The sequence below is a fragment of the Mytilus edulis genome, chromosome 2, assembly GCF_963676685.1.
Source record: "Mytilus edulis chromosome 2, xbMytEdul2.2, whole genome shotgun sequence".
Taxonomy (NCBI): Eukaryota; Metazoa; Mollusca; class Bivalvia; order Mytilida; family Mytilidae; genus Mytilus; species Mytilus edulis.
This window is the reverse complement of record NC_092345.1, coordinates 93,730,292-94,018,649: the sequence shown is the minus strand read 5'-3', so window position 1 is coordinate 94,018,649 and position 288,358 is coordinate 93,730,292. Positions and strand designations below refer to the sequence as shown.

General features: G+C 32.4%; 13 protein-coding genes and 2 long non-coding RNA genes across 25 annotated transcripts; 7 read left to right on the top strand and 8 right to left on the bottom strand.

Annotated features, from left to right (window-relative positions):
• Nucleotides 1-18,981: 18,981 nt before the first annotated feature.
• LOC139513505 (tRNA endonuclease ANKZF1-like) lies at nt 18,982-35,883 on the bottom strand. 3 transcript variants are annotated; one of them, XM_071302092.1, is made up of 16 exons: nt 35,787-35,883; nt 34,007-34,236; nt 33,104-33,189; nt 30,288-30,384; nt 29,599-29,849; nt 29,104-29,219; nt 28,290-28,437; nt 27,643-27,865; nt 26,876-27,088; nt 25,746-25,949; nt 23,196-23,994; nt 22,368-22,479; nt 21,732-21,830; nt 20,756-20,836; nt 20,248-20,315; nt 18,982-19,250 (listed from the first exon to the last, which is right to left on the bottom strand). In XM_071302092.1, exons 2-16 carry the CDS (start codon nt 34,191-34,193, stop codon nt 19,133-19,135), a joined length of 2,802 nt encoding a protein of 933 aa, XP_071158193.1. In that variant the 5' UTR covers nt 34,194-34,236; nt 35,787-35,883; the 3' UTR covers nt 18,982-19,132. The 3 variants fall into 3 exon arrangements, with proteins under 3 accessions (XP_071158193.1, XP_071158194.1, XP_071158192.1); XM_071302093.1 differs by having other exon boundaries at nt 34,007-35,313; nt 35,787-35,860; XM_071302091.1 differs by lacking the exon at nt 35,787-35,883 and adding an exon at nt 35,499-35,685.
• Nucleotides 35,884-36,030: 147 nt separating this feature from the next.
• Nucleotides 36,031-41,042, top strand: LOC139513507 (isopentenyl-diphosphate Delta-isomerase 1-like). 3 transcript variants are annotated; one of them, XM_071302097.1, is made up of 6 exons: nt 36,031-36,142; nt 37,850-38,025; nt 38,842-38,934; nt 39,265-39,395; nt 40,138-40,330; nt 40,776-41,042. In XM_071302097.1, the coding sequence occupies exons 1-6, from the start codon at nt 36,078-36,080 to the stop codon at nt 40,910-40,912; spliced, it is 795 nt and encodes a 264-aa protein (XP_071158198.1). In that variant the 5' UTR covers nt 36,031-36,077; the 3' UTR covers nt 40,913-41,042. The 3 variants fall into 3 exon arrangements, with proteins under 3 accessions (XP_071158198.1, XP_071158196.1, XP_071158197.1); XM_071302095.1 differs by having other exon boundaries at nt 36,032-36,142; nt 38,797-38,934; XM_071302096.1 differs by lacking the exon at nt 36,031-36,142 and adding an exon at nt 36,145-36,226 and having other exon boundaries at nt 38,797-38,934.
• A 6,298-nt stretch (nt 41,043-47,340) lies between these two features.
• Nucleotides 47,341-60,662, top strand: LOC139513487 (uncharacterized). Its single transcript, XM_071302042.1, has 10 exons — nt 47,341-47,502; nt 49,391-49,497; nt 50,988-51,133; nt 52,056-52,217; nt 56,601-56,731; nt 58,130-58,232; nt 58,849-58,980; nt 59,466-59,548; nt 59,792-59,878; nt 60,495-60,662. The coding sequence occupies exons 1-10, from the start codon at nt 47,489-47,491 to the stop codon at nt 60,583-60,585; spliced, it is 1,056 nt and encodes a 351-aa protein (XP_071158143.1). The 5' UTR covers nt 47,341-47,488; the 3' UTR covers nt 60,586-60,662.
• Nucleotides 60,663-64,663: 4,001 nt separating this feature from the next.
• Nucleotides 64,664-71,448, bottom strand: LOC139513486 (putative uncharacterized protein C7orf78). The gene is made up of 5 exons (XM_071302041.1): nt 71,227-71,448; nt 68,631-69,129; nt 67,735-67,831; nt 67,122-67,264; nt 64,664-65,526 (listed from the first exon to the last, which is right to left on the bottom strand). Exons 2-5 carry the CDS (start codon nt 69,108-69,110, stop codon nt 65,407-65,409), a joined length of 840 nt encoding a protein of 279 aa, XP_071158142.1. The 5' UTR covers nt 69,111-69,129; nt 71,227-71,448; the 3' UTR covers nt 64,664-65,406.
• A 1,951-nt stretch (nt 71,449-73,399) lies between these two features.
• Nucleotides 73,400-82,228, top strand: LOC139513484 (uncharacterized). Of its 3 annotated transcripts, none has more exons than XM_071302040.1 (3): nt 73,400-73,576; nt 79,290-79,520; nt 80,248-82,223. In XM_071302040.1, exons 2-3 carry the CDS (start codon nt 79,294-79,296, stop codon nt 80,342-80,344), a joined length of 324 nt encoding a protein of 107 aa, XP_071158141.1. In that variant the 5' UTR covers nt 73,400-73,576; nt 79,290-79,293; the 3' UTR covers nt 80,345-82,223. The 3 variants fall into 3 exon arrangements, with proteins under 3 accessions (XP_071158141.1, XP_071158139.1, XP_071158140.1); XM_071302038.1 differs by lacking the exon at nt 73,400-73,576 and adding an exon at nt 74,280-74,347 and having other exon boundaries at nt 80,248-82,228; XM_071302039.1 differs by lacking the exon at nt 73,400-73,576 and adding an exon at nt 78,199-78,220 and having other exon boundaries at nt 80,248-82,227.
• Nucleotides 82,229-82,835: 607 nt separating this feature from the next.
• On the bottom strand, nt 82,836-88,499 carry LOC139513485 (uncharacterized). Its single transcript, XR_011662451.1, has 3 exons — nt 88,376-88,499; nt 84,601-84,756; nt 82,836-84,168 (listed from the first exon to the last, which is right to left on the bottom strand). It is a non-coding gene; the product is annotated as an uncharacterized lncRNA (long non-coding RNA).
• Nucleotides 88,201-92,927, top strand: LOC139513483 (uncharacterized). Its single transcript, XM_071302036.1, has 3 exons — nt 88,201-89,532; nt 89,952-91,103; nt 92,769-92,927. Exons 2-3 carry the CDS (start codon nt 90,622-90,624, stop codon nt 92,905-92,907), a joined length of 621 nt encoding a protein of 206 aa, XP_071158137.1. The 5' UTR covers nt 88,201-89,532; nt 89,952-90,621; the 3' UTR covers nt 92,908-92,927.
• A 6,573-nt stretch (nt 92,928-99,500) lies between these two features.
• Nucleotides 99,501-126,908, bottom strand: LOC139513504 (RNA-binding protein 45-like). Of its 4 annotated transcripts, XR_011662453.1 has the most exons (15): nt 126,674-126,908; nt 120,094-120,191; nt 118,874-118,999; nt 118,411-118,537; nt 117,381-117,608; nt 116,637-116,717; nt 115,717-115,869; nt 115,358-115,526; nt 114,108-114,159; nt 111,457-111,706; nt 110,550-110,715; nt 106,497-106,586; nt 102,861-102,947; nt 102,121-102,206; nt 101,055-101,131 (listed from the first exon to the last, which is right to left on the bottom strand). XR_011662453.1 is itself a non-coding variant. In XM_071302089.1 (12 exons), exons 1-11 carry the CDS (start codon nt 126,861-126,863, stop codon nt 110,552-110,554), a joined length of 1,638 nt encoding a protein of 545 aa, XP_071158190.1. In that variant the 5' UTR covers nt 126,864-126,907; the 3' UTR covers nt 107,914-109,227; nt 110,550-110,551. The 4 variants fall into 4 exon arrangements, 1 of the variants encoding a protein (XP_071158190.1); XR_011662454.1 differs by lacking the exons at nt 101,055-101,131; nt 106,497-106,586 and adding an exon at nt 99,501-99,637; XR_011662452.1 differs by lacking the exon at nt 106,497-106,586.
• Nucleotides 126,909-130,057: 3,149 nt separating this feature from the next.
• Nucleotides 130,058-135,211, top strand: LOC139513503 (translation initiation factor eIF2 assembly protein-like). The gene is made up of 4 exons (XM_071302088.1): nt 130,058-130,414; nt 131,327-131,588; nt 132,781-133,430; nt 134,583-135,211. Exons 2-4 carry the CDS (start codon nt 131,341-131,343, stop codon nt 134,786-134,788), a joined length of 1,104 nt encoding a protein of 367 aa, XP_071158189.1. The 5' UTR covers nt 130,058-130,414; nt 131,327-131,340; the 3' UTR covers nt 134,789-135,211.
• Nucleotides 135,212-135,343: 132 nt separating this feature from the next.
• LOC139513501 (secernin-3-like) lies at nt 135,344-160,036 on the top strand. 2 transcript variants are annotated; one of them, XM_071302087.1, is made up of 6 exons: nt 135,344-136,025; nt 147,508-147,649; nt 148,499-148,686; nt 156,453-156,658; nt 157,029-157,262; nt 159,327-160,036. In XM_071302087.1, exons 2-6 carry the CDS (start codon nt 147,509-147,511, stop codon nt 159,815-159,817), a joined length of 1,260 nt encoding a protein of 419 aa, XP_071158188.1. In that variant the 5' UTR covers nt 135,344-136,025; nt 147,508; the 3' UTR covers nt 159,818-160,036. The 2 variants fall into 2 exon arrangements, with proteins under 2 accessions (XP_071158188.1, XP_071158187.1); XM_071302086.1 differs by lacking the exons at nt 147,508-147,649; nt 148,499-148,686; nt 156,453-156,658; nt 157,029-157,262; nt 159,327-160,036 and adding exons at nt 137,781-137,922; nt 138,740-138,927; nt 140,045-140,250; nt 140,620-140,853; nt 141,271-142,151.
• Nucleotides 160,037-171,409: 11,373 nt separating this feature from the next.
• Nucleotides 171,410-214,732, bottom strand: LOC139513482 (disintegrin and metalloproteinase domain-containing protein 11-like). The gene is made up of 29 exons (XM_071302035.1): nt 214,545-214,732; nt 212,313-212,464; nt 211,055-211,137; nt 210,571-210,637; nt 207,003-207,085; nt 198,060-198,123; nt 195,935-195,989; nt 195,438-195,526; nt 194,852-194,920; nt 190,321-190,392; nt 189,539-189,705; nt 188,804-188,885; nt 187,997-188,084; nt 187,299-187,325; nt 185,031-185,082; nt 184,148-184,259; nt 183,833-183,856; nt 183,264-183,335; nt 182,907-183,002; nt 182,480-182,560; nt 181,501-181,615; nt 181,164-181,275; nt 180,672-180,788; nt 179,914-180,085; nt 177,939-178,149; nt 177,513-177,612; nt 176,891-176,968; nt 174,733-176,325; nt 171,410-174,196 (listed from the first exon to the last, which is right to left on the bottom strand). Exons 1-28 carry the CDS (start codon nt 214,609-214,611, stop codon nt 174,837-174,839), a joined length of 3,996 nt encoding a protein of 1,331 aa, XP_071158136.1. The 5' UTR covers nt 214,612-214,732; the 3' UTR covers nt 171,410-174,196; nt 174,733-174,836.
• A 7,335-nt stretch (nt 214,733-222,067) lies between these two features.
• On the bottom strand, nt 222,068-224,048 carry LOC139513478 (uncharacterized). Its single transcript, XM_071302032.1, has one exon. The coding sequence runs from the start codon at nt 224,016-224,018 to the stop codon at nt 222,171-222,173; it is 1,848 nt and encodes a 615-aa protein (XP_071158133.1). The 5' UTR covers nt 224,019-224,048; the 3' UTR covers nt 222,068-222,170.
• An 8,348-nt stretch (nt 224,049-232,396) lies between these two features.
• LOC139513481 (uncharacterized) lies at nt 232,397-236,748 on the top strand. The gene is made up of 5 exons (XM_071302034.1): nt 232,397-232,537; nt 233,220-233,350; nt 233,806-233,869; nt 235,638-235,871; nt 236,302-236,748. Exons 1-5 carry the CDS (start codon nt 232,420-232,422, stop codon nt 236,520-236,522), a joined length of 768 nt encoding a protein of 255 aa, XP_071158135.1. The 5' UTR covers nt 232,397-232,419; the 3' UTR covers nt 236,523-236,748.
• Nucleotides 236,749-237,505: 757 nt separating this feature from the next.
• Nucleotides 237,506-246,400, bottom strand: LOC139513479 (asparagine synthetase [glutamine-hydrolyzing]-like). The gene is made up of 10 exons (XM_071302033.1): nt 246,276-246,400; nt 245,889-246,148; nt 245,116-245,353; nt 243,573-243,743; nt 242,886-242,981; nt 242,402-242,529; nt 241,315-241,441; nt 238,905-239,112; nt 238,148-238,385; nt 237,506-237,775 (listed from the first exon to the last, which is right to left on the bottom strand). Exons 1-10 carry the CDS (start codon nt 246,391-246,393, stop codon nt 237,578-237,580), a joined length of 1,782 nt encoding a protein of 593 aa, XP_071158134.1. The 5' UTR covers nt 246,394-246,400; the 3' UTR covers nt 237,506-237,577.
• A 7,300-nt stretch (nt 246,401-253,700) lies between these two features.
• LOC139513477 (uncharacterized) lies at nt 253,701-277,304 on the bottom strand. Its single transcript, XR_011662450.1, has 2 exons — nt 277,196-277,304; nt 253,701-254,550 (listed from the first exon to the last, which is right to left on the bottom strand). It is a non-coding gene; the product is annotated as an uncharacterized lncRNA (long non-coding RNA).
• Between the last annotated feature and the right edge of the window lie 11,054 nt (nt 277,305-288,358).

Here is a 288,358-nt window from a genome sequence, read left to right as displayed (position 1 = left end):
GGCACACACTGAGGAAGCCAAAGAACAACATTACAAGACAAGCCTTACAATGGAACCCGCAAGGAAAACGTAGTAGGGGTAGACCAAGATACACACGGAGAAGGAACGTTTCAGCAGAGATGGAGAAAGAAGGGTAAAAGTGGCATGATCTGGAGAGGCTAGAAAAAAAACCAGAACAAGGTGTAGAAATATCGTTAGTGGCCTGTGCTCCACCAAAGGGCAACATGATTAAGCAAGTAAGCAATCCTCCGTTGTATTTAGTGTAAAGACGTCATACACAGTCTGGGAAAAGTATCGCTTTTTGTTCCATATAAAATAAAATAAAATTTAATGCGAGTACCAATAAAGACAATATTCAAAGATCTTACTACATTGTTTAATTGATAAGCTTTCAGATAAGGGTCTGCTTACCCTTCCGGAGCACCTGAGATCACCCCCAGTTTTTGATGGGGTTTGTGTTGCTCAGTCTTTAGTTTTCTATGTTGGGTTTTGTATACTATTATTTGTCTGTTTGTCATTTTCTTTTTTTAGCCATGGCGTTATCAGTTTGTTTTCGATCTATGAGTTTGACTGTCCCTCTGGTATCTTTCGCCCCTCTTTCACAATTGACTCAGATTTTGCAATTAAGGATGTATTCTTCTGATGTTTCAGTCTCGTTGAAATCTCGTTCGGGAGTTATTTCCAAAATGTGTGATACAAGTGGAAAAAAGTAATGAATTTAATAAATATAATAATCGACCTAAACTCTGTGAAAAAAATGGGTATTTAAAGTTTTTGAGAAATTCTGTTATCAATCAAGGCAGTCTCTTCAGCCAAAATTTAAAAAAACAGTTGAGGGTACAAAAAATGATGTTACCAGACACATCATCACATATACATCCCATATCACTTTTGTCTTTTCAAATTACTTAGGTATGTATTTTTTCAATCATTTATAACAAAAAACTTGAGATCATAAGTACTTTGTTCTTAAAATAGAGAAAAATCACAAATTTACAAAATTGACAGGATGGTAAATTTGCCACGAAAAAGCATCAAAATATAAAACACAATATACCGCTGTCGTCTTGTGTGTGAAGTTTTATGCAATAATCATAGTTTCTGAGATTAGGCGCGACATGTGACCCCCCCCCCCCCCCCCCCACTTTAAAAAAAAACTTGAACTCAATAACTCTAAAAATAAAATTTTGAATCAAAACCAAAAGTATACAGATCTTAAAGCCTCGGTCACACCTTACTGGATAAACATGAACGGACGCCTAACGGATGAAAATAAAAGTCGTCCGTTGACCATATTTACGTCCCGTCAAAATTTTGAAAGGTGTTTAAAAAAATTATCTCTGTACATTTTACTTCAGAAGATCCTAGTGAAACTGAAATATCGAAATCCAGAAAAGATCAATTATTGTTGTACATTTTAGATCTTTATTTTTCTAACAGAGGGTTACTCCTGAAACACGTGTACGTGGAAATTATTTTTTATTTTACCAATATCAGCAGTGACACGTCACAGTTTCTCCTTTTTCTTGATCTAAATTTGTTCTCTTCTACGTTACAAATGAAAAATAAATAATGACAACGAGATATCTTTTTATTGTCAGTTTTCCTCATTTGTTCACTTTGCCTGTGATGCATCGACCTTGGGAAGTTAATATCTTAACCTGTGTATTATATCACAACTGGGACATTATTACACAAACGTCGCTATACATCATTTTAAAACATTTACTAAATTCTTTCACAGTTTGAAAGAGTTGACAATTTTGCTGCACAAGAAAAATCTTGGCTGTATTTTGTTTTTTCTTCTTCAGGGAAGTTATGAGATTGAATAGGGTTTTATAGGAATTAAATTATCATTTTTATGTATTTGCCCACACTTATTATGAATGTTAATGTGAAGTCACCGAATCTTACAATAGTCTATTTAATGTGAAACAGTTTTTTTTTGCGGATAAAGTTGTTTTAAAAAATGCAACTTGACATACTAGTATCTCAAAGCTGTTTTCGTCATTGGTCTTTATTTTTCCGTTGTACCATCATATATTAATATTTCACAAAACCGTGTCTTAAGTTGAATTCTATTGTTGTTTTTCAAAAAACACGCATTTGGAAGGTGGTTTAATGATATCATAGGAGGGAATTTTTATTATTATCAATAAGCATTACGCAAATACGAGTATTGAGTTGGTATACGTACTCTCTCTTTAACCAAGGCTGTTTCAAGGACAGTTGACAATTGCAGTATATATGGTTTTTTTCTGTGTAAATGTCTTATATGATAGAACGGTCACCGTGATTTTTCATCGTTGAAGCGGACATAGTCATACACATATACTTTATCTTACACTTATATATACTTAGAGTTTTGTATTAAAACAATCATAATACCTTGACATTCCTTATCGTCTCCCATTTACTAATTAAGTTGGTTTATTATTTCTACAGTGATAAGTAGCTTTAACATGATTAAGAAACCTGGATACAAAAATAAAATCTGTTCCAGAAAATTTTAAAGCAGTTGTGTATTTGAATATCATCATCCCATTAAAAATAACACGTAAAATACTTACATATCTTGTCAAGCTGATAGGTGGCGTAGTTGAATCAGCTAATTTCCTTAAGTTTCCATATCATATTAAGCCAACATGGAGCCCAGTGAAGATTTCAACTACTGAATAACGCGAGCCGAACGAACAAAACAATAGCATTTAAGCCCTGTTACGAATGGCTCGTGTAATCCAGATAGTCTTCCTTTTGATAATAATCACGTGAATCTACCTTTTCAGAAAAAAAATAACTTACTTTGGAAAAAGAACAATTAAACTGTGGGCTAATGAAACTCCATGAAACCAAGTCAAAAAGAATGTGCATGACACATAAACTATACACTGCATTATTTCTTAAAGAAAAATACAAGCCATATTCAAACAACTTTGTGCAAATTAAATGGTTGGTATTATCTGTATTAGTAACGCGAGCCAAACGAACAAAACATTATTATAAGCATTGTTGCGAGAGGCTCGTGTCAGCTTACAGTCGATCTTTCCTTCACTCCGTCATACAAGTTGAATATTACATATAAGAAAATCCAAACAACTGATCGAAACCACCGAAAAGATAAGACACCAAGGACAAAAAATGCAACAATGATATATTATGGACAGCACAATAAAGAGAAAGCTGAATTAGCGAGTATACATATACTGTGATAATACCATATATAAAGGTGTTGCAGAGGCGGATCCAGCCATATCTCAAAGAGTGTTCAATCCGGACTTCCCCTCCACTCTGGATCATGTTAACTATACCAGGCAAGCGGGGATTAGGGCTGACTTTTTATTTTATGGTCATGGATTATCGTCCCTTGGTGCATGTTGCTTACACGTTTGGAGTACATGAGATCATCACACCCAGATTGGCGGGATTCGTGTTACTCAGCCAGTCTACTTTTCTATGTTTTGGTAAAAAAAAACTTATTAAAATACGAAGTCTCACTTTCAAAGGTTTTGTTTGTATTTAATCACTGTCGTTCTCTGTTTTAAATGTGCAATCTGAAATAATTATGATTCTGGATCCAGAGTGACGAATGATATGTAAAAAAAGGCAAAAGTAAAATAAACATTCATAGAAATAATGAGTGATCTCGCATTACTTATTTCAATTTTGTTAATTTAATCATTGCATGTTCGTGTGAATGCATCCTATCAGCCGACATTGACAGATGAAAAAGACTTGCACCGACTATGAATGAAATTAAAATCAGGAGGCTGTTTTAAAGTGTGGACAGCTCATGTATAGTGAATCTGTAAGGAAAATAAAAAAATAATTTAACATAGCCTTTCTAATTTCAGGAATCTGCCTTTAAAAAGGTTTCCCAAACTGTTCAATTCGATTGTTTTATCTGAACAAGCATGTTCATGACAATTATATTTAAGTATTGCCGATTGTACTTTTCACATTTGTACAACATGCATAAAAACTGAGAACACTGGTAATTGTCGTTAATAAAACTGACATAAACAGTTTGAATCGATTTGTTATATTACATCAATTCTATCATAAAATGATAATTTATCAAAAGAAGTTTTTATAAAAACCTGTACTACATAAAGTGTCAAAAAATGTATACTAGATAAAGGGAAAATGAAAAGTAAGGTTAAACGATGAGACCTTTGACACAATTGAATGTTTGAAATTCTTTAAAGTACATTTTCTGTAAGGTAACCTTCCAATTTATTTCCACCTTTCACGTCCGTTTACTGACAATTTTTGTCCGTTTTACTGATTTCCCCGGTGTATTTATTTTCCATATATGTGTTAGGTTTAAAGAAATCTTTTAAGTTGTAAGCATATACTTAAGATAAACATTTAGCACAAAATACCAAAATGAAGTAAAATATGGAACATTACATTTATTTTATAATGTTCTATCTTTAAACAATATTTCGGTCATCGATACTCACTCACTAATAGACTATTTATCCCCTTTTTTCATTATACCCAATACTAGCTGTACATGTCCCTTTATATTATTACAAATGCTTACCTGATATTGTCTGTATTATTTATATCCAAAGATATGAATTCACTAGTACAATTATCTTTTATGACAAGCATTGGAAAGACGTCCTATATATATCTTCGATGGAAAGATGGGAAAACTTACACCTGTTCTCGGCAACTTAATGTTATCAAAAAGGATTAAATCCCGTTTTCATTTTGGGATTTGTCTTAAAATTTGTCAGCCTGCATATTCACATACACCAAACTTAATTCAAATTGACCAAAACAGATGCATCGATAATTTATCTTCTGTATTCTTGTCACCTGCTTGTTCAAATTATAATCTATAGTCTTGCATAAGTGATTAACCTTCAGTTTACATACTTAAATAGTACATAACCTGTACATCAACTTTTGGCTTCACATTTTCGATAGATGTAGTTCGGAAAAGGCCAGCTTGCACATTTCCGAATTAGCCTTATTTGTCATGATATTTATTTTCGTCATTTACATTAAGATACAAACATTTCATACCTTCTCTCGCTTATCCTTGGAATTGAAATTTAAAAGATTTTTTTTTTTATTTGGCCTAGCTAATTGAGTAGTCTCGTTTTCTTGTCAACAATTACTCTAGGCGGAACCAGGCCACGGTTTTCGAAAGGGGGGGCGAAGTTGCAAAAAAAAGGTAATACAGGTAGAAATGCTTGCATGGCGGAGCGAGACGAATCAATTTTTAATTTGAGAGCGCTTTTATGCTATAAGCATATACAAAAAAAAAAAAAAAAAGAAAAACGCCCTAGCTTGTGATCGGTTTTACAAAATTATTGTGTTAAGTTAATCGTAAGTATACTGGGTGTCCAAATATCCTGCCGATCTTTGTAAAAACGACAAGGTGCACTTGATGTATAGCCAAACTAATAACCAACGAACTTTAAAAAAAAAATTATATTATATATTTTCAGCATGTACTACATGTATTTAGCTCTGCTGGCCCTTTCCTGTTATTTTCTGTATTTTTATAATTTCAAAAGTGGCGACGAATATAATATCTAAATTCACTAAACAGTTGGCATTTTCAATCACAATCAGATCATAATAACTTATGTCTAACAATCGAATTTGTAGAATTTTTGTTTATGTTTATGCAATACAGTTTAGAGATTTTGTGTATTATAAAAAGCAATGCGAAGGGCTAAAAAAAATTGATTGTAAGGATACTGCTGAACTGTTTCGTCCTTGCAAAGTTTTGAGTTACTAATAAAAGTACCAATGTATTGTATTGTTTTTTTTTGTACGGACATAAAAAAATATTTTCATTTTCAGCATGGTTTAAAATTACGTCTAAGATATATACAAATAACATATAGATATACATCTATATACAAACAAAAACAAATATTAAGTCTTGCTTCTTCGTTACAGGACAATAAGAAATACATAAGGAAATGGTCAAACATCATAGAACTTGTCACGATGACCAGATTTACGAGTGGCTTTATCTTACTCAGTTTTATCAAAAATATCGCCTGAGATAAATCATTTTTTAAGTGTTTAAGCGCGTGTTAAAGTTATTTTTATCAGAAAAGTCACTAAAATATGTTAAATACATTTTGTAATTTTATCAGTTGACAAAAGATGGGTACTAAGAGGACCGCGGGAGATTAACACATGCTTGTAAGCACGCGTGAGAAATGTCACCCGGGTTGATATAGTACGACAAGCCGAAATGTCTTATACGTGGTTAAGATAAAACAAGCTAATCTGATTTTGACCTATTACTTTCGTATACACAAGTATATAGACATAAATCTATGTACAGGACCAGACATATGCGAGGTGAATTATCATATTGCATGCGGACAAATAAAAATAGAACTGTGAATGTATATAGCAAATTAAACCTATGTAGTATATCATTGAATTCTGTATCAAATTTATTTTTATTTGTTGAATATAGAGTGAAGTACGAAGTTCCCCATTATGGGAGAACATGACTTCATTTTTCAAAATTGGTACCCTTTGTTAATTTTGCCGTTTTGTACGAATAAAACTTGAAGAACTAAGTTCCAAAGAAAAATCCGACATTGTTCTTCAAACAATAATACATAGAGAGTCATATAAAAGTTCACTATTAACAAGAATACAGAGAGTCATACAAAAGTTCACTATTAACAAGAATACATAGAGAGTCATATAAAAGTTCACTATTAACAAGAATACAGAGAGTCATATAAAAGTTCACTACAGTAGACTCCGGCCAATCGGATACCCAAAATGTCAGCTAAAAATATCCGATTGTCCGATATATTCAATAAGCCGATGAACGTATATTCCTCCAAGTTTTTTTTCAAAATTGACAGACACGACCCTAAGATACCAATAGCTATTATAGCTGCTTTATTAATGGAAATTTGTAAATAATCTCAATGTTTTTTCAGGTACAAGTTCGGATAATTCGGTTGATTGAGTAATAGATTGATCAGTTGATTATAATGTATTTTGTTTATCTGTCAGTCTATTGATTTTTTAAGTATATGTTGATTATCTGAATAAAATATGTACCTCTTAAATAATGAGACTTGTTGTTTTTGCGTGATTTGTTTAATTTGTGTGTTAAAACAGGTAAAAGTTAAAAATAACTATGAATTCTCGGAAGTAGGCCACAGGTAAATCTATTAATAGCTACTCTAAACTATAATCGAACTCGGATCTAATTTTCTACAGTTTTTTATTTATGAAACACATTTCCAATTTCAAGTAATACAACTATTTTTATGATTATAAAATTGGACATCAAGATGAGTAAAATTAATTTGATTTTCTATCATATCTGTCGTGGTTCAAAATAAAAGGCTGAATATTATGTAAATTAGGAAAATGGCGTACGTGTGTACAAGTTACATAATTCAATTTCACCTGGGATATGCTATTGACACACGATTCCTTATTTTTACACGGGACTTCTATATATATTTTAATAAATTGTTGAGAAAGAGGTACATTTCATTCATATTTAATATACATTGATGAACATCACGCACAGTTGTAATCTCTGTCCTGCCTTTTTATTTTTCACTCTATTCGGTCCTGCCTTTTTTTTTATAAGTTTATCCTGACTTTTTTTACCTAAATTGTCATCCTGCCTTTTTTTTTTGCAAAGTGTCTCATCCTGCCTTTTTTTTTACTCAAAACTCCTGTCCTGCCTATTTTTTTCAAATTTCATCCTAGCCCCCCCATAAAAATCAAATGGTAGCTCCCTAAATGATAACGATCACATTTGGATAAACACATAACAAACACATCTTAGGCAAAATATAATATCAGATTCATAAAATAAACAAGACAACAAGAAAAAATGTGTTTTATTTATCTATAAAAGATCGTTTTTATTAATAAAATGAAACATTTCTGTACTGAAGTTTTCTTAAACTTCGTAATGGCGCAACTTCCGGCTTCATTTCCTGTCAAGAAAAATATGAAATTATTTCAAAATATTCGATTGTACATGGTTTTCACACATTTTTCATGAATATTCCTATCCAATTAGCCGATATATTCTAATAACCGATATTCGATTATCCGATGTATTTTGACTGAAATGTATAGGGAATGGTTCGGTGTTTTGAAATAATATTACAATAGCCGATATATTCGTTTAACCGATATCCGATTAGGTGGAGTCTACTGTATTAACAAGAATACATATATAGAGAGTCATATAAAAGTTCAGTATTTGCAATAATTCTCCGATACAATGTGCTACACAACCTCAATATTTCTGTTACAATTCTGTCAATTTTCAAGGATTGGGTAGGGAAAAAAATATTAAGTTCAACACGAAAATACCAATTTACGTTATTCATATAGACGTGTAGGACTGGCATGAGAGTGGGAAAGCAAAGTAGTATGCATATAAGTGTAAACACATCAGAACTGTGAAATATTCATCTTAGGCACGTTAGCTGAGTTTCTACGACATCTTCATGGAACAATTTGTTGGTAAAGAAGGGATATTACTCATACACCTTACTAGAATTTCTTTAGAAAATAGCAACATTTTATCGCATATGCAAGTTGAGTCATCACGGTTTTTCTTGGTTCCCAAGGGAGCTCATTGGCGGTATTAAAATGCCTATAGAAAACAAGAGCTACCTTTAAAACTTCTTTTTACCATCACTAGTACCGGTAACACCACAAGGACATTATTTTATTTACGGTCTCATTTTCAGGATTGATTGTTTGATTGTTGGTTGATTAATGTTCAGTGACAAATATTCCATGTATATTAGGGATGATATAATTATACGGCACTTAATATAGCCCAAGCAGGAATGCTGCATATATGAGCTGGAAACCTCTTTGTTTTATTATGATTTCTGCAAAAAAAAAAGAAATAGAAAAAGCTTTGCTGAGTGCAGCCTGATGCAACTGCAGAGGTTGAAACCCTGAACAGTTGGGTCAAGTTTGGACCCCCACAAATTAAACACTTTAAATTTAATCCATTGAAGTTAGTTGAAAAAATTGTATTTATATTCTATTGAAGAATTTTTTCTATTGCCCAAGATAAATATAGCTAATTACGATGCAGTTGATCTATACTGTGCTATTGCACAATACTGTACTGTTGTACAATACTAAGTTAATCTGTTTTGTGTATAATTTACACACCCTGTTTGGTGTGTATCACTTACCATATTAGTTTTTGTTGCTTTTATATATAAATCAGGAATAATTGATGTAAATAAAAATTTTAAAAATCCCCCTGGCCCCCCCTAAAAAAACATTTGTCTCATCCAAATTTTGTTGTTGTTGAAAAATCACGTTTTTGGCCCATAATTGCAAAACATTTGGCGGAACTACCCCCAAACTCAATACCAGCCTACCCTTTATGATATGGAAACTTACAATTTCAGTGAGATACAGTTAAACACAAGTTATTGTCAGGAAACTAGAAAAAAATACTTGTTTTTGATCCTTTCCCCCTTATTCCAGAACATTTGGGGCAAATACCCCCCTTAACTCAATCCCAGCCTTCCCTTAGTGATATGGAACCTTGTAGTACAATTTCAGAGAGATCCATACACTTACACACAAAATATTGTTCAGAAACTACCAAAATGCTTTTTTTGGTCCCCAGTTTCTAAACTGTTGGTACTATAACCCCCAAAATCGATCCAAATCCTCTTCCTTTTGTGGTAACAAACCTTCTAGTGCAATTTCATAGAGATCCATTCATTTAAACTACAGTTGTTTTTTAGAAAGCAAATGTGTATTCAGACACAGACGAGGATGTGATAGCCTTATACTAAGGCATATTTTTTGCAAAATGGATAGAAACAAGCTTTCTGGGGTAAGAAATCTGTCATTTTTTTTAGTGAACATCTTTATAGATCTTCTTTTGCTGAACTTGCTTACACTAATAATGGTCTTGAGCCACATGTTTAAATAAACAAATATTATTCCTGACTATGCGATATTTGATCCAAAATCTTCCAATTCTTGAACTATTGACATCAAACAGCAATCACCTTTCCATTGTTGTGCCAGATATTTTCTCTTATGACATCAAAATTACGGTAACGTCTGTGGAGACCAGTAATAGCCAACTAATAGAAAGTACACCACTAGTTCATGGCTCCATTGCTTTCTATGTTACATTCCTCAATTTAAAACAGGCACAGCTCTTTTGTTTCAAGTTCAAATAAAGTGAAAATCATTGCATGTCAAAGCAACACTTTATGATGTCTCGTATTGAAATAAATGGGGAATGTGTCCATTGGACACAGGTGATTTCCCTCATAACGGTAAAAGTGATACAACCCAAATGTGTACTTGTTTTCCATTGTGTGAGCTTTTCTCATCACTTGGCGTCCGTCGTCGTTAACTTTTACAAAAATCTTCTTCTCTGAAACTACTGAGACAAATTTAACCAAACTTGGCCATAATCATCATTAGGATATCTAGTTTAAACCAGTTGCTCTGCAGGGCGCAGCTTTATACGACCACAGAGGTTGAACCCTGACAGTTGGGGCAAGTATGGACGCAACATTCAAGCTTGATACAGCTCTGAATTTGGATTGTGATTAAATAGTTGACACAGCAAAGGTTTCTGACACAGAATGAATGTGGTCTAACTTAAAATATTGTTTTTGCTTTTGAGCAATACACTATGCTGTTGAATATAAATCTCCTCAAAAAAAAAATATTTGAAGAAAAATTCTTTTTAATTTCTGAAATCTGAAATGAGAAAAATTTTACCCCCCACCCTCCCCATTTTTTTTCACCTCTACAATCCCTTATTCCAAAAATAATCTCAATTCAAATTTCTCATTAAGTTGGCAACAATACATCATAAAGTATTAAAATATAAAATAACTTACAGTCTTTAAATTTAATTGGAATTGGATTACCTCCCTTACACTGCTTTTAAATTGTCCTTTAACCAGAAAAACCCTTGTTTCCCCACTTTTTCGCCCCTAATTGCTTAATGATTTGATCCATTACCCCCATCCTTTGTAGTATGGAAACTTGTGGTATAATTTCAGAGAGATTTATACACTTAAACACAAGTTTTTGACTGAAAACTACATAAAATACTTTTTTTTTTGGCCCTTCACTTATTGAAACCCCCCTTGGAGCAAGAACCCCAATACTCAATTCCAACCTTTCCTTTGAAGTAAGAAACCTTGTAGTATAATTTCAGAGAGATCCATAAACTAGAAAAATGCTTCTTCTTGGCCCTTTTTTGGCCCCTTATTCCTAAATGTTCAGGGATATAAACCCCAAACTTACACCAAACCTTCCCTTCATTATATGGAACCTTGTGGTACAAAAGAGATCCATGCAGTAAAACATAACTTATTGTCCCTTTTTGGCCATTAATTCCTAAACTGTTTGCCCCATAACCCTTAAAATAAATCCCAACCTTCTACTTAATGATATGAACATTGTGGTACAATTTCAGAGTAATTGAAATAACAAGAGTGCACACGCTGAAATGTCTCGCCTTCTATACTAATCATTGATATTATGTTGATAGTCCTAGGTATAAAGCTAAGCTTTATTACAACTGTCACATAAACTTAACATTAACCAAGATAACTAAACAAAGACCAATGAACCTTGAAAATGAGGTCAAGGTCAGATGAAACATGCCAGGCAGACATGTACAGCTAACAGCTAACAATGCTTCTATACAACATATATAGTTGACCCATTACTTATAGTTTAAGAATAATAGACCAAAACACAAAAACTTAACACTGTGCAATGAACCGTGAAAATGAGGTCAGGGTCAAATAAAACCTGTGTGACTGACATACAGATCATAATATATTTCCATACACCAAATATAGTTGACCTATGGCATATAGTATTAGATAAAAAGCCCAAAACTCAACCAGATGCTCCGCAGGGCGTAGCTTTATACGACCGCAGAGGTTGAACCCTGAACGGTTGGGGCAAGTATGGACACAACATTCAACCTGGATTCAGCTCTAAATTTGGATTGTGATTAAATAGTTGACACAGCATAGGTTTCTGACACAGAATGAATGTGTTCTAATGAACTTAAAATTTTTGTTTTCTCTTAGAGCAATTCACTATGCTGTTGAATATTAATCCTCTCAAAAAAATGTTTGAAGAAATTTTCTTTTTTATTTATGAAATTTCAAATGAGAAAAATTGAACCCAATTTTTTTAATCACATCCCCCTTTCCCTTATTCCAAAACTAATCTCAATTAAAATTTCTAATGGAGTTTGCAACAATAACTACTCATTTAAATACATCATAAAATATTAAGATGTAAAAAAACTGCTTGTTATCACTGAATGAGTCCTGAATGGTAAAGATTATTTTAATTTATCAGTTGGTAGTAAAACAAGAGGCTCTCAAGAGCCTGAATCGCTCACCTGAATTTTTTGGTTTAATCTCTCATCAATGATTATTTTGGCTTTTCAATTTATTTAAATGTTCTTTGAATCATCCTATTTTCTTCAAAAGCAAAAAAAATAATTTTCTCCTATGTTCTATTTTAGCCATAGGAGCTATGTTTCTTGACATACAAGGAAATGAAATATAAAATTTATACTAGATACTCTGAAACTCTGAAACTCATTTAGCCTAAGTTTGGCTGAAATTGATACAGCAGTTTCAAAAGAGAAGATTTTTTAAAGTAAGTCAACATGATGAACAAATTGTGAAAAAAGTCTTTAAAGGGCAATAACTCCTAAAGAGGTCAATTGACAATTTTGGTCAAATTGACTTATTTGTAGATCTTACTTTGCTGATCATTTTTGCTGTTTACAGTTTATCTTTATCTATAATAATATTCAAGATAATGACCAAAAACTGCAAAATTTCCTAAAAAATTACCAATTAAGTGGCAGCAACCCAACAATTGGATGTTTGATTCATCTGAAAATTTCAGGGCTGATAGATATTGACCTAATGAACATTTTTACTCCTGTCAGATTTGCTCTTAATGCTTTCGTTTTTGAGATATAAGCCAAAAACTGCATTTGACCCCTATGTTCTATTTTAAGTAACGGCGGCCATGTTTTTTGACGGATCAAAAATCGAAGCGCACATTTTGTGCAGGATATACTAAGGAACAATCATGTTAAGTTTCATTCAAATCCATTCAGTAGTTTCAGAGGAGAAGATGTTTGAAAAATTGTTAACGACGACAGACGACGACGACGACGACGACGACGACGACGACGACGACGGACGCCAAGTGATGAGAAAAGCTCACATGGCCTTTTAGGCCAGGTGAGCTAAAAAGAATATACATTGTATATTGTATATAACAAAGATGTTGATTCTGGACAAAGAAAGATAACTCCAATTACAAAAAAAATCTTGCTATTGCACAATATTTTGCAATTAGATATTTCTCGCTTACTATTCTGGACAAAGAAAGATAACTCTAATTAAAAAAAAATTTGCTATTTCACAATATTGTGCAATTAGATATTTCTTGCCATTGCGCAATACTGTGCAATTGAAAAGACTTGCTATTGCACAATACTTAATATAATAATTTTAGATCCTGATTTGGACCAACTTGAAAACTGGGCCCATAATAAACCAGATGCTCCGCAGGGCGCAGCTTTATACGACCGCAGAGGTTGAACCCTGAACGGTTGGGGCAAGTATGGACACAACATTCAAGCTGGATTCAGCTCTAAATTTGGATTGTGATTAAATAGTTGACACAGCATAGCTTTCTGACACAGAATGAATGTGGTCTAATGAACTTAAAAAATTTTTTTTGCCTTTGAGCAATTCACTATGCTGTTGAATATTAATCCTCTCAAAAAAATGTTTGAAGAAATTTTCTTTTTATTTATGAAATCTGAAATGAAAAAAATTGACCCCCCAATTTTTTTTTCACATCCCCCTTTCCCTTATTTCAAAACTGATCTCAATTCAAATTTCTAATGAAGTTTGCAACAATAACTACTCATTTAAATACATCATAAAATATTAAAATGTAAAAAAAGTGCTTGTTATCACTGAATGGTAAAGATTGTTTTAATCTATCAGTTGGTAGTAAAAGTGAATATACATTGTATATTGTATAAAACAATGATTTAAGTTGATTCAACTACTATTCTGGACAAAGAAAGATAACTCCAATTGAAATCCAATTGGAATTTCTTGCTATTGCACAATATTGTGCAATTAGATATTTCTTGCTATTGTGCAATACTGTGCAATTGAAAATATTTGCTATTGCACAATACTGTGCAATTGAAGATTTCTTGCTATTGCACAATACTGTGCAATTGAAGATTTCTTGCTATTGCTGAATACTGTGCAATTGAAAATTTCTTGCTATTGCACAATACTTAATATAATAATTTTGGATCCTGATTTGGACCAACTTGAAAACTGGGCCCATAATCAAAAATCTAAGTACATGTTTAGATTCAGCATATCAAAGAGGCCCAAGAATTCAATTTTTGTTAAAATCAAACTTAGTTTAATTTTGGACCCTTTGGACTTTAATGTAGACCAATTTTAAAACGGGACCAAAAATTAAGAATCTATACATACACAGTTAGATATGGCATATCAAAGAACCTCAATTATTCAATTTTTGAAGAAATCAAACAAAGTTTAATTTTGGACCCCGATTTGGACCAACTTGAAAACTGGGCCAATAATATAAAATCTAAGTACATTTTTAGATTCAGCATATCAAAGAACCCCAAGGATTCAATTTTTGTTAAAATCAAACTAAGTTTAATTTTGGACCCTTTGGACCTTAATGTAGACCAATTTGAAAACGGGACCAAAAATTAAGAATCTACATACACAGTTAGATTCGGCATATCAAAGAACCCAAATTATTCAATTTTTGATGAAATCAAACAAAGTTTAATTTTGGACCCTTTGGGCTCTTTGTTCCTAAACTGTTGGGACCAAAACTCCCAAAATATATACCAACCTTCCTTTTATGGTCATAAACCTTGTGTTTAAATTTCATAGATTTCTATTTACTTATACTAAAGTTATGGTGCGAAAACCAAGAAAAATGCTTATTTGGGTCCCTTTTTGGCCCCTAATTCCTAAACTGTTGGGACCTAAACTCCCAAAATCAATACCAACCTTCCTTTTGTGGTCATAAACATTGTGTTTAAATTTCATTGATTTCTACTTACCTAAACTAAAGTTATTGTGCGAAAACCAAGAATAATGCTTATTTGGGCCCTTTTTGGCCCCTAATTCCTAAAATGTTGGGACCAAAACTCCCAAAATCAATCCCAACCTTCCTTTTGTGGTCATAAACCTTGTGTTAAAATTTCATAGATTTCTATTCACTTTTACTAAAGTTAGAGTGCGAAAACTAAAAGTATTCGGACGACGACGACGACAACGCCGACGTGATAGCAATATACGACGAAAATTTTTTCAAATTTTGCAGTCGTATAAAAATCTAAGTACTTTTTTGGATTCAGCATATCAAAGAACCCCAAGATTTCAATTTTTGTTAAAATCAGACTAAGTTTAATTTTGGACCCTTTGGACTTTAGTGTAGACCAATTTGAAAACAGGACCAAAAATGAAGAATCTACATACACAGTTAGATTTGGTATATCAAAGAACCCCATTTATTCAATTTTTGATGAAATCAAACAAAGTTTAATTTTGGACCCCGATTTGGACCAACTTGAAAACTGGGCCAATAATCAAGAATCTAAGTACATTTTTAGATTCAGCATATCAAAGAACCTAACTGATTCATTTTTTGTCAAAATCAAACTAAGTTTAATTTTGGACCCTTTGGACCTTAATGTAGACCAATTTGAAAACGAGACCAAAAGTTAAGAATCTACATACACAGTCATGACAGTTAGATTCGGCATATCAAAGAACCCCAATTATTCAATTTTGATGAAATCAAACAAAGTTTAATTTTGGACCCTTTGGGCCCCTTATTCTGTTGGGACCAAAACTCCCAAAATCAATATCAACCTTCCTTTTATGGTCATAAACCTTGTGTTTAAATTTCATAGATTTCTATTTACTTATACTAACGTTATGGTGCGAAAACCAAGAAAAATGCTTATTTGGGTCCCTATTTGGCCCCTAATTCCTAAACTGTTGGGACCTAAACTCCCAAAATCAATACCAACCTTCCTTTTGTAGTCATTAACATTGTGTTTAAATTTCATTGATTTCTATTTACTTAAACTAAAGTTATTGTGCGAAAACCAAGAATAATGCTTATTTGGGCCCTTTTTTTGCCCCTAATTCCTAAACTGTTGAAACCAAAACTCCCAAAATCAATCCCAACCGTTCTTTTGTGGTCATAAACCTTGTGTCAAAATTTCATAGATTTCTATTAACTTAAACTAAAGTTATAGTGCGAAAACCAAGAAAATGCTTATTTGGGCCCTTTTTGGCCCCTAATTCCTAAAATGTTGGGACCAAAACTCCCAAAATCAAAACCAACCTTCCTTTTATGGTCATAAACCTTGTGTTTAAATTTCATAGATTTCTATTTACTTATACTAACGTTATGGTGCGAAAACCAAGAAAAATGCTTATTTGGGTCCCTATTTGGCCCCTAATTCCTAAACTGTTGGGACCTAAACTCCCAAAATCAATACCAACCTTCCTTTTGTAGTCATTAACATTGTGTTTAAATTTCATTGATTTCTATTTACTTAAACTAAAGTTATTGTGCGAAAACCAAGAATAATGCTTATTTGGGCCCTTTTTTTGCCCCTAATTCCTAAACTGTTGAAACCAAAACTCCCAAAATCAATCCCAACCGTTCTTTTGTGGTCATAAACCTTGTGTCAAAATTTCATAGATTTCTATTAACTTAAACTAAAGTTATAGTGCGAAAACCAAGAAAATGCTTATTTGGGCCCTTTTTGGCCCCTAATTCCTAAAATGTTGGGACCAAAACTCCCAAAATCAATACCAACCTTCCTTTTATGGTCATAAACCTTGTGTTTAAATTTCATAGATTTCTATTTACTTATACTAACGTTATGGTGCGAAAACCAAGAAAAATGCTTATTTGGGTCCCTATTTGGCCCCTAATTCCTAAACTGTTGGGACCTAAACTCCCAAAATCAATACCAACCTTCCTTTTGTAGTCATTAACATTGTGTTTAAATTTCATTGATTTCTATTTACTTAAACTAAAGTTATTGTGCGAAAACCAAGAATAATGCTTATTTGGGCCCTTTTTTTGCCCCTAATTCCTAAATTGTTGAAACCAAAACTCCCAAAATCAATCCCAACCGTTCTTTTGTGGTCATAAACCTTGTGTCAAAATTTCATAGATTTCTATTAACTTAAACTAAAGTTATAGTGCGAAAACCAAGAAAATGCTTATTTGGGCCCTTTTTGGCCCCTAATTCCTAAAATGTTGGGACCAAAACTCCCAAAATCAATACCAACCTTCCTTTTGTGGTCATAAACCTTGTGTTAAAATTTCATAGATTTCCATTCACTTTTACTAAAGTTAGAGTGCGAAAACTAAAAGTATTCGGACGACGACGAACACGACAACGCAGACGACGACGCCAACGTGATAGCAATATACGACGAAAATTTTTTCAAATTTTGCGGTCGTATAAAAACTTAACTTTGACCACTGAACCATGAAAATGAGGTCAGGGTCACATGACATCTGCCAGCTAGATATGTACACCTTACAATCATTCCATACAACAAATATAGTAGACCTATTGCATATAGTATGAGAAAAACAGACCAAAACACAAAAAATTAACTATAACCACTGAACCATGAAAATGAGGTCAAGGTCAGATGACACCTGCCAGTTGGACATGTACACCTTACAGTCCTTCCATACACCGAATATACTAGCCCTATTGCTTATAGTATCTGAGATATGGACTTGACCACCAAAACTTAACCTTGTTCACTGATCCATGAAATGAGGTCGAGGTCAAGTGAAAACTGTCTGACAGACACGAGGACCTTGCAAGGTACGCACATATCAAATATAGTTATCCTATTACTTATAATAAGAGAGAATTTAACATTACAAAAAATTTGAACTTTTTTTTCAAGTGGTCACTGAACCATGAAAATGAGGTCAAGGACATTGGACATGTGACTGACGGAAACTTCGTAACATGAAGCATCTATATACAAAGTATGAAGTATCCAGGTCTTCTACCTTCTAAAATATAAAGCTTTTAAGAAGTGAGCTAACGCCGCCGCCGTAACCGCCGTAGCCGCCGCCGCCGGATCGCTATCCCTATGTCGAGCTTTCTGCAACAAAAGTTGCAGGCTCGACAATAAATGAATGTTTTTGGGCCCCTTTGGGCCCCTTATTCCTAAAATGATGGAAACAAAACCCCCAAAATCAATCCCAACTTTTCTTTTGTGGTTATAAACATGGTGTTAAAATTTTATTGATTTCTATTTACTTATACTTTAGTTATTATCCGGAAACCATTTGTTTTCCAACGACGCTGACGACAAAGACGACGTGATACCGATATATGACCGCCCAAATTTTTGCAGTCGTATAAAAATGTGTCCAGTGACCCTGCCAACCAACCAAGATGGCCGCCATGGCTAAAAATAGAACATAGGGTGAAAATGCAGTTTTTGGTTTAAATAAAAAAAACTCAAGCATTTAAAGCAAATCTGACGGGTGGCAAAAATGTTCCTCAGATTTATTTTTATCTGCCCTGAAATTTTCAGAAGAATTGGACAACCTGTTGTTGCCCCTGAGTTATTTATTTTTACAGAAATTTGGCAGTTTTTTGTTATTATCTTAGATATCATTATAGTATCTAATTATATCTTATATCTAATACTATTAATTATGTTTTAACCATAATTTACATGATTTCCAAAGCATCAGTAAATACAGGTGAGCGACACAGGCTCTTGAGAGCCTCTAGTTTACAACTACCATGTTATGTTCATATTTGAGAGATGATACACTTGTGTAAAACAACATGTGGTATATAAGGAGGCACTTTTAATTTAATAAAATAACTTATACCACAAAGGTTTGTATACATGGTACCTGATAATTACAAATCTAATTTTTATAACAGAGAACAATGCAGTTAAGACAAAAATTTAAAAATAAAAGTTCTACAAAATATCTTCTATCAGCTCTTTCCAGTTTTCTGTCTGTGTTCTCTCAGGCATTTTGGAGAACAAAATTTAAATTCAAAATATTCAAATGGAACTTTTCCTGTCATGTCCTTTGCACACTGGTAACAGCGACTGAAAAAGAAAAATAGAATGCTGTGAAATAAAATTATTTTTGAATTTTATATCATTAACAGTTATTTATGCATATGATACATATGGTACAACTTTTAGTATACTATGTACAATTGGTGGTAAGAGCCTCTAAAAACACATTTCTTACAGTAAATGAGCTAAGATAGCAGTATAATTATATCATCAAAATATTACCTCAAGTTCAGACATTCAATATCTCAAATATATGGTGTAAGTATGTTATTTCTTAAATCAGTATGAATAAATGGGGAATATGTCCATGGGAAAAAGATGATGACCCCGTTTGAATATAAGATTATCAAGAGACATGACTCAAAATGATAAAAAGTAACACTTCCCAATTTTGTATTTTATCTGTGTTTTTTGGTAATAAGTATTGCATATACGTTTCATAACATTTGTTTGATGCAAACATAAGTTAGAGAATGGAAGCAAAAAATATCAGCAACTTTTCCATTGGTAAAGGGGCATAACTCTAGAATGGTAAAAGTGAGGCTACCCAAATTCATACTTGATCTATGTGTTTTTTTTATAATAAGCATTGTATCAAAGTTTCATAACATTTGGTTGATGCAAACTTAAGTAAGAGAATAGAAACAAAAAATTCAGCATTTTTTTCATTTGTAAAGGGGCATAACTCTAGAATGGTAAAAATGAGGCTGCCCAAATTAGAACTTCATTTGTGTTTTGTAGTAGCAAGCACTGTTTATAAGCCTGAAAACATTTGGTTGAGGCAAACTTAAGTTTGAAAATGGAAACCAATATTGGAACATATGGACAAACAGACGTACAGACCGACAACGGTCAAATTTAATGCCCCCTCTGCTACGGCAGGGGCATAATAAGAAATGTAGGGTACATGTCAATCAGACAATAACAACCAAAAGATATCTAGAGGGCAACATGCAGTCTTAAACCAAAAAATATCTAATTTAATGATATACTGTTATTAAAATTGTCATGTTTCAGTACCAACCTTAATACAACCTGGATTCCTTCAGACATTTTCTGTTGTTGGATTCTTTTTTCAGCTGCCAAGGCTCTCTGGAATTACATCAGTATATACTTAAAAAATATTTATGTAACTTGTACATGTAATCATTAATGCTGTTATCACTTTCAATTAAATTATTTAACATAAAACTTTATATATTTATAAGGATCAAGAAAATGCTAATATAGAAACTGATCTTTACAGCAGAAAACATTAAAATCATCATATCCACAAAAAAAATCATAGGAATCTTTCCTCAATATAAAGTAACCCTCTTTAACCAATTTGCTTACAAAGGGGAAATATTGTTTTTTTTCTGTTAAAAACATTATGACCAATCTCTAACTGTAACACACACTACTAATTCTAAATGACGTCGTTCATTCTAATTGAGGTGTGACTATGTCAAAACATTATCTCAATATCTTGGTTTATATTTATCATTTAATTGTATCTTTATTACTATGTTATCTTTTGTTAAATGCCTGACCTTATCCCTATCTGGCATTGACAGAAATCTTTTCTTTGCTTCTTCTTCAACTCTTTGTATTGCTTCTTCTGCTTTCTTTTCCTAAAAAAAATATTCATTTCATTTAAATCAAAATGCCAGTCTCAATTAAAATCATACCTTTATTATTTTTTGCATTTGAAAGGAAAATTATTTAAGTAGAGTTTCAAAATTATTAAATGTATTATTGATTTTCAAAAAATGAGTATGTATGCATTTTTGAAATCATTAAACTGAATCTGAATATAATTATAAAATACACAGGTAGCATTTTAAATTTTAGAGATGTAACCATTACAAAAATTATGAAATAGATCTACATGCTATATATAAAAATTTTCATAAAAATCTTTAATACTTTAATGTAAACTTTGCTTTAACTAAAAATTTTCCTGTCTGATATCCTTAGCAGTTAATCTATACACAAAAATGTCCGTAAATTAAATAAAAATAATTATTCTTTATGAGAATGTGTGCATAGGACACAGATGATGCCTCAGCTTGCATTAAACAATATTAAGGGACATAACAAGAAAACTGTAAAAATTCCACCACCCATATACAACCTTGATTTGTGTTTTTTGGTAATAAGCATTTTGTATAAGTTTCATGTCATAATGACAATTGATTGACGCAAACTAAAGTTATAGAAAGGAAACTAAAAATCAGCATCTTTTTATGTTTATGAATGGACATAACTCAGGAACGGTAAAAGTGACGCCACCTAAATTCGAACTGGATCTGTTTTGTTGTATGAAGATTATTTTTGAATAAGTTTCAAAACATTTGGTTAACAGAAACTAATGTGAGAGAAAGGAAACCAATTTCGGGACGTAAACGTACGGATGGTCAGACGTACAGACAAGGTTTAAAATTTAATGCCCCCTCCACTTCGTCAGGGGCACAAAAAATTCAATAAAGCGGCAAACAGATTAACATATTCCACTACAAAATGTACCTTGTCTCTTTCCTGTTTTGCTTTCTTCTGTACCCTTTTTCTTTCAGCTTCTCTTTTCCTTCTTTCTGCCTCCATTTCTTCAGTAAGTGGCCCAGGAACCTGGTTAAAAAAAGATATACATGTTTATTCCAGCATTACACATATATATTTATAATATATTGTGTATATATTCAAATCATTGAACACAAGTTACAGAAGTAATCACATAGTGTAAATATGTGTGTATATAAATCTAAATCCTGCTTTTTAGGGAAATTGTATAATTAAGATTCATTTCAATTTTGACAAAAATACATATGAATTCCAAAAGTCATGTTTCTTAGCAGCATTCTCATTTGAGGGTACCCACTTTTTTACCCAGATTTATTATTTTTATTGTAATGCACATTGCATATAGATTGAATGCATGAACTTCCATTTATCTGTACATTTGGATTTTTTTCTTCAAATTAATCTGGATCAAAGTTTACTACCTCTTAAATATAAGAAATAAGCTGTATAGTGGTAAAACACACAAACCGTACACTGCACAGGCCTTGGGTCTTAAAATCTGAGATCCATGGTACCATGATCAAAGTTTTACAATGACACATTCTGTAATTATTTTTATGACACTTGTGGAATAATGGATCTTACCTTTCCACTATCGTAATCATATCTTTCAGGAAACTTAGCCATAAATCTTCTGAATTCGTTCCTGGTCTCTTTGTCTGATGTTAACTGGTACGCAGTCTGACCATATTTATCTCTGAAGAAGAATTGCATCATTTATCATTGTCTAACTCACAACATAACAGTGATAAAACTATTTGGTAGAGCCAATAAACTTGACCAAGGTCAAGTATGATAAATAATCAGATATAGTAAGATCATGATTGAGTAATTCTTTTCATAATGAAATTATGTTCTATGAATTACATGTGCAATCTAAAATGTGTCTGTTACTTTCTAATCACATATAACAAACCCTAACATAATTTCAAACTTTTACTCTAATCTATCAAACCCTGGGGGGGGGGGGAGGGTGTCTATTACCCCACCTTTTTCATATAATTTAGATTTCAAAAATGTATACCTTTTCACATATTGCCTAGGTAAAAATGTTACCTTTTCAAGCTTGAAAAGGTGACCTATTCCAGTGGCACATCCTATCACCTTGTATATAGGAAGTGGACCCCCCCCCCCCCCCCCCCCCCCCCCGAGATCAAACCAAACTTCAGTTATCATATGCTGTAAAAATGTACAACATCTTGGCTGAACCCAGCATACAGTTGTTTAAATGTGGTAAATTCATATTGCAAATTGTTCTGTTTGGGAAGTGAGATCTTATTTCCCCTAAGAACATACATTTGAAATGTTCTTTGAATCCAACAGCACAAGATTGAGCAAGTAAATTAGATTGTTGACTTGTCACATAATAAAATAAGTAATAATTCATGGCAATAATAATAAATAAAGAATTACTTGATAGCTGGATTTGATCCTGCTTTCATCAACATTTGAATAAGTTTCCTGTGACCTTCTTTAGATGCTATCATCAGTAGAGTTGTCTCACTGTCTCCTATTGGTTCATTGAGTAACTCAGATGTTACAATTATAGGAGATAACACATCAGTGGCGGAGAAGTGACGAGATCGACTCCCTTCTCTACTTGTTGGTCGACTGTTATCTTTAACGTTCAGTGTCATGTTTGACTTTTCATTCACTGAATCAACAAACACATTTTCAACATCATCCAATTGTTTACAATTTTCAGAAGTCAATTCAGATTTTTTCATAGGAAGATCTGCACTCAAGTTATCAATATTCTGTTCTTTGCTTTTAGTTTCCACATTTCCAGTAATTTCTGTCCTAGTGTTTTTAAAGTCACGGTTATCACTAGTCAACTGAGGGTCTACTTTAACTTGAGAATTATCCACTTTTTTTTCATTATAAATAACATTTTCAGGTTCCAAGGTCAAATTATTAGTATCTTGATCCTTCACGTCATCTATATCAATATCAAATTGTATTTCACTTCCACTTGTTTTCAAGTTATGGTCTGGCTTTTCAATACCTTCCATAGTTTCCTGTATTACATTTTCTCCATCTACGACACTTACAACAATTTCTTTATCACCTATGACTTTTGAATCACCTTGACCTCCTTCATCATCAGGCTTGTCTGACACATTAAAAACAGCAAGAAGATTAAGTAGAGAGTCTGCATCACCTACTTTACAAGCAGTATATAAACTGTTTTTTAAGTGGTATTTCTCTTCATCTGAAATAATGTAAATACACTGTTCATATCTTATGATAATTTATCAATAACTACATAAACTGTATAGGTTTTTATGGCCTTCAAATCAACTACTTGAAGGGTAAAACAAAAGACATGGAAAATATTAAATTTAAAGCTACACATTACTCATGCAATTTACTAATAATATCATGAAGCTACAAAAATAATTTGAACAGATCATGCCCTCACATACAAATCTTGATATCTATATCACTAATGGAAAGCTGAATACTAAAATTTATGATAAAAGGGATGATTTTTCATTTCCTATCGTTAATTATCCGTTTTTAGATGGTGACGTTCCCTTGTCACCATCTTACGGTGTTTATATATCTCAACTTGTACGATTCGCTCGTGTATGTAACAATGTTTTAGATTTTAACGAGAGAAATTTATGTATTACTGAAAAATTATTACACCAGGGTTTTCGATATCACAAACTAGTCAAAACATTTACTAAATTTTATCATCGGTATAAAGACATCATTCGTAAATATAGCTCAACATGCAGACTTCTAATACGTTCAGGTATTTCACATCCAATTTTTTATGGAAATATTCTTTATAAAGCACAAAGGTGTCAGTATTCACCTCAGAAACTTACAAAACCTTTGAATAGACTTATTAAGAAGGGATATAATTACGATACTGTTGTCAAGTCATTAAAGATCGATATTTTGGAGTTAATATTGAGTCACTGATAAGGTCTTTGCATCGGAACACATTTATTCTAAAAACAGTTGTTGGCATGACACGGGTTATGTTCTTCTCATATATGTTATGATGGTATGATACTAAACCCCTAACGGGAAGGATTGTGTCTGATGTTCATATGATGAAATCATAATCTTTCAGTCAGTTTAATTGAAGTCTGGAGCTGGCATGTCAGTTAACTGCTAGTAGTCTGTTGTTATTTATGTATTATTGTCATTTCGTTTATTTTCTTTGGTTACATCTTCTGATATCAGACTCCGACTTCTCTTGAACTGAATTTTAATGTGCGTATTGTTATGCGTTTACTTTTCTACATTGGTTAGAGGTATAGGGGGAGGGTTGAGATCTCACAAACATGTTTAACCCCGCCGCATTTTTGCGCCTGTCCCAAGTCAGGAGCCTCTGGCCTTTGTTATAGTTTCTTGTGTACAATTTGGAAACTAGTATGGCGTTCATTATCACTGGACTAGTATATATTTGTTTAAGGGCCAGCTGAAGGACGCCTCCGGGTGCGGGAATTTCTCGCTACATTGAAGACCTGTTGGTGACCCTCTGCTGTTGTTTTTTATTTGGTCTGGTTGCTGTCTCTTTGACACATTCCCCATTTCCATTTTCAATTTTATACATACTTCAAAATTTAAATCATGTTTTTGTGTAACAAAGTCTTTGCTGTTCCCAAGCAATGATTTATCAGATGCAAAAGTTAGTCATTGAAACAATATAGTCAATGGATATTAAAAAAATAATGGATTCGTAATCTGACTTATCACTTCCCAGAAAGGCTGATGGTCAAGGGACTATAACATGTCTGTTGTAATTTGAAACACCAATAAGCAGAAATTTGCTAATCATTTAGAACTGAGAAGAGAAAAGTCCTGTAAGTTCTATAATAGTATTTGAATTTCTACAAGCATATTAAAATTCATTTGCCTTTTTGAGATAAAAATGATCAACACTTGTGCCTCAAAGTTATTAAAATGTGTTAAAAAATATATTTATATCTTCATATATTTTACCCAAAGGGTTGGTTCCAGGCTCAACTTGATGTTTTAAGGAAAGTCTTCGTTTTCTGGTATTTTTCTTCCTTTTTGGTTTTTTGGACATGTCAAATTCTTTGAGATGGTCTGTTTTAAGTGTCTGCATAACTGCTACTAATTCTGAGTCACTTGCTGTAGAATTTCCAGAAGAAGTGGGAAAACTTTCACTTTTTAATAAATAGTCTAAAAATACAATATTTATATAATAACTATTAATTCATATATATATAATGATAAGCAAATTCATTTTAAGAGTAAGATAGCCCTAAGAACCATGGCAATAGAGGTCTTTAATCATGAAAATCCAGTATACCTCCATGATCTAATTCATATTAAAAAAACAAAATATTCTTTCAGATACCAATATCTAGCTGAAATACCTGACGTAAGAACAACAAGGTATGGCTTGAAATCTTTCAGATATTCTGCTTCCAAACTATGGAATGAGTTGCCAAACCATTTTAGAACCGAAACATCTTTAACCCAATTCAAGAGTCTAATAAACTCATGGAATGGCAACTCATGGCATTGCAATGCATGTGTTTAGTTTTATCTTTTTTATGTTACAGCTTGAAACATAATAGTGCTGCTTTTTTGTGAATGTTTGCTTAGCTTTTTTATAATTTGTGATTGCTGTGCTTTAGTTTTTGTGTTGCTTTTTAGCTTAGTGCTTATGCATGTGTATAATATATAGTATTTAAATTAGTGTAGCCTAAATGTGCATGAAATGTATGTTCTTTGTCTTTTATGTTTTAATATTTGTATTGTGTATGATTATTATGTAAATATATGTATTTGTTAGTTATAAAAGCTCAGAGAGCTTATGATTATTTGTTATGTAACATGCCGACTATAAATAAAGTTTTGAATTGAATTGAATTTTCAGCAAAAAGACAAAATAAAATAAAAGCATTCCATCAGTATACCCTCCCTCGTTTTGAAACCTGAATATAAAAATAAACCCAGCACATCTAGAAATCACAAATGTTTTACACTATTTTGAACTCGGAGCTTTAAGTGCATGATTGAATTGTAATTGAAAGAGATTTTTTTTATATGCACATAAATTATTTTATCATTATTGTAATAAAATGAAAAGAATAGCTTACCAAGTCCCATTTTTGTTTGTCCCTTTTCCCGAGGTATTTCTTCCTCTTCTTCATATGGTTTAGTCAGTGGAGAAGTACCTAGTCTGTCCTTACTTTTTCTATGTCTAGGAGAGGCTGATATATCTTCTGGAACAATAACTAACTTTCCAACATCTGCACTAAATGTCAGCTGTGGAGAAAGAGGAATGAAGTCCTGTATCCCTGCTTCTTCACCTAAAAGTAATTATTCATGTTTAATAACTAGAGTTGTCAGGATAGCTGGGCAAATAGCCCATACATGTGTTTCAATTTCTGCTGTGAAATTCACTATTTAGACAATGACATTTTGAGATTTTTGGCTTTCATTACTTCATTATATATCATCATTGCCTGTGTTAGATTGACATATAGATACTGATAGATCAATCTGACAGAAGTATGCCGACTCAGGAACAAATCTGAGGTTTATAAACTGTCAAATCAAAATTTTAAAGTCAAAGTCATTATGAATTTTCTGCATTGTCAATCTAGGTACTACATTACAAAAGTTATGCAACAAACACAAACTGTGCAGGTCAATTCTTTATCAATGGTGTCATAGAAATTTTGCTCCCAAAAATGGAACAAGGTACAACAACAATTGATTTCAGTGTTATAAAACTATTAAAAGTTAATACTCAAGATGCTAGAGAGATAAAAATGTTATGTAAGAAAATATCAAACTCTTCATAAAACTATACAAAGAACATTTGATACATCTACTTAATTTTAGCTTAGATTTAACTTACCATATGATTCTATTGAAGCCAGCATCTGATGAACTCTTTGAACCTCATTATGAGTTGGTCGTTTGGTCTGAAATGGTATCATTCTAATTCGCTTGTCTTTTTTATCTAATGGGGGTGTTTTGCCGGAGAAAAATATCTTTTTATTAAAACTAGGAGCTCTAAGGAAAATGAGGTCACAAGATTTAATATGTTCATCCCATGATGTAAGTAGTGCTCTGACATCCTGAAATATGGAAGAAAATTTAAGTTATATAAAATGTCCATATACCTATGAGAAAAAATTTGATAGAAAAAAAAGGATATGGGGGTATCAATCCATGACATAAAGTATGTTTAAATAAAAAAAAGCAAAGGAACAGCATTTTTTGCTGTTCTTCATTAAAATCATATATTAACATGAATTAATTGTTTTTAAAAAGGAAGATTTAAAAAAAAAAAGAATTGTATTAAATAATATCTGACTCTTTTTACAGAGACAGGGTTAAAGCTTTAGCAATCAAAATTATTTTCATCAAAATTTAATAAGTGCAAAGGACGAGTTTTCCAAATTAAAAATACAAAAGGTACAAAAATTGTAATTTAAAATGATGATGTACAGACTTTTTCCAATTAACTAACAATAGATTGACAGGTATTTTATGTCATACCTCTTGTAAAGCAGACTCATTATATCTTCGTAGAGCAGCACCAGCAGATTTAGGAGCATTACCCTGACTATCTCTACTACTCTGTGCTGTACCACGCTTAGCTCTCACAACGTAGCGGTGAAATGTTTTATGGGCAATAACGTTATCCCTATAATAAACAACATAAGTATGACAATTTCTTTAGAATTTTACATTACAATGAAAATGTAAGGGCAATGTTTGATAGAAAAGTGGTTGAGTATCTAGAAATAACTTGCAATCTTATTTATATATACTAAATCATGGGTGCTTTTTTTTCACAGATTCATTAGCCTAGGTAAAATTTAAAAGTCTCTTTGATGAGTTTGTTTTAAAGATAGTCTATGCTGACGAGTGTATTACATAAAGGTTATAACATACAAACATTTTCATCATTAAGTTGTATTGGGTCCAAATTGGCTCTGATATTGCACAAAACCAATAGAAATATCTTGTCCTTCTATCTTAATTTTTGTTGTTAATCAGTTTTAACATGGGGTGACATTAAGTTGTATAAGCAGAAACAGGTTTGCTGGGAAATGTATGTGAAAAAGACCTCCAGATTATTTTTCAGTAATTGTTAATACCATGCCAATTCCATGTACACATGCCTGTTGGTTTTTGTCTACTCCTAATTCACAATCTTCATCAAAGTGAATGATATTTTTATCATACAGGTACAAGTATTTCAATTTTTTACTATACATGTATTTTGTTTCTTTTGAAGTAATATAATAATCATTCAAATGGTCTCACTCTTTATATTGTATACTAAGTCCAAATGTTTGTTTCATACCTATCAAATATTGCTCCAGCAAAATGACCTCCACTTGACATCAAGACTGCCCACTTCATATGCAATGGAATGTCTGTTACCATGGACATTAAATCTGAATGGCTAGATGGAATAACCTAAAAAAGAATTGTTTTTAAATTTAACTCTTTACTTTGCATTCTGTCAGATGTGAATATATAGATATAAAAAGATGTGTTATGAGTGCCAATGAGACAACTTTATCATCTAAGTCACAATTTGTAAAAGTAAACCATTATAGCCCAATGTACGGTTTCAACTCGGAGCCTTGGCTCACATCGAACAGCAAGCTAAAAAGGGCCCAAAAATGACGTGTGTAAAACCATTCAAATGGAAAATGCTTTTTGTGAGTTTTTTTTTATGTGCATGAATTGACTTTGTGTCATGAATGGATACCCCATCCATATCTTTTTACAAATCTGATCAAAAATTGGATCAGGTGTATCTCTTTGCTTATTATAAGGTATGCTACCTTACCTTTTTGTGATACACAACACATCTATATAGTGATATCAGGTCACCCAGAGAATTTTTGAGGAATATCTTTGGGTATTTGCGAGCTCTGTCATCCATTATACTGTCCTCGGTATCACTGTCTGTACTACTTCCTGTCCCTATGACCTCTAATTTCCTCTGGAATCTGGCAGCCATTCCAATAGGTTTACTTGTAGCATGGTTGTCATCTTCACCACTGTCAGACTCAGAGCCTGATATACTCGATATATTTCCTGGAAACATTCATATTAAATTATTGCATTTAATATGAACTCTACTTATTATATATATCTTGTGAACATAGAAAGCCTATCTTCACAGCCCTGATTTAAGACCATGCTTTATTGCCTCCACTGATTCATATTTTCCATTAAATAAAACACATTTTTATTGAGCATTATCCATAAATTTCAAGGAACCAGTAATGCTCGCTTATGTGTTTTTTCATGAACGACTAGGTGAGTCTGTATTTTTTCATGAATGACTAGGTGAGTCTTATTATTTTTTTTTATTTTTCTTAATGAAGAACTAGATGAGTCATGCTTTTTCATGAACGACTAGGTGGGGGTTAGTGTGTTTTTTCAATAATGACTGGGTGGGTCTTAGCTTGATTTGTATATATAAATCATATTGTTCTCTGAGGTGATGTATAATTTATGTAAAGTCATTACCTGAAAGCTCTTCAAACTTGTCCTCATTTACATAGCTGACTCCCTTTAATCTTTGTCTCAGATTGTATCTGTGCCAGTCTGATTTGTAATGTCTTTTCTGAAAATAAAGTGTGGTTAATTATTTATTTGCATAAAAACATAAAAAATAAAAAATATATAGTAAAAATAGTATTAAATAAAAGAGGAATGAGTCTGAGAACACATTTGCCCCTGCTAGAGCTTTGCAAATTCAAAATAAAAAGAAGCAAGTGAGGAAACAAAAATGGGATAGAAGGAAAGACAGAGGAATTGAAATATGGACAGAAGAACAGAAAGAGGGATAAACAGGTCAACAAAAAGCATAACAAAAGAATCTTCATACATGACATACCTTTAAGAGTACTTTTAAGCAAATGAAAAAAAAACTGTTATAACCAGATGCTCCGCAGGGCGCAGCTTTATACGACCGCAGAGGTTGAACCCTGAACGGTTGGGGCAAGTATGGACACAACATTCAAGCTGGATTCAGCTCTAAATTTGGATTGTGATTAAATAGTTGACACAGCATAGGTTTCTGACACAGAATGAATGTGTTCTAATGAACTTAAAATTTTTGTTTTCTCTTAGAGCAATTCACTATGCTGTTGAATATTAATCCTCTCAAAAAAATGTTTGAAGAAATTTTCTTTTTTATTTATGAAATTTCAAATGAGAAAAATTGAACCCAATTTTTTTAATCACATCCCCCTTTCCCTTATTCCAAAACTAATCTCAATTAAAATTTCTAATGGAGTTTGCAACAATAACTACTCATTTAAATACATCATAAAATATTAAGATGTAAAAAAACTGCTTGTTATCACTGAATGGTAAAGATTATTTTAATTTATCAGTTGGTAGTAAAAAGTGAATATACATTGTATATTGTATATAACAAAGATTTAAGTTGATTCTGGACAAAGAAAGATAACTCCAATTAAAAAAAAATCTTGCTATTGCACAATATTTTGCAATTAGATATTTCTTGCTTACTATTCTGGACAAAGAAAGATAACTCTAATTAAAAAAAAATTTGCTATTTCACAATATTGTGCAATTAGATATTTCTTGCCATTGAGCAATACTGTGCAATTGAAAAGACTTGCTATTGCACAATACTTAATATAATAATTTTAGATCCTGATTTGGACCAACTTGAAAACTGGGCCCATAATAAAAAATCTAAGTACATTTTTGGATTCACCATATCAAAGAACCCCAAGATTTCAATTTTTGTTAAAATCAGACTAAGTTTAATTTTGGACCCTTTGGACTTTAGTGTAGACCAATTTGAAAACAGGACCAAAAATGAAGAATCTACATACACAGTTAGATTTGGTATATCAAAGAACCCCATTTATTCAATTTTTGATAAAATCAAACAAAGTTTAATTTTGGACCCCGATTTGGACCAACTTGAAAACTGGGCCAATAATCAAGAATCTAAGTACATTTTTAGATTCAGCATATCAAAGAACCTAACTGATTCATTTTTTGTCAAAATTAAACTAAGTTTAATTTTGGACCCTTTGGACCTTAATGTAGACCAATTTGAAAACAGGACCAAAAGTTAAGAATCTACATACACAGTCATGACAGTTAGATTCGGCATATCAAAGAACCCCAATTATTCAATTTTGATGAAATCAAACAAAGTTTAATTTTGGACCCTTTGGGCCCCTTATTCTGTTGGGACCAAAACTCCCAAAATCAATACCAACCTTCCTTTTATGGTCATAAACCTTGTGTTTAAATTTCATAGATTTCTATTTACTTATACTAACGTTATGGTGCGAAAACCAAGAAAAATGCTTATTTGGGTCCCTTTTTGGCCCCTAATTCCTAAACTGTTGGGACCTAAACTCCCAAAATCATTACCAACCTTCCTTTTGTAGTCATTAACATTGTGTTTAAATTTCATTGATTTCTATTTACTTAAACTAAAGTTATTGTGGCGAAAACCAAGAATAATGCTTATTTGGGCCCTTTTTCGGCCCCTAATTCCTAAACTGTTGAAACCAAAACTCCCAAAATCAATCCCAACCGTTCTTTTGTGGTCATAAACCTTGTGTCAAAATTTCATAGATTTCTATTAACTTAAACTAAAGTTATAGTGCGAAAACCAAGAAAATGCTTATTTGGGCCCTTTTTGGCCCCTAATTCCTAAAATGTTGGGACCAAAACTCCCAAAATCAATACCAACCTTCCTTTTGTGGTCATAATCCTTGTGTTAAAATTTCATAGATTTCCATTCACTTTTACTAAAGTTAGAGTGCGAAAACTAAAAGTATTCGGACGACGACGACGACGCCAACGTGATAGCAATATACGACGAAAATTTTTTCAAATTTTGCGGTCGTATAAAAAGTTAACAATATATATCTATATTATTTTTGTCCTTTTTTTCGTTTTTAAATTTTGTATTTTATTTTTTGTGTTTTTGTTTTCTAAACACTCATTTATTTATTTTTACTTTTTTCTGTATTTTTTTTAATTTTTTCTTGAATTTTCCATCTTTTGACATATATCCATATTATATATACAATTTATATACCGGTATATTAAATAGATATACCATTCTACACATGCATGGTCATACATATATTTTTGTATTATATTGCTATAAATGTTAAATGGAGAAGACTTCATAAGTCTGTTTGACTTGTGTCTTATCCAATTTGTACTTAAACAAATAAAACATGTTTAAACTAATCTATATTAACATCTTTTAATTAAGCACACAGCATTAATCTAGAAAACTTTCAATAAATTACTGTTGGTAAAATAAATGTAGTTACCTGTTCTTCCCTTGATTCAAAGTCAGCTTCACAGTAATTACAGGACATTTTTTCTGAGACGGTAGTAAAATCTGGTCTTTGTTGTACTGAAAAACAGAAATAAATTAAATTTTCTTATTATCTCTTTTGCAATTTCATGGATTAACAGTACAAGAAAACAATGAATCAGACAATCGTTATTACTATACTATATATAAAAATATTAATTTTCGTGAACCATTTAGGTCACGGAAATTCCAAAATATGGCATCAGTAAGGAGAGTTGTACAAACAATGTAAATACACAGAACCCCATCTAAACTTGCTTCAACTAATAGTATTCATCTTTTTCTATTTTATATGTACTAACAACATTCCATTTTTCTATAATTTCGTTCACTCAATAATATATTTTTTGCTTCTTCATCTTTTTTATTAAATGTTTATCACTATTTATTTCAGGGAGATCATTCTCAGAGCAACAATATAACTGTGTTAATAAGGTACCAATATCTTGGATTTGTTACTTGATTTATACAAGGTATTATGTGTCTTTTTTGCAAACAAAGCAAACAAACTAGTTTTTTTTTTTTTTTTTTTTTTTAAAGTTGTAAGCCTTAAAATCTATTGCATATTCTTCAAGATTTATATATATTGAAGAGAAACACTACAAATAGTCTACAATGTCTCAGTAATCATTGATTTAAAGTGATATAATCTAATTTTGCCATATATTAACATTTGAAAAATTTGCTCAAATCAGGGGACATAACTGTACTGGATAATATTATAAATGCATTTTTTTACTCTCTTTGTATTATTAGCACTTTCAGAGTAGCGTTCCAAGGTTAAAAATTTAACTTTTACAAACTTGTAACATAGAATACTCATTTACAATAGAATCATTCTTTTTTACCTATTTACCTGTTGCCTCCTTTGTTTCTTCAGTTGATGTTGTTGCTTTGCCTTTTTCTGTAGAAGGATTACATGTAGCAACAGTCAGTCCTGTTAACTTGGACATAGCTTCTCCAGTGTTGTATAGAAAACACATAGAGTATTGCTGAGTCCTTTTCTTCTGCAGTTTCTTTGGAGATGTTGTTGTTGAATCCATCTTCTTTGTTGTGTTTAACTCAGACAACTGATCAAAACTGAATCTGAAAATGTAAAAGACAGAACCTCGAACATTGATAGTAAAAACAAATGTTTGATAAAAAAACGTTTTAATGTAAATGATACGTGTATGAATCTTCACAGTCTTATATTATAGGACTAGTCCAAAAAATGTAAGATCAAATGTATGATCGGTGCAATTTAAACTATTTTAAAATGAATTAGTCATACAATGTATATACCATTATTGGCACTATACAGATTATAAACATGAATTTACTTATTTAGCTCTTGCTTTACTATCAAAGGCAAAGAGGAGGTAACCTGTCTAACAATAATAATTCTGGAGTCAAAAGTCCATTATATATTAGTGTGAGTTCGTGGTCTAGTGGTCAGTCAGGAGTACTACTTGTACATGTAATTTTTATTTACTTGAAGAAGTAAAAAAAAAAAAATTTGTAGGATACTTATAAAAGTGAATTTCATGGACAATGAAAATCCCAGTTGTCTGTTATCTTTAGAACACTGGTCATTTACAAGCCCCAAAGGAGCAATTTTTGAAGGCTTTGTGCAAATACTTAAGATCTTTGCCCAATCAGTTTCTTTGTTTAATTTATGAGATGAAACATTGAACTATAATAAAAAATTATGAGCTAACCTGGGAAAAATCATTAAAGGCATGATTTTACATCGCAAAACTTGAGAATTTTGATGATCGTAATTTTTTTTTACTTGTTTAAGTAAGTTTTGAAAAATTACTTGTACAAGTAGCACCCCTGACTGGTGATTAAGACCGACGGCTACAATGCTGAAGGTCCTGAGTTTGATTCTCACTCGGGGTGCTAAAAATATTAGGACATCAGAAGGGTAATTTTCACCCTCTCACACACATCTCTGGTACCCAGACCAGAGTTTCAAAAAGAATGGGTACTTTGGGGGCCTCGGTTGGTCAAAGTTGTCACCTGCTTTGACCTGGAGATCAATCTTCTGATATTTCTCTGGTTTGTCTGTTTCCGCTAAGTGGTCAGTGGTTCTCTCCAAGTACTTCAGCTTCCTCCACCATAATTACAGACTTCATGGTGTCGTAGCACTCCCTTTGTGTTGGGTGGGGATTGATTGTCCTTTTAAAAATAATTGTCGTATTAATATACACGTCACCATTAATCCATATAGGGAGTGTACATGGATGCGACTGTACCCTCAAAGCTTTCAAAGGGTTCTTGGTATATCGGAGGCATTTGCCAGTAACACACATACATACTATCGGCAGTTAATTGTTTTTTTTTCAATCTTTAAATACGGTTACCTTGATATTGTCTTCATTCTTCCTTTTTTGATATGGTTTATTGAAAGTCCTTTGGTCTGTTAAAAACCTAACACTATTTTTTATACAGTTTGGTGTATTGCATCATCATAAACAGACCATAACATTAACTGTCAGGAATGATTTTCAGGTGATTGTGCAATGCCACTGTGTATAGAAGCTAATTTCTACTCAGCGTAACTAAGTCCGATAATACAATAAAACAATAAAACTAACTATGTTCTTATTCATATTCAATTATCTGCAACTTCTTATATTAGAAATATCTACCTTATTCACGTTGATAACTCTAAATTTACATAAAATATGTTTTGTTATTTTTTTGTATGGGCGCTGACATATTTGTCGTAAATGAATTTTATATAGCAAAATCATGAATTATTCCCATTAGTTGTTTTACTACAATCGTAGGAAAGAATTATTATACATTTTTTATTATGTTCACATTTGAATCATACGATTTTGGTCAAATATGTTTTTTTCGGTTTTTACGACTTCGGCACTTCTGGCAACTAAAGTGAAAGTAGGACGTAAACAGAAAGTAAACAGAAAGTAGGACGAATGAGAGTTAATTTCCTAAACCGTTTTGTCTTGTTTAAAACAAGTATACAGCAAGCTATAAGGAGGTATGCAATTTTGTAAACATAGAATAGAGAGTGTGTCATCCTAGAAAAAATGGATAGTACATTTCCGATTATCTTTGACATGCCGTTATTTTTTATTTTTTTAACAGTTTAAGGTTCATCATAACATTAGTCCTATAATATATGCCTTCGCATTATATATTCACTATTTAACGTTTTCATGCTGATATTTTCATTTTTTATTTTTTGTCTAATGCGGGTGGCACATTGATAGTAAAAAGAAAATATCAGAACAGCAAATGTAAATAGTGAATAAAGCCTCCGAGGTCATATGTTATAGGACTAATCATAACATGAGACTACTTTGTGTTAAAGTACTGTATTCATAGTAGTTTTTGATGTGAAAATACTTAAATGTTTGTCCATTTGTTATGATGAACCTTAACCCAATAGTCTTTGACATAATATATATATATATAATGTTAATTTATTCGAAATACAGTTTTTTGTCTCGCCTGCCATTATTTGCATAAAAGTTGCAGTATGCAAAACATAGATTTTACTACACAGCATCAGTCGCTGCATAAACTCTTTTATATTATACTTAAAAACTCAAAGCAAATATTTGTGGCTGTTGTACTGTCAATTTCTTCCCTTATCTCTGAAAACAACAAGGAAGAAGCAAATATAAAAGGCAGTGTCTGCGCGTACCCACATGTGGGTACGAATAGCAAAATTGCCGTTCGTAGGCAACGCATACCCACATCCGGTTTTATAATAAATTGCCATCGGATCGGGAATTTATACAGAAATTATCGCAATTAGTGAATAAAATTGATCAACTACTTAGAAGTTTTGTAAACATTTATATATATGTAAGTGAACAGTTTTTCTCGGTTATTAAATATTCTTAAAATGGGAAAAGAGTGATATATATGTGGGGCAGACATTTCAAAGTTATCATGAATTAGAACAATTTGTTCAAAAGTATCAGTTGATTAATTTTATAGAATTGTATATAAAAACAAACTCGGAGTCAATTGCAGCTGCAGAGAAAAGAAGAACTGGAAACACAAAAAATAAAGAGGAAATCAAGTTTTACAGAATAATATTTTCCTGTATTCACACAGGCAAACAATTCTAAACAAGTTCGACAGGAAAAATTAAGGCCTAATACATTATTTCTGAAAAACAAAGGCCGATGCCAAAAATCTTCTATGAAAGTTTCGTTAATAAATAACAAAATGTTTGACGAAAATGTAAACCTTCAGCGCATCAAAAAATATTTTGCCTCTGAGGCGTGGAAGCAACTTAAAATTCGGATATTATATATTATAGGACTATAGTTTACAGGGACTGTATATTTCATTTTCAATCAGTGTGCATTTAATTTGCAAGGTTTATTATATATTATTAACTTATAAATACAATTCGAAAATATTATTTGTCATACCTTTCACTCGTTCTACTCGAAATCCCCATATTATCGATAATTTCTGTATATATTTCACGTACATAATTCCCGATTTGATTGCATTTTATTATAAAACCGGATGTGGGTACGCGTAGCCTACGAATGTCTATTTGACTATTTGTACCCACATGCGGGTACGTGCAGACACTGCCAATATAAAAACAAAGTTAATTAATTTCAAGTTTCATTCTTTTGTACCACACAGTTTTCTTTTAAAAAATGTAATGACAACTAGCCAGATAATAGATATTTAACCAACACTGTTTTCATTTAAGAAATGTAATGACCACTAGCCAGATACCACTTGGTGTATCAGATAGGATCCTAGATAACTGTGATGTAACACAAGTCCAGTTAATGAAAGAAGAATGCATCCTGATAGATGAAAATGACAAACAGATAGGTTCTGCATCAAAGAAACATTGTCATCTCCTTAAAAATATCAATGAAGGTATGATGAAATACAGAGAAGTTAACAACAAAATTTAAAATAGAAACGAGGAATGTGTCATAGAGACAAAAACCTGACCATAGAGTAGAAAACAGCCGAACCCCACCTATGGGTCTTAAACCAGAGATGTGCTTCAACTGGCCCCTAAATACAAATGTGTACTAGTTCAGTGATAATGGATGTCATACTAAACTCTGAAATATATAAATGAACATAAATCAAAAATCATACAAGACTAAAATAGATGTTCATTTTAAATGCTATAAAGATACAAAATTATTTATCTGTATGTGTTTACCTTTTGAAAATTTGTAACCTTTTTTGAATGATCTTTAGTTCATCTTTTTATCACTCATGTTACTAGTAGTTAAATAAAATGAATGCTAAAAACATGTAAAATATTCCTAATATAACAACACTGAACAGGACTTCATGTCATTCATTACAACATTATACCAATTGCACATAATACATTTATGTAACCACTTGACTATAGACATGATAGAATAGTCACCAAATTAAAAAAAAAATTAGAAAGTACAAATTTTCTGCTGCCACATATGCAGACTTTTATAACAAAACCATAAATTAAACATCCATGAAAACACATTTTATTTTCAATCCATGAAAATGAAAGAAACATAAGAAGAAGAGATGAGGCATGTATCCTGTTATTCTGACATATTTGAATTTGCTTTAATAATTATACAGGTATTAATGCATTGACTTTTTTTTAATAATAGTAAAAATGTTTCAGTTTTACATTTCCAGGTTTGCTCCACAGAGCCTTCAGTGTGTTTTTGTTTAATCTTCCAGGTTTGCTCCACAGAGCCTTCAGTGTGTTTTTGTTTAATCAAGAGGGACAACTTCTGTTACAACAAAGATCTGATGCCAAAATTACATTTCCTGGTGAATAATGTTTTAATCTTATATACTATTATTACATTGTGTATTTGAACTTTTGAGCAAGCATTATTAAAATTAAAAGATCTAGATAAATGGATGGTTGGTTAAATACATTTGTAGTCGTTTCATAATAATATGTTGTATGCTACTTATTGTTGCAAATTGAATTATGATCAGAATTAACTATACTCCACACATACTTACATTGTACAAGAACATGATTGATTTGTTTACATGTTTATCTGAACTTAATTTTATAACCTGTATGAAGCTTGTCATCATCATATCATACCTGACAATCTACATTCCATCCTAATTGAATTTTAATTGTAGATAATTTTACCAACACTTGCTGCAGCCATCCACTGAATACAGACCCAGAACTAGAGGAAGGAAATGCTATAGGTGTGAGGAGAGCAGCTCAGAGGAAATTAAAGCATGAATTAGGAATATCGCCAGAACAGGTACCCTTTTACTGAGACTACTATAACTCACTACTATAACACAGGAATATCACCAGAACAGGTATCCTTTTTAGGATTGTTCTTCCTATGTAGAATCCTAAAATAATTGTAGAAATACGTAAATACATTCTTTAATTTCTTGTAATTTGTAATTTTCAAACACCTGAAACCTCTAAAAAACGATATTTTGAAGTTTGTGTCTAAGCTGAGTTTAGATTTTGAAATTGGTCAAACATATTTTGTTAACATCATTCATTTAGAATTTATATACAACAAGATTATGACCTTGTTAGAAGCTGGGAATAGTTAACTTGACTATTTATATCAATATAAATGTATATACCAGTAAGAAGTTATACAACACATTTGTGATGAACGAGAGTGCTTATATATAGGGTTGGCATCAAAATTCCAGATGAAAAACCTTGTTAGCCAAAATATAAATAATCAGCAGAATCCAACTATTTTTATACTGATGATTTCCATGGAGAAAGATACCTTCATTTTATAAATGCCAGATGTAATATTAACCAGAGTTATCAGGAAATGATCTGACTTTAATTTGTCTCCTTGTTACTTAAAAGTTTATAACAAGACTTCACTGAGACAAATTTGCAATTATATACAACTGAGACTACTATAACACAGAGATTTGTCACTTCACATACTAACCAGTCAAATAGTAGTGTTATAGTAGTCTCAGAATACAAGTATTCCATTAAACAACTAATTCTGTTTCCAGGTTTCTGTAGATGACTTTAAATATTTGACTAGGATACAGTACAAGGCTGGTAACCAACCAGAAGATGGAATCTGGGGAGAAAGTGAAATAGACTATATATTATTCATCCAAAAGGATGTAGATCTTAATATAAATACAAATGAAGTAAAAAGTTACAGATATCTAAGTCAGGATCAACTAAGAGATTTTTTAGGTAATTTATGATTTTTTTTTAGTCTAGATCAGCTAAGGCATTGTATAAATGATATAGCTGATATTTTCTTAGAATGAAAACATCCAATTAAAATCCCTTGTCTAAGGTTTGCTTAGAAATATCTGGCGTCACTTTGTTTTACTTTCTTTTCTGGTAATGAAGTATGGAATTTAACCTAAAATTTTTGAACTTGTGTATTAATCTGACAAAACCAGAGGATTATGAAAAGTCTTTAAGGTTCATCAATACACTTTGACAAAAATGGCTGTGTTTACACCATAATAGTTTCTATGTGTACAGACAAAACTACAATTTGGAAAGTTTTAAAGCCTAGTAACACCTAGCTAAATAAATGTAACATCCTTTTCATGTCTATCTAACCAGTTTCTTCCTGCAATGTTTTTATATGTCAAGTTATTAATGATAAGTTTATTTGTTATTTTAGCGACATCAGACAGTGAAGGACGTTTGATAACTCCCTGGTTCAGACTTATCACAGATAGATTCCTATATAAATGGTGGAGTAAACTTGGAGATTTAGAAACAGAGATGGACCATAAAACTATTTATAAATTGTCGTAGATTGTGCAGTTATATCAAAAGAAAATCAATTTTAATTTATCAAATAATAATGCTCTAAGATATTTTATAAACTTGTTACTTATTTTTGTTAGAGGTAAATAACTTTGACATAAATGCCGATTGACCCATTGCTTTGCATTGATTTAAGTTATGAAGTGTTGAATAGATATAAGAAGGTGTGGCATGAGTGCCAATGAGACAACTCTCTATCCAAGTCACAATTTGTAAATTGTAAACCATTAAAGGTCTAAGTACAGTCTTCAACACAGAGCCTTGACTCATACCTAACAGAAAGCTAATGTTTAATGATTATTTTTTTAGTAATCCAGTTGGCATTTTGCAAACATAAAGTATATTGATTTTGACATATCTATTTCATTTTCATTTTAAAGATGTGAGACCTTAGTGTTCCTCCAAGAACCGCAGGCGGTTCCTTAACAGTTGTTTGAAAAGTTCTAGGCCTCACAATTTTAATCATATTGGTTTTTATTTATTTTTGAATCCTTATAGTTGAACAGTGCAGTGTCAAATTTAATTATGTTAGTCATATATTAATCTTGTACAGAAAGTGTGTTTTATTATAGAAATATATACTGTTTGTTAAAAAAAGGGTATGTATGTCTTTAAAGTGTTTTTACTGTTAGAAAAACTTCGGGAATTTCTCGCTACATTGAAGACCTGTTGGTGACCCTCTGCTGTTGTTTTTTATTTGGTCGGGTTGTTGTCTCTTTGACACATTCCCCATTTCCATTCTCAATTTTATTGTAGCCATTATTGCAGAAGTTTAAGTTTTTCATGGTTAAAACTCTATGGGTATTAGATTTTATTTTATTTTCAAAAATAGATAGGTGTAATGAAATCAAACTATGCAGAAATGTAATAAAGATATAACCGAAAATTCAATTAAAAGACCATATTGGCTTCAAATGAAGCTATTCATTTTATGGAATAGAATCCCTTGATGCAGATGCATCATGTCATTGGAATCACTTATTTTAAAGAGTAAAACAATAACTGTATTTGGTATATGAGAAACCGTGCAAGGTCTACATATAAATAAGTAGATGTGGTATGGGTGCCAATTAGACAACTTTCCATCCAAGTCACTAGGTCAAAGTATTGCTTTCAACATGGAGCCTTAACAAACACTGAACAGCAAACTGTACTGTCCCCAAACAGTGTTAATGGAGCTTAACCTCTATAGATGGATCAAATATATTTGGTGTATGGAATAAGGGGTCATGTTTCATCTGACCTCTGCCTCATTTTAAAGTTACATTGGTAAAAAATTGAAAACAACACTTTTAATAATTTCTTGCGTCCAAAGGCAAAGTGCTTTTCTGGATTTACCTTCATCATGAAATGTTTATTTGATGAATCCCTCTATCTTGTGGGCTGATGTTGTGTTAGACAGAAGTAGATTCCAATCCCTGATATATGTTCATATATGTCATTTTTTTTAATCTTTCTTCTTAAAAGCGCCATACCTCTGGTCTGGCTGTCGTTGGGGATTATATATTGTTGTCTGTCTATATCTATTTATATAGCCTATGCTAGATCTTATGTTGCATTTATAGTTTGTTGATATGCATTCGTCCTCTCAAGCTTTCCAACTGTATTGTTTAACCATGTGTGTTGCACAACCAAGTGTTCGGTCTGTGTAGTTGTGATTGACAAATCTTGCTGCTTTTGCTCAACTTGTTATAATGGTTTGATATTTTTTGTGGCTTGATGGATCCTAAACTGTGCAGGCATATTCCACTGGTTTACCATTGCTTTATAAGCTGCGTCTTTCACTGATTTGTGCAGTCTTTCAGATTTCTTCGGATAAACCCCAATGTTTTGTTTCCTTTGCCTAAAATGTTGCCAATGTGTCTAACCCAGGATAGGTTGTTATTTATGGTTACGCCTAAGTATATGCTGGTATCAACATTGTCTTGAGTATGTCCGTTAAGTTTGTATGAAGTATCTATTACTTCTTTGTTCTTCTGTGTTGTTCTGATTATTATGCATTTATTTGAATTGAAACTCGTTTGTCATTTGTTTTTCCAAGTCTTCTAATGATGTTAGGTCTTTAAGCAAAAGGTCTACCTGGTTTTTTATTTTTCTAAAAAGAAAGCGCTCATCTGCAAATAGTTCAGATGATGTTGATATTCTGGCATGTCATTTATGTAGGTCAGAAGCAAAAGAGGTCCAAGAACTGTGCCTTGATGAACGCCAGATAGCTCCGGAACTTGAGAGGAGACGGTTCCATCTAATATTACGCTCTGCATCACGAATCCCTTTGTAGCTTTTACGGTTAACTCCTTATTATAGTTTGAGTTAAAAGCGATGATGTGGTACGTTGTCGATTTTCTTTGCAATGTCAAGAAGGATGATGTCGACTTGTGATTGCGTGTAAGATCGTCTGACATGCTTTCTATAAAACATTGTAATGGAAATTGTTTGTACGAGTATTGTGAAAATAATTGTATAAAATTCGAGAATGCATACTAGTAACGTAAGCGCGTCACTGTTTTTAATATCATGTGGTGTCTGTCGTTGATGGAATATTTTTAACACTGTCATAAAGCGGAAGGTTTATCTAGTCATTAAACCAGATTCCACCCACCATTTTTTCTTAAAATTTCATATACCAATTGAGGAATATATGGCATTTGTTTTCAAATAATTCCTTTTTATGTATTTTAGTGTTTCTTTTTGTTGCACTTCAGTGTTCCTGTTGTTCCTTTATTTTCCTCTTATATTTGATGTGTTTCCCTCAGTTTTTGTTTGTAACCCGGATTTGTTTTCTCTCAATCGATTGATGACGCTTGAACAACGATATACTATTGTCGCATTTATCTATGCCTCACTTAATAACACAAAAGCGCGGAATGATTGCTAATAGGACAACTATCCACCAAAGTTCAAATAATGTGGATGTAAGCAATCAAAGATAACCATACAGCCTTCAACAACGAGGAAAAACAATGAAAAATATATTAAACCATTCAATTGAGAAAAAAAAACTATGGCCTAATCTAAAACAAAACGATTTACAAAAAATAAATATTACACACGAAATAACGACAACCACTGAACTACTGGATCATGACAATTAAGGGACAGACACAAATATTAATGAAAAATTATGGCGGAGTTATGCATGTCTATGAGCGTTTGCCCTTCCCGCATCAGACGATCAGATCGATCGATCATCAAACAAAAACAGAGGGAAGACGTCGCAGGTTAAATATATCAATCCCTTATCCATACTACTAAAAGACACTATGCATATATCTGAGAGTAATCATTGTTACTAACAGATAGTTAAAAACCTGAAGTTTAATTAGCATAGTCGAGTTTTAAATTAATTTAGGTATTCAGATGGTCAAACTATAAGTAATGGGTCAACTATGTTTTGCTTTTATAATCTTTATAAGGTGTAAATAGTGATTAAAGGTACCAGACTTATAATTTAATACGCCAGACGCGCAATGTTGATCGGATAGGATTTGTCTAATCTGAAACTCATTTTCATGTTCTATTATCATTGTCAATAATGACATTATCTTATTTGAAAATAATAGATCAACCAAGTAAAGTCCATTGATTTAACTCATACAGCCATCACACAAAATATGGCTACAGTATAACCCATAAAATCAACACATATTTTGGGCATTAGTACATTACACAATCATTTAGATATTAAGTCTTACAATAGTCATATTTAAGAATGTAGAACATTAATCAGCATCATTTTTCTAACAATCAGTACACATTGAAGCATACATATCCATATCGTAGGTCAGTGGTTTTCTTCAGGTACTCAAGCTTTCTCCACCACTAAAGACTGGCCGCCACGAAATAGCCCAAAAGTGGCGCTTGAAAGTGGCGTTAAAACACCAACAATTCTATTGAAGCATACATCATTATCTTTTAATGCCATCAGTATAACACACAATCATTGTATTTTGAGGTTAAGCATGGTAAGTACTAGGTTGGTCCCTCCGTAATATATCCAGTATGACTTCGGAATATACAAATATTATTGTAGGTATTGTCAAGAATTCCAATAACGGTCGGGAAACAGACTAGGTAAGTACAATCATTGTACATTAATTGAACGCAAACATTATTTATAAATCCCATTATGAAGACCAATATAATCGTTATTAATTGAAATCTTCAGTTTATTTCATTCAAACAAAACATTAAACACATATAGAGTTAATCTGGATGATGTTTTCAAAATATAAATACAGTTCAAAAAATTATTCAATTATACCTTCAATACAGACATGGTTCAACACTATATATTGGGTCTCATTTTCATTTTATCGTGAATGTTTATAATTCATGAATTGTTGTGTCCTTCGTGTTGTCAGAGACATATAATACATATATGTCTCTGGTGTTGTTAAAGAAAACCTAAAATATTTAACACACTGGACAGATTTTGGTAAGAAATCTAGTTTTCCTACTTGTAGCTTTAAGATCATCCCCTGTTTAAGTATGCAATTGTGCCTGATATTCATATGATGAAGACATAATCTTTCAATCAGTTTTATTGAGGTCTGGTGCTGGCATGTCAGTTAACTACTAGTAGTCTGTTGTTATTTATGTATTATTGTCATTTTATTTATTTTCTTTTGTTACATCTTCTGACTTCGGACTCGGACTTCTCTTGAACTGAATTTTAATGTGCGTATTGTTATGCGTTTACTTTTCTACATTGGCTAGAGGTATAGGGGGAGGGTTGAGATCTCATAAACATGTCTTAACCCGCCGCAATGTTGCGTCTGTTTCAAGTCAGGAGCCTCTGGCCTTTGTTAGTCTTGTCTAATTTTTTAATTTTAGTTTCTTGTGTATAATTCGGAGTTTAGTATGACGTCCATTATCACTGTACTAGTATAGAATTTTTTCAACAACAACCCGACCATAGAAAAAAACAACAGCAGAAGTTCACCAACAGGTCTTCAACGTAGCGAGAAATTCCCGCACCCGGAGGCGTCCTTCAGCTGGCCCCTAAACAAATATATACTAGTTATTACTACATGGACAATGAATCGGAGGTATTAACAAAGGAGATGCATTCCTCAAGTTTTGTCATTACAAATTTCATACAATATCTATAGTTTTCCAAAACCGATGTACTGATCTAGTGCTGTGCAGAAACCCAATGCAACATAGTTCAATGATGCCCCCTTTGACAAATTATTAGAACATAGACCCAAACAAAGAAACCGAAAACATAGAAAACAGGGAAATAAAAAAAAATATGCTAAGGAAAGGGCATTTTCATATATCTGAAAGATAAATTAAAGGATTTTTGTAGATATATTTGCCTCTTGTCCTTGTCTTGAATTAGATTCTAAATAACAGAAAAGGTCGACTGAATCGTAACTGTTGGACTTATATCTTTTAAAAATGCTCAACAATTAAAGTGCTATGATAAAAGCAAGCAGTTTTTTACATTTTGGTATGCTTTAATCACAGAAAAATTACAACTCCTGTTAGCGCTGGACACATGACGCGAACAGACACCTTCTATTTGAGTGTCTTCTGCTTGGTTTCTTCTCTTCGTGTTCTCCATCCAATGACTGTTCTTTCTATGCCTATCATTCGTATCCTAAGTTTCCTTTGGACAATCTACATTTCTCTTTCCTGATGGTGTCCACGTTTAGGTGATTCAACAATCGTGCCATATGTCCCACTTCAAAATTTTACATAACCCACTCCATCTCCTGCTTTAAATGGTGTTTGTGAGCCTGTACATGTAGTCTCTCGTAGCAGTTCTAAGTTGGAAATCGTATCTGGTCACAATATCATAAAAGTTCTATACGCTAGTTTTTAGTGTTAAAGGTGTATAGTTTGCCGCCATATCTCTTCTAGTCTTCCCACATTCAGCCACACATAACAACAATAACATTACATTGTTTATATAAATTTTCATTTTAGTATTCTTACTGTATTATTTTGATGCCCGTATTTTTTTCTTGTTTTGTAAAATGTTGCTCTACCTTTTTTTATTATATTTTTTATGTCATTTGTTTTTCGCTGGTATCTATAACAACTCACAGGTATGTGAAACTATCCACTAACTTTTTTCTTTGTTGTCTTATGTTATACTTAAAGGCTGGATGTTGTTTACCTTTTCATCAAGCCGAATCAGACTGATCATCAGAGTATAAGACTATACTATAAGATACAATAAATTTGGATGCATAGGTCATGCAAACAGAAAAGATTTAGATAACTGGATAATGTCAGATCAATTTCAATATTTTAAATTTACAAATCAAAATAAAATTTAAGTTGGAAAAACACATTGGAGCAAATAAGATTGGCTTTATATAAAATGTTAAATATTATTTTTTCCAACTTAAATTTTATTTTGATTTAAAATAATGATTGAAACCAGATGTACACTAGTTTTTGTCACATTAAAGAATTTATTTTAAAGTACACTTCATTCGGCGAACAACTGTAAATATGAAATTGTTATCAGACAGATAAATGTACCGGATGTCTAAAATGATTATCAAATTGTCAACACGATAAAGTCTCTATAAACATACATGTTCAAAAATGACGACGAAACGGTAAGCAAAATAACTTGTGTTTTGGTTTCATATTCTACTGTCTAGAACATACTACAGCACTATTGATTACGTGTCATTTTTCATGAAAATGTTTGAAACATGAGTGTTTGTCAGAAAACAGATTTCTGTTAACGAAAACACTGCACGTAGCAGCAGGTTTGTCAGAATTGAAGAAAAACAACACTGATATACAAAACAAAAACAAAAAGTACTATACCAGACAACGTGCATGTGGAGGCTAACAGTAAAACAAAAGAATCCTGATATATAAATAGACAAAAACAATTTGTCCGAACAATTTACGGGGGTTGTTCATTTAATGTTGCAGTGATTACAAAACACTATTAAATTTGAAAAAAGCCCAATTTATAAAGCTGTTTGTAACTGAGTTTTGTTTTGTATTTGTATTCGCCAAATTCAGCTTTTACAGCATTTTGAGAGTCATATAAGCCGTTTAGTCGAGAAGATTTGAGGAAGTACATGTTTGTCACCTGTTGATATATAACATTGTCGAAGGTTTATTCTGGAAATAAACACTACAAATCAATATCCTAAAACATAGTAAGACTCAAAATAAGGAACGTAATTTAGCACATCAAGAATAAATACAGAAAATCAATATATATATATATATATACTGATGAAAATCAGCGGTACATCTGCTTCATATAACACATGTATAAATCTGACATACACGGATATCATTATTTACAATAGTATTAGAATATATATATAACATACATGTGAGTGTTTCCTTTACTTTGCATTGTTAATCAAGTATTTTTACACCATTATTATTAACTAAAGCAAATTAGAATCATTTCATAATATTTAATTTCCTATAGTTGATGTTTTTTTTCTTCATTTTTATGTCCTATATATATGTATTTCTTATTCATTTTTATACGTATGTTAATTACAACTTAATTTACATTTCAACTATTATGGATATATGAATAGCAATATAAGTGTAATGAAATAAAAGTCTTTAGGAACATGACAGTTGTTTCTATTCGTTTTGATGTGTTTGAGCTTTTGGTTGCTTTTTGATATAGAACTTTCCGTTTCGAAATTACCTTGAAGTTCTTTTTGTTTGCTATTAAACTTTTTTTTTATATTCATCTTTCAAAAAATAATCTGTTTACATCACCGTATAACGACCTATAAGTACAGTATGTATACAGATGTAAATATTGACCAAATCCTGATCATGTAACGGTTCAGTTTTATTCGATTCATAACACTTGACGTATACAGACAATTAATCAAGTAGCTGTTTAATAGAAGATAAATTGTTCCTTAAATGAAGCTATTTTCTAATATTGAAATGTTATCTCATATAATAAAGGATTCGAAAAGCAGTTAAAAAGAGCCATTGCATACGTTACTAGTATCTTATTAGAACTGATAAAAAGGGAGACTCCCAATCTTATACAGTATCTTGAGATTGTTTAATTCTAGAACTTCAAATAATTTACTGCCTGTCAATCCAAACCATTTTCTTTCATAAAATCAATCGAAAGACCTTTGTTTATGTAGAGAATATCTTTGATCGTATTTACTGTCAAGCTAACTGTAAATTAAGGGACATCCAGTCATTCTGTGGATATAAATCTATTTATGCGAGATTCGAAAATGATTGATCGTTGTTACAAATTGATAGCTAATACCTCTAACAGTAAAAAGTTCATCTCATGTCTCTTCAGTATTGACCCCAACCGAAATTGTAATACTAGCCATTGATGGTGCACATTGATGGACATTCAGCTATAAAGCATTCGTTTTAAAACGTTTCTCGGTTTGTACATTCTTCAATTAGAAACTTCTATTGAATAATGAAGCAGTTTTAGGAAATAGAGATTCTAAATAAATAAATTGAACATTTCAGGTTTCCAGAAACTTTTGTCGAGGAATTCCATGATGGGGATTCAGTATCAAAGATGAGGTATAACGACTTGGGCAACACTGGCATGAAAGTATCAGTTCTCAGTTACGGTATGTATTGTCATGACACCTAACTATACTTACTTTCAAGATGAAGTAAGTCTGTATCATACCTCAAATATCGATATATCATTTAAACAGGTGATTATTCGTTTTGTGAGGAAAAACACGTGTTTGTAGAAGTGGTTTGCTAGAAGTGCTAAACCTATGTTTGCTTAAGAGATTTTATTGTCCTCGAATTTGGTCCGGTTCCTTATCTGGAAAAAATGCAAAGGAAATCACATCACAATTGAAAAAGTCTAAAATCAAAAGCATAAACTATTTAAAAGAGGGACGAAAAATACCAAAGGGACAGCCAAACTTATAAATCTAAAACAAACTGATAACGCCATGGCTAAAAATGAAAAAGACAAACAAACAACAGCACACATGACACAACATAGGAAACTAAAGAATAAACATCACGAACCTCACCAAAAAAACTAGGGGTATTCTCAGGTGCTCCGGAAGGGTAAGCAGATCTGCTCCCCAACCTATTTGTGTTAGAGTATATCGTAATTTATTAGCAACTCTCCAACATTATAGCAGTTCACTAACGCTTCAAATGATTAAAAGCAACACATAGGCTACGGACCTTTTAAATTGTAAAGCTAAATGCGCTCTTGGTATTATTCATTATCTTGTAACTTAAAAAGTTATCCTGGTTATGGCGTAGAATCCATGTCTTATAATTGTGAGTTGTACACGCGCGTCCGACGTACACAATTGCAAGCATGGCATCTATAATGAGTTGGGTTACAACCGCTTCGTCCATGACAAGCTAGACAAGAATTGACATTGATATGGTCATAATTATTAATAAAATGTTTACAAAACTTTATAAAATACTATATATGCTCCACCCATGAACAAATTAGCTAAGCTGATTTGGCAAAAGCGTTCGTCCTCGATGCTCTTCAACTTCATACTTTCTTTGACCTTTTTATATTTTTGGGTTTCAGCGTCACCAATGATTTTTTGTAGATGAAACACGTGTCTTTCATACCAAATTTTCAGCCTGGTATTTATGATGAGTTCATTCATTTCCAAATTTGGCAAAAACTTTCGTCCTCGATACTTTTCAACTTCATACTTTATTTGACCTTTTTTTATTTTTTGGATTTGAGCGACACTGATGAGTCTTGTGTAGACGAAACGCGCGTCTGACGAATCAAAATATAAGCCTGGTACCTTTGATAACTATTTCTAGTCAGTGACAGTGCAAATTTGCCAAACTTCATTCTGCTCGACCTACCTTGCACGTACCTATTATATTGATAGTGATTTATTTTTGTAGACGAAACGCACATCTGAAATATGTAATATTTCAGCCTTTTATTTATGATGAGCTCATTCATATCCATGTTTGATATCGCATATTCAGTGGTAGATTTATCATATATTTTTTTTATCTAACTCATCATGCATACCACAATACGTTTCCGGTTGGATTACTCATATTTGGTAAATACTAATCAAATAATTTCTGTAATTCAAAACAGGCGCTTCTTCACTAGGCAGCGTTTTTCATGAAACTAATGATGCAGAGTCACAGAAAGTTGTTGAGTTCGTCCTTAAAAGTGGAATCAACTATATAGACACCGCTCCTTGGTATGGTCATGGTAAATCAGAAACAGTTCTAGGCAAGGTATGCAAATCTTTTACAAGGAAGAGTATATTTATAGAATTTTTAGCAGCTATGTAACTACAACTGGGTAAACGTTTATAATAATAAAAAAAAAACTCGAAATAGATATACATATGGAATTATTTTTTAAAAATTGTAGATAGTAGACAAAGACACTAACAATACATTGCGTGTATGATATCTTTTCCAAATTATTATTAAGAAGGAGCTTTTCCATTATTTGAACTCTTGTTTTAAACTGCATCCATTCATACATATTATTTGAATTGTTGTTCCTTAAATGGAATATGAAACCATATAATAAGAACAAATCAAAGGATATGATACAGGAGCAGGCATTTGTGTTCCAAATGTTATCAACGTTTTTTTTACATTCAACAACTAATGCTATACAGTATGGACAAAGGACAAAGGATTGATTTTAAACCAAAACAAATTGACAAAATAGTTGTCAAAGGTACCAGGATTATAATATACTACGCCAGACGCGCGTTTCGTCTACATAAGACTCATCAGTGACGCTCAAATCAAAATAGTTATAAAGCAAAAACAAGTACAAAGCTGCAAAGCAGTAAGGATCCAAAATTCCAAAAAGTTGTTCCAAATACGGCTATGATAATCTATGCTTGGGATAAGAAAATCCTTATTTTTTCGAAAAATTCAAAGTTTCGTAAACAGGAAATTTATAAAAATGATCAAATAATTGATATTCATGTCAACGCCGAAGTGCTGACTACTGGGCTGGTGATACCCTCGGGGACGATAAACGTCCATCAGCAGTGACGCGCGTTTTGCCTACATAAGACTACAAAAAAGTGACAAAGTTTTAGGCATAATATGGCGATGAGACAGCAACCTTCGGCACAAAACCAAAGAATCCACACCCAGTGTAAAAAACATTTAAAAACATGTATCATTTTAGGCATTGCCATCAGTTCAAAGACAATCTTATTATTTGGCAACAAAAGTTGGACGTTATCAGCCAGAGGTAGAGAACATGTTTGATTTCAGAGCAGAAAGGGTAATACAGAGTGTAGACGAGAGTTTACAGAGGCTTGGGTTGGAATACATTGATATCATACAGGTAAGATAAAGGGTAATACAGAGTGTAGTCGAGAGTTTACAGAGGCTTGGGTTGGAATACATTGATATCATACAGGTAAGATAAAGGGTTAAACAGAGTGTAGACGAGAGTTTACAGAGGCGTGGGTTGGAATACATTGATATCATACAGGTAAGATAAAGGGTTATACAGAGTGTAGACGAGAGTTTACAGAGGCGTGGGTTGGAATACATTGATATCATACAGGTAAGATAAAGGGTAATACAGAGTGTAGACGAGAGTTTACAGAGGCGTGGGTTGGAATACATTGATATCATACAGGTAAGATAAAGGGTAATACAGAGTGTAGACGAGAGTTTACAGAGGCTTGGGTTGGAATACATTGATATCATACAGGTAAGATAAAGGGTAATACAGAGTGTAGACGAGAGTTTACAGAGGCGTGGGTTGGAATACATTGATATCATACAGGTAAGATAAAGGGTAATACAGAGTGTAGACGAGAGTTTACAGAGGCTTGGGTTGGAATACATTGATATCATACAGGTAAGATAAAGGGTAATACAGATTATAATGCAATTTTTATGTAACACTCTTTTTCATTGGCTAGAAGTTACCGTCAAATCCACAGTTGACCAGGCGTGACTTAAGAGGGACCCGCCGTTTTGAATTGAATGGATCAACAAATGTTTGATTACTATAATAGTATTGAAAATAAAACAACACTTAACTCTAATTCGCCGTTTTAATGTGATTTTATCCGAATTTGAATCGTAGAGGTAACCTAATAACCTCCAGTTAGTAAGATTTCATTTGTATGACGTCACGTTCAGTCATGACGCCTTAACGCCAAAATTGTTCATTAAGTTTCGTGGATTTTTTCTGTTTGTCAAATTTATACATTTTTTCAAGCTCTAACGTATTGTTTCTTTTTTGTAATGCATTATAACCGGAATAACAGTACTGTAGTTAAAATGTTGACACCGTCAATTTTTATTTGACCGTCGCATATTTCCGTTTTACTGTCTCCGCTACGACTATAGTACTGTTATTCTTAAGCGTAGACGAGAGTTTACAGATCGTGGGTTGGAATACATTGATATCATACAGGTAAGATAAAGGGTAATACAGAGTGTAGACGAGAGTTTACAGAGGCTTGGGTTGGAATACATTGATATCGTACAGGTAAGATAAAGGGTAATACAGAGTGTAGACGAGAGTTTATAGAGGCTTGGGTTGGAATACATTGATATCATACAGGTAAGATAAAGGGTAATACAGATTGTAGACGAGAGTTTACAGAGCATGGGTTGGAATACATTGATATCATACAGGTAAGATAAAGGTACAAATAAAGGCAACAGTAGCATATCGCTGATCAAAAGTCATAAATCGATTGAGAGAAAAAAAAATCCTGGTTACAAACTACAACCCCGATGGAAACTCGTCAACTGTAAGAGAAAAACAACGAAATAACAGAACACAGAAGTGCAACAAAGAACAAACATCAATGCAACGTCCATCGAAACGAACGATGGAACTCATAATGTATAGAATTAATATTACATTTTTCGTAACCCTGTTGAATCCGTCTTCTGCAAGGCAAATTCGTAAAAGAAAATCCATAAAAACGGACAAAATCAAAAATTATCAAACATAACAACAAAACGAGTGAAAAACAACTGTCTTATAAAATGTTTTACGATATATAGTAGTGAAAAGGTTACTTCAATATTAACAAAACTATACAAAGCAAAAAAAAACCAGTTTAATTTTAAGACCAAATTTATTTTATTCTATTCTTGAAATGACCTTTTGTCTTTTAAATTCACTCATTTGTACCTCAGGAATAGATTACCTTAGCTGTATTTGGCAAAACTTTTAGGAATTTTTTGTCCTCAATGCTCTTCAACTTTGTACTCTATTTGGCCTTTTTTATATTTTTTTGATTCGAGCGTCACTAATGAGTCTTTTTAAGACGAAACGCGCGTCTGACGTAAATATAATATTTTGATCCTGGTATTTATGATGAGTTTATTTGCAACCACTGGGTCGATGACGCTGCTGGTGGAGATTGATTTTCCGAGGATATCACCAGCCCAGTTGTCAGCACTTCTGTGTTGACTTGCGTTATCATTGATATAATATGTTCATAATTATAAATTAACTGTTAACAAAACTTCGAATTTTTGAAATACTGAGGCTTTTCTATCTGAGGAATAGATTACCTTAGCTGTATTTGGCAAAACTTTTAGGAATTTTTGGTCCTCAATGCTCTTCAACTTTGTACTCTATTTGTCCTTTCAAACATTTTTTGATTCGAGCGTCACTAATGAGTCTTTTTAAGACGAAACGCGCGTTTGGCGTAAATATAAAATTTTGATCCTGGTATTAATGATGTGTTTATTTGTTTTATTCTAAAAAGATCGTCGGTTTATATAGGAAAGAATCTATTCTGTGTCATGTTAACCAGTTTTTAGATTATAAAGCTTCTAGAGAATATAAGTTGTGGACCATCTTTTTGTTTCAATTTGTATTGTCAAACATTTTGTAAATGTTATAAAACTTCATTAAAGTTATCAGGCATATAAATGTGTTTGCTAAATATGTTTTTTTCCCTTCCTAATCCTGGTCCGTGACGCTCTTATCAATACAGTTGAAAGGCCTTATTAAAGTGTGAACTGAGACGCATTAAAACCAAAAATTATCAAAAAGTTGTGCCAAATAAAAATTTGGTAATCTATACTAGTGGTAGAAAAACACTAGTGTTTCGAATGATTCAATATTATAAAAACAGAAAATTTAAACAGATTAGGAAATATTTTTATGATATATATTTTGGACCAGAATGAATAAAAATAAATGAAAACTTTGAACTCATATACTATAAGCCAAAATAACAGGCTCAAGCAACCTGCAAGTAGAATCATCCCGCCGACATTGAGATTAATAGGAAATTCAATAGCATTCTCACATCCACAAAAAATAATACTCAGTAAAACAGGGTCCCGTTGAATGCAAGACATCAGCTGAGATCGCTTCCTAAACCAAATTGTCATGAACCAAAAGGAAGTAAAGAAAGCGGCAAGAAAACACAGGATTTGTTTCTTATTAGCAACAGTTCATTAGGAAACAAAATAAAAGTTATATAGTGGACGATGAATCGGGGTGAATTGACAATTGGAAAGCTAAAACTATTACGTTTGTCTTAGATTCTAGATCTGTGACAATATCGAAGACGAGATCAAGATATGAATTATATCTTCTACTTGCGGTAGTATCCTTTATATCAAGTTCACTGGGATATATTATATGCAAGCACTCACTGAAATGTGAATATTTACAAGCATCTGGCAGACTAAAAAACTTGTAAAGAGAGAGCAAAAGAATGGTTGATTGATGAACGCATGATCCACACAGTAAATCAATCTATTTAAATTTTGAACTCTGACTTCGTCATACTCCATTTAGTGAAGTATAAAAAAAATCACAGTTCTATATCTAAATTAGATTGATAATGAAGAGAAATATTTCCTACGTAAAACAAAATCTCTGAAAAAAAAACCAGCGCTGGGATAACCCCTATCAAAAGACCAAAAAGATTATTCAACACTGCCATAGACAAAGCTTTCATTTGGAACCAACAATATCAATCGGTCTTCACAAAAGAAGTAAGCATGAAAGTCAAATACCAAAAAATTAACAATGTGTATAGTGTGTACAAATTGTAATGTTGTACAAATTATAATGTGCATAGATTTTGTCTACAGTGTTTATGATCTGATTCACACAATAGAATAGTATTTTTGTTTTGCATAATTCTGTCATATATATGACTTCATAATACAGTCTAATACTGAGCATTGAAATACAAATCTTCATTAGAACACAAAAAACTGTTTTTGTTTGAACACCGGTATACTACTGTTGACTTTATTTATGGATATGATTTTGGTAAAAGGAGAAAAGCAAAAATAGAATTTAAACTATTCAGGTGTCCTTATTTCGAGTTTTAGCAAAACTTTTTGGATTTTGGGTCCTCAATGCTCTTGAATTTTATACCACAACAGTGACAACCAGGAACTATTCGAGTTACAGTATTTCAAAATGATTCCGAGATACCCGCAATACATGTTCTATACTAGTAATGATACTCTACGGTCAGTGTACGTTTTTAACACATGTAAATACTTAACAGATAGACCTTATGCAATCACTAAATGATATTTATACTTATTGATAAGGATGAATCTTCAAATGCCTATTTGCACCTTCACACTTTTAATTTATTTCCTTTTTTCATCATGTTTCTTTGATGAGTTTTTACTATGTGCAAATAGAACTTATATTTTGGTATTAAATTCTAGGGGTATGGTCTTGAAAAGTTATGTACATGTATTCTAGGTGCACGACATGGAATTTGCGCCTAATTTAGACATAATTATCAATGAAACACTACCAGCTCTCCAGAAAATCAAAGACAGTGGAAAGGCAAAGTTTATTGGCATAACAGGTTATCCTTTAGAAAATTTTAGGTGAGTTTTTTTATATTTGTTTTTAAATGTATCCGTGCGTATTTCATAACAAAGGCGTTAGTCAATATCGTTACCATATGAAATTGTGTACTGATAATCTGAAGATATTTTATTCTAGCTTATCTTTTTCTTTCTTTCAGGCGTATGTTAATTTAACATTTATTTACCCGAGATATCCCGTCATTTAAACTACATGTTCTAAAATAATGCTTTCAGTCAAGAATTTTAAATCAGATATAAAAACAATTGTAAATAGAAAGAGAACTTTGAAAAGCAACACTACATATAATGGGATGTTCGTATGGAACAAACGTATAAATGCACTGACAATTAAAAAAAACCCTCAAAGATATCAGGCTTTTAGTTTGTACTTGAGACGCACGGACATTAAAATCATTGATCGAGGGTCGAAATTCTGAAAGGTTAGGCCAAATACAGCTTAAGTAATCTATTCCTGGGGTAGCAAATCATAAGATTTAAAACAACTCCAAAAACAAAATGTTAGACATTATTATAAATTAAGGAATGTATCTCCCTCATGCAAAGCTGTGATTCCTTTCACAGATTTGGCTATACTTTTTGGACCTTTTGGATTATAGCTCTTCATCTTTTATATAAGCTTTGGATTTCAATTATTTTGGCCACGAGCATCACTGAAGAGACATGTATTGTCGAAATGCGCATCTGGTGCAGGAAAATTGGTACCGTTAATATTACACAATATATTTATAAATATCCCAATATCAATGATAATTCATGTCATCACCGAAGTGTTGACTGCTGGGCTGTTGATACTCTATTAGAGGAAACCACTAACAGCAGTTGTATCGACACAGTCCGATTGTTGTCTTTTATCACTGTTTCTGCTGAGCAGTCAATTAAGAAAACCACTACTTTAGCACGACCATTATTTGATGATAGGTGATGTGAAGTTAACTGAAAATACAGAATTCAGCACAATATACCAAGCGAACCCTTACGTATATGAAAGTAACAACAAATTGCCAAAACCAAGTCGTCTACAGCAGCGAACCTGACATTTCATTCATCTCAGTATTGTCACATTTAGACTGAGTGTAATTCTAATTACCTCAAACAAAGCGCATGACTCAATCCTAAAATAGAAGCTACTGTATGTGTTCACTTCTAGTGTTGCTGTGCTCTGTTGTATCAAATACACAAAAGGGAAAGAAACACAATAGAAATAACTAAAACCTATCAGCCTTTATGATACTTAAAACCTCTGTTATGGAAGAGAATGGTAGAGTTTGAAATGTATCATTCATTTGTAATGCAAACTTCTTTTTTTTATTAACACCATTTTGCAATATTAATTGTGAACTTTGAAAATTTGTTTGGAATGTTAAATGGTCTCATTATCATTTTTTCGCTTTTCAGAACAGTGATAGATAAAAGTACTATCAAGATTGATACCGTATTAACATACTGTAGAGCATGTATGCACGATAACTCACTGGTGGATTATATTCCATATTTTCAGGTATTAAAACTCTTTTTACTCATCAAAGATATGGGTCAACAATTCCACCAAGCATCTTAATTAAACTGCAAAGGCGTTTCTTTTCACATTCACTAGTAATAAACACAAACTTGAGTCTGATTGGGGTTTTTGTTTTGTTTTGTAAAGGAGTTTCTATTATTATATGTTATCTTTGTTAAAGAGTAGATTATCTTTCTTTAAACTTATTTATAACTTTATGTTATTGAACAACATTTATATTATGTTTTATCTGGAAAATATTGTATAAGGCAATTTTAAATTATTTGTTATAGACTGAAAACAGTAAACAAAAATAAAAAAATACCGAATTCCGAGGAAAATTCAAAACAAAAAGTCCGTATTCAAATGGTAAAATCAAAAGCTAAAACACATCAAACGAGTGTATATCAACTGTCGTATGAAAATATGGATATATGCACACAAAAAAAGTATTAAAAAAACTCAGAAAGTCTCAATATCAATATTTACTATGCTACATATAAGTAAATACCAACATTAACAAAGAGGTAGTTTGGATGCATTGTACTAAATATTTCAAAGTATTAATTCGTATCATACAAGAACCATCAATATTATTGGCATTGTATTTTAATAGGAAAATGGTATTGGTATTGTCAATGCTTCGCCTATTGGTATGGGGCTACTTTCTAATAGAGGACCTCCAGAATGGCATCCTGCATTACCTGAAATCAAAGATGCTTGCAAGAAATGTGCAGAGTACTGTAAGGTAAATATATTGTGAATTTACATAATATCGAAAACAACTAGTTGCTGAGAACTTTTACAGGACGCATATTATTCCTTAAGTTGCAATATGATTTACAGATATATTCTTTCCGTTTTAAATATTGCACTGTTTTAAAATCAATGTTTTGTTATGGTATAACCTAATTATACCAGTACTCTCAGACCTGTACTTGTGTCTGTTTCATTTTATATCTGTGTTTCGTCAAATAGTCAATTTCCAATTGATTTCCTTTATTTTGTTCTTTAAATGTGTTGTGATATAACGATACGGTATGCCTGGGGTTTTCTCGCTTTTAAAGGTCACACGGTGAACAACAATTGATTGTATCCGCGTCATTTTGGTTTCTGGTTGATATTTGTTCATTAAAAAACCATGACACGCCTCCTTATTCTTATTGCGGCGTAAAGCAACCAACAATCAATCAATCTTATTCTTATTATGTATAACTGATTTGTACTTTGAAGGCACAAAATGTAGATATTTCCCGAATAGCAACAGCTTTTACTTTACAACAAGAAGTAGCTACAACATTGGTCAGTTCTGCAAGGTAAGAAAGTTGGATTTAAAAGATTTGATGCTTTACAGAATCATTGTCATTTGACAAAAATTAACTAAATATAGAAAAATTATTATTTATCGAACTCATTGATGCTACTATCTTTTCTGGAGTTCAAGAGTCTATATATTTCTACAATTCATAGATGTAGTTGAAGAATATTCAAATATTTATTTTGTATCTATTGTTCAATATCAAATTTTCCTTACAATATGTCCATTACTTTTCATTTAGTTTAGAGAATATGAAAAAGAACCTTGACTCAGTATACAATCCACTAACGGAAAAGGAGAAACAGGTGTCAAGTTATGTAATCAAAACGTAAGTTAAGCAAAAAAATAAGAAAGAAACAATAAAACAAAGTAATTTTACATTATACAAAACTGTGCAAGATAACAGTTTAAGATCAAGATACGTTATCAATACATACGAAAAGTAAAAATGACTTCCATGAACATTTTTTGCAAAATAACACTGTGTCAGCAAGTCAAAAAATACAAAATACATTTATATGTATAAATACATATATGTATATATATACAACTCGTCTAAACATCAACCAAACAATGTTAGATCTGCTATATATATATATAGCTGTGGGGTCAATGTAGTTTTGCTGATTATTTCTCAGCATGTGAATGTAGGACTGTATGATGTTAACATGTTAAATAGTTTTACTTTTAACTAGTTGTCATTAAATGCTTTTGTTCTTTGATATGAAAAATTGAAATGTTTAAAATGGTTTTACGTGTTTCAATGGTATTATAGAGTAAAGAACTTTTTTGTATTCACTGTTTCTATTGTTTGTTTGTTAATTTAAGAAAGCAATGTGTATTTTCTAATTTCACGTCCCGAGGCTTTAAAGTACTTAAGAATATGAAAATGCATGTCTTCTCATGAAAATTGTCATTTTTTACATTTATTAAATATGTTTCAGATATTTAGATCCACTGTCAGTTAAACACTGGGAAGGTGCAGAAGTAGCACAGTACCGGGATTCCACAGCAAAACTTAACAAAAGCAATTAATTTACAAGTAATTACATTCACAACTTGATTTTGAAATACAAAAATAAGTAAGCAATAAACGTGGTTGTTAAATCTGATTTATGCTTTTGTATGGTTCTTTGTTAAATATTTTTTTGTTTTTTTGGTTCTTATTGAGATTGTGACATGGTGATGACTGCTGTACCCCTATTTTGACAATTTCTTCACGCATCGTTGTAAATATAATGGAATTTGATGCGACTGTCATACAAGTGAGAGGTTAAGCGCGGTAAAACCAGGTTCAATCCACCATTTTCTACATTTGAAAATACCTGTACCAAGTCAGGAATATGACAGTTGTCCATTCGTTTGATGTTTTTTATCATTTGATTTTGATATTTGATTAGGGACTTTCCGTTTTAAAGGAGTAGGTCCGGTAAGGGCCGATTCTGGCGTTAAAGGAGTAGGTCCGGTAAGGGACAACCTTTATACACGTTTTGTATCATGATCAAATACAACTTACATTTCAATATTATGAATGAACACGAATGCGGCCACTTTCATTTTAGACGGAAACCACAATTTTGTAAAACTGCTATATTTTGGGGCCAAAAAGGGGTCTTACTGAACTTACTCCTTTCAGGTTTATCTAACGAAAATTTTTGGACACTTTTTAAACACTTAAGGTAGATTCATGGTATACCGCCATCTTGGATTGAACAATCACAGTAAAAAGTCGGTCTAGTTATTTGTCTAAATCTGCAAATTTGGAGACAGATTTGCAATTTGATGGTTAGACAGTTTAATAATATAAAGAAAACTTGGCAATTTATTGTATAATTCAAAATAATTAAACAAATATCATTTTATTTTGCTTTTTAAATCATTTTTTTCAAATGAGCTATTTAAGGGAAGATAACTCTTTTAGTAAAAAATTTATACTGGACAGATAGGGAATTTTTTTCTTTTTACTTGTAGCAAGAAAACAAGTTCGGTGACACCATTTTTTCTTCTTATTTTCTTAAAACATATTACAACACCTGTCTTTTTCACAATTTATTTCAAAATTCTATCTCATAGATTATTTTTTATGCACACAATTGTGTTTTTCCATTAACAATCTAACCAAATTTAGGCAATTTTCAACGACTCATAGCTTGAAAAATAGCACGGTGACCCCTACTTTTTATTATATTTTTGAAAAGAGCATATTAAAATCTTCATTCTGGCTAAGTATAAGAAAATTCTGTCTCAAAAAAGATTTACTTATGATCTACCTTAAGTGTCTATTTTAATTAATTCAATTAGTTTATCTGAAAGATTTTAGCTGATTATGACATTAAAAACCCTCCGATTCAAGCTAAAATGTGAAAAATTTATCAAATATGCAAACAATCGTCACTTTTCAGATGGTTTTTGTCAAAAATGAAAGTGGTCGCATCCATGTTCATCCTCAGCCTTTATATATGTTATGTATAATCATCAAATGCAACTTACAATTTAATATTAAGAATGAACACGAATGCGGCCACTTTCATTAAAGGCGGAAACCGTCTAAAATTTAACCAAAATGCTAAATTTGTGAAGATTTCAGTAATTTAGCATGACTTAATGATGTTAGTACCCGATATATGTGCATTGTATTGTCAAGAACAGACCATTTTTGTGTACCAGAAGCATTCTACTTTCCAATATATAGCGAAAAGATTACATTTTCACAATTTTGCAACACTGCTATATTTTGGGGCCAAATTGGGGTCCTACTGAACCTACTCCTTTCCCTCGAAGTTCAGTATTTTTGTGGTTTTTCCTTTTCACAAAATTTTATTACATTGTAAAATTGTCAGAAAACTTATATTTAACTGTCACGCTTGTTACAAAGTGTTACAAACTAAATTAACTTAAATTTACAAAAAAATGTAAGAACACTGTTATCACAAAGGGATTATTTTTTTTATTTTTCTTAGTTTTCATGATAGTAAAATTGCACAAATGTTAAGAATGATGAGGTATTTGGATCGTACACATTTGACTGATCCGATGTGGATTTTGATGCTTCTTTCGTACAAGTGAGAGGTTTAGCTAGCTATAAAACCAGGTCTTATCCCCCATTTTCTACATAAGAAAATGCCTGTACTATGTCAGGATTATGACAGTTGTTATCCATTCGTTTAATGTGTTTGAGCTTTGGATTTTGTCATTTGATTAGGGACTTTCTGTTTTGAATTTTCCTCGGAGTTCAGTATTTTTTGTGATTTTGCTTTTTATAAGAACTTGCCATTATGTATATTAGGGTCCATAACAATGGTAAAGTTAGACAGGGTCAGACTATAATGTTACAGTCCTGACAAATACTGTTCAATTGAACACCAAAAACAGTATACGATATACAATGAAAACCATGCATTTTGTCAAGTACAGAACGTGATCTGAATATGAAGTTTGCATTGCCGAGTGTGAATGCGCATAGCTATTAGATGTGTCTAGGAATTTATACATCCAACGTTCGTGTATTTAGTTATGATGTTTCATTCGTAAATTGTGTTGGATATTGTGATATATCTTATCGTTTGTGGTTTTAATTCTATTTTTATTTTCTACATTTATGTAAAAGTAAAGATAACTAGTCAGCTAATTCATTTATAAGATTTTTAGTTTGTAGCATCTATATGCACAGGACTTATTTATTTTAACACAGTTTGATTTAGACGAAAAATTGATATGGTTAGAAATACAAATAATTACACCATTAATAGCACATTTCTATATAAAGTATGGTTAGAAAATAATCAAATAACACCATAACAAACGTAATCCCAATTTTATACTACTATTCCTTTTTAGAAAATTTACTTGTGACGTCACTTTTTGTGGCGTTGATACATTTGTGTTTCTCAAGTTTATAATTATATTGTGTCTTACTTGTGTACTGTCGTAAATTAATTTTAGGTGTTCATTTGTTATTCTGTGGTTTACATGTTGAAATGTACTATTATGTTGTGTATTAGTATATTTCTCTATCCTGAGTGTTCTTGCATTTATGTGTTCTGTATTCCTGTCACGTAATGTTGCCATTTTAGCGGTATTTTTAACATTGCCATATAAGAAGGAGGATGGATAGCCATAACACCATGTTTAAATTACTATTTGTTCTTGAAATAGTCTGTACCAAGTCAGGAATATGGCAGTTGTAATCAAATAATTCGTTTCTATCTATGTTGGTGTTTGTTTTTGTAGCAGTTCAGTGTTTCTGTTGTTCCGTTGTTTTCCTCTTATAGTTGATGTGTTTCCCTCGGTTTTTTTACCCTTATTTGTATCAAGTAAGTCGATCTATGACTATTTAACAGCGGTATACTACTATTGCCTTTTTCGGGCAAGATGAAAATACAAAAGGTCGACATACGCTATGGTCCTGGCCTATATTATATATAGGGACATTGGAACATAAACATCAAATGATGTACAATTCTATTTGTGTCCTTTGATCAATATTGCTTTCGCTGCTAGATTGGTCTTTTTATTTCTTGACTAAATATTTTAAATGTGATGTTTAAAACGAGATATGAACCAGGAACAAATAAATATTATAAATCTATAATTGTAAAAACTCTTCAAAGATCTAAGGCTTATAGAAACGCGTTTCGTCTACCAATAAGTGTCGCTAGTTGGAATACGAAGTTGAAGCATATTAAAAATCGAAAATCGAAAAATTTCAATATTGTGACAGAAACTCATCAATATCACATATTCAATAAATTTTATGCTGTATCCGACTCAAGGTTAGACGTATTAAGAGGGGAAAAAACAAGTCAAATTTAAATTTTAAAACGCCATCCCTCTGTTCGTTGTTTGTTACATATCATCCATTGCACATTAGATGTGAGTTGTGTAAATACAATCTGCTGGACATTGTTTTTGTTCAGTATAATTCAAGTATGAATAGACATTAAAGAGATATTTTTTACTGTTGATCTGGTGTTATTATGGACATTTGGTCTCAATACAAGGTATTTTTTGACACTTTTTAACCCTTTGAACTAACTAGAATGTAAGAGTTCGCATTCTTTTTCTAAATTTCTTCTGCTAGAGAAAGAGTCTAAACATATACCAAACATACATGTAAAAACATAAACAGAGATTTTAATATTGAAATAAACAGATTTAACATATACAAACAATCAATAAATATACAAAACAAACAAGAAAAATATCATACAGATGATATAGAATGTTTACCCTAAAGACAACCACATCACAACGTTACTGAAATACAAATATTGGCACTGAGTATATTCATTATATTTATGAGCAAGCGTTTCATTTGATACTATAATACTAAAAAATAAACGTCGAAATATAACAAAACAAAGTGCTGATTATAAAAGAACTTTCATAAAAAGTAATGTTACTTGACTTTACTCGTTATTTAACCATTCACAAAAATTATGTATTTAACATTTTGAATCTGTGTATTAAAAAAAAAAGGTATGAATAATAGAAGTAGTAGATGTACGGAGATAAACTACGTACAAATGTAACTTTACATCTTAAAGTTGCAAAAAGAAAAAAAGCAAGTGCACAGTAACTAAATAAAAGGACACAATGATAGTCTCATTCCAATTATCGATATTTCAAAAATCACATACCATGTCGTGCGTTTGCAAAAAGCTGATTATAGAAAACTGCTTTGAGTTATGGGAACAAAGCCGAGTGAGATTCATAAATAAAAAAACCTAACCCCGAAATTGATCGAAATATTTCGTGTCTGCGTTTGTTTGCAGGGTACACTATATGGGAGAAATGTCTTTCGATGTATCATGATTCCCAACCATACAAATCAATGGCCACTAGGAATATCCTTTATCAGCTTGATACAGTAGCCAGAGTTTCTTCCATTTTCTCTTTAGCCCATCTAGATTCCAGTGTGTTAGATACTCTTTCCATGAAAGCACTTTTGGCGGGTCTATGACGTAATCGAAAACGCTGGAAAATTGTAATAGAAATTTATTAAAAAGATTTAAAATAAACATTTGGATGTTAATTAAATGGGCTGTTGGTATCATGATAACGAAACTGTTATTGTCGAACAGAGTATTCTATTAATCATCAAACACCATGGCAAGTTAACGGTGTTGTTGATCACAGTACGGTTTCGTATCTAGAAGAAAGTTGTTAACAGATTGCAAATTAAGGATTGTAAGACAGACCAAGACATTATGCCATGTAACATGCACACGAAATATGTTATATGGGTCCTTTAATTTATAGCTGACTATGCGGCATGGTTTTGCTCATTTATGAAGGCCGTACCATAAATATATAGTTGTTAACTTCTATGTGTTTCGGTCACTGGCGGAAAGTTGTCTCATTGGCGATTTTCTTTGAAATAACATTGACAAAGATACTGACTTTCTTTCATATACTTATAACTAACCGAATCACATGTAGAAATAAAAATAAAAATAAACCAATACCAACTAAGCAAAGCTTTTGTTATTCAGAATATATAATATTAACGATTATATTTCATTAACGTACCTTTTATCCAAGTATTATATAAAAAGTTATAGATTGTATGATACCCATTGAATGTATATAAATATGTTAATCAAAGTTAACTACCATCAATCTTTATACTTTTACCCGTTGACCACTAGAACTTGAAAAAATAAAGTTGAATAGCCATATTTACAACATTAGTTAATGCTATTGTCGGGAGTTTTTTTAAGTTTTAAAAGACAGTAGGTATTTTGAAAACTAATAGTCAGAAAGAAGCATTGGCGCACTGTGTTGTGGTGCAGAAGGATTTCATCCATTTATTAAACTGGTGTCCAAAGTATTATAAGTTCAAGCAGTAAACTTATCTTATTGTTTTATTGTCCACACATTAACATTTATACATCATTTCTCAGTTGAATTCATCGCAGGAATTAATGAATATGAAAAAAATATATATTTCAAATTTGATATTAAACCAGGACGGGATCTATGCGGACATAATGGTCAATAAGGACAAATTATGTAGAACTATGTTGAAATTGATGAATATCATAAAATTATTTAACAAAATGAATAAAAACAATAAGCCAACTATACACCATATCAAATTAACAATTTAACTCACCTCAAAACACATACTAAAAACTTTTCAGAGCTGTATTGCTATAAACAAGTTCGTGGTATTTCAGTTTTTATTCCATACAATTTGAAATGTGTGATATGAGTCGTTGTCGTTTTAAAATTACCTCAGTAAATTTACAGCAAATATATAAGCAGTATAACGTACGAACAGTGTCCGAAGGTCCCGTTTGACATTAAACTATTCTTGATTTCTATTACTTAAGTATATCAACTTGTTTAATGTTTTACTTAAAATGTAAAATGTACTTTTCTTTTAAATCACGGTATTTCAGTGTTTTCATGTTATATTTGATTTAGGCGGTTCATATATAACCAATGACGTGACAGATACTATCTTTGGTATATAAACGTGAAAAAAGTGAAACACTTTCTTGTTCCACTATTTTTCGACGCGTACGCAAATACATATAAATACAACACATTTTGCAAATACTTACTGTAAATTCACCAGGTTTCATTGGCCATTTTTCTCTATCCAGGATAAGTTGAGAATCAAATGGAGGCTGTGGTGTTTTAGGCGGAGCCATCTGTTGACCTTTGATATTTCTGTCCGTTGCTTTGTCAAAGCGTGCCCCGTGAACTGTAAAATGCAAAATAAAGTCATCTCAGTAAAGTACAAAACGGAAAAATGGAAAAATCGCATTGAGACTACGAGAATTATCTTTTTTAATCATTTGAAATAAATTTTCATAAAATATGTACATTGTATTACATACTTGTATTAAGATAACAATATTAGATACGATATATAAAAAGGGGGGTACAATGAAATTTACTTAGCAATCATATTCACAACTCAGACGGAGTAAAAAGCATGTTTTTTTTTATCAACTTTAACTTGCTCTTTGAATCATATTTTTTTATAAATTTAAATATGATATTTGAAATCTATATATAAGAGACAAGAAAATGCTTCAAAATAAAAGTAGTCTAAACTAAGTCAAAATTGTCATGTTTCAGATTTATATGTTCGTTTGTGTATTTAGACAGAAACAGTTATAGTAAACTGCGTTTGATCGGTACATTACATAGAGAAACTCGAGTGCTTACTTATATCCAGTCTTTCTGAATGGAATTTCAAGTTGTATGGATCTCTGTCATATTTCGATAAAAATTCTGACAGGCCAAGTTTCTTCGGAGGTGGATACTGCAAAAAATTAAATAATACATAAATTATTAATGAAGTAAAAAAAAATAAGAAATGTTATATCGTTAAAATTTAGGAAATAAAACATGATGCTGAAATTAGAAATGTATCGAACCAACATTGTTTTGTTATAATACTACTATATATAGCATTCTTAGTACTTGTATGTTAATGTTTCTGTCATTAGTGGATGTGAAAGTGAAAGCAGAGTTACTTTTACAGATTATGAATGTCTTTGGTTGGTTTAGTTTGTGTCGTTTTGTTTTCGTCTCATTGGTAACAAAATTTGGGAATGACAATGGGGAATATGTCAAAGAGACAACAACCTGACCAAAGAGCAGAATATAGCCGAAAGTCTTCAACGTAGCGAGAAATTCCGCACCCAGAGGTGGACCACAACTGGCCCCTAAATAAACATGTGTACTAGTTCAGTGAAAATACTTACACCTCCGCAAAAGCAAGGATACAACCTTCAATTATAAGATTGTGAGGAAAAAAAGAAAACTGTTCCACTAAGACTAATATAAATACGATTATAGATGTAGCAATTCACACAAAAACAAGTCAAAATATAAAACCAAAGTCTAAACAAACTTTGCAAAATAGTTTAAATGGTTAAGATAAAGCTGCCAACATATGCTCCCGTCAGGTGTTAAATCAAATATTGCTACAAATGGTTTTCCAGACCCCTAAGAAACAAAAAATCCCTATTCTAGGCATATACATTAACACATTGAGCAAGTTTGTGAGAAAATGGCAAAATATATTGCCAAAAAATACTGAATTTGATAAAACCTACCCCTCTAAAGTCGTGTTCTGTTATATCTGCAAACGGTCCCGGGTTGTACATTCCCTCTGTCACAAACTTTTTCTTTGCTGTAAATGGTCTCATTATCCTCCCCGTTGTCACAAATCGTGTTATGTCATCCTTTATTGGAAGTAGAATGTGGGGGATTACTTTTTGTCGTTCACGTTTTATAATCTCTCTTTGTCCTGGTATTGTTCCATAGTTCCAAGGTTGCATAGATTCACGAGAATTACGTTTTGGAGGTTTAGGGGCAAATATTTGGGGTCTAAAATCCGGAGGTGGCCGTTTCCATATATTATTGTCTTTAATAGGTTCTTTTGGTTCATAGTTTTCACTTCGTATTTGAATTAGTGTTTCGTTTGCGTCATATTGCGTTTTAGAATGGAATCCAAATGGAACAATTCCAAGCGAACTCGCTGCACTTCCGAGTCTCTCTGGACTAGTTCTAGACTGGCAATCTGACTGACTCATAGTGAACCCTTATAATATTCTGAAAATGAAAACACATAATTCAATAATTTATAATATGATTTAAGCTCAAAAGCAGGTATGATCTTGTGTGCATGACCAAATACTAAAATTATTAACACTGCACTGAAAGAGAAGTACTAGTGTAACAGTTTATTCTAAACGTAGTCTGGATGGACCATATTCAAGATAGGGCATAGTCGACAAGAAATTATTACATAACAACGACTGTTTTCCTATCTTAAGCCACCCTTGTGCGTAAAATAAACTGCAACCCATTGTTAATTATTGGATTGTTTGGTATTTTCATATACATTTGGTTGGTAATTAAAACTATTGATGATTAATCATTTCAACCTTTAAGTAATAGTGATATTTATGTAGGGTTTTTAAATTCAATTAATTATCACGAAGCTTTTCATTTCTTTAGAATGGTTGGTTTAAATTGATAAATGATAAATGTATTTTCGATTTTTAGGTATAAAAAAGCTTAATGAAACTTGGCGACAAATTTATGTTTTAAAATGGTTTTAGCTTTTAAAGCCTCCCTTAGACAAAAATCAATGTGTTATTGATATAAGATCGGTCACGTTCATAGCGTACTAAGTAACCATATACAGTAATTGGTATCAAGATAGAGGTTTATATACCTAAGTTTTTGTTTGATTTTAAATACCTTGACTTTTATGGTATTCTTAAGTATTTACCTAATGCATAAATGTTTTAATAAGATTTAGCTGTTAAATTTTAGTAGATAATGTCATTTCTCAATACAACCGTACCTCCCGACTTTTTAATGCAAATGACGTATACATATATATGGCATTTCTTTCATACAAATATTGCATAAAAGTGATTATGTTTAACGACATATAAAAATGTTTCTGAAAAAGACATAGTGAAAGGGTAGACAAAAATGGACCGGCTTTTATTCATCTACCTTTTTTTATTTACCTGTTTCTAATATTTTTGTGTGCAATATTTTTAAAGAATAAAAATAAAAACGAAGATTAGGAAATTTCTTCCGAATATAGGGATACAAAAATTCGGTCTAAGGTGTTTACAAACTGATGTACCAAATATAGGTAGTAGTTTATATCGGGGTTTCAAGTAAAGTATCTTTAATAGGGCCTTTTGGAGCTCAAACAATGTGGTTACTGCGTTTTCGTAATCACCAAACATCGTCTCCAACCTGCCGAAAATAGAAATATCTCTATTTGTTAAGGCTTATAAATATCTCACGTGAATATCCAATTGATATGTGGAACGGAGAAAATCGAATGCTAGAGCATAAAATGTCAATCTGAACCAAATTAACACTGCAGAGTAATATCTTGTTGCTATCATTTACACCCTATAAAAATCATATTAATTTTGTCTATATGCGGGGCTGTATCGTCAGTGTCTTGCTACTGATGAAATATATTTCCATTGGTTAAATTCATTACAATGTTTGAATGTCAGAGAAGGAGTTATGAAGAATTGTATTTTTGTAAATTTCTTACTGGACTTTTGTGAAAAAGTTTTTCAATTTTTAAATTCTGACTTTATATATAAGTTTGATATTACACGCGTAAATCACACTGTAAATAACTGTTCGCATTGAGGAGGAGGTGTTAAACAGATTGTATCAGAGAGATATTTATATTTCTAATTTCCAAAGAAGGTATTTAAACGACAAGTGTCAATTAAAATGTATATAAAACGTGTATTGTAAATATTTTGTTTACATTAAATTACTAGTACTTGTATGTTAACTTGCCAGAAGAATTAAAACTAGTAACATATAAAAATAATACAGGAGATACCAAAACAGTAACAGTAGAAGACAACAAATACCATCGAAACCCGCCCCCCCCCCCCCCCCCCCCCCCAAATAGTTTTTCACATCGATATAGAATTATAAAAAAAAGTCTATATTTTAACGCTTGACAAGTTTATTAATACACTCAGGCATACATTGTGTGCAACAAGAGCAACAGAATAACTTATTCTGAAACATATTGAAGAAAAAAAACATATAGTATTAAACATCTTTTATAAAGAGACTGCAAGTCAGATGTTAAAGAGAGATCACCGTTCCTCAAAGTGGAAAGCATATAGTAAACAAATGACTTACCGGTTAATTAAATCACTATTACTATATCCTTTGTATATTAAGTAAATTTGTAAACATTATATGTTTATACGGCTAATTTTACATTTTCACATTTCAAAGAACTACCGGAAATCGGACATGTTGCTAAGGAAAGGACGCCTTTAATGTAACCAAAAACCATGCGCAGTCCATAGAGTTAATCCTCCGTAACGTTTTTCAGTTTAAATTATTTCAATTGAAACTGTACAAATGAATTGTATGAACGATTTAAATTTATCCAACAATTATCGGCTTTTAAATAACACATAAACATGTTCCCTTTAAACCCAGATATAATTATTGATTAGGTATATTCATATCATTCCTTTTTATTAGGTTATGTCATTCTATTTACTTTTTAATTTAAGCAATTAAGCAATTAAGCAATTCATTAATTATCTATTGATCTTATTAGTATGCTATGAATATATGCAGGTAGAATACTTCCAGCAATACCTCTTTGTAATGAAGTCTTTAGGGTTGCTACGTATCATTACTGATTTAGAGTTACTTTTTCGTTTGGATAGGTATTTTGGAAGATCATTATGATGTATCAAAGTACAGCGTTCATTCTGTCATACGTTTTTAAAATAAGTGCAGACGATTTTGGACAACAAATGCCATGGAAGTTTTTAACGACCTTGATTGGTTATACAGCTCTTGCACGGTCAGCAGCGATTTTGGACTGCATCGATACATTATTTTCATACTCTTACTAAAAACCCGACGATGAATAAATAATTCCTTCAATTGAGTAGTTAGAATGGAGTTTGACTGTGTCAGTTTTACCGAGTACGACCAGGCTGAGACCTCTGGCTAGTGCAGTTCTTATTTTCGAAAAAAAAGCATGCTTTGATACTGTTTCATTTCAAACAGATAGATGTTAATAAAAATGACCAGAAATGCCTCTAAACACAGCGTAATACAAACACTAATGAAATTGTTATTGAAAATTTCGTCTAAAAGCTAAATCAATATCTATGAATGTGCATTGTAAAATATAATGACCATCCAATCCGTGCATGTTTATTTTCACAATCCTGCAGCTCTGCTGAGGAAATGAAAGCCATAGTTGCTAAACGACTAGTGAGTACTCCTATTTATAATTTAGTGTTCTATAAAAAGTTTACTGAGATAGGTGTGGTGTACGATTGTCTAAAACTTTGAAGGATAAGGATTTATTATATATCTAAAACACTATTCCAGTTAATTGTTGTTTGTATTTTCGTCAGTTGTCCTTTCCGTGTCCATTATTTCAACGATTTCCTTCTCAACTTATGGTTTGAATTGTGCTTGTATTTATTCCTCCAGTTTTTTAATATAATTTTTTATATAAAAATAATTCATTGTTTTGTCTCTGTATGTCCTTCAATACAAAATTTTACATAAAGCTTAAAATTTGCAATGTATTATTTAAGTTTCCGTCAATTGAATAGCAATATCTGTTGCCAGGTAATACTTGTTTTTAAGCACTGATAAATTCAACACTCAATTCCACAATAGGTTTTTATCAACTTTCTAAAATGACTCTGCTAGTTGAATAAGCCGTACATCTTGAACAGAATCTGTGAATGTTCAACTGATAAACTCTACAGAATGACTCAGAATGTACAGCCTTTGCATTGAGAATTAAATATAACTTGTTTTGTAACATTTCCAAATAAAAATGATACAAGGAGGAAGGGGAAATATCGGTTGCATTTAAGCTACACAAATAAATGAAAACGTTTACTTTAGATATTTTTATTTCTCAGCAAACCATATTACATTGGAATATAGATATTTAGAACATATAATATTCAGAGACATACAAAAGTAGAACAGAGACAAATATATATTGGATAAAACTGAAAAGATTAAGTGTGTGGCTTAATCTTTATCACACGTTGTTCTGATCAAATTCTTTGCTGTTCATCAGTGTTTGTCGGACTGAACAAATCTATTAACTGTTTCTTCACACACCATATTAGGATTACAGAGAATAAAGTTTACTAACCTATATGAGCAAAAGAATCGAGTGATAATAGATTACATAAGAGTCAACGAAAAACACAGGCCAACTTTTAATCCGTCCAATTCAAAAGAAACCGCCAAATAAAGTTGTTGATATGGTTGTTAAAGCCGAAACAGGAACTAAATGCATGACCCCATGTTTATGACACATAAGATTTAATACACGTATGTATTATGAAATATAGAACGTAAATACACAAATAAGACAGTGGTCATTCTTTATCTCTGGTAACAAGAAAAGCGGAATTGATACAGATTTCCACACTTACGTTTATATAACCAAGGATTTATCAACATTTTGTTATTTAACTTGAACTTGGTAAGTACAACATACATGTATATAAGTATGAATATATATATATGTATATTCAAACACACGTAGAAAATATACGCATTAGATTAAAGCGAAAGTGAACAAGGAAATGCAATTTCGAATGTTATGATTCCCCATCTTTATGAGTTCTAGAAATATAAATGTGTATATAAAAAAGGTTTTCATTAAATTCTTGAAAAATTGAGTACCTTATTTTTGTAGAATCTGTTTTTCATACGCCGGCCTTGATGGAAGTATTTTAAGACTTGAGGTCTTCTTTTCTTATGTTATTGGGGAGTATATAAAAGCATTGACTGAAGCAAATTTGAATTGAAGAAACATATAGAATTATAAAAACATGCATTCGATTCTGATAAGTTCATTTTTATGCTACTATTAATTTACTATTAATTTACGATTGACATCGATGTTTGTGTTTGTTTTCCTATAAATGCATTCCTTGTGACGTAAGCACGAACAATTATGAAAGTTTTATTTTATGGGGAAAATGAAATATAAATTTGGAATGTAATAGACTCCTAATGAAACATACATGTAATGTAAAAAACCTTTCTGATCTTAACAATGTGTTTAAATTTATAAGTCTAATCAATGTGCATGTAGGGTCTCCTGCGTGATTGAAAAGATGAATCCACCAGCCACATGTTTATATATCTACTCTTTTTTTTTTAGATTTGGTGCGATTTCGAACTTGCCATATTATATGGAAAATTTGAATAAATATGATGATCTCCAGATTCTTATGATCCATTTATGGTGCGTTGCTGTTAATGACGCATAGCGACATCTCTTTTTTATAAGTTTAAAAAAAACCGTTCAAGTATCCATATATTTGATTGAAATTTGACACCCGATTGATATAATTAAATGAGAAGGCATATTTGTAAGATTTTTAAAAAGACAGTGGCTATTTGTGACCCATCAAGTAATGTCTCTCGTGTCGCAGTGAAAAAATAGACACAATTTATTTTTGAGACTTCTAGGATATTTTCATTAATAATTTTGTGTAAAATCTTTACATTTCTTTTTGTATTTGGATTGTTTCACTTAAAGATTTGGTTATATTTTTATTGTTTTTATTGTTAAAGGTTTAAGGCAAGACAAGTCTTGACTTGTTTCTAACTAATAAGATACACACTTCAGTCTGTTCTATTGTTAATTGTATTTGTCACTCATTTAGAGAAATGTATGTCAAGTATAGAGCAGTTTGGATTTAGTATTACAAAGGACAGTACCAACTATCTAAATTGTATTATATGGAACGCCACGACTGCCTTATGTTAATAATCAGCATTATACGCAGTGTTCACAGCATTATATGAAGTGATCACAGCATTATATGTAGTGCTCACAACATTATATGAAGTGATCACAGCATTATATGCAGTGCTCACAGCATTATATGCAGTGTTCACAACATTATATGAAGTGCTCACAACATTATATGAAGTGCTCACAACATTATATTAAGTGCTCACAACATTATATTAAGTGCTCACAACATTATATTAAGTGTTCACAACATTATACGTTTTTTGTTGTATGATGAGATTGATGTATGATGAGATTTATGAATGATGAGATCATTCGGTAAACTTCGTTTTTTAGCGGAAATTACCGAAGCCATAATTGGTAAATTACGGTAATGCCCAGCAAACAAATTTAAAAAGTTATTAAAATCATGTTATCATAAGGTAGCATACAATATTTAAAACTGATTGAAATAAGTAAGGAAAAGATGAAACTGAGAGGTGAATGATTGAAGTAGTTCTGTTCGTCGTAAGAAATACGAATGGCAAAATGTAAGTTAAATAATAAAAAGTTTATTTAATGAAATATCGTAGGAAAATTTGTTTGATATATTCTCGAGTTCATTTCCTACTGAAGAAATTTAGCAAGGTGCCACTTTATAGTCCGTACTCAGTTTTAAAAAGCTTAATTACCTTTTAAATAAAACAGTCAGCTTTCTATAACACATAGGTGCCATATTACGCTAGCTTATATATGTCATGATAGAGTCATTTTTGGCATCGATTTTCAGAATTTGGCATTTTTACATGAATAAGTATCTAACAGATATGGAAAATGCAGTTTAAAGCATTTCACTGTAGGTGTTAAACATAACTTTACATCAATTATTCCATTTTTTTACAAGCTTTTTAGCACGGCAAGTACTAAGATTGTCTTCTAAATATGATCAGCAGTCTTATATAGAAATTTACACTTTCATAGAAATTTACACTTTCATAGAAAGATTTACCCTTTCAAGACCCTGTTTAACATTTTCATTTAAAGTTATCATCTCTTATGAAAATTGAGTTTGTGGGGATGAATAAAACATTTACTACGTTTGTTCGTCAGTTTGCACGGTACATACATGTATATATATAAAAGTGGTATGCTTGCCAATGAAACAACTTTCCACAAGAGACAAAATGACATCACAGAAATTTTAAACAGCTAAACGGCCACAGTACGACCTTCAACAATGAGGAAAGCCCATACCGGATAGTCAGCTATAGAAAGGCCCGAAATGATAAACGAAAAATATTCCTAATTTATATACAAACAAACGATCGAAAAACTAACATGTATATAACACATTAATTAACAAACGACAACCACTGAAATAAAGGCTCCTCCTGACTTGGGACGGCCACATATATGCAAAATGTGGCGGGTTTTAACATGTTAGCGGGATGTTGGTATCCTCCCTCTAACCTGGGACAGTGGCGTAACAGAACAGCATAAGAACGAACTATGAAAATCAGTTGTAAAAGGCTTGTTAGTTTTCTCGTTTGAATTGTTTTACATGGTCGTATCGGGGCCTTTTATAGCTGACTATGCGGTATGGGCTTTGCTCATTGTTGAAGGCCGTACAGTGACCTATAGTTGTTAATGTTTGTGTCATTTTGGTATTTTGTGGATAGTTGTCTCATTGGCAATCATACCACATCTTCTTTTTTATATTAACTCATTAGATGGGTACAAATATAAATACATATGATCTAACAAGAAAATAGAGTGAACGTGCATGTGGGCGGGTACTTGTATATCCCAACAATAAAAAGACACTATAAGTACTGATCTGAGAGTATATATAACTAATATAGTACCATGCTGTTGATTAAAAATAACATCACTCCAGACCCTTTTGTTTTCCACATAATTAATATTGCCAATAATTAAGAAGTTCCGGGTCGAATCGATACCAATAATATATTCACCTGTTAACTATTACATTATCTGTACGTTCCGCATCTGACAGGAGTACCACGAAACGCTGTATTTAAGATTTTGCTATATACACGAGTCGTAATCACAGGGTTGAAACTACTTAATTCAATCATTGTCACATTGTTCCCGATTGTAGTACTTTAATCAGTATGACTTTCTAAGATGACAATACGAATAATAAAAATCTGGACTTAAAATAAGGCGTATAGGTACAGCATGTACAGTTTTCAATTTGTTAGACGTAAAACAGCGAATCAAAGATTCAATTTTATTCATAACTCATAAAGGACAAAACTGTTGATTAAAAAATACTCCTTTCCAGAGACTTTTGTTTTCCAAAAAAAATCAATAATACCAATATTAAATTGACAAGTTCCAGGTCGACGGGTTCAAACAGAAAGATGTTAAAAGCAGAGAAAACTTCATCTTATAATCGGCATGACTTTATCAGATGACAATACCAATACTAAAATAAGGCTTACGCATATTCTTTAATTCAGTCACAGACCCGCGATATCACGGATGTGTTCTAGTAAATATATATACATATTAAGTTGTGAATATGGTGAAACTAATCCTCAAAATAAGTTTAAAATGCCCTGGTGTGGAATAAACTTGGGTTAAATTGATCATACTTCTTAATTTACTTATTTCAATCCGTTTTAAATATTGTATACTGCCTTAATGATCACATATATAATAATAACTGTTTAAATTTGATTGCTGGGCATTAATTTACCGTAATTTACCAATTATGGATTCGGTAATTTCCGCTAAAAAACGAAGTTTACCGAATGATCCCATCATTCATAAATCTCATCATACATCAATCTCATCATACAACAAAAAACGTATAATGTTGTGAACACTTAATATAATGTTGTGAGCACTTAATATAATGTTGTGAGCACTTAATATAATGTTGTGAGCACTTCATATAATGTTGTGAGCACTTCATATAATGTTGTGAGCACTTCGTATAATGTTGTGAACACTGCATATAATGCTGTGAGCACTGCATATAATGCTGTGATCACTTCATATAATGTTGTGAGCACTACATATAATGCTGTGATCACTTCATATAATGCTGTGAACACTGCGTATAATGCTGATTATTAACATAAGGCAGTCGTGGCGTTCCATAGTATTACATGCTGAAATTATTGAATTATATACCGAAAAAACCAGAGTTGTCATTTGTTGTAATAGTTGGTGTAAGACTCTAATTATTATTTTAAAACTATTCTTTGGTTGCAGGTCAACACACAAACCAATAACCAGAAATTTATTTTTAGCAGTGACATTCATATGGTTTCATGTTTAATTTATGTATTCGTTATAAAAAGGATAATTCAAAAGTATCTTCTTTTCTTTTTTTAAACAAATGAGGTAAGAGTAGACAATTTCCTAAAAAAAATATAACTTAGTAATAGATATGAAAATAAGATAACTATATATGCTTTGCTAAATCCAACTTTTTTTTTTAAATGACCTTGTGGAGCCCTTGCCGTATTGTTTTGGGATATTTTGAGTTTAGTGTACTAGGCCTTAATGTCATTAGTAGACAGACATTGTTCTTTCATATAACCAAAAACTGTCGAAAAAGCACAAAGAATGAGTATTACAAATTCGACCATTTTTAAGCATGAATTGACGGTGAAAATGAAAATAAACAAAATTTTAGACAACCTGAAATTGCCACATCGAACTCGTTCGTCTTGTTAGATTTTACAGTTTGGTCGTACTCTGAACGTTTGTTTTAAGGTATACACTGTTTCGAAGTGATGTACATTGAAGTTTCATGCTTGTATCAGAGAATGGTGAATATGATATAAAAATAGCTATAAATGTATATCTCTTTAATAAATGTACGCTACATATAAGCAACATTTTCAGCATTTATAGTTCTTAATATATTTTGTGTTTACTTTGAACGTGCTATTAACAAGAAAGTCAATAGAGTACGTATGAGTATTTTATATAAGAAATTGTATATTATATATATATATATATAGATAGATCTAAAAGGGCTAAAACTATCATGTCTGTGCCCTTTTTCAGCGAAAAGAAGAAATCATAGCACTCTCTCAAAGTATACGTATAAAGTAATGTCTTTATTTGCTGATAAATGTAGTAACGTACTCATCTCATTGGTTCAACAATTACATTATGTAGGTTCAATAGAAAGTCTAAAGACTGGCCATTGGGTATAAGTTATTTCTCCGCTACGTACTCAACATTTTAACAATAAGAGCAAGGACTGCATGGTTGGCTTCTTAATGCTTACATATCTTATATTTAACTTGTCTGTAGAGAAAGGACTGCATGGTTGGCTCCTTAATGCTTACATATCTTATATTTAACTTGTCTGTAGGGTAAACTAATCATCGGAGTTTTTATCAAACAAGACTAAATGTCAATTAACATATATATTATCATTTTTATTTTTATTTTACAGTAATATGTCTTACCCATCAGCACCACCGCCTCCTTATTCCCCAACAACACAACAACCTGGATATCCACAGTATCCACCAAACCAACAAGCTTATCCACAGCAACATCCACAACAGTATCCACAACAGCATCATCAACAACAACCACAACAGTTTCCATATGGACAGGGAGGAGGATATCCTCAACAATATGGACAACAACAAAATGCAACCGTTGTATATAACCAACAACCGTAAGTATATTAAATACTTCGAACCAAACAGTGTTATAAGAGGGGCGAAAGATACAAGAGGGGTATCCAAAATGATAGATAAAAAACAAACTGACAACGCTATATGACTAGAAAAGAAACACAAACAGACAATTGCACACGAGACACAACATAGAAAACTAAGCAACACAAAACCCATCAAAAACTGCAAGTATTCACTAAGTTTATTTAAAGGTCAAGTTAGATGGGCTATTTCACAGATTTTGCTAAAATTTTGCATACAACTTTAACTCGTTGATATAACTGAAAATCGAAAAATAATGCTTGATTAGTTTTATTATTCTACATATTACTTCACAATAGGTGAACATATGCAGAGAGAGCACCAAAAAATTGACGAAAAACATCACTGTCTTTATATAAAATGGCTATTTTTCATTTAAAAACAGTTATATATCCGGTCTCGCTTCTTTCGGAGTTAGAGCGTCGGTACACTACTGTGGTTACTTAAAATTACACAACCCATTCGTGAAATTATATTAAGCAATCAGTTCACTGTTTCAACTTTTTAGTAAAAGTTGTAACAAGTTTACATACAATGAAATAAACTTATAAGCCAGTAAATTTTTGAATGAATTTTTAAATGGTTTAATCTACAATATGAATTGTGATAACAAATGTTTTATAAATTAATCAAGCTTCATTCCTACTTCTGCTTGACATGTTTTCTGTTTTGACATTGTTGTAGGGTTGTGGTCCATGAAAGACGAGACAAGAGTGACGATACATGTCTATATGTGTTACTAGCTGCGTTGTGTTGTTGCTGTCTGTGTTCGGATTTCTGAGAAGATTTCACTAACTTCGTCCACCAATCATCTCATATTGTTATAATTATAAATGGCAACAAGATCTGTTTGTGTTTATAAAATGAAAAGTGGTATTATATCGAACGATCTGACGAAAGTTTCTTATATAGTCTTTGCTCAAGCTCGTACAATTTTTCTGTTGTTGTTATAATGAAAATGAGAGACTCACACAGATACAATATGTATATATGTATTTTAATTTATTTGTCATACAATAGAGCTCACAAGGTTGAAGTGTAATTTGATTTGGACAGAAAATTCAAAACTGTATGTTTTTAATGTGTTAGATTTAAAATTATATGTATATTTCGAAATACATACAAAAAGATACTTTTATTGAATATACATGACTATTATTCAATGCGTAATTCCTACCAAATAGTTTTGAATAGTTTTGACTTTTAATGACAAACTAATACCAGCGTAGTAAAAAAATATATATACACGATTCTATATCTATACGAAATCCATTATGATGTGTTGCATTTCATTAAAGCATGCTTGTTTTTACTTTAAAGTTCTTAGATTTTAGAACCATTTTCTTTTTAGGGAATTATTTTTTTTATACAAGACGTAGATGTGATAACTCAAAACTTATGTAAACGTGTACAAATTACAAATAATGTATATATATGTCGTGTACAAGTTGCGATTTTGTACAGGTTATAACATGTACAAAAATATTGTACATGTTATAACTTGTATAATGCAAAAATACAAGTTATAACATGTACAAAAGTACCTCATACATGTTATAACCTGTACAAAATATTGCTTAAAAATGGTTTTAACTTGTACAAAATTTAAGATAAATCTTAATGAAGTAAAATATACATTTAAATTCACCAATGCATAACATGCATAAAGAACAACAATAAATAGGCCAGAACATGTCTTTTTCTTTAGAGGACAATGATCAAAAAGTTTCAGAAATATATGTTTCATGACTTATGTTGGCAAAATATATTTTCGTGTAATTGTATGTTTTATACCCATTATGGCTTAAATAAGTGTGAAACTATTTACTAAAAGCTTGCATTCCTCAATGACAATTACATTAGATACTAGTAATTAATTCTTCCAAAAAAGTTTAAGAACGATTCCTAATAATTTTGGGAAACACTCCTCCCTCTCAATTTTATAGCATGCAAAGACTAAAACAATGTCTTACATGCTTACCATGTAAAAGCAAGAGAGAGAGGAAATAGTTTTCATAGGACCACGCTTCATTATCAATATCTTTGGATCTACTCTTCAACATTTTTGGCCTTCAGCATGACTTATGTAAATTTATAACTCAATTTTTGTTTATAAACTATAAGATCATGGCATGAGGCAAATGTCATTTTGATGTTTTAAATATATATCCTCTACTTTGAAAGCATTTATTTGTGGCCTTTGGATGTTGTCTGCTCCATGGGCGGGTTGTTGTCTTTTAGACACATACCCCGTTTCAATTCCCAATTTTATTTGTAGACACATCTATTCTGGCTATCCTCTTATGTCTTTTAGTGTCAACTAGAATGAAAGTATTTTACTATTGCCTTCAAAGTGGACACTCACAATTATAATTCATCAAATAAAGATATGTCCATAAATAGTCATAAGAGAATCATAAGACATGTCCTAAGATATATCTTATGACAGGTCTTAGGAATGCTTTGTAATACCGACCCCTGGACATTAACTGTCTCAAAAAAGGAAAAAAACACACTAACATGAAGGAATAATAAATAAGTTATGAAAATGTTGTTGAGGTCAATATCATCTGTTGCGATAATAGAAAAATATCCTTATTTTTCGATTTTGTACAAGTTAAAACCATTTTTAAGCAATATTTTGTACAGGTTGTAACATGTATGAGGTACTTTTGTACATGTTATAACTTGTAGTTTTGCATTATACAAGTTATAACATGTACAATATTTTTGTACATGTTATAACCTGTACAAAATTGCAACTTGTACACGACATATATATGCGGACAAATTAAACCGAAATATCCTTTATTTTATTTTGCTATAGATGATGTATATATTCCTTGATTTAATGGTTTATTTTTGGTGTTATTCGAATCAAATGTGTAAAAAGATTACAGGAAAACTAGATCTAATTTAGCTTTTTTACAACCATTTCACGAAAAGCTCGATATTTTTCATAGGTGATTTTTCATTCTATTCTATAATTTAAGTTATGTAATATTTTATCTAAATAACTGTTGTCACTGTGAAAACGTTATGAAAGGATTTCCTTTTAACTAAAACAATACGATTTTGACAATATAATGATAAAAAAACTGATAAACAGACAAACAATGAAGCTATTGTTTTCCCCCTATATATTATATAAAAGATTTTTTTTTAAATAAGTATTTCCAAATACATATCTTGATAATTTCATGGATGAATGTAGAAATTAAACCTTTTAATAAATACTATGACAAGATCTCAAAATGAGGCATTTTTTGCCAGGGCCTTTTTATCAACAGTAAGAAAGATATTTTCGATAGATTTATAATGATTTACGTTTTATATTTCAAGGAATAAAAAGGTGTCTTCTTGAAATCTTTTTTATTCCAATTCAAAATTATAGCAGATCAAAATAAAGTAACATTTCCCAATTTATCATTTATTTTTAGTCATTGTTTTATGTTTAAGATTTGTTGATATTTTTTTAAGTTTTACATTTTGTTTATTTTAATTGATTAATTCATTTTGTTAGAGATCGTGAAATAAAATTCCATCTTATTTTTATAATTCTGTTTGCCTTTGTGTATGTCTATGCTTATTTGCCAGCAGAAGGGTGTTCGAAAAGGAAGTCAGGCTTTCGTGAATACAAATGTCGAACAAAGTGCGTGGAAGTGAATATCTTTATGTCATCAGGTCACCCTGAGCTTTAGTAAATGAACAAATGTAATTGCAAGTATACCAAGTAGTAAATCAAATGCGAACGAGTATGTCAGCATGCACTAGATGTGCATTAGTCGAGACTTGATTTGACCACTGTGGAAAAATAAACATTTAGATAAAGATGGGAAGTATGATTTAAAAGTTTTTATAAAGCAAAGTTTCTTGTTGATGTTAATCTTGACCTTTTGACCAAACAACCTTGAAGGTTCTTTTACTGCACACAGAACTTCATCTTATTCTTGACAATTTAAAATTTGGAAGGCAATTCAAAATAGCATGTTCTAGGTAAGAATCAGAAGAATTGTTTGATAATTATTTTGATTATCATGGTCAATTTTATATGACAGCTGAAAACAAGAGAGTCGAAACGGTTACCAAACAATATCCGGTTATTTTCTTTGATGCTTGTTGAAAGAGGACGGTTTTGTGGCAACATTCAAGTGGAGAACAAAGCCATACAATACAATACAGTTTTATTCATAATGAAACAAATATCCATCATACCAAAATAACAGTAAGCAGACATAGTGTTGTCATTTATCGGCTCTGTGTGGTACACGAAGAAAGCCTCTATTTAAGGTAGTCTTAGTCCGAATTTAAATTAAATTCATATCAATATAACTACTGATATAATAAACGTATTTTAAACTTCTTGCTTGTAATCATATTTTCAAGAAAGACTCATCCACAGCGAAATACTCTGAATAAAAAAGTTCAAGTATTATCCGTGTAAAATTATAACAATATTCTTAAATAACTTAAAGTATCTGATTACAAATGATTTTACATCAGTCTAACATATCACAGACACAACAACAGCAAAGAACGGCCAGTAAAGCATACAGACATGATTGACAGCCATCTTTCTTCTTATCCCTGTCATGGACCACTACTCTGTAAAATAAGCAAGTTAACATAACTAAAAGCATGTCCAGTATGTCTCATATAAACGATATGCAGAGATTGTCATTTACCAACTGAAATTTATAGACAAATACTTTGCTCTCTCTTTTTTCTTTTTTTCTTTTTTATAAAAAAAAATTTCCCTGTATAGAGAGACCGGCATGGATGATGATATGTAATAGCGGGGTACATACAGAATGTTTCTGCTGCCCGAACACTGTTGGGATATTGGCTACGTGAGATGTGTTTCTTTATTGTTTCAGGGACATATGATACAGTAATGAGTATGGTCAACCAAAATGTAATCTGTATGTAAAAATCATGTTGGTACTTTGAATAATCTTCTTTGCCTAGGTTAGGTAGAATTCCAAAACAAATGCTTTTGCATATGATTAATATGTGCTAATTCATATCGTAACTTACGTTTGTGGTTGTTGTGCATAACATGGTTGAGGATACGGTTGCTGTGGGTATCCGCCGCCGTGTCCGCCTTGTCCATACGGATAGGATGGCTGTGGAGGACCATATCCGGGACAGCCGTAGTTTGGATTGTAAGGAGGTGGACCATATGACATTGTTCTATAAGTATATATTCAATTCAAAATCTGTTATAGAGTTTTTACTAGTATGTTAGGAGACCTAATTTCTTAAAACATTTCTGTCGTATGAGTATTTCCATGGATATAAGGAACGAAAAATATACTTATTTAATTCGGATGTAAGCTACCTGCTGTATTCATGTTGATATAAATGCCCAAAACCAGACTATTTTAAAATCATTAATCTATAGCTTTCTCCCCGTTTGGCTAGTTCTGCACATCGCAAGTGCAATTCGATCATGCAACCGCTTCGTCTTTTCTGTCGAACTTATGTGATTGTCCCAAGTCAGTAGTTTGTAATTCATTGGTTGTCGTTTGTTGGTGTTTATCATATTTTGCTAACGTTTATTGTTTTGTTTTTAAGTTTATAAATCAGACCGTTAGTTTTCTAGTTTGAAAAGTTCTGCATTTATCGTTTTGAGGATTTTTACGATGACTTATAGTTGTTAACTTCGACTGTGTCTTTTGGTCTCCGGTGGAGAGTTGTATCATTGACACTCATACCACATTTTATTATTTTTATATTTATGAAGAGGTACATGAAAGAATTTTCATTGGGAATGTTAAGCTAAAGTATAGATTTGAATAGTTCTAAATGGACCTTACCAATGTTTTCACTTGAGATTAATACACTTTCTGCTTCAGATATTTAAATTAGGGAAATGTGGTATGACTGCCAACGAGAAAAAAATCTTCCACAAGAGACTAAACGACGTGGATGTAAAAAACCACAGATCGCCATAAGACCTTCAACAATAGCTAACACATATGAATTGTGGTATGCTATTAAAGGTACAAAAAAGTGAAACAATGAAAGAGAAGAGGACCAACGGCCTGACTTATAAAAAAAACTTTATTTATTGTTTTGAACAGGCATAAAAAGAATTTGGCTGTGTTTGTGAACGCCGAATAATCCGTTAACTTGACAAAGTTGGGTTATAGCACATCATAAGACGCAATTGTAGCTCGAATGATTCAGTGTATCGGTCAGTGTCCCCTCTTAATGTAGCGATCGATAATGAGTCGGAATATAACGACTGGATTATTTGGGTTATAATTAGTGTAAAGATCAGCTGGCTTTAATATTTCATATTATCGGTACTGAGCACAAATACAAAAGGACACGATATATACACTTTAATTTTAGGGTACTGTAGTTACTAAAAGTTATTTCAAAGCAAAAAGATATCAACCCCATGGTATATGATTACGTGTACTATTAATTCGTTTTGATTCAAAAACGAGAAAACAGAGGTACATGCAGATAAAGGGCATAAGCTGTCAAATTAGTGTTCACTGATATACCTCAAATGCTGATATTTTATATTTACATACTAAAACGTATATTTAAATTATAAAAAGTCGAAAATAAACAATTAACAATGCATGGGCTCGATAATATAAATCATCGTTTCGTGTGTATTTTAGTCTGACGCCATCTTATAAACAATCGAGGTGACCTCCAAAGACTGCCATATAACCCGACATACACATTACTAAAGATATAAAGAGATCGCGTACTCATGCAGTTTGATTACATATTATAGGTAATCGTCGGTTTTAACTGTATAAGAATGAGTTTTTTTGTGGATCGAATCAGTTAATCAATTGGTATACCCTTGTTTCACTTTCATTCTTTTCCTTTTAATAAATGAACACGCTTATTTATGCGTAATATCTCTAGATAAGGGGTTAAATTGAAGGTCACAACATGAATACCTCATATCTCGTAGCTAATGCTTCTACAAAACAAAGAGTGAGAAACTTCCTGTTGAAAAAAATACAAAACACTTGTTCGAATTAAGCGCCTTTTGTTCGTTGTTCATTTCAAAACTAAAAGTTACTGAAAACAATGTGAAACACTTGATAAAAATGTTTACTAGTACAAGCACAACACAGGAAGCTGCCTCTATTCTAACCTTTTTTTTAAATTTTTTTCCAATTTCCCTGTTGTCAGAATTTTAAAGACTTATATATACATGATTTGTTCTTTTTGATACCGAAAATATAAATTTAAATCTGATACTTATTGCATGAGTCCGAGTTCTTTGTATTATAGACAATAGAGAAAACCAGTTTCTGTGAAGCATTTATAAATTTTGCTTTATACTAGTATATGATTAGCTACGATTACTCATACCTTGGTTATAATTTAACTGTTTTCAGAAAAATATAAAAGGCATTCGATTAGTAATAACTGCACCCTATTGAATATGAATGCATGTTTCTTTTCTTCAAGTTAGAAAACAAATATTTGATGCTGGCATCTTTCAAAATGTTTGAACTTTTATCTTTTACCTATGACCCTGGTTTGATGGATATTTAACAATACAAGAGAGAGACGGAATTATATGAGTACATTTTCCCGAAGGATCTGTGTATTGCTATTGTATAATAATTGTTGGATAGAATTTTGTTTAAAAAAAAACACGATATAAAAACTGAACAAAATAGAACGTACAATTGTATTATTGATTGGTATGTATTCACATGCTCTTGTCTCACACCCCCCCCCCCCCCTTTTTATACCTTAATATAACACGTGTTATAATATATCATGGAATATAGGAACAAAAATGTCTGAGACAAGTGCCTGTGCGCGCGTTGGGTGATAATACAACCAATGACACTCCACACCTCTATCAATGGATCGCCAGCTTCATATACCTGTACCGATTATTGTTGTACAGTAGTTTATATAAGTGGGCGTTTATTTTGTGACAGATATTAATGTTCATGCCATAAGTTATTTATCATCAATAAATATTGTCCCCTAAAGAAAAGTTCACTGGTTTCTTTAAGGTTTAAAAATGTATCATAATGTACCTATCATCATCCGTATACAAATAATCTAGTCATAATTCTGTAATACTGTTACGTACCGAATTATAACATTTTTTTCTATGATCAATCAACAATCAATCTATATGAACAGATGCCTACATGTCATCAATCCCTTAGACAATTTTGGCGAAAAACTTGAATTTTTAGACACATTTTAACAAATCAGAGTTAATTCATTTTTAAAGAAAATACTTAAGTCGATAGCATACCCATCGATAGCATACCCAATGCTCTACAAATGAAGTAGTCATAATATTTTCTTTTATTTCGATATTATACAACAATAAAAACTAAGAACGTAGTTCTCCTTTTCTGTATTTACCACAGAATAAATTAATATAAATACTTTAGCCAGCTTTACTGTGCATATATCTGCAAGAATTTGCCGACATTGTTTTTGTCTTCATTTTTTTGTGCCCATGATTCTAGATGTCAGCATCAGAATTCATTTAGAATGTGAAGACTTTACACTCCTTATTACCGGCTTTTGGTTAGGCAGTGTGGCACTGTTAAAGTCCACAATTCCACAAGGCAGATTAAAATGAATATGCGTTCTCGAAATGCTATTATTAAACATAACAGGCGTAACGAAAGTAAGTAATAGGGTGTGGATTGGTACTTTACCGCACATAATTTGGTTAATATTAAACTGAGAACAAAAATTAAATACTGTACACAGAAATAATGAAAGCGTTGATTAAAAGTCAATTAAAAACAGAAAATATATATAATAGCGAATTATTTCAATGTCTTACCTGTTTATTTATCTACGTATATAAGAAATGATTCAGCTATTAATGATGTTGTCAGTAAACATCGTGTGCAACATTAAACGTATATAAGTAATTGCTGCAAGGCCAAGGATGGCGAAGGGCACTTATTGTTAACTTAAGACTTGTCGATAGAAAATAATATGTTTGACATTTCCTTATCTTGTATACGAACTATCTGTGTATGTTGTATACAAAGCGATGAGGTGTATCAGTTAGATACATACAGTGTTGACCACTGTCCAGTGACTTATTTCGATGCTTACACCTTTCAATGGATTTCAGATCAAATTAATCGTTAATTGTCCTCGCGCTGAGACGAACATAGAAATACAGAACGTCCGTCCGTCCGTCTAATTGATCTTGTGCGGTCTCATGTGTACAATTCTTGCCCGATTTGTATGAAATTTACATCTTAGTTATATCAACACCTCGGACAATTTCGAAAACCAGTGCCAAACAAATATTATCTGTGCATGCTGACCAGACACGTTTAATGACCTCAGGTCACAATAACATAGTCTATAATATTGTTTACTACATTGTTTTATCTGATTTTAATCATGTGAATTACATAAACTTATTAATTACAAGTAATCGATTACTTTTATGTCATCCTATGCAATACAAATATTTATGTGATTGATTCATAAACACAATAACTCGACTGGTCTGTTTATTATTTTAATTATATTTTTTTGTCCAGCCTAGAAGACAGTGGTAAGACTTTTTAAATTACACTCGGAATAATTCAGTCAGAGGTCAAAAGCATTTCACCACTCTGCAATTCCCTCGTATATTCATAAAACACATTCCCAAGACTTAATTTAGGTCTGATTTTGTTGATCTTTTTTTTTTACTTATAAACTCATTATTGTTTACTGTATCTTACGATTAATATGAATTATTATATGGCAAGTCGTCACAGAGAAATCATTTTTAGATTGATATTGGATACAAAAAAAAAAAAAAAAATTATGTGTCTGTCAGAATTCATGTTTGTCTTTAAAAATAACCTAATTTCCTTTAACGTATAAATCGTAAATATTTATTCTTTTTAAGTATTTTAAGATACTACAGATATTTTAGAATCATTAAAACATTTATGCAGTCAATTCGGACATAAAATAACTCACGACGGAGTGATATTGTTTGCCTTAAATTAGCGGAGAATAAAGGCTGTTTCCCCTGGAGAAGAATCCCAATTTAAAAAAAAAATGGCTTAAAATTATTCCCAAAAAGACAACTTTTTTCCCAAACAGTGCAGTCTCAGTAGTAATTGTGCATGACTACAAACTGAAAAACACCCAGTTAAACATTTTTCTTGCCTAAAATGACTATATGTGCACATTTTAGGGTCTATTTATGTATCATCGCTAACATAATGGGGTCTTATTTTAAAGCAGGGTTTGACTCTTGAAAATTGGTCTGTAAATTAAAGTTTCAGTCAAATTTATGGTTTATTTTAAATTTCCCAATTTGATGAAAGTGACGCATATTTTCCCAATAAAAAAGGGTAGAGGTAGTTTTGAAAAAAAGCCAACAACATCACTGCGACGAGTTTTTACTTATATGTGTGTTTTAATATGAAATGCAATGCATATAGGGAAATTTTCAAATGGAGAAATCTGAATGAATTCTGCGTGTTGAATCCTACAGATTTTAAATGCAAAAAAATTGTTAGACTACGATATTGAAAACTAAAGCTATAAATGCGTTTTTTTCATTGTTTTATGTTGTTGTAATACACGGGTGGTTACAAATAAATTCAATATTATCCTTTTGCTGTAAATACTATTATTACATTTAATTTGTGGATAGTCTAACGTTTTAATATCCTTTTTTTCTGTTTAATATTTTTATGTCCAAAGTAACATTTTTACAGCAAAATCAGAGAAAACAATTTGTGAAACAGAGATAGTTTTTTTTACAGTGAAAACGGTTGCCTATGCTAATCGCTCATTTGTTCGTTTAATATGAAGACTTCAAATAAAATCACAACTTAGTTGTAAGAGTAAAGTAATATCAACTGGCAGTTTTAAAATCCAACTTAGCATGGCGGTCTTTAGTAAAAAAAATCAGTGTTCATATTAATTTCAGATTAACATGTGCATCAAATGCATGTTATATTCATCCCTCCACGTATAACAACAATCCATCACCGTCATCATCTACAATTTAGATAATTGATATACTAGTACTAGTTTATCTGTTAGAATAATTTTTTTCAGATGCGGGCGAGTTTAATCGAAAAAGGTATAGCTCAACCAGTGCTACCAGTTGCTCACTTTGACCAATCGGATAGGACGATTCCTCCGCCTCCACCTCTTCCAATCCCATTACCGCCACCTCTACCTCCACCAAGAAAGAGTGCAGTTAGTGAAAATGTGTATCATAACGAAATTACAGATTGTCCACAGATACGAGACGTCGATTGTCAAACTACACAGAGTCTCCAAAGACCAGCTAAACAACAATCACAGCTTGTGGGACACGAAATAAGACAACAATCACAGCTTGTGGGACACGAAATAAGACAACAATCACAGCTTGTTGAACACGAAATAAGACAACAAGAAATAACTGTTTATTACGACCATGCACCATTTTTCGAACGTTTTTGTATGTACCGAGGATATAATCCAAAAGATGTAAAACCATGTCCAGTAACATTTGAGCCCTCAGTAATGTGCATACATGACAACGATTCTAAGTGAGTATAAATGACAGTATATTTTACATAATAAAAATGTTTTCCCTTTTGTGTACCATTTCTAGTTTTAAAACTAGCACACCTAACCTTATCATAATGTACTGAGGATGACGGTATTGACATTATAACTAATAATGTAAAAAGTAAATTAACAAAAATAATAAAAAAAAAAAGACTCCATGAAATTGCTTGAATTTCAAGTTTAATATACTATAATACTAATCTCCTATATGAAAAATAGACCCGATAGAGGTTGTGCTGTTAAATTGTTTGTGCTCTCTGTGAGTATTATATCACAGGCGGATTTAGAGCCCCCCCCCCCCCTTTCTGGGAAAAATTTGGTTGATTATATAGGGAATCACTAAAGCATGACCGGAGCGGGCCCTCTCTTAGGCAGTCAGTGGGCCCCCGCTTATGAAAATTTCTAGATCCGCCACTGTATATTTTTAGCCTTCTAAAATTTTAGTATGGAACACTTTGAAATTGATGAAGCATATTCCAGAAACAAAAGATTTATCTAGTATTGCTATCTCAAACAAAGAGGTTATAATATATATACGAACACCATAAAAATTATCCCAGCCTGAAACAAATAAACTGTACTATTATGCATATTTTAGGGGCCAGCTGAAGGACACCTACGGGTGCGGGAATTCTCACTACATTGAAGACCCATTGGTTGCCTTCGGCTGTTGTTTGCTCTATGGTCGGGTGGTTGTCGCTTTGACATATTCACCATTTCCTTTCTCAATTTTAAACGTTGTATACAACAAGTTGTCAGACCAGAAATACATTTGAAAAATACTCTTCTTACGGAAAAAGCACAATTAAAATTATATAGCCAAAATATTTAGTGTTTTCCCAAAGTAACAAGATTAACCGAGTAACCATATCTATACAATTGACAGATTTGCAAATGAGTGTTTTGCAACTTAAAAGTGTCTTGTGTTCATATTTCATAGCAAAAGCCTTATAATGTATATTTAGAAACTTTCAATTTACAGAAAATAACCGCATTTGTGGGTTTTACTGTCGAAACAGGAGCGACTGTTACGTTTTTTTGGGCTGGTGATACCATATTACTGGAGAAAACGTAAAAGAACATTGACCGAGTGGTTATAAAAAAAATCATTAGATATCAGAAAAATGAACTAGAGGCTCTAAAGTTAGAGCCTGTGTCATTCACCATGGTCTATGTGCATATCAAACAAAGCACACTTTCTATTAACATTGTAGACGAGAATGGACTTCATGACAAAAATCTCTTTTTTATTGACCTTATATATATTGCTGATCTTTTAGTCTGTTTAGTTTCTCTTCTTTAGTTTTTGCTCAACTTGAAACACAGAAGAGGGTAAACCATTCTTCGTTTAAGGGCAATCACTGCTAGGAAGAGTGTCAGTCTACTCTCCAATAAAAGACATTTTAACCATTTTATAAGTCGAGAAAAGAATCGTTTTCCTATTTTTTGTCATGACATAATTCTTTGAATAAGTTTATACAAGAACAATTATCTCTAAAACAGTTCACTAACTAAATTTGAACACGATTTAATTAGTCATAAAGATATGTACATCTTGAGGGAAAACTTTGACATACTGCATAAACGCCTGATAATTATGATTTTAGCTACTGATAATTGATCATAACTACTCTTATTTGTAGAACATACGAATCAATCCAACCTATTAACGATTCCTCCTCCAGCACAGAAGAGTTGATGTCAATGGATGATGTGACGTGTGATGAAATTAAGAAATATTGCTGTTATTATATATTCTGTTGTGGTATCTGTTGTGATTAAAGAGTGATATAAACCTAAAATATTGCCTTTTAACATCAACTGATAGAGTTCATTTTAAACAAGATGTCATCCAACTAAATAGATACAAAAATAAGATGTGGAATGATTGCCATTAAGACAACTTTGTACCAGAGACCAAATGACTTTGAAGTAAATAACTGAAGGCCAATTTACTATCGCTGGCCTTTTAATGCCCCTACTGTTAGCTGCGATGGATGAGGAATTTTAAGTGCTAAACTTGTCCATTAGCCATAAACTTGGTTTCCTTTCTCCAACTCTTAAAGATCCCGCGTTCAAAGATTTTTTTTACGCACATCAAATGAGAAAATAAGCATTTGACTTATTTGTAGATCTTACTTAGCTGAACAATTTTGTCATTTACACTTTCTCTCTATAAAAATATTAAAGATAATACAAAACCCAAAACTCTAATATTTCCTTAAAATTTTACTTTTTTCTGGACAGTAACCCAACAATAAGTTGTCCTTTTGTTCTGAAGATTACTTAGCAGGTAGATCTAAACATGTTTAACACTTTCACTCATGCAAGTTTGGCTCTTACTGCTTTACTTTTTGTGATGCAAGTCTTTCTGTATGTACAAACTTCATTTGCCCCCTTTTGTTCTATTTTTAGAAACTGCAGCCATGTTTTTCAGTGGCGGATCCAGAAATTTTCACAAGTGGGGGCCCACTGACTGACCTAAGAGGGGTCCCGCTCCTGTCACGCTTCAGTGATTCCCTATATAAGCAACCAAATTTTTTCCCAAAAAGGGGACCCCCCATAAATCCGCCTCTGTTTTTGAATTGATCAAATCCCCAAATACATTCTATGAACAAAATATCCTAAGGAATATTCAATTACAGTTTTTATGTATTTGATCAAGTAGTTTAAATAAAGAAGATTTTTGAAACAAGAGGCTCTCAAGAGCCTGAATCGCTCACCTTAATTTTTTTGGTTGAATCTCTCATCAATGATTATTTTGGCTTTTCAATTTATTTAAATGTTCTTTGAATCGTCCTACTTTCTTCAAAAGCAAAAAAAAAACAATATTTTCTCCTATGTTCTATTTTAGCCATAGGAGCTATGTTTCTGACATACAAGGAAATGAAATATAAAATTTATACTAGATACTCTGAAACTCATTTAGCCTAAGTTTGGCTGAAATTGATACAGCAGTTTCAAAGGAGAAGATTTTTTAAAGTAAGTCAACATGATGAACAAATTGTGAAAAAAGTCTTCAAAGGGCAATAACTCCTTAAGGGGTCAATTGACAATTTTGGTCAAATTGACTTATTTGTAGATCTTACTTTGCTTAACATTTTTGCTATTAACAGTTTATCTGTATCTATAATAATATTCAAGATAATAACCCAAAACTGCAAAATTTCATTAAAATCATCAATTCAAGGGCATTATACCTGAAAAACCAGTTACCCAATTCGGCTGAAAATTTCAGGACAGGTAGACCTTGACCTAATAAATACTTTAACTTCTTGTCTTATTTGCTCTAAATGCTGGAGTTTTTGAGATATAAGCCAAAAACTGCATTTTACCCTGTGTTCTATTTTTAGCCATTACCGCCATGTTTTTTGACGAAATAAAAAATAAAGCACAAACTTTATTTTATACACCCTACTGATCATTCATTTGAAGTTTGGTTGAATTTGGTTGAGTAGTTTTAGAGGAGAAGATTTTTTAAAGTTAGCAAATATGATGAACAAATTGTGAAAAATTGCCATTAAAGGACAATAACCCCTTAAGGGGTCAATTGACAATTTTGGTCATTCTAACTTATTTGTAGATCTTACTTTGCTGATCATTTTTGCTGTTTACAGTTTATCTTTATCTATAATAATATTCAAGATAATGACCAAAAACTGCAAAATTTCCTTAAAATTACCAATTAAGTGGCAGCAACCCAACAATGGTTTGTTTGATTCATCTGAAAATTTCAGGGCTGATAGATATTGACCTAATGAACATTTTTACCCCATCTCAGATTTGCTCTAAATGCTTTCGTTTTTGAGATATAAGCCAAAAACTGCATTTGACCCCTATGTTCTATTTTAAGTAACGGCGGCCATGTTTTTTGACGGATCAAAAATCGAAGCACACACTGTGTGCAGGATAATCTAAGGAACAATCATGCTAAGTTTCATCTAAATCCATTCAGTAGTTTTAGAGGAGAAGATTTTTTAAAGTTAGCAAATATGATGAACAAATTGTGAAAAATTGTCATTAATGGACAATAAGCCCTTAAGGGGTCAATTTACAATTTTGGTCATATTTACTTATTTGTAGATCTTACTTTGCTGATCATTTTTGCTGTTTACAGTTTATCTTTATCTATAATAATATTCAAGATAATGACCAAAAACTGCAAAATTTCCTTAAAATTACCAATTAAGTGGCAGCAACCCAACAATGGTTTGTTTGATTCATCTGAAAATTTCAGGGCTGATAGATCTTGACCTAATGAACATTTTTACCCCATGTCAGATTTGCTCTAAATGCTTTCGTTTTTGAGATATAAGCCAAAAACTGCATTTGACCCCTATGTTCTATTTTAAGTAACGGCGGCCATGTTTTTTGACGGATCAAAAATCGAAGCACACACTTTGTGCAGGATAATCTAGGGAACAATCATGCTAAGTTTCATTCAAATCCATTCAGTAGTTTCAGAGGAGAAGATGTTTAAAAAATTGTTAACGACGACAGACGACGACGACGACGGACGCCAAGTGATGAGAAAAGCTCACATGGCCTTTTAGGCCAGGTGAGCTAAAAAAGTAATTAGACTTTCACAAAAAGTGTTAAAAAAAAACGTTTTCAGGGCAATAACTCCTTTGAAGGTCAATTGACTATTTTGATCAAGTTGACCTTACTATTAAGCTGAATATTTGTTGCCATTTATTCTTTTTCTCATTCTATTATAATGAAGATAATTACCAATTAAAAACCAATTGTTCAGAGAACGATTGATGGTCTTTCCACCAGTTAAGACCCTTTTTTATATGAAAATATTAAAATTTGGTTTTAAATGTCAATTTTAGCGCCAAATGACAGCTTTTTGAAAGCTTATTAAAAAAATATATGGTTTCTATAAAAAATATATATTAAAGGGAGATAATCTTTTACTTCCGGTTTAAAAAGTTTACTTCCGGTATTGTTTGATACATTACTTGACACTGATTCTAGAAATATATGGTTCTATATACTTTTACATTGATTTAGTACAAAAAATAGCTACTTCCGGTTTACAAAAGGTCACTTCCGGTTGTGTTTTTAAGGTCACATTGCTTACAACTTAATGCAAAAAGTCCCATGGCTTTATCATGTGTACATATGAGGTAAAAGCAAAGGTCAAAATCTAGAACGTTTAATTAACATATGACCTTGAGCTCAATTTCAAGGTCATAAACCAAGGACCTCAAATCAAAAGACTCTAGTCCTCTACTTTATATTGTTAATGAGTTATATTACCATACGTATGATATTAGATATAAAAAGGGGGAAAACTCACGTCAAATGTCTACGTACCCTTTCGACTAATATTTATGTGTTACGACATGTCGTAACTAACAATTGTGTGAAAATATTTTGTTGATATCTTGTATGATTTCTGAAAATAAGAGATAACAAGCCAAAATCAAAAATTTGAACATGACCTTGACCTTTGACCTTGACCTCATTTTCATACTTTTTGAGCAAGGGCCTCAAATCAAAAGACCCTAGGCCTCTATCACTTATGGTTTTCCAGTTACAAATTTATTTCACTTATTTCAATACAAAAGGGGAAATTACTCTCATATGGGGTCTTCGTAAAGCTTCGGTCAAAATAAAACGTAACATCCTGAGGATATAACGAGCAATTTGGAAAAATAAATTTGTCGCTTTCTTTTACGGTTGCGGAGGAGATCTGATAACAAGAAAAACAGTGTTTGGGGAGATAACTCTTATAAAGAAAAGTGTTCGGTTAAACAGGGTGAGTTTCAAAAGCGTATAGACTGTATGATCTCATATACAAAAAAACTAAGCGACATCTTTTGAAACATTTTTACACCGCAAGAAAAAAATTAGGCGGAAGAAAAAAAAAATAATCAGAACAAAATCAATAGGTCTTTCCACACGAAAGGTGGAAAGACCTAATAACAGTAAAATTGATTAAAAATGAACTATTTCCAACAGTAAACCAACAATGAGTTGTATACAGATAGACCATGACCCATTTATTACTTTAAAATTCCCTTTCACTTTTGCTCTAACTACCAAAGTTTTAAAGAATTATTTCTTGTCAAATGTTCAATGGCTTAGGCCTTGAAAAAAGGCACAATGACCCTCAACTTTTTTCTGTTTTTTGGTACATTTCTTTTATATACATGTTCTATCAATGTATCGCAGTCTTGTAAAAAAACCTAGTTGTTTTGAAACAGTGAAGCGAACATTCTTAAGGGCATACGATCCAGTTTCGATCCTGTATTTACAGTTTGATGGAAATTTCCATATAGGCTATTTTTTGCCTGATTAAATCAAATTTGTAATAAAAAATATACCTTCATGTGCTACTTTTTGAGTTAAATGAGGTTGAAATTTTGTATATTTGCTCAAAATTCGGAATTGTAGCCGTATTTTTCCTTTCAAAAGAAAGGCACAACTTTTTTGTTTTAAAACATGAACACAAATTGTTTTTTGTTATATAATTTGTAATTTCTGTATTTTATAAGTATCCTAAAAATTTATGCATTTTTTATTCAGAAATAACTCATATTTATCAAATGGTCATGAATTGAGAAAAAAAGCATACTTTTTTGCTGTATATTTATCAAAATTAAAAAAGTTGCACTATTTACAGTTTTATAAAATTTGGTCCACATAATCTCTCTGCAAAATGAAACAAAATGTCGTTTTAAAAAATAGGGGTCCATGTACTCGTTTTCAAATTAAATCTGTTTAAATGATAAAAATAAGTCGAAAAAATGCATCTTTTCCCGATATGTCATAGTTTGACTACGCGAAATAACATTTTACGTTAGCAACGTCATTACCTCCCCTGTATCTGTATTGTATGCCCTTAAGGGGTCAATTGTCTTTTGATCTTTGACTTATTTGTAAATCCTTCTTAGCTGAATATCTTTGCCATTTACATTTTCTATCTGTTATAATATTTAAGATAAAAACCTATAAAATGCTTCGCTAAGCACAGCTGGGTACGACAGCAGAGGTTCAACTATGAACAGTTGGGGCAAAAATGGATACAATATTCTCACTTGATACAGGTCTGAATTTGGATTGTAATTAAACATTTGACCCATAATAGGATTCTGACACAGAATAACTAGTCAAAGAACTTAGAATTGGTTATATGATTTTTATTAATATTATATGTTTTGCTTATGTGCAATACACTGTTGTGGATTGTGTAAAATGATACAATTGTTCCATAAATAGGAAATTGTAGTGATGAATCTGAAAACACATCACAGTTTAACCGACTTGATATAAACCTGGAAAACAAATTTCAGAAATCCTAGTCAAGTGGTTGCTGAGAAAAATGGGATGGAAATATTTATGGGGCGGATGGACTGACGGATGGATGGACAGACAGAGGCTAAATAGTATACCCCCACTTTTTTAAAGCGGGGGTATAATAATGACATACATAATCAGGACTAAAATTAATATTCCTTTAACAGTAACTTCTAAAAATAAATGACAGCTCACCACCTCGAAGACAATACAACAGTTCTTTATACATAATTTAATAGCAAAAGTCCCCGAAGTCTATCCTAAGCATCCCTTTGAGGTATTGAAACTTGTGGTATAATTTTAGAGAGATTCATACACCTTTCCACAAGTTATTGTCTAGAAATATGGCTATTTGGGCCTTTTTTTGGACAACGATGACATGTTGGTTAATGGATCAAAACTTAGGATACAATCTACAATATAAATACCCTAAGGAACATTCAGTTAAAGTTTGAAGGTTTTTGGCCAAGTAGTTTCAGAGGAGAAGATTCTTGAAATAGTTTACATTGACGACAAACGCCTTCTAATTGCATAAGCTCACATGGGACCATTTTGGCCCAGTAAGCTAAAACCACTTGAGATACAAGTCAAAAACATTTGCTTCAGTAGCACTGATTAATGGTAATTGTGATAGGAAACAAAGATCATTTGCTGCAGTACTCATTGATGTACAGTGGGACAAGGGAAAAACTTAATGCCCCTCCCCCCTTTACAGACTTTAAAATGTTTATGAGATCTGCCTTTTATCCAAATAAGGTCATGCTATCTTTAATAACAACGATGGGGTGCCACATTGAAAAAAAAAAAACAATAAAAGGGAGATAATTTTTAATGGGCATGATGAAATCCTACACAGGGTCATCTGGTAAAACTTCATAATGAGGTCAATCAATAGACAAAACTTGGTCTTGATAACACCAATAAAAAAAAAGGGGGAGAAGGCTATGTCAAAGAAAAATCTGTTGCATGGTCATTATGTCATACATCAAAATGAGATTTATTGAAGGTCTAAATTTGGATTGCAATATTTTGAAACTTTAGGAGGCCATGTAAAAAGAAAGATGTTGAAAGATATAAATGTTTATACATGTATTAATAAATGTAATAAATATACACAGACATAAAGTGCAAAACAGACAAATTAAAAATTAGATAACAATTAAATATTAATCTGTCATTTCATATCTTTTTTCCTCTTCTTTTTCTGAAACAAAAAAAACATGTATGAGAATAATAATTCTATGACCAAATATAAATAGGAAATAGGTGCATGTGAAAGATGTATGAACATATCCATGTATAAAAACAAAAAGTTATAAATAAAATGTCAATCAAAGTCATTTGTAGTTTTTTGGCCCCTTTTATGCAAATTGGTAATGACCTTAACCCCCAAAATCATTCAAAACCTTTCTTTTGAGGTATAGGGCCTTGTGATACAACTTCATGCTACAACTTCATAGAGATCCATACACCTATTCTCAAGTTATTGTCCTAAAACAAGACAAGAGGCTGTCACAACGACAGCAAACCGGATTTATTAATATTTATTTGTGTCCTGGCAATATCACAAGAACCATTACTGATGAATGGTGAAAGTGAAAATCGTCAATATCAAATTTGACCTCCATTTTGTCATCAGTATCAACATATTAAAATTTGAAAAGCTTAGATTGAATGGTTCATGAGTAAATGCAACAACTTGAATGGAAACGCCATTTTACAATCTTTCAAGAACCATAACTCCTGAACGGTAAAAGTCAAAATCGTCATTATTGAACTTGACCTCTATTTTGCCATCAGTAACAACATATAAAAATTTCAAAAGCTTTGGTTGAATGGTTCATGAGAAAATGCACGGACAAGACTGGAAACACCATTTTTCAATCTTTCAAGAACCATAACTCCTGAACAGTAAAAGTCAAAATCGTCTTTATTGAAGTTGACCTCTATTTTGTCATTAGTAACAACATATTAAAATTTGGGAAGCTTTGGTAGAACAGTTCATGCGTAAATGCACGGACACGACTGGAAACTTCATTTTTCAATCTTTCAAGAACCATAACTCCTGAACGGTAAAAGTCAAAATCGCCATTATTGAACTTGACCTTCATTTAGTTGTCAGTAACAACATATTAAAATTTTAAAAGCTTTGGTTGAACGGTTCATGAGTTAATGCACGGACAACATTTGATTGACGCCCGCCCACCCGACTGCCCGGCCGCCCGCCGTACATCCCCAAATCAATAACCGACATTTTTGTCACAAAAATCCGGTTAAAAATTGCATGTTTTTGGCACCTAATTCTTAATCAGTTGAGACAATGACCATCCGGACCAATCCCTACCTTCCTTTTATGATATACAACCTTGTTGTTCAATTTCATAGAAATCCGTACACTTATTCTCAAATAATTGTCTGGAAACCAAAGGTCATAACATTATTTGAACACAAAAAATATGTGGTTGTATAAAAAAAACAAATATGACAAACATGAACCAAAGACAACAACTGAACTTAAAGATGTATGGAACATGTATAAAAACAAAAAGGGTTTTAATAAATGTCACTCAAAGTCTCTTGTAGTTTCTGAATTTTTTAAGAACTTTACTTACTATACCTACCTTTACAATTTCTTGCTTCCTATCCAAATGAAGGGAACATGTGTATTTCTAGCATTCATTTATAATTCTGACGCAATCTGAAAAGGGCAATAGAATAGTGTTGATGAAACTGTTTATTCTATTTGTACAAAGGGTAAAGCAATAATTCATATGAGATTTTACTATGTGAATCTGTACTGCAAAGTAATACAGATCATAAACAATAACAAATTTCTTGATATTTTGAAATACAATAAAGTTCAAAATTTATTTTATCAAATGATAAAAAAAATGTATTAGCAGTTCAAGTAATTTTCAAGTTTTTGACTTTTCTACAATTTGACTTACAAGTATGCATATTGGGTGTTGTATGTTGCAAGAAATCAAGTGACTGTTATTGTAAGAATTGATAAAATCATGTTTCAAACTATTGTCTAGCAACAACGTTTTACATTGTATAACCATTCTTACTATTCATTGACAAATAAGAACGAAATAAATGTGGAATGTGTCTTTGGGACAGAGATAATGCCCACGCTTGCATATCATATAAAGTTATAAAGGCTTGGACATATCTGAAGATAGGTAAAAGTGAAGCCACTCAAATTTACACTCGATCTGAGCTTTTGGTAATAAGTATTGTGTATAAGTTATTATAAAAACTCTAGAACAATAAAAGTAGCACCCCAAAAATCACACTTAATTTTGTGATAATAATAATTGTGTATAAGTTTCATTGCATTTGGTTGAAGCAATCTAGAGATAGAGAATGGAAACAAAAATTCAGCAATTTTTCCATTGTAAAGGGGCATAACTCTTGAACAGTTTAAAGTTTGGCACCAAAATTTCAACTTGATCTGTGTTTTGTAGTCATTAGCATAAGTTTCGTAACATTTGGTTGAGGCAAACTAAAGTTTGTTTGTACGTAATTATTGTGTTCATGATGCCAGAAAAGATGTATGGACATATACAAAAACAATCAGTTCTGAAGAAATGTCACGTTATCTGTATTGAATGCTAAAGAAGTAGTTCCTGAATTCTTTAAAAACTTAACTAACTATACAATTGAGAAACATGATATACAAACCTTTAAAATTTCTTGCTTCATGTCCAAAGTTTGGGCTCCAAATGTGAATTTTTAACATTCAAATACAGTTCTGATGCAATCAGACTCTGAAAAAAGGCAATAGAAAAGTGTTGACAATCGTTTCCAAAACTAGAATTCTTTGTCTTTAATGTTTAATGGTGTTGGCTAAATTGTTAATTTTAACTGTATAAGGGAACAGCAGTAATTCATATGAGATTTTACTATGTTAATCTTTACTGCAAATAAAAAGTCATACATGGTATTTTATATTGAAGCACCATATATCAGGGTTTAAACATGTTTTAATGCCCCTATAGCTACTTCTTTGGTGAAATTCAGTTGAATGCTGTCCGACAGAACTCACTTACCAGTACATGAATGTAATTTGTTCTCGTGTGGCAAGTTCTCATTGCAATTGTCAATCTGCATATTTTATATTATCATGAATACCTTATTGTGATTCCATATTAAAACAACCATACCAACAATATAAAATGTACGGTACCCATTATTGACAGTAAATAAGTAACTGACCTAATCACTCAAATTTAACATTAACTTGAGTTAGTGACTGACCAATACCAGATGATGTCAGATGTAAATGTCTATCCATTCTATACACAAAATGTGGATCACTATCGTTTTTCTTTATTTGAAATATTCAGCTTTAAACAGTTGAATTATGCTATGACATTTATCAGATTTGAATATTATTTTGTATTAAAAAAAGACCTTCTTACCCAACACTGAGTTTCCAGTGAAGATAAAGACCTGCTGATCACATCTAACATACAACATACTGAGCTTCAATCATTCTCTGTTGGATACTGAAATATCATAAATGTGTTTTGTTATATTACAAAGAAATATTCAAATCTAAGAAAAGAAAATTATAATCTAAGACTTACAACACTTTTTTTTATTAACTTATCATTATTTTGTAGCTAGCCCATCATAACAAATTAATTTGTTCTCCATGTTTTTCTTCCAATTACCATTAAAACTAGCACATGTGGGTTCAAGATCATGTATTTCTAATCATGATTGTATACCTTTACTTTTGACAGGTAAAAACCAGGTGCTCCGCAGGGCGCAGCTTTATACAACCGCAGAGGTCGAACCCTGAACAGTTGGGGCAAGTATGGACAAAACATTCAAGCGTGATACAGCTCTGAATTTGGATTGTGATCAAATTTTTGACATTACATGGTTTTTTTTACACAAAACAAATGTCAAGATTTTACAAATCAATTAAAGATTTCTTCTTATTTAAATCTAAAATTAAATAGTTGACACAGCATAGGTTTCTGACACAGAATGAATGTGGTCTAATGAACTTAAAAGTTTTTTTTTGCCTTTGAGCAATTCACTATGCTGTTGAATATTAATCCTCTCAAAAAAATGTTTGAAGAAATTTTCTTTTTATTTATGAAATCTGAAATGAGAAAAATTTAACCCCCCCCCCCCTTTTTTCACATCCCCGTTTCCCTTTTTCCAAAACTGATATCAATTCAAATTTCTAATGGAGTTTGCAACAATAACTACTCTTTTAAATACATCATAAAATATTAAAATGTAAAATAAAGTGCTTGTTATCACTGAATGGTAAAGATTGGTTGGTAGTAAAAGTGAATATACATTGTTTATTGTATAAAACAATAAAAAAAACTTCATCAGCAACATTTTATATTGGCAAATTTCCAATGAAGTTATTTACATAAAGTTATTGGCAAATAAAAATAGAAAATGACATCATAGTCATGTCTGGCAAATTTCCAACATACATTATCTAAAACATTTTAGATAAGATAAGGAAAAAAAGCTTCATCAGCAACATTTTATATTGGCAAATTTCCAATGAAGTTATTTACATAAAGTTATTGGCAAATAAAAATAGAAAATGACATCATAGTCATGTCTGGCAAATTTCCAACATATATTATCAACTACTATTCTATACAAAGAAAGATAACTCCAATTGAAAATTAATTGCTATTGCACAATATTGTGCAATTAGATATTTCTTGCTATTGTGCAATACTGTGCAATTGAAAATTTCTTGCTATTGCACAATACTTGATATGGAATCCTGATTTGGACCAACTTGAAAACTGGGCCCATAATCAAAAATCAAAGTACATATTTAGATAAAGCATATCAAATAAGCCCAAGAATTTAATTTTTGTTAAAATTAAACTTAGTTTAATTTGGACCCTTTGGACCTTAATGTAGACCAATTTGAAAACTGGACCAAAAATTAAGAATCTACATACACAGTTAGATTTGGCATATCAAAGAACCCATTTATTCAATTTTTGAAGAAATCAAACAAAGTTTAATTTTGGACCCCCATTTGGACCAACTTGAAAACTAGGCCAATAATTAAAAATCTAAGTACATTTTTAAATTCAGCATATCAAAGAACCCCAAGGATTCAATTTTTGTTAAAATCAAACTAAGTTTAATTTTGGACCCTTTGGACCTTAATGTAGACCAATTTGAAAACGGGACCAAAAATTAAGAATCTACATACATAGTTAGATTCGGCATATCAAAGAACCCCAATTATTCAATTTTTGATGAAATCACACAAAGTTCAATTTTGGACCCTTTGGGCCCCTTATTCCTAAACTGTTAGGACCAAAACTCCCAAAATCAAACCCAACCTTCCTTTTATGGTCATAAACCTTGTGTTTAAATTTCATAGATTTCTATTTACTTATACTAAAGTTATGGTGCAAAAACCAAAAATAATGCTTAATAGGGCCCCTTTTTGGCCCCTAATTCATAAACTGTTGTGACCTCAACTCCAAAAATCAATCCCAACCTTCCTTTTGTGGTCATAAACCTTGTGCTAAAATTTCATTGATTTCTATTTACTTATACTAAAGTTATTGTACGAAAACCAAGAATAATGCTTATTTGGGCCCTTTTTTGGCCCTTAATTCCTAAACTGTTGGAACCAAAACCCCCAAAATCAATCCCAACCTTCCTTTTGTGGTCATAAACCTTGTGTCAAAATTTCATAGATTTCTATTCACTTAAACTAAAGTTATAGTGCGAAAACCAAGAAAATGCTTATTTGGGCCCTTTTTGGCCCCTAATTCCTAAAATGTTGGGACCAAAACTCCCAAAATCAATACCAACCTTCCTTTTGTGGTCATAAACCTTGTGTTAAAATTTCATAGATTTCCATTCACTTTTACTAAAGTTAGAGTGCGAAAACTAAAAGTATTCGGACGCCGGACGACGACGACGACGCCGACGCCAACGTGATAGCAATATACGACGAAAATTTTTTCAAATTTTGCGGTCGTATAAAAATGGAAAAAAAACACTTTTTTTAAGCATAAAAGTTCATAACAGGGAAACGTAAAATCTGAAATTTATAAAAATCGAAAGGGAGCATACGTCAATAGATATGAACTATTCACCAAAGTTTCATTTAAGTTGATGGAAGCATTTTTGAGTTATTGTCTGCAGACTGGAAAATCCCCCTTTTTTTAAGGATAAAACTTCATAACATGGAAACGAAAAATCTGAAATTTATAAAAATTAAAAGGGAGCTTACGTCAATAGATATAAACAATTCAACAAAATTTCATAAAAGTTGGTGGAGGCGTTTTTTAGTAAATGTCCGACGTGTGGACAATGTTGGACAGACGGATCGACGGACAACGGTATACCATAATACGTCCCGTCTTAGACAGGAGTATAAAAAAGTGTTGAGGGGTTTTGTCAATGAGACAGTGATTGAATGTCCAGAATTTACAACAAAAAAGCATCTGCATTGAATTGTCAACATACAACCAAGGAATGTGAAAATGTGGTTTATTTGCAGGAACACATTTCTAAGCTCTGAACGAAACCTTTATCATATCATAATCTCTAAATGGCCTTCTAAAGAATGACAAAATGGACTGTTAGGTGATTGTAGTCGTGATACATTAATAGTAATCATTGTAGGGTCAGTCATCATGTAGGTCAATGCAATCATTGCGTTGATTAAGGAATACAAGGGTGCAAAAGCTGGAATGTCATGCCTGCTTTACTGATGATGATTGGATTAATATTGAAAATATTTAAGATAATAGTTATACTACAACTATCCCATAAACTTATCAATGATCTATGTAAATAATGTTCACCTATTGATGATAGAAACTGGCCTACTTATGAAAACTTCAGGTTGACCAAAGAACAATGAAAATTTTAGGTTAACCAATGAACAATGAGGTATATCCCAAAAAGGTCAGATAAAACTTACCCCAACTGAACTCACATCTCACGATCATTCCATACACCAAAAATTGTTGACAAAACAATTATGTTTAAGGGAATCAAAATAATAAATTTCTGCTCCAACTTTTACTCACCTGCACATTTTCTTTAAATTCTTGCTTGTCTAATTTAAAATGGTTCTTTTTTCAGTGCATTATATAATTGTACATTGTACTGTAAAACTGCTGCCAAGGTACATAAAATAATATGTTATGTTTGATTAGGCACAAACATGACAACCTTTTTGTATTTCAATTCAATTTGGTAATGAATGTCTAATATCACAATTAATCATATATTCAAAAGTAGTAAATACAGAAGTTATGAATATTTGATAAAGTCTGGTGTTTAGTGCTCAACTTTGATGTGGAGCCTTTATCACACCCCTACTCGGATTCCTCATTTATGACAGTAGTGATTATGACTTAATTTACATGAAATCCATGTTTAATGTATGCAAGCTTCTAATCCTTTTTGTATCTCTTTCAAATAAATCTGAATATTAAATAGTCGGGTCCCAACTGAAACGAATTACATCATTGTTTGGTATGTGATGTCACAGACATCCAGCTTTCATATTTTCTACCAAAAGTGATGAGTAAAGCTCACTTGGCCTTTTTGGCCAGGTGAGCTAAAAAGGTCAAGGTCAGATGAAACCTGTCAGACTGAATTGTACACCTTACAATCATTCCATACAATGTACACTAAATACAACTAATCTTTTATCTATAGCAACTGAGAAACTTACCAACCACAAAAACATAACATTGAGCAATGAAAAATAAAAATTAGGTCAAGTTCAGATGAAACCTGCCAATAGGAAATGTATACCTTACAATCATTTTATACACCAAATCTAGCTGACCTTTGCTTATAGTATCTGAGATATGAACTTTACCCCGAAGCATAAATTTGGTCACTGATCCATGAAATGAGTCATTCCCCAAATGATATGTGATACTTGCATACTTTACAAATACTTTTTCTGTGTATCCTCCTACCATTATAAACAAATGATGATGTAGATTTTAGTGTTAATGTCTCATTTTACTTTAGTCTCATCCTCACAAATTTTGTATTTTCATGCAATGCAAAATTCATTTCCTTGTTCAAGTCAGTGTTTACCTGCTGGTAGCTGGACTGTGCTATATTTTCTTTTTAACATTTACAGCAAATGGTCTAGATAGGCAAAGGTTTATGCAAAAATAAAACTGGGTTAACGTCTACAAATTTTACCAAGTCAGGAACTGGCCCCATCTGTTATTCATGTTGTTTCTTATTGGTTTGTATGTATTATTTAGTAATCAGGGATTTGTGGTTGACTTTGTCAAATTTGCTGTCATTGGCATACATTTTACAAAAGTTTCTGAAGGACTTTACTGGAATTATCCCCTAAATTTGCTCAAACTCTTTGTTTGGTTAGTATCACATGTCCTTAGTATTGGGCAAGATCGACATAAGTTGCAGTAGCAATAAGAATTACCCCGAAATCCACTACGTTAATGATAAAGGTTTTAAAATTCTGAATATTTTATTGTATCTATGACAACAACACTAAAACAAAAAACAATTAGTATGATGACAGTAATGATTTTATACATGAATGATAATATGAAACAATTAGGTAAGCAAGTCCCATGTTTTCAAGTAATTCAAAATAATGTTTAAAAACAAATGTGGTAAACTGAAAAATCAAAATATATTTTCACTTTAAACATTTGTTCAAAATGAAAAGTGTTCAGGGCTTTTAATATTCCCTTATAACATCTATCCAAGGAAGGCATTTGGTTTTAAAGTGAACTCAATTCAAAAATGATTTTCAGTTTCTTGTTGACCATTTAAAAGATTTCAAAACTTTGAATGTGTCTAAATATAGAATTGTTTTAAGGTGCCTGCCTTACAGAGGTATGTAATGTTTAAATGGGATAATCAGTAAGTAACAACTACTTGTTTAAATACAAAATACCTTAATTATAACATAAAAAATAGTGCTGTCAGAGTTTAGGACTGTTATATGTTCATAAAAATATACACTGCCAAAATGTTTTTGTTTTTTATGCAAATTCGATCTGAAAGGCCAAAAAAAATGTTTGATGTAGTTAAATTTTTAAGTTATAGTCCCAGAAAAAACATTCTTAGATGGTTTATAAAAAAAACAATATTCAGGAAAGAGTACCCATTAAGAGAGATGATCTTTTCAGTTACATGTTAACTGTAGACTGTAAAAAGGTATGAACTAGCTCCTTTAATAAAAAAAAAAAATACATGTCTATAAAAACATTGTGTGAACCATAGTTAAAATTGCTAATATAACATACAAGCATAAATTTAGATGGGCTCCAGACATAAAGATATGGCACGATATAGAAAACTTAATGAAATTTGATTCAATACCATTTGATGTTGTCTATTAGGTTAAAATATTAAAATGTACATTTGCTCTAATTTTTGCACCTTAGTATGAACTTAATCATATGTTAATTTCAGTTTTCCACCTGGGATTTTAATTTGTCAAGTCAAAATATTTTGTCAAATTTCTTTTGATAGTAGTTATCTGTAATTTTATTTTGATTATATGTGTCTTCGTGGTATAAGAAGTCAGTAGCCTGCTGGATGTCACATTGGTCATGTATTGTAAAGTATTTTGTTGTAGACTTTCCTCTTCAGTATTGTGTCTGTCTGTATACAATATCTGTCAAGTGGTGAAGTCACTATTGTCTTGATACTCAATCATAAACTATTGTCGGTTCATCATTATTAAGTCCAATGCTGTGAGTCATAAGGGTTAAAAGTCTTAGTCTTCCTCCAGCTGTCACGTAAAAATGTCTGTGGATAAAAAGCATTAAAATATGAAATATAATATTGTAAGCATACAAAATAAGATTAAAGAGCTAAGCCTGTCATAATTTGAAAAAGCTGCAATATATTTTTAAGGATATGTGACTACATAAATAGCCTAAAATCAAATATAAACAGGAATCTGTGTCAGCATGACATAAATACCAGCTCATACATACTGTATTTCAATGTTCAATGAACCATGAAATCAGAATTAAAACCCTCATTGGCAAATAATGTGAAATGTTCATATCATAAGGAACCAAGACAAAACAGAACTGATATTATTTACCCCAAAAACTTGTGTGAATGAATTTTTGAATTGTCATCCGTCATCTGTGGGGAAAAAAACTTGGTGTTTATTTTGATAGGATATTGAGCATAGAAAAGCAAGTCAATGCTGTCACCAAGTCCTGCTACTTCCAAATTCAGGACATTGGTCAAATGTAGCAATATATACCAAGGATGCCTGAAAACTTTAGTCTGTTCCCTTGTCACGTCACGTATTAGACTACAGAACAGCTCTGCTATATGAAGTGAATGCTAGTTTAGTCAATAAGTTGCATAGAATATAGAATATTTTTGGAACATCATATTATAAATAGTTGATGATACCCTAATGGGCTGTAAACTAATATGACCTGCGTTAAATTAGAAAAAATGTAAGGATACCAATACTGTCATAACTCATGAGTATTGATATACATGTACATGCTCATATTGAATCATCTTGATAATGCTTTTCATTATAAAATAAAGTTTTAAATGATAGCTGACTTTATATGCAAACAAAAAATGTACAGAAATGAAGATGGATATACTTTTACCATAATTCAGTCAAATTATTTCTTAACAATATAATGAAAATTGCAAAAAAAATAATATTGGAAAAGGATAAACTGACCTTTTAATTCTCAAAGCTAAATATCTATTTTCTAGGCTACTAAATCAATTTGTATGGCAACACATAATTGTAATTTGACTAATACAGGTGGTTTTTCAAAAAATCATAAAAGCATTAAGTTTATGAGATCAGCCTAGAATTCTTTTATTCAAACTTTATAACTTCAAGTAACTTCAGTTTATTATTTTAACCATTACTAACTACTTTTAGGTAATCAATGAAAGAAACAAATAACAATACAAAAGTATTTGAATAACTGACAACTTATAAGCATGCCCCTTTTCAGTGGATTAGTCATGTCAGGAATGTGAAATTGTTTAAAAATCTTACAAGTGCTTTAAACCAGAATCTATTGGGAATATGAAGGAATTGCCAAAACCTGACAAAATGTACATAGGCTTCTTACCTTCAGGTTCTTTGTTTTTTATATGGTTCATCATCAAAATCTTTTCTTGTTGGTTCTGCTTCAATGACTTTCAACCGATTTCCACCAATGTTTTGTCCATGTAATAATTCTATGGCTTTCATAGCAGACTCTATGGTTGCATATTTAGCATAACCATAATTTCTTGCTAAAATAATAAATTTAATGCTAGTAAACTTAATATCAAATTTCTGTTTCGTGAAGTCATTTTTAAGCCATTTTACAGCTTCAAACACAAGTTGAACTTTAATATTTGTCATAATGTCCTGAACACCAAATATTTCAGTTTATTCTCTTTCATATGCAAAAAGCATTTTTACATCAGAAGAATTTCTACCCAACTATTTATAATTCTGAATAGTCATGATTTAAACAAGGTAATCTTTTGTGTCCATATTTAGAATACTGAGGAACAAGGATCATCAAGAATTTCTCATAAAATAGATTAAAATCTAAATAAGATCAATTTATGAATAACAGTATAGTAGTTCTGTATTCAAATTCAAATTATTAACTTTGGCTCATCAGTATAATCAAATACATGTACAGTGTATACATATGGCATATTACAAACAATATAAACAATATGCATAATCAATAATAGGTGACGTCAGAAGTTTCATCAATACAAAATATCTTTTATTACAATATACTGTTTCTTAATTTAAAAGAGAAATGTATATATACTTTCCTAAATTATAAAGCTGTTTTGTGTTTTCACCAGACAATAATTATATTATCAAATGTTTCTACTGATGAGAACACCTGTATTAAAGTAAAACATTTTCATCTTTTTACAAAAAGTTATGTGGCATAAAATAACTGGTATAAGTTTATTACACGTTGTAACTGGAGCATCAGAAAATCTAAACATTTTGTTGAACTTTACCTGGTAACAAATAAACATCTATCAGATTTCCCATTCTACAGAATGCATCCCTTAAAATCTTTTCAGGTGTTCCTGATGGCTGACACACAATAAACAATCTCTTTGCAACAGGTGTGTCATCAGGTAACATCTTTTTAGGAGGGGGTAGGGGTATGGGACAGTACCCAACTCTCTCTGTATCTTGAGAAGCTTGCTGTCCACCCAAAACTCGATCTGGATTAATTCCTGCATTTTCTAAGATCAAAGCTGCCTAAAAGTCAAAATCAAATAAAGAAATATTTCACATCAGCCATTATAATCAAATCAATTATCATGAAAAACATCTGAAAAATGGGTTAGTTGACTTTTTAAGAAAATACATTTTTATTTTTGATGTACCGAAAATTTTGGTAAATTTGGAGCTTTCTTGAGTATCATTTTAAATGGCTGATTCTGTATGCTTCTGGGCATATTGACATTTTTCTTCATAAGGAGTTTTGTGTGGGTTGTGATGTATGTAAATGATATTTTATCTGTAGTTTTTCTTTGGTATGTTCTGCCAATCCATCTGTCTTGTTGTGTCAATGGCTTTGGTTAGGATAGTTTCCAGATAACTTTCTTTAAGAATATTTGTATGCTTATTCCTAGTCCTTAGTGAGACTACAGATTTGTCTTATTCATGGGGCCTGGTTGTATGGAATGTTTCCTAGTCCTTAGTGAGACTACAGATTTGTCTTATTCATAGGGCCTGGTTGTATGGAATGTATCCTAGTCCTTAGTGAGACTACAGATTTGTCTTATTCATAGGGCCTGGTTGTATGGAATGTTTCCTAGTCCTTAGTGAGACTACAGATTTGTCTTATTCATGGGGCCTGGTTGTATGGAATGTTTCCTAGTCTTTAGTGAGACTACAGATTTGTCTTATTCATGGGGCCTGGTTGTATGGAATGTTTCCTAGTCTTTAGTGAGACTACAGATTTGTCTTATTCATAGGGCCTGGTTGTATGGAATGTTTCCTAGTCTTTAGTGAGACTACAGATTTGTCTTATTCATAGGGCCTGGTTGTATGGAATGTTTCCTAGTCTTTAGTGAGACTACAGATTTGTCTTATTCATGGGGCCTGGTTGTATGGAATGTTTCCTAGTCCTTAGTGAGACTACAGATTTGTCTTATTCATGGGGCCTGGTTGTATGGAATGTATCCTAGTCCTTAGTGAGACTACAGATTTGTCTTATTCATAGGGCCTGGTTGTATGGAATGTTTCCTAGTCCTTAGTGAGACTACAGATTTGTCTTATTCATAGGGTCTGGTTGTATGGAATGTTTCCTAGTCCTTAGTGAGACTACAGATTTGTCTTATTCATGGGGCCTGGTTGTATGGAATGTTTCCTAGTCCTTAGTGAGACTACAGATTTGTCTTATTCATAGGGCCTGGTTGTATGGAATGTATCCTAGTCCTTAGTGAGACTACAGATTTGTCTTATTCATAGGGCCTGGTTGTATGGAATGTTTCCTAGTCCTTAGTGAGACTACAGATTTGTCTTATTCATAGGGTCTGATTGTATGGAATGTTTCCTAGTCCTTAGTGAGACTACAGATTTGTCTTATTCATGGGGCCTGGTTGTATGGAATGTTTCCTAGTCCTTAGTGAGACTACAGATTTGTCTTATTCATGGGGCCTGGTTGTATGGAATGTTTCCTAGTCCTTAGTGAGACTACAGATTTGTCTTATTCATAGGGCCTGGTTGTATGGAATGTATCCTAGTCCTTAGTGAGACTACAGATTTGTCTTATTCATGGGGCCTGGTTGTATGGAATGTTTCCTAGTCCTTAGTGAGACTTCAGATTTGTCTTATTCATAGGGCCTGGTTGTATGGAATGTATCCTAGTCCTTAGTGAGACTACAGATTTGTCTTATTCATGGGGCCTAGTTGTATGGAATGTTTCCTAGTCCTTAGTGAGACTACAGATTTGTCTTATTCATAGGGCCTGGTTGTATGGAATGTATCCTAGTCCTTAGTGAGACTACAGATTTGTCTTATTCATAGGGCCTGGTTGTATGGAATGTTTCCTAGTCCTTAGTGAGACTACAGATTTGTCTTATTCATAGGGCCTGGTTGTATGGAATGTTTCTTAGTCCTTAGTGACTACAGATTTGTCTTATTCATGGGGCCTGGTTGTATGGAATGGATTTGTGACATTGGTAAAGATGTACATCTACTATAACTATAGTGTCAAGAAAATTGATTTCAGTGTCACTTGTTAAAAAGTAATTTTGGGAATCAGGCTTAAATTCAAAGAAAATAAGTTTTTGTAAACTTTTTTAAAAACCAAAAAAAAGTCTGAAGTTTATATGTTTGTGAGTCAAATGCAGTGTTTACACATTCTACAAAATCCATAGAACTTTACTTCATAACAAGGTTAAAATATGCCTTTTTTTAGACTCGGTTAACTTGATTATGCAAATATCATTTCAATTACCTAGAATGTTAATTAAAAATTAAACTTTTACAAAGTACGTTTAATCACAAACATACTTGTATAAAGTTATCAATACAGTAACAGTAACAGTGAAAAGCATGCTGTTATGGCTTTCAAAAATATTATTTTCTCAAACATTCTTTAGATTAATTGTCAATATGACTTGATAAATCAGAACAGTAGTATACAAACCCTTCTGAACATGTCATTCCCCTGTGCCTTTCCACCTCCATAACCAGCATAACTACAAATAGAATTTTAAAGACATTAAAATATCTTCTGTACACCAAATATCATTGATCTATCATTTATACTGAAGTGGTTCTTATAAGAAAAAAATTAAATGTTTATACTGATGAGAACACCAGAAAATTTCAAAGTAAAAAGATTGTCTTCCCAACATTTGTCACAATCAAGGCAATTTTATTTTTTCCAATTATTGAAGAGAGAGCATTGTTTAAGGTAAATTTGGCAAACATTTCAGTATGTCTGATGAGAACAATAAACAGGAAATACTCATATCTTATACTCATAGGCATCACTCTTGATCGGCATGGATTTTTAAACTTGTCCACTATATTTCTGAATTAAACAGTTAATCCTATCATACAGGTTTTAAAAAAATTGGCAAGAATTGTTCACATGCGAGTGCTATCAAGACCAGACCAGCGCACAGATGGACGCCTGGGATTTCTGTGTCCCCTGGCAACGTATTGCACAGAGGACAAGAACAAAATGATCTCCAAAAATAAAAGTTTCTAATGATTTTCTTTTCTGACACCTTATTATCTTACATTACAACCAGTATAAACATTATTCTAATGCAATTTGGATGTAACAATTTTTTTCATTGGCTAAAAGTTGCCGTCAAATCCACAGTTGACCAGGCGTAACTAAGGAGGGACCTGCCATTTTGAATTGATGAATCAACAAATGTTCGATTACTTCTATATAATCGAAAATTAACAACACCTACCTCAAATTCGCCGTTTTAATGTTATTTTATTCGAATTTGAAGCGTACAGGTAACGTAATAATCTCAAGTTTGTAAGTTTTCATATGTATGACGTCACGTTTAGCCATGACGTCTTTGTGCCAAAATCATTCATGAAATTTCGCGGATTTTTTTTTATTTGACAAATTTAGACATTTTTTCAAGTTTTATCATATTTTTTTCTTTTTGTAATGCATTAGAATCGGAATAACAGTACTGTAGTTGAAGAGTTGCCACCGTCAATTTTGATTTGACGGTCGTAAATCTCCGTTTTACTGTCTTCGCTACGCGTCGCCAGTAAAACTGCATTTGCGACCGTCAAACCTACAATTGACGGTGGCAACTCTTCAACTACAGTACTGTTATTCCTTAATTATAAAGTTATGTATTAATAGTATGCTATAACAAATTTGTTAATATTGAAAGGCTTTAAATTGCATCAAAATACCTGTCAAATCCCATGCTTGACTGTCCTAAAGAACGTAGATCAGGAGGTCTTTGCTGCTCATCTGCACATCTTACTACTAATGGACTACCAATGGGGTACTCAAAACCATGCAACTTATCTCTGGCATAAGAAGCACACTGAGGGCTGGTGTATCTTGCAAAAGCTTGTCCTGGAAAAAGTAGGTCAATGGTTTTTGTACATGTTATGATAAAAAAATATTCACTTGTGTCAATAATATACATGCAAACCAACTGGACTAACATAGTTATTTACAATAATGCATTATAGTTTTGTATTTAATAATAAATAAATAAAGAGATGACTTAAGCTCACTCTGAATCCAGTGGTGTAAAAATTACCTGTAGCTTCATTCAAGTCACAATACTCCAGTCCTGGGATGATACTGAATAGACGTGTTAGGTATCCTTGGGATAATCCAATTGGAGCTGTAATATGAAGTCGGGTTGATCCTGTACTAGGGTATCTCTCTAAGATGTCTAAAGGACCGCTTGCTGAAATTAGATACAACTACAGTGAGTACCAGTAACTCTTTAAACAATAAACAGTAAAAAGTGTGGTACTCAATGTCTGTCTTTACTGGTGACTTCATAACTTATATCATAGTAAAGGAAGTCATGTTGGATGGTTGAAAGCCTTATTGATAACAAGTCTGATTATACCAGGATGTGCATTTCCCATCTGTAACAATGATTTCTGAAGGTTAGTCTGTGTTAACATTATAAGTTTTTCTATGTTGGCTACACTCTAATTTCTCTGTCCTAAAATCTTGAACCAATTCGAAGTTAAATACTTAGAAGCTTATTAAATAGGTCATGATTAACTGATATCAAAATGTTTAAATAGCTGTTAATACTATGGATTATTTGTGTGTGTGTACAATATTGTTTAGGGGTGAGGAAAAATTCATTTTGGTGGATATTTGATTTTGTGGTCTTATCCAAGTCTGCTTACTAGCTGATTGAAAATGGTTACTTCTTCAACATTGAAATTCATGGTTCAACTTTACACACAACATCCATTAAACAAGTACCCCATGATTAATGAATTTACAATACACAATGGTTGATCGATTGTTACTTGTCTAACGGTCAGTGGCATAATGGTAAAACTTGTTATAGGTGACTTACACACCTTTGCACACAACAATCATCAAATAAGTATCCCATCAATAATAAATTCAGGGTACACAATGATTAATTGATTGTAGCTTGACCAAAGACCAGTGGCATATTGGTAAAACTTTTTATAGGTGACTTACAAACAGAGAAACCTCCTCCTCCTCCTCCTCCCATATTTCCTCCAAAGTCATCCATCATCTCGGAATGTCCTCTCTTCATACCTGTCATCAAAATTTTCAAATAATTACTATTACTAGTATGCAATAAAGTACTGATAGTTCCCAGTAAAATAATTTCACTTCTCTGACGTTATATAACAATGGGTGTTGTCATGCATAAGAAAAACTACCGTAGATTTGTCAGAAGGACATGAATGGCTTGCTCCCAAATTTTGTAACTTCTGTGACACAATTAAAGTAAAATCACATACTTAAAATCAACTCAACATGTAAAGGCGTTTAAAAAAGTCTGTATAACAGTTACAATCATGAAAATGTTCAAGTTCAGAGTCCGTAATTTCTGCAAAAATCAGCAAAGACTAAAAACTAAAAAAAGTGTGGTAATGCTGAAAGAAATCTCAATAAAATTGTTGCTTTTTGTCTCATGCTTGTTGAGGACTATCAAATAAGTTACAAATGTAGTGACAGGATCGAAATCTGTATTCAAATGATGAGTGCAAAACACAAATTTTGGCTTGGTTCTACATTTTGCTTCATTAGACAATTTAAGCATCACCAGAAAGTGTTTTGTTGCAACTCCATTATAATTTTCTCAAGTGGAGATCTCCAATTCTAAAATCTTACTTCAAACCTACATTTCAAGTATATTACACATGTCATAAAATAAAGCTTAAAAATCTTTGTTAAAGGAAAACCCATTAATACCTTGCATTGAATCTCCCACACCATGCATATCTCGCATATTATCTCTTCGATAACTCCTATCTTCATACCGACCTCCTCGGTCAGAGTCATAACGACTCCCTCCTCTGGACTCCCTGCCAGAGTCCCTGTATCCACTCTGATAACCAGGATAAACCTCTCTTGGATCAAACATTACGTCTTGATCTCTCTCTTTTTGAGGCTTAGGATCAGCATACTTAGGCTTAAATGCTAAAACAAACATGGACATTATTAATTCTCATCATGACTTATTTTTATTAATATATAAAATAAGACTGTTTGAAGCAATGACCCATGTTCTGCATGTAATAAATATGACTAAATATCAACTAACCTAAAAAAAAAAATTTGGTTTGTATCATTTTTTAACCTTATTTTTTTTTTTATTGTTGTAGGGATTTTTAAAGTTAATTTTAGTTGTTTTATAACCAGTCAGGGAGAGTTGGGGGAATACTCACTAGATTAATTCACCATTCCAGCATATTTTTGTGTCAGTCTTCAGTGAGGTAATGATCAGTGATTGGTGTGCTCTACTTGACAACAGTGTTGATTTCTCATATTTGAACATCAATATGGAATTGAGGCGGGTAGAATTTGCAACACTGTACGGATGCTTTAACATTGTAGACAACTCAACAATATGTATAGTTTGCTCTTCTTTTGTTTGTTATATTAAAATTATAAGCATTTTTTTTGTTTTAAAAGATAGTTTTTATAGATTTTGTGACTCAACCTCATGCTTGCCTCAAGTGTGGGAGTACTAATTGTTTCTGAGTAAAAATATTGTGCCCTAATAGGGTGACATTTCTTTCTGTGGACTGTGACATTGAGAACAAGCATGTTAAAATTCTGGCCATTTTAATTTCAAAAAGAAATGCATTAATTCATTTATCATTAACATATACATTACAGTTTGTATATACATGTATGTACCGGTAGGCAGTTTTTGAGCATGGACAGTGAGGATGTACCTTGAGATTGTTTAAATATACATGCTCTGTATAACACTTACATGGATCACATCCTTCAAAAGCCAGAGCAGCATGATAAGCTCTATGAAACCTAACATATCCAAATCCTTTGTTGGCACCCGAATACTTGTCTGTTACCAAGGATACAGAATCAATATCACCAAATTCCTGAAATAACCAAAGATAATCATCAATTTGTTAATTATATTATATATCACTTCAATAAACCTTTATAGCCCGTAACAATGTTAATTATATTATGTATCACTTCAATAAACCTTTATAGCCCGTAACAACAGTTTTTCTGTGACGTGACAATAGTCCTTGTATTTACACTTATAACACTTTCAGGAGCATATAGTTGTTTCCCCATTTAATATGTGCTGCAATTCTTAATTTCCTCTGGCGATAAAGCTGTTAGCAGACATTAAAGGAATCAGATTGATCACCAAATGGCAGCAATTCACTTTGATTTGAATTTCAAATTTAAATAACAATTTCTACCTCAAATTCCTTCCTAAGATCATCCCTGCTATATGACTTGGGTACAATAACAAACAATCTCAGATTCTTCTCATCTTCTTTTGGGTCTCTGATGGATCCTTCTCTTTTACTACTGGCAATCATCACCTGAAACATTAAATCATATAATAATCTGAACAACTTACCATTTAGATCCATAATAAAATTTTAAACTTTAATTCAAAATTTTATTCTTAAATCCGACACAATATGTAAAAGGTTTGAAACTTGACACCAGATTTTCTGCTAATTTTAAAAGAGATCATATAGTTTTCAAGATTTTGAAAAATACTGTCCATGTCAATATTTTGTCAAATAAATGATCTAGATCTGAAATAAAGCATCAAAATTGTTTTTTTTTTCTGAAAGCAGTTTCCCTCTCTTTCATTGCAAAGATTATGTCAGACTTTCAAATGCTTGTAATGTACAGTCTTTAGAACATTCAATGTCAACAGGGAATTCCCCATATTTTCCTACAACAAAATATCAGGAAGCTTTAAAAAAAAAACTTCTTTAATTATAAAATGAATACCTACTTAGAAGAAAGTCAGGCATGTTTATTCATAGAAAAAAATTGCAAATATATATAAAAAATAAATTTTTAACTTGGATAGGGGTCCATGCATGTGTCAGTTGAATGTCACCTCAAATTTACTTGGTTGAGAGGTACATTGTAATAAACAACAACACCCAACTATTATCCAAAACGTGTGCAATACTATGTAGGATCTTTTAATCCATGATTTATTTCATAGAAAATCAGAATCATATGTCTTCTTGTCAAGGCAACACTTGGGAAATTTACTAGAAATTGAAGTTGAAACAAACTTCTCGTTGATGCTTTTTTAGAGTGAAGTTAGGAATCATAGAGTCATAATCTAGCTCACTTTGCCTGGTGTGGTGAGCCCTGAATGCATTAATTAAAAAAACTTTTTTCAACTACTAGTCCGAAGACCAATATTCTGACATTTTTCTTATTAGGCCAAACAAAAGTTTTGCAAAAACTTACTAGTCCGAATGAAATTTTGCTAGTCTGGGGCATCAGACTAGTGGCTAACCGTGGAGACTGAAAAAACACTTGGTAATTAATAAGAATTCAACATCACTTTTCCCAGATCTAACTGGTGTAACAGTTTGATGTTTCAATGTGGCTAAATCTAAAGATAGTTTTAATTAGATAAGGTTCTCTAATTAGTTTTCACCTTTAATGGTTTAGGGTCTCCATCCAGAGATTTACCATTCATCTCTTCCATTGCTAATGCTGCTTCCGATGTTTTTCCATATTTAATGTAAGTTACTCCTGAAAAAGTAAATTCACACATGTATTGCTGCATTGCAGATTCAACAAAAAAAATGAACAAATAAAATGGGCTGAATTTCATGTCTATAAATAAGCAGATACAATGTTTGGATATGGGGTTTCCCTATATTTTCCCCACCAATAAGAACATTGTTGTCAACAAATTTTAGCAAGTGATCATGGATGTGTTTGCAAGATTACTTCTTCTTTTGATTGAATACATCAATCTCAAGTTGTTTTAAAGAAGGCAGTGTCTATGCATACCCGCATGCGGGTACGAACAGTAAAATTGATGTTCGTGCTATGCTAACCCACGTCCAGTTTTATAATAAAATGCCATCGGATCGAGGGAAACGTGAAATATATACAGAATTTGTCGCAATTAGTGAATAAATTGATTAAAACAACTCAGAAGTTTTATAAATATTTATATATAGCCTATAGGTAAGTGAACAGTTTTTTTTCAGTTAATAAATAATAATATTCTTAAAACGGAAAAGTGGGGAAGACATTTCATAGTTATCATGAATTAGAACAGTCGATTAATTTTATACAATTGTATAAAATAAACTTGCAGTCAATTGCAGCTGCAGAGAAAAGAAGAACAAAAATTAAAGAGGAATTAAAGTTTAACAGAGTACATTTTTCATGTTTTCACAGAGGCAAAACATTCCAAACAAATGCGATAGGAAAAAGGCCTAATACAAGGTATTTGTTTTAAAGTGAAGTTTTAAATTGAATTTGCTGCATTTCATTTAGTAGTCAAGTTTGTGTTAAAGTAGTCTCAGGTCAAGATTTTTTTTATGTCAAATACTAGTTTTTCTAATTTAAACCGTTCTTAACCCTTACCATGCGGTGACTGTCATATGACGGGCGTACCCAATTAACCGTTATTTGGCTCCAAATTGGCGTTCCATACTTTTATATTAAAAGTTATGGATGTTCCGTCAACCTGAGGCTATCCATATTCACATTTCTCATGTATAAGTAGCATTTCGAGCACAAATACGGACTTGGAAAATTGAAATTGGCTAAAACTCGGTTTTCTGGAGGGGTGGGCTTCACATCTGTATCTTTCACAGGAAGTTCAGAGGCATAAAACTTGCAAAAATAGTGCAAACCCACAGCCATATAACTACTGATCGTTATTATTATTGAAATACGCATAGGAAACAACTACTTCCGGTTTTGGGTCCATTTGAAGTCAAAAATCGGCAAAAATCGTGACATTCAGTATTTTTGGTCCAAATGACCTTCTGTAGACTGCTGAACCAAGATCAGATTCACTCCGACCTAACAACTGCTGGGGTCAATTCGTTAACTAGGGTCCACTCTACATGCAGGCTACAGCTGGATACCTTTACCAGCATCCCTGGGTCTTCTTGGTCAAGAGAAAGAACGAAAAATAGGCAAAATTGACGATTTTTGCACTAGGGTCCACTCTACATGCAGGCTACAGCTGGATACCTTTACCAGCATCCCTGGGTCTTCTTGGTCAAGAGAAAGAACGAAAAATAGGCAAAATTGACGCTTTTTGCACCTGATGACCCACTTTGGGGCAAATTACCGCCCACCCACCCACGCCTCCACACCCCGACCACCCCACCCTGTGATCACCTATATTAGATTTAACACTTTCACTACTGATTTTATTTTTTCCGCGGGTTTCTGTGGCCGAGGCAAATTTGCACGCTCAGATTCCCCAGCCTGAATTAATTTCGTGACCGGTGCTTCAAGAAAAGTTGCAAATTGAAAAACGTGCTGTAACTCGAGAACGCAGTCTCAGATCGCCTAAACAACTGATACAGAAGTTCAAAAGGTTGCTCTGTAAAAGATTTTCCTAGTGAATTAAAATTAAAACAAAAAATAATGTCTTTACAATGCTTGAAAGATCGATTTTTGTTACCTTTTTAGCTCAATGCTGCCAAAATGTCGACATTCGGATGTACTTTTTTACGTTAAAAATGTGTTTAAACGGATATAATTCAGCAAATCATTATAACCGAGTCTTCTTATTTCTCTTATCACTCGTTTTTTGTCATTTAAACATCGTTTATAGCAAATCCGAAGCTTTTTATCGCTCCTAAATTAACCGTTTGACTTTTCGTTTCCGACCACCATTTGTATTGATGAAAAGACAACTCTGTCAATCGACGAATGACTACTCGTTTTCAAAGTGATAGATCATGATACGATCATATACGGATACCACGGATACGTTGTTGATATTGTAAACACTGGTATTAAAGAGTGTTATTAAACAAACAAGATATGTTTGTTGTTTCATTTTCCCTGGTAAACATAACAATACTTTATAAAAAAATTTAAAAAAAATCTGCTAAAAAAAAAATATTTTTGGTTCAATCAGACATATATACGTCTCTGGTTCAATTAGTCCATGCTGCATATTTTAGAAGAATAAAAAAGCAGAATATAGTTGGTCATGATTATCTTTTATAAGTAGATAAACAAAATGGATTAATTATTTATCAGGGTCAACCATTATATATAAATATACAAGTATTTTTGTAGTTGGTCTATTTTTCAAAGGTTTGGTGTTTTTTCAACTTCCTCTATTACCATGATTACAAATATGCAACAGCTTTGTTCTAGATTTTCTGATTATGTAATTTGAAAAACTTTTAATCACTGAGTATATAAAATATATTAAATTACTATTTTAATTATGATAGATACTTTAGTTATCATATATATGCATGTACATTGTAATCATGTGAAGAATAATCACTTACACAATGAATTTCTACTCTCATTACATATGTACACATATCTGTCATATGTTTCATCCTTTCTTGATAATTCAGTGCATTTTCATTTTTCCCATATCAAGTCACAAAACTTTAGATTTTGATAAAAAATTAAGCAATATTTTCCCATTTATATAATCAGTATTACAATTAACTAAGAGAATTTGATAACTAAATTATGAACTTTCAACAATAAAATTTTAACAAACAACAAGAACTAATTAAATACAGCAAACTTGACTTCTCTCTTTATTGTTCCAGTTTGAAGGCATGTGTGTGAACTTATGTCTAGTAATGGCCTTACCCTGCTTACCCCAGCACAAAATATATATTTATCAATCTTTTTTACCAGCAAACAAGAAAACTGAAGAAATTTAAGGTTGGATGAATGGTAAATAATATGTAGGCATTACAAATTTAACTATCCCAAGTAAAATGAAATATACTTTTTTGAGCCATTGCAAGGTTTTTTGATAATATCAATAATACTTAATGTATTGGTCAGCCACCCCTGTTTGAAGGGTAGTCAACAATGGTAAAGGGGTAGTTTAACCTCTTATCTTGCTAACTGGCCAACATTTATTACACATTTAACTTGACCAATATATATATTATATTAACAAGATTGAGACATTTGTTTTGTTCTTCAGAGTTTCAACTAATGAAACAACAGGTTTAATATTACAGAAAGGATCAACATTTTGTTCACGTAATCAAGTTTCATTTACTATGATGGTCAGAGAAATGAAGGTACCATAAAATATGGGTATACCTGTCCCTAATCATTGTACAAGACAATATTGAGGTGACCATTATTGGATCTGTTAACCAATACAACTTAGTAAATGGTATGCAAGACCAAGAAATGCTTTCATTTCTGATTTGTAGCTCCAAGGCATTTTGTTGTCATTTGGCCTTTGCTTTTGTAGTGAATATGAAAATAGGGAGATGAGGTATGATTGACAATAAGACCACTATCCACCAAAGTTCAAATACAGTGGATGTAAGTAATTATAGGCAACCATATGGCCTTCATCAATGAGAAAATCCCATATTGTAAAGTCAGCTATAAAAGGCCCACCAGACATGAGAAATATTAAACAATTCGACTGAGAAAACTAACTGCCTATATATATAGCTACATGTTCTTGATTACAAAACAATTTATTTAAAATGAAAATGACAGACATGAACCAACAACAACCAGTGAACTACATGCTCCTGACTTGGGACAGGCACATAAAGAGTGTGGCAGGGTTAAACGTGTTTGTGAGCACTCAACCTTTCCCCCTTATCTGGGATAGTGACATAACAGCACCTTTAAAAATAAGTGGAAAGCTTAAAGTTATCAGTTTTGTTGATTTAGAATCAGCAACTTTATATGGATAATCCTTTTCATGAATGCATTCAGAATGCATTCATGAAAAGGATTATCCATATAAAGTTGCCCTAAATCTGACACCTCCTTTTCAGTACCCATGACATGACTTAGCCAAATATTCCCACAAGGGGCAAATATATGTGTAGACTTTTTCAACACTACTAATCTCATTGTTTGTGCCACCAATTAATATTAACCTCCTGCTCCCCTTTGGCTTCCTCATTATTTGACTCATTATAGCCCACACTGTCATCTTTCCCCTGCCCACCCTGACCAATTCTTAACCTTTCCTCATTAAGTAATAAGACCTCTTTTCCGGCATTAATAACATCAGTTTCACTGAACCTGCAAATTCTACATCAGTTTCGTCTGACGACATTTTCACACTGAAATACTAGCAGACGAAGTTGCACTTCCTAAACTGCTTTCAATTTCGTGCATTGTTCTCCCGTACATTCACAGCCCTACCCGCTTATTTCACCCGATACTCAATCAAAGTGTATGTGTCACCCGAGTACCAGCTTTTCAAAGCCATATCTCTGTTCCCTCGAAATCGAGAATTGTTTTTGCAGCAAAGCCATGAACGCGAAAAAAACTTACTTGTCTAGTTCCGATTTGTGGGGGGAATAAAAAGATCGCTATCATATTTATTTAAGATATATTGAACCATTTATTTTTATTGTATAGTTAAAACTACCTAAGAATAATAAAGGGCTTCATCAAAACACAGAAAACAGTTGTACTTCCACTCCTCGTTATCGAGAGAAGCCATTTTGAAACCCCACATGACCTCAAAACGTGTTTCCGGTTCTAATTTTATAAAATAAAATTTTCCGATTTGATTTATTTACCTTTCACAATGTTTTTAATGCTGTTGAAGAACTGAAATAATACCCTCAGATATCGTAGATTAAAATTGAAACATTGATTTCAACTGTTAAGAACGGCAAATAGTGTAAAATTGCGGCTTTTATTGGGACAATATTTATGTATCCTGAAGGATACACTCGCCCTGCGCATCGTGTATCCTCAAGGATACATCCGCCCTGCGCATTGTGTATCCTCAAGGATACACTCGCCGCGAAAGGGTTAAAGGAATCAATATGCTACAGCAACAGGGCTAAGCTCATTTGCATATAATTTGCATATTTTTGCAAAGAAACGAAAATTAGACATTTTCTGAAAACAATTCAGCATGGTAAGGGTTAATATAAAGGATTGCCTACTTTAAGTACATTTCAATTGGAATGTCCTTTCCACTTTAAACTTGACATGACTAAAGATGGACTAAACCTTTTTGCGAGGGAAGCAAAATGTTTATTTGATCATCTTCTGTTTTGCATTTCACTAAAAGATTATTTTTTTAAATCTCATATGGGTATTTTTCAAATTCATTAAAATTTAGTTTTTTAAATTTGCATTTACATTTTTTAATAGTATTCATTTTTATCATGTTTTTCTTTTTTTATAGGGACTGTACAGTTTCATTTTCCACCAGTCAGCATTTAATTTGCATAATTTTATTTTTTAAACAATATAAAAAGGGAGGGAGGGTGGGAAATTTTTCGATCTGAAATTGATACACTGAAGAAATCTAATGTAATGACTAGGGAAAGGAATTCCTTTAAAACTAAAAGGTGTATTGAACATAAATCAAAATCAGTTAAGCGTGAATACATATATCAAACGATCGGCCACAGGGAGTAATTAGAACATATTTTGCATCGTAATTACTAGTTTTTTAGAAAAAAGAAATCGAAATCCCCATATTATCAATATTTTCAGTTTGTATTTCATGTTTCATTTCCGATCTGATGGCATTTTTTTTTAAACGGATGTGGGTACGTGTAGCCTACGAATGGCAATTTGAGTATTATCCGCATGTGGGTAAACGCAGACACTGCCTTTAAAGAATGAGTAACACTAGTCACATTTTTGTAACTAAGGTCAATCAGCGTAAACAATGTCATTGAAAATTCAGTTCTGACATGAACATGTCTCAGCATTGTGGCATCAGAAATTTACAGGAATTCAAATTAGTCTATTTGGAAAAAAATGTCATGTACATGTGGATGCAATTTTTGGTATTGACTGAGGTATCTGTATCCAATGAATTTCTGCCAATATAGGCACACCTCCGTATATGGAGTAAAACAATAAAAGTATCAATAATGTTTATAGACAGTATTACCGAATAAGACTGAATATTCAATTTAGAGAAACCTAATCATGACTTTTTGATAATGGTCAGGTGGAACATCATTTAAAGCATTGATCAGTTTACTAAAATGTCAAACTTATCGTCAAAAAGAAATAAATTTTATAAAAATAACCTTTGTTTTCGTTTGAACGTTTATCTTTCACAACCCAGATATCTTCGATTCCTCCATATCGCTCGAATTCCTTCTGGAACATTTCTTCCGTTGCTTGTTTACTGCATAAAATAAAGAGTCTACTATTGGCAGGGCGAACATCTTCTTGGAGATCTCTATGTCTTTTATCGTAGGGCTGGTAATTCGCCATTTCCACGCTGTTGACCGTTGGAATAGAGTTACTTCCCCTGTAAAAACAAAACTAATAAACTCGCCCTGTACAGATCGACCCAAAAGACATCCACAATAAAAAAAAATATCTCCCAGTCGGGTAGTTGTTTATAAATGAAACTAAATTTATACTTTTGTCCTTATTAGATACAAAAAAAAAAAGCTGAGATAATCCAACAAGGATACCACAAGGATCAATATTGGGTTTGCTGACTGTTATTTGAACTGTACATAAACAATCTTCCAGACGGCTGATATATGATATATAATATAGCTAATGGATTTTGATGCTTATGTATTTTCCGATGACACCAATATCTGTAGGGTAATGAAGAATCAGAATGCCAGAGACATTCTACCGTCGAAGAAGACCTTTACAAGATGGAAACATGGAGCGACAAATAGCTACACCATGAAAAATGTAAATACATAAAAATATGTAAGAAATCAACTTGAATAGCACTGACAACTCAAATAATTACAGTCTACTTAATCATACAATAGAAAAGTTTTACAGAGGAAAAAAATCATATAGGAGTCCTTATTGACTCAGAACTCACCAGTGAAAATCACATCATGAAGGACATGAAGCGAAAAATAAAATAAAGCCAACTGATTAGTTTAAACATATTTTATTTGTTAAAGTACAAATTGGATAAGACACAAGTCAAACAGACTTATGAAGTTTTCTCCATTTAACATTTATAGCAATATAATACAAAAATATATGTCATGATAGAATGGTATATCTATTTAGTAAATATATATATAAATATGGATCAAAAGACGGAAAATTGAAGAAAAAGAAAACAATAATAATACAGAAAAAAAAATCAAAAATAAAAATATATAAATAAATAAATCATTATTTAGAAAACAGAAACACAAAAAAAAAAAAAAAAATATAACAACAAAAAAACAAATAGTAATAAAAAAAAAAAACAAAAAAAAAAAAAACGAAAAAATAAAAAGGACAAAAAAGGGGAGAAGAAATTGATATACGCAGTTTTCAAAAGAACTTAAATTATTGGGTACTGAGACATTCGTGCTTTTGTATAAAAAATATCAGAACCCATTTGTACTATGCTAGTCCAGTCTGGTCTTCATACAAGAAAAAAGGTTTTAACAAAATAGAAGGAGTCCAAAGAAGGGTAACAAAACAACTACCAGGACTCAAAGATATGAGCTATCACAGAGACTTTTAAAAAGGCTTACCTACACTATCATATAGAAAAATACGAGGGGATATGTTTGAAACCTTCAAAACCTATCAATGGGTACTATGATAAGGAAGTAAGCTCATTTTAAACATGGAAGCTGATTCACAACGTTAACATAGACTGACGGCAGTAGAAGGACAATTAGCAACAAAGTCATCCATTAAAGATTTCAATCTAAAATCCACAAACACTCCTTATCTGTTAGAATTGCTAACCTGGAACAAACAATCAAATAAATAAAATCACTAAAGCCCCATCCATAAATGCCTTTAACTATTATTATATAATGACTATAGATCAGAAATACCAGGGAGTCACGGAAAAAAACCCAGTATACTATAAACAATTTAAATTATGAGTCTGATGAAGAGTGTAGTAATAGACCATCTACATACATTTTCAAAATAATGAATATATATTCCCTCTATATAGATCCTAATCAGGTATATGGGTTTCTATTACTATTACGGAGGAATCAACTGCATTTAAACAATCTAAACGGAGAAGATGATAAGGAAATCACACACAGGCACTTGTCTCAGAAAAAAAATTTCCTATGTGTTATATTAAGGTATATAGGAAATTTTTTTTCTGAGACAAGTGCCTGTGAAATCACATCCCAAAGAAGAACTGATAACTAATACCATGGCAAAAATGAAACTACAAAAAGTTTACAAACATAGCATCCAAACAAACTTAGCAACACGAACCACACCATAAAACGGAGATTTACAAATGAAAACGGTGTTATTAGGGACTTTGTTTGCGGGGTCATCAACTTACTTGTCTTGGAGGTATAGGATTAAAGCTAGGTGTTTGGGTACATTTGGATTTTTAATACTAGATAGATCTAGCATGAAAGACTCGTTAAGACTTTTGATGTGTATCACAGTACTTAATTAACCTATTCGGACAGATTATATTAATATAAGGATAATTTGTTTTGACTTAATTACTCAGCAGTGGGACCACTGAGGACCAATAGCAGTGGACCGCTGAATGTTGACCCTTCTGCACGAGACAGCACGGACGGCGTTAAGGTTCATGTGGACCCTATGGCTAAAATGGCCGTATTTTCACCTCAAAATTTTCTCTGAGTACAGGCAAACCTGTGCATCTGGAAAAGTTTTAAGGCATGGCATGCCCTAGATAAATAGAATTCAAATGCATTGTATGATTTAGAAAATTCATAACTTAACTGGATTTTGCCGTACACTTTTTTTCATCTCTGCAGAAGATGATAAAATTAACAAACAGTTGAGTTTACCTTGATATGGTCCACTCAGGTACACAGTTTAAATAACCAATTATTGTCAGGTATCTATTGTCCATCTAATGTCCATGTCAACTAAAAATGCTCACTTTAAGTTTTACCTGTGGGGAAGTTCTCAAACCTGTTTCCCAACTTAGTTTATTTTGGCACCTTCTGGAGGAATGAAAAAAAGTGCACCGCAAAATCCTGGTAAGTTTTTATTTTTTTAAAACATAAAACATATTTAAAATTCATTTATTTAGGGCATGTCATGCCTTAAAACTTTTCCAGATGCACAGGTTTGCCTGTACTCAGAGAAAATTTTGAGGTGAAAATACGGCCATTTTAGCCATAGGGTCCACATGAACCTTAACTATGTTATTTCCTTTGTGTCTGATAACAAAATTTTGAAGGGTCGATCGAAACTATATCGCTTTCCATTTTTAGTTTATGACTTTGTATCCCGTTTCCTACAACCTCTTTTAATTTAACTCCATGTGTTGCTTATATATATTATATTTGGAATAAGTTCGCTTTTTGATAGACCTATATCTTAATTTTTCCTGCGAATATAATACTAAATCTAATAGTCCCAGTTTTTTCTCATCTTTATTTTGCCGTTCGGTCCAGTGAAAACTTTAACCTCATGTCCTCATTTAAACCTTCATTGACAAAACGACTAACGAATGTCCAGAGATATTGACCTTCCAATGGTAAATCTAAACGAGTTGTATATATTAGATAACGGAAGATATATATCGAAATGACATGAAAACGAAGGAAAACATTCACTATTGATTAGAATTTTATTACCGATCTGGAATTATTTAAAGTATCACTATTGTTTTGACAACTACGCGCGATCGGCCATGACTGTTGTAGCTCGGAACTAAAATTTTCGCTTGTCGTATGACATTTGTGATTTCTATTGAAGGCTCCAGCACAGCAGATACATTTTTTAAGACTACTTATAGTATTAAAATACGATCTTAATTTAACATTGTTTCAACGATTTAAATCCCAGAGAGGAATACGTACCAAAAGAAAAAGAAAATACAGGTATGCATAAATATATTTGTTACTAAAAATATCGTTCACGTTATCCGGTTTATATTTAAAGTATACTGACGGACTCTAAAAAAGCAATACTTATAGATTCTTTATAAACATGAGTTTCAGTTTCGATGTCTAAATAAAGTTTGTGTTGTAAAGTTGCATTGATTTCCTCACGACCAGGACGATCCTTGATTGTAAGAACCGAAACAGCCGATTTTCTCCTTATTATTGGATTTGTCAATGGCTGTTTGTAATCGGGGCAACGTCTTCACGATTGATTGCCATAGAAAAGTCAGCCAGTTCTTCTGGGCATGTTTTGAGTTCAGTTTTTCTGCATCTGTGCTTCCGTTCCTCCGTTCACTAGTCAGACCGTCCGTTTGTCCAGCTTCAGTTTAAAGGTTTTGGTCAATGTAGTTTTTAATGAAGTTGAAGTTCAATCAACTCGAAATGTAGTACACATGTTCCTAATGGTATGATATTTCTAGTTTCAATGCCAAATTAGAGTATAAACCCCCAATTTCACGGTCCACTGAACATATAAATGCATCTGTCCCACTTCAGGTTAAAGTTTTTTGGTTGAGGTATTTTTTGATGAAGTTGAAGCCCAATCAACTTGAAACTTAGTATATATGTTCTCTACATGATATGTTTTTATTGCAAATCAGAGTTTGACCAAACTTCAATCAAGTAATTCTGAAAGGATTTCAATTTAACAATTTTGTAAAATCATTGAATATATCTATATATGCAAAGAAGGCCAAAAAGGGGTGGGATGAATAAAATAATGATATCTCCAAAAATATTCTAAGAACCTCGTCATCCCTGAATTTCAAATGTTCGTCCACGTATTTGTTATGTACAATAAGTTCATGAAGCAACACTGACTGGATGTGATCGGTATGATTTAATTTGTAGATTAGCATTGGAATATGGCAGCAAACTTGGCAGATCAACTGAAGCATGTTAAACTGAAGAAAACAAGAGAACCAATCCGTGATTATTCAGGTTTGAAAACTGGCGGATATTTAACGGAGGACGAGATAAAAGACTATGACGACAATGTACTGGCTGCAAATACAGAACACTGGGTAGATATTCTACGAGACGTCACATTTCCAACAGTTACTACTCCCTTTCATTTAGAAGATGCCAAGCTGTTTATAGATGTATACACAAGGTATCAAAATTATGATAACTAGACATGGAGTAGCCATCCAGATTGTCATACATTGTTTTTAATTTCCAAAAAAATCGTAGAATTTTTTGGATGAGCGTTCCAATTTGATTAAAATCAAGATCTTCGTAATTCGCCTACTCATCGAAAAACTAAACATAGCGACCTGAGTTATACCGAAGATCTGTATTTTAATAAGATCAAGAAATGTGCGAGATCAGTAACTGGCGGTCCTACCTACTTTGATAAATGTTATTGAATGGATTTTTCTACTTTTATTTAAATTTATGCCAAAGATAGGCGAAAGATAACAAAGGGACATCCAAACTCTAAAGTCGAAAACAAACTGACAAATTCTTGGCAAACAAAAACGAAAAACGGCCAAAAAAAACAAAACTAAAGACTGAGCAACACTAACTCCCCCCTAAAACCGGGGATCATCTCATGTGCCCTCGGTAGCGCTCTTACCTCACCATCATACACAGAAAACAATCTTGCCGCTGTGTTTAAATGTATTTTAGTGATTTTTTTTTTTACAAAACTATGAACAAACAATACCATGAAAAAAACCCAGGTTTTTACCTGATTTCCCCGTCCTGTTGTATTGTGATCCTTTCTTAAAATTTAGCCTGCGTTGTCCATCTACTTTGATTAACTCTTTTTCTTTATTCATAAATCCATTCAATGAACTTCATCAAAACAATCCGAGTCTGTATGATGCTAGTGTTAGTCTTCCCCTTATAAACAATTGCCTCACAAACCTTTGAAAGCGAGACATTTATAATATTCGTTTGGAATGTTAAATGTGCAATCAAACATGCTAAGAGAAACCGAACATAAATTGTAACAATGTAAATATATAACTGAATTTGTCCGAACGTTTAAAATAGGATAATGGTAGTAGAATGAACCTTAGAAATAAATGTATAAAAGATGGAATAGAAGTTAATCAGTCGCAATGCAAAACATCTGCTCCAAACTAACAATTTAGTAACCAATACATTTTCTTTTCCTAGTGGAAATACCCATTTCCAGTTCTCCATCCTGGTCGACCCACGCTGCCGAAACTTATTCTTTTTTTATATAATATTCGTTTTATCGTCTTCAATATAAGCTGAAATATTTCCCACTGAACATTAGAAACGGCATGAATTATATTTCATCTGGTATTAAGTGATCTCTTATTATTCTGTAGGTTATACCAGAACAAGGACTCAAGCCAATCCATAGATCTTGACTGGCAGACTCATCTGAAGGATGAAGAGAAAAGACACATTAACACAATAAGCGAACGTTTGGGAAAAGCAATGTCTATTTATACGACAAAAGGCTACGCCTTCGTAAAATTGTCTTCCAGAAGTGCTAAAGATGCACCCTTAATTCAGAAAAGATTTAAATCTTTATACATCAACAGATTGTCATCTTTTGAAGAGTCTGAAAAGGGAAACGAAAATGTTAAAATCACATGCCTCTTACAGGCAGGATTTGATGCACTTCGCGTGAAGACGTCCTTCGATGTGATTGATATGTTTATCAGGAGTGAACGGGTATACCAAGACTTGTTACTGGCAGTAAAACACAAAGACAATTTTACTGAAAACTTTATAATAAGAGAATTCGTTGACATTGATGTTGATATGGAATTTCGTGGATTTGTTTTTGACGGAGAGTTAAATGCATTGTCGCAGTATAATTATTTACTATTTTCAAAACGGCTGAACGACAAACAAGAGGAAATTGCTGGTAAAATTAGAGAATTCTATAATTCAGTTGTGAGACCAAAACTAACAGCTGGAGAATATTTCCTTCAGAAATATGTGATAGATTTCGCTGTTACTAGAAGTGGTAAGTGAAGTCAATCGTCTGGTAATTTTCTTATCATCTATCGTCAAATAACAGCTATTTAAGAGAGACGAAAGATACAAAAGGAACATTCAAACCCATAAGTCTGAAAATAAACTGACAACGCCATAACTAAAAAAGAATCAGACAAACAAACAAAAAATAGTAAAAAAACAGGTGATCCGGAAGAGAGCAGATCCTGCTTCACAAGTGACACCGTCGTGTTGCTCGTGTTAGCTGAATCCCGGTAATAAGTCTAATTCGAAAAAGGGGGTGGGATTGTAGTTACGAAATTATGAACATATCAGCTATCATCTGTGAAAGGGTTATTTCGTAACAGTCAACCAACTCGTGGTGCTCCGTAAAATTTACGAACGGATGATTGCAACTTCCCCACATATTATGCATTTAGAAAAGCATACATCATCATATGTATTTTAGAGGCATGTGCCTGTTGTGCTTTTAAGATCATTTAGTAATATTATTACAACCAAACTAATACAAGTATGCATTAATATTTTTTTACCATATCCAAATAACACATTTTCTGCCCTTTGATATTAAGGGAACAGGAGACAAAAATTACATACGATTTTCAGAATAAAACTCGACATATCCATAATATCGGGGAACAGGAGATAAAAAGGCCATACGATTCTCAGAACAAAATTCAATATATAATTAGGGAACGATACTCAAAATTGAAATTCAATATATATCAGGGAGCAGAAGACAAAAATCCTATGCGATTACCGGAATAAAAAAATAATTGAATATATCAGGGAGCGTGAAATAAAAATCCTAAATGATTATCCGAATAAAAAAATCTCAATAAATCAGGGAAAAGGAGACAAATCCTCAACTCTAGGAGTTGTTTCAAGGGTTCCTAACGTGTAAATAGCGTAATTAACTATAAACTAAACTATAAATAAACCCCCATTCTGACTGGACGTGGCTGCGTATCTGTACATCCCGCACAGAAAGTAGAGCTAATTATTGAACTTCATACTTTCACATGTTTCATTTCATTTTAGTTTGTTATCATTATAAACTCATGGTAGATACTTCCACATACAACCAGTTTTAAAAAACGCCTGCTACATTTTTAATTACGATTGTTCTCTAGTATTATGTATATCCAATGATTTTTTGCAGATAAAGAAGGGTCCCTAGATAAATTATGGGTGATTGAAATTAATCCATTCCTAAATACAACTGACGGCGCATTGTTCAGCTGGGAGAAAGAGCGTGATATTCTTGAAGGAAAACAAGGATTTCAGTTCCGAATTGTACAGCAGACAAAACCGGGTTCTTTAACCATGATGCCACAAAGTATCAGGGAACTTCTCAAGTCAATATAACATAACGAATTTGTATATAAACATTAATTCCATTCACTTATTTATATATATTCTCACCACAAACTTGACGGTCAATATCATATGTACTCGAACAGATAGATCTATGGAACTTTTTTATATGTCCCTACCGTAGAGGAGGTGGCATTAAGTTTTACCCTTGTCAGTGTGTACGCCATTCGTACGTATGGATGTATGTACTTCCGTACGTCACAAAATTAGTTTCCATTCTCTAATTTTATATTGCCACAGGCAAATGTTATAGGAAACTTATACACAAGGCTTATAACCACACAACAAAAATCAAGTGGCATACGTCACTTTTACCTTTCTAGATTTATGCCCCTATACAAATGGAAAAAATGCTGAATCTCTCGATTCCATTCTCTGCTTTATGTATGCCTCAAATAAATGATATGAAACTTATCCCCAATGCTTATTACTACAAAACTCAGATCATACATGTGGGACACAGAAGATGCCGGATAGCGTCAATTTCACCGTTCTACAGTTATGTCTCTTTCTTATATGTTTAAGTTATATGAAAGTGGTGGTATCTCCTGTGAAAATATATGTTAGTAATTTGGTTTTATGGAGAAATTGACAAATCCTGCAATATAACATTGCTTTTAAAGATATTTGGATTTAAAAAATTGGGTATCCTTAAACTGCAGGATTTATTCTCAAGTTGAACCCCAAAGGAAAAGTTACTTTTTTTATTCTGTCTGAAAATCAATCTTAACAGGTATCAACTCTAAAATCGTTCTTTATTCTTCATTTCATCAATTGATAATTAATTGCATTTATTTTACAAATTATTGTCTCGTGAACAATGACCACAAATTCTTTTTAGTACTAGTGCCAAAAATAAGAAGCCGATCGAAAGTTAAGGAAAGTCAGATTATCCAATGAGGTTGAAAGAAAAAAGAAAAAAATGAACTTGATGTACATCAATAAAAAGGGATCGATGAGTTCGAAAGGTCTGTAACAACTGGCATTAATTCGTGCTTGTTATCTTAAAGTTAATAAATTCGATAGAAGATTGTAAATACATTAATTGTTTAATTTTGACGAGTTTTGGCATACATCCCACATCTTCCTCAGTGGAGACACAGTATACGCACATAACAAGGATACATCTCTAGACAACATCGATTTTTACATCTGCGCAGTCGTCGTCATCAGCAATGCGATGTGACAGCAGATTCTGTGCAAAGGAAATACAGAATAATTAACTCAGGTAAGACGGTTTTATTCCTGACTTTATTAAAAAAATAAATGGATGTAATTTTAATTGTTCGTGTTTGTGTAAATTCGTCTTGTAAGAGGGAATAGCACGAAAGGAAAGACTATTCATATCCTATATATACATGTATACATCAATGTCAATTTGTGTAACCTTTTAGTACAGTAAAATGCTAAAACAACGTGTTCTGTATTTTCTATTCTATAGTTTCAATGTTCAGTTTTCGTATTTAGTGGTGGTATAGAAAAAAATTCAAATTTGTTCCAATTAATGGTCATACTCGAGCTGATCGATTTAGGTGTAGTTCAGTGCTAAACGAGCTTAAACCAACTTTCAAATGCTCATTAACATTGAAGTCAGAAGCTAACTTCAAGATTTAATGTTCAAATAGTTCTAAAGCTAAGTCAGGTGCGTGTATACATGTATAGAAAATCAATATTATAACATTTGCGATGTTGAATGCAATTCATTGACAAGAAACACTGGAGGAATGTTAGAAATCAATGTCTATAGTATAAATAACTATGCATTTAAGTCAATGTATCAGCTGTATCATAAAGATATGTCTGTAATGACCCATTCTTATGTACATTGAGGAAAACAACGATTGTCTTCTTTGAACTTTCTGGGGAAAATGCTGAATCCGTCACATAGCAATGATGCTGAATCTGTCACATAGCAATGATGCTGTATAGAGTCACTGTTGTGATATTAAAGATCAAGAGACGGTGACAATACAAAAGTTTAAATCTCCAAAAAAATTTCTCACAACTACTCTGAGCAACTACTAGTAATTAATATTTCAAATGACGTGAAAGGAGATAAACATACATTCTAATAAACTATCTTTATGTTATAAACCAATTAAAATAAATGGTAGTACATAGGATAGACATGGGAGTAATAGAAAGGTTGGATGAATTGCAAGTTCGGATTGGTGACATTTTCACCAACAAACGATAGAAAAGAGCTCACGTTAAAAACAACCGTTCGAAATATAATGCTTCTTTGCAATGGTCGAAATCAGATATGTATAGGTGATACTTCTGGTTATCAATTCTAAGTTAGGTGGTACTTTATCAACATACGGTTACCGAGGGCCAGTTTTCAATGGCAAATATGCCATGAAATGTATGAACCAATCAGATCTGAAAATTGTGAGAAACATTACTTAAATAACACAAACAATGCAGTTCATGCAAGAACCAGTAACATATATAAAAATGGTTCAAAATCTGTTTCTGAAAAGAAGACTTTGTATTGTTCTTACGTTGGTTTGTTTTATAAGCCCTGTTCGTCTAAAATAATCCCTTTCGATCTTGATCAATAAATCTAAAACAAATTTGAGATAGGAGATTAATGCACAGATATTCAGAACAAGAACAGATACCAAGTAGATTGGCGAGACCAACTATCTTTAACGTTTTTTTGGCATGTCTATTGAAGCTTTGGTATTGTTTCTTGCTGAACGCAACCGTGTGCTATGTGCTCTATTTGTCATAAATCGTTTGCTATTGCAACAATGCAACTATTTGAAATACTTTAATAAATTGTAATAATTCAATTTATAAAATACGGAATCTAATTTAATTCGTCATATGAACATATATAAAAATAATAAACGATTCTCTCGAATAGCTTCTGATCAGTGGTTAAGATTTTAGTACCTACAATATATGTGTGCTTTTTATTGTATGTATCGACTGCCTATCTAATTATTCTTACCTAAAACATTTTCCTGAATAATAGAATGTCTGATGTCTTTGTGGCATACCCACCGTCAACGACAGGATGTGTAATATTTGGTAAAAATTCTGATCGTCCACCGACTGAAGTACAAGAGGTTGTTTATTTCCCAGCCAAGGATCATGTACCGGACTCCAAAATCATGGTAAGTTATTGGCATCACTTTGATACTGCACCCAAACAGCTGTAGCTTTCGGTCATGGTGTTTCCTTTTATAGTAAGACTTTATGTGGTGGTTATAGTAACAAAAGATCAGGATTGGAGGGGTCATCATTTCTGGATTCATTAACCAACTTCATTAGCTATACGAACAGTGGTCATTCTTTTGGTCCACTATTCTCTAAAATCATATTCTTTAGAACCCCATTTTTCTCTCTTTTCTACCCCCCTATATACTGTAAACGCAATCCAGATCATCATATATGTAGTTTGTAGTATTGCGTTTCGTCGGTGGTGTTGATAAGAACACTATCTAGCACCTATTCATACAAATCTTTTTACAACCACATGTTTCAAAACTATCTTCTCGTGATAAAACGTTGACAGATGTTTTCAACTTTTTAAAGTTAGAAGCAACTAGAATTCATTTTTTTAACAACAGTAAATAATTTGAAAATTGATAAGAGTTTCTCGTTTCTCGTTTTTTGTATAGATTAGACCTTAACTTGTTTTCCCGCTTGAATGTTTTTACTCTACTCTTTTCTGGGGTCCTTGCTTACTTGCTGTTCGGTATGAGCCAATGTTTTGTATGGCAAACCGTACTTTGACCTATAATGATTTTTCTTTTATAAATTGTGACTTGGATGAAGGGGTCTTGGATGGAGGTTTGTCTCATTGGTACTAAAACCACATCTTCTTACACCTATTAGAATACATATACCGATAGAAGAATGCTTATTTTTAAAATGTATTTAAATAATTTGACACCGATACATTGGTAGCTTTAATGTTTTATTTGACAGTGTACCTTGGTAGAAATAGACCAAGTGTCAGCCACTCATGCCGTGGTCCTTAGTAAGTCAGCGTGGACATGGGGTGCTGAAATGGGAGCTAATGACAAAGGACTCTGTATTGGATGTACTGCAGTGTGGACCAAATTGTGTCATCCAGGGGACCACAGCGCCAAACTCATGGGAGTTGATTATGTGAGGTACAACACATTTATTGTGCGATTCTATTGTCAGCTTATAACTACAAGCTGGTGTTTTTAAAACATCATACTATTATTTTCATTCCTAGAGTGTAATGAGTCTTATTCTCTTCTTTCAAATGGAATCAAAATAAGACCAAAGTGAATTAAGAATCACACTACTTCAGTTTGTTCGTTTTAATGAGCTATAAAGATAGATTTGTTCGTAAATCAAAGTTCAGAGCTATGAAATTGCATAATTATAACCAGATTTTTAAAGCATTTGTATGTGTAACCTTTTGATTTGATAAATATTTTACAGAATGATTGAACTATATACATCTGATAAGATTTTATTTATCACATATATCTATATATATGTGCAATTTGTTAAACTTAATTACTGGGTGGATTTGGCATCAGATCTTACTTAGCAATCAATCTTTACTACTTGTCTTACAAGATTAGTTAAAGATAAGATGTACAATAGTTGAGATGCGTGAATACGGTAAAATACAAATTACAAAATAAAAATGTTCTTTTTTTTTTAAAGCAGAAGATTGTTCTGAGAGGTTTCAACTGAAATGTCAGATTTGCAGTAACATATCCCCCAATAAAAAACCAAAAGAACACTTAACAATCTCAACAGAGTAAACAGATACAATAAAAAAACAAATCAACAAATAAAACTAAAACTAAAACAACATAAAACAAAGCAACTTCAACAACAATACAAAACGAATTACAACAGATTCCATTGAGTATGAAACCAAAGGTAATATATTTGGTTAGCTTGCTTCTTAGCTGAACCATGAAGTCATTGTTAGGTTAGGTAAACTACCCTACTTTAAGAATAGACTAGTCCGACAGAAAAAAAAAAAATCGATCTATCTGATGAACTATGCTACTTTGAAAGAAGGGTAGTATACCTTAACTAATAAAGACTTCACGGTTCAGCTTACAAGCAAGCTAACCAAAGATATTACCTTTTGACTACACACTCAATGGAATCCGCTGTAACAAAACAAAAATAGCCCACTGCGACTGTGATGATGCAAATCCAGTCAATACTTACAAGTACTCTTAAGGTAAAATATTACGAATATCAAGTAATGGTTGACAATTCTCTTCTTTCTAGGCTTGGTTTAGAACGTTGTAGTACTTCAAAGGAGGCCCTTGACACAATTACTGAACTACTGGACAAACATGGCCAATGTGGTCTCACAAGTCAGGACCATAGTTTCGGACAGTGGTCCTATAATACTTCCTTTATATTCGTTGATCCAAAAGAAGCATGGTTATTAGAGACCGCCGGTGAATTTTGGGCTGCAAAACATATATCTGGCATGTATCAATCAATGTTTTCATTTGATCTTTGATAATTGTAGAGTAGTTTCACGAATAGTGTACCATTTGCATTGCTATGGATAGGTAGCGTCTGAAAAACGTTGGATTGGTTTTTAATGAATACATGTGGGTTTCAGCAATTTTTTTGTATATGTTTAGCCTGAAGCACAAATTCAACAAATTTCTGCTTGGTTTATATATCGATGTATTTAGAAACCAAGTACTAATATATTGACAATATTGTAATAGTCATAGCTAGAACATTCTAAATCTTTTTTCTTTAGAACTTTATTACTGCTATTTCTCTCCATTATTTGACATTGTGTTAAAAAGTTCAAATGTTAATCTTATCTTTGTTTATTTTAGATGGACACTTCAATGTCTCCAGCTGTCTGAGGATAGCAGACGACTATGATAAACTGTCACCAGGGTTAGTTGAAAAGGCTACGGAGGCTGGACATTGGAAGGCTGGAAATGGTAGCTTCAATTTTAGCCAAGCATTTGCTGCGGAATTTGATGGCTTATCACTTACAGACATACAAAGGCCACAGCATAGACAAGCCGAGGGGGAGAAATTAATGACAAATATGTCAAAAGACGGTTAGTGCTAAATAAGAATCTAAACGGATTTGGAGAGATGTGAGGTTTATGAATTTCCAAGAGTTGGCAGTTGTTTTTAAAAGCTTTCTCTTTTATTTAATTTTCTGTAAAAATTTGTAATCAAAAGTTAGATTCAAACTTCAGGTTTAATTTGTGGTATTCATCTATACGTTTATGTGCTTACTTATCGAAAAACATTTTTGAGAATTCTGTTCACATTGTTCAACGTTTTTTTTCAGCCTTTCCAATTTCCCAAGTACAAGTTAAAATAAAAGAAATATACAATTATATGTTATGATCTGTTATGTGTTTTTGAACTGCTTGAACATGTAATATTGAAAGTAGGCTTTACCTTTGAACTTGAAATATGTTTATGCTATTTACTTAAAACTTTACATTGTTTCTTGTTTTTGGCAGGTTCTTTCAATATGGAATGCATGCGTGAAGTTTTACGCGATGAAGGGAGCAGTATAAATTTTATGGGAGAATTGTATACAGTTGGGAGCCAGATTTCTGTATTGTCACTAGATGTCAACATTCCACACTGCCATTGGTTCACTGCTACTCCAAACCCATCGTTGTCCGTCTTCAAACCTTTTATATTTTGTTCTTCCGTTGATATCGGTGAAGTAACAAGTTCTCCTGCTACTGGAGAGAGAGCACGTGCTAGTTTCCAGACGAACGTTGATAGACGACATCCTTTGTTCATTGCGCACGAAAAAGCTAGACCGCTTATGGAAAGTGATGACCCAATAGGTCAAAGGTTGCTTTCGACAATGCAACAGTTAGAACAAAATTGTATTACTGAAATGCAAGAATTTCTTCAAAGTTTCAGTGAAAGTAACTTAAATGATGTACAAGATTTGTTCAAGGACATTTCGGAATCGGAAACCAAATTTTACAAATAGGTCAGCAAAACCATCAGACTTGAAAAGCTTTAATGTGATACACAGACATTTTGTTTGCAGTTTTATTACAAAACTTCTTGTTTCATTACAATCATGCAATCTCGATATATATATAAAAGTTACACGAAAGTATACCCTTCTAAATGATATGAAAGACATAAATCTTGAACACGAAAATCTGTAAACGTTTGTTATACATAGAACAACTAAAAGGAGCCAGATGGTAATAATCCCATCGTACAGTATTTCATGTATTTTTCAAGATATGAGGAATTTTATCATAACATTGATGAGCAAAAGCCACGAAGGTGTGGACAATATGCTTTATTCTTGTTTCTCACAATATATGTAAATGTTGCTTTAAAAGTGAATAAAATATGTTATAATGTACTATCAGATAGTGCTAACTATATACACATCAATGTTATACTTATGTTTGAAATACGAAGGGATAAATCAACCTTTTAATTTATGTTTTTACAGGACACATAAAACTATGCATGTACCATATTTATCCTAGTTTTAGCAAGACAGAATGAAAAATTAGATAACCATGCAAACTACCTCCATGGGGATTAAGTGCATGACATTTAGTCAGATTACAATTTATAACTCTAAAGACCTCGTTGTTTAAAAAATTGCCACTCTAGCAATATAAAATAAGGAGATGTGGTATGATATCATGGCCTATGAGACGATAAAAGGCAATGGTATAAGAAAATAGAAAGTCAACTTGATTTATGCCGGCAAAACGACAAACGGGAACAAATATGACAGACAGCAGTAATTATACTAATAGTTATCAAAGGTACCAGGATTATAATTTAGTACGCCAGACGCGCGTTTCGTCTACATAAGACTCATCAGTGACGCTCATATCAAAATATTTATAAAGCCAAACAAGTACGAAGTTGAAGAGCATTGAGGATCTAAAATTCCAAAAAATTGTGCCAAATACGGCTAAGGTAATCTATTCCTGGGATAAGAAAATCCTTAGGTTTTACAAATATTTAAAGTTTTATATTCAGGAAATTTATAAAAATGACCACATAATTGATATTCATGTCAACACCGAAGTGCTGACTACTGGGCTGGTGATACCCTCGGGGACGAAACGTCCACCAGCAGTGGCATCGACCCAGTGGTGTAAATAGTTATCAAAGGTACCAGGATTATAATTTAGTACGCCAGACGCGCGTTTCGTCTACATAAGACTCATCAGTGACGCTCATATCAAAATATTTATAAAGCCAAACAAGTACGAAGTTGAAGAGCATTGAGGATCCAAAATTCCAAAAAGTTGTGCCAAATACGGCTAAAACAATCATTAAAAAATAAAAGTTGGAGAAAGATTGATTTATCTGATCGGCACAGAGCACACAAAAAACAAAAACAATCAATCTTGACACATGATGGTAAATGTAAAAAAGATGTAAATTCAGTCGTATTGGTTATGATATTCGAAGGTAGTATGTTCCAATAGGTAGGAAGCTGATTTTCAAAGTGTCTTAGTCTTCAGATTGATTGAATTCTAAAATAGTGATGGCTATGCATCATCAGTATGGTCTGAGAAGATTTTCTGTAGGTATTTAGTCTGATTGAGGTACGGATTTGAAAAATAAAATCAGTCTATTCTGTTTTCAGAGATTTTAATGGTTCTAGTTTGATCTTGATCCTGGTTTGTAACTGTAATTGATTTGAACCCTGCATCTGAGAAATCGTGGCAACATCGTCTGCATTGGGTCTATCACCTAGATTTAAGATGTTTCTGCGTGAAAATTGTATGACATATCATGAAGTAAACGGACAGAAAGTCACAAATTTGATAGGAAAAGTAGTCACAGGGTTCTACAAGATCATATGCATCTATCCCTGATGTGTTTTCTCCCTTGGAAATCGTTGTTTAAGTTTTCACTTTGTATCACATAAACATATTCTCATTCTGATTTACATCGTATATTTGCTACTGGACATTAAACATGAATTCAACATCACCATCAACGATATATCCCCCCATATTTGTGCAAAATGAAAGATGTCTTTCTAGGTAATATAAGTCAGAGACATTAAAGGTAGGTCATGTTACATATATTTTTGCTGCCAGCTAGATGTCTTACTTGCCTTACATGACTGAACAAATTTAAAAATTCTTTGATTGAAAGTTACTTGCTTAATTCCTTAAAATTTTCTGAGAACAGTTTTTACATCTGTGCATTGAATATCATAGATGGCAAAAGACAAGTACTACCAACATTTTATATGACACTTTTACGTGTACATTTTTAAAGTCAATGGACCATGACTGAAAGGGCAGGACTAAAAATATTCATAGAAATGATATGTGTCAATGCTAATACAACTGTACAGAATTAACCTGGACATATCATTAAAGGTTTCTCTCATACTGACATAATCACAAACTTTAATATGTAAATTATGGAAAGTGTCAGTCAATGCATCATGACAGAGGGGACAGAGATAAATAATCTCCATGGATTCTACAAATGACAGAGGGGACAGAGATAAATAATCTCCATGGATTATACAAATGACTGAGGGGACAGAGATAAACAATCTCCATGGATTATACAAATGACAGAGGGACAGAGATAAATAATCTCCATGGATTATACAAATGACAGAGGGACAGAGATAAATAATCTCCATGGATTATACAAATGACTGAGGGGACAGAGATAAACAATCTCCATGGATTATACAAATGACAGAGGGACAGAGATAAATAATCTCCATGGATTATACAAATGACAGAGGGAACAGAGATAAATAATCTCCATGGATTATATAAATGCCTAATGACAGAGGGGACAGAGATAAATAATCTCCATGGATTATATAAATGCCTAATGACAGAGGGGACAGAGCTAAATAATCTCTATGGATTATACAAATGACAGAGGGGACAGAGATAAATAATCTCCATAGATTATACAAATGACAGAGTGGACAAAAATAAATAATCTCCATGGATTATACAAATGCCTACCAAGTATCATTGACTTTCTATGAAGGTTACCTAACCACAAACTTAAACAATTGTTGATATAAAAAAGAAGATGTGGTATGATTGCCAATGAGACAACTATCCACAAAAGACCAAACTGACACAGACATTAACAACTATAGGTCACCGTACGGTCTTCAACAATGAGCAAAGCCCATACCACAGTCAGCTATAAAAGGCCCCGATAAGACAATGTAAAACAATTCAAACGAGAAAACTAACGACCTTATTTATGTAAAAAAAATGAACGAAAAACAAATATGTAACACATAAACAAACGACAACCACTGAATTACAGCCTCCTGATTTGGGACAGGCACATACATAAATTATGTGGCGGGGTTAAACATGTTAGCGGGATCCCAACCCTCCCCCTAACCTGGGAAAGTGATATAACAGTACAACATAAGAACGAACTATAAAAATCAGTTGAAAAAGGCTTAACTCATCAGATGGGCAAAAATTGATGCCAATATCGAGAAAGTCATCACATATAAGTCTCCTATCAGTCAATTGTTGAGGCTAGTTACAAAGCAGAATAATCAGAAAAGCCCAAATCATCAGATGATAACCTTGCCAGAGAGTATGATAACTTAAGCCTTGTTCAATTAGATAATTTTCTAGACTTTAAAACAATAGAAACAAAATTTCATTGAACCATGCTAATACTGTAGCATGTGCAGATTATACTCACAGGGACTGAATTCAAATGTCTATGGCCAGTCTTAAAAAAAAAAATGAAAAAGAGACAATATGATAATTTTGTTTACTTTGTGACAAATACAGCACAGTTTTTATAACCATGACTATTTTAAATCACATTTCAAAATGTTTACTTTAGTATGCTTGTATTACTGCTACATCAAATAATTTCATTGAGCACAAAAAATAATGACCATCTATATTTTAATTTATAACTATAACGAATGAATTCTTAAAGTAATGTTCTCATAAAATGATGACAAATGTACCTTAATTAAGAATGTCAGCTCTTTATTGAAATGCTCAAACCAAAAGTATTTATTTGTTTGTTGTTATAATAAAGTTATTGTACTGCTAAATTTAAACTGCAACGCTAAGCTTTGATCAAATGATTTATAAACATTTTCATTTCCTCAATCAAAAATAAATTTTCTTCAATTGAAAAAAGAAAAATACTTGTCTTTTGGTTTTTAAAACATTTTTTCAGGGCCTGGGCAATGCTGATATTTAGAGCTACCTTTTTAATGTTCAGTTTTCGTATTAAGTGGTGGTATATAAAAAAATTCAAATTTGTTCCAATTGTCATACTCGAGCTGATCGATATAAATGTAGTTCAGTGTTAAACGAGCTTAAACCAACTTTCAAATGCTCATTAACATTGAAGTCAGAAGCTAACTTTAAGATTTTATGTTCAAATAGTTCTAAAGCTAAGTCAGGTGCATGTTTACATGTATAGAAAATCAATACAATAACATTTGCGATGTTGAATGCAATTCATTGACAAGAAACACTAGAGGAATGTTAGAAATCAATGTTTGTAGTATAAATAACTATGCATTTAAGTCAATGTATCAGCTGTATCATAATGATCTGTCTGTAATTACCCATTCTTATGTACATTGATGATCTTTCTGGGCAAAATGCTGAATCCGTCACATAGCAATGATGCTATATAGAGTCACTGTTGTGATATTAAAGATCAAGAGACGGTGCCAATACAAAAGTTTGAATCTCCAAAATATTCTCCCACAACTATTCTGAGCAATTACTAGTAATTAATAATTCAAATGACGTGAAAGGAGATAAACAGACACTCTAATAAACTATCTTTATGTTATAACCAATTAAAATAAATAGTAGTACATACGACAGACATGGAAGTGATAGAAAGGTCGGATGAATTGCAAGTTCGGATTGGTGACATTTTCACCAACAAACGATAGAAAAGAGCTCACGTTCAAAACTACCGTTCGAAATATAATGCTTCTTTGCAATAGTCGAAATCAGATATGTACAGCAGCATTGTAACGAACGTATTTCAAGCATAGGTGATACTTCTGGTTATACATTCTAAGTTAGGTGGTACTTTATCAACATACGGTTACCGAGGGCCAGTTTTCAATGGCAAATATGCCATGAAATGTATGAACCAATCAGATCTGAAAATTGGGAGAAACATCACTTAAATAACACAAACAATGCAGCTCATGCAAGAACCAGTAACATATATAAAAATGGTTCAAAATCTGTTTCTGAAAAGAAGAATTTGTATTGTTCTTACGTTGGTTTGTTTTAAAGCCCTGTTCGTCTAGAATAATCCCTTTCGAATCTTGATCAATAAATCTAAAAGATTTTTGAGATAGGAGATAAATGCACAGATATTCAGAACAAGAACAGATACCAAGACCAACTATCTTTAACATTTTTGGCATGTCTATTGAAGCTTTGGTATTGTTTCTTGCTGAAGGCAACCGTGTGCTATGTGCTCTATTTGTCATAAATCGTTTGCTATTGTAACATTGCAACGAAATACTGTAATAAATTGTAATAATTCAATTTATAAAATACGGAATCTAATTTGATTCGTCATATGAACATATATAAATGACAAACGATTCTCTCGAATAGCTTCTGGTCAGTGGTTTAGATTGTAGTACCTACAATATATGTGTGCTTTTTATTGTATGTATCGACTGTCCATCTAATTATTCTAACCTAAAACTTTTTCCTGAATTATAGAATGTCTGATGTCTTTGTGGCATACCCACCGTCAACGACAAGATGTGTAATATTTGGTAAAAATGCTGATCGTCCACCGACTGAAGTACAAGAGGTTGTTTATTTCCCAGCCAAGGATCATGCACTGGACTCCAAAATCATGGTAAGTTATTGGCATCACTTTGATACAAACAGCTGTAGCTTTCGGTCATGGTGTTTCGTTTTATAGTAAGACTGACTTTATATGGTGGTTATAGTAGCAAAAGATCAGGATTGGAGCCGGGGTCATCATTTCTGTATTCATTAACTTTATAGGCTTTACGAACAGTGGTCATTCTTTTGGTCCATTATTCTCAACAATCTTATTCTTTAGAACCCAATTTTCTCTCTTCTCTACCCCTACTTTTCTTCATCTTTAATTCTTTACCAATTATTCTATATTCTGTAAACACAACCCAGATCATCATATATATGTAGTTTGTAGTATTGCGTTTCCTCGGTGGTGTTGATAAGAACAATATCTAGCACCTATTCATATAAATCTTTTAACAACCACATGTTTCAAAACTATCTTCTCGTGATAAAACGTTGACAGATGTTTTCAACTTATTCAAGTTAGAAGCAACTAGAATTCATTTTCTGAACAACAGTAAATAATTTGAAAATTGATAAGAGTTTCTCGTTTCTCGTTTTTTGAATAGATTAGACCTTTAACTTGTTTTCCCGTTTGAATGTGTTTACACTACTCTTTTCTGGGGGTCCTTTATAACTTGCTGTTCGGTTTGACCCAATGCTCTGTATGGAAGACCGTACTTTGACCTATAATGATTTTTTTTTATAAATTGTGGCTTGGATGAGGGGGTCTTGGATGGAGGTTTGTCTCATTGGTACTAAAACCACATCTTCTTACACCTATTAGAATAAATTTACCGGTAGAAGAATGTGTATTTTTGAAATGTATTTAAATAATTTGACACCGATACATTTGTAGCTTTAATGTTTTATATGACAGTGTACCTTGGTAGAAATGGACCAAGTGTCAGCCACTCATGCTGTGGTCCTTAGTAAGTCAGCGTGGACCTGGGGTGCTGAAATGGGAGCGAATGACAAAGGACTCTGTATTGGATGTACTGCAGTGTGGACCAAATTGTGTCATCCAGGGGACCACAGCGCCAAACTCATGGGAGTTGATTATGTGAGGTAAAACACATTTATTGTGCGATTCTAGGGCTATTGGTACTTTACGGAACGGAACGGAACGGAACGGAACGGAAAGGAATTTCATTTAAGGTATCCAAAGGGGGCATTTATCAAAATTTCGAAAAATCTTTAAAACAAAACAAACTTTAAAATTTCTGTGTTTTACGGTTTTCCATATACAAATAACACAAATGTATACTTAATCTCATCTTCACAGGTGAAATGTGTAAAAATGTATAACATCGGAAAATATTCTGTAGATGAATATGTCGGATTGTCCTGATAAATTATCATGAAATTAACGCATTTGCAAGTCATGCATTATGATATCTAGACTGACCTCATGTCGTCCTTGATTAGAGACAGTGATCAAAATGAATCTGATTTAAACTTTTTAATTTATTTTTCCGTTCCGTTCCGTTCCGCAAAGTACCAATTGCTCTGAGGAATTGGTATTTAACGGAAAAAACGGAAACGGACATCTTTAATGTAATTAAAGCAGTATGATAAAAAAAAATTGTCTGACACCTCTTTTTGCATGAGTGGTATGTGTTTTAGATAGCATTTTCGACTTGATCAATAATAAAAAATTTAACACAAAGGCAGGTTACACAAAAAGTCTTTCTCCTTCCATCGGTAATTATATTTTAAAAAAGAGGCCTTCAACAGCCCGTTCCGACGATGATTAGAGACAGTGATCCAGTTGAATCTGATGTAAACTCTTTAATTTATTTTTCCGTTCCGTTCCGTTCCGCAAAGTACCAATTGCTCTGAGGAATTGGTATTTAACGGAAAAAACGGAAACGGACATCTTTAATGTAATTAAAGCAGTATGATAAAAAAAAATTGTCTGACACCTCTTTTTGCATGAGTGGTATGTGTTTTAGATAACATTTTCGACTTGATCAATAATAAAAAATTTAACACAAAGGCAGGTTACACAAAAAGTCTTTCTCCTTCCATCGGTAATTATATTTTAAAAAAGAGGCCTTCAACAGCCCGTTCCGACGATGATTAGAGACAGTGATCCAGTTGAATCTGATGTAAACTTATTAATTTATTTTTCCGTTCCGTTCCGTTCCGCAAAGTACCAATTGCTCTGAGGAATTGGTATTTAACGGAAAAAACGGAAACAGACATCTTTAATGTAATTAAAGCAGTATGATGAAAAAAATTGTCTGACACCTCTTTTTGCATGAGTGGTATGTGTTTTAGATAGCATTTTCGACTTGATCAATAATAAAAAATTTAACACAAAGGCAGGTTACACAAAAAGTCTCTCTCCTTCCATCGGTAATTATATTTTAAAAAAGAGGCCTTCAACAGCCCGTTCCGACGATGATTAGAGACAGTGATCAAGTTGAATCTGATGTAAACTTTTTAATTTATCTTTCCGTTCCGTTCCGTTCCGCAAAGTACCAATTGCTCTGAGGAATTGGTATTTAACGGAAAAAACGGAAACAGACATCTTTAATGTAATTAAAGCAGTATGATAAAAACAAGTCAGACCCTTCTTTTTTGAATGAGTGGTAAGTGTTTTAGATAGCATTTCGACTTGATCAATATTTAAATAAACAGCTGCGCCATGATCGCATGATACGCCTGTCGTCTGGTGAAAAAACATAAATCTTTTTTGAATAACACAGGGTTGTACAGGATGTCATGCTTAGTATATCCTGACTCATTCCTTATTCCCGCTCAATAGGAAGATTGTACAAGATGTATTTGGAAACCCGACGCAACATTAGCCTGTTAAGTTTTAAGCAATAGAGATACAGCGCAACATGTGAAAAAAAACCTCTTTTTTTACAAAAAACTCAATAACTCGAAAATATAAAAATGAATCATCACCAAAAAGTATACAGATCTTTAGATTAATATAACAAAGAAGTGTGTAAAGTTTTAAGCAATAATCATAAATCGTTTTTGAGATATGGTGCGACATGTAAACCCCCCCCCCTTTTTTTTTTACAGAATACTCAATAACTCAAAAATGAAATTTTGAATCATCACCAAAAAGTATACAGATATTAAGATTAATATAACTAAGAAGTATTTAAAGTTTTAAGCCATAATCAAGAATCGTTTTTGAGATACGGTGCGACATGTGAAAAAAAACACCACCCCTGTTTTAGTTACAAAGTGCCGTAACTCAAAAAGTTGTAATCTTATTTTCACAAAAAAAGTATACAGATCATTTTACCATCATAAGAAACAACTATGTTAAGTTTCATGAAATTTGGATAAGTCGTTCTCAAGTTACGGTGCGACATGTTTACACCGGACAGACGGACAGACGGACGGACGGACGGACACTGGACATTTGTATACCATAATACGTCCCGTCAAAATTGACGGACGTATAAAAAATAACACAAAGACAGGTTAGACAAAAGGTCTTTCTACTAATCCATTGGTAATTATAAATTAAAAAAGGGGCCTTCCGAAGATGATTAGAAACAGTGATCAAGTTGAATCTGATTTCCGTTCCGTTCCGCAAAATACCAATTGCTCTGAGGAATTGGTATTTAACGGAATCGAACGGAAACAGGCATCTGTAATGTAATAAAAGCAGTCTTGATAATATCAGTGCACAGTTTTTAAAAATTACTTCTCATCTTATTTAAGTTCACTTATGTCAAATTTTTAATTCAAGCATTAAAAAATCAGTTTATCCATCATTATTCAAAGTAGCTAAAGTCATACCAGTTTTTGAAAATAAATGTTAAAAATGATGTATTTAATTACAGACCAATTGCATTTTTACAATTAGTATCTAAAATACTTGAGAGACACGTAAAAACTTATTTAATGAACTATACGGACACATATAATCTGTTGTATGTCCTGCAATCAGGTTTTCGTTCGAACCATTCCTGTCAAACTGCGATAAATGGTTAAAAGCAATTGATGAAGGCGAATTAGTAGGAGCAGTATTTCTGGATCTTTGTAAAGCTTCTGATGTTCTTCATCATAAACTGCTCCTCCAGAAATTACAAAAATACAGATTTTCTTATTCTTCACTGCACTGGCTTACTTCATATCTAACTGATAGACAGCAGGTTGTATACATTTCAAATACTTTTTCAGGTGTATTAAAAGTAAAAACAGGTGTACCTCAAGGGTTCGTTTAAGGTCCCATATTATTCTTATTATTCATTAATTTTTTGCCTTTGTGTAATCCAAATCATAACAGTGATCTTTTGGCTGATGATAGTACTATTTCTGTTACTGGTAAAAACAAAAGTTGTATAGCCAGACACTAAATACTGTGTTAGAAAATATTTCTCATTGGTGTGATGAAAACAAAATGTTAATCAATGTATCCAAAACAAAGAAAATGTGTTTATGTTCAAAACACAAACTTTCTGTCATGTGTAATGAACCTTTTAATATCTTCATTAATAATCAATATATTAATGAAAGTCAGCGTGAACAAGTCCTTGGTATTTTTGTGGACGCAACTCTGTCTTGGTCTGATCATATCAAATATGTTATTAAAAACTTTAAGGTAAATTCTTCCTTTAGCTCTACTAAAAAGGATCAAGAAATATTTAAATCATAATGCAAGAATTTTATTTTATAATGCATACATTCTTCCAAATTTTGACTACTGTTGTTCAATATGGGGCAACTGTAACACATTTTTAATCGACAGTTTGCTTAAATTACAAAAAAGGGAAGCTAGAATTATTTTAAATGAACACGATTTTCAAAAACCATCTGTTGAACTTTTTAAAGAATCTGGAATAATTCCAGTAAATACATGTAATAGAATATTATACCACAAGTCCTTATTAATGTATGAATAAAACAATGGATTGGTACCCCAATACTTGTCAAATCTTATTGTAACTACAAATAGCAAACAGTCATACAGTACTCGACTCTCATTTTCAGATAATTGTATTGTTCCAAAATCAAATACAGAATTATACAAACCAAGCTTTTCTTTTAGTGGTCAAAAGGTGTGGAATTCACTATCCAAAGAAATCAAAAAATCAAAAAAATGTATCGTCATTCAAGTATACTTACAAATCATTATATATTTTAACAATAAAACTCAAAACACTATCATGTAATCCGTTTTGTTCATGTATTTGTTTATGTAATTTAATATTTATACTATTATTCATCATTGTGTATTGCTAGATTGATTTGATTTATATCAACCGTGCAAGGGCTTTTGTCAAGGTCGTTAAAAAAAAAACCGTAGTAGTAGATTATGTTTATTCATGTTGTTAATATTGTGTCTATAGAGAGCCTTATTGAAAATTGATTTAATGTTTTTTTTCGTAAATAAATATGTTGATTCTGAATAGAGAAAATAAATAATTTGGCCAGCAAAGGGAGAAAAAAAATTTTGACAGAGGATATTTACCATAAAAAATAATGTTAAATTTGAAAAAAATAATTTGTCGCGCCACTTCCAAACTGGAATCGCAGAGCCAATGCAGTGTAGTCTATATAAACATAGCAGACATAATGGGTATGATTACAAATGAGACAACTTTTATCAAAAGACGAACTAATAAAGATGTATACCCCAATAAAACATCGTATGCCTAATGGCATTCAACAATGAACAAAGCACATCCAATATAGTAAGTTATAAGAGACCCCTTTACTTGCACTCACTACTAAATGTAAACCAATAAAAAGCGAGAAAAACAGCGTTTCCGGTTTCTAGAAAAAAAAGCAATAAACAAATATAACACGCATAATTAAAAGCTGCCGATTTCGGATCTTGATCTATATAATGAGGCGCTGTTCAAGTCGCCGTGAGCGCTCTATCCCCTCAAGAGCAATGGTGTAATAGTACAACTTGTTTAGTTAAATTAAAATTCTGTTTAATATTAGATCGCCCATGTTAAGAGTTGTGTACATATATTTGAGGTGTTCAGAAACAGCAAAGATAATTGTTATCATTATAGAGAAGACTTTTTCACTATACAAATTTCTATTTAGTTGAGCACTCTTAAATAATTGTTAAAAGTTTGGCAAAAACAGATCCTCTCCTAAGAAACATTTTAACAAGAGAAACGTTTTAAATAGCTCTGATTTCTTATGTTAGCATGCTACAATAAATATAGATTACATGGATGTTTGCTGGGCGATATTCATGCATTGGTTTTATACATTTTAGTCATTTTGTTGGAAGATTTGTTATTTTCATCTAAAAAACTTAAAAAGTTTACATCAGATTCAACTTGATCACTGTCTCTAATCATCGTCGGGACGGGCTGTTGAAGGCCTCTTTTTTAAAATATAATTACCGATGGAAGGAGAAAGACTTTTTGTGTAACCTGCCTTTGTGTTAAATTTTTTATTATTGATCAAGTCGAAAATGCTATCTAAAACACATACCACTCATGCAAAAAGAGGTGTCAGACATTTTTTTTTTATCATACTGCTTTAATTACATTAAAGATGTCTGTTTCCGTTTTTCCCGTTAAATACCAATTCCTCAGAGCAATTGGTACTTTGCGGAACGGAACGGAACGGAAAAATAAATTAAAAAGTTTACATCAGATTCAACTTGATCACTGTCTCTAATCATCGTCGGAACGGGCTGTTGAAGGCCTCATTTTTAAAATATAATTACCGATGGAAGGAGAAAGACTTTTTGTGTAACCTGCCTTTGTGTTAATTTTTTTATTATTGATCAAGTCGAAAATGCTATCTAAAACACATACCACTCATGCAAAAAGAGGTGTCAGACAATTTTTTTTTTATCATACTGCTTTAATTACATTAAAGATGTCTGTTTCCGTTTTTTCCGTTAAATACCAAATCCTCAGAGCAATTGGTACTTTGCGGAACAGAACGGAACGGAAAAATAAATTAAAAAGTTTACATCAGATTCAACTGGATCACTGTCTCTAATCATCGTCGGAACGGGCTGTTGAAGGCCCCTTTTTTAAAATATAATTACCGATGGAAGGAGAAAGACTTTTTGTGTAACCTGCCTTTGTGTTAAATTTTTTATTATTGATCAAGTCGAAAATGCTATCTAAAACACATACCACTCATGCAAAAAGAGGTGTCAGACAATTTGTTTTATCATACTGCTTTAATTACATTAAAGATGTCTGTTTCCGTTTTTTCCGTTAAATACCAATTCCTCAGAGCAATTGGTACTTTGCGGAACGGAACGGAACGGAAAAATAAATTAAAGAGTTTACATCAGATTCAACTGGATCACTGTCTCTAATCATCGTCGGAACGGGCTGTTGAAGGCCTCTTTTTTAAAATATAATTACCGATGGAAGGAGAAAGACTTTTTGTGTAACCTGCCTTTGTGTTAAATTTTTTATTATTGATCAAGTCGAAAATGCTATCTAAAACACATACCACTCATGCAAAAAGAGGTGTCAGACAATTTTTTTTTATCATACTGCTTTAATTACATGATAATTTATCAGGACAATCCGACATATTCATCTACAGAATATTTTCCGATGTTATACATTTTTACACATTTCACCTGTGAAGATGAGATTAAGTATACATTTGTGTTATTTGTATATGGAAAACCGTAAAACACAGAAATTTTAAAGTTTGTTTTGTTTTAAAGATTTTTCGAAATTTTGATAAATGCCCCCTTTGGATACCTTAAATGAAATTCCTTTCCGTTCCGTTCCGTTCCGTTCCGTTCCGTAAAGTACCAATAGCCCGATTCTAGTCAGCTGAACTACAAGCTGGTGTTTTTAAAACATCATCCTATTATTTTCATTCCTAGAGTGTAATGAGTCTTATTCTCTTCTTTCAAATGGAATCAAAATAAGACCAAAGTGAATTAAGAATCGTACTACTTCAGTTTGTTCGTTTTAATGAGATATTAAGATAGATTTGTTCGTAAATCAAAGTTCAGAGCTATGAAATTGCATAATTCTAACAAGATTTTTAAAGCATTTGTATGTGTAACCTTTTGATTTGATAAATATGTTACTGAATGACTGAACTATATACATCTGATAAGATTTTATTTATCACATATATCTATATAATTTTTTATATGTGCCATTTGTTAAACTTAATTACTGGGTGGATTTGGCATCAGATCTTACTTAGCAAACAATCATTACTACTTTTCTTACAAGATTAGTTAAAGATAAGATGTACAATAGTTGAGATGCAATACGGTAAAATACAAATTACAAAATAAAAATGTTCTTTTTGTTTTTTTAAATCAGAAGATTGTTCTGAGAGGATTTCAACTGAGATGTCAGATTTGCAGTAACATATCTCCCAATAAAAAAACAAAAGAACACTCAACAAACTCAGAGTAATAAAAAAAATACAATAAAAAAACAAATCAACAAATAAAACTAAAACTAAAACAACATAAAACAAAGCAACTTCAACAACAATACAAAACTAACAGATTCCATTGAGTATGTAGCCAAAGGTAATATCTTTGGTTAGCTTGCTTCTTAGCTGAACCGTGAAGTCATTGTTAGGTTAGGTGAACTACCATACTTTAAGAATAGACTAGTCCGACAGAAAAACCATCGATCTATCTGATGGACTATGCTACTTTGAAAGGAGGGTAGTATACCTTACCTAATAAAGACTTCACGGTTCAGCTAACAAGCAAGCTAATCAAAGATATTACCTTTTGGCTACACACTCAATGGAATCCGCTGTAACAACACAAAGCCCACTGCGACTGTGATGATGCAAATCAAGTCAATACTTACAAGTACTCTTAAGGTAAAATATTACGAATATCAAGTAATGGTTGACAATTCTCTTCTTTCTAGGCTTGGTTTAGAACGTTGTAGTACTTCAAAAGAGGCCCTTGACACAATTACTGAACTACTGGACAAACATGGCCAATGTGGTCTCACAAGCCAGGACCATAGTTTCGGACAGTGGTCCTATAATACTTCCTTTATATTCGTTGATCTAAAAGAAGCATGGTTATTAGAGACCGCCGGTGAATTTTGGGCTGCAAAACATATATCTGGCATGTATCAATCAATGTTTTCATTTGATCTTTGATAATTGTAGAGTAGTTTCACGAATAGTGTACCATTTGCATTGCTATGGATAGGTAGCGTCTGAAAAACGTTGGATTGGTTTTTAATGAATAGATGTGGGGTTTCAGGAACTTTTTTGTATATGTTTAGCCTGAAGCACAAATTCAACAAATTTCTGCTCGGTTTATATATCGATGTATTTAGAAACCAAGTACTAATATATTGACAATATTGTAATATTCATAGCTAGAACATTCTAAATCTTTTTTCTTTAGAACTTTATTACTGCTATTTCTCTCCATTATTTGACATTGTGTTAAAAAGTTCAAATGTTAACCTTATCTCTGTTTATTTTAGATGGACACTTCAATGTCTCCAGCTGTCTGAGGATAGCAGACGACTATGATAAACGGTCACCAGGGTTAGTTGAAAAGGCTACGGAGGCTGGACATTGGAAGGCTGGAAATGGTAGCTTCAATTTTAGTCAAGCATTTGCTGCGGAATTTGATGGCTTATCACTTACAGACATACAAAAGCCACAGCATAGACAAGCCGAGGGGGAGAAATTAATGACCAATATGTCAAAAGACGGTTAGTGCTAAATAAGAATCTAAACGGATTTGTAGAGATGTGAGGTTTATGCATTTCTAAGAGTTGGCAGTTGTTTTGAAAAGCTTTTTCTTTTATTAGCTCACCTTTCCAAAAGAAAATGTGAGCTTTTGCCATCACTTGGCGTCCGTCGTCGTCCGTCCGTCGTAAACTATTTCAAAGATCTTCTCCTCTGAAATTACTGAACCAATTCAAACCAAACTTCATCTGATTGATTCCTAGGGTATCTAGAATAAAGTTTGTGTTTTAATTCCCATTTCATCAAAAAACATGGCCGCCATGGCTAAAAATAGAACATAGGGGTAAAATGCAGTTTTTAGCTTATAACTCAAAAACCAAAGCATTTAAACAAATCTGACAGGGGTAAATTGTTTATCAGGTCAAGATCTATCTGCCCTGAAATTTTCAGATGAATCGGACAACCCGTTGTTAGGTTGCTGCCCCTGAATTGGTAATTTTAAGGAAATTTTGCTGTTTTTGGTTATTATCATGAATATTATTATAGATAGAGATAAACTGTAAACAGCAAAAATGTTCAGCAAAGTAAGATTTACAATAAGTACCCCTTTTGGAGTTATGGCCCTTTATAGTCAATTTTAAACAATTTTCCGTAAATCTTAGTTATCTTTTACAAAAATCTTCTCCTCTGAAACTACTGGGCCAAATTGAACCAAACTTGGCAGCAATCATCATTGGGGTAACAAATATAAAAATTGTGTCCGTTGACCTGGCCAACCAACCAAGATGGCCACCATGGCTAAAAATAGAACATAGGGGTAAAATCAGTTTTTGGCTTATAACTCAAAAACCAAAGCATTTAGAGCAAATCTGATAGAGGTTAAATGGTTTATCAGGTCAAGATCTATCTGCCCTGAAATTTCAGATGAATCAGACAACTGATTGTTAGGTTGCTGCCTCTGAATTGGTTATTTTAAGGAAATTTTGCTGTTTTTGGTTATTATCATGAATATTATTATAGATAGAGATAAACTGTAAACAGCAAAAATGTTCAGCAAAGTAAGATTTACAAATAAGTCAACATGACCGAAATGGTCAGTTGACCTTTTTAGGAGTTATGGCCCTTTATAGTCAATTTTTAACCATTTTCCGTAAATCTCAGTTATCTTTTACAAAAATCTTCTCCTCTGAAACTACTGGGCCAAATTTAACCAAACATGGCCAAAATCATTATTAGGGTATCTAGTTTAAAAATGTGTCTGGTGACCCGGCTAACCAACCAAGATGGCCGCCATGGCTAAAAATAGAACATAGGGGTAAAATGCAGTTTTTAGCTTATAACTAAAAAACCAAAGCATTTAGTGCAAATCTGACATGGGGTAAAATTGTTTATCAGGTCTATCTTCATTGAAATTTTCAGATGAATCGGACAACCCGTTGTTGGGTTGCCGCCCCTGAATTGGTAATTTTAAGGAAATTTTGTTGTTTTTGGTTATTATCTTGAATATTATTATAGATGTAGATAAACTGTTAACAGAAATAATGTAATGCTTGGGTTATACAATGTTCTTTTATACTTTCATCATAAATTATATTATGAACACGAGACAAACGAGACATTTCAGTGTGTCCACTCTTGTTTTTGCTTGTGAAGAAGATATGACAGAATCGAAGAACCATTTATATAAATTGAAAACCCAAAATAATCATTGATGGAAGTTTTAAGCAAAATATTTAAGGTGAGCGATTCAGGCTCTTGAGAGCCTCTTGTTTAACTACCTGTAAAAATTGGTAATCAAAAGTTAGATTCAAACTTCAGGTTTAATTTGTGGTATTCATCTATACGTTTGTGTGCTTACTTATCGAAGAACATTTTTGAGAATTCTATTCGCATTGTTCAACGTTTTTTTCAGCCTTTCCAATTCCCCCAAGTACAAGTTAAAATAAAAGTAATATACAATTATATGTTATGATCTGTTGTGTGTTCTATTGAACTGCTTGAACATGTAATATTGAAACTTAGGCTTTACCTTTGAACTTCAAATATGTGTATGCTAAAAAACTTTACATTGTATCTTGTTCTGGCAGGTTCTTTCAATATGGAATGCATGCGTGAAGTTTTACGCGATGAAGGGAGCAGTATAAATTTTATGGGAGAATTGTATACTGTTGGGAGCCAGATTTCTGTATTGTCACTAGATGTCAACATTCCACACTGCCATTGGTTCACTGCTACTCCAAACCCATCGTTGTCAGTCTTCAAACCTTTTATATTTTGTTCTTCCGTTGATATCGGTGAAGTAACACGTTCTCCCGCTACCGGAGAGAGAGCCCGTGCTAGTTTCCAGACGAATGTTGATAGACGACATCCTTTGTTCATTGGTCACGAAAAAGCTAGACCGCTTATGGAAAGTGATGACCCAATAGGTCAAAGGTTGCTTTCGACAATGCAACAGTTAGAACAAAATTGTATTACTGAAATGCAAGAATTTCTTCAAAGTTTCAGTGAAAGTAACTTGAATGATGTACAAGATTTGTTCAAGGACATTTCGGAATCTGAAACCAAATGTTACAAATAGGTCAGCAAAATCATCAGACTTGAAAAGCTTTAATGTGATACACAGACATGTCATTTTGTTTGCAGTTTTATTACAAAACTTCTTGTTTCATTACAATCATGCAAACTCGATATAGATATAAAAGTTACACGAAAGTATACCCTTCTAAATGATATGAAAGACATAAATCTTGAACACGAAAATCTGTAAACGTTTGTTATACCATGTAAAGTATTATATAATACTTCCATGGTTATACATAGAACAACATAAAAGGAGCCAGATGGTAAGATTTATCGACCACGCCATTGTTTTATTATAAATGTGTGCGTGCATTTCCTTTGTTTTAGCAGATGCAAAGTCAATTTCAATATGAATAGGCTTGCGTTCTTATTTTTTCCATCATAATTGTGTTTGAAAGCTGTTGATGTGTTACTTATGTGAATTGGCGATAACATATTGTCTTGTAAAGGATGCAACTATGTTTACGATACAGTGTGCGAAGGTTTTAAATGAAATGAACTGTAACTGATGAACTATAAGATTGGTATTATAAATAATCCCATCGCACAGTAATTCATGCATTTTTCAAGATATGAGGAATTTTTATCATAACATTGATGAGCAAAAGCCACGAAGGTGTGGACAATATGCTTTATTCTTGTTTCTCACAATACATATTTTATTCACTTTTAAAGCAACATTTACATATATTGTGAGAAACAAGAATAAAGCATATTGTCCACACCTATATATATAATACACATTAATGTTATACTTATGTTTGAAATACGAAGACAGGGGCGGATCCAGCCATTTCAAAAACGGGGGAGGGGTCCTAACCCAGGACAAAGGGGAGGGTTCCAATCACATGTTCCCATTCAAAAGCATTGATCGTCCAAAAAATTGGGGGGGGGGGGGGGGGGGTCCGGGGGTTGACCCCCCTCTGGATCCGCGACTGGAAGGGATAAATCAACCTTTTAATTCATGTTTTTACAGGACACATAAACTATGCATGTACCATATTTATCCTAGTTTTAGCAAGAAAGAAGGAAAAATTGGATAACCATGCAAACTGAACTACCTCCATGGGGATTAAGTGCATGACATTTAGTCAGATTACAATTTATAACTCTAAAGACCTCGTTGTTTAATAAAAAATGGCCACTCTAGCAATATAAAATAAGATGTGGTATGATATCATGGCCTATGAGACGATAAAAGGCAATGGCATGAGAAAATAGAAAGCCAACTACCCGATTTATGTCGGCACAACGACAAATGGAAACAAATATGACAGACAGCAGTAATTATGATAAAAACAATCATTGTAAAACAACAGTTGGAGAAAGATTGCTTTATCAGATCAGTACAGAGTTATGATAAAAACAATCATTGTAAAACAACAGTTGGAGAAAGATTGCTTTATCAGATCGGTACAGAGTACAAAAAACCCAGAACACATAAATTGAATCTTGACACATGATGGTAACTATAAATGTAAAAAAGAAGATGTGATATAATTGCCAATGAGACAACTCTCCACAAGAGACCACAGAACACAAAAGAAACAACTATAGGTCACCGTACGGCCTTCAACAATTGAGCAAAACATGTGCACGTTTTTATCCGATGAAACTTTTAAAACTTCTGTATATGTTAGATCATTGTTCATTTATCAACGTTATGTTTCGTTATTATATCAGTTTCCTGGAGAATGGAATTATTCAATGGTATAGGTGTATTAGTTCATCTTGATATCGATTTTATATATATATTATGTTTATAGACAAAATCCCGTGTATGTCAAGGTTGATATTCTAATTACAACGTGTGTTCCCTTACAATATCTGCGAGCGAGACAGTAATCAGTTAGCGGATTCCCCTGTGAATTCAGTCGTATTGGTGATGATATCAGAAGGTAGTTTTAGTCCGGCGGCTACAAGTATATTTCAGACGAATTGTGCACATCCTGCTACAAGCATGAAACTTGGCATAGACCTTCCTCAACTATTACTCTTTTATTTCAGATAGCGAGGCATTTGAAAAAAAATGTCTCACTTCCTGTAAAACCAAATGGCGGACATCATACTTGAATCAGCCTAATATCGAAGGCTAGTATGTGAAAAGGTGTTATTATCCTGCTACTTACATAATATTTGGTACAAACCTTTGTTATGTACTGCTTTTAGATATATTATATAGATTAGATGTCTTCAAAAACCTTACTTCCGGTTAAAATCCAACATGGCGGACATTGTACTTAAATAAGCATAGTTTTAAGGAGGGTAATTGAAATGTGTTTTAACGTATTCGTTTCTATCATTACATTGTGCAGGAACCTTTCTTTGGTACTTCTGATGGATACAATGTATAAGAAATATGTCTTAAAAACTCTTACTTCCGGTAATATCCAAAATGGCGGACATAGAAATATCAATTTATCATTCAAATATTCAACTTTTTTTAAAATGTAAAGAAAATGATTTTTTTTGTGCTGGTCATTAAACTTTTGGATTTAAGTTATCCCCAAAACCACTAATTCTATCATGTTGTTAATGTTTACACAATACAAAGTTGACACTTCCGGTAAAAATATGACGTAAATTTCAAAGATGAGTCCTCAATCAATTTCTTCGATGTAGAGTTTTGGATAGATTGATTAAAACAAAATAAAATCACTATAGTACTAAAACATTTTTAAAATTACTATTATTAGGCCAAGAATTTATGTTTATTTACAGTCACCACCACATGCACACAAGGCAGTGCACGGGAGACCCGATTTTCCACATTAACAATGGCCGCGGAATCCTTTCTGACAAAATGATGAGGCCTCGGAAAAAGGGATCCTCTTTGTCCATTCGCCATCGATTAGTGCCTGGACTGGGTAGCATAAGAGCCAATCCCAAGCTCGTACCCTAAACACTTGCATTAGTATATTGCACGTTTTACATGCTTGAAAAGACTAGACCAAGTTGAGGGAATAGCCTCAATTATAATTAGCCTTCCCTTTTGTGCGAATAGTTATTTTCTTCGTTAATCATGTCAGCTCCATCTGATAAGTTTGTGCGATCTTACAGTAAAACCCCGGTGAATAGGCTGATCAATCGTCATTCTTTATGTTAAAGTCACATCTTCAAATGCCATCAATGTCTCCAACGCAGTCTTTGTTTCTTTTCAAGCAAAGAGAGAACCGTATCACAACCGGTAAAGGTATGGGTCACAATAAGTGTGTGTGATCGCTCATTGCCTAGTGCATTTGAAATATAAAAAAGAAGATGTGGTATGATTGCCAATGAGACAACTATCCACAAAAGACCAAAATGACACAGACATTAACAACTATAGGTCACCGTTTGAAAGGCCATTGATAGATATTAATCCAAAGATTTTTGCCTCCCCAAACACAATCCATAGTTCGTCTGCACCTATGGCAGGGAATAGCGAAACAGTAATGACAGCATCATCATTAACGACTGTTCGAAGCATGACTCGTTTAAGTTCGTGTTTCACTGCATCAGACACATGCACCATGATTTTAGTGTCTGTCTCTTAATGTGAACATGGTGCTACACTTGAAATACATCACGTGGTGGATAAGATAGAATATCCTGAGCATTTGTTGCTACAACTACCATACTTATCAAAGACTTCATCCACTCTTGTTACAGTTTCAAGTTATTTTATTAAGGTTAGGACATAATACCCAATCGTCATACTCGTTAGGAAACACCTTAAAACTTTAACAACAGTGGATGTCGTCTCTGATGCGAACATAAACAATACTGGTAGTTTGAAAGCTGCTACAAGAAGCAATAGCTACATTTAGGGGAAAGGGAATACACAGACGAATCCAGGGTAAAAAAAATCCTCAAAACTGGCAAAGTTTTCTGAGAGATGACGACAATAAGAAAGAACTTTTAAGTTTTCATTCACAGCAGCTTGCTCAATACAATTTTTAGGAAAAGGTAGTTGTAGCAACAAATGCTCAGGATGTTCAGTGTTATCCACCACTTGATGATGTTTCAAGTTTAGCACCATGTTAACACGAAGAGACTGACACTAGAATCAAGTTCGATGTGTCTAATGCAGTGAAACACAGACTTATCTGTCATGACTCGAACAGTCGATACTGATGTCATTGCTGTTTCGCTATTACGTGACATAGGGGCAGACAAACTTTGGTTTGCATTTGGAAGTAGTACTCTTTATACAAGTATTCCACATTCCAAACTAAAAGACAAATTGAAGGAGTTGGTATTACTTTGCTTCATAAAAAAAAATGGCCAACGTAGATACAAGTATCTTGTCTTAGGGAGGGATAAATCATACTTTGTAAAGAATCACTCTGATTCAAACAAAAAATTCTCTGAAACCGATATTATCAAGATGCTTGATTTCTAGATTGACAACATATTTGTTACGTTCGGAGGACGTATTTTTCAACAGACTGTCGGCATCCCAATGGGCACAAACTGTGCCCCTCTACTTGCCGACTTGTTTCTTTATTATTATGAGGCTGACTTCATGCAGGAACTTCTTAGGAAGAAAGATAAGAAGTTAGCAATATCCTTTAACTCTACTTTCCGCTATATAGATGACGTTCTTTCACTAAACAATTCAAAATTTGGTGACTATGTGGAACGCATCTATCCCATCGAATTGGAGATAAAGGATACTACAGATACAGTTAAGTCGGCTTCATATCTTGACTAACATCTAGAAATTGACAATGAGGGTCGGTTGAAAACAAAACTTTACGACAAAAGAGATGATTTCAGCTTTCCAATTGTGAACTTTCCATTTCTAAGTAGCGACATTCCAGCAGCACCTGCATACGGGGTAAATATCTCCCAATTGATACGATATTCCTGTGCTTGCATTTCCTATCATGATTTTCTTGATAGAGGGTTACTGCTCACAAGGAAGCTATTAAACCAAGAGTTCCAAATGGTGAAGTTGAAATCATCCCTTCGTAAATTTTACGGACGCCATCACGAGTTGGTTGACCGTTATGGAGTAACCGTTTCACAAATGATATCGGATATGTTCCTTACGTCGTAACTACAATCCCCTTCCCTTTCATGAATGTGACCTACCGAATTAAACTATTTACCGGATTTGTTATCACATAAGGTAGCACTCCACAGTTAGGTGTGTAGTTTCGCATTTTGGCCCCTGTGGATTTTTCAAATATGAGAGCTAGTGTGCAATAAAATTCATTTTTGGATAGCTGAGTATTAAAATAGCCTTTGTATTGGGTTTATATGAACATCAAGATGATGTAATGTATGTAATATAGGCTGTTTTATGTGTAACAGTCCGTATTTGCATGTCCCTACCATACATTGGTCCGGCAATTATTGCAATGTTTTTTTCCAACTTTTTATCGCACGAACTTTGTGATTGGATTTTACGAAAAAAATGAGGCGAAAGACACCCATTTTTTATTTGATCATTAGGAAGATTTATGAAAACAATTTCTAAAAAGGTATCACTCAAAGGCTTTGAAATTCTAGTTTGATCAAAATTTTAGGGGGATATGTGACATGTCCACCCCCCTTTTTGCAATATTTTATGGTAAATAAATGCAGAATGTTGCCATGGATACACATAAAAGGAATTAATTTTCACTCTTTTAACTTTTGAAAATCAAATCTATGGAATATACTGATTACATACATATGCACATGTACAACACAAACAGTTAGGTTAATGTATTAGAAATCCAGGAATAGGAGATGATAAAACATTTTGTGGCTCATTTTTTATTTTATTTTCTAACTGTGGAGTGCTACCTAAGCAACATGACGTGTGCCACATGTGGAGCAGGATCTGCTTACCCTTCCGGAGCACCTGAGATCACCCCTAGTTTTTGGTGGGGTTCGTGTTGTTTATTCTTTAGTTTTCTATGTTGTGTCATGTGTACTATTGTTTTTCTGTTTGTCTTTTTCATTTTTAGCCATGGCGTTGTCAGTTTGTTTTAGATTTATGAGTTTGACTGTCCCTTTGGTATCTTTCGTCCCTCTTTTAAGATATATATCTATCCATGACCTTCCAAATGCACTAGCCATTAAAAGATAACACATTTGCTGGAAAAGGAACTGCGTTGGTGACATTAATGGCGTTTGAAGACTTTAGCATTTAGAATGATGATTGATCAGCCAACATCACCCGATATGGATTTGATAAATTTAATGTCATTGAAAACGATACATGGCTTTGTTGTAAGATCGAAAAAAACTTATCAGATGGGGTTAACAAAGCAAGAAAACATGTGTTTTTTTAAAAGGAAAGACTTATTGAGGCTATTCCCACGACTCGGTCTAGTCTTTTTCAGCATGTAAAGCGTGCAATATACCATGTCGGGTGTGAATTAGTAACAAGCTTCGTGTTGGTTCCTATGCTAACTAGTCTAGACGCGTATGAATGACGAAGGAACAAATATGATCCCTTTTGGACAACTCAGGCCTCATCTTATCAGGAGCTTGTACATGATGGATGTGAGAAACAATACCACAGTCTTTGTAAATGTGGAAAATCAGCTCTCTGATTGTGAATTGCGGCCTAACGAGTATGCTGATTGGGTATTATATCCTTACCTTAATAAAATACATTGAAACTGTAATACGAGTAGATGAAGTCTTGTATGCGTATGGTAGTTACAGCAACAAATTGTTTACTAATGCTCAGGATATTCTATCTTATCCACCTAGTGATGTATTTCAAGTGTAGCACCAAGTTCACATTTAGAGGCAGACACTAGAACCATGGTGCATGTGTCTGATGCAGTGAAACACGAACTTAAACGAGTCATGATTCGAACAGTCGTTAATGATGATGCTGTCATTACTGTTTTGCTATTCCGTGACATAGGGGTAGACGAACTATGGATTGTGTTTGGGAGGGCAAAATACTTTGGATTAATATTTATCAATGGCCTTTCAAATGTACTAGGCAATGAGTGATCACACACACTTATTGTTATCCATGCCTTTACCGGTTGTGATATGGTCTCTCTTTGCTTGAAAAGAACAAAGTGGACTACGTGGGAGATATTGATGGCATTTGAAGATGTGACTTTAACTTAAAGAATGATGATTGATCAGCATAAATCACCGGGGTTTTACCGTAAGATCGCACAAACTTAACAGATGGGTATAACATGGTTAACGAAGCAAGAAAATAACTATTTGCGCAAAAGGGAAGGCTTTTTGAGGCTATTTCCTCAACTTGGTCTAGTCTTTTCCAGCATGTTAAACATGCAATATACTTATGTAGGTGTTTAGGGAGACGAACTTGGGATTGGCTCTTATACTACCCAGTCCAGGCGGGAACAAAGAGGAAAACTTTAAAAAAAAAAAAAAAAAAAAATCTTTTTGAGGCCTCATCATTTTGTCAGAAGCTTGTACATTGTGGATGTAAGAAAAGATGCCGCGGTCGTTGTTAATGTGGAAAATCGGGTCTCTGATGCATTGCGATGTTTGCATGTGGTGGTGACCGTTATTTTTGACCGAAAATTGTATTTATTTAAAAAATGTTTTAGTACTTTAATGATTTTATTTCGTTTTAATCAATCTATTCAAAACTCTACATCGAAGATATGGATTGAGGACTCATCTTTGAAATTTACGCCATATTGTGGGTTTTTTTACCGGAAGTGTTAACTTTGTTTTTGAACATTTACAAACAGATTATAATGCAACCTTTGCGGATTGGTATACGTCGGTGAAACGAAAGGAAGGCTAAACAAACGTATGTGCGGTCATAGATCAGACATTAACCTCAATGCTTACGACATTCTATACCAGCATTTCAATCAGCCCGATCATTCCATCGTTTCTATGACAGTTATTGAAAAGATATACCATAGCTCTGACAATCCTAATCTTTCAACGACTCTCCGTAGACAAAAAGAGGACTACTGGATTAGACAATTGGGAACTGCGACACCTTATGGTTGCAATGACAAAATTGATGGTATAGGTATTATATCTAGTCCTTCGTGTAACTCGGTGAATGTGATGAATATTTCCAACTCGACTCCTCGACGTAGACGCTGTCATGGTCATCGTCATTATACATCACTTTCTCTGCATGATGTCTCTATTAATGACTTGCTGCCATTTATACAAAAGCCGTTAGGTATTCATCACATTCGCACGAAACTTTATTCATTACCCCTTTGAAAACTTCATGTGCTCCACAAAACCTCTTTCTAAATTATTAGCATCTATTTTATCAGCAATCAAAGACGGACTTCAAAGTTATTGTGAAACTGCCTATTCTAGAGGTGGCGTGAATCAGATGTGGATACTCAAAAATTCCGAAGATCTTTTAGAGTACATACAATCTAACTCTCTTTCATCTTGTAACAGTATTAAAACATTTGACTTTTCTACTCGTTACACAAGTATTCAATATTCCAAACTAAAAGACAAAGGGAAAGAGTTGGTATTGCTTTGCTTCATAAAAAAATTGGCTAACGTAGATACAAGTATCTTGTCTTAGGGAAGGATAAATCCTACTTTGTAAAGGATCACTGATTCAAACAAAAAATTCTCTGAAACTGATATTATCAAGATGCTTGTTTTCTTGATTGACAACATATATGTTACGTTCGGAGGACGTGTTTTTCAACAGACTGTCGGCATTCCAATGGGAACAAAGTGTGCCCCTCTACTTGCCGACTTGTTTCTTTATTATTATGAGGCTGACTTCATGCAGGAACTTCTTGGGAAGAAAGATAAGAAGTTAGCGATATCCTTTAACTCTACTTTCCGCTATATAGATGATATTCTTTCACTAAATAATTCAAAATTTGGTGACTATGTGGAACGCATCTATCCCATCGAACTAGAGATAAAGGATATGAACTTTTCATTTCTAAGTAGCAACATTCCAGCAGCACCTGCATACGGGGTATATATCTCCCAATTGATACGATATCCCCGTGCTTGCATTTCCTATCATGAGTTTCTTGATAGAGGGTTGCTGCTCACAATGAAGCTATTAAACCAAGAGTTCCAAATGGTAAAGTTGAAATCATCCCTTCGTAAATTTTACGGACGCCATCACGAATTGGTTGACCGTTATGGAGTAACTGTTTCACAAATTATATCGGATATGTTCCTTACGTCGTAACTACAATCCCCTTCCCTTTCATGAATGTGACCTACCGAATTAAACTATTTACCGGATTTGTTATCAAATAAGCAACACGACGTGTGCCACATGTGGAGCAGGATCTGCTTACCCTTCCGGAGCACCTGAGATCACCCCTAGTTTTTGGTGGGGTTCGTGCTGTTTATTCTTTAGTTTTCTATGTTGTGTCATGTGTACTATTGTTTTTCTGTTTGTCTTTTTCATTTTTAGCCATGGCGTTGTCAGTTTATTTTCGATTTATAAGTTTGACTGTCCCTTTGGTATCTTTCGTCCCTCTTTTACAACAGAATAGAATTAGTGGTTATGAGGATAACTTCAAGCCAAAAATTGAATGAACAGAAAAAAAACCCAGCATTTTGAAAAAAAGTTGAATATTACAAAAGAAATTGATAATTCTATGTCCGCCATTTTGGATATTACCGGAAGTAAGGGTTTTAAAGACATATGTCTTATACATTTTATCAATGTTAGAAGCACCGAAGAAAGTCTCCTGCACAATGTAATGATAGTAGCAATACGTTAAAACACATTTGTTACCCTCTCTAAAATATAAGCTTATTTTAGTACAATGTCCGCCATGTTAAATTTTACCAGAAGTAGGGTTATAAAGGACATCTAATCTATATAATTTATCCAAAAGTAGTATAAAACAGAGGTTTGTACCAAATATTATGATAGTAGCATGATGATAACACCTTTTTACACACTAGCCTTCGATATTGGGCTGATTTAAGTATGATGTCTGCCATTTTGGATTTTACTGGAAGTGAGACATTTTTTTTTCAAATGCCTCCTTATCTGAAATAAAAGAGAAATAGTTGAGGAAGGTCTATGCCAAATGTCATGCTTGTAGCAGGATGTGCACAATTTTTCACAAAGCCGACGTACTATGTTCCAATAGGTAGGAAGCTGATTTTCAAAGTGTCTTAGTCTTCAGATTGATTAAATTCTAAACTAGTGATGGCTATGCAACATCTGTATTGGCTGTGAAGATTTGCTGTAGGTTGATGTACGGATTTGAAAAAAAGCAGTCTATTCTGTTTTCAGAGATTTTAATGGTTCTAGTTTGATCTTGATCCTGGGTTATAACTAGTTGATTTGAACCCTGCATCTGAGATATCGTGGCAACATTGTCCGCATTGGGTCTAGCGACCAGATTTATGGTGTTTCTATGTGGAAATTCTAGGACATATTTAATAAAGAAAACAGACAGAAAGTCGTAAATTTGATAGGACAAGTTGTCACAGGGTTCTACAAGATCACATGCATCTATCCCTCATGTGTTTCTCCCATGGAAATCGTTGTTCAAGTTTTCTCTATATTTTCTTGATTTTAGGAATTTAAGAATTCCAGTTACGTCTGTTTCACCGTCAGTATACTTTAATATTGTTGTCCTCTTTTATGGATTTGGATGATGATGTTATATTTAATCAACCGATTAGAATCACATTCTTATAAATTTAGTCCCTTTACTTATTTAGAGCTTTTTGTTGCAGTTTTGTATACAAGTGAATCTTCGATATCAAAGACATTGTGTGATTTGGTGCACATTATTTGTAGGTTGCTTTTCGTTACTGAGTTCATGTAGCACCTGTCAAATTTCAACTTGTAGCAAGGTTGTCAAATGGAGATATTAGAGATATTAATGACAGAGTGGACAGAGATAAATAATCTCCATGGATTATACAAATGACAGAGGGGGCAGAGATAAATAATCTCCATGGATTATACATAATGACAGAGGGGACAGAGATAAATAATCTCCATGGATTATACATAATGACAGAGGGGATATAGATAAATAATCTCCATGGATTATACATATGACAGAGGGGACAGAGATAAATAATCTCCATGGATTATACATAATGACAGAGGGGACAGAGATAAATAATCTCCATGGATTATACATAATGACAGAGGGGACAGAGATAAATAATCTCCTTGGATTATACATATGACAGAGGGGACAGAGATAAATAATCTCCATGGATTATACAAATGCCTACCAAATATCATTGACCTTCTATGAGGGTTACCTAACCACAAACTTTAACAATTGTTGATGTCATGAAAATCATCATATATAAGTCTCACATCAGTCATCTGTTGAGGCTTATTATTATCAGAGGACAACTTTGCCAGAGTGTATGATAACTTAGGCCTTGCTCAATTAGATAATTTTCTGGACCTGGATATAACAGACAAAATATATCATTGAATCATGCTTATACTGTAACATATGCAGATTATACTCTCAATATATCATTGAATCATGCTTATACTGTAACATGTGCAGCTTATACTCTCAGGAATTTTATACTCTCAGGGATTGATTAAAATATATCATTGAATCATGCTTTTACTGTAACATGTGTAGATCATACTCTCAGGGATTGATTTCAAATGTCTATGGCCAGTCTTAAATAAAAACACGAAAAGAGACAATATGATAATTTTGTTTACTTTGTGACAAATACAGCACAGTTATCATAACCATGACTATTTTAATTCATATTTCAAAATGTTTACTTTTGTATGCATGTATTACTGCTACATCACATAACTTCATTGAGCACCAAAATAAAAATAATGACTATGTAAATTTTCACTTATAATGACTGAATTCCTAAAGTATTGTTTTCATAAACTGTTATCAATAAATAAACTCATCATAGATACCTGTATTTTAACTAAAAATGTCAGCTCTTTTAAAATGATCCAACCAAAAGTTTGTTGTTTAACAACAAAAGTTGGGTTTAACAATGTTATAAGAAAGTTATTGTACAGCTTAATTTTAATCAAACATTTAAATTGCAATATTAAGTTTGGATAAAATAATTTATTAACATTTTAATTTGCTGAATCAAAAATAAATTATATTTCATTGAAAAAAGAAAAATACATGACATCTTTTGGTTTTGAAAATATTTTTTCAGGGCCTGGGCAATGCTGATATTTCAAGCTACCTTTAACACAATTGACAACTATCTTTCAAAATGTTAGTGACTGATGTATACAAACTAATGTTATTTGTGACAACAACATTTAAAGCACCACTTTATATAAACATTATAAATAAAATAACAACCTTAAGATACCCTACATGTATACACTACAAAAAAACAACTGTAAAAAAATAAAAGCCCTAACTAAGCAATGAAAATAATACACAACAGTCATTTCAGAAAAGCCTGTTATTGGTGTTGAAACTGTTCATTACTAGGTTGATAGCTTTGTCCAACTTTTAATAGTGGGAGACAACGCACTAGCAATGGAAACATAAATGATTTTTTATCTCCCTCCATATACTTTAGTCTAGAAAGGCTTGGTCTCATTTCTAACACTGTAATCCAAAAAAGCCTATGTCTTTCATTGTTCATAAAGGAAAAAGGCAATCATGCTGGTATGGATAATTGGATAAGATTGAACACATTTAAAGTATTTGTATATGCTTGTGTATAAAAAAATGAAATTATTCAAACTACTACATGTCTATAGGCAAGGTGTAATTAAATTCAAAAGAATAAAGTGAGCAACAATAAGATGGACTATATGATATTTATACAATGAATTTTGATCATATCCATATTGCACTTAGCAAAAAAAAATATTAAAAAATGAGCATGAACTATATTGTAAAATGATGATACAACCTACTTCTCAAAATATCTATTACAACTAAAAAATCCTATACGAGATTCTAGAAAACAACTCATAACTTAATGTATATACATCACATGATTCACTTTGTGAAATATACAAGTCTATTAATATGAGGTAAACATTTATAAAAAGTACTACATGTATCAGTATCTTTCATTTAAAAAAAAACCAGTTTCATTCATAGCAAATTTGGTTCTACATTAAATACTAATTTCCTATTAAATATTTTGCTAACTGTAATAGGTCCTATCTTAAATCAACTATCAAATTTTCAAATCAAAAATAGGCTGCAAAATTACCATTTAAGAGTGAGCTATGAATTGAACTTTATTGCACAAAAAATACAAATAAAAAACTAAAGAAAGGTTGCAATACATCTAAATGTATCTAAAGCTGTTTACAAAGGTTTTGTATTTTACCCCAATAAAACTTCAATTTTTGTAACAATCTTAATTTTTGTTGTGAAAAAGTATGTTTTTTTATGTCATTTATTTTTAAAATTAAAAGTAATTGTTCATTACATGTTGATGAAATTCAACTCTAAAATAAAATAAAATGACACTAAATGAAAAATAACAAAATATAACAAAATAAAAATTTAACAAAATAAAAATTTGTTTAAAAATACAAAGGTGCAAAACTAACAAATAATGCTGAGTACATAATACTAAAACAAAAATACTTTGAATAAAAAATTAAAACATAAATCTGTATTTAAGCCTTAATTCAAATACCTGTTTTTATCTAATTACAGAAGAACAAGTAATTCTGAGTATAAGGCAGTTCACAAACTTTTGCCTGGAACATTTAAGTTTAAAATATTTCTTCCATATAAAATTATTAAATGCTTTTTTTTTTAAAGAATATATCTCTATACCTATGTATATGTTTTATTAATAATACAGATATATAAGAGTATTTTTTATGTTGGAAGACAAATATACATGATAAAACAGTAATTAAAAAGAAGTTTAAACACAGTGTTTAAGGAAAAAATATTCAATAAGGAATGCTATGCAAATGTGTATAATAATAAGCAGGATAAGCCATTAATTGAGACAGATAATAATAGAACACTGAACAGAAGTGGGTATCTTACAATATCTCTACTTTCACTTCAATCAAAGATTTAAATAAGGGATTCTTACTCGGTTTCTTTGTTCAATACCATTGAATCACACTCATCATATTCATTGTTGTCCATATTTAATGTTAATTTTTCACTCTTAGGTTAAAATCAAATTACAACACTGCTATTTATGTGCATGTAGTAAAACTAAAGTACAATAATAAGCTGCCAAGTGTTGACTTTGGCACAAAGTCTATATAACAAAGAATGCAGTATTGTAGTTTATAGAATAGTATACTACCGGTAGTTATATTCTGTGTATAAGTATATCATAATATTAACTGGGTTTTTTAGAGTCTGTCATTTGGCTTGTTTATTGATGGACATTTGTTTTATCTACATTTAATTCCAAAGTGTGAAATAATAATACATCTTTACTTAAATATTTCTAAAAATTAGAACTATAGGTTAGAAACTAGTACTATATATTATCTTACCTCCTATACATTTCCAGGAATATGATTGGTTAAAAGCGTCCGCGTGCAAACCGTGTATATTTGATATTAGGTTAGTAGGGAGGCGGGCCTTATCTCATACACGGTTAGTAGTGGAGTTACGTCCCTTTATATTCCATATTAGGTAAGAAGGGGGCGGGGCTTATTTCATACAAGGTTAGTAAAGGTGTTATGTCCCTTTGTAAAAACAAAACGGTACTTAGAAAAAACTTAAAAGTTCCAACAGACGAAGAAATTGATGATTAAGATTGAAATGAATTCATAAAACACATTTAAACCTTACAAGTCGTTATTGTTGGCATCTGTTTTTGTAGGATCAATGGAAGTATTTTCTTAATGCTAACAGTATTGCCGAAGACTTGCTCATTTTGGGAATCACACGTTAAGATAGTCGGTAAGATAAATTCGTTACATAGTGTGCTAGTGACGTAATACGGTATATATGGGGTCAGTAAATTCCATATGGGGATTCGAGCTTCGCTCTCACCCCATATGGAATTTACTGACCCCATATATACCGTATTAGGTCACTAGCACACTATGTAACTAATAATATTAAACTGTATTTACAATCAAACATATTACATCTGATGTATAATATAACCACTACAAATATCAGTATTTAAGTATTAACATCAATGGCACAGTTACGTTTATTGTCCGTCACTTCAACACACTCCCCATCCTCACCATTCTGATTAAAGCTAATATTCATCAGCTGACTATTGACAGATCCACGACTCTTCCGTCGTAACTTACTATTTGGTATTTCCTCAACACTACAGTCAATACAGGGAGCAGTTTCAATGCTTTCCTGCTCATCTAGTAAATGTCCTCCTAACAAGGGATCACTTTCTTTAGGTGGGAGACTAGCTTCTGATTTCACAGGATGACGGCTGAAAGTTCCAGAATCTATTTTTGGTAATTCTTGTAAAAGTTTTTGTAAGTCTTCATCCCCAATACCAGTATCATGTAGTTTTTTGGCAGATACTAATTTGATTTTGTTTGGGCCAGCCCTAATCACAGCACTGTAAGGTGGTGGAGAGAGTGACCCTGAGCGTGACTGATTACGTGACATTTCATCAGTACTAAAGTGTTCAGGATCATGTTCACTACCATAGCCTGAACTTTTTTCATATCCATTTCTAGAACTGGTTGTGCCATGAGTTGACCCACAATCCCCTGCCTGACTTCCTATTGGTGTATCGTTCACATCTCTTCCATGTGAATTTTGTGCATAGTTATATATACTTCTGATATTGAGTGGACTCATAGGAGGTGGGATACTGATCTGTGGCATGGGAGATTCAGATCCATACACATCCATACCACAATCATCCATTTCATTCCTACGCAAGATATATTTTGTCCACTGACTGTTTAAAAATGGTCTGTAGGTGTCTCTGGTACTAGTGCTTGCTATAGACAATGGACTAGGAGGAGTGTGATTGTTGTGATATTGTCTATCATCGGTAGAATTACTACGAACATCCTCAGATGTTGACGGAGATATCTGCATCTGAAGCTCATCTGGTGATGGAGACAGATCAATAGTATGGCGATCAATTTGTTGTATCAATTCATCTAAGTTTTTCATCCTTACTACTCGAGATTTTGGAGGGGATGATAAATTATTTTTCCAATAAAATGGCCGCTGTGGTGTTTGTTGTGAGAACTGAGGTATATCATAATTAAAAAGTCTTTTGGTTGGAGAATGATCTGTACAACTACCAACAGTACTAAAATATGGTGATGGTAATACAAAGTCAAAGCTAGAAGAATCAACTATCTGATCTAAGGCTTCCATAGATTTTTCAGGATCAAATTTACTACGATTTAGAATTTCCTGAATTTCTTCAGCTTCATCATCCTCTGTTTCCAGTCCATAAGGACCTTCACTATCCTGGTCTGCAGTATCTGTTCCTCCGGTACCAGTGTATGTATCACTGCTACGACTTCCATCACTAGATTTACGATTGTTTTTAAGTATTCCCCTCTCAGGCATAGCTGAATTAGGATCAGAGATAATAACAGGGGGAGGTGGTAGCTCACCAATGTCACTTTCTTCTTCACTGGTCCCCTTCTTCTTCTTTCCAAATAACCCACGGTGTCTGAAATAGAAAGCAACTTGTTAACAAAAAGCTTTGACAAATACTTAATCTAAATATTTATGCTTTAAATTGCACAATCCAGCTTTCTTTGTTATGTTTCTGTAATAGTGATATTGAAGCTGGTCTAGAAATTGTTAAACAAGAAGCCTTTTAAACCTTTCATTATGCTATGGTTTCTCGCCAATTTTTGTTGGTCTAATTGGTATTGATAATAGTTTTCTTGTACCCATAGATATTTCCTTCATTTCTGAAGTTTTTGGTTTGTAGGTCTTTACTCGGCAGTGATACCATCTCTCTTTATTGTATATACTCTTGTCTCTAAAGCATACAAATATTCTAAAAGAAAGAAAAAAGTTGAAATCTGATGCTGATATCTAGGTGAATTAAAAGCTCTGCAATTTACAATAATTCTCTATGGAACCACCAAATACATTTCTTTCAGGTGTTCAATTCAATGCCTTGTTTTTTTAAATCTTTGCATGGCATTTCATAGCATATGTATTGTTCTATCTCTATCATCCATAAAAATCACAATAAATAATTCAATATTAGTACTATTGCTTACTTGTAAGAAGGTGTAGCACCAAACTTTATGGATTTATTCCCCTTTCCAAAGAATCTCTTCTTCACTGGACTTGTTCTCCTGTAAATATATTTCATTTATTTTATATCTTATTGATAAAAAGTATTCCTAGATTCATTTCTAATCTCTTCTTTCTTCCTTACAAAACAGTGGTTTAAAGCAGCCTTCCGAACGGTTGGGATTATAAATTTCCTCCACTCACCCAAGCATAATATATGTCATGGTGACCTTAATAAAAGTGTTATGTGTTTGCTAAAAACATGACATATACTGATATCATATATGTTTTATAAATGGATGAAACAGAACTTAATTATAAATCTGAATTATAGGTCACTATAAGCAAATTACAGAAATGTGCTTTGTAAACTCATAAGTGCAGTGTGTCATAGCATTTAGCTGTGGAGTCCACATGATTTATAAAGATCTATAAACTAGTTTACTTATAATACTAATGTGTTGCTATATTACTCTGCTCATATATTTAATATGGTAACTTTGTTAAGGGAGTCCAATCTGACACAAGATGTATTTTATTGTGCAATGAAATTGCTTGCCACATTTTCTGAATGCAAATGAAAAATAATTAAACCTTTTTATTTACCTATAACACAGGAAAGTTACAGCTAACAAGAACACTAGAGATCCAACCACTGAGGCTAAAATAATCACCAACCATTCTGTACTTATTCCACTGTCATCTGCTACAAAATAACAACAACATATGAAATATGAGAATTTCTTGTTCCTTCAGAAAAGACACACTCAATATATCCTGAGAAGTCACAATTATTTTTAAATCCCCTTATTTATTAGTATAAGAAAATACATTAAGAACTATGTTATCTATTTATCCAGATAATTCATTAATCTTTAAATTGGTTTAAGTCTGCAAAAGAGGAAGTGAAACATACTTATTTAAATCAATTACCAGATAAACACTATATCTTTATGATAATTTCAACAAATGACTGCCAATTTAAAATAAACTAAAATACCCATAATATTTACATATCAATAACTACAATACCTTTTACAACAGCTACTGGAGGTGCAGTTATTATTGTAGTCGTGGTCAAGGCCGTTGACAGTTGAGTGACCTTGAGTAGTGTTGTAGTTGGGGTAGTTCGTAATGTAGGTTTACGAAGCACTCCTGTTGTCATGGTGATATTGTATTTAACAGTGCAATCAGAACCAGTCCAACCTTCATCACAGAAACATGTTCCCTTCTGTGTACACACCTATTATATAAAACAAACAGTTTATGTATAATTTCTCCACAAGCAAAAATGCATAACACAGTTGATATAATAAAACAAATATTGCCAATCAGGAAGCAACTATCTGGCAGATCCAAAAATCACTTGCACTGTACAACTCATCATAATAAAGTTACATCCAATATATCAAATCATTCTTTTAAGTGTAGGGGCTAAGTATTATGAACATTTAAAATTATTGTTGAATTTAACCACTCACTCTGAGGAATAGTATTGTAAATTCAGAAATTATTGCGTGCATTTATTATTGCGATTTTATCATTTTAGACTATAATGCGATTTTATTTTTGCGACATGAAAAAAATTCTGTTTAATTCATATAAAATATTTCAAAATGTGATTTTAAATTATTGGGATTATAACCTTGTTGCATTTTCCGAAATTATAAAAACATCGCAATAATTTCTGAATTTACAGTAATCAATACTGTCTATGTTCCGGACCATATGAGTATTTGGACCATACGCGTATGGTCATGACCATATGCGTATACTCATATGGTCCGACCATACGCGTATGGTCGGACCATATGAGTATAATACTCGTTTGGTTATTAACAGGCCGGACCATATGAGTATTTGGACCATATAGGTATATTTATTTTTCCAAATTACATTATAAACGTTTCAATAATACAAGAACTTTGTCTAAAAAAAACAGTGATGGTTTAAAACATGACAATTTTTTTATTTTATAATAAAAAAAACTACGTAAAAATTTAATATTGATGCCATAGTTAGTTTTCATCGCTAGTTACATTAGTGCATGTAGGCTTGGATGACATTCACTTCCACACGGTATCATAGCTTTTTTGCATTTGCAAGTTTTGTGCACAATCTTTTTCATTTACACATTTTGTTTGCGAGTGAAAAACAAGCCTTTTTTGCAGCTGCGTACAGTGATACCGAGGTCTTTGGCAATTCTGATGTCTACAGTGTTTTTAAGAAGCTCTAGATCTCAAATATCGTAAAATGGTTGACTGCAATACACCATCTTCACAACACAACTTAACTAAACTAATAGTATGCTACTTTCCAGTGACTTCTTATGTAACAGTTAATTAAGAAATTTTTGGAATTTAATTTTTTAGTCGACATATTGCCATTTACTCGTAATAACAAATCGGTTATGACCATCGGTAATGACCATCGGTATAAAATGTGTTTACTTTAAATTTGACAATTAAGTAAAATTAACAATGTAAAACTTCTTATTTTTATTTAGCTTATCTTTTTATTATACTTATAACGATAAAATTACCTATATGATAGCGTCTTTTGAATGAACGGTCATACCATATGAAGAGTTTAGAAGTATTAAAAGTAAAATGTAACAGAGTGTTAATTACCCCGACCATACGCATATGGTCCAAATACTCATATGGTCCGGAACATCTATACAATTAATATACTGCTAAGCAAATGATTGATAACTATACCAGGTATATGGGATTTGTCCCAAATTATTGTTCGCAGATGATAATACCCACAAGTCCTGAACAATTTCGAAGCAAGGATGTCCTGAGGCAATCATTGCTGGTTCAGATGACAATACCACATGAATAATTCAAGGGAGATTATTCTGAAATAACCTGATTGACTAGATCATTTGGAGATTTACCTAACTGACTTTTATTAGCTTACCTATTGGATGACTCTTTATTCCAGGGGAAATTAACCTGCAACAACCTGAAAGTCTGACTTAAGTATAATGTATCTGACTTACCCCTCTGCCTGAACAGATAACATTGTCAACAGTTCCTGGACATTTAAGGGGAGGTAATACTGATACTGAGACACACTGTTTGTTCATACAAATTTTATTATTTCCACATTTGCTTCCATCTTGTACCAGTCCAAAATTAGGCAGATTTAACACTGCTGGGCCATGGATCACTCTGAAATTGTATAATTTGATCAATATACTTCCTAGAAATCCTAGAAATTTAAAAACAACAACATATCCTTTTTTACAATATACACTGTGCTTTTAATGAACTGGACATTTAAGTTGAGGTATTACTGATACTCTAACAACATTGTTGTATGGTTGCCTAATACCTATAATTATTAACATTCACTTCATTTGAACTCTGGTGGATAGTTGTGGTATTGGCAATCATACCACATCTTCAACATTTATATAGAGATATTAAATATCACTACAACAGTAAACTTATAGGATTTTTTTTTACTGTACTGGATAGCGAGTATCAAGTACAGAACTGTGTTTATATTGGTTGAATAACATATTCATCCTAGTTCCCCAAGTAGTATTTATCATAAATGTATATTGCAATGTAATGCAATGTAATATTGTATATTTTAGTTGAATTTCAAAACTTCATTTTCCTAAAACTTAAACTTTTTTTAGGCATACACTCTTTGTAATTTTTATTTTGAACTTAAAGATATATACAGAACTTCTAATGTGGTATTAAAGTGCAAACATATTTTTAAGATTATATATTAACAAAAACTTACTTGCAAGCATACTCTATGCCATTAGAGACAAGTGTTGTCTTCATAAAATTTTTATCTGACCCAAAGAGTGGAGCAACAGTGCCACCATCACAATGCAGCAGTCCACACATGATGTTTCTAAAAATAAACATAGATTAACAGTAAAATCCATAATGTTTGTGTCTATCTTACTTCACCATATTTCCTTGTCAATATAAGACTGCAAATTTGGAAATATCCACAAGAAATAAAATATGAAATCAAATACTTGTTTTTTCTCAGTTTGCAAAGGTTGTAGGATATACATACACTATTCTTATTATAAAAGAAATTTGTCAATAATTCAGCTGTTGATGTATCTTATTCTTACCTCATGTATAAAATTTATGACTAGCTTTGTTACAAAAGTATTTGTAGTTTTCAGAAGTTCTAATATGTTCTAATCTGTAAAAATAAGATTAGTTTTGACCTTCCCTCAATAGACAAGTTTTTATACAGAGTATTCATACTTACTCTGGAAGACATTTAGCATAAGATCCAGTATTATCATCCTTTCCACAATGTCCATTAAAGTTACCGATCGGATTAAACCTTTCGTAACACTGTTCATCTGCACCTATAGCTCCTGAAACAGATAAGATGTTAAATACAGAACACTGTTTGTGATGAATTTATTTGTGATTTGTATTTTTTCATGTATTACAAGGTATCAAAAAGGCTATATATATAATGGAAACAAAAACTGATGAATAATTTGATTGCAATCAAATATACAATGTGTTTTATAAATGAGAATAGCAAACTTGTGATTTAGAATGTATAAAGAAATATTTCTAACATTGGTACATACCTTCTCCCCAGATATGCTGACATTGTAGAGCCATGGTAGGACAGATACCACTTTGACAGAAACCACTGCTGTTTTTACAGGGATGACCATCTTGTATATAGTTGTTGGATGGACACTAATAAATCAATAATTTGATAATTAGCATTTCACAAGATATCATGTATATCAATTCAGATTTATGAATGTAAAAGTTAAATCTCATCACTGAAAGTGCTGATCGTTTTATATATGAATCTTATTTTTAAAAATATCTTAGAATGAATCTTCAATGAAGATAATAAAACAGTCAAGAATGATAATATATATATCATCCTATGATTTGTGCAAATTTTATTCAGATTAAACTACTTAAAGTTATATGTTTTAATTAAGACTGATGGTAAATATATTCATTTTTTTATTTAAATAAGGCTGTTAGTTTTCTTGTTTGAATAGTTTTACATTGTCATTTCGGGACCTTATATAGCTGACTATGTGGTATGGGCTTTGCTCATTGTTGAAGGCAGTACGGTGACGCATAGTTAGTAATTTCTGTGTCATTTTGGTCTCTTGTGGAGAGTTATTTCATTGGCAATTATACAACATCTTCTTTTTTATATTGAATGAGAAAAAAAAATCTAAAAAAACATATTGACTTCAGTTTGAATTAAACTTTGCTTGTTTGTTTCAAGAAGTTCTTGTCTAATTTAAAAGAAAATCTAAACAGATTCAATATTTTTTTTAAATTGTAGAACATTAAAATATGAACGACAAGCAATGTGTGGAAATAAATCTACCAAACCAATATGGAAAAGTTGTCACAATTCAGATTACTTTCAGTCATAAAAATGTGTCTGTTCAATTATCATGAAGATTCTACGAAGAAGTTATTACTTTAAGCCAGTTATAAAAATAACTTTAATATAAAAGAAAGCTAGATTAATTGATAATGACAGAAATATCTTTTCGAAACATGAGAATCAAAAACTGTATGACTTACTTCCCCTGAGAAACCAGTACATAGTTCAGGTACATCACATTCTGTGGATCTCTCTCGACAAACATATTGTTGTGGTAGAAACTAAAAAGATAGAGTGAATACATCTGTAAATATTTCATGAATAAGTAAACATACATTACAACCAAACTCAGCCAAAAATATTTAAAGCAAATATTTTAAATCGTTTTTTTCAAAGAATAGAGAAGAGCGATATTTCATTTGATATGCAAGTCACATAAATCTGGAAAAATGATCAAGTACAAGATTGAAAATTTAAAAGCCAACTTATGGCAATCCATATTATTTTGATTAAAACATCTATGATGATGGAAGTTTTTAACGATATTGATTGGCTATACAGCCCTTGCACGGGTAAAACATCTACTAATCACTAGCAGACAATTGACACAATGATTGAGACACATACTGTACAGTTATAGCAGCATGATCCTGTTCTGCACTGGGCCCAGGTCTTCAGTAAACATGTATCTGGATCACAACACGGATCTCTTATTGCACATTCCTGAAGTAGAGATGCATATAAAATCATGTATACTGTTATATTTTATATAATCAACATCTTTTTAAGTTGTGTAGACAAGATTCTTTGCTAACAATTTCTCACTCTGGAAAACTGCCTAATTCTTTATAAATTAAACATTTAACATGACTTACAATTTACTGCAACAATAAACAAAGGATAATCATAGATATTTTAAAAAGCAAAGACGTAATGGTTGACTCTAAAGGTCATATTGAAAGGTAAACAAATTTGCATACAGACCTGAGGTGTTCCACAATCACACTCCTCCCCTCTTTCTACTATCAAGTTACCACACTCCTGTGTAAAAGCCATCTATAAAAATATGTATAAAACATGTGTAGATTGTGCACATTTACATATCTTAATAAAGAATACCTTACATGTTTCTTTTTATTTGCACACAATACATGTGCATCCTGAAAAATTCTTTTTTTAAAGACTATATGTCAGTCTTATATCAAAATAAACAATAATTGATCAAATGTATGGAACTGATATGTTTGTATAAAGACTATTATTTCTTATTTTCTTTAACTTATAACTTGCAGAATGCTGTTGACATATGCAACATTGTTTATCTGAAAGGTAAGAAGATTATGATAGAACATAATTATTTCATTTAAATTAATGACAGTTTAACAACAACAAATTTAAATGGTCATTTGAATCAAATAATAAAAAAAAAGATAGTAACAAAAAATTTTAAGGATGCAAACTTGTATAGATTGTAATGAAATTTGTAATTGTTTTAATTTGGTGTGAATACAACAACAATACATGCTATAAGCAATGGCAGACATTTATCTTACTTGAATCACATTAGATATATAGTACTGTAAAACAAAGTTGTGTCATTAAATCTGTTATACAAACATAAATATCACTAACCAGTCAGTAGGATAAGCTTCAATTTGCAGACTCTGGAGTGATTAAACAATTTTTTTTGCCTATGACAGGAGCATAATAAAGGTTGACATTTTCAATTACTAAAAAAATCCAAACTGATGACTTCAGAATATCACTTAAATATAATTTTAACAAATATGTAAATTGTGACATATAAGTTGTTAATTTGATTCAAACATGCAAATATAAAATGTAAGTCAAAGCCATTAATAACTCACCTCTTTCGGACTAGCACTGAGACATGCTGTAATGTCCATACTCATAGATACATCTAAATCTGATCTACTACAGTTAGAAAACTGTCTGGAATGGATGGTGTCTGATCTCATTCTAAAATATACAATTATTACACATCTAAATCTGATCTACTACAGTTAGAAAACTGTCTGGAATGGATGGTGTCTGATCTCATTCTAAAATAAACAATTATTACACATCTAAATCAGATCTACTACAGTTAGAGAACTGTCTGGAATGGATGGTATCTGATCTCATTCTAAAATATACAATTATTACACATCTAAATCTGATCTACTACAGTTAGAGAACTGTCTGGAATGGATGGTATCTGATCTCATTCTAAAATATACAATTATTACACATCTAAATCTGATCTACTACAGTTAGAGAATGGATGGTGTCTGATCTCATCCTAAAATATACAATTATTACACATCTAAATCTGATCTACTACAGTTAGAGAACTGTCTGGAATGGATGGTATCTGATCTCGTCCTAAAATATACAATTTAAAAAAAAAAAAATTTAATTTACTTATGGATACTGTTTTATAATCATAAACAAGCTTCTTTCCAAGTTTGGTAGAAATCCAGAATAATTTAAGAAAGTTATTAAAATTTCCAAAATTTTAACCACAGAGGGTGTATTTGTGGACGTCAATGATGCTGACTACAAAATGTAGGATTGTTATGTCTCGCTTTTGCAGCAAAAGTTGTAGGCTCGACAAAAATCAAATATTCATGTTTGCCATTTAACTATTTAAAGGCAATTATCATGTTAAAATAGTACAAAATAACTGTAGAAATTCTAAAGCTTTCCTTCACAAGATGGTCTATCCATACTATAGTTTCATATACTTACAGTACATCAGTAGACATGATACATCCAACCTGGTCCTTACAGTCACAACCACCTGTAAAGGAATCATCAATTAGACAGGGATTCATACATATTAAACAGACTGGACATTTCAAATTTGTCTATTAATAAATGAATCTTTAGGATAATGAGACGTCACACAATGACACCAATAACCAAAAAATACATCTAGTTGGCAACATAGTTGTCATCAATAGGCAGTTGTCTATGGAATTTGTCATGCCTTACATTGTTTAAAGTCTTAAAAATTTGTATTGTTTATTCATTTTCATGGTTATAAGATAGTATACCATGCATTAGAGTGTGGTTAGTTTTTTTTTCAGATTCTATTTATATGCACTCTGTTGTTAGTCTGGTTGAAATGCCTAGAATAGATTGGGATGAAAAAATGCTGGCTATATATCAAAAGACATACAACCATACAGCATAAAGCATGTAAAGGACAAATAAATATAAAAGGCAAAATATGGCCATCAACAATCTACAAGTGTGTTTACACAATGTCAAGCTCTGAGTCGTATTGTCTAGAAAAGCTGCTGTTAAAATCAACAAAAATCTGCCATCAACAAGAAATTCCAGAAAAGACAATATGACATTACAATATAACAACAATCACTGAGGGTCCTGACTTGGGACAGGCACATGAACATTTTAGAGGGTTGAATATTATTTTGAGATCTTGACCTTCATGCTTTATCATATTTATCAGTATATAGAATAACAAAAAGTACATTAAAACACATGCAATCAAAATCAGAACAGAGAAAACACTTCACTCTGTATTACCAATTTAGAAAATAACAAAACATAGATAAAAAACACAATAATAATTATAAACATGATACTGAAATCAAGCTCAAAGTACTATACCATCTCTCTTCTATAAGGCAAACTAAATGTTCTGTTTTGAGATTTGGATTGAATATTAAATAGGTTTACAGTGCCATTTTGGGACTGGGACATTCATGTACATTGAAATCTGCCTAAATATGTATTAGGAGTTGTGAACACAAATTGTGAAAAATGAACAAAAATTTGAACAACAGAATAAGTTTATAAGTTTCATAACATTAAGTTGAGTTTAACTTAAGTTAAAGAAAGGAAACACAAATTTCAACAATTTTTCAATTGGCATAACTCCAGAAAGGTAAAAATGACACTACCAAAATCCGAAAACATGATTTGTGGTTTGTGGTTTTGTCATTGTGCATCAGTTTCATAAGATTTGGTTGAGCCAATCTAAAGACAGAATCGAATATTTCAGCAATATTTCCATTTGTAAAAGGACATTAAGCAAACAGCAATTAATCAAACAATCTTGCTATATGATGGGGTATTTATTATTGACACAGAAGCCCAAACATTCAAAAGTCATAAACCTTAGTAAATCTTAAAACTGATTCAAACTGAAATTACAATACGGATTAGATGATTCATATTCAAACTTGTGCAACAAAAATATTGAATTCTCATCAAGCAATTGCTTAAATCACACACTTTTCTAGCTTACATGTGATGTAAAGATTTATCTAGCAAAGCCTCCATAACCTTGTGACAGTTTGAGATTATGTTTTGTACCATGAAAAAATAAATTCTCCTGAATGTGAAAAGCTAATATATTTGAGCTGAATTTACAACTAATATAATTGCAATAGTGCCAGAATTTACAAATAACTGAACCCAAAGCTGTTGTAAACTGTGCTTAATAGTCCATTAATGTCATTGCATATATACTTAGCACTAAAGTTTATCACCCATATAACCTCATTCAATACACTGTAAACTATAGATTTCACACATATATTACCAATGGATGAAATAGGGAGGGTTTTGGCTCACAACAAATTTACAAGCTAAAATAATATCTTAAAATTTAACTTAAATTCATAAGCTAAAATCCTGTCTTCAGAATTTATATTTTACTAAATAGAAATAAAGCTAAAAGCAAACAAAACATACACTGAATGATTTTAAAAGAGAAAAAAAAATTGTAAAAAAATAAACAAAAGAAAAAATGTGTTCTAAAAAATATAAATGCTTTTTCATGTAAATGTTTAAACAATATAAAATCAAACCAAAAATATCAAAACAATATGAAATTTACTGACCTGTGACAAATAACATCATCATGAAATTTTCATTTTCTAGTTCATAGTTATTTCATCACACAATACAACACATTTAAAAATACAGAAAGTGAAAAAAGTAAAACTTAGATGCAGTGCCTGAAGAGATAAGACAACAAGTTACCTCTATGGTATAATTCCCTTTGTTTGACTAGTAGAATTAAGTATAGTATATAATTATTTGGTCAAACTAGCCTTTAAAAAACATTTCAAATGTGACAAACATGTTTTATTATCATTTCAAGATGTTATTTCTAAATTATATATGATTCTTATGTATGTAGTTTAATGATCTTTTTAAAATAAAACTGTGTCAAAAAATAAACTTTATTCACCATCTTATATCAAAAGCAAAACTTTTAATTGGTATAAATACTAATTTATTTTAACATTAATTGTTGCTAGTTTTGTTTAAAATGAAATAAGGGAGATATAAAACAAACATGGCAGGTGTTCTGTTTATGTTAAAGAAATCTAAAATTAGTAATATTCAAAATGCAGACTGTGGCTAAATATATCATGCACATTTTACATCTATTTCAGTAATTCACTTACTAATTATAGTTTATACAAAAATCTGCTTTCAGGCTCAAATACTTAATTTATTTTAAACACACTGTTTATTTTTCCATTTTTAAAACAAATACATATTTTTCCCTTCATTTTATGGCAATTTCACAATTTTCAGTCACTAATTAGCATTTTTTATTAAGAAAGTTCTAGTAAAAACAAAACAAATTTACAGTCATGATGGCTGTAATCAAAACTGCAATAACATATTTGACATCTGATAGCGTTAGAACTAATTAAGTGATAACCTACCATCTTCATCATGCTTGAGACCTAGATTATGACCTAACATGTGTGTCAGAATGGTGGCAAGCTGCTGAGGTTCCAGTACACTTGATACCTGAATAATATTACAAAGCTTATATTATTGCTTCCTTCAAAGCTTAAGGGTATCATATCATTTTCACAAATCATTTTTTTAATATAATTCATTAAAATGTCACCATAGTAAAATGTTTTTTTAAACAATATCACTCAGGACAACCACTTCATAGTTTATTTTGAATGAAGTAAAAAAAATGGCATATTATATCAAGTACTTGATTAATTTTGAGATTAATTAGAAAGCATAATTTTACAAAATAAATTATTGCATTAACTCACATCAAATCAAATGCTTGTCATATCTCACTAATATGTAATAAGAAACAGAAGAGTTTTATAGATTTTTGGTTGATTGATATAGTTTTACCGCAACTTTCAGCACTGTTGCTCAATTATGAGGAAGTGAGTTTTTATTGGTAGAGGAAGCCAGAGTGCCTTGAGAGCATATGAACGTTGGTAGAGGAAGCCAGAGTGCCTTGAGAGCATATGAACATTGGTAGGATAACTGACAATCCAAGTCAATTGAGATTGGAGTCAAGCCAATCTGCAAATAACATATTCACAATGCAGCAATTGTTTAAAGTTGTTTCACCTTATACCTGAACAAATACCTACCCTATTTATTCCAACAGCTCTCTCTGTACACACACTATCAATACCTGAACAAATACCTACCCTATTTATTCCAACAGCTCTCTCTGTACACACACTATCAATACCTGAACAAATACCTACCCTATTTATTCCAACAGCTCTCTCTGTACACACACTATCAGGTATAGCTAAACCAACAGAGTTATCTTCTAATGGGACATGCCTGCAATATAAAATTAATGCAAAAGATTTGAAATTTCTCAAATTAGAATAAAAAGGCTTTAGGCAATCTTAACTTATCAGTAACAAAATATTACATGTATTATAGAACAAAATGTAAATGCCAAATTATAGCTTCTATCATAGAAGTCAATTTCAACAATACCCTTCTATGTCAATTTTCAATAAAATATCTTGATTAAGTTCTAAGCAAGATTATCTGAAGTTTATGTATTGCCTAAGTGGTCTGTTGAAATCCTTGTCACAAGTATGGAATTTGAGGAGGTTGTAAACAAAGACTTTAAATAATTTTGCTGCTTCTCTGATAAGCATGAGGCACAAAGGAGGAAAAGCAAAGACTGTGTCAGATTAGTGTGTTTGGGTAAGGTGACAAATCTTCCAGCTGACTGTGATCTTGTGAAATAACATGTAAAAAATCCTGCTTAAGTTAACATATGAGAACTAAATTTGTTATATAATTTATCAAATTATCAAAGTACAATAAGAAATTCCCCTTTTAAAGTAAAAAGTTTAAAAATAATCAAAATTTGGTATGTCATTTTAATTTTTTTTCAGTACAATCTGTGATTTTATAAGAGTTTATTGTGAGATGTTTAGGTTGTTATTTGTTTATGAGCTGGTAATGTAATAACTTACGTGATGAAGTGAGCTGCATGATGGTCTATGTTCATCAAATGAAACTGTTTGTACATCAGAAAAGATTTCAAGAGTTCTCTGATCTGTGAAGATATTTCCATCTTATCTCCTGCATTCCAATATTCTAAATAAGTCACAGGTGTTCTTATACCTACATCTTTTACATACTGGAATAATGGAAATATATAGTATTATTAACATAGATCAAACATGCTACATCTTTTACATACTGGAATAATGGAAATATATAGTATTATTAACATACTGGAATAATGGAAATATATAGTATTATTAACATACTGGAATAATGGAAATATATAGTATTGTTAACATAGATCAAACATGCAAAACAGATTCAATACAAGTCAATCTAACTTATAAAGTTTTTTACCATATCATTTTATTACTAGTATGATGGAAGAAATTATTAAAATAAACTGTACTCTTCATTAGGCTTTTTTCATTTCATATTTTGTAGTGTTTTGCTTTTCATTATTCTTCTTGTTATTTATTTTTATCTCCATATTGGTCCATCTAAATCCTCACAGTTTTGAAATTGTGTGCAATATTAAAGTATTTCATCAGTACTTACTTCCATTGAGGATAACAGATCACCTTTTTATATTGTATAGTACATAAATATTGTCCTTCTTAAAGAGTTTCACCATGTGTTTCTGACATTTCACTTTGTATTAAGACTCAGCAAGCGAACGTACAAGTATTTCTTCTTCTCATTTATTAACCTTTCATACTTTTTTCTCATATATTACATTAAAACATACCATATCCACCATGTTGGCTGTCTGTAGGGCAAAGTTTACCATTTCTTTGTGAGAAAGATTCAGTCTGGAATACTGAAACATTAATTCATAATAATATCATTAAAGCATTAGCAGAAATTAATTACAAATTATCTGATGTTTCAATTTTATTGAACTACTCTGAATATCTACCTTTTCCCATAACTGACGTGTTCTATGCTATTACATGTAGGTATTGTAAATATATGAGTGTTTTGAGAAGAAATGTCACTCTTTCCTTGATACATGTATACCATTAATGATTATGCAATTTTCAACCAACTTAATATGGAAGATTTAGTGCTATTACCCAGATAGTCATAGTGCAATAGAACCATTATGTGGTTGGTATTAATAAGTGATTATAAATTATGCTTCACTATAAAAAAACAACAACCAGGAGTTCCATAAAGAATGAGTCAATGAATCCTGGACTAAATGAAAAATAAACAGCTGCGCCATGATGCATGATACACCTGTAGTCCCTTGAGTTTTACGCAATAATCATAAATAGTTTCTGAGATACAGAGTAACATGTGAAAACCCACCTTTTTTTTAACAAAAAACTCAATAAATCTAAAATAAACTTTTTGAATCATCACCAAAAAGTATACAGGTCTTTAGATTAATATAACTAAGAAGTGTGTACAGTTTTAAGCAATAATCATAAATTGTTTTTGAGATGAGGCATGACAACACACCCCTGTTTTAGTTACAAATTCCCGTAACTCAAAAAGTTTCAATCTGATTTTCACTAAAAGGATACAGATCGTTTGACCATAATATTAAACAAACAATATTCAGTGATCGGGAAGGTCGTGCGCCCTGCGCCTATAGCGCATATTGACAAGAAATGGCGCATACAGTGACAAATGTAAGCGCCCACAATGCGCACGATATTTTTCACTTCGTTTCGAAACGCTTAGATATCGACAAATGGATTTCCGATTGTGTTCCGTGCCGCAATGTGTGTGTACACAACTGTGTAATATTCCTCCAATTATAGGAGCACCTATATATTTTTGGGACGTCTCGGGTGTTTCCCTATATATATATATGATAATAGAACCATGCAGTTTTACGTCTCGGGTGTTTTCCTATTGTAATAATAGAACCATGTGATCTAACTGATAACCCGAAAAACGTAATTAACCATCATTCATGATATATTTTTTTCATAAACAACTTTAAATTTGTGAAATTTGGCTAGTACAGACGAGATTTAACTCTAATAATAATCTCATTTAGTTTAGCTTGCTATTATGTCGATTGAAGAACCCCAAAGACTTTTTAGGAATATAGTTTATGTCTCCAAAAAAGACGTTTAACTGTCCTTGTCATATTTTGGTCTTTGGCTTGTTTTGACATTTTGTAAACATGACTTCAGCGATTTGTTGTTTTGTTCTATGAATTAATGGTACTCTATACTGTTATTCTTGTCACCGTGATGAAGTTATAATAATACAAGAAGTGCAGAGGAAATGCCTGAAATGTCCTCTGATACAGAACGTCTGGAATAAGTATGGTATCGACGAAGACCCACATTTAATGTACAAAAAAAACCAACATGAACATGAACAAGGCAACAGTACCAGTTTAAACATTGTAAATAAATTTAACGGATAACTTAAATATTGATCGGGTTGGAAGAAGCTATTGTATATTCATTAAAATTGAAATTACAAAACACAGGAACAATACCCATGATTTTATTTAAAATCATAAAGGTAAGTACCAACATCTCTTTGCCTAGTCCAAATAATTATGACGTCTTTCAAGACGTCATAATTATTTGGACTTCTCTTTGCCAAAATATACTGATACATTTTTTTTTTACAGAAGTCAATTCAAATGGCCCACTCATTTGACAACATGGCCCATTATTTTTTAAAATGGCCCATTGAATTTATTTTTGAGGGGCCCTGGGCCCATAGGGAAAAAAACCTTCCAGATCACTGTTATATTAAGTGTCTTGAAATTGGGATAAGTAGCTCTCAAGTTACAGTGCCACATATTTATGCTGGACAGACAGACAGACAGCCGGACGCTGTACATTTGTATACCATAATATGTCCAGTCAATGTGTAAGTCCTTTTTTATACAGAAAAAATATTTTATGATTGTATATAATAGACCACTTTCGAGTTCATCCGTCACCGGAAAAAACTCGTCAATTATACGCGCCTTTATGACGTCATTTACCAGATAGAGGGGGTCGCCTGTATCCCTGCACTATTTACGTTCATCAAGCGTCTTGGTGATCGTCATTGTGCAGGATAAACTAGAAATAATGGTTGTTCTGTAGGTACTTAATGAAAATTCCCTAATGACATCAATGCTGATTGTCAATTTTGATAATTCAATTTGTCGTATAATTCGTACAATATACAATTATAGTTTTCCAACCACTCGCTCAACATTGGAATGGAAGTGACGACGCCCCTAAACGCACAAATGACGTTCACTAAAACCAGAGTTTTTGACGGAAATGCATCAAACTCGAAAGTTGTCTATTGTCTCAGTATTAATACAATGTCAAAGATTGTTTATAATTGTTTTAATATTTTTACAATGTCAAAATATTGTATAAAGTTGTCTTAATATTTTTACAATGGCAAAGAATGTATTTAATTGTCTAAATACTTTTACAAAGTCATGAATATATACAATTGTCAGGTAAAAGAAATAAATGTGTACAATTGTCAAAGTATTAACTTGCTGAGTGGTGCAGCCACTGACTTACTACAGAATTATCAAGTACTAGTGCCATCTTTAAATGTTTCTCTGAATACTTTACCACAGAATTTTCAAGAACTAATGCCATTTTAAATGTTTCTCTGAATAACAACACAGAATTATCTAGTACTAATGCCATCTTTAAATGTTTCTCTGAATAACTTACCACAAAATTATCAAGAACTAATGCCATTTTAAATGTTTCTCTGAATAACAACACAGAAACATCTAGTACTAATGCCATCTTTAAATGCTTCTCTGAATAACTTACCACAGAATTATCTAGTACTAATGCCATCTGTAAATGCTTCTCTGAATAACTCACCACAGAATTATCTAGTAATGCCTTTTTAAATGTTTCTCTGAATAACTTACCACAGAATTATCAAGTACTAATGCCATCTTTAAATGTTTCTCTGAATAACTTACCACAGAATTATCTAGTACTAATGCCATCTTTAAATGCTTCTATGAATAACTTACCACAGAATTATCAAGTACTAATGCCATCTTTAAATGTTTCTCTGAATAACTTACCACAGAATTATCTAGTACTAATGCCATCTTTAAATGTTTCTCTGAATAACTTACCACAGAATTATCTAGTACTAATGCCATCTTTAAATGCTTCTCTGAATAACTTACCTCAGAATTATCAAGTACTAATGACATCTTTAAATGCTTCTCTGAATAACTTACCACAGAATTATCTAGTACTAATGCCATCTTTAAATGTTTCTCTGAATAACTTACCACAGAATTATCTAGTACTAATGCCATCTTTAAATGCTTCTCTGAATAACTTACCTCAGAATTATCAAGTACTAATGCCATCTTTAAATGCTTCTCTGAATAACTTACCACAGAATTATCTAGTACTAATGCAATCTTTAAATGATTCTCTGAATAACTTACCACAGAATTATCAAGTACTAATGCCATCTTTAAATGTTTCTCTGAATAACTTACCACAGAATTATCTAGTACTAATGCCATCTTTAAATGCTTCTCTGATTAACTTACCTCAGAATTATCAAGTACTAATGCCATCTTTAAATGCTTCTCTGAATAACTTACCACAGAATTATCTAGTACTAATGCCATCTTTAAATGCTTCTCTGAATTACTTATCTCAGAATTATCTAGTACTAATGCCATCTTTAAATGCTTCTCTGAATTACTTATCTCAGAATTATCTAGCACTAATGCCATCTTTAAATGCTTCTCTGAATAACAACACAGAATTATCTAGTACTAATGCCATCTTTAAATGCTTCTCTGAATAATTTACCACAGAATTATCTAGTACTAATGCTATCTTTAAATGTTTCATTTAATAACTTACCACAGAATTATCAAGTACTAATGCCATCTTTAAATGTTTTTCTGAATACTTTACCACAGAATTTTCAAATACTAATGCCATCTTTAAATGCTTCTCTGAATAACTTACCACAGAATTATCCAGTACTAAGGCCATCTTTAAATGTTTCTCTGAATAACTTACCACCGAATTATCAAGTACTAATGCCATCTTTAAATGTTTCTCTGAATAACTTACCACAGAATTATCAAGTACTAATGCCATCTGTAAATGCTTCTCTGAATAACTCACCACAGAATTATCTAGAACTAATGCTATCTTTAAATGTTTCTCTGAATAACTTACCACAGAATTATCAAGTACTAATGCCATCTTTAAATGTTTCTCTGAATAACTTACCACAGAATTATCAAGTACTAATGCCATCTTTGAATGTTTCTCTGAATAACTTACCACAGAATTATCTAGTACTAATGCCATCTTTAGATGCTTCTCTGAATTGTTGTTGACATTCATGTGCAGCTGAAATGAAACAGAAAACTTATAATCAAAGTGTGAAGCAATGTTGAAGTGACTTCAAGTTTTCAAATTTCTGTTCACGGTATACCTTTCTTTTTTGATGTGTTCATATACAAGCTCCATTAACTGCTTTTAACCTTATTTGGTAGCAGCAATAAGTCTAAATTGAATACAAATTCTCAATGTTGACATGATTATGTAAGAAACTTTAACATTTCTTGCTGATCTTAGGTTTTCTTACTAAAAAAAGGAGGAAAATAAACAGTTTTATAGTTAGGGAAAAGTTTGAAATTTAAAAATATTTTTGTACAATATTATGAAATATTTTTACAGTCATTAGTGCAGAGTTTGTTTGCAAGGCTGAAATCCTTTCATTTTTATATATTCATGTTTTTAAAGTTGTATTAGTCACAGCAAACTTACAAGTTCCAATTGTATTTGAATAGATATTTTATTTCTTTATTCATGAAGTTGAAATGATTGCATGAATAAAATATGCCAATAAAAAATCCTATTTTACCTGTTTTTTGGCCCTCATAGCTTTGACTCTTCTAATGAATTCCCCCCTATGTAACTCCTGAAATGTCCTCCACTGACCAATGTCATTTCCTGTAAAAGTATAACATTTTAAAGCTTTCATTAATATAATAATTCTATGATTTCTTTTTTTGTAGACAAAGTATTTTAATGATGACAGTTTGATTGATATACTGATGGTTGTCAAACGAAAAATATTGCATTGAACTGAAGGTGATAAGATGTTTTAAATAAGACATAATATTCCCTGCTTTAATAGTAAATGACCAATAAGTTGAGTCCAATTTAAAGGCACTTATATCTCAAGGTTACAGTCCACAATAAAACAGACCCTTCCACTTGACTCAAAGATAACTTATTTTTTCACTATAAATATAAGCATGCTTAGCAGAGGAAGCAACAAATACCAGTTTTAAAGTCATCTGTTTGAATCATCAGCTGAACAAACCCACACCCTCTGAGACCCTGAACTTTACTTACCACATGTTTCCGTCTTGGAAGTGGAGGCTTTAAAAACAACATGTGGATGATGTATCTGTAAAAGTTCAAATTAAATACATAAAATTATAATATATCACAATGAAACTATGTATTTTGTATTACTGAGCATGTCTTAGTGGCTAATCAAACTATGTATTTTGTATTACTGAGCATGTCTTAGTGGCTAATCAAACTATGTATTTTGTATTACTGAGCATGTCTTAGGGGTTAATCAAACTATGTATTTTGTATTACTGAGCATGTCTTAGTGGCTAATCAAACTCTGTATTTTGTATGACTGAGCATGTCTTAGTGGCTAATCAAACTATGTATTTTGTATTACTGAGCATGTCTTAGTGGCTAATCAAACTATGTATTTTGTATTACTGAGCATGTCTTAGTGGCTAATCAAACTATGTATTTTGTATTACTGAGCATGTCTTAGTGGCTTATCAAACTATGTATTTTGTATTACTGAGCATGTCTTAGTGGCTAATCAAACTATGTATTTTGTATTACTGAGCATGTCTTAGTGGCTAATCAAACTATGTATTTTGTATTACTGAGCATGTCTTAGTGGCTAATCAAACTATGTATTTTGTATTACTGAGCATGTCTTAGTGGCTAATCAAACTATGTATTTTGTATTACTGAGCATGTCTTAGTGGCTAATCAAACTGTATTTTGTATTACTGAGCATGTCTTAGTGGCTAATCAAACTGTATTTTGTATTACTGAGCATGTCTTAGTGGCTAATCAAACTATGTATTTTGTATTACTGAGCATGTCTTAGTGGCTAATCTAACTATGTATTTTGTATTACTGAGCATGTCTTAGTGGCTAATCAAACTATGTATTTTGTATTACTGAGCATGTCTTAGTGGCTAATCTAACTATGTATTTTGTATTACTGAGCATGTCTTAGTGGCTAATCAAACTATGTATTTTGTATTACTGAGCATGTCTTAGTGGCTTATCAAACTATGTATTTTGTATTACTGAGCATGTCTTAGTGGCTAATCAAACTATGTATTTTGTATTACTGAGCATGTCTTAGTGGCTAATCAAACTATGTATTTTGTATTACTGAGCATGTCTTAGTGGCTAATCAAACTATGTATTTTGTATTACTGAGCATGTCTTAGTGGCTAATCAAACTCTGTATTTTGTATGACTGAGCATGTCTTAGTGGCTAATCAAACTATGTATTCTGTATGACTGAGCATGTCTTAGTGGCTAATCAAACTATGTATTTTGTATTACTGAGCATGTCTTAGTGGCTAATCAAACTATGTATTTTGTATTACTGAGCATGTCTTAGTGGCTAATCAAAAAGGATGTTATATGGTTTTGTCTTGGTTCTTGAAGGTTATGTTTTTTATATGTTTGTTCTCTGTCAGTCTGGATTTCAAATATTTGATCTTTTGATATTAAATGGTTGTTGCTTTTATGTCTTTACTGCAGTTCTACAACTTTTTAATTAAATGTTCTATGAACTATGAATTATGGCTTGGACTGTTTAACATGTTTAACAGTTATCTGATATGTCCGTTCAACAGTTTAAATACAGAAAAGCTATATTTTGGTAAAGAATTGTAAATCTGTGAGTTAACAAAACATTTGTTGAATTTGCAATTAGTTAAATTGCCTAATGTCTACATTATCAAACCTAATAGACTTTTCTAGTCAGACTATATTAGAACTAACTGGTATTTATATATGTGTCTTTTTATTGATGTGTTGGGCATGCCCCTATTTGTTGCCATAGTGCAATGTTTCCAATTCCCTAATTAGTTTATCTTCTCAACTTGGTCTGAAACTCATATTGAACCAGAAATCAGATCAATATTTAGATTTAACCAAAAACATTCTCATAACTATGGGATATCAAAGGAAGGAATGAAAAAAAATGAAGGACATGTGTAAGGCTATATACCCTGGCCAAGCAATAAGTAAACAGTTAACCATCAAATCCAATGTATGAGTACAATTGTTCTGTTTCTGATATTCTTTACAAAAACCTAATTGATTCCTCTTTCTATATGGTTTTATGCTTTGCGCTTTGCAATAATTTTGTGCGCTAACTTTCATAATAACTAATTCCTTAATTTCTAATCCTACTCACCCCTTCATCTCCACCAAGTAAGGGCTGTATGACATAGGTCTTGTTGTGTAAATTAATCACACCCCTGAAGTAAAAAAAATAATTATAAGTTGCAAATGTATATCTGTACTCTATTTAACAAACTTCAAATATCATATTACCCATAATAAAAGACAAATTACCTTTACAAAAATTTTTTAACTTTCTTTTCAAGTAGTCACTCTAACCATGAAAATGTGGTCAAGGACAATGTCAATGGACATATTACATACAGAAGCTGCATATAATAAGGCATCTATATACAAAGTATGAAGCACCCAGCGCTTCCGCCCTCTGATATATTAAAAGCTTTTAAGTTTTAAGTTAAAGTTGCCATCAGATGACTATTGCAATGTCTTGTTTTCTGTGACAGAAGAAGCAGACTCAACACAAATGATGTGATATCTAAACCATGGCTATATTGCATATAATTGTCCTAATCAATTCTTAATTATTGCAAAATAAACAGTTGGAAAAAAGTAATTATAATCTTTAGATATCCTGATGCTTGATAACAGCATTAAACTACAGCATGTCAATTTACACATATTGGTAGATAAAGTGTTGACATATTGGTAGCCATCACAGACAACACTTACTGTTTATAACTATAACAAATCTCTATAGTAATTTAAAGCAATACCTGTAAGACTTATACAGAAGACAAAGCCATGGCACCACAAATTTAGGAAATCAACTTTAAAATTTCTAGAGGCACCATTGATCATAAACACATTTGTGATCTTTATTGGTTTAAAGAAGAAGAAACACATTTTTTATTCAGATACTTATTGTTTAGTTATGGTGAAGACAATATTCGGCTGCAATTTAATTGTTTATGACTTACTATACCTTAAGACTACAGAGGCCTTGTTCTTTCTATGGGTTATTCTCATGCTAAGTTAGGTAAACATTTGACACATTATATTTTAGCCCATTATCAGTAACATACAAGAGATTAGCCCTGCTTAAATGGTGGTGTTTTACATGTACAAATGACAGACTCTGCTTAATTTGTTGTAATTTTACCCACAGCAACCCACAAAATGTTTCACTAGTTTAATAAATTGTACATCATCATAACATTATAATGAAGAAAATATTTTCCATCAATTATGAATCAAATATTTTTAGCCTGTAAAAAATTAGCTCAGCATGGCCTGTGTATTTCCTCTAGGTAATTATCTAATAAAGATGAACATGTGCTTTTTTCTGGCACAAGTTTCTTGGTAAACACTCTATTAATAAAAAAATAACTAATAAAGATCATTATCTCAGCCAAAAGCTCCACTGATAACTGTACAAATCTATTGATTTAAAGTCAACTTTAACAAATTGCAAACTTTAAAAAAATATTTCGCTTCCATGACTTTTTTTTTGGTAAACATAACGATATAACATGATGATCATACTAAATCTTATCAAATATAATTGTTTTAAATGGAAGATCTTTGTATCAATTATCTTTTTTTTTAACATAGAAATATAAAGTGGTTGTATTTGAAGGAACATTATACAGTTAAGTGTCTTTTCCCACATTTTCAACAGGAGAACTGTCAAAAGAAACTGCCATTTAATTCTCAACAGTTTTATGGTTCTGACAGCACTACAAATATGATTTTTTTTTTTATTATTTCTTTGAATTATAGCCAAGTTATTACAGAAACACAGTTTCACAGTTCTCGTTTTATTTTTGCAGACATTCTAACATTGATTATAGAGATATGTTGTAATTTTGAACCTTTGATAACATAACAGAGTAAACATACTAAACATGATTGGTAAACCATGCATCTTGTAAAGAATACCAACTTGAAGAAGACTAGAACAAGAATATCAAGAATCTCAAATCCTGGAAAGCACACAGGATTCACATAATAAAGATACAAACAGAACAAATGAACAATGAGAAATCTAATTCAAATCTGATACTCATACCTGATCTAAGGGAGTGGTATTTCCCTCCTATATTTTTTACAAAACATTCATTGCTTTCATTGCTAAACAATGTGCATTCAAAATTAGTACTCTTACACACTCAAATGTCTCCAGAAATGAGTACTACATGAACTTTGTTAAATATTTGCATTGTTCATTGATAAAAATTTTGTATGTGCTTATTTAACATGATAAAGTATTTCCTAAAGCTTTACGTAGTTTGGACTCACAAATTCAGACATGGGGGTGTTTCACTATGTTTTAAATAACAAATCTTTGTTATGAAGGTGCTTTATAGATGGTTTATTGTCAGGCTGATGTAATATCTCATTGCTGTGAAAGTTAAAGCACTCTGTCCAATCTTATACATCTATCAATTTAAGATGATTTTGTTTTAAGTATTATTTGTAGCTGTTGATCAACCAACCAACAATCAATCAATCAATAGTATGATCATAATTTGTTTTAATCATTCAGTATCTACAAATAATGGTGATGAATGATTACATTTTATTCTAAGATGATATTGTAAAGATTCTCAACATTAAATCCCTTTTACTGAACTGTCCCAGATATGAATGAATAAACAATAACATGTTTTGATGGTACTACTTGATGCCAAACAAAATGTTATTTTATTTACCTACATGAATTTCTTTGATCTGATCCAGGTGTGTTACAGACATAATATTATCAACATCTTAATCTTATAATACATATCAATTGTATAAAAATGCTAATTAAACAAGAATTTGTTTTTTTAAGCTTAGTTAACTAATATTCTACATTTTCAATCTTGAAATTGGGAATGGAAATGGGGTCTTCAACACAGCGATAAAATTCTGCACCAATTAAGGCATGATTCAGCTGGCCCCAAATCAAAGATATGTACTTGTTCAGTGATAATGGAGGCCATCATACTAAACTCCAAAACATATAATCTAACACATTTTTCCTTGACAAAAAAAGAAATGGAATATAAGATAATGAATGTGCAAAGGAACAGCACAAAACAATGTGAATCAAGGAGGGTCATTATACATGTTGTAAAACACATAGAGGGCAATGGTGTTTTTTTTTCAGAAAAAATATAAGAGATGGCAAAGCTTCAGTCTTCAGTAAAATTCAATGTTGACTACATTTGAATGTAATATTGATGGAGTTCTCAATCCTTTAAGAAATAATAGCTCAGCAACACTGACACGTTAATTTTATCTTAAGCACCTCTTATTAAATAGTTAAGTTTAGCTCTTTGAAAATTGATCAAATTTATTATATGCTATATTTCCAGGTAAATGCCATTCCTCAGTGGGATCTTAAGAAATTTATTCTTTAAACTGATATTTACAAGTAAAATCGTTGATGACTCATCAGTCCTCATTAACACAGTACTACACAACCAATAATCAGATTTATAAGCATTATGTGTTGTCTTTAATCTTAAATTCAGTGGGAAGTGTAAACATGACTTGAAAAGAGAAACAGACCAGTTAAACAGACACCTAAAACTCTCATTTAACTAACAATCTAATGAAACAAGACTGAAACTATTATCAATAATACCACAACTATCAGAACTAAACTGAATAATGGCAGCAGTTAAGACAAAAAAAAAATAATTCTAAGACTGATATTTAAAAAAGGCCAGCCCTCTCATGTTATGGTGATTGATAAAGATTGACCAAGCCATTTTAGATATAAAAGCATATATATATAGATTCTATGACTGCATTGAGTGTGAAACGATATTTTTCCACTCGAGACAGTTAAATTTTCAAATTTAAAACGTGAAGCACGCCTAGCATTTTAAATATTGAAAATTTAACTGTAGAGAGTACAATGTAGATAAATATCTTATTACACGAGATTTGGTGGTGGAATCTGTTTCTCTAATGATTTCCAAAAAATATGCAGGCAAACTTATTCCTTCTTTTGGAATGATCTGCAAAAGATGTGTTCTTTCTATTTGACGACATCAGGCATGGTGGCCTTTTTTCATGCCGTCACAATAGGAAATTCAGAGGAAAGCAAGAAAATTTGACGTCATAATTGGATTTTAACCAATGAAGAACTGAGACAAAACAAACCACACTTTGATTAAATATTTTTATACAATGGGTGCAGAAAGGGATAAATTGACGAAGAATTTGAGAAATATTATTATGTCTATTTTACGATATTTTCCTTTGATCTTGCTGACTGATAATTTTCTTTCTAAAAGGAGTCAAGTGATATGAAAAATTATCCCTAAGGGGTCACATGGTGTTGCTAATGAAATTGACATGAAATTATATATATATGTGGTGGTGTTTAACGACCTTGACTGGCTATACAGCCCTCGCACGGTCGGCTCGTTGCCCGAAGGCGTTTGGTGAGCTTTATCATATTTTGATGCCATGGGTCAGGAACAAGTAGTGGAGGTCGCAATATGTAGGCCGCCATCTTGGTTTTGGTGAGTTGTTTTTGGTTTTTTGACTATTTTGTTGTTTATTCTTCACTAACGGCTGCTTTCAGGGCCAGTTTGGTCAGCTTGGCAGCCTGCTAGCCTCGATGACGGAGTACTGGTAGATGATCTCGGACGTAGTTCGAAAGATGACAGGAAGCATTATCGGGACCAAAGCCGTGAGGCAGTGAAATGAAGGTCGTATCACCCAACAGCCTAGGATACAGCCCTCGGACGTTAATCGGCATAACACTCCCCATAATACAATGGTTTTGGAGTGCATGTTAACGCGGGTACGCCAACTACTACGTCTATCTGTACGGCATGGATCGGTTTCTGTCATCTTAAGTAGTAAGTCATTGATATCTAACTGTAAACCCTCATCGAAGATAGCGGGTAAAGGAGAGCTGGCCCAGCACGTCCGTTCAGCTGTAATGACTGAGACGTGAATGACATGAAATTGACAACGTGGTCATAGGTAAAATTCAGCAATAAACAGATTATCATTGGTCACCTCAACTCATTACTTTTTTCACTTTTGCTGTACAAGGAGAAAATTCAATCTCATTGAGATGATCAAAGATAATCTTATCAAGAATTCTGTGGACTGTCTGACTGACACACACTCCATGAATATGTAATACAGTCTCAATTCTTTATTATGATAGCACAAGTAAACATGACATATAAAATAAAACTGTTCACACTTTCTTAAGGTTTTCCAATTAAGATTACTTCTAAAATTAATTGGTGTGTTGTAAGAAAATCAATTAGGATGCAAGATCTTTTGATGTAAAGCACATAAAAATATGTTTCCATGAAGCAAGAAAATCAATAACAAGCCTCCTTTAAATCGCTTTACACAACATTAAATAATTCTACAGTCATGACAGTTTCAGGTTAAAAATGCTCAAAAAAATAGAGAAAGTGTATTTGATGTTCCCTGTTTTGACAGCAAACTCCTGTTAAATGTTTTTATGACATCTACAATATACCTCTTAATATTATATGATTTTAAACTTCTCATTTACTTTTTGGGCAAAAAAAAACCCTAAGATTTTTTAATTAAACTTAACTTGAATCATAGATAAAAGATAATTCAACAACCTTTCGAAGACAAAATTGATTGTTGATGGAATTAACTCTTTCTTAAACAATAATGCCATTGTAAAGCCATATAATCGTTACTCCTACAAAATGCATGTTTTAAATGTGTTTTAGTATTGACAAACTTGTTTCACAACTCAATCAAAACTAAGAGCAATTTGTAGATAAGGTTGATGCAGGAAACAGATACAATAGGAACATGGTTGAATGGCTGTTTGACTTTTAGCATGAATGGAATAACCATGCTTTAGATCATTTAAACAACATTATTTCAATTTCAATTTGTTTTGTAGTAATGGTATCTGATCATTAACATTATAAATCAGAATACAGCATTGCTTGTTATGACATAATTTTATTGACTTATCACAAAGAATTGTAAATTCTTGCTTTATAGCATGGAAAAAAGTCTCTTAGGATATAATTGACTCCTATCTAAAGTGCAAAACCCTTTCAGATGTTCTGCTGTAATGCAAGCTAGCTTTTGAAAATTATGTGTTGCATTATAAGATAAGATATTTATCGATACATAATCATGAATAATTCATGGAAGCTTATCATGAAGTCTTGATTTTTAATAAAACATCTATGCATAAAAAGAGATGTGTGGAATCAGTCAATGAGGCAGCAGCCCAGTGACACAAAGTAGCAAAATAATAAATAGAAGACAATAGTTATCAACAATAGACATATGTCTACAAAATATTAGAAGCTGTGTATTTATATGTTCATTGAAAATAAAACCATGTAGGGTTGGTATTTGTGGTCTGACCTAAAATAGTTATAAGGAGTACAATCATAGTGAAAATTCTTTTACATGTCACTGTTTCATCATAAACGAAAATTCAATTCAAAACTTAAGCCGAGTCCTGCCACCCCAACTCATTATAACAATAAATCTGTATTTTTATTTCAAATTAGCATTTGGAGTGAATCATTAATCAACACTCAAATCTTGTTGCTTCATGTAGCAGAAAATGCTATAAGTTTGGCCTATCAGTTTAACTGTATGACTTAGAATCACAACCATTATAGTTCAAAGATTGACAATTTGCCAACCTGCAATGTGTTAAAATTATTGACTTTGGCTTCTGCCAATATTATGAAGATAATTTTGATAATTTTGAAGAAATTTCCACTTTTATGATCAATGTTTTGAAGCACTTTATGAAGCATGCCTTCCTATCTTTAATCTTATTTCTACTTAAAACTCATCATAACTGACTTACACTTAAAGAAAGAAGTTTCAAGTATGATTACTACTTTCAGTTTGAAGTTACATACTATAAGGTATATGTACATGCAATTTCAAACAAACATGTTGTACAATACTGCATTCCATTCATTAGGTGTTTTTTTTGTAATCTCAAATTTCTATTTCCAACTTTAGAATAAAATAAAGAATCGAAATGGGGAATGTGTCAAAGAGAAAACAACCTGATCAAAGAGCAGACAACAGCCGAATTAAGGCCACCAATAGAAGTTTTCATCACAAAGAATATCACATAAGTGAATCGCAACCTAAACTAGGGAAGAATGTATACATTGATCAACCTGAGGGTAAAAAATCTAATCTAATTAAAGAATGTTATTTAGACATTCAAATTTTCCATTCTAGATATTTAAATGAACAAATACAAACATGTACATGTATGTATTTATGGGACTGTCCCAAGTAAGAAGCCTCTGACCTTTGTAAGTCTTTTATATTTTTTTTTAATTATGTCCATTTTCATGTTTCATGCCCGACTATAAATAAAATTTACTTACTTACTTACTTACTACTTACATTTTTTTGTAGTAATTGCAAGGCCTTTTATACCATATTTACTTTGCTGTATGGTTTTTGCTCATTCTTGAAGTCTGTATGGTGACATATAATTGAACAAACTACTATTTCATTTGGTATCTGGTGGCAAGTTGTCTCATTGGCAATCATACCACATCTTCTTATTTAATCATACCACATCATTTTATTTTTATATAAGTACATACTTGTAGCATGATTCAATAAGATTTATGGTGCTATTTGATCACTGGAAAACTATACGCATTTAAGAAACAAGAAATATTTAATTTGCTTCTTTGTTTAAGTTAATTGTGTATACAAACATGTACTAACAAATCAAAATATTGCTAATTTATTTCTGAGCCACAAGGAGTCTTATTTTGTTAGTACATTGTAACACCAAATAATTGATGTTTTGTTTTAATTTGTAACATATTTTTCTCAATTTGAACATTTGAAGCTTAGATATAAAGAAAGCGTCAATGAGAAATGATTCCACTGATAAAACTATTTAACAAACACTTTATTGCAATATTAAGTTCATATCAATAATATATGAGTTTGTGAAATAAAATCCAGACGCCATCAATTCCCATATAACAAAGACCTGGTATATGGTAATCCATTATACAAAGTGAGGTTGCCTATTATCACAATAATAATGCTGTTTTTTATCAATTATACTCAAATGACATAATGTCTATCAATATGATAACTGTCACAAAACAAACTTATGTTTACTATCCTACTGTTTGTAAATATAACTGCCAGATCCAGATATGTCTCCAGTATTCTGATAAGACAAAGTATTCTAAAGACTTGATGCCCTTTACATTAACAAATTTTGAATAACTGAACTGAGTCCTGAATATATACCAGTGTATTTAAATCTGAAAAGAAACCATTTTTCTTGTTTTTTGTCTATTATTTGAAATTTCATCTTCTTCTGATCTTGCTTGTTGATTGTGAACAATAATTTTTCTCAACACTATAAATAAAACTTTGTTTTTATTAATCATGACATCATACCCATTGTTTCAGATTATGTTTATAACTCAGAATCAAACAAAAGTTCCAACAGTATGCAGGTAAAACATAGTGTGTTTCTATCTTAAGTTAAGTTAAGTGATTCCTCTATACAAGGAGAAAATGTTACTTGTAATAATATCAAAACAAGAATCTGTCCATAGTACACAGATGCCCCTTTCACACTACCATTTTCCATGTTTACTGGACCGTGAAATTGGGGTCAAGACTTTAATTTGGCATTAAAAATAAGAAAGATCAAAATATAGGGAACATGTGTACTAAGTTTCAAGTTGATTGGTCTTCAACTTCATCATAAACAACCTTTACCAAAAACTTTAACCTGACGGACGAACAGACAAACAAAGGGAAAGATAAACGGACAAACAAACAGACACACAGACGGAAAAAACCAATTGTGCCCCTAAACTTTCTTTCTATGACAAGCATTTGCAGCTATTCCAGAAAATTACCATCATTTACTGAAACCTAACTTTGATAGATACACTTGACCAATAACTGCTGAAGTTTAACTGGTATAAAAGCTGGTTACCACTTACCAGTAATTTGTTCTTATCATACCTACCTCAGAACCACTATATCCCAGTACAATTCTACATACCTTATCCCATGACACGTACTGACAGCTACACTAGACCACTCATCTCTTTTAACTGTACCCTGATAGTAGCAATGCTCCACAGTCTGCAATATAAAAGGTACAATGATAAATTGTCAATTTAGGGTATTCATTTTTGTCAAGCCAGCAGTTTATGTTGCAATAGAAAGACATAGCAATCCTACATTCCATCGTCATCAGCAGCGTTCACAAATATTCACTCTGTGGTTAAAATTTTTTAAATTTTAATAACTTTCTTAAACTATCCTGGTTTCTACGAAACTTGGACAGAAGCTGGTTTATGATCACTATCTAGAGGGACATTTTTAATACCTTTTTCCCCCATTTTTGTTGAGCCTGCAACTAACAGCAAAAGTAGACATGACATTGGGTTCCTTGGAACCCTTACAAATTCTTTACCTCCATGTTACTAGTTATTAAGTATTTATGTTCCTCCACCCATTCATGATTTAAAAGACAATGGACCAACAACAAACTTTTGATACCTGTTTTATTTACTAGTGATCAATCAAGCTGGACATTTTCAAAGGTTTATTAGACTCCCAATGTAAATTATGAATGGTCCTAAACTTAGATAAACAAGAACAAGATATTTTACCCACTGCTACACAATTAGTACCACTATACCCAGAAAAGGCCCATTTTCTATCCATAATAAATTGCTCTTTCATATGACCATACATATTTTGTTAAACCCTAGGACCTCTGGTCATCCAAATTTGAATTTTTAAGATAACTAATTTGACCTTCCAAGACACATTAACATAATAAAAGTTTGCCTACAAATAATAGTCTTGCAAAAACAAAAAGAGGCAACCTAAATTAAGTTAGAGGCTGTAAAGTTATTCAAAGGGTATTTCATCATAACATTGTAGACTAAAAAATATACTAGACCCAAGCCTAATGGAATCCAGAATAATACTTTTGTATTTCATGACATCATAATTTTCAAGATTATAAATCAATATAAATCATTCATTTATTATTAACTAGGATCACCTTCATTCAACATTTTACTTAATAAACAACCAGGTGAAAAGATCAAAGAGATAACATCAGATCAAAGGGTTGTAACTCATCAACAGGTAATAGACGGAATGGATTAATAGAATGGCTATTATGTAAAGTGAATCATTGTTATATTTTTATAGGTAACAGTAAAGGTTAATTGGATTGTAATCTGTCGGGATTCCAGTTTTAACACAGCAGGATCTTTGACATTGTTCAACAGAACTAGAAGAATTTACCTGTGGAGGAACAATGTCTTGGAGGATATGGTCTACAAGCCTTTTTTTTTTTTTTTTTTTTTTTTAACTTTGTACAGTTTTAAGTAATCAAAGGGACCCACTTGCAGCCCTTGGGCTGTTGGCAATACTAGTTAAAATAAACAAACAATGATCAAGTAAAATAATTCTATGTGTTGTGCCTTGCTTATGTAAGCAATGATCCTTGATTTATAACTTTATGTGGTGCACTCCTCACTCACTCACTCAATCTAGCATGGTGCTGATTGTATGGTTTAAGGGGACCCTCGTTGAAATACATGGAATCAGTTTGAATGATTGGATTCATCAGGAATCTTCATCAATGAATAAAAACATACTTTTTGCCAATCAGACAGCAACCCATCTCAAGGTCAATATTCAACAATAAGCAAACTACCAAAGATTTGTCATTAATATCAGATTCCCTGAGCAATTCATAAATGTAGATAACAAATTAATCAAATAAGTAAAAGTTCTGTCTAGCAGGAACCTTGCACTAGTAAGTTTCATTTTGTCCTAGATCCTGTTCTTCACGATCAACTTGGGTCAAACTAAAAACAATTAAATAAGAACATCAATATTTTAAACATTGGACATAAAAATTGCATGGTTGTGTGTCTCTATTACATGATTAAATGTATTAACGTCACTTGTAATGATAGGGGTAATACTAAAATTAATTAAAAATATCCACCTCTGTGTCATTCATCAAGTGATCTTGCATGTTTGTATACCAGAACTTTTGAAACGTATGACAAATTCTACAACAGAGACCATAAACCAACTAATTGTAGGTCCAGTTATTCATGGGGATAGGTCTGTTCGATAGATAAATCATCCTAATTCTTAAATTTTTAAACCCACTAAACATCTAGATATCTGTTCAATGTCGACTGTAACCTCCACTATGTCACTATGTATATATAGAAATATCTGCCTTTTCTTCAAATCACTTTCAATGTAATTAGAGTAAAACTTTCTTAATTAAACAGTTCCATCCTAGCAATAAGAACAAAGTAAAGCATTATATGGATGAACTCTTTGTTAATTGAGCAGAGTTAACAGCTGATCTGGCAACTTTCTATAAGATTATGCCAAAGCACCTGTTATATCAGGAGATTCTATTACAGTCAAAATCTGCATCTGAAGATGTGGCTCATCACAAGAACAGTAAAATATTTAAAACACCCTGAACATTATTTGATAGAAAAAATGATAGTATAACAAAAAGCCTTATTTCACAAAAATAAATGATTCAGAAAACTGGTGGAGAGGAGACCCTGTGCACAGTCATCATTTTCTCTTCATTTTGTTTTTTCTACTCAGATTTAGAAATGAACCTATTAAATTACTGGATTTTGTGTCTGGAGCAAAAAATCTGTACTGGGTTAGTTTAAATTTATTGTCGTACTGCAACAAGTATCTGTAATATGACATACATGTATGTATTAACTTTCGAGAAAACCTGTCTTTGACTTGCAATCTTGTTTAGAGATTTTTCTAATTTGTTTTTAAGATGAATTATACAGATGTTTTACTTGGAGTTCAATTTAATGAGGTGTTGAAATGATTTTATACAAGTACCATGCATCTTAATGTAACTTTTTGGTTGTATTTTATTTATCTTTGTTCTCTAAATATATTGAATATGTTAAAGATATGTTTTTGAATTTCCTAAATCCAAATAAGGAAATATAACATAAGTTTACCTTTAAACAATGCAAATACCCATTTTTAAATTACAATATCTGGAAATCAATTTCTGCTTTTATTAGGATATAAAAAGAATTCCAACAACAATTTATGCACTCCACAAGATTTATATTCAAGCTTGACTGTATTGATTGAGGAAAGACTTTAAAGATTTGATTTTGTCCAGGAAGATGATCATTTATCATTAACTCCCAGCAACAAGAAGAAAGTTAATCTAAAATCAATGTTATATCTATCATAGTTTAACAGTATTAATTCTATTATACCTTGACATAAGAATTCTAATAAGAGTACAAACTTCTAAAGTTCATATTTCTCCATTCTCGTAGGAAAATATTTAGGATCGAAATTAATAATTCTAAGATTTGACAGCTGATTTTAGGATCAATCTAATGCTATTGTCAGGGTATAATTCAACTATACAACCAAAGCAATCAATTTGTTCTCTAAAATTCTCATTTATTTTCTGTAATTATACAATACTGCATGCTATTTATTTAAACTGAACAAAATAAATATTGAAGACTCAAGTGAAAACAAAGACAAATGTTATTTATCAATGAAGTAAATACCTTGCTAATAATTTGTTGGTTTTCTTCCAGGTAATGTTTGACCTGAATTCCTGAAGACAGCAGAGCACTGAAAATATATATTTATTTAAATCAATAGAATTCTCTCTAATCCACAAAAATGATCAAAACTTAACTAAATTAACAAAAATTAAACTTTCTGAAGACAAACAGATACATGACAGACAAATACAGTTACAATAAGAAGTGCAGACCAGAAAATAATTAATTCCCCATTCTGTGGTAGATTGGTCATAAAAATTCATATCCATGTCCAATAGAGTTACATTTTTTTCTATGAAAACAGTATAAACACATTGTAATATTCTTTGTACACAAATGTATACCATGTATATTTTTGAATGACAATATACAGATGTGACCCTTAATTTGTTGTCTAATACATGTAGCTATAGAGTGAACTGTAATTTTAAGAAACCATATACATTAGAACATTGTCACATTTTATATATAAATGTATACTTACTCATTCTTTTTCAGTCTTAACTTTTGTCCTTGTCCATTAATCATCAACTGGAAGGTGACATGCTCAAGATGTTCATGAGTTCCCTGCAGAAATTTAATGTTTAGTTATAGAAATAGGCAGAATTATTACATGCATCATATTGTTTATCATGTTTATGTCTTAGTCTTTAATTATCAAATATGACCCACTTGCAAGACTTGAAATGAACAATGTTTTTAGAAAATAAAATTAATTTCTAATAGTTTTTATCAAAATTTCATCAATACTGTGATCCAAATATTTTTTTAAAGAGTTCCATATCCCGACCTCCCATCCACCAGAATAAAATGTAGGGTGCTATTGCATTTATTTCTAACAGTGGAGGGGCTAAAAGGAGGAACCTTGTTCCAATTTTTTAGCTGGTCAATTTTTTTCTCATCACAGTTTCATTACTTTTTCTTTAAGTATACCAATTCCTCAGTTCTGTTAGACACTTTAAGGCAACCATCAAAACTTGGGATAAGTTATTTGGGCCAAAATGTTACATATACAATGTATGACAAAATTTCTATTAAAATAAGAGAGATAGTAGAGGCCAAAGGGACATTCTTAAGTCTAGAGATATAAATAAGCAGATGTTATATGAGTGCCAATGAGACAACTCCCCATTTGTCTCCCTAAATTTACTTGTTAATATTTGCTTTTGAAAGTATTTCTATGTTTTCTGTATCTAAGAACATTTTTAAAATGTACATGATGTATTGATATCTGATAAAAAAAAAACCAAACATATATGACACTGAAAACAAATAGTCTGGAGGATTATTTTTTCATTTCAGTAATCTGCTTATAAATTTTTATACATGTACTATTGCCCCAAGATAGAGAATATTTCAATATTGATGCAGTCTTTTGATATTTCAATTTTAGAAGCTTTGATCATCATGAAGGGTCAATGAATTTGATGCAAATGGAAATACGAATATTCAAGGAAGGGTAGAATATTTTTCATTCAAATTAGACATACTAATTTCCTGAAAAAAAGGCATTGGTGACCTTCGGCTGTTGTCTGCTCTATGGTCCAGTTGTTGTCGCTTTGACACATTCCCCATTTCCATTCTCAATTTTATTGAAAATGCACTTTTTCAACAACAACAACAAAATATTAAATAACTTTTTGTTGTTGTGAAGTCTTCATTGAGAAAAAATCATTGTTATTCTCAATTAACAAAACACTTCACATTATTTCATCCTTTTCAATCAATGAATATGAACTTACATGATGTCTAATCTGTTTTTCACGAGTTGAGATGGCAATCTGGTCTGCTTTCTTATGGACTCTTTTAGGAAATATAATTTCAAATGGTCTTGGAATGTTATCCCAAAGGTATTTATTGTAGGGATGCTCTAGTAACTTAGCTATGTCTGATTCTAAAATAAAAATTCATATACATTTTTTTACATTGTATACATGTACAATGTACATGTAACATACTGCACATGAGATTACATGTTAAAAATATAATCACACAAAAACAAACTTGTGTGTATGTGTGCTCCAGTGTAATAATAAATCAAAACTTGATTCAGATAAAAATCGAATGATCGTTTTGTGCTGGTATTGAGAGATTCACTGTAAAAACAGATTAATTGCTATTGATTGAAAATGATCCCCTAGCCAAAAATTTATCATAAAGATCTATCAAAGAACATGAATATAAGGAATAACTTTCCCATGTAAAAACTTTAGAAGCAGATGCACACATAACATGTACATGTACAAAAACTGTAGCAAATACATTTTTTGAAATCTTAATTCTTTTAGTTTTTAACAATCTTCTGTCAAAACAAAAAGGCATACATGTATATGTATATATGTTAATTATATAAGGACATGTCAATATGAAGAAGTGTAGCTGAATGAACATGTACAATGGCTGAACTGTTAGTAAGCCAAAAACATCTCAACAACATCTGGGTCATCTTAATTCCATGTTGCAAACCTCATTGAGATACATTGTACATGTTGTATAAAGATGAAGAATAGCAACAACTTGCTTTTTCGTTAAAGTGTGTGCATTTATTTTATGTCATTTTATGTAGTAACATTTACACCATACATGTACATGTAGATCATTCCTTTTTACTAATATCCTAGAAAATTTCTACACATGTAGTTTTAAACACAGAATCTACATTGTTGTAGGCATTCTTGAGAGTATATAATTATATATTAAAGTTCTCATCATCATTGAATTATATAATTTTTAATCCAACAGATATATATGTCCCATACTAGTCAAAATAATTATGATGTCTTGAAAGTCATTTAATTTTTTTCTGTAACACTTTGTAAGTTGGTAATCATGGTAATGGACAGACTTAATTGTTGTTTTTTTTTTTAGCAAAATGAAGAATAATGCAAACTAAGATCATTGTTGCCTTCCTTAATCATATAAACACAAACACTTATTATCTATGTAACTCAGACGTATTTACACTTGTATGCAAATTTGTCTGCCATTACATGTACATAACGTCACACAGGTTCCCGTAAACTTTGACTTCATAATTCAAAATATTTGACGTCACAACTAAAAAGTGATTGTTGCTTGACGTCAAAAGGTTATTCGGAGGTGATATAAGGTCATTCGGAGGCAAAATACAGCTAAATACCCAAAGTGTAAATACGTTTATTGTTTGTCATATGCATGCTGTCTCGTATCAAAAAGTGATGTCTGTTGCTGAACCAGATAAGTGAGGACTGGAAAATGCAGAAAACTGATACAGGTACATGTATGAAGTCTGTTACCATTCTTAACCGTGTTTAACTCCTTCCTACTAGATGGTAGTAATGCCCTTTACCGTCAGGCTTCAAACAGGAATTTTTGGCTACCATTAGCATCAAATTGGTAAAAAATTTAACATGATTTCTCAAAAGATCCTTAGTAATTTGTTGCAGGTCACGAATATTTATTGTTTACGTCAGTTTTGGAATTTTTTTAGAGTGAAGTTCAAAAATCACCATAAATGTCATTAGGCAAGAATTTTTACCTTTATTTGTCAGGAAGGTACAATGTACATGTATATGCACTACCCTGGGCACCTTCAACTTGTACACAAATGTGAAAGTTGTTGCAGCAATATTTTAAAATTAAAACATAGAAAAAACAATTCATTTGTCAATATCCATCAATGGGTGAAACTTTCCTCTGCAAACATAGGAACTTGTCTCTGAAATAATATACTATTGCTTTGTTTGGTAAACTAAAGGTGTAAAATTAAATACAGGTACAGGTATTGTGTCTTTTTACATGTTTACAGAGATGAATGGTTTCAATAAAATATTATACGAGTTTTTGTTCGTGTTATATGTTCTTTTTATGCTACATGAAACATAATAATTAATGAGATGCAAAGATGAGTCATTCAGTTACAGAAGAACATATCCTTTGATGTTTTCACGTGTATCGATTTTTTGACAGCGATGACAAAAAAAATGATATCTTACCAGAATTTACAGCGGGTATTCCTTGAACAAAAACAATTCCATAGAAAAAAATTAATATAAATCCCATTCTTTCACATTTTGCAGTTTTTTCGGTTCTATAGTCTTAATTTAAGGCATCTTTTTTTGTCTAGTGTGCTTCCAAGTTCAGTCCATTTCAAATCAAGCATTTGTTTGTTTCAGATTCAAGGGAAACAACTCTAACTTGAAAACATCAGGCAAGCGCTGACAGTGCTGATGGAATATCTTGCACCTTTGATTTATTAGGCGACGCCGTCTAAGAAAATGCTAATTACCGGTTTTCAGGATTTATTTGTACAACACAATACAATATAATTATGTTTATTATAGGGACATTGTGTAAAATAAAATATGTACAGAGTGTGTATTGAAATATTTCAATTAAATTACACCCGGCCCAATGGACCGGGTACAAGTCAAATCGGCACCTGGTCAAATCGGCACCCATAGAAAAAGTCAAATCGGCACCTGGTTAGATCTACATCTAGTCAAATCGGCACCAATTTAAACAATAAAATGGTCTATTTTGGGGGTTGGAAATATCATGCACAAATGTTAATTATTTAAGCAAACAATCCTGCAAAATGCTCAACTAGTTAAAAAATGCATAAACGTATCCAATACCTAATATATATATAATAAAAAATACACATCTTAATAGTTGAGAGAAAAAAATATATATATCAACCCCACAAATTAAGTGAATATTTCTGGACAATCCCTTCCTTAGTTTAACTCTTCTTGCGTAAATACTGAAAAATTTCTGGACAACCCATTCCTTATTTTTACTGTTTTTGCTTAAAATACTGTTAAAAATGTATATTAACAAATCTAACATTGGTGCCGGATTGACTATATCAAGTGCCGATTTAACCAGGTGCCAATTTGACTATACCGGGTGCCGATTTAAGCAGGTGATTAAATCTATAATACTAAAATTACGAGGTCCAATTTGTCAGCCGTCATCGGGTAAAAACGACAAATCAAAGAATTCAACTCTATATAAAACTAATATAGGACAATGGTGTAGTTTAAAAATTACACAACTCCAGACCCTTTTGTTTTCCACATAATTAATATTGCCAATAATTAACAAGTTTCGGGTCGAATCCGATACCGATACCAATAGTATATTCACCTGTTAGCTATTACCTTATCTGTACGTTCCGCATCTGACAGGCGCACCACCAAACGGTGTATTTAGGATTTTGCTATATACACGGGTCATAATCAAAGGGCTGACACTACTAAATTCTATCATGATTGTCAAATTGTTCCGGGCCTATTGTAGTTTTATTCAGCAATCAGCAATACTTTCTAAGATAACTAATATAGGACAATGCTGTTGATTAAAAAATACTCCATTCCTGGATAGCCAGGACCTTTTGTTTTCCAAATATCCAGGTCGACGGGTTCAACAGAAAGATTTGAAAGCAAATAAAACTGTGTATCTTATAATCGACATGACTTTATCAGATGACAATACCAATTACTAGAATAAGGCTTAGGCATAGTTATATACTTTAAGTCAGTCACGGACCCGCGATATCACAGGTGTGTACTTGTAGATACTACATTTATATTTGGAACCTTAGACTAACTGTGATCAACTGTTATATTAGTCTCAGTTAGAACCAAGCAAGATGACAACATTTATTTAATAAATATAATGAAAAAAATATAAATCTAGATTTAGCATTTTTTTTGTAAATTCACCACCAGTATACATGTATATAGAAACCATAGCGTCAATATACGAAAAAATAGAAACAAGGCTACGGATACGTAAAATATTATTTTTAACACGTGCTCGTTATATCCAATGGAAATAGTAGAAAGCTACACCATACGATGGACGTTATAGGGAAAACGGTAGTATTTAATTTTCCCAGCATTAGGTTGGCCTTTTGTGTACCCATGGCAGGTGAAGGAAGTCAAATTAGGAGCGCTGTGATTGGATGTAAGGGTACAATATATTTTTTATTTATCTATGAATAACTGCAGTGTGTATATTTACAATATAAATTTTAAAACCGATTGAAATATTTTCTAGAGAATTATTCGAAAAGACTTGCAAAATTTCATAAATTTGGTGCAAAATGACGGTGGGCATGGATAACATAAACAAGCTCCGTTGGAAGTTGGTCATGATACTATTTGGCTTTAATTTTTAAAACAGAGTAATAAAGTACTAACACAACATATAACTGTTTTATCCAGGTTTTTATCTTAAAAAGTGGTAAATTTAGAAAATGTTAACATTGTCGCCAATGGCAGAATAAATAGTACCGTTTTCCCTATAGGAACAGCTACTAGTCTTTAAATGATATGTACGGACTTTTGGGTGTATATGGGTGTTTTGGGTGGCTATAGTATATGCAATTGAAGTTATAACAATTTGTGAGTCATACAAATGACACAAATTGAATTTTGGTGTAAGTACTATATGTATGCAATGGATGTAACCGACCATTTGCCAAACACAATGAAAATGGAAAAAGGTCTCGCTGACCGAGTGGTCTAAGTAGTCTTAACTACTGTATCATTAGCATGTCAACACTGATGCGAGTTCGAATTCTACCCGTGCACGTGCCAGGTGCGCTCGACTCCAAAACTTACTCCAATCTTAATTGACTAGTATTGTTTTTTCCTACCAAAGATCGGTGGTCCTCTCCGGGCACACCGACTTTCTCCACAAATAAAAACTAACCACCACGTAATGGCACAATACCGTTAAAATAAAGTTAAACACCAATAAATCAACCATTCAAACCAACACAATGAACACAATAATGATTTAGGAATTGAACAGTTCAATTCTATTTATGGTGACGTTGTTCAATTTCCTTAACAATGTACTAACCAGTGTCCCGAGCAACACGACGAGTCCAACACATAGAAAAGGAAGTTCATACCCTTCCGGAACCCTTTGCGGTTGTTGGGATGTACTGAGTTATGTTATAGTAATCTCAGGGATGTTCAAGTACCCGGACAATCTCCACTTTTCTCTGTTATATATATTTGTATTTATATCCATCTGATGAGTTATACCTTTTTCAACTAATTTTCATAGTTCGTTCTTACGTTTTACGGTTACACCACTGTTATTTATTGTTTTGTTTGTTTTTGTCGCATTGACATATACCTTACATCTCCTTCCATTCAAAGCTCTTTACGAATCCCCCATACTGTGTTTGTATGTTATTTATTGGTTGTTTTTTTTTTGTCTCATTGACTTATACCCCACATCTCCTTCAGTTAAAAACCCTGTATGAATTCCCCGTACTGTGTTAGAATATTATTTATTGTTTGGTATCTGTCTCATTAAAGTACACCCACACCTCCTTTCATTCATAGCTATATAACTACATTACATGTATGTACTATTTTGATTGGCTAACAGCAATCTCGCGTCATTCTGAAACTAACCTTCATTTTAAAATAATTTAATTTTGGATGTAACGCGTCTTCTGATTGGCTGACGGTATTTTGTTATGAGCCCATAGACATAATTTAGTCATGTGACCGTGACGTCATCAACGTTTTTCCATGGTTTTCTACGGTTTAAAATGGAATTTAGAATTAAATTATAAGAAATGACTGTAATACTTTTTCTGTCTATGAAGAAATAACATAAAAAATGTGGTGCACACTGTTAAATAACCCGCTACGCGCGTTATTCAGTGTGCACCAATTTTTTTATGTTATTTCTTCATAGACAGAAAAAATATTAGTCATTCCTTAAATGAAAAGTAACACAGAAAAGCAACATTGTTGTTAGCGAATCAAAATAACGTATTTAAAAATGAAACTTACGTCTAATGTAATTATTGATAAGTATTGAATGCTTCTTTTAGTAGTTTTATATGGTTGTAAAAGCGTTGACTTTTCGCACATTTTAAGAATGCATATACATATGTACTTTAGTCAACTCTTTTTCACCCTAATGGATTTACAAAAAGGAGCATTCAATTCTTCAATAATAAGAGGTTCCCGTACTGTGCTAGTATGTTATGTTCCTCACGTTAAAAAATAAATTGTCAAATACGCTTAGTTGAACACAATTTCCTTGATTTTCTTGTTTTGATTCTGTGAGTGAATCAAAAACATGGGAAAACATGCTTCTTTGAACAAAATATAAAATTTATTACAGTTGTTTTTTATGTGTCTTTGTGTTATCCGCTCATTGACGTATACCCACCATCTTCTGTCATTCATAGCTCTGTATGAATTCATAAAACTGTGTTGGTATGTTAATTATTGTTTGGTTTTGTGGCATTGATATATGCTATAACATTTACTTCCTTTCAAAGCTCTGTATGTTTTTCAAATACTAGTACTGTGTAAGTATGTTATTTATTGTTTGGTTTCTGTCTCATTGACGTATACCCCAGTCACCGTGATATCCCGTTCATTTAAAGCTCTGTACGAATTCCCCATACTGTGTTTTTATGTTATTTATTGTTTGGTTTCTGTCTTTTTGACTAATACCCCACATCTCCCGTTCATTTAAAGCTCTGTATGAATTCCCAATACTGTGTTAGTATGTTATTTATTGTTTGGTTTCTGTCTCATTGACGTATACCCAACATCTCCCGTCCACTCAAAGCTTTGTATGGATTCCCCATACTGTGTTTGTATGTTATTTATTGTTTGAATTCTGTCTTATTGATATTGACGTATACCCAACATCTCCCGCCCATTCAAAGCTTCGTATGAATACCCTTTACTATGTTAGTATGTTATTTATTGTTTGGTTTTTGTCTCATTGACGTATACCCCACATCTCCCGTCCATTCAAAGCTCTGTATGAATTCCCCATACTGTGTTAGTATGTTAGTTATTGTTTGGCCCTGTTTCTGTCTCATTGACGTATACCCAACACCTCCCGTCTACTCAAAGCTTTGTATGGATTCCCCATACTGTGTTTGTATGTTATTTATTGTTTGAATTTTGTCTTATTGATATTGACATATACCCAACATCTCCCGTCCACTCAGAGCTCTGTATGAATTCCCCATACTGTGTTTGTATGTTATTTATTGTTTGGTTTCTGTCTCATTGACGTATACCCCAATCTTCCGTTCATTCAAAGCCCTGTATGACTTCCCCATACTGTGTTAGTATGTTATTTATTGTTTGGTTTTTGTCTCATTGACGTATACCCCAATCTTCCGTTCATTCAAAGCTCTGTATGACTTCCCATACTGTGTTTGTATGTTATGTATTGTTTGGTTTTTGTCTCATTGACGTATACCCCACATCTCCCGTCCATTCAAAGCTTGTATAAATTCCCCATACTGTGTTAGTATGTTATTTATTGTTTGGTTTTTGTCTCATTGACGTATACCCCACATCTCCCGTTCATTCAAAGCTCTGTACGATTTCCCCATACTGTGTTAGTATGTTATTTATTGTTTGGTTTTTGTCTCATTGACGTATACCCCACATCTCCATCCACTCAAAGATCTATATGAATTCCCTATATTGTGTTAGTATGTTATTTATTCTAATGCAACAGCGTTTGTAACGTTCATTTTGATTGGATAACGTCACCTTTTTACATGGCATCAATTGACAATTGATGCTATGGGACGTACGCGCAAGCGCAGACGACATATTGTAGATTTTAATTACATGTTTTAACGTTGATTTCTGTCAGTTTCATTAGAATGGAGATAACAATATTGTATTTTAAGCTCCGACGGCATCAATTGGGGATTTGATGGTCGCAAATACCCGTTTACTGTCTCCGCTAACGCGTCGCCAGTAAACTTAATTTGCGACCATCAAATCCCCAATTGATGCCGTCGGAGCTTAAAATACATTAACACGTCGCCAGTAAACTTAATTTGCGACCATCAAATCCCCAATTGATGCCGTCGGAGCTTAAAATACATTACAGTTATCTCCTAATTTTGTTTGGTTTTTGTCTCATTGACGTATACCCACACCTCCTTCCGTCAAAGCTCTGTATGAATTCCCTATACTGTGTTAGTATGTTATTTATTGTTTGGTTTTTGTCTCATTGACGTATACCCCACATCTCCCGTTCATTCAAAGCTCTGTACGATTTCCCCATACTGTGTTAGTATGTTATTTATTGTTTGGTTTTGTCTCATTGACGTATACCCCACATCTCCATCCACTCAAAGATCTGTATGAATTCCCTATACTGTGTTAGTATGTTATTTATTGTTTGGTTTTTGTCTCATTGACGTATACCCACACCTCCTTCCGTCAAAGCTCTGTATGAATTCCCTATACTGTGTTAGTATGTTATTTATTGTTTGGTTTTTGTCTCATTGACGTATACCCACATCTCCTTCCGTCAAAGCTCTGTATGAATTCCCTATACTGTGTTAGTATGTTATTTATTGTTTGGTTTTTGTCTCATTGACGTATACCCCACATCTCCCGTTCATTCAAAGCTCTGTACGATTTCCCCATACTGTGTTAGTATGTTATTTATTGTTTGGTTTTTGTCTCATTGACGTATACCCCACATCTCCATCCACTCAAAGATCTGTATGAATTCCCTATACTGTGTTAGTATGTTATTTATTGTTTGGTTTTTGTCTCATTGACGTATACCCACACCTCCTTCCGTCAAAGCTCTGTATGAATTCCCTATACTGTGTTAGTATGTTATTTATTGTTTGGTTTTTGTCTCATTGACGTATACCCACATCTCCTTCCGTCAAAGCTCTGTATGAATTCCCTATACTGTGTTAGTATGTTATTTATTGTTTGGTTTCTGTTTCATTGACATATACCCCACATCTCCCGTTCATCTAAATACGAATTTCCCATACTGTGTGTTAGTATGTTATCTGTTGTTTGGTTTCTGTTTCATTAACATATACCCCACATCTCCCGTTCACTCAAATACGAATTTCCCATACTGTGTTAGTATGTTATGTATTGTTTGGTTTCTGTCTCATTGACTTACGAACTGGTAACGGTCAGCAATTGATGTACGAATGAGGAAAATCATTTCAAATGAACATCCTCCAACGTAACGTATAGTAACACAAATCATTCAACTCATGTAAGAGGCAATCAATTTCGTGAGTTATGAATTCAAAAATCCTTGAGTGTAAAAAAAGTATATAAGTCCAAAAATCACTAACAATATATTTAGGGTTGAGTCATATACAGGGTCTTCCTCGACGAAAATTTAAAAAAAGAAAGAATAGATTCTTGAAGACTTAAAAAAAACTATCGCACTCAAAAATCGATTAATCAAAATGCTGGATTTCATGTTCGAGCATGATGTTAGTACAGTATTTGTGATCAAAACACCGAATTTAGTTATTTGTTGTTTGATTTATAATCCTATATTAATAACTTAATCAAAACTTAAAGTCTTTTATATAAACCACAAAACCGGTCATACAAAATTCGTGAAAGATTATCGTACCAAGACCCAGTGTAGAGTATACGATTTATAAAAACAGCTCTCAAATGGATAAAGAAATCTGCACCAAAAACATTTAGCTTGATTCCCAAGATTTACTGCTTTTATTGTATAACTTGTATAAATAAAATATCACAGATACTGATCAACAGTTCTTAATTGTTATATTTTACATATCTTGACCATAATCAATCAGCTGGTGAAAGTTCTCTACTTCTACGGTTGTTGGCTCCTCCTATCAATAAAGGCCGACGACTTGGCAGTTTACACGCGTGCACTTTATTCCGTTCGTCAAATGCAGCTTCAACTTTACCGTTTGAAACTACTAAACCTAAATGACTAGCATTTAGTGCATGGGCGCCTCTCTTTATCCTTACATTCCAGTTCATTTCAACGTCCATTGTAACAAAATTTGTATCTAAACGCAACACGGAAGTGATAGGAGACATGCGGAGGTATTTACCTTTTCCGGATACTATCACGTCACCTTTAACAGTTTGAACAATTTTGTAGCCGTTGATTCTAATGCAGATTCCACCTCTCTGGTTACGCTCGTATTCTGCTCTTGAGATGATGTCTGAACATTGTTGTAACAGTTCTGGATTGGACTGATTGTCTGTAAATAGAAAATTAACAGACCTATCTTTTGACAAATCTGAAAACTGAGGAGTCGTTTTATCAATTTGATCATGATCAAACTTGTAACAGTTAAAGTTATTTGCAAATGTTATGAAATCGGTTGCCATTTTAACTTTCCTACCGAGAAATATTTCGGCTTCTGTAGTCGTCAGATCTTGCATAATATGTGCTGCTGGGTGAAACAAATAACTTGCATTTCCACGATTGTTTATCGAAACAACAAGTTTCTGTTGGTGACTGACCAGTCGCAAAGTTTGGTCGATAGTGGTCTCCACCGATACATCATGCTTCATGAGTACGGTAATAAGTCCTGTTGTTGAAACATAAATAGCAGGATATTGAAACTTCTGTTTCTCTGAAACTTGAGAATGTAAGTTTGGTCCATAATTGTCTTGAACTTGATTAAAAACTGCATTAGAATACTGAATGTTTGGTTGTATAGTATTAGTCTCAGTTTGTTGAAAGTTGGAATAAACGTACGGTTGATGTGAAACAGGTTGATGTGTACCAGCTGTAGTATGTTGACCAGCGATATTAGTTCCGTTCCTGTAGGCATAATCTGGATGCTGATTGTTATAAACACTGTGATTGAAAGAGTTGGTCGTTTCTGAATTAAACGAATTTCGTTCAACTTGTTGGAAATTGTTTTGCTGTTGATTATTTGACTGTTGTTGGCCATCTGTATTTGTTATTGTGTTTGAAACCTCGCCATTGTTCCCATTGACTATTTCAATTGAATCGACGTCGATATCACTTTTTATTTCGATTTCTAAAGCAGTGTCTGTAGAATTATTTGTACCTTCATTTCTTTCATCACCTGGTGTCAATTCAGTGTTCTCGCTGAAACTCGGGGGCGTTGTTTGGTCATATTCGTTACAGGTAGATGCATAAAATGGTTGCACCGGGTAATAAATCAATTTTTGTCCATCAAATACCGGATACATGGCTGCTGGTTGTGTATAAGGATAAAGTGTTAATGCATTGTAAAGTTGTCCATTATGCATGTAATAAGACATTGTTTGTTGGTGGTGTTGCTGGACAGGATATGGTATTGCATTAACTCCGTTAGATTGCTGTTGAAAATCAACAAATTGTAAAGAATTTTCTGAATTTTCCGTGAAATATCCCGCACTTTCGTTACTTGTACAACTTGTGTCACTTTGGTTTGGGTTTGGGTTTGTACTACCTGTTGCTAGCATCGATTGGTCATCGCTACTTTCAGTTAGAGGTATTCTTTCGTCATTGGAGTCTTCCGAATCTGCTGGCATTTCTTTTACAGTTGCTAAATCTACGGTTTTATAACTTTCTGCATGTCTATCATTTATCATTTCTAGTGCAATACTAGTTGCTACAACATTTGAATAGTTTATGCTTCCATTTTGCTCAGTTTCGGCCATTTTTGAAGCTTTGTATGACGTCACTTGAAGTACAATGAATGTCGACGTCATAAAAGGAATGCATTAAGTTATGCTATAGTTTGGCGTTTATTTTAGTTCTTTTTTAAAATTTCGAAAAATCCGTATAGACTACATTTGTACTATTATATACAGTAGTCGATCTTGGATACTATATATATATATAGGTCATAAAGTACTCGATGTCATATTATTACATAAGTCAATGAAATAATACAAGCATAAAATTACACATTATGTTGATATGTGTAATTTATTGGCTACAATGTCAGCACCAAAGTATCAGTTATTTTACCACATATTATCATTAGTGCAGGTCCACTCTATAGCTATGTCACTGTGGTCATCGTATTTTGTTCCAGTGTTTTTATAAAGAGATGAAGTCAAAATAGCGTTTTTGTTAAATATTGTTTTAATGAATGATACCAAGGATGAGTCTAGGATTTGCATAGTAATATTTCTTACTATACCAATCCCTGATAATACACAGACTCTCTTAAATGTTTTAAAATGTAGTACGATTTAGTATCTTTTTAATTCCGTCGCCTTTTATAGTGAAACAAATGCTGGTGAAATTGGTTCTTCATCTTTTCGGCAAATTGCTATGTAACAAATGGAAACGTACTCGTGAAAGTTATGTTGATAACTTTGTGGTTAGTTAAGTTTTATACGGTCGGGTTTGGCGACCGACTTATAACTTTGCATCTTTAAAACGCATCAAATATGTGGGTGGCATTAGTATAATACTTATTACATAAGCAAAACGTCATCGATATAACGTGTCATTTAAAGCTGGATCACATTTTGATACATAGTAAAAGTCAAGATAAATCAATAATCTATACAGATGTTGATCATATGCAGCTATGGAATTTTATAAAAGTCGATAAATGCGTCGTCATCTTGGATTTGTTGTTAATTTCATAAGTTTGTAGGCTATATATGGTTGGTTATAAGATTAGAAAACGTTAAGACTAACTTAGAATAAATTGCTCTTTGTTATTAAACATTTTATTATTGAATAAAATCTCTGTTTTGCCTTTTTATTTTTCACTTTATTCGGTCCTGCCCTTTTTCTTATTAATTTAATTTGTCATGGTTTGTTTTTACATAATTTCTCATCCTGCCTTTTTTTTTTACTCAAGACTCCTTTCCTGTTTTTTCAAATTTCATCCTACCCCCCCCCCCCCCCCTAAATATCAAATGGTAGCTCCCTAATATTAACAAAATTTTACTCTGCGAAAAAAAAGATGTGCTTTTGGGATTGTTATCTCCCTAATTTTGTTGGAACTAAACTAACTGACTCATTGGACGCATTTAATCAGTTGTAATTTAGTTCTATATTGTTTTGCAATGGAATTTTTTGATCCCGTATTTACAGTTTGATGAAAATTTCCATATAGGCTATATGTTTTGCCTGATTAAATCAAATATGTAATAAAAAATATACCTTCATGTGCTACTTTTTGAGTTAAATGAGGTCGAAATTTTGTATATTTGCTCAAAATTCGGATTTGTGGCCGTATTTTTTTTTCGAAAGAAAGACATATTTTTTTTTTGTTTTGTTAGTTATGTCTGTCTTTCGAATGGAAAAATACCGCCACAAATCCGAATTTTGAGCAAATATACAAAATTTCGACCTCATTTAACTCAAAAAGTAGCACATGAAGGTATATTTTTTATTACATATTTGATTTAATCAGGCAAAAATTAGCCTGGACCTTAAAGCAATTTCTTATACGTTTCTTTCATAATTATTTTGAAGTAAAAAATATCTAAAACACTAATGTTGTCTTGTCTTATTATCTGTTTCGATATTTTTAGATGCACTACACATACTGATACAATACAATTTCCTATTTTTTTCAAAAGAATGGGTCTTCATGTTCGTGCACCAAATGAATGAAATAAAGATTAAAAACCTATACAAACGTTGCTGTGCATGTACATATTTTGTGTCATGGATGGATACTCCATATGTATAGCCTTTGTTTTTCTATGCAAACATATAGCCACATCTGAATTAGATAGCATGATTAAATTCACCTATTCCTTGCTGTCTGGTCATTGGTGGATAGTTGTCGGTCGGCACTTATAGTTGTCTTACTATTGCAATCAATATATTACTAGGTCGGCACTTTAAGTTAACCAGCGAGAGACGTTAACTACCGAGAGTATATTACTATAGGAGTATGAAAATGAAATTGAAATAGTGAAAGAATTCAACTACTTTGGACTATTGTTAACCAGATCTGGATCCGCCAATACCGCAAAGAAAAGTCTATCAGAAAAAGCAAGCTATGTACAACGTTATAAAATAAACAGCTGCGCCATGAGCGCATGATACGCCCGACGCCTTGTGTGGCAGTTTTATGCAATAATCATAAATAGTTTCTGAGAAAGTTTGAAGCATTTACCATATATTGTTTTTGAGATACGGCGGGACATGTGAACTACATCCCCTCTTTTTTTTTTACAAAAAACTAAATATCACTAAAATAAAAACAAAGAAGTGTGTAAAGTTTTAAGCATTAATCATAAATTGTTTTAGAGATACGGTGTGACATATAAAAAAAACCTCCCCCTTTTTTTTACAAAATACTCAATAACTCAAAAATAAAATTTTGGATTATCACCAAAAAGTATACAGATCTTCAGATTAATATAACAAAAAAGTGTGTAAAGTTTTAAGCAATAATCATAAATCGTTTTTGAGATACGATGCGACATGTAAAAAAACTCTCCCCCTTTTTTACAAAATACTCAATAACTCAAAAATGAAATTTTGAATCATCACCAAAAAGTATACAGATCTTAAGATTAATATAACTAAGAAGTGTGTAAAGTTTTAAGCAATAATCAAAAATCGTTTTTGAGATACATTGCGACATGTGAAAAAAAACCACACCCCTGTTTTAGTTACAAAGTGCCGTAACTCAAAAAGTTTAAATCCAATTTTCACCAAAAAGTATACAGATCATTTGACCATCATAAGAAACAACTATAATAAGTTTCATGAAATTTGGATAAGTCGTTCTCAAGTTACAGAGCGACATACTAGTATTTACGCCGGACAGACAGACGGATAGACTGACGGACAGATTGACGAACGCAGGACATTTGTATACCATAATACGTCCCGTCAAAATTTTGACGGGCGTATAATAATAATAATAATAATAATAAATTCTTTATTTAAAGAGGGTAACTCAATTAGAAATAGTCTAATTTTCATTGAGGCCCCCAAACAAAATACATGCATACAGTTAACATTCATACATTCATACATTAATTTACAATATATGTTACTAGTATATACACAATTCAATCATTGAATTATACAAAGGGTAATAAATGACAATATTTGATATAGTTTTGTTAAAGGAAAACAAATTAGTTGACTTGCATATAATTTTCAAGAAAATGATTATAACTATGTTTCTTGAATAATTCCACATTAGGACATTTTTTTATTTCGAGTGGTAAATTATTCCATACTTTGGTTGCAGAATAATGAAAAGATTTTTTATAAAAAATTGTATTTGTATAAAAAGGGACGCAGTGTAATTTATCAATTGAATGCCAATTAGATTTATTTGATAAACTTGTGACGGATGTGAAGTATGGGGATTTGGAAAAAATTATATCATTGAACAAGTTCACCTTAAATTCTTAAAGCATTTACTACACCTAAAGAAATTTACCCCAAGCATAATTGTGTACGGTGAAACTGGAAGATATCCATTGGAAATAAGCATTAAATGTCGAATGATATCATATTGGTGCAGGCTGCTTTTAGATCAAAATCAGTTATCATCAATCTTATATAAATTTGTATATTTCCGATATCACACAAACGGTGATGATATTTTATGGATAAAGAACATTAAATATATATTGGACAATGCTGGATTTTCAAACTTATTTTTTCATGTGAAAAATACAGATCTCACGAAATGGTTACCAAAAAGTATCAAGCTTAGATTACTGTAAACCAGCTTATTTTCGCGGACACTTTATTTCGCGTTTAGCCCTTTCTAACCCATTTCGCGACGATTTAATTTCGCGATTCTTAAATTTTCTTGATGAATATAAATAAGGAAAAATCTAATTTTGACATATTCGCGACGATTTATATTCGCGTTATTTTTCTAATCGCGAAAGTCGCGAAAATAAATCGCTCGCGAAAAATACTTGGTTTACAGCTGTATTCAGAACACATCAAAATGCATAACTTATAGGCTCTTTAAGGAAAAATTAGAATTTGAAAATTATTTCAACACCATCAATGACCGAGACATATATACACTTTGTAAATTCCGAACATCAAATCATCGACTGCCAATAGAAAAGGGGAGATGACATAACATTGACAGAAGTGAACGAAAATGTCCTTTATGTACAAACAGAGATATCGGAGACGAATATCACTATATTTTTGTTTGCCCGGCTTTACAAAATGAAAGAAGAAGATTTATTCCAATTTCAAACTAATAATCAGATATAACATCATTAAATTCAACAAACTGTTTAACTAAAAAAAATCAAAGACACTAACAAACCTCTGCAATTTTATAAGATGTATTAATAGAAAGCTCATTCCTTCTTAACAACCATATTTTTTTTACCATACTTATACTTTTAGAAAGTATTTCGTTATACAATTGTAACTTTAATGTTTGACAATATATAAGTATATATATATATATAGCAAGTCAAAAAGGGTACAACATCACCATTAAATAACTATAAAATGAACAAATATTAGATATTTCGGATAACAGATATCCTTCTTCAATAATAGCACGATGTCAAATAAATCATGTCAAAATATTCAAACTGGGAAACTTTTTCTAAATCTTGAAATTTATACAATTTAAGCGAACACTACAGACGCTGATACAATTTTAAAATTTCCAAACACGGCGCAAAGATTACTAAGATATGCCAAATGAAAATAGTTATTTTCGATGTGAACTGGCACAACTCTAAATTTCCAAAGGTTGTGACAGTTTAGATGTTATAACTGCATTGAGGGCAGTCCTCAAACAAAAAAATCAAAAATGTCCTAACCGATCCAAGTTTGTATAATATTTCAAATTTGACAACGGTAGGGCAATTGCTACAGAAACTACATATTTAAGCCTCCCAAACGAGTAGCAGTCTAATAATGATTAGAAAAATAAGTTTGATCTAATGAGTTAAATAATTGAACGTGGCTACGTACTTATACATCCATCCCGAATGACTGAAGCCCTGTAATTTAAACTGGTATTTTAAAACGAATTTCGAACTGTAAAGCCAGTACTAAAGCCGGAGTTACTGGAAACAAGTGATGAAAGGAAAATGAGGGACTCATTCTATGTTTTTTCATTTATGCCCTCTGGGGAAACTGTCCGTAACTTTCTTATCCAAAATCTTTCCCGAGCGACTCTGTCGACCTTCGACCAACCCTCGTTGTGGTCTATGATTGTGATGGTAAGATTTTTGAGATCAGCTTGTGTGTGCCCAGGTGATCTCAAATGACGACTTACGGGTAGGTCGGGCTTGCAAGTGTAGTCACTTCGATGACCATTCATACGTTTGTTGAATGGCTGTTCTGTCTCGCCAACATACTGCATGCCACATCGACACTGAAGGAGGTATACAATATTCTGGGTTTTGCAAGTTACATTGCAAAATATAGTGTACACAGACACAATCGAGTGGCAAGTAAATGTTTGAGTATTTAGTATTTGTTGACAAGTGAGACAACGTCTGTTACCACATGACTTGCACCATCTTGCAATTGAACAGCTTTTATTTGAGGAGACGTCAGCTCTAACAAATAAGTCTTTGAGACTTGCTGGTCTCCGAAAAGCTAAGACAGGAGGATTGGGAAAGATCTTGGATAATTTAGGGTGTTTGGCAATAGTTTGCCAATTGGCACGGATCAAACGTGAAAGGTTAGTAAAGGCTGGATTATATGTTAGAACAAACGGGACTATTTTGCTGTGCCTCTTCCGTTTGTACTGTAAGAGGTCATTGCGGCATTTATTGTTAGCGCGCGCAAACCCCTTATCTATGTTCAATTTCTTATATTCGCGTTTTGTCAAAAATCCGCGAAGTTCCTGTAACCTTTTCGTGACAGCCTCCTCAGAGGAGCAAATCCGCTTGACTCTGAGAGCTTGACTGTACGGGATACTTTTTGTATGTAGTGTTTGGGGTGACAGCTTTGGGGAGAAAGGTACTGATGTTTATCTGTGGGTTTACAGTAGAGGTCTGTTAATATGATATCGTCCTTTAAAGTTGTGGTTGTGTCTAAGAAAGATATCTTAGAGTCGGAATTTTCATACATAAATTTAATTGAATGGTGGGCGTTGTTTACATGTCTGATGAAATCATCCAGTTTTTGTTGGGATTCAATGAATAAGTATATATACACCTGGAAAAAAGTATTGCAACACCAAATTGAAATTGAATTAAAAAAAACACTCATAATTTTTTTGTGATATAATTTGGTAAAATAGAACTAGTTAAACACCTGAGTTTAATCAATAAATATCGACTCGATAAGTTTTTATCTGCACATGCAGCTACTGTACCCGTAAACAGCAAAAAAGATGTTTTGATCCTCATTGTTTTCAGCACTTTAAATAACCAAGTTTTTAAAATTATGTGATTGACACCTTATAATGGGTCCTTGACAACTCTTAACTGCAGCAAGATGGCAGATTATCAGCATAAGAGAAGCAGGGATGTCGCTGTAACAACTGCACGCATTGTTGGTCATCACCATTCCACTGAAGTCGTTTTGAGAATAAAAATCAGGCAATAAACGCTGTGAAAGACCTTCCGAGATAATGAAGACCCCTTATACCATTTGCTAGAGAAAATCAAGCATAATGAAGGTTGGTCAGAAGGAAACCCATTGCATACAAGACAATCCTAAAATAAGAGTGGTGGCCATACAAGAGCCTTTTAACAAGAACTGTTCGAGATCAACTCATCGCTACTGGTTGCCGTGCGATAATACCATTTCGGAGACCTTTGCTAACGAGCAGACTTACAGTTTTCCGTATCCAATGTAGTGCAGAGCTCGCCAAAGTTGGAAATTAGCATCGTGGAGGAAGATCCAATGTTCAAATGGAATTTGGTTCATCTTGCTTGGCCCGATCGTAGCCCGGCTTTGAACCATATTGAGCTTATATGGGACACTATTGGGCGGAAAGTGAGCGAAAGGACACCCCAGTTCAAAGACAACATGAAATAAACAATTCCCTTCATCAGAAATGGTTGCTGCTACCTTAGCAACAAATTAGTCGATTTATGGCGGGAATCAGAAGACGTTAAGATGCGGTTATCCGTTTGAATGGAGGCTGCGCACAAAGTACTAATTCTTTGGCGTATAACGATCAACCATGATGTGAACAGTCATCTGAAGATTAATTTTGAAATGTCTGACATTGTAAAGTTCGACTACAGTGAAACTTGTCAAATGCGTTTTTTTGTACAAAAAACACTTCATTTTGTTATTGAAATTGTGGTTATATTAATCATTTTTTTTTTAACATTTTTTTTTCGTTGCAATGCCAATGTTATCGTGAACTATGTTTCAATGATATTATACACATATTTTATTATATTCCATCAAAAAAAATAGGCTGATTTTTCAAATTTTAAAAAATCAAGGTGTTGCAATACTTTTTTCCATGTGTATATATATATATATATATTCTTGAGTACGTCTGAGTCAGTGACAACCCTACAACAGATGTATCCATCGGATCGCCATCAATGATGGTGATATAACATCTTCATGCCTTATATATCATGTACTGTAGTACGCCGCTAGATTAAAACTGACGTGGAAAGGTAACACATGGCCAGCGAAAGCTCTTTATTTTGAGAGCCCAGGTGGTCGTGTGGTCTAGCGGGACGGCTGCAGTGCAGGCGATTTGGTGTCACGATATCACAGTAGCATGGGTTCGAATCCCGGCGAGGGAAGAACCAAAAATTTGCGAAAGCAAATTTACAGATCTAACATTGTTGGGTTGATGTTTAGACGAGTTGTATATATATTCTTGTATATATCTCATTTGAAATTTTGAATTTTATGCATTTTTAATGCATTTTTATTTTTATGTATATTATTTGTTAACTTCTCTGTAACCTAAATATTTGCATGTTGTTGTTTTTTATGAGAATAAACTATCTAACTAGAGCTCCTTTTATGTATATGACAAGTGCTTCTTGTTTTTTTTCCAACGCGTTCAAATAACTGCTAAGAAAAAAAATTATATGAAATAAACTCCTTTCCTTATCTTGTATAGGCAATCGATCATATGTTTACCGTGTGACCAAAATTTTGCTATTAATATTTAAATCGAAACCCAAACAGTTCATGATGACTACCGAAAATTCGAATGCTAAAAATGGTGAAATTTTTGCACACACCAATTGGCGGCATTTTCTGCTACTTCCGATTCCGACGTCATTTTTAATAATCATGGACATAACAGGTAAGTGTTTCATACTGTTTTATAAGTTTGTATTGGCAACAACTGAGGGTATTACAGCATACACTCTTTGTGGCTTTGCTGGTGTGGTTCGTCAATGGAATCCATTTTTTTTTTAATTTTCTGAAATAGGATTTCGTAGACCCATACGAACAGTCCTTGTATCCATTTTCGCCCTTTTTTAGTTATGCCAATGAGTGGTTTTTGATTGTATACGGTACTTCCGGTTGCTCCCTAAAATTGTGTGCGTGTTTTTCTATGTAATATGATCGCATAAAATAATTAAAACTCGCTATTTGATATTTGATATTTTTTAATATATCTAGTTGACAGAAGGCTAGGACCGAAGTTTTATGTTTCAGCGAAACACCTCTCTGTTTATGCAGGATCTTTACTGGTGATTTAAAAAATAATCTTTGAAGTTTTCAAATAAAAATAATATTAGTTAATTGTTTGTCCAGAGACATAATTTACATTTTTTGTGGATTACTTTGAATTACATGCATACACAATCAGACTTCCCACACACACAAACCGACGACACAATTTCGGTAAAGGTTTAACATCTTGGCGAGAGAAGACCAAGGGATGACCATATTTCTATACACTCGTCAACTCTTGGGTACACACCATTGGTATAGTTAGAATGATAGACAAATGAACTCATAGTATTTAGTTTCTCCAGGAAAAGAAAAGGCAGAGACTTCACAATGGTGGGAACACTGGTCAGTCTCTGGAAGTATGTTCATTGCAGCAGTTACTCTTGGTAGAGATTTCTCTCGAGAAATAGGAGAAGTACAACACAGTTCAGTATTTGTACGTATGTAATAGATTGCTAAGAAGACATGTACGATAAACAAACCCTAACAATAAAGTGTAGAAAACCTAAATGAAAAAGAAGGTAGAACATTGATATGAAACTAATAATTATAAAATGTATTACCACCATATTTCAAATTAACTTTACTATGAGAAAATAAGTAGGGCCAATAAGGGCCAAACTATATATGTAAATTTTGTTTCTCCTTTCTTACTACTGATATACAAATACATGTACAGTAATTGAGCACATATAGATGCAATATCTCTCATAAGAAAGTGATTTCAAAATTACCTCAACCATACATTGTGTAATAAAAAAAAGACAGTTCTGTATTTTTTTTTATTATTTGTTAAAATGAAATCACATTTCATGCAAATATTTATTTTAGCAAATTATTGACGAATTTCTGTGGATGATGCCATTGAATGTTTTCTTTCTTTTTTTCCAGTGGTATTTACTAGAATCACTTTTACTCGTATATACATGCATTGCAGTGGCACGGAAAGTTAAAGGTAAATTCTTCCGATATAAGAATAAGGTGATGTGGTATGATTGCCAATGATACGACTATCAATCGAAGTTCAAATGCATATCAAAACCCCATACCGTGTTGTCGGCTATAAAAGATTCCCGACATGAAAAATGATAAAATATTCAATTGAATGAAATGGCCTTATTCATAGTGAAACAAGTTTTTGCATGAGGCTAAAAGAACTCGGGAAGTGCGAGGTTTAGCCCTTCTATCATTTCGTGCCGAATACAAAATAAATACATTTTCTGACAACGGCATATATATGTTTCAGTGAATTTGTATAATCAGTGATTATGAAGAATCCCTGAAATTTTCAGGGATTATGTAGAATCACTGGCCAGTTTAGGGATTATATATAATCACTAAAATTTTCAGGGACTATGTATAATATGTACATAATAACTGAAACGAAGAAATAGTTTTATTAATAAAGAAAATGAATAAAAGTCAAAAAATTTATGCTATAAAATCATATTTAAACAGCATTACACTGTATAAACATAAATTGTAAAATGTTAAACACAAAATATCAAAATGATAACCCTATTTTTTTTAAAGTTAGGCACAATATATCAAAATGTTAAACACAATATATTAATATAATATGTTTTAAATATGTTTTACCACAATATCCATATTTTAGAAAACCTTTTTTTTTCACATATCGAATCAGATTGTATGACCCGCCTAAGAGAAATAAAGAGTTCAGTTAAAACATCTATAGGTACCCCCAAAAAGGAGATGATTAGCAACCTCAAACTGGTTCGAGCAAGATACCGTGTTTTTTTTTGCCAGGCGATATCCTTTTCAGAATTTCGGTGAACAATTACCATTACGTGTTTTTGGGATTCCCTTTCCTTTGTTACCCTGTGGAATTGCTATGAGAATATTACACCAAATGCCATCTTCCTCTAAAATTTTGTTCTAATTGTCAATCCTTAGTTGTATAGGGTTTTGCTGTATGATTGTAAATACTCTTAGCTCGGAGCTTTGTGAGTGGTTTGTTTTACTATAGTGTTTGTTTGTGTTTTTGTGTGTTCATATTGCCCGTCTAATGAATTAAGTCTTTCAAACTTAGTTTTTATTAATTATTTGTTCGTGCGTTGGTTGTTACGTTACTGTCTAATATAAGGACGAGCATTGAAGGCTCAGTCTTAAACCTGACCACTTTGTTTATTGGCCTTACTCAAGCCAGTAGCCCGTAGTTCAGTGGATGTAATTGGTTGCTGTCTTCTGGAAAACGATTTTTTATAGTAATAAATAAGGTCGTTGTTTTTATCTTTTTTTTTCATTTCGTCATCCCAATTACTTTAAAAGTTCACCTTACGGTCTTGGTTTTGCTTATTGTTGAGGACTGTTCTATACGATGTTCTGCAATTGTTTAAATGTTTGTTCTCTAATCTCTGATGTCTCATTGGCAAGCATAACACATAACTTTTTATAATAAGACATGCATTTGCTAGCCTTCTTCGATACGGTGTTGTTTAAACGGTAGATGCGAGCTATTCTTTTCTCAAATACGTATACCAATATTGTTTAAGACTTTTTCAGAATTTATTGAATCGGGGTGATATAGAGCTAAAATATATATAAAATTGCCTGCTGTTAAAGATCATTTGTTGTCAAATATGTAAATGGGTTTTTTATTGTTGTTGTTTTGTTTTTTCTCTTTTTACAAAGACATCATAAAACTATATGAGTAACTCAGTTCGTATTTTGAGGAATTATCTTTTTTTCTTCTTCTTCAGAAAGATTTTCTAATCATATTTTTGCTGAGTTGGAAGTGTTCACAGAATTTGATGAAATCGTGGATGACAACAAAAAAGATCACCAGGAACCTATCAAAAAGATATCAGTGGACACACAGACAGACCACAGAGACTATAACGATTTAACAGAACGTTTGAAATCCAATCATCACTCAAAACTCGCCAAGATTAACAAAGACATCCGACAGTTCAGGAAGCTGTTTACATCTAAGAGTAAGTTATACAGCATAATTATGTTTAGAAAGAACCAACTAGAGGTTTCCTACCTTTTAAAAACTTATGAATACATGGTAGTTTTATACTTAGTTATTTGAGTTACCTGCTTCATTCTGCCAATTAAATCAAATATGCTGACTTTAAGGGAACATCGCAACCCCTTCGTCTTTCTTTCTCCGTTCATATATATATATATACTAAAACTGTCTTTATCGTGAAGAGATTTTGATCCATGCGATAAAATGAAATGTAATTTGTTTATATGAAGTACAAGGATCTATATAGTTTTTGTGAGACTGTTTTGATGCGACAAGTGTATACATGAAGTTCTGCCTTTTTCTAAAAATAGCTTAGTATTACGACATTGAATATATAAAACGCAAAGAAAATGAAATGCTTATATTTTTTTTTTAAACTATCGTTTCAGTTTCAAAAGTTAGAAAATCAACAAAAGAAGTTTCAAAGAAAATGTGTGACATTCAACTAAAAATTCCTGCCTTAACACAAGAAAATAAATTTCTATCAGATGAAAAGGATACACTGCATGCAAAGATCGTGGAAGAGACAGCACTGGAACAAGATATCAATGAGACATTCTTAAGCTTGCATGCATATGTGCAATATCAGGGCCAGACAGCGCTGACATAACCAGCGGAGATACCTTTTGAGTTATCGCTCTTATAATGATTATCTGTATTACATATTCGTAGAACAATTCCAGTGCAAGAGGATGTCAGAGATCTTCATTTAAAAACAACATAGTTTTTACCGATTTTATCAGTCATTTCACAGTTATGCCTACGGAAATTTGTCCCAAACCTAATTCATCGTCTTGCAATTAGTACAGCTTATGAACAAAACATATACAATGTAATCATCTTTCGGTAAACAATTATTCTTCGGACAAAAAAAATCATTAAATGATACAACGATGAATGTTTTGCATGTTGAGTTTCATTGGTTTCGATGCTCTATTGTTATTGAATATAAAACAAGAATGTGTCCATAGTACATGGATGCCCCATCCGTACTATCATTTTCTATGTTCAGTGGACCGTGAAATTGTGGTAAAAACTCTATTTTGGCATTAAAATTAGAAAGATCATATCATAAAGAACATGTGTATTAAGTTTCAAGTTGATTGGACTTCAACTTCATCAAAAACTACCTCGACCTAAAACTTTAACCCGAAGCGGGACAGACGGACGGACGAACGGACGCACATAGCAGAAAACATAATGACCATAAATGGGGCATAAGAAAGAAGATTTGGTATGATTGCCAATGAAACAACCCTCCACAAGAGACCGAAATGACACAGAAATATGTCACCGTACGGCCTTCAACAATGAGCAAAGCCCATACCGCATAGTCAGCTATAAACGGCCCCGAAATGACAATGTAAAACAATTTAAACGAAAAAACTAACAGCCTTATTTGTGTTCCTTTGGTCGTAATTCAATATCGTCCTTTTTTATATTGAATGAACCTCCATATAAACTCTTCTTTTAAAAAGATTACCTTTATTGCACTCTTGAACTGCAATTGTACAATAATAGAAAAAGGAACAAATGTCAAAATGATTGATTGATTGTTTGATTGGTGACGTTTTCAAAATAAATGAATTGATGTTATATCCTACAACATGATTGTTTTTATTGCTGTAATTGGTATGGTTATTATAAAAATGAAACATGAATAATCTACTGCTTATAATGTTTCAATGTTCTGGCTGAAGGATCTGTAGCACCAGTCCATTTAGGCATCCAGTAATATGGAATCCAATCACCTTGTCCTGGGTAAAATTTCTCAAATATCTGTCTATAGTAAAGGGCTTCTTTGGTCCTTGGTGTGTTATGTTTGTATGTTAATGCTAGAGATTCTAAATCACTGTCGTTAATCTAAAACAGAAATTAAGATTTAATGTCTAGTAATCATTTTGTGAGTACATTTTATTTTAGGGTAGTCCTTCTCCTGTTAAATCAATTTTAATGTAGTCCCCAGATATTTATTTTGATTAGGCCAAAACGATATGGTTCAGTTTCATGCATCTACTCGGGTTTACACTAACACAGCTCAAGTCCGCGTCTACTTTCTACATTTATAGCCTCTTATTTTTCACTTAAGTCTTCGCCATAAAGAAGAAAATGGATTCGCTAATTTCAAAAGTGATTCAGAACCGTAAATATACTATGTATTTCCAGACCTTAAATATAAGTGCGATATGTTTTATCAAATTTCAAAATTGAAAGAAAAAAACCTCATTAAATTACCTGTTCACATATAAATTCTTGTAGTATTTCAAACCATGATCTTGTCTTTGATGATACACCATCACTGAAAGCTTCCTTCGGTCTCCACAAGATATCTTTTGGTAGGAGATCAATACCATCAAATGCAGAACGTAGTAGATATTTCTCTATCCCTTTTTGTGGTTGTTTTATACTGTCCGAGAGCGATAGATAATAGCTACTAAACTTGTGGTCAAGAAAAGGCACACGAATTTCTAACCTGAAAAAAGGTAATAGTACAACCGATGATTAACGTCTGTCAACATATAGTCAGAAGTCCCATTGGAACCTTTGTTATAAACAATGCCATAATATCTGTTCCAATTGGAACACATATATTCTATACCCTGTATGCCGATATGAACAAATACTGTAATATTGGTTTCAGTCAAAATAATGTTACGGGATATTTCTTCCGCTTGGAACTTATATTATGAAGGAATTTCTATTTCGTGACACTTCGACCATTCAGAATGTTTACGTTTGAGTTTTAAGCAAATGCATGTCCGGATAATTCTGGTACATTCAAAAACAATTACTAGAATTTCAATCGTCCATAAAGAATGTAGCTTTTGATTTACAAGTTAGACATGTTAAAAGTTAGAAATGAAGAATTTGATTTTTGCTTTTCCCAAATAAACATCTCCCATAGGAAGCTGTTGATATATACCTTCGTAAAGCACTAATACGTATTACTAACCACTTTTAGCTATAATAAAAATAAAAATTTTGCACTTACCCCCACGCTGATGTTGACCTATCACCACGTAAAACATCAAACATATAAAGATCCTCGCAAAGTCGTTTACTTTCGATGTCTGCATCTGCACCCGATGGCGCATTGTGGAAGTATATATATCCCTGGGCTATCTCGTCTGATCCTTCTCCAGACAAAATAACTGTTGTGTCGGTCTTTTCTTTTATATATTTACTAAGAAGAAACATGCCTGAAATGATTTTAACTTCTATCATCATGTTTTCATCATATTGCGTAACCCTTTTTATAATATATATAAACCAAAGGAGAATGTCTGATAGGAACTACCCAGAATTTGAAGAATTTTTTTTTTCAAAAGTTTATTAATTATTATTTCAATTAAACACTGAGTATGACATAGCGACGTCACTTTTAAGCCTCGGTCACACCTTACCGGAAAGCACAAACGGACGCCTAACGGATGAAAATAAAAGTTGTCCGTTGACAAAATTGTTATCCGTTGGGAGTCCGTAGATGTACTGAACGAATAAAACGGACGCGTAACGAATGCATAACGGACACACAACGGATATGTAACGTACGAGAAACGGAAACGTAACGAACAGAACGGTTGTCGAACGTACATTCAACGGACGAGTACCGCATAAAACGGACACCTAACAGAAGCGTATCGGATAAAACGGATGAACAAAATATACGGAAAAATTAAAGGCAACAATTATAATACATGAAAATCGCAAAAACATTCAAAATGTTTCTGTGAAACTGGTTTTGGTTTGTTCTTCAAAATGTCGTCAAAGGACAGTTTCTGGCATGAATAAGAGCTGCTTGATTGTGAAGACGTGCCCTTACTCTAAAATCGATTATGAATAATAAGAATCAATGAACCTTAAAAAATCTAATTGGCATTTCTGACGCTAAATTTTTTACTGGCATTTGTCCGTTTCAGATCCGTTCATCATCCGTTTTATCCGTTATAAGTCCGGTAGAAGTCCGTTTCATATTCGTTCAACATACGTTTTATCCGTTAGACGTCCGTTAGAAGTCCGTTGGTGAATTTATCTGCCAGACCTCCAACGGATGTGTAACGGACACGTAACGAATACAAAACGAAAACGAAACGGACGAGTACCGTACAAAACGGACGGCTACCGGACGTTCAACGGACATTTCATCCGTTGGACGTCCGTTCAAAGTTTTGAATATGCTCAAAATTTTCCAACGGACAAAACGGACGTCGACGGATAAAACGTACTCTAAACGGACATGCAACGGATATGGACGGAAGTCTAACGGATAAGAACGGACGTCTAACGGACATGAACGGATTGGAAAAAAAGTTATCCGTTAGACATCCGTTCGAGCTATCCGTTAAGGTGTGACCGAGGCTTAAGTACCAAACTAAAATATGTATGTCATGTCAATTGTCAATTAAACATGAGTCATACTTATGCATAAATCAAACATGTAGTGGTTTTGGAAAAAAATAATTATACATCAGCGACAGTCTTGTCTATACTGAAAAAAACCACATATACAACTTTGCTGATGCAATTGGGGAAGTATTGGTGATCGCTTGCACTGACCCTTTTGGACAGGTGAGATACAACGGCATTTTAGTTTGTTGATTTCTGTGCTTATCATAAAATATTATGTCATCCACGTGTTTGACACCTTTTTGTTTTGCTGCTTTTATTTTTGTATTATATTATAAATTCGTTTTAAAAGTTTGTTTTAATTCTTTCATTTTGGGGTTCTTTTGTATGCTTAAAAAGTCTAAAAAAGTGTATTGTTCACGATAAAATAATTTTGATCCATATGTTAAATTTGTATCTGTTAATAGGTACAGAATCACATTAGAAGACCACTTTTTTTCACAGACAAAAATACTACTGAAACTGAATAAGACATTGAATAAAAATCAATCACATATCTAAGTCGTCACTTTCATACCGGAAAACAAAACATAATGATGAATACAATATATAGAACAGATAATAACCAGTGACATTTCAAATTACACGAGAAGAGAAGTGCTCGTTCACTTGACATATTGTTTTTGTTCAGAATCCTCTTATGGTAAATATTTGAAGGATTCATAATAACACTTGCTATTTCTGGAAGTACTCATGTTACCAGTATAATTCCTAATATAAATCGTGGTTGTATCAATAAAATCATTTAAAGTAGCCCAGTGAGAAGTTTTGTCGTGGTCCCATTGTTGATTGTTGAATCAAACAAATTAGTTCTCCAAGATTAATATACGAATACGACATACATTTTGTACTTGGACAGCAACTATATTATTTTTATCATACTCGTTGGATTTCTAAAATGTGCAACTTTTTTATGTTTTGTTTATTAAACTTCGTAATAAGCAATACTTTATATATAAACCTTACATTGCATAACTTAAAATACGACAACTTACCGACCGAAGCTCGTATGGTTGTGACGTCATAACTTTCTAGGTGATAAATTACTTCTTCGAGGGCAGCGATACCTTCTTCTGGTGTAAACACAACCTCGTGATGTTCTGTTTCTAAGAAGTTTGCCACCTGAAGCAAAATGGAAAAAAACTTATTTGTGTTGATTTTAAGATGTTGTCATTCGCACTTGCACTTTTGGCACGAACCCTTCTTTTTTCTGTGTTACACATATTTAAAAAAATACCAAATTCATCATTTTCTTTAATTCATATAAAAAAGGAGATGTGGTATGATTGCCAATGATACAACTATTCACACGAGACCAAATGACACCGAAATAGTCGGCTGTTAAAGGCCCTTAAATGAACAATTCAAACAAGAAAACTAACAGTATAATTTATGCACCAAATAAGGAACGAAAAACAAATATATAACACAGCAACCAACGACAACCACTGAATAACAGGTTCCTGACTTTTTGCTATGACAGTTTTATCATTCGTCCCTATTACCAGGTAGAGGAACAACTTAATAACTATCCCCAAGACTAAATGAGTAGGTATGAGCATAAATTAGCTTAATGCGTCTGTCACAAGTCAGGGGCCTCAGTGGTTGTCGTTGGTTCATGTCCGTCACCTTTGTTTATGGTAAAGTGTTTTGTTATAAAATTATAGGCCATTAGTTTTCTCAATTGGATTGTTTCTTAATTTTTATGTCGTTTTCTTTTTAACGCTATGAGTTTTCTCATTTTTGAAGACAGTACGGTTGCCTATAATTGTTTTCTCTTATTTTTAAAGGTAATAGTGCATTTTCTATCCGACACCAGGGGACATGATGTTGTTGCTGAATGGTTGTAGCTGGTCGTCACCAAATCATTGTGTTAGAAATTAGAATATCAAACGTGTCATTATTAGCCACTGCAATGCTCATTTAATTAAGCTGTTTAACGTCTAGTGGAAAATATTTCATGCATGTTTAGGACTATAGGAAAGTTGAATGAATAATATATCCATGTCTTCAGAAGAACCCAAAGACAGAGAACAATATATTTGAGAACATATGTAAATATCTATATGTAAAATTTTGCACCTTTCTTGCTGCTAACAGATCTGGACTGTTCTCCATTCCTATTGCAAAAGTCTGAATACGATAGGACAGTTTCATTTCTTTTGCCTTCTTTGCAAGTATTGAAGCTACAAGACTAGAATCAAGTCCACCTGGGGAAATAAAGTTCAATTTCTAATAGTAAATATACGTCTTTGTCGTGTTTAAATGCCTTAAACCACAAATAAACAAAGCATACTTCTTCTTATGTAAAAATAAATTTTCAAGTTCATGCTTTAGAAAATATAACTAATGATTACATATTACTCCATAATGTTGTATTGCATCAGACATGTATTTGAATTTGTAACAATAAAAGATAAAAGGTTTTACATTTACTAGACATTAAGCAATAACATATATCAATGTATTATTTCATTTAAGTCTACGAATAAGACCGATAGAGAAACAAGTATTGTAGTACTTTAAATATGTGTATCAGACATGATTTAACTCATCCATTATATACCAGACAATAGGCATCCTATGCGTCTTTCTGCCATCAATCTTTTTTCAACTGCTGCTTCAAACAAGATGCGTATATTCTTTTCTACTTCGTTTTTATCTGTTTAAAGTTAAAAATATAATTGTCAGTTTAAATATACTTGAGTTTGGTGAGTACAAGACTTGTACATATGAATTTGACTTTGATTGTAAATTATCCTCATACAGATTCTAATATACACCACTGTTGTTCAAACCTATTTTTAAGCACAAAACAAAGCACGATGTCGTGCCCCTAAAGACAAGTAAATAAAGGAAATGATTCAAGATCTCCATCAAAGCTTCAGCTGTCGATAGTTTTCTATTAATATTTTGGCCTTTGGTCAGCCTCGGTCAACTTTGTCTGGCTGGGAAATCATAAAATTGTCAAGTATTTACAGAGGAATTAATCAATAGTTCAATCACTCTTGTCGTCTTCTCAAAGTATTCTCAAAGCCTCGTGGCGGGTTGGAGTATTAGTAAACCTTGTTTGCTTCTTTCAATGAGCATTTTTGGATTTAATTACCTTTATCGGTAATGCTCAGAGCAAAAAAATCGAACTTATCTGGGGGATTTGATTTTTTTTTTATCTGTCCATTTGTATTCATCATATCTATGCTCGATACGTTGATATATTGTAAATTTTACTTTCGCAAAATGCTATATGTAATACCTTGAATTTCAGCTACTGTTTTATATGCTGGTGTTTCTCCTATTTTGTGGAATCTAATTCGTTCTTCGAATGAAGCTTTACCTAGCATGTCTAGTTTATAAGTTTCAACATGTCCTGGTAAGAATGGTTCTACATGTTCACTGTAGGCTTCCTGGGACAATCCTATTAAACCTGTGAAAAATATATAGGGGTATAACATAATTGCCCCTCAGTTTGGTAGTTCAGTCTTAAGTATAAAAGAGGGACGAAAGATACCAAAGGGACAGTCAAACTCATAAATCTAAATAAACTGACAACGCCATGGCTAAAAATGAAAAAGACAAACAGAAAAACAATAGTACACATGGCACAACATAGAAAACTAAAGAATAAACAACACGAACCCCACCAAAAACTAGGGGTGATCTCATGTGCTCCGGAAGCGTAAGCAGATCCTGCTCCACATGTGGCACCCGTCGTGTTGCTTATGTGATTACAATAGTCTTATTCGGTAGGTCACATTCATATAAGTGCAGCCCGGTTGATATAGAAATAGTAATACAAGGCATCTATTTTGAAATTGTATAGAAAATATATTTATTTTTTAAATGTTTCATGTTGTCGGTTTCGCTCTTGTATTGTCATTTGAACTGGGTATTTTATTTGCAGATTTTCACCTATCAAAATAATTAGCTTGAATTAAACCCTAGTCCTTAAAAAACATGCTATAGTTGGATTATAATAATTAGGATCGAAGTGAAAATAATTTTCAAAGTGAACAACACATGCATTTCAAATAAAGTTGTTGTTTTTGAGACATTTTAATCATTATTTTTTCATTTCGTTATGTAGAAAACATCAAACACACTGGGGATTTAGGAAAGAGAACACTTTAATCAGTTTCATTAAAATATTAAATTCGTTCGTTCATTGAAGACCTTAAGAAATTAGTTTGATTAACTTCAAAACAATCTTGCTGCATAACAGAACTAATCAGCTTTGTTACGGAATGGATTGATTGAAATTATTTAATTTTTCTTAAAGCGCATGTCATGGCAGATATTGAGTCAAGGTGTCTTGCTAAATGTTAGTGTTTGGCACTCTGATCAATCAAACAGAGATATATCCAAATATGAACGAAAGTTTTGAAGTCCAAAGAGCTCGGAATGTCGCTTGTGTCTGCTAAATTATGAAGAATATACAATAAATCCTGCTTTTTATGTTTTAAAAATCTAAATTTCGAAAACGTATACTATTTTTGGACCTACGGATAGACGGACTAACGTATGTATAGATGTACAGACAAACATGGGCCCTTGATGAGGATGGGGGATGAAAAAGATTTAGTGAACGTTTAACATATCCAGTAGATTAAGTTGTAAACTGTATGCAAGGACAATTATGTCATTAAAGGTTGTATACGTCAACAAATGTCGTTGCATAAAGTTTAGGTTACCAATTGAATTGTCAATATATAATTTCTCTGTCAAGCTTTCACACAAAAAAGGAAGGGTTACATATGGCACAACACCCTTCTACTTTAACATTGTTTGTCCTCTCTTACCTTTTGCTTCAGAGCAGACGGCAAGAAACCCATTGTCATTGTAAAGTCTGAACATTGGCCGGACACCATAAGTATCTCTTCCAAGGAAAACTTTTCTGTTAGCAGTATCAAGTAGACAGAAAGAGAACACACCGTCTAGATGCTTTGCAGCAAATTCGATCCCTCCTTGTGCATATAAATGTATAATGGCTTCTCCGTCACATTTTGTAGCATAGTGAAAATCAAATTCTTTCTGCAACTGCAATATAGTCTTTATGTATATATATATATGTTATGGGGAATACTTTCAACTAAGTCTCTCCCGTTACTCATTTATGAAAGCAAGATATAAAAAAAAATGTTTACATTTAAACGGACAGTAAAACACAATGCCTGGCAAAATTGAAAGAAAAAATAAATCTAAAAATTGTTTAAAAGAATGATAATGTTTATATTAGAACATCTGTTGGTAATGTATTTGCGGTATTAAGCATATGTTCGTGAGGACTGGACATATTTTTTTTTGCCTCCCCCTTTTGCCCCCAAATTCGTTATTTTCTTTTTTCTTTTTTTTTTTTTTATTAATTTCGATTAATTTTTCTGTATTAATTTTAATGTGAATTTAGATATACAAGAAACTTTTATTTGGTATTTACTATCAGTTTTAAGTTTACTGACGGATTTGCAAAATGATTGAAACTAATAGAAAACATAACGGTTTTTTTAAAAAAAGGGGGAGGGCTAATTAAAAATGCTGTGGTATTTCAAAAGCAGAAAAAATCGTTTGAACATACCTGTTGGTGGTTGTATATTTCTCCATTATAGATCAACCATACATGTGGATATCGAAAAACTCTCATTGGCTGCATCCCTTGTAGATCATCCACAATAGCCAATCGATGAAATCCGAGACAGCATGTCGGGAAATGATGAATTGTTTCTATTCGGAAAGCATCTGGGCCTCTATGCGTTATCTTGTGAGCAGCGTTACATTGTATACTAGTATCATCGGGGCTCCCGAAAATTGCCCAGATTCCACACATTTTGTTTTTTTCTGCAAATTTCAGATATTTATATTAAAATTGAAATTTTTATAGTGTTCACGATTTATAGAAAAATTTTAGATTTGATAAAATTTATACAAAAAGAAAGAAAAAAATAGAAAATTGATAAAATCTTACCGTATCGCGTGCAAGATGATAGAAAAATGATGCAACAGTACGAAGCGAACACTATGTCTAAAATTAGCCTACAACATGTGGGAACTAAGTGATACTGTATGCTAATGTAATATGTCATGCGGAAATTATCAATATTTATAGTATATAGGTCATGATAACTTTAAAGTATACACGTTCTCAACGAATGACAACATTATTAACATATTTAACAATTTGCTACCTTTAAAAACTTTTTTTCAAATGAGTTTTTTTTTTAATTCAGATTGTATTCCGTGGCAGGTGAAAAAACTAGAGTATATCTACTATTTTTAGAAATGGTTTTCTTCTAGTAATTTTAAGGTATAAATGATCTTCCACACATGCGTTAGAAATAATTTAATCTTTCGACTGTAAGTTATATCACGTGACTTGATATATATTGTCAATAATACCTTTTATTATTCAATTACAATTCAACACTATTCGTTTAAAGACAATATTAGCAATAGATTGTCTATTAAAAAACCAGCCATCGTTGACTGTCTAGTTAAAATTCGCTTGGCGTGACGTCGAAAATTTTCAGAAAGAGTCTTTCAATATATTTGAAATTGCTTTGTCAAATTGGTTTCATGGATAAATTATCCTTACATCGTATATTTTGTGTTGGGTATTGTATGTTTTAAAGTTGAAAGTTTCTGCAACTATTAATTTTCATATTGATGATAGTTTCTCAATTAAACGTTGTTATTTTTTTTCTTTCTGACAGTATAAGTATTAAGCTAAGCAAACAATGAAAATTACTTGTTTTGGACTTGGTGGTTCGGTCTAAACAAGACAAGGCAACATACATGTTTTGGGGTCTCACCTTTAAAACACATTTATAGGTTATGCATGCGTGTTTAAGCATTTAACGTCCTCTGCTAAATACTGACCAAGCATATTAATACAATTTCATGCTTTTCATAATATATATGTATTAAGAAATTTATTAATTTTATAATTAAAATATATTTCTAATATATGTGACTGGTTTAATGCATTTTTCCTTTATCACACAGACAATATGTATTTGCTCGAACACGGTGACATTAAATGGTTGTGACAAAGAAACAAAAACACATACCGTGAATATTACTAGAAAAAGGAAATAGTCTATTTCACTTCCTAAAGACTGCAATTGGATCGACGGTCTCATTAAGATATAAGCAATACAAGTTGTGGCCAATGGTAAGTATCTATTAATAATACAGTTTTTTTTTCTCTAAATGAGAAATTCATATATCAAAGACAACTACTGAAAAGGTTCGTGGTTTGGGACCAAGACATGCATATGGTGCGAGGTTACTTATTTCCATTTATCAATTCTCCTTCTTTGATCTTTTTTAAAACAGATAAATTTTTCATAAAATCTAAAATAAAAAAAATATTTCTATATCAATATATTGTCAATGGCTCTGAAAGCATGAAGCAAATTGATTGCTAATATTACAACTTTCCATCAGAGAAAAAAGTACGAGAATTCCTGGTTTGATGACGTATTCCAAATGTTCTACATATAGTTACAATGTTCACCTAATTTCCTGCAATTTCAAAATGTTCGAATATCTTGTGTATGCTTGAGACTCCCACCCTTGAACCATATACTATTATATTTCTGTTTGTCACGTCAAGATGATTTGAATGGCATACAGGGTTAGTCCTAAGGGCCACCCACTCCCTGTCCTTTGAATACTTTTGAATTGCCCAACTTCGATCTCAACTCCAAGAGAAAAAATATATGTAGTTTTCTATACCGTAGAAAATTATTTTTAGCACACATATGAGGTCTGTATATTGAGTTATCATTGATATATATATATACCTATGCTGAAAACGTAGACGTAAAATGATCTATATAATCGAAGTGATATGTAATCGGTCATAAAAAAATATGTCGATTTCAAACTTCCCCTTATATAAAGTAGAAGTGTCACATTTTTGTGGTTATAGTTGTATTTCTCTCTTTATATAACCGGTCATGATCTAAGTTTGTGCATTATGTTTGCAGTTTTCTTGACATGCATTGTGACGTGTCATCGTATTCATTTATATTAGAAAACTATAGCAGTTATATTAAAAAAAGTATCGCATTCATAAATTTTTGATATTAAAACATCATCACTATGAAGTTAGACAAATATCGCATTGATATAATAAAATATAGCAGTATCTTTGACTTATAGGTGATTTTGGCTTAGCAAACAATGGAATTCATCTCAATTGCATTCCACTGAATTTGCTACATGATATTTAAAGAATGTGTACATCTACAAATGAATAATCGTGCATTTATGTTTCATTTATTCAACAATTCAATTTTCTCGTTTAAATACACCTTGCTTGTTATTACATAAAATAATTCATGGAAATTTCTTTATACCTAGAAATCTGCCTTTCTTCGTACAAATACTAACATTCGTCTTAAATTTCCCACAATGCAACTCGTTGATATAAGACAATATCGCTCGTTGATATAAGAAAAGTTTTTATCGAATTGATCGGATGCCCTTAAGAAAAGAATCATTCTTTATACCTAGAAATCTGCCTTTCTTCGTACAAATACTAACATTCGTCTTAAATTTCCCACAATGCAACTCGTTGATATAAGACAATATCGCTCGTTGATATAAGAAAAGTTTTTATCGAATTGCTTCTTCCATAGACTGATAACTATCAATGATACGATACTGTCTGTGAGTTAATGTACAAAATACTCATAACTGAAATTCCTTTACTCTTAACAAAATACATTTAAATGAAACGTCCAAATAACAAGTTCAGGAAATTGCTTGCCTTAATAAATCTCTGTCTGAACCAAAACTTCAGCAAAATTGCGTGTGGGAAGTGGTCATTCGGAATAATGAACAATTTAATTGTTTCTCGATGAATTACAACTATATACTTGAAGTAAATCAGAGGAACGCAATTTGAAAACCAAATGAAATTATCATTCGAGTTTGAGTAATTACTTTCCCATTATTATTTAATGTGTTTAGTTCATTTGAACTGTTTTTGATAATGTACTATTTACGAAGAGGTAACTAACGTTAAATCATGTGTTGAATGCTTTTATTGCCAGGGGCGGGGTTTCGGTTTGATTATTTTGTATGTAGAACAGTAATTTTGCGAAGAACAAGCATATAGGCTAGGTGTACAAGAATACCTGTACAGTTGCCTTAAATGCCTACTGTTAAATCGAGTCATGTTAAACATTTGTCAACCCTTTCAAATTAACAAACACAATTAAACAGCCTTGGTAAAAGATTCAATGATACGGATGTGGTATGACTGCAAATGAGAGACAACTATTCCTAAAATTTCAAATGAAGTGGATGTAAGCAGTTATAGCTCGGTGATTATAGACGACTATTAGTCTTTCAACAGTGAGAAACCCAATACTATATAGTTGGTCGAAATGAAAAATATGTAATAATTCAATAGAGAAAACTAACGCCCTAATTCATAACAAAACGATTTGCGAAAAACAAATATGATAGACGTGAACCAACGAAAACCACTAAACCAAAGGTCCCTAATTTCGAATAGGCACATAAAGAATGTGGCAAAGTTAAACTAGTTTATAGGCTACCCTCCCCTAATATGAAGCAGGGGTGTTAAAGCACAACACAAGAAAAACTATGAAAAGAAACCAAAAAAAAACCAACCGAAATTAACACATATTTGAAATAGCAAATACGACAAACACTCAATCCGAACTTTTCTGATTGAGTTTCATTAATATATCCCCCAGAACTAGAAATGTAAGAAAAACAGACAAGGCTTCCTCCGCCTCATTTTAAAACTAAAACCTCGAATTTTGACACACACAGTCATCTCAGTACCAGAATCTGTGACAAACAAGATGGTTTTAATTTTGAAATCATAAATGTCCCCCACCTTATTAGCAATTTACCAACTTCACTTGCACATGGGATATATATTTTCCAACTTATTCGGTATTCAAGAGCTTACAGCTTCTACTCAGACTTTGTAAAACGTCATCAGTGTCTGAGCAGAAAGCTGATGAACCAGGGGTATGTCAAAGAAAGTCTCGCCCTTTTTCCAAAAAAAAGTTCATCGGAAGTTACTAAGACCTTGTTGATAAATATTCCGTATCAACTTCACAAATAATACACTATTGTCTTGAAGTATAGATATTGACGTTGTTTAACATCTTTATGTTAATAATAACGTGTTATAGTATTCTTTTATTTGATTTGTCTTTATTAATATTACTTTTACTGTTTAGTGAGTTTTTGGTGATATTCATTTGACGTGTCTCTGTACTTATGCATCCCGTCATTGCGTTATTGTTCTATAATGTTTGTATTTTTATCTTTCACTTTTATTAAAATGCTTTGTCTATATGACTTTTTGTCTTTCATTGAAACATATGACGTGGCTCTGTACTTAAACACCAACGCCATTGTATTATTGTTCTATGATAATTTTTGTATTTTTGTCTTTCATACTTGCTAATGCTTTGTCTATATGCCCTTTTGTGTTTCTTTGATACCCTTTCTAGAAGAAATGCACAATAAGCATATAGGGAAACTTCTAATTTAGATTCTGCAGAGGATATGCCTAAAATAACCATAGACTATTATTTTGTTCATACTTTGAACGATAAAATTATTTTATGTCTACCTGTGTGACGTTTCTTTACAATGCTGATCAACTGATGTACGTCAAACGCGCAGTTCTATGTCAGAGTTAATGTTAGCCTAACCATGTGCCTGGAAGAGTAAGAATTCGATCCTCGTACTTAAAATATTTGAATCCTTTATTGATGGATTTAACATAGATAAATAATTTCTTATAATAAAAAAGCAGTGAATGAGGCTGTTGATGTATGCATTTTGTGCTTCTTTGTTACATATTTGTTTGTTTTTACAGTGATTTTAAGATTATAACACAATGTTGAACTACTGTGCCCCTATTTTTTTTTTACATTTTTACCTATTGTGTCTATTTGTTTTGTTCACGCATCGTTGTCAATATAATGGAATTTGATTCGACTGTCATAAAAAAAATGAACGGTTTAGCTTTTACATAATAAAATGCATGTACCAAGTCAGGAATATTACATTTGTTATCCATTCGTGTGATGTGTGCTTTTGAGTTTGTCATTTGATTGCGGACTTTCCGTTTTAAATTTTCTTCGGAGTTCAGTATTTTTGTGATTTAACTTTATCTTTATAATGCACAAAATGACACGAAGAACCATGTCCAAATATTTGAACAAAAACTAACACAGGACTTATATAAAAAAAATCATTTAACTCACTATATTGTGAAATTAATAGGAAGGATTCATGATTTTTCATGAATTTGACCGACTTTAACATTGCTTGAATTCCTTACCATTATTATATGTGGCTCATCTCGTTGTTTTCACGATGTGTTTACATTATGAGATTCGTTTGAGCGTTTCAATGTCCATTTGAAATGTCATATATCTCACACTTCATCGTCTTCTCCGTCACAATTCATGCATATTGGTGTGATTCAAGGCTCCGTATTGAAGACCTTACTTTGGCCTATAATGATTCACTTTTACAAATTGTGACTCATATGAAGAGTTGTCTCATTGGCACTCACGTCACATCTTCTTATATCTATCTTTTGTATTTAATGTTAGTAAAAGAAGATTTAAGATATCCATCAGTGAAACAAAAACACAGTGACACAAACACCAAATATATCTGGATGCCGTAATATACTCAAATGATAGTAAAAAACAAGAACAAACAGATTGAGATATACTGTTTCCCGGTCAAATTCACGAGTCAAAAACAAACTGACATTGTTATGGCAAAAAAGGGAAAACGACCAAAAAGCAAAGACCAGTCTACAAAAAAAGAACATACGAGATTCAATTATAGACAGATGTCAATATAAAATATCAAGCTTTAAATCGGCCACAGTCATGATAAAGTGTTGATAAAACCAGAGACCATAAAAAATCTGCCGTCATTACCACATTTCCATAATATAAAAAAAAAAAAAAACTATCAATTTATGACAAAGAAAATCACTGGCGAGAATTCTAGTTAGGGAAATACACGTAAATACAAGACCAATAATAACTAATACCATATCAAAGATAATATTTTTGTCATAATTATTTGTACATTTGTTTGTTTGAGTATATGTTAGTCAGTTGTGTTGGATATAGGAAGATGTGGTGTGAGTGCCAATGAGACAACTCTCCATCCAAATAACAATTTCAAAAAAAGTAAACCATTATAGGTCAGCTGTGTTGTATGTTAGTGATGTATGTTTACACAATTTTGGCTGCTTGATCAAAATAACTGTCACATTAGCCAATTATGTTTGTTTTGGTAGCACATCCAATTTTGTCAATATAACGGTACTATAAACAACTGTTATACAAGTGGAAGGTTAAGCTAGCTCTAAAACCAAAATGAACACACCATTTGCTACCGAATATGCCTATACCAAGTCAGGAATATCACATGCGCACCATTAGTTGATATAACATTATAAGTTAAAATTTTGATTTTGTTAGGTTTTATGAACTTTACCAACGTTTTGAATTTACCTTGGTAGTGCAATACATTTTTTTTATATAAACTTATATGGAATATTATCTCTCTCTTATATAAAATCTATGAGTAAAGTTTACTTTATACAAAGCATTCTCTCTCTTATATAGAATCTATACCAGTAAGAGATTTTAGTTGAATCTGAAATTCTGAATTGGAAAAGGGGATTTTCACAACTTTTCAAGTTTATAGTATTTTACATTGGTGCAGAATTAATTCAAAAAGAATTTAATTGACATTTTTTTCAGAGACAGGATACCCAGTTTTATTTTAAACCCTGAATATTTCTGAAAAGATACCAACTGCATTTTAAGATCATTTCTAAAATAAAAAAAGAATCATGACAGAAGGCCTCTTCCTAGCTTCGTCTATCAATTTTCACAATACAAGTGCATTTGGTCATACCAATTAAGCAGTATATCTCCCTTTATTCTTTCAGTTTGAGCTTCAATATGAACTAGAAGTGTCTCTGTCCTTGTTTATTTCCGATTATACTATTTTCATTTGTCCGATTATCATACGTTATCGCCATTTCGTACCGTAAAGTGGTTGTATTTTCCTTTTTGTCAAATGTCGTTATTCATTTGTTGGATTGATTGTTGAATATATACTTCCTGAATGACTTATAAAGTAAGACAAGATTTAACACTTGAGCAACCATGAATCTGATTATTAGATTTACTGGGCTAATATAGAATGCTTGAATTAAACCAAATCTATCTTTTATTCCTTCATTGCATCAACAAATTCAGGATACATGACATGTTGTTCAGTCTCAATAAATTTTCATTTCTAGCCACTGGGTTTACTCAACTCATATAAGCAATAGTTTAAGAAATCATATTCAATACCTTTATTATCTTGAAGAGAAGTAGTCTATAAATAAGCGTCAAGAGATTAAGAGTCTGTCCAAATAATTTGTTAATGTTAGTGTTCCTGTAAGAGGCTACCAAATAAATGCTTAAATTTTATTCTTTTTTTTTACCATCGTATAGCTGATCTTTCTCTTGAGAAACTTTTTTTTTATCCCTGCGATTGTTTAAATATTTAATAATCAAGACATTAGTGGTTTACATATTTTAATCACGCATACTACGTAACAATGCGTACTGTTCTAGTCTATTCAAAGTCCTAAATAATGACAAACTGCTCGGAAACATAAGCAAAACTGTTAACATTCCTGAAAATTGAGTACAGTATTTTTTAAGATATGATTGCCTTTAAAAAGTGTTATAGTTACATTTGTTCATGCTAATAAATTTCAAATGTGAAATTTATTCAAGAAAAGTTAATTTTGTTTAAAAGTTAGTTTTCCTTTGGTTTGATTCTTTTCATTCCGCTGAAAACTTCTCTCCAGTTTTGGTATGTATTGCTGTATGGATCAAATGCAAATGGACTGTTTGCTGAATATCTTCCCATTCTTTTTTCTTTGGGTATACGATGTAGAAGTTGACCTAAGCTCATAAGTTGTCGACTGTCAGTGTTAAATCCGTCGTACGATGAAGGATATCCAAATCCGAATCTTTTCTGATAGCGATCATTCCATTTTTGATACTGAGCACGGTTCATGGTGAATGGTTGAAAACCTTGAGCCTTTGCTTCAAACGAGACAACATTAGCAATAAGTGAAATGAACACGGTCATCGCCACTACAAAGAATGTTCCTGCATACCAACCATTCATTTTGCCTGAAAGAAAAAAAAAGAACAACAATACAATATCTAAATATTTAATATCCTGTTAAATGTATTTCCTATCTTCCGGTCCGTACTCTTTTTTTCTCATATGTATTTCCCAGTGTGAATGTAAAAGCCAATATTGGTGAGATTTTTATTCCAAGTTCTTAGTTAGCAATCAACTAAAGGAAACCATACATTACTGGGTTTAAATATCGTCAAAGTTATCGAGGAAATAACCAATTAAATTTCAAATCACATTTATTTCATCATATAAAGCAAGAGATGCTAAAGTCTGGTGATAATTAAATCACATGTATGTTTGTACAATGAGAATTCAAGTAGTGGATACCATTAAATCATACTAAAGTCATAAATGTTGGAACAGAAAACTTTTAACTGTTGATAAAAATCGAATAAAAATAAGCCTGTGTTATACTGATCTGAATCCTTTCTTACAAATCAGACTAAAATTGAAATAAAATTAGAAAAAAATATAACTACTGAATTTATCACAAATCAAACTGAAATGGATGGTAAAAAACCTGATTATATTTATAAAATCCGACAAGAATGAAAGCTAAAGCATTAAAAGTGGCCATAGACACAGCATAGAACAGGCAGTACACGTGATACTAAATATCAAGGAATCCAATTATGAATTCATTTTCACTTTTTAAAATGAATTTAAGTGAATTTCTGTGTTGTTACATTTGAGTGTTTTTATTAGGTCTGGTGGTGTCGAATATTTTGAAAGATTCTACATCATATGTAATGGCAATAATCTTACTAATTTGATCCTATTACTAGAGTAATTATATTTAAGAATCAAACTTCATTTCTAAAAATTCTTAAAATTGTGATATTATTGAGTTTATTTGATATAATAAACGAAAAGAGAATTATGAATCGTCAAATATAGAAGACAGTATACAACAGACCACATAAACCAACAACAACCAACTCCTCCTTCTTCTCAATTATTTTGGTTTTATCTATTTACAATGAACTACTTATTTATTGGATATTTGTAAGACACTTATATAAAAAGAAAAATATAAAGATGAAATCTTGACTATTTTTAAAATACGCGTTATTAGCAAAAGGATTCTTCTGTGCAAGTATTTCGAATAATTTTGTAACATGCAATCCTACTGTTTCTTTAGTAGATTGAAATTAAAATAATTTAATGTTCTTAGCAGACAAATTTGAATTTCTAGCAAAAGCTATTAGTATGCAATTTCTTGAATTGCTTTCAAAAAAATGGATATTTTCTCATTTGAAAAATTGGATATATTTTTGCATCTACCAAAGACTAATCAAATTCAACGAAACAGAAAAGTAAGTTTGACAAATGACTTAAGAACAGTTAAAAATAAAGATATGGCCATGTTGCTTATCCGGGCTTAAATAATGGTCTTAACAATTAAGACTAAAGAATAATACATAGCGGTAAGATAGAGGTTGGCATACGCTAGCGTTGTTTGTCTTTTTATGATTTGATGATACTAGTAAAAGACAAAAGACGACCACAAACCATGGAATAAAATTGAGAATGAAAACTGTGCCAAAGACAAAGAGCAGAAAACAGACCAAGGCCACCAATCTATTTTCTTTTCTTTCATATTCAGTTCTTTGGACCCTAGCTTACCACAAAGAAGTAAGTATCTATGGTCGGGTTGTTGTCTCTTTGGCACATTCCCCATTTCCATTCTCAATTTTAAGTATCGCAGTTTTACTTTCTATATACAGATTTTAACTCATCAAATATAATTTGACACGTCAGACGCAAGCTTCGTTCGTTCACATACGACTCACCATTTGCAGACAGTTAGGAGACCAAATTGATTACGATTTTAAAGAGCATAAACTTGAAACAGAAAATTCCGAAAATTGTGCTTTATACGGGTAAGGCAAACTATTCCCTGGGAGCGGGTTGTGGTAGACAAACTTAGTCATCATACATTTTATGCATGTATAAAATCTGCTATTTGGTTTTGGTAAATTGAAGAAAGAATTTTAAAAATTTTAAGCAACATTTCAAACCAAAACTTAAAATTTTTGAAATCAAAATTATACACACTTTGTTCATGACGCTGTGTAAGATATATTTAATTCCATTGCAGTTTCTTGGATGCTTTAATGCAAAATTAAACTTTGAAAATATGTAAAATTTTGCAACAGTCAATTCAAAACGCCTTTGTCAGCACTGAAGAGGGCTTAACTGGTTTTGAATGTATTGGCATTTGAATATATACTGAACAATCTAAGCATATTATTTAGACTTTTGATATACAGTTAATTGGTGTACTTAAATTTTCGATCAATTTCTTAGAAATTAATGTATGAAATTGTACGAAACAATACAGAAACATATTTTAGTCCTGTTTTGTATAGAATATAATTGGATCACGGTTGAGACAGAAACTAAAATGTTAACTAGAAATGAGGCATGCTCCAATACATTACGTTACATAATGCGCTTTCACTAAGTGCTCTTATGAAATGTCAAAAGAAGTTCAATGGGACGACGACAAAATGTGAAAAATATTGCATAATTGAATGATTGTTTTTTAATTTTAACCTCATTTTTGGTGGCCTTGGTAGTATAAAAGCGATGATATAACAATATTAAACAATAGGCAAAATTGGTGTGCACTAGTTACTTTAAACAGTACATGCTGCAAACAGGCGCATGGAGCATATACACATTTTTCTATTCTTAATTTTTCTCGTGTTTATTTGTGTGTGTGTGTGTTAATATTCTTTAATATTTAAATTATTTTCGCTGATCTTATTTGTTCTTGTCCACACGATATTAGAATAAAAGAAGTTAATAAATGCTGTTGCAAATATATATTCTCAGTAATGTTTCCATAGAAAACATGGGGTTCCTCGGGGAAGGTGACCTTACATGGAATTGACTTTGTTTTTATATTCATTGTTTTGTCAGTTAAAAACTTTAGATGTATTGGTTTTGGTCAATTAAATATTAATAATAATTCTTTATTGTCATATAAGTAAAATTATACTTGTGACATTTAAAGAATCTGAATATCTTGATTTTTTTATTTTCTATTTTTTTTTAAATGAAAAAAATACATTTATATGTCCAGTCATGCATTTGTCTACAATTTACAAAGGGAGGTAGTTTAATGCTTATATTTAGTTTTTAATATTAAAGTTCATACAAGTCCGAATAAAAGAACACTCGTCTTTTTATAGAGGTTGTTATCCAGCGAATATTTTTCTTTCATTCGGTCTGTGTTATAAAATTGAGAATGATTTTTTTTTAATATTTCAACAGGTATTTAACATTTAATTGATTGTCAACAAAATAAATGTTTTTGAAAGTCATACGACCCTCTTTTGCTCATTTACTTGACCTTTAGTGATCATTTTAAAAAATCCTATGTTTTGACAATTTTTTATGCATGTTCGCTTTAGTGTTACAATATTTAGAGTTCCAGTGTCGATATCTAAAAGAAAAGATAGCCGAGCAAGTGTAGTTTCAAACTATGAAACATAGTGGCATCATGTGACTTCATGTTACGTTGTGTTTGGCGAATGATGAACACGCGAAGCACTCATTTTACAGTTTATGAATAGTGAAAGATGACAAGAATGAATATTGTCATCAACCCACTGACAAATGAAACTTTTTATATTTAACCACTTCAATAAGAAAATAGGTATGTAATGAAATGATACACGATAGAAGGCGGTTGATATTGACGTAAAACTCGAATGTCAATAAAAAGTAAATTGTACCGACTATTTTGTGCTTCCATGATGATTGCGTTAATTACTTTATATTTAAGTTGATGGCCTCATGAAATATTAAAAAGCTAATTATAAAAATGAATGAGTTTTAGATTTAACCATGATAATGGGACCTGACTTCAATCTTTGACCGATCTATCGTGCAATAGATTCCATTATAATCTAATTGACTGTATTGTCATTTACTAATGTCTAATTAAATCTTCAAAGAGGTACTGAAGTTCTTTATTTTATAGTCGATTTGCCTGTTCGTCTTGTAATCTATTTCCTGCGTACACGTTTTAAGGTTAGAGTTTATGTTAAGCTTAAGCTGTAATCAGTGTCATCTGTTAGAATTAATTAACCATTAAATTAAAGACAGATACACCATGATTCGTTTAGGGAGTATTGTATCTGAAGAGCTGCTATCGTCAGTTGAGGATTTGTGTCATTACAACGGAATCCCAATATGACTGAGGAAACCTTCTCTATGCTTTCATTCCTTTTCTTATGCGATACGAGAACTCGTCAAATAATCGAAATAAAGCATTTGAAATATTCAAAAGGCGTCGGTTTCGATTGCGCAACAATGTTGCCAATGACTCCGATTGTAAATCTTAGAATTGACGATATACGACATCAAATCAAACGTTGAGTTTATATTGCATACCACACTAGAATGCAATAAACTATTTACATCCAATCAAACGTTGAGTTTATATGGCATACCACACTAGAATGCAATAAACTATTTACAAACAAGAGGCTGTCACAACGACAGCAAACCGGATTTATTAATATTTATTTGTGTCCTGGCAATATCACAAGAACCATTACTGATGAATTGTGAAAGTGAAAATCGTCAATATCAAATTTGACCTCCATTTTGTCATCAGTATCAACATATTAAAATTTGAAAAGCTTAGATTGAATGGTTCATGAGTAAATGCAACAACGTGAATGGAAACGCCATTTTACAATCTTTCAAGAACCATAACGCCTGAACGGTAAAAGTCAAAATCGTCATTATTGAACTTGACCTCTATTTTGTCATCAGTAACAACATATTAAAATTTCAAAAGCTTTGGTTGAATGGTTCATGAGAAAATGCACGGACACGACTGGAAACACCATTTTTCAATCTTTCAAGAACCATAACTCCTGAACGGTAGAAGTCAAAATCGTCATTATTGAACTTGACCTCCATTTTGTCATCAGTATCAACATATTAAAATTTGAAAAGCTTAGATTGAATGGTTCATGCGTAAATGCACGGACACAACTGAAATCTCCATTTTTCAATCTTTCAAGAACCATAACTCCGAAACGGTAAAAGTCAAAATCGCCATTATTGAACTTGACCTTCATTTAGTTGTCAGTAACAACATGTTAAAATTTTAAAAGCTTTGGCTGAACGGTTGATGAGTTAATGCACGGACAACATTTGATTGCCGCCCGCCCGCCCGCCCGACCGCCCGACTGCCCGGCCGCCCGGCCGCCCGCCGTACATCCCCAAATCAATAACCGACATTTTTGTCACAAAAATCCGGTTAAAAAGTAAATTAAAATCATCATTCAATCATTCGAAAAGAGAGATGAAAATAAATGTTTAAATTAATAAGTAAGATAACAAAATTACCGAACTCCGAGGAAAATCCGTAATCATATGGCATGATGCTCAAAGGATAGCAACATTCATATAAGTATCTTTAACATTTTGTCAATGTGAGATATTTTAATATGATGTCCATAATGTGCTATATGACGGATGCAAAAGTTTTGTCACCATGGGCTGTTGAATATTTCATTTCTAACGGTTGTTTTTTTGTTTTGTTTATTGCTTTGAAAGAACTGTTCTTATTCTATAAAGTGAATGTACAATTATTCCATTAGTATTGCGTGCGAATGTACTGATAGCCATGGACAACTCTACAAATTGTATTTACCCATATCAAATGCCATAATAGTGTCAATTATTGTCAGATGTTAAACAATATCATTTGAATGTTCGAATAGAAAATGAAAATAAATATTTACATGAAAAATAAAGTAACAAAAATGCCTAACTCCGAAGAAAGTTCAAAACGGAAAGTCCGCAATCAAATAGATGGCATGATTTGAAGCTGAAAAGGTTTACAACAGTAATATTCATATTTTTAACATTTTGTCAATATGAGATATTTTAATATGAAGTCAATAATGTGCTATATGACGGCTGCAAAAGTTTTGTCACCATGGGCTGTTGAATATATCATTTCTAACGGTCGTTTTCTTGTTTATTGCTTTGAAAGAACTGTTCTTATTCTATAAAGTGAATGTATAATTATTCCATCAGCATTCCATTCGAATGTACTACTAGTAATTGCCACGTACAACTCTATAAATCATATTTACCAATATCACATGCCATAATAGTGTCAATTATTGTCAGATGTTAAACAATATCATTTAAATATTAAAACATATTACACTAGTGTACTTTATTGTATTCTGTTAATAATGTTCAAATGTACCAGGATTATTATAATTTAATAGGTCAGAAGCGCGTTTCGTCTACACAAGACTCATCAGTGACGCTCAGACCAAAATATTTGTAAAGCCAAACAAGTACAAAGTCGAAGAGCATTGAGGACCCCAAATTCCAAAAAGTTGTGCCAAATACGAGTGAAGTTGGAAATCAAATTTTCGTTCATTATGTTGATATGATTTAATATATTAAAGAAAAACAACCACTACTACTATAACAAAAATGAATAAATTGGACCCTCTCATTGTAAAAGTTGACTTGATAGATGGTACAATGCAGATTATTATTTTCGAAAGAAATGTCTAGAAAAAGTAAAATCACAAAAATACTGAATTCCGAGGAAAATTCGAAACGAAAAGTCCCTAATCAAATGGCAAAATCAAATGATAAAACACATCAAACGAATGGACAACAACTGTTATATTCCCGACTTGGGACAGGTATTTTAAAATGTAGAAAATGGTGGATTGAACCTGGTTTTATATTGCTAAACCTCTCACTTGTATGACAGTTCAAATTTCATTAAATTTACAACGATGCGTGAACAAAACAGACATAATAGGTAAAATTGTCAAAATAGGGGTACAGCAGTAATGACCGTGTAACAATCTCAATTAGAACAAAAACAAACAAAGATTTAACAAAGAATGGTACATAAACTATAGTACTATACCTGTAACTTAAAAATGTCGGAAATTTTGTTTTGATACAAAATGGGTTCCATTAGAGAGTTCAATTAGAGTACAAAGCATGTCTCATAGTAAATAAAATAACCATCTTTAAAAAAGTTGATCATATATGCCATTGGCATGACGATTTAGATAACATTTTAAAGTAAGAAATAATCATACAAATTAGATAAGCATATACCGTTATATTTATATAAGATAAAACAGTTCATTGTCTTCATGTTACTTCTACGGGATGGAATTATGAAATAAGTACCTAAAAGCAATTGTCAATAGATCTAAGCTATCAAGGATTTTTGTTTCATCTATATCGAATGCAATTTTCTTCATATAATAGACATTTAGAAGTTTTTGACTCGTAATATATCCGGCTGAATCCCTGCATCTTAAATGAAATCAACTTTTCAAGTAAAGAATAATGAGTTGATTGAGTTTTGTGATTGATTTATTAGTCATTATCTCCCAGGGACATCCAGTAAAGTTTATATTTACATCGGTTTCCGATCTAACCAATTATCTGTATGCGTTACGTGTATTCTATGTCTAATAAGGTCGATACTATGTGCAAAAAGATTTAGAAATCTGTAATATGTATTTATAACTTTTATTTTTGATTGATAACCAGATAATATTTTATGTCTTATGCCTAAAGCAATGTCTTCAAACACTAATTGTGGTTTATATTTAGAGTCTAATGTATTATATTCATGCAATGTTGTATTCTTGTCCTTTGGTTTCATGTGGATAGTTGTCTCTAGAAAAATCAAATCCAACCACCTCCTTTAAGAAATCAAACGCATAAGTGGAAAGAATTTCACTATCAAGAGAAGGGCATATGACAATGAGAGAAAAATAAAGAAGGCTGAATGCATACGTCAAACAGCAAAGCAAACGGCTTCAATATCTTACTATGCGGTATAAGTTTTGCTCATTATTGAAAAATAAAGGCAATAGTATTACACCGCTGTTAAATAGTCATAAATAGTTTTACCTGGAACAAATCCGGTTCATAAACAAAAATCGAGGACCAAAATCGAGGGAAACACACCAACTATATAAGAGGGAAACAAGGGAACAACAGAAACACCGGACCGCTACAAAAACAAACTCAAACATATATAGGAACTGACTATTTGATAACAACTGCCAAGTACAGTACAATAGAGTTATGAACTGTGCGTTACACGAATATACCAAAGCCACAAAAAGTGAAAATATTACTGTGACCATTTGGACTCTGTTGTAAAGTTGTATAATGGGCAATCATACCAGATCTTCCCAAATATATATTTGTACTTTTCGATATGATTAGATATACTACTCTGGTCTCTAAATCCCCTCTTTTTTATTTGAATTATTTATAAAAAAATAGTCGACAGGGAACACTGTAAACTTTTTTGTGAATTGCAGATCATGGTTCATACAACATGTTAACTAAATATCACATTATATGTCCTAAAAATTGTTCCAACTGCAAATTTTTAATATAACAATAATCACGAAAACAAGGGAATGGTCCAACCATACCAAATGTAAATAAATAGAAATTCCAATTAGGTGTCATGGAGACTGAAATCCAACAACACAAATTAAATAATTTTATAAAGAAATAAATACATTTTGTACATGAATTTATTGAGAGTCAACAGAAAAGGTTGCACACGATGAAATATCAGTTGGAAGAAATTATGCATTGTTGACTAATACATTATGCAATATTAAACAAAGCATAGTGTCCTACAACTAATGTGCAAATTCATTAGTGTCACTTGTAAAGATATAATGGAAAATTCTCTGTATCTTTGCAAATGAAATCGAGCATACAAATAATTGACAATTCATTGGATTATGTCGAAAATTATGTAATAAACTGAACTGATTTACAAAATGAGTTTTTTTGTCATTACAAATTTTGCTCAATTTAACAGTTCTCCTCGATGACATTTTATGCCATTTGACTTTGCTTAAAACTGAATAATTAAACACATAATTAACAGTGAACATGTTATTTGATGTAACTGATTACGTCATTATATCTTTGTTTGCAAAATAAATTTATAAACACTTGGATTGATACCCTCGTAATATAAAAAATAAAAAATGCTACGTTAGCGGTTAAAAATGGCCCGCAAGAATGGGATTTATCTCGCACTATACGTAAACAAAGTAATCAACGAAGGAGATATCAGTTTATTATAAGACAAAATGTTTACCTATTATACAGAAAAGGCCTTATGAGATAACTATCAGAACATTGCTCACAATTTGAACATAGGAAACAAAAACAAAGAAGCATTACGAGTATATTATTAGAAGAATATTGAAACTATACATATAGGAAACCAAAAAAAGACCATATGAATAAAGGCAACAGTAGTATACCGATGTTCGAAATTCATAAATCGATTGAGAAAAAAACCAAATCCGGGTAACAAACTTAAACTTAGGGAAACACATCAAACGTCATAGGAAACCGAAGAAGGATTTATACCATTAGAATAGTAAACTGGAATCCACTTGTATTACATCTATGAAACAAGTGTAGTAGTCAGTCGAAAACCAAATTATTACATTTATTAGACTGTGATTGGTCACACTATACATCATGGGGGAATAAACATTAGAAGGCTTTGTGAGTTTATATCAGTATATTGCTTAAACTTCTAACAGAAACCCAAAAGAAGGCATTTTGAGTTTACTTAAAAAAAACTTTACATTTCTATAAACATAAAAAAAATCTAAGGAGACCTTGGGAGATCACTATCAGTAGATTGCTTACACTATGATAATATGAACTCATGTACTGCCCTATGAGTGTATTACCAGAAGATTTCTAAAATTATAAACGTTGGATTCCAAGGAATAACCAACCACACTATACAACATATGAAACCAAAAATCGTTATGAGTTTACTGTCAGAAAATTGTTCACATTATAAGTATGAAGGCTAAACTATAACCTCAAGGAAACCAAATTAAGGTTTTATGAGTTTACTTCCAAAATAGTGCACCACACTATAAACATACTGAAACAAAAGTAGGCTCTATGAGTTTACTGCAAACAGATTGCACGACAGCCATATATTATGGACATTTATAAATTAAGAATACAAAAAGACATTTTTTTCTAGAATGAGGTCAGGTTTAATTTAATGTATTTGAGTTAAAGTATTTGTCCCTTCAATGTACACGTCTAACACAGAGAATGTCAATATGACGGACAGATAGATCAATTTCATAATATGATTAATCATGGTTCATGTAAGTTTGTACTAACATATCTCTACATATGGCATTCAGAAACTTGTGGTCCTGTTCTATTGCAAATATAAATAAAAGATCTTAGGTAAACACCAATGAGACGACCAATTAACCAATATAGTTTAAACCATGTAGACTTCTAGACAAGTCATAAGTACTTTATGCGGAACCATTGAATTTGTTATGTAGAACATTTAGTACAAGTAAAGACCATGAAAGAATTTAAGTTTATTTTCTAAATTAGTACTATGACCATTGTTCTTTATTTTTGTTTCATTTGTTTGTATTTTAAATACTTTCCAACATTTTACATGCAATTAAATATTTTATATTTTACAATACATGTATTTTGTATTATTTGTTAATGACCCTTGTCCTAAATACGCATTACACAATCACCATTAAGCGTAAAGCTTCAAATGTATTTTGCTAATGATTGGTCGCCTTGTTGAAGTATTTCAAATCAAATGTTTTTACGAACTACAACCGTCTTAATGTTTAAAATTTCTGCTAGCTTTTTGCCTAATTTAACTTATTACTGGTACTATACATAACCTTTCGAAATTCGTAATAAATTTATTAAAATAACATGGGTTCGTTTGTTCTTTATGTTTAAGGAGCAATTACCCCTAATATTTGCATACTCCTTATTTAAAAAAGATATTAGTCCACCATCAGAACAAAGAATAGGAAAACAAAAATTTACATATAACAAATCTTCCCAATTTTAATCTAACTAAACTATCTTAGCCTGTCGAATAAAATACCACGAAAAGTTCTTTCCACAAAAAGTTATTTGTTTTGAAATCTGTTTAGTATCATTTAGATATTTACAATTATCTAAGCAAACAATAAAGTTAATACCATGCTCTACAATGACGACAATTTACACAATACTTTACATTAGCGCCTAGCAGGTTTCTGATGAGATCTATAATGGGTATACGGTTTGCCTTTATAAGTGATTCTTCATACATACTTTTTTATTATGATGATAAACGAAGTCAGGTTAATGAATTTTCGAAATTTTCATCAATATGTAAAACCATATTACATTTATCACCACAATTTGACCGATGAACTTTTATGAAAAGTATGATTAAAGTGCGAAATAACGGTAATTCTTATTATTGGCCTACTTTAACTTTTACATTAACACTTCGTGAATATTGTGATATACTGTCTTGTTTTTTCCATATAAATAATAGATTGGCATTAACAACCTAGCATGATATTGGGCTTTTTAATAGATTGCTTGTAAGGTTGACAATGAAGTATTTCATTTTACAGATTGTCAAAGTCCCATTGTATATGGTTACTGACTCGATGTTAGTATCATTAATTCTTACATAAAGGCGAGCAGATTATCACTTGGTTCAATTTATATCATAAACTGTGAATAATGATATGTAATTAAATTCTGTGAATAGACACATACATCGATTTGTATTCTATATTATCACATAGTTTTTTTTTTCTATTTTGGCGACAAAATAAGAATATTTGACTATGCTATGTCAATGTGCAAACTAAATAGTTTTTTCCACTATAACGGTAATGCGCATGTGAATCTTCCTATTGCGTGTGTCTTCAAGACACATTTTTGTAACGGTTCAATTATAATTAAATGAAACAAAAGTGATCTATATTTTGAAATCACAGTAATGTCTTTATACAATTTGTCAACCAGACACAGTAAGTATTCATGGGTTTATCTTCAGACAGATTAAGAAAATCATTTATACTATTCAAGATAGATAAATTATTTAAGACTAGTCTCATATATTTAGCTGATATGTAAAAAGAGAGTACTGATAGAAAACTAAAACTAGATAATAATTATTGATATCAAACAAATATTTCGCTAAAGTCATATTTTGGCAGTATACCGGTATATGCCAACAATATGAAAAGAAGATGTGATATAATTGCCAATTAGACAACTCTCCACAAGAGACCAAAATAAGACAGAAAATAACAACTATAGGTCACCGTACGGCCTTCAACAATCAGCAAAGACCATAGCGTATAATCAGCTATAAAAGACCCCGAAATGACAATGTAAGACAATTGAAACGAGTAAACTAATAATTATTTTTTACATAAATAAGGTCGTTAGTTTTCTCGTTTGAATTGCTTTACATTGTCTTATCGGGGCCTTTTATAGCTGACTATGCGGTATGGGCTTTGCTCATTGTTGATGGCCGTACGGTGACCTATAGTTGTTAATGTCTGCGTCATTTTGGTCTTTTGTGGATATTTGTCTCATTGGCAATCATACCACATCTTCTTTTTTATATTAACGGCCTAAATTATGTACCAAAAAATGATTGAAACTAAATGTGTAACACATAAACAAACGACAACCACTGAATAATAGGTTCCTGACTTGGGACAGGCATATACATAGATAATGTGGCGAGGTTAAACATGTAAGCCGGATCCCAACCCTCCCCTAACCTGGGACAGTGGTGTAACAGTACAACATGAGAACGAAATGAACACTTAAAAATTTTTAAAGCCCTCATTTGCAAATCTGGTGCTGTTTTTTCTTAAAGATACCAAATATACAACATGCACAGATTAACATGGCATTCATTAATCATTTGTTTAAAAAAATTTGAATCTTTTAATTTTATAGACAGTCTATAGCAAGAGACAAACTTTTTTCATTTTACTGTTGAACACAAATTGTAAACTCTTCTTAAGAATTGTCTATTATGAATAAATGCTAATGAGAGCTGTATGTCAATAAACTCATCATAGATACCAGGACTAAATTTAGTATATACGCCAGACGCGCGTTTCGTCTACAAATGACTAATCAGTGACGCTCGAATCCAAAAAAGTTTAAAAAGGCCAAATAAAGTACGAAGTTGAAGAGCATTGAGAACCAAAATTCCTATAAGACCGAAACCAAAACTCCAAACAAATAGAGAAAATCATTTTGCTTTTCAATATCACATCCGTATGAAATCGAGACACCAATGTTCCCAAGAGCATGTAGTTTAGTGGTTGTCGGTTTTTTGCTGAATATCACATTTACTTTTGGTTTACTATTTTAGTCATAAATCAGGCTGTTAGTTTTCTTATTTGAATTATTTTACATTAAATACACCAATATGCGGTCACGTTATTTTGTTGCTAACTTTTGGACCATTGCTCTACGATTGCAATCATTCCACATCTTATTGTCATTGTAGTAACAAAGAACAGACTTGATAAAGACCAAATCTATTCATATTTCTTATAGTGTTTTGCAGGTATCTTCTTATTTTCAGCATGATTAGAAATAGACACATTTTGGTTGAATAGATATATGATGTATTGAACTACATAACATATTAATAATGAAATCAGGCATTGTTTAAGGTTCCACTAAAGTCAAAATATAGAAACATCTGAACTTTGCCTGTATTTTTCAACCTTAAATGATATAAAGCCCTGAACTATGGGAACATATATTCACTAAAACCTACCTGTTGGTGACTTTCTGCTGTTGTCTGTTCTATGGTCGGGTTGTTGTCTCTTTGACACATTCCCAATTTCCATTCTCAATTTTATTAACATAAACACACTATGAAAATTGTGTATAAACTTGAAATTGTTATGTTGTGGTCAAACCGGTTTTGGGGGTGAACACTAAATTTTCCAAAACATCTGAAGGCTTGCAAGATGACTTAATTTGTATAAAATTGGTATTAATAAATACTTTTACATGTAATGCAGTACAAGCTAATGTTTATTTGTCACATAAATATGTTACAATGACATTTTTGTCTAATTTCTGTATTGTACCTTCGATATTCTTTCACTTAGATACATGAAATTAACTGAAACTCGTAAATCAGTACACTTTCTTAAAAATAAACAGTAGGTTGTACTGTATAACATATAACAATAATCATTCATACCAATTTTAAAAACAATAAGTAATCTTGCAAACCTCCAGATTTTTTGGAAAATTTAGTGTTCACCCCCAAAACCGTTTTGGCCACAACATAAAAATTTCAAGTTTATTTACAATTTTCACAGTGTGTTTATGTTAAGTATGTTTAAATGAATATATGTTCCCATAGTTCAAGACTATATTCATTTTAGTATGAAAAATAGAGGCAAAGTTTTGATGTGTATGCAGTGTCTTATATTTTGACTTAAGTTGAACCTTAAGAGTGACTTTTATTGATGGTGTTATTTGTTTCAATTTGGCTTTGATGGTTCCTTCGAATCATTTATATACTTCACAAAAAAGTTAACACCAACATTGCGGTTGACATTAAGAAAAACATTTGAAGACGAGATTTTCGTTGACACTATACCTGTTTATCATAATTGACACAAGTGCCTTCGTAGAAAAGGCACCAATTTTCGCTAAAATAAAATTGATGGAAATTTAAATGAACTCCAGTTTGATTTTCATACTGTTGAGATATTTTTTAAATGGAATTATTTTTGGCAGAGATAATAAAATTCTATGATGTTATTCAATTTCAAGTATTGCGGTATCATTATCAATTGGAAATAATAGGTTACAAACGTGGGATATGATTTCAACCAAAGACATGAGTGTTTGATTAAAACGTCATTTACAAAAATAAAATGCTAACAATAGGCAGAACACCTTGAAATTGACACACTGGTTCTTTTATCAAAATGTAAATGTATTACTATAAAACATGAAATGAAAAGACAAAACACAGAGTAATGATAAAATATTGTTGGACTGTAACGAAATTTATTTACAACAAAGTGAAACTCTATTCTTTTATCTAAAAGGGAGAGCAGATTGAGAAGAGGCAATCAAAAACCACAAGTCGAATTGAAAACAGACCACTCCATGGCCAAATGAATTAAGTCGAGAAAAACAGTCCACAAAACACTCAACACAAAAGTAAACATGAAACAACAAGAATACTGCTAAAAAACTAAGGATGAAATCGTGTTGGTCTAAGCTCATATAGAATTGTAACATTATTTGAATTATAACTTTAAACAGAAGATTTTCGTTACTTATTTGAAATGTTGCTAAAAACACAAGGAAATACCTGTACCAAGTCAGGAATATGACAGTTGATTTCCATTCGTTTGATGTGTTGATCTTGCATTTTGATGAAGGACCTTACAATTTTAATTTTAAGTTTCCTTTGGTATTTTACCTTTCACTTGTATACTATTGTGCTGAAATGCTTAAATGCATCATTTATTATTAATGCATACAACATTGTCGAAAGTGAAATTCATTTACGGTATCTTTTAACGTTACGTATCAAACTTCAAAGTGGCCTACTTATCTTTTAGAGCTGTAACCATAGTGTAGTAGTTTTATAGAATTGGAAAAGAAAACAGCGAATGTGTCGAAGAGACAATATCCCTACTTAAAGGCAGAAAACAGCCAAAGGCTACCAAGGGGTTTTCAACGCAGCGAGAAAATCCCACACGCCGAGGCGGATACCTGACCCATACAAAATAATGTGTATTAATTCAGCGAAATGGACACCACACTTAACTGGTGTGGTGCTGTAAATTTATGGGATGTGTCTGTTGTTATTCTGCGGTTTACATGTTGGTATGTACCATTTGTTATATTATTTAGTGTTCTTGTGTTTGTTTGCACTGTATTCCTGTAAAGTAATATTGTCATTTTAGCAGTATTCTTAACATTGCCATATACGTGGGGGTCTGGCTGGCAATAAAACTTGGTTCTACCCATAATTGTTTCTAAAATTGTCCTATTCCAACCAAGGAATAAGATAGTTAATATCTACAGTCCATTTCTATGTATCTAGGCGTTCGCGTTTGTTGAAGTTAAGTGTTTCTGTTGTTCCGTAGTTTTCCGCTCATAGTTGATGTGTTTCCCTCGGTTTTAGTTTGAAACCCGGATTTGCTTTTATAGTTTATTTTTGTGACACATCCAGGTGTTTGGTCTGCGTGCTGCTCTGTTCTGTACTTGTTCTATTGCCTTGATCTTACTATGGGTTGGGCATCCTATACTGTGCATCCATGTTGCCCTGCTGGTCCTACCATGGATACAGACACAGCTGCGTTTACATGTATTAAGTAGTATTTGAGATATCTGCGTATAAAACCTGAAGTTCTATTAGATTTGAGAACTGAATTATCTATGTTTATCCCAGGTTAGATTGTTGCTGATAATTTCGCCACGATATTTGCTAGCTTCAACTGTATGATTGTCACTTTTGTACCAAAACTGAGGAGAAATTAATCAGTATACTTACTTTATGTTAACGTTAAAGATTTGTTGATATTTAGCAATGAATAAATATCTCTCAATCAGTTTTACAGTTCTAAATACCCATTACAGGGTAGGATCAGACTCAATTTAAACTATAAAAACCAAATGATCATTAATATTTAATTTTTCCAAAAAAAAAATGAGTTCCGAGAAACTGCACATAAACAGTTAGGAATCAATTTTTTCTTATTATATTTCTAAAACATATTTTATGTACTGATGGATTATAGAGATTTAATATATCCGTGTTTTTTTTTCTCATTTATTTATATGGTTAATAAATCTACGACTGTATTACGCTTCAACTATATTAACACCGCAACAAAACCTTCTAAGTGTGGTCTTAATAACAATGTTCAAATTAATGCCTAACGGATTACTTTAATTGTCACATTATCAATGGACTAATACAGTGCCATTGTAAGAGGGTCTGTGGAAGTTATAATCAGGATGACAATAACTTTCAGAATCTCGCACATTCCTTCGAGGTTACAAGTATGTTCGACAATTACTAGTACCCAATCCAAATTATGGTATTTTTTTGAGATGACAAAGGTGAATTCTTACTCAAAAATATGTTTTGCCACAAGGTGTCTAATGTAAAAGACCAAATTAAAAAAAAAAAAAACCACGGATATAAATATGCTTGTGTGAGGAGTGTTGTTATTGCAATACCGAGAGAAGCATTTGTTTAATTGAAACTAAAATAATGTTTAGAAAGACGGATCTGAGTTTTTTTCATTGTAAATTATGTCTATTCTAATCAAGTATTTTGATACATTTTAAGGTTTCTATTTGTTTATTGACTTTAGCTCAATATCAATAAATTGGGATTTCTTATTGGTAGAAATCATCTATAAAATGGTAAAATCAATTTTGAAAGAAAATAAAGTTAAATATTTTCCCTTTTAGGGAACATACACTGACGTAATATTAAAAGTTAATTCAATTTTAGAGGATGATATTTGCAAATTTTTTTATAGTTTTATTATCCAAGATACACGGTGCCTTCATCAAGTACAACATACTTCATGTTGATAAGGTCACATCAATGTCAGTAAATATGTTTAAAGCTGTAATATCTAGTCAGTTTAAGTATCGTGCAACAATACATATTATTTACTTTAGTCCTTATAGAGTAAATATGGGAATGGGTCGTCGTAATTTAAGAGACAAAATAATCATAATAAACTTGTATTTTGATCACAAATATCGATGCGAGTATTATTGTATGTCCTTCGTTTATTAAGGAAAGCAGTTTTTGTGTGCATATTATGACATTGATTCATTGAAAAGTGGGCACTGAGTTCAAATGAGTTGCATACATAAAATGTAGTCACGAAGGAACAAATGAACTAACACAATAATTCTTGTACATTGCATACTCTTACTAAATGAGGGTATACCAAAATCTAACTAAGATCTTTTGTGTATTATTTGTTTTTAAGAAGCTCAAACATAGCCGTTTAGAAATACAGAAAGAAAGCAAGTGAAAAAAGGTAAGACATAAAGCAAGATAAATGTTTGCAGTTTTATAACTAACGGAACAGACAGATTGAGACAACTGTTCTAAAAGAAAACGCGATTACAAATACTACCACCCTAAAACATTATTAAGTAGTCTGAAAAAAGAAAACAGGTTCATAGCAAATCGGGTTATTCGAAATTCAACAATAAATTTAAAGGAAGGGATGTGATATTCCAAAAGTTACCACGAAAGTTTGATGAAAATGTGTTTCTGAAGAAACATGTCAAATGAATAAGATTATTAGTTGAAATAACAGTACAAGGAATTCATATAAAATCTTCAAGTGATGTGAGCAATGAAGTTTATGACAGTATTTTACCTTTCAATTCCTGTTTCCTGAAATTAAATCCTGAGTACGTCATTGCGATTGCTTATTAATTATATTGCCAATATCAAATTTTCACAACTGTTTTATTTACTTTTGTAAAAATGATATTTCCTTTCATGTTATAGAACATTTGATACTTTTTATACGTCTGACATGTGCTTCTGTAATAAACTTCTTCGTGTACGCTCACGGTCAAATGTTTCTGTAATAAACTTACCCAAATAGCCACCAAGTAAATGTATTTTTTTATTCAAATACATATAAAAGAAGTAAGAGAACTACAGATAACGACCAAAAATACCATAACAACATTTGCTTGAGGGAGTTCGGTGCTAAGTTTTAAATAACATTTTTTGTATCATCAATAAAAGTTGGAATCAAATAGAATCAGTACCAGATATACTTGAAATCGCTACGATTTATTAGTATACAAAAGATGCTTTAAAATTGATATATAGAATTTGATTCCTACATATTCATATGGAGTTTCTCTGATATTTAAAAAAAATAAATTATATCCTTACAAATGGTTTTTCGGTTTCTCTGTTTAATGTAAGATTGATTGTGTCATATAACGGGTATTTAGTTGTTTTTTTACGCTGATTGATAGGTTAAATAGATTTTTAGCCATGGCGTTGTCAGTTTGTTTTAGATTTATGAGTTTGACTGTCCCTTTGGTATCTTTCGTCCCTCTTTTAAATAATAATCGCTATGCATATCAACAAATCTTTGACCTTTACATAAAGAAAGTAAACTGATCTCGTTAGTCTTGGTATAAAAGTGACAAAACTACAAAAGGACAGGGATCGGTTATGTTGACAAGATAATCAACTCATGCCAAGCACGAATCACGTGTGTAGTGATTCCAGTCATATCTCCTGTAGTGTGTGTCAAAGACAGGAACATGACACACTGGCAATGATGTCTAGCAGTACTATCTAGTAATATCAATATAATGCATCCATGGTCAGATTGACATTACTAGAAATATGAATTTAGAACATAGACAATAACTATCAACTACTTCATGATTTCAACATCATAACTTGTAAATTTACATAAATCTAACCTTGCCGTATTTGTTTTTTGAGTTTAGAGAGAGGGCGTGTACTTTGTTAATGAAATCGCAATAACTAAAAGAATACCATATTAAAAAACTTTCTCCTTTTATTCAAATGTCTCAAAAGATATAAAACAAAATCTTCGATTAACATATTTGATAATTTCGAAAGTTTTATATGCAAGATAGATAACCTGTTATATGTTTTCTTTTTAAGATTTAGGCAAAAATAAACACAAGACCTCGAGTTGGGTCTAATAAGAACGATATAATAGACTGAGATTAATTTCGATCGATGTTCATGTTAGTTTCGACCCATTGCAATCGGCTTATATATTTTGTAATGACGGCACCAACTGTTTTCTTTTATTTGAACGATCGTAATTGATCCTAATATAAACATTGTAGTGGAGATTGTGACCTTCATAAAATACTTTCATCTTATAACAAGGAGATATTGTCTTTGTGTAGTTTCTATTTTAGTTTCAAAAACACAAAAGATAAATGATCGTCAAGGTTTTTGTATAACTATTTTGCAGCATAGTTCACTTATATCTAGTCCACACAAAAATATGAAGTTATTAACCATTTCGTTTTTATTGTGTGATACATCCTCAGTAAATAACCGTATTGCAGATCGTGCACTACTACTCCTTAATACAAAACATTCCTTTAACTAAAAGTACTGAAAAATGTTTCAACAATAACTGACTAAGAGAGTTGTAATATTTCTCAATTTGTACTGGCGGAGGTAAATCAAGAAAAATTGCTTCAAACACACTAAATCAATCAAGTGCTATTCAAATGATTTTCAAGTAAAATGATTTTACAATGTCAAACTTTCACTTTTTTTAGATTTCAGATACAGTTATTAGTCCAACATTCCGGAGGACATGTTTCTCCTATGCTTTTCATTTCACTATTACGAGAGGTGAGTACTCTAGTGAAGCCTCTAAAAACATACATAATTTGATAACCCATTTGACTAAAATACTGAAAGGAAATCCCTTTGCAAAAGGAATATAATGTACATCTACAAAAGGGACAAAACCTAATAAAGATATAAATACATTTTTAATATCAAAATAAGTTAAAGACGCTACAACACCACAGTATTTTTATATAGATATAATGCCAACATATAATGTATAATATGTTTATATAGATATAATGCCAACATATAATGTATAATATGTTTATATAGATATAATGCCAACATATAATGTATAATATGTTTATATAGATATAATGCCAACATATAATGTATAATATGTTTATATAGATATAATGCCAACATTGTAAATTCATTGGGGTGTAAAAGCGTTGACCGAAGTACATTTTGTATGAAAAATTCTAAAAATGTGCGCACGGTCAACGCTTTTACAACCCTATGAAGTTACAAAAAGAAGCATTCAATACTTATCATTACAATTTTTTAGCTATGGTCAAGAAAAAACGAATTTTATATTGCTTTTATTTAATTCACCTGTGCACTTTATTGTGGGACCACGTGCTATCATGAATGAAAAGTATTATTGAGTGATACAATTGCTTACGGAATAACACGTGATGTGCTGTTAGCTAATCAGAATAAAGTATTATAATGAAACATACATCTAATGTAATTATATAGATATAATGCCAACATATAATGTACAATATGCTTTTTATATAGATATAATGCCAACATATAATGTACAATATGCTTTTTTATATTTGAAAAGAATGTATACATCTGAAGTTATATCTTTAGAAAGCAGCTATGCTGTTACAAATACAACAGGATTTATAAGGTTTTGTTGTCTTGTTATTTAAAAGTTTCGCTGACCAGTTTTTATGCTACGAAGAGAATTCATCAACCCCCTAACCTTAATAGTTCATCTGATCCGGATGGTAACATGCATGTTTTGGAGGGTAGTTGTGGTGCACCTCATTTATTTTTTACTACATTTAAGATGATATTAATTTTAAACTATCGACTTGAAAAAATGACTTTGGCTTCCAACTTCATTAGTACTTTTTTCTTGGAAATAATATAAATATAAGGAAATGTTGTAAGATATTCAACTCAATGTGTTTTCGAAAAGGGAGTGTGGTGTTGATGATAGATTAATTTTAAATCAGATTCATTTGCAATTCTTTTGTAGAATTTGAGTGATTAAGAGCTTGACATTATGTATAGTATTTATCCATTATTTATTATTTTCATTGTCAAATACTGTGTGTATTCATTATGTCTTTCTTTTTATTCAGTTTTGTTGTTGTCAATAGAAGTATATGGATATCCATAATATATTCGTTTTAGATATCCGTATACTAATGCTACAAAACTATACACGTATCCTGTAACTTGAAGTAAATGTCGTCTGAATAAAACAAACTTACAAAAAAGAAGTAATTATATAAACTGTAATAAAAATATTCAACAATTAAACGAAATTTTTGCTTTGAATGTTATCAAACGAACATAACATGTCTAAAATTATGGCAACTTAAGCATGGTTGTAAAAAAAACTTCTTACTAAAATTTAGGATGCGGTAAATTTCTGAAACTTTGTATATTCAATAGTTGGTTTATAATGAGCTATAATATACCAATATATATTTTTTTTTAATGTAGCATGAAATTATATGAAGGGAAGGCATTCACTGCACGGGATGAGCATTTTGACAACAAACTAATTTCACTCGTATGAACGTGAATGCGGCAAAGAGGATACAAAAACACATGATACAATTTCCGTTTGCACAACTTGTGTTTGTGGAATAAACATTATCAGGTACAACCAAAACCAAAAGATCGGGAGGCCACAAATACAAACAAGTGTTGCACAGCACAAACATGAGATTCAATATAATAGCAAAAAAATGTTATCTGAATGAATGGACAATAGATGTTTTATTTCGAGAGGTTGTGCTGATGGAATAATTTACAGACATAATCGAATTGTGTTAATATCACTTTTTAAAAAGTCATTCCTTTAAAAAATGTGCATCGTGATTTAGAATTTGATATCGCATGTATATAAACTCATTTAAAATTAGAAAATAATTTGTTTTGCTTTCAATAAACTTTATTCTGTGCCACTTGTTGGCAGTTGATATATTTTCTTAAAAGATATTTGACAATTTTTTTTTACATTTGGCTATCAACTTACACATTTTACCTACGACCAACAGTTTTGCAATATTTATATTATTATTTTTGTAACTTTTATGATTATAAAAAAAAATTAAAACATGACATACCGTTAGCTTTGATATCTTCTCCGGATAGTCTGTGTAGATTCCTGCAAGATTCTGTGACTTATGATGATTTTTCAATAATCGATGCTGTCAAAACATTGGCTAACGAATGTATGATGTCACAATATACAGTGGTCTTAATTGTCCTTGTGCGTAATCATGTGGGAGATTAAAAGTCATTAGAAAATAATTCGTTGTGATTGTTGTAAAAAATAGATTCATCTATGACCAAATATTTGTCAGCCATTGGAACTCTCGTATCATGTGATAATTTGAATTAATTTGTTTTATCATCACATTGTGTTCGCTCAAATTGCATTTTGCGTTTGTTACTTAATTTACTGAGTTTACATCATTTTATATTCAGTTTATATGGCTTAAAGAGTTTGAAATACATGGTCTTTATTATTATGCTGCTGCCCAATCATTTAAAAGTGTTGGTTAGTAATGTTATACTATTCATCATATTTAATGTTGATTGAATTTATTTGGGACACCCTTTAGTTTTTAATTTGCAACGAGACGGGTTCCTCATGGCGATTTGATGCCAGTGTACATTATGCATTAAACAAACAAAAATTGGATAAAGAATCCAAGATCCAACAATGTGGAGCTTTAGATTAAAACAAAGATGTAGCCTTTAGCCCGTTATCAACCTTTAGTATTTAATAGTAGACCAGGGACTCTGGTATATTCGACGTCTAACTCCTTCCACACTAGAAAAAAAGGAGAAAATAGAATTTAAAAGAAAGTAACAAAGAGGTGCCATCAACATAAAATCCTTTGAATGGCCAGAAAGAATAATGACACTAGCATAACTATTTTCATGTTTTACTTTCTCAAATAAATTTTGCTACTTACCTTTTCTATGGTCACTACAAAACACCATAATCAAACCAAAGTTTCCTTTTCTTGAAGTTGATTACAATTGAATATTTAGAATATGATTAAAGCATCCTCTTGTAAATAAGTACATAAACAGTCAAAATGTTTTATTCTTCTACGAACCCTTTTGAAAAGCAAAATGTTCATGGTAAATCATATAATTTTCTGCATCACATCATAGATGCAAATCAAAAAAACATACGATTGCGTTTACAAAATCATTGATATATAGTTATTTCAACTTTTTTTAGGAAAAAAAAAGCATTGCATGAATTATCCAAAATATATAATCGCCAGGGACAAGAATACACAAAGACTTGTTTTAATCTTTCTGAATGGTATAAAACTTAACCTAGGTACGACTACTTAGAAGAGAGTCATATGAAACCTCAAATCAAACAAAAATATTATGCATATGTATTTTTTAACAAAACGGATAGTTTTCTTTATTAAACTTATGTACATTTACTTTTTTCTGAAGAAAATTCTTTAATTTGTCCACATTTAGAAGAAGTTTACTTTTTTAATTGCTTGCTTCCAGGAAGCAATTCGCCGACATATTTTCCGTATGCAAAGTGACCTTAACGTGACCCTTCTCGTAAAAATCCGGTGATCGCAATAAGCATGGATCTGTACATATTATACACGTGCTCAATATCCATGCTTCTTTATTGATTGTTTACTTTTAGGTAACAATTGGTAAACCTCAGCTTCAAAACACGACAATTAATGAGCGGCCATATTTTCATCTCATAACAGACAGAGAAAAAGAATTGACGTTATACAATGTGTTTGCGAAAAAAATGATAAATTCGTACACAAAAGACTAGGTTTATGATATATACATGCATTGGTTCAAGAATTGGGTAAACCTTATTTTTCACCAGTCACTCGTTTCATGTGACTATATGACTTTGACATTCAAAACATGTCAAAAAGCATGTTCATTAGAATATAAACATAGCTTGTAACGACTGCAACAAGTGAAAACATGGGATCTTCATAGGAGTTTCAACAACATAATAATTTAAACAACGCAATATAAAAAAGGAAGAGGATGGACTTTCCGCGCCAAACAACTCTTCAACAAAAATATAGATATTATCAAATAGAGATGACTACAAGTTTCAACTTTAAATACTTCAACCAATCCAACTATCGGAGACACAATATATGAAACATGCACTTCGTTAAACATTGAGTTCAAGCATTAACTCCTCGACGTATAATTCAACATCTTTCATCACAAATGTACCGATCATGACATCACCAAAACCTCTTAAACAACAAATTCCAAAGTTTAAGAAAATGATAAACTGCATTAAGGAAATTATTGAGTCAACTGAATCAAGCATAATAAAGGGGCAAAGAACCATGGTTAGATTTCTATATCAAATCAAGACAGATTATTTAAGAAACATGCAATGTAGGAGCATCATATCGTATTACAGATAAAAAAAATACGTCGCTTACCTGAACAAAATGAATGAAGAAATAAAAACAATCAGATTAAAACATCATAAGATGTGTTCTTAATTTGAGGCGACTTCAATTAACCAGACATTAACTTGAACAAACAATCACAAAACGGCAATATCCAACCAAACTTTTCTAGAGATTGTGTCGACAATGTGTGAGAACAAATTTTAGACAATTGTGGATTGCATTTACTATTCACACTCATTTAAACTACGACTTAACCGTTACCATCAATAGGAAATAGAAATCACAAAAACGTCATCCTGGGTATGGCATGTAAACCACTAAAACCAGAACGAGTAAGAAGAAAATACATATATGGAAAAATCAGAAATACACATTGGAACTTGCAAAGCAGCATTCAAACCATTAGAGACAAAAATGTTGGATCTATGTGGCAAGTTTCAAATCAGCTAAACAAAACACCCAGCGGAGAGTACCATAACATGACTCAAGGAAGACACACCATCTATGTTTTAACACAACAATTAGACGTAAAATAAACCGGAAACAAAGCACACGCTAGAAAAAGGAACATAGATAAGTATGAAAGACTTAAACGAGAATGCCGTTGGAATTTAGGTAAAGCAACAAAAATCACACGAAAGAAATCAGCACTGATTATAAGGACAAATAAAACAAGTTCTGGTCAAAAGTCAATAGCAAAGGGCAAAGATGGACCGAAGTAACACCGTTAAAGAATAAGATGAAACAAGATTTCTTCAAAAGGGCATGGAATAAGGCGAAGAGTCTATATTTTGGTGTGGAGGATAAAAATTAACACCAATGGAATATCAAGCTGTTAAAAGCCTTAAATCTCATATACCCACTGGTCCTGGTTCAGTCTTTATTTCTAGCAGCAGATCCACTTTTTTACAAAGCTGTGTCGAACATCATCAAACACCGGGCGAAACCAACAAGAGTTGAAATATGCACAAACATTTTCGTTTTCCAAAAAATGCGAAAGGCATTTAATCTTCAATTACATTACCTGCATCACACACAATATCTAATGGTACACAGTAACATAAGGAACCACTTTGACAGAAACAGAAATGTAATATATATAAGCATAATCATGTACAACATCGGATCGAATGGAAAAAGGTACAATAATAATCCTTCTTCATTTTGCCAAAGCGTTTGACACAGTGCAACATAACTATAAACTACACAAGTTAACATACTACAGCGTAAACCTTAAACCAACAAATGAATTCAATCTTTGCTTCAGTTTAGAAAGCAAAGTGTTATACTTGAGGAAACTATCTCGACTCTAGCAAAGTGTTATACTTGAGGAAACTATCTCGACTCTAGCAAAGTGTTATACTTGAGGAAACTATCTCGACTCTAGCAAAGTGTTATACTTGAGGAAACTATCTCGACTCTAGTAAAGTGTTATACTTGAGGAGACTATCTCGACTCTAGCAAAGTGTTATACTTGAGAAAACTATCTCGACTCTAGCAAAGTGTTATACTTGAGGAGACTATCTCGACTCTAGTAAAGTGTTATACTTGAGGAAACTATCTCGACTCTAGCAAAGTGTTATACTTGAGGAGACTATCTCGACTCTAGTAAAGTGTTATACTTGAGGAGACTACCTCGACTCTAGCAAAGTGTTATACTTGAGGAGACTATCTCGACTCTAGCAAAGTGTTATACTTGAGGAAACTATCTCGACTCTAGCGAAGTGTTATACTTGAGGAAACTATCTCGACTCTAGCAAAGTGTTATACTTGAGGAAAATATCTCGACTCTAGTAAAGTGTTATACTTGAGGAGACTATCTCGACTCTAGCAAAGTGTTATACTTGAGAAAACTATCTCGACTCTAGCAAAGTGTTATACTTGAAGAGACTATCTCGACTCTAGTAAAGTGTTATACTTGAGGAAACTATCTCGACTCTAGCAAAGTGTTATACTTGAGGAAACTATCTCGACTCTAGCAAAGTGTTATACTTGAGGAAAATATCTCGACTCTAGTAAAGTGTTATACTTGAGGAGACTATCTCGACTCTAGCAAAGTGTTATACTTGAGAAAACTATCTCGACTCTAGCAAAGTGTTATACTTGAGGAGACTATCTCGACTCTTGTAAAGTGTTATACTTGAGGAAACTATCTAGACTCTAGCAAAGTGTTATACTTGAGGAGACTATCTCGACTCTAGTAAAGTGTTATACTTGAGGAGACTATCTCGACTCTAGCAAAGTGTTATACTTGAGGAGACTATCTCGACTCTAGCGAAGTGTTATACTTGAGGAAACTATCTCGACTCTAGCGAAGTGTTATACTTGAGGAAACTATCTCGACTCTATCGAAATGTTATACTTGAGGAAACTATCTCGACTCTAGTACCAATACTCTCTGGTGTGCCAAATTCACAGTATATTAAAATGTACATGTTTCGAGTCTACATCAACGACATGTCAGAAACAGCAACTAAATATAGGACCAAAATATCAACACACAATTTACCAGTTTTATATTACAAACCAACATACAAACCAGTTTTATATTACAAACCAACATATAAACTCCATCGGCAAACACTGATAAAGCCATCAAACACCCAGCAATATGAAAAAAACAATTAGAAGGTCTGATCGGAAAACCTCACTTTATCTAAAAAGATGTTACTATCGACTCCAAAAGTACAACATAAACTAGGTTGGCCCCCTCCGTAAAATATCCAGTATGCTTCGGAATATACAAATATTAACAAGAATTTCAATAACGGCCGTGAAACAGACTAAACATAAACAGGCAGCGAATATCAATATCAAAATAAAACCGAAGACATCTGCAGGTTGACATAGTTTTTCGATTGTTTGAATTTTATACAAGAGCTATTTGCCGATTTATTATCTTGGTTGATTGATTCTTCATGTGCATGTTTATTCCTAAACACTTGTAGTGTCAAATACTTTTTAACACGAAGAATCCTTGTAACTTATATGGCATTTCCTTTTTTTTCTTATCTTGTCAGGAGTTTATCAAGTGACCTAAATATACCACACAAAGTCAATTTTCTTTAAGCATCAGGAACCTAATATTGTAACATTAATAACAAAAATAATTATATTTTTCTTAAAATAGATATCGCTTTACTTTAAATATACATACTAAGTATGCATAATATGGTCGAATCTATGATTTTTTCTTGTGTGTACAATTCACCATTTGATATGTTCAAAATGTACAAAGAACGACAACTTTGATAATTTCATTGCTTAGTTGTTTAAAAAAAAATCGAAAATGGATAAATAAAGGCAACAATGTATACCGATGTTCAGAAGTCGTAAATTGATTGAGAGAAAACGGATCCGGGCTACAAACTAAAACGAGAAAGACACATAAACTATAAGAGAAAAACAGCGGAACAACAAAAACAAACGTCAACTTACATAGAAACGAAATATTTGATAACAGCTGTCGAATTCATGACTTGGTACAGGACACTTTTAGGAAAATTGTGGATTGAATCTGGTGTATGGCTAGCCAAACCTCCCACTTATATGGTAATGTTAAAAGATACCGCCAAAATGACACCACTACGTGACAGGCATACCGTTCAAGCAAACGCAAGAACACTCAGCTAAGAAATGTACTCAAATAAATGATACTAGAACACACCCGCGAAATCGCGGGCATTCAGAGCGTAGTTTAAAGATGTAAAGTGTTGTTGGGAGAATTGTTTGTGAAATATGGAATGACTGGAGAATTTCAGGAAAATTATCATAAATCATAGGTTATTGGGGACAGGAAAATGTTTTTTTTAATCCCTCCTCCTTTATTTCCAAAATTCCCAAAGTGTGGTTTTCTATCAATTTCAATATGAATATACATTTAGTATGTTATGAACATTTAAGTAAGGAGCCTGTACTTCAGTAGTTGTCGTTTGTTTATGCGTTACATATTTGTTTTTCGTTCATTTTTTGTACATAAATAAGGCCGATAGTTTTTTCGTTTGAATTGTTTTACATTTTCCTTTCGGTGCCTTTTAAAGCTGAGTATGCGGTATGGTCTTTGCTCGTTGTTGAAGGCCGTACGATGACCTATAGTTGTTAATTTCTATGTCATTTTGGTCTCTTGTGGAGAGTTTTCAACATGGCAATCATACCACATCTTCTTTTTATGTAATCAATGAATTTTGTAAAAGATTTTATGACTGGAGAATTTCAGAAAAGGTATCAAAAGTGCACATGAATAATTTTAGCGCTTATCTGTATATTATGAACATTCACTATATAAATAAAGTGTATTTACTTTCAATTCTAAGTTTTCTAATCGATCCATGGTGGTCATTGATATAGTATACAGACCCTCTCTATTTAATAAACTCTGTGACCACCGTGGATAGTAAACTTGAAAATGATAGCAGATACAATTCTGAAAATACACTTTATTCGTAGTATATGTATGTTCAAAGTATACAGAAAAACGTAAACCGGAAGTATAATCTGACTTAAAATTTTGTCCAATGACGGGACAATATCCGGATGCCCTTTTTCTCGATTTTCTCCCAAAATAACTCAATCTGAATAATCATATGAATGGATGACAAATGCGACTATGCACCTATAGGACACAGAGGCGTGTTGATTAATTTATTGTAGAAAGAAGAGAAGCGACACCAAAAATGAGGTCTTCTCGTTTAATAGTATAGATAATAGTACATTAGCACATGTAATTTAAAATAACAACAGACATCTCTCATGACTGCACAGGACACCACAATCTGCTCTTCACATGAATTAATCAACGTATATATTATCAAAGGTAATCTTGAAAATTGTACAATTAACCAACTGGAACGAAATAAAAAAAAACCACATCATTATTTCAACAATATAAAAATCGACATTTAAGTACAAAACTCATATAAGGAGTTGTCTGACCATTTGATCTTTGTTCACCTGTTTGAAGATCTTGCTATAAAATTAAGGGGACGTGGTATGATTGCCGATAATAAGACAACTTTCAATCCGAGTTCAAAATAAAGTGGAAGAAAGCAATTGTAGGCTAAGTGATTGGTACTTGAATCTAATGGAACATGATTTATTTATTAGGTGTACATGTTTAATTGTTTTGTTATAAATTAGAAAGTAAGTTTTCACGTTTGATTCACCCCCCCCCCCCCCACCTTTTTCATGTCTTAGTTTTATATATTTTTTGACAAGTGGTGTAAGACTTCATTGCTTTTTTTTTTTTAAATTGACTTGCATATCCCGACGAACGAAGTTATAAAAGATGCATAGGAGAACAAATTCGACGATTTCTTTTCTCGGCAGTTTGATCCTACAGGAGCGCGTTCATACTGTTGTGATCCCGAGTATATCTCAAGACCGATATATACCTTAGATGGTCGTTCCTGCAGTCAGGAACGGCCGATTGCTCTTCTGGTGATAATAGACGTCTGCATATAGCCATTAGTTTCAACCGGAAGAGGATGGTTTCTGGGAAGTGCTTCTGACATCTCTAGATGGTCTGTCTGATGACCTAAAACTAACCCTCCGGATACTACACTCCCCCCAGTTTTATTAATAAGGCCCCCTCTACTGAGGGGGCCCTGTGATTGTCGCCCAAAATCAATAAAATACGGAAATAATACCAAATTTAGAGAAAATATGCATCAATTTAAAAAAGTATATACCCTATCCCCCTAACAATTTTTAAAAAGTGTAAAACCTATCCCCGCAAAACGGACACTTTGTATCCATGGGTCTACTGATTAACTAAAAGATACTACAATGGGTTCCCAACCAATTGGGAACCCAGACAACTGTGAATTGTTCTTGTCTGGATCGTATGCCAACTCTTCCCCGTCTTTATACAAACTAGAACCGGTCCATTTAGTGGTTGCATGTCCACTATATAGTTGGACCCAGGAGGTTGTGCTGATCCATTCTCTGTCGTGAAGAGTCTGTTCTCATTTTTCCTCACTTGCACTGTATTTATACCTTTGTTTAGATAAGGAATTCCAGGGTCCCACTGTCTTCTGTTGGGACCTGATCTAACTGTGCTCACACACAAGACTGACGTTCCACTGTCTGCTGGTGGCGGCTGCTGCTGATTGAAATTCCTAGTGCCAACATTATCTGTTTTGAAAAGTAGCCCCAATCCCAAATCGGGGCTTTCTGGATTAATGTATACAGATTCCTGGTTGACAGGAGATTTGAAAGTTATAACTTTTTTATTGTTGAGCAGACTGTTGCTTTCTGTTGCTGCTTTTCTGTCAGTTTCTCCCGTCGAGGAAGGGTCCTCAAAAGTGAGTGATGTATGACTGTTTTCAGTATTGTCAGTCATTCCTCCGTTAACAACAGGAGTAGGAAACACTGTGACTATTTTCTCATCACTGGCCCCTTCTACCAAAGTGGTATGTGCCTCACTGTCTGAGGTGGAGTCCCAACTTTCTTGGGCCTCCTCATCACTTGCCAAAGTTGTCTCTGTTGTGGCAGCAACCTTTTGAATGCTACTGTGATTCTCAACTGCCAAAATAGCTCCTATGGGTTTCCTCATAATATTGGCTACTGAACCCTCCTTGTCGCCTGTGAGCAATGCTGCAGTAACTAAGTTGCCTTGGGGCACCTCACATTTCTCTACTAACGGTATGGCTGGGGTATCCACCATCAAGGAATACCCCTGGTTGGCCCTTATTTTACAACAACCACTGTCAGAGTCCTTTATTAAAGTGATCCTCCTATCCACATCAACCTTGAATTTATGAATATCAGGTAAGGAGTACCCGGCAAAGCCTGGGTCCCTTTTAAGGATTTCCTCAACCAACAAATACCCACCTGGGAGAAGGCTGTGGTCCAACTCCCGTGCACTATGCCCCAATATGTTCCAGAGACATTTTAATAGGTAGCAGTCCAATCCATCAGAAGGATTTGCCTCTTTGTCAGAATTGGAGCACTGCTCTGAATCAATCTCTGCTCTAACCTTCACCGACACTCTGGGTTCTCTGTTCCCCTCTCTGTCCCTGGCACTTACCTCTGGGCCCACTATAGCTACCTCCGCTACTCTGCCTTGGGGTACAGACTCAACTACTGAGAGGCCTAACTTCATTTGCGGGGACTCACTCCGGCCTCCAGAGTAGTCCCGTTTAAGTTTAATGGTCCTGTTGCAGTTCTGCTTGACTGATTCATGAAGGGAACAGTTTTATCCCTCCCCTGTAAATCAAGACAGTCCTTCCTAACATGTCCAGGCTTTAAACAGTGGTAGCACACTCCCTCCCATTGAGGTCCTCTATCAGTGGCGGGACTCCCTGAGACGGACTTACCTCTTAAGTTTGGACATTCCATTTTGGAATGGCCCCTCTCCCCACAGTGGTGGCAACTTTCTGTCCCTGCCTGTCTGCCAGGTGAGCGACTTCCTGAAAAGGGGCTTGTGAGGAGTTGCTTGAATTGGTCCATCATGTTGTCTAATTTTTCATGGACTTGACCAAGTTTGTTTTCAAACTTCTTATTAGACTTTTCTAACTCCACTTTCCATGTACTGACTGGGGCCCCCTCGAGGGCCATTGTAACCCTTACATGGGGCCCCTGATACTCACGGAAGGCCTCATGGTGGGCTTCATACTGCCCATCAGTCACTTGCCTAACCTCACGCCTATTTGGCTTGCCATATATTGCCTGTGTGTTGTGTTGGAATAGCCGTATTTTATCTATGGCCTCCTCAATACTTTGGGGCTGAAGGTTAGAGATTTGCACTCCCAACTGTTTGTTTTCAATGCCCTGGCACAGTCGCATTACGGCTTGCTCGTACATGTAATCGTCAGGGAGGTTTCTAAATGTCCTGGTGGCCAAGGACAACACCCGATCAGCCCAGTCCTCGAGAGACTCCTCAGGGGCTTGCCGGGTATTGTTAAACTGGACCTGGGCAGTTTCAGGGAGCACCTTGAAACCAAACCGCTTGTGAAGCTTCTCCACAAGCTCCCTATAACTCACCTCCCTGTCTCTTTCTGTTATGAGGGCATAATATTCACTGGCTTTTCCCTCAAGACACCAGCAAAGTTGGTCCTTGCATTCCTGGGGACCCCATTCACAAACTTCCGCATACCTTGCAAATTTTGTGAAAAAGGCCTGCCAGTTGCCCTTCCCGTCATACTTAATATGTTTTGTCCATAGCCCACCCCTGCGGTGACCCCTTGTGGGAGCACCGCTGTATACCCTTGATTATACTGTTTCTTGGGTTGCCTATCCCCATTGTCATGAGATGGGGTCTGCCTTGTGTCCGCACCCCTATTGTCTTGCCCCTTGCCATACTTACTGCAGGCCATCTCGTACTGTCCCCCACCAGTGTAAGCTGGTTGGGTACAGGGTGCTGACCCCTGACCTGCATAGTTGCTTGCATGACCAATGGGGTGTGAAGGTGTGCCCCAATAGTTCGGGGTAAGTTTGTCCCACGCACTGTCTTTACCTGGCCAATATGGCTTGTTCCCAATTCTACCCCTGTACATGTGGTGAGAGGGACTACCTTGGTTTGGGTCACCAATATCATGGTGACTCCACTCTTTTTTCTGTAACTGTTCCCTGTAGCCCCCATCCCAATTCCCTGTGGGTTCAGGTCTAGCATTAGCATCCCCGGGGTTTGAACTATATTCAAGGAAGGCAGAGTCCATCTGGCTGGGCCCTTCCAAGGGCCCGGGACTTTGCCCCTGGTGCCATGCTTCTTGCCTGAATGCAGCTTGGCCTTGTACTTGGGATGGTGTGCCCTGTGGGGCAATGTGTCCCATGTCTAACATCTCACCATGCCTGCCTTGGGCCCGAGGTGGTGGCCCAATATTGCGGCCACCTCCA

Coding starts and splice junctions, on each gene's coding strand:
- LOC139513505 (XM_071302091.1), bottom strand. Junction 29,850..30,287: donor CAAGTTTGAAGAGCTTTCAG/GTAATGACTTTA, acceptor GAATGTTTCCAG/GAAATATATCGAGTATATCA. Junction 20,837..21,731: donor CAAAACAGGAAAGAGACAAG/GTACATTTTGTA, acceptor TATTTTTTTTAG/GAAAAGAAAGCAGAAGAAGC.
- LOC139513507 (XM_071302095.1), top strand. CDS start 36,078: ATGAGAGTTAATTTCCTAAACCGTTTTGTCTTGTTTAAAACAAGTATA. Junction 36,143..37,849: donor ATACAGCAAGCTATAAGGAG/GTATGCAATTTT, acceptor TTTTCATTTAAG/AAATGTAATGACCACTAGCC. Junction 38,935..39,264: donor TGCCAAAATTACATTTCCTG/GTGAATAATGTT, acceptor TTTTAATTGTAG/ATAATTTTACCAACACTTGC.
- LOC139513487 (XM_071302042.1), top strand. Junction 52,218..56,600: donor AATACATTGATATCATACAG/GTAAGATAAAGG, acceptor CATGTATTCTAG/GTGCACGACATGGAATTTGC. Junction 59,549..59,791: donor ACATTGGTCAGTTCTGCAAG/GTAAGAAAGTTG, acceptor CTTTTCATTTAG/TTTAGAGAATATGAAAAAGA.
- LOC139513486 (XM_071302041.1), bottom strand. CDS start 69,110: ATGAGTCAGTCAGATTGCCAGTCTAGAACTAGTCCAGAGAGACTCGGA. Junction 67,265..67,734: donor TTCAGAAAGACTGGATATAA/GTAAGCACTCGA, acceptor TGCATTTTACAG/TTCACGGGGCACGCTTTGAC. Junction 65,527..67,121: donor TGAAACCTGGTGAATTTACA/GTAAGTATTTGC, acceptor ACAATTTTCCAG/CGTTTTCGATTACGTCATAG.
- LOC139513484 (XM_071302038.1), top strand. CDS start 74,295: ATGGAAAATTTGAATAAATATGATGATCTCCAGATTCTTATGATCCAT. Junction 74,348..79,289: donor ATTCTTATGATCCATTTATG/GTGCGTTGCTGT, acceptor TTTATTTTACAG/TAATATGTCTTACCCATCAG. Junction 79,521..80,247: donor GTTGTATATAACCAACAACC/GTAAGTATATTA, acceptor ACATTGTTGTAG/GGTTGTGGTCCATGAAAGAC.
- LOC139513483 (XM_071302036.1), top strand. CDS start 90,622: ATGCGGGCGAGTTTAATCGAAAAAGGTATAGCTCAACCAGTGCTACCA. Junction 91,104..92,768: donor ATACATGACAACGATTCTAA/GTGAGTATAAAT, acceptor TCTTATTTGTAG/AACATACGAATCAATCCAAC.
- LOC139513504 (XM_071302089.1), bottom strand. CDS start 126,863: ATGGCGAATTACCAGCCCTACGATAAAAGACATAGAGATCTCCAAGAA. Junction 120,192..126,673: donor ACGTTCAAACGAAAACAAAG/GTTATTTTTATA, acceptor TTACTTTTTCAG/GAGTAACTTACATTAAATAT. Junction 117,609..118,410: donor TTTTGAAGGATGTGATCCAT/GTAAGTGTTATA, acceptor TGTTTGTTTTAG/CATTTAAGCCTAAGTATGCT.
- LOC139513503 (XM_071302088.1), top strand. CDS start 131,341: ATGGCAGCAAACTTGGCAGATCAACTGAAGCATGTTAAACTGAAGAAA. Junction 131,589..132,780: donor TTTATAGATGTATACACAAG/GTATCAAAATTA, acceptor ATTATTCTGTAG/GTTATACCAGAACAAGGACT. Junction 133,431..134,582: donor TTTCGCTGTTACTAGAAGTG/GTAAGTGAAGTC, acceptor GATTTTTTGCAG/ATAAAGAAGGGTCCCTAGAT.
- LOC139513501 (XM_071302087.1), top strand. CDS start 147,509: ATGTCTGATGTCTTTGTGGCATACCCACCGTCAACGACAAGATGTGTA. Junction 147,650..148,498: donor CACTGGACTCCAAAATCATG/GTAAGTTATTGG, acceptor TTTATATGACAG/TGTACCTTGGTAGAAATGGA. Junction 157,263..159,326: donor GACCAATATGTCAAAAGACG/GTTAGTGCTAAA, acceptor TTGTTCTGGCAG/GTTCTTTCAATATGGAATGC.
- LOC139513482 (XM_071302035.1), bottom strand. CDS start 214,611: ATGGGATTTATATTAATTTTTTTCTATGGAATTGTTTTTGTTCAAGGA. Junction 207,086..210,570: donor ACCAACAAATTATTAGCAAG/GTATTTACTTCA, acceptor TTTATATTGCAG/ACTGTGGAGCATTGCTACTA. Junction 195,527..195,934: donor TTCCAAGACGGAAACATGTG/GTAAGTAAAGTT, acceptor ATACTTTTACAG/GAAATGACATTGGTCAGTGG.
- LOC139513478 (XM_071302032.1), bottom strand. CDS start 224,018: ATGGCCGAAACTGAGCAAAATGGAAGCATAAACTATTCAAATGTTGTA.
- LOC139513481 (XM_071302034.1), top strand. CDS start 232,420: ATGATGACTACCGAAAATTCGAATGCTAAAAATGGTGAAATTTTTGCA. Junction 233,351..233,805: donor TACAACACAGTTCAGTATTT/GTACGTATGTAA, acceptor CTTTTTTTCCAG/TGGTATTTACTAGAATCACT. Junction 235,872..236,301: donor GAAGCTGTTTACATCTAAGA/GTAAGTTATACA, acceptor CTATCGTTTCAG/TTTCAAAAGTTAGAAAATCA.
- LOC139513479 (XM_071302033.1), bottom strand. CDS start 246,393: ATGACATATTACATTAGCATACAGTATCACTTAGTTCCCACATGTTGT. Junction 245,354..245,888: donor AAATATACAACCACCAACAG/GTATGTTCAAAC, acceptor ACTATATTGCAG/TTGCAGAAAGAATTTGATTT. Junction 242,530..242,885: donor CATAGGATGCCTATTGTCTG/GTATATAATGGA, acceptor TTATTTCCCCAG/GTGGACTTGATTCTAGTCTT.